The sequence below is a fragment of the Schistocerca serialis genome, chromosome 12 (assembly GCF_023864345.2).
Source record: "Schistocerca serialis cubense isolate TAMUIC-IGC-003099 chromosome 12, iqSchSeri2.2, whole genome shotgun sequence".
In the NCBI taxonomy this organism is placed as follows: Eukaryota; Metazoa; Arthropoda; class Insecta; order Orthoptera; family Acrididae; genus Schistocerca; species Schistocerca serialis.
The window spans coordinates 122,654,327-122,942,684 of record NC_064649.1 but is presented as its reverse complement, the minus strand read 5'-3'; the positions used below and the strand labels follow the sequence as shown (position 1 = coordinate 122,942,684).

The 288,358-nt window shown below is 42.9% G+C and overlaps 1 protein-coding gene and 1 pseudogene across 1 annotated transcript; one reads left to right on the top strand and one right to left on the bottom strand.

Annotated features, from left to right (window-relative positions):
• Window positions 1-142,163: 142,163 nt before the first annotated feature.
• Window positions 142,164-269,043, top strand: LOC126427989 (aminopeptidase N-like). Its single transcript, XM_050089874.1, has 12 exons — window positions 142,164-142,412; window positions 148,649-148,805; window positions 162,569-162,650; window positions 169,502-169,682; window positions 181,393-181,588; window positions 188,360-188,634; window positions 197,863-198,053; window positions 225,845-226,027; window positions 243,889-244,029; window positions 252,977-253,052; window positions 265,608-265,719; window positions 268,853-269,043. Exons 1-12 carry the CDS (start codon window positions 142,164-142,166, stop codon window positions 269,041-269,043), a joined length of 2,034 nt encoding a protein of 677 aa, XP_049945831.1.
• Window positions 170,159-170,276, bottom strand: LOC126428515 (5S ribosomal RNA; annotated as a pseudogene).
• Window positions 269,044-288,358: the final 19,315 nt, after the last annotated feature.

The window sequence follows — 288,358 nt, the reverse complement described above, 5'->3', positions numbered from 1 at the left end:
GGCGTATCAATACATATTTTCTTTAATGTCATTTGGTTTTAACAATATTAGCAGCTTTCACTCAGTTAACACCAATCTGCATTTCGATCATAGAGCATTGACACTTGTGTGCAAGCATTGACACTTGTGTGCAGTATTCTACTGCAAACATTTTCGGTAAGCTGCCAAAAGAAATAAAAAAAATTAGCAGTAATCTTCGCACATTCATGTCTAAACTGAAGAATTTCCTTCTGTCGGAGTTTCTGGAAAAAATTTAAGTAAACTGCTGCGTTTAATTGTTGATTATATTAATATATACTCAGCTGCTTGATGCCTACATAGAATTTGTGTGAGCTGTATTTTATGTCTTGTTTGTTGACTCGTTCCATCACCACGCAAACTGGCTCATCAATTTGACTCTAGGAAACTAGAAGTGTAAAATAAAATAGAAGTGACTTGAGATTTGTCGACATGCAACATATATTGTTGAGTCTTACTAATAATAAAAACAATAATTATTCATCTTTTGCTCATTTTGCACGCTTGTAAAGACAAGTCACTGGCAGGGGAGACTGTTTTACTGTGCAACACTTCTTTCAGAGTTTTGTCTCGGTAATACAAGTTTAATATATTTCTTTACTCCAATTTTAAATGATGGCACTCACTTGTGTGTCGCAGACTTTTTCAGAAATTACAGAAATTACTGAAGAAAAGTAAGGTTTTCTGAACGCTAAAAAATGTTCCAAAATACAAGATGGCTATGTATCTAGCAACAAACATTGTATTTAAATTTAAATGTGTTACAAGCGAGAAAATTTTATCAGTACTGCATTTAATAGTCTGTGTGTTACATTATTACTCGACTATACACCAATAAGAGGCAAGTGAAATCAAATTAAGTAGAACTATTATCAAAAATTCACAAGATAAATACGGTTTGAAATAGAAGCCACTGAAAAATAACTCACGTTTCCGTTTTCAAGACAGGTAAAATTGTTAATACATGAAAGAATCTCAGTTCATTTGCAAATGTCACGTATTACATTGTGGAAGACCTACTTCCCTGCAAGGTTACAAGATGGTGCACAACAGATGGAGACATGACTTAAAAATCCACAACCTCGTGCCTTACAACATAAACAGTAGCAAACACAATCTTAGGTCTCACAGGAAGAAAAATAATATAAAAAGGCCGAAAAGAGCCTCTATGTGATTCTAAAATCGGGCACTGCACTGAAATAGGCAGTCCAGCTGCCCCATAATGCCCCATGCTGCTTAATTTGTTACTTCTTCATTATTTACTGTACTGGTACTCGAGACAAATTTTTCAAACTATGCATATACACTTAACAGCCAAAATAAACTGGTACACTGCCTAATATCGTGCAATGCCTACGCGATCACGCAGAAGTGCCGCTACACGACGTGGCATGGACTCGACTAATGTGTGAAGTAGTAGTGGAGGAAACTGACACTATGAATACTGCACGGCTGCCCATAAATCCGTAAGAGTAACAGGGGGTGGAGATCTCTTCTGAACAGCACAAGTATATTTTTAGATGGGTAGATCACGTAACTAATGAGGAAGTACCGAATAGAATTGGGGAGAAGAGGAGTTTGTGGCACAACTTGACCAGAAGAAGGGATCGGTTGGTAGGTCACATTCTGAGGCATCAAAGGATCACAAATTTAGTATTGGAGGACAGCGTGGAGGGTAAACATCTTAGAGGGGGGCCAAGAGATGAATACACTAAGCATATTCAGAAGGATGTACCATAGGTTGCAGTAGGTACTGGGAGATGAAGAAGCTTGCACAGGATAGAGTAGCATGGAGAGCTGCATGAAACCAGTCTCTGGACTGAAGACCGCAAGAAAAGAAGATATTTAGATGTCTTGCGAGATGGAAGAAATTACTGCCTCTTCTTATGATTGGTGGTAAAAGTCATGCTTGTGAACTAATATTGGCATAATAAATAAAAATATTCTTGTGCCTATGATAACTCTTATTATCTGTATTTTCTTACATTTTTGTCACACATAGCATTTACTACTACACTGTTGACGCACGAGTAAAAATTAGACGTCCTTTTTGTGTGAGATGTAAAACAAGTATTCTCTAGCGAGATTGAAACAAAAGTTGTTAAAAAAAAGAACATTCCCCGGACATTGCTCTTTTGTTACAAAGATAATTTTAAAAGCTTATCTTTGCCGTCTTCTGTGGCAATGAGCAAATTTCTTATTAATAGTGATAAAAGGAAACATTCATAGAGATTAATAACGAAAAAAAAAATAAAAATAAAAAGGTATGATACTGCGAGAAAAAAATAAAAAGGTGTTGCACAGAGAGGGCATTTCAATCATGGAAACTTTCTGTGAGAATTCTCATATGTACAGAGAATTGTACAAGCAAGGGGTTATAACACTACCGTCTGCTACTGCTGTACCATAACCTTAAAGTTGGAGGCAGGTCGTGAAATAAAACTATTATGTTAGAGTGATTATGGTATAACGCAACAGAGCAGTGTTACCCTCTGAGAGGAATTTTGTTACGATGACCGTGTTGTACCTAACGGAGGTGGCTTATCGGAAGTGAAAGTCAGAGTTGCGTAAATTTTTAAACAGTAACAAACTATAATTTACCTATCTATACTGTTCAACGGATAAAGAAAACGGTCGCCAGCCTAATTAGGCAAGAGAATGATTAACATTCTCGTTCAAGAAAATAGTTATTAGTAACTTGAACGGATAAACACAACCTATACTTTGTCACAAACGAGTGCAATGAACTCTGACACATACATATGTTTACGGTAAGATTGAAGCTAACAACTAGAGCAGCACAAACTATTTGCAAAATTATAACAGATACCGAAAAACACTATTACTTTCAGGGTTTGTTCAAACTGAACGGTCTTTATAACATTACTATTAAGATTCACTGCAGGATCATAAACTGGACATAGGTTAAGTCTCTCTCAGTTAAATACTTTACTATTTATAATGAGAGTTAATTGGAATCCACTCACAAGTTACTTCTCACTGTCATTTGAATAAAGAAATTATGGTTTTCATAATTAGTGGTTTTCCTGTTACTTGTTACCTAGCATTAGCACAATAGACATACTGTGGATCCTGTTCTACTATTAATATGCACTTCCAATACACAAGAGAGACAAACACTTAGCAATCATGAACATATAATTTTCTACTATTGCAGTTTTCCACTTTTACTACAGTGAAACACAATGTTGACGAATTTGCAAGAACTGACTCACCTTTTAAAATTTACTACAGGCAGCACTATGATCATTAACTATGCAAAACTTTATAAGCTTCAATTTTAAGAACTTTAATTTATAAAATAAACAGCAAATTGTCTTTATTACCAAAGTCTGCTACTTTCAAGTAAATGATTAAATAGGTGACTTTGAAACTCCACAAAACTATAAATTAGACTATTTCCATCACTGGGAAGCTTTCACAAAACTATATTTACTACCTCCCACAATTTCATGAAAATCCACAGTAAACCTGAATACTCTCTTATTACCAAAGATCAAACCACATCATTTAATGTTTTGAGGCCTTCATTTTTTCCACAAACTAGGACACTCGGTAATCATAGTTCAAATGGAGAGGAACCTGAGAGGTGTTGTAATAGGGAAAAATTCAAGGTAGTTACATGAATTCAATTATAAGTTACCTTATATTTGTGCACACTAAAACATCCAATGAGCTGATCCTTCACTGAACATTATTATAGCACTCCTTTACAGTGCTTGCACAATGTGGTGGCAACTGCATGTTGGTAAGTGGATGTGCAGGCAGAATTGCTGGACTCTGTCCCTTCTTGGTGGCGATGATGGATACCAATTCCAGAATCGTTCCAGATATTTATCCATCCATCCGAGGAATTGGAAAGAAGCAGAAAAAGCCTCTCTCGGATCCAGCACAATATACAACTTTTACATGGGCAGTGCACAGTTTGGTAGCTCGTCCCCGACTGACTCTGGTTCCACCTTTTCTACCTAGGCCAACCACAATTTGCGCGCGCTACACAGTTCCGTTCCCGAGGGGAACCACTACACCTTTTACATACAAACTAACTAAGAACTCATCACAGCAGTTTACATAACAGCAAACAAATACATTAAGTAAAACAAAACATTTACACATATTGACATTTCTACAAAAAATTATTCACACAGAAATTACACTAATATATAGTAAGTTTTATTCCCTCCAAATGGGACAAAGAATTTAAATGACAGATATACTACATTGCATAGAATCAAGCCACGACATCAAAGTTCTTACAACGAAAGGAGTATACAATTCAGTGTTATCGATTCAATCAAACACATTTACAGAAGCTCAACGATGTAACATTAAACCAAAGCAAAAGGCAAAATAAATCCGTGCAGCATTAGAGCTATGGTGTTACAGGGTAACTTGCAATACTACAGTAAATGTAAGTAAATACGTAACTTAGAATAGTTCGTCTGTTTGTTATTATGACCATCATGTTAAATGTTATAAACGCTGGCCTTATGTACTGATTCATGCTATATTGCGATTCCCAACAGACAACACTTCGCGTTGAAACTTCCTGGCAGATTAAACAGTGTGTGCCGGACCGAGACTGGAACTCGCGACCTTTGCCTTTCGTGGGCAAGTGCTCCACCCCGCGATAGGCAAAGGTCCCGAGTTCGAGTCTCGGTCTGGCACACAGTTTTAATCTGCCAGGAAGTTTCATATGAGCGCACACTCCGCTGCAAAGTGAAAATTTCGTTCCGGAAACATTGCACGTTGATATTGGTATGGATTTATTGCAGCAAAGGGACATGTTATATCGCATTCCATATCTTCTAGAGTTGCCGGTATTGCCTTGTAGAATCCTCGTTTTAATTCCCCTCCCAGACAAAAGTCCACAGGTGTTATGTCTGGTAGACGTTGAAAACTACGTGCTGTGTTAGCAAAGAAGACGTGTATATACGTATAATTAGCCGGTTTAGTGCCTTAGTGCCTGCTCAAAGATCGCAGAGGTGTCAACTTCAAGTTTTAACCAGATTTCTGTTCTTAGTAATTTGTGATATTCCGTAATTTTCAGGAGCGCCTGAAACTCTAGCACTGTGTTGCGAATGCTTCGGTAGTTAGCCACTAGGATTTTGATGCTCTCACCTCCAGGAGGTGATCTTTGGATCTTACGCTGATGCTCTTGGCTTTCCTACAGCAATCGTTATCTGGACTCGACAGAGAGCCTCCTAATCTAAACCACCCTAGTGTGCACCCCACACAGAGTCAGCTACCTTGGTAGCAGCCTCTGATGTGTAGGGCACACCTGACCCGTTTAGGGAAAGCCTACAGTCCTCAAGCCCATGGCTCAAGTCCGGGAAATCGCAGTCTAGCTCGTTACAGAACCTTCGGAGTCTCTGGTTCTAGCCCCCTTTCGACTCAGAACCAGAAGGCACGATCGTTAGTAGGGAAAATGCTGCGAATTGTGAGCTTCGTTGCATCTCCGTGTGCAAGGTTGGTATTCTCAACCGGCTCCGGCTGTCGCTGAAATGATGAAAGTACGAACCCTGACCCCAGACGACACGTATCGTTTGTTCCAACGTGCTCCACAGAGTGAGAAACAAAGTCATGCACAAAAAATTGAATGATTTTTTTTCATTGGTCTGCGACTTACCGCGCATCATAATCAACGTCTTTGCCAACACTTATGGTCAATCGGTGTTTCATTTTTTTGTTTTTAATAAATTTTAACTTTACAGTATTCTGAGGGTCTTTCATCATGTACCTACACAATGGTTTCCATGCTAGAGGCCTTTCATTCAAATGGTTCAAGTCGCTCTGAGCACTATGGGACTTAACATCTGTGGTCATCAGTCGCCTAGAACTCAGAACTACTTAAAGCTAACTAACCTAAGGACATCACACACATGCATGCCCGAGGCAGGATTCGAACCTGCGACAGTAGCAGCAGCGCGGTTCCGGACTGAAGCGCCTAGAACCGCTCGCCGACAACGGCCGGCTTTTTATTCAATCATACATTGTTACAGACACTGCGCTCCAACAAGCGCTGTACCACGCAGCCACAGTTACAGTATGCGTGGTTTCCTCCAAGAGGATGGTACCGTTCCTCGTACATCATGCCCTAGAACCCTCCCCTGCCGTAGTAGTTAGTAATGTCGTGTCCGATTCACTTCTCTTGCGGGGTCACCTTGTAGTGGATGTCATTCAGCGTTGTACACAATGGTCCCGTATTTGAATTGAGAGCTTGCCGGCCGTAGTGGCCGAGCGGTTCTAGGCGCTACAGTCTGCCCAAACCACCGCCATTTGCGACTCCAGTGGTGGCAAGCGAGAGCTCACTGGAGGGCGCTGGTGTTTTCTGATGAAAACTAGTTCTGCCTCTGTTAAAGTGATGGTCAGTTCAGAGCCCGTGACCAACCCATCTGCGTGTTTGACATACTGGACCTACACTTGTAGTTATGGTCTGGGGTGCCATTTTATATGACAGCTGGAGCAGTTTCTTCGATATCCACGCACCCTCATAGCAAATTTGTGCGTCAATTTGGTGATTCAACCTGTTGTGCTGCCATAGTAAACAGCATTCCATCGGCGATTTCCAGCAGGATAACGCTCTCCCATTTACCACTGTTGTAACCCAACGTGCCCTACAGAGTGCCCACATGTTGCTGTGGTCTGCTCGACCACCAGATCTACCCCTAATCGGGAACATATCCACAAATAGTTTTAACCATCCCTGTATTGACTGACCAAGCCGGCCGCTGTGGTCGAGCGGCTCTAGGCGCTCCAGTCTGGAACCGCGCTGCTGGTACGGTCGCAGGTTCGAATCCTGCCTCGGGCATGGATGTGTATGATGTCCTTAGGTTAGTTAGGTCTAAGTAGTTTTAAGTTCTAGGGGACTGATGACCACAGCAGTTAAATCCCATAGTGCTCAGATTTGAACAATTTTTTTGAGAGCTTGCCGACATGGTGATTACTTATAACGGGAAGGAAAACGACAAAGGGCGGTGGGCAGCAAGGTTGTATCAGGAGACCTATCCCCTCCGACAACAACCACAGCATTCAACGGCTGCAACAGTGTTTCGCCTATTCTCAGAGAGGGTTGTTTCAGGAAGCAGGAAATCATGAAGCACGCACTCGAAATGTTAGGGAGGCTTGGAGGAGAATGTGATTAACACTGTGGAAGGCAACCGCAGTAGCACGCAGTTGGCTGGCCAGTACAGGGCAAAGCAGACGACCGCGTGGAACATTCTCCATAACACTTTGAAACGTCCAATTTGAAAAATTATGAATTACTGTGCTGGTAAACCTCTTACGTAATTTGATTTCCAACAGCTGAGCAAAACTGAACGTACTCAGACATTTCTCTCTTTACTTATTCTCATCATCACAACACTGACACACAATGTTTTTAGAGCAACGCAATCTAACTTTCAATAATCCCTACAAAAGAATGGCCCTGACTAACAATAACCTATACCTTTCATGAATCCCTTACCTCACAAAAATCTTCGTTACTCGAACTACTGCAATACAGTGTGCGCCAATACTGCCAGCTAAATAAAAGATTCTAACTACTGAAGGCACTAACTACTGATAGGCATAGTTAGCAAATGAAAGATTTTGATAGAGAACAAACAATGTATTTACCTTACTAGTGTTCAAAAGTCATCATATATATATATATATATATATATATATATATATATATATATATATACTTATTATGATCATCACTAAACTGACACAGAATATATATATATATATATATATATATATATATATATATATATATCTATATCAGTTCATGATATCCAGTATTACAAATTTACTCTTTCTGATGGACACACATCCAGATCGTCTGCTTATAGTAACCTCTCAAAACTCTGTCTTCTCTCTCCCCACATCCACCACTGCTGGCGGCTCACCTCCAACTGCCCAACGCTACGCGCTGTTGACAGCCAACTGCCCAACACTACAATGGCAGACAACAATGCAAACTAGCCACAGACTGCACACAGCACAGCCAGTGATTTTCATACAGAGCGCTACGTAGCGTTACCAACATAAAAACCTGAACAGCCTATGTACAACGTGTTACTACCCTTATCACATACAGCGTATGTGGGTCTTACTAGCGACAGACTTTCTTCATCGGCAGCGGTTTGGTCTCTGGTTTCTTCGCCAGGCTAGCACGATTCCGGGATTTGTAACATCCATCCTATTCACAGATGAAGTCACCTTTATGCAGAGTGATATCTTCAACTTTTATAACTATCATCTGTGGAACAGTATGCAATACCCCCCATAGCATGGTGGCAGCAAATCATCAGCATAGGTGCTGCCGGATTGTGTTGACCGGGATAATTGGCGGCAGTGTTTTGGGGCAAGTCTTCCTTCCACGTCGCCTAACAGGCCGGAACTATCGGCGTTTCTTGTGGGTGACTTTGCCTCCCTTTCTGGAAGAAGTGCCATTGATGATTCGAAGCGATGTGTGGCTGCTACACGATGGTGCTCCAGCCCACTTCGCCGTTAACGTGCGGACGCATCTCAGTCGTGTCTTCCCTGGTAGATGGACTGGACGAGTGGTTCCAGTTACATTGCCCGCTAGTTCACCGGATCACAACCCGTGCGATTTCTGTTTATGGGATCTCAAAATATCGTACATGCAGTGCCCATTCCAGATGTGCAGAGACTGGAGCAGTGTACTCATGCTGCCTTTGACACTGTTCGCATGCAGCCTGGCCGATGTGAATGTGTCAGACAGAACATGCTATGGCACCTACACGCATGCGTTGTGGCACATGGAGACCATTTTGAACACATACTGCAACTGTGACCGCATGACACAGCGCGTATTAGACCGCAGTCTATGTAACAATGTATGACTGAGTAAATGGTCTCTAGCACGGAAACCATGCATTTCGTTAGCTCTGTCTTGTTCCATATCTTCTCTCATAGATGAATCCGTAGACTTTGTACACAGATGAAAAAATCACGCTGTATAAAGACAAGACGTTCTTAGCAAAAATCGAGAATCTCTCGACCGATTTAGTACGAATTTTTACACAAGTCCGTAACAAGACACATACGAGGGTCACTCCAAAAGAAATGCACATTTTTTTTAAAATCATCCTTTATTCAACATGTTTGAAAGTTTTACAGTGTGTAGATACATCCTTTAGGAACAATATTTTCATTTCTCCATATAATTTCCATCCCTCTCAACTGCCTTATGCCATCTTGGAACCAGTGCCTGTATACCCGCAAGGTAAATTCTGGACCAACCTGTTGGAGCCACTGATTGGCAGCGTGCAGAAGGGAGTCATCATCTTCAAACCTTGTTACACGAAGAGAGTCTTTCAGTTTCCCAAAGAGATGATAGTCACATGGAGCCAGGTCAGGAACGAAAGGCGGGTGTTTCAGTATTATCCATCCGAGTTTTGTGATCGCTTCCATGATTTTTTGACTGACATGTGGCTGTGCATTGTCGTGCAACAGCAAAACATCCTCCTTTTGCCTATGTGGTCGAACACGACAGTCGAACTTGGAGTTTCTTCTGTGTCGTCACATATGCATCAGAATTTATGGTGATTCCACTTCACATGATGTCCACAAGCAAGAGTCCTTCGGAATCGAAAAACACCATAGCCATAACTTTTAAGCAGAAGGTGCGGTTTTGAATTTTTTTTCTTGGTTGAATTTGCATGATACCACTCCACTGATTGCCTCTTCGTCTATGGTGAGAAATGATGGAGTCCTGATTCATCACCTGTCACAATTCTTCCAAGAAATTTATCTCCACCATTCTCGTACTGTTCCAAAAGTTCGCTGCATACCGTTTTTCTTTTCTCGCATTGTCCCATAAGTTCGCTGCATACCGTTTTTCTTGTTTCTTTGTGAGCCACTGTCAACATCCTGCGAACCCACGTGGCACAAACCTTTTTTTAACGCCAACACTTTCAGTATTCTGCAAACACTTCCTTCCCCTATCCCAACGTAGCGTGACAACTCGTGCACTGTGATGCGTCTGTCAGCAGTCACCAATTCGTTAACTCTCTGCACATTGTCTGGAGTGTGTGCAGTACGAGGCCTGCCGCTGCGAGGACAATCCTCAATGTTGCCGTGCCCGCTTTCGTCACGTAACCTGCTTGTCCACCGACTAACTGTACTGCGATCGACAGCAGCATCTCCGTACACCTTTTTCAACCTCTTGTGGATGTTTCCCACTGTCTCGTTTTCACAGCACAGGAATTCTATAACAGCACGTTGCTTCTGACGAACGGCAAGTGTAGCCGCCATCTTGAAGACATGCTGTGACGGCGCCACTTACGGGAACAGGTTGAACTAAGTTTGAAAACAAGCGGGAAGGATGTATCTACACACTGTAAAACTTTCACACATGCAGAATGAAAACTGTATTCTTACAAAAATAGTGTGCATTTCTTTTGGAGTGACCCTTGTATTTTTAATATACATTGCATAGCAGATGAGCACCTGCCGTTGTCAGAATACGTATTTATTTCAGTTCCAGTAGTCCTTTCCCTCTTTCCCACTTTCTTGTCTATCTCCTGCACCCGCACCCCTCTATCCATCTGCTGCTCCCTCCTGTCTATGGTCATCTCCTCCTCCTCTCTCCTTTCTATTTCTGTCCCCTGTTCCCCTCTCCCTGTTAATCCCCCTGTTTTTCTCTATACAAGGTCTCCCATTTCCTCCCTTATCCCTCCGCCTCCCTGCCCCCCCCCCCCCTCTCTCTCTGCTTTGCATAATGATATTTTAAGAAAGGCTGTGAGACAGATCCACACAATTACAGACCTATATCGTTGATGTCAATCTGTCGAAGAATTATGGAACATATTTTACGCTCAAGAATTATAACGTTTTTGGAAAATGAATATCTGCTCTATAAAAATCAACACATATTTCGCAAACAGAGCTCGCTGTGTCCCTCCATGAGATTCACAGCGCAGAGGACAAAGGCGCTCAGGTTGATGCGGAGTTCCTTGATTTCAGTGAGGCATTTGACACCGTCCCGCATTGCCGTTTAATGAAAAAAAAATACGAGATTACGGTAGCACACTTGTGATTGAATTCAAGACTTTCTTGCAGATAGAACTCAACACGTCGCTCTTAACGGAACTAAATCGACAATGTAAGGGTAGTATCCGGAGTGCCAGAAGGTAGTGTGATAGGACCGTTGCTGTCTACAATATACAGGGTATAAATTTTAAGCTGACACACCAGAATAACTCGAAAAATAAGCTTCACACGAAAAAATGTGTAGAATCCAAAGTCGATTATTTTCGAGGGGGACACCTGCTGGTGCTAAAATTGGCCCGCCACCCCAGCCCCTTGGGTGTGGGGCGGGAGGCAACTTTACAATTTCAAATGGGAACCCCCATTTTTTATTGCAGAATCAGAGTCTACATAAAAAACTACGTACATTTTGTCTTAAACATTACTTTTGATTCTTGGTAGTTGGCGCTGTAATTCAAGAAAATCCATGTTCTCATTTTTCCGTGGAAAATGGTTACGGATAAATAAAAAGTACGATGTTTGGGTAGTTAGCTAGCTAGTCAGATGATTTGCTTGGTAATTAAAAGTTGTGTGGCCTCATGACCACTAAACAAACAAAACTTATCCGAATCTGCGGAAAAAATTAATGCAGCATTTGGGTCAACATTTGTAAAACTCTAATTCCTCTCTCTCCCCAAACCCCACCCTATGGGGAGAGAGGGAGAGTTTCAGCTTTATCGAATCAAAATTTACGAAGTAAATATGTATTTTTTATTTATCTGTAACCATTTTCCACGAAAAATGAGAAGATGGATTTTTCTTGAATTACAGCGCCAACTACCAAGAATCAAAACAAATGTTTAAGACAAAATGTACGTAGTTTTTTACGTAGAATCTGATTCTGCAATAAAATATGGGGGTTCCCATTTGAAATTTTAAAGTTGCTTCCTGCGGGCTAATTTTAGCACCAGCAGATGCACCCCTCGAAAATAATCAACTTTGGATTCTACACATTTTTTCGTGTGAAGCTTATTTTTCGAGTTATTCTGATTTGTCAACTTAAAATTTGCACCCTGTATATAAACGATCTAGTAGCTCTTTAAGGCTATTCGCAGATCACGCAGTTGTCTATACCAAAGTAGCAGCGCCAGAAGATAGGAAGAATTCGCAGAACGATCTGCAGAGAACTGATGAATGCTGCAGGCTCTGGCAGTTGACACTGGACGTAAAAAAAAAAAAAAAAAAAAAAAAAAAAAAAAAAAAAAAAAAAAAAAAAAAAAAAAAAAAAAAAAAAACCTACAGTACTGATGACAAACAGATGGAGACAGCGTCTGCCGTAAAATATTTAGGCGCAACTATCCAGAGCGACCATAAGTGGAATGACCATATAAAACAGATAGTGGGAAAAACAGATGCCAGACTCAGATTCATCGGGAGACTCTTAACGAAATGTGACTCCTCCACGAAAGAAGTGGCTTATAAGGCACTTGTTCTCCCAATTCTTGAGTATTGTTCATCTATCTGGGATCCCTGTCAGGTACATCTGATAGAGCAGATAGAGAAGATCCAACGAAGAGCGGCGCGTTTCGTCACGGGATCGTTTAGCTGGTGAGAAGGCGCTACGGAGATGCTAAACAAACTCCACTGGCAGACGTTACAAGAGAGGCGCTGTGCATCACGGAGACAGTTACCATTAAAATTTTGGGACAGCACTTTTCAGGAGGAGTCGGACAAAACATTAATTCCCCCCACATACATCTCGCGCATTGACCACGAGGAGAAAATTAGAGAAATTAGAGCCAATACAGAGGCTTACCGGCAGTCATTCTTCGCACCCAGTATTTGCGAGTGGAACAGGGTTGTAGGGATCATATAGTGGTACCGAAAGTACCCTCCGCCGCACACCATTGGGTGGCTTGCGGAGTATGATGTAGGTGTGGATGTAATTTTGTAGGTACATTCAGCGGCATGTTAGATACTGACTTCTCAATGTGTTGCGAATAGAGTTAATAGCAAAGAAGTAAAAAGTTTTCACGTGATGAAGCCCTGCTTGCATGCATAGCAAAAATGTAATAAATAATAAACTTTTTCACTTTTTCCCTTTCATCATTTTTAAGGAGAAGGTTGAATGGGAGAAAAAGTTTCGTAAAGGTTCGAAATTACGTGTAAAGTAATTACAAGTCACTCTCTCACGGCAACGGTCTGGCCGCTGTGGATACACCAGTTCCCATCAGATCACCGAAGTTAAGCGCTGTCGGGCGTGGCCGGCACTTGGATGGGTGACCGTCGCGGCTGCCATGAGCTGTTGCCATTTTTCAGGGTGCACTCAGCCTCGTGATGCCAATTGAGGAGCTACTCGACCGAATAGTAGCGGCTCCGGTCAAAGAAAACCATCATAACGACCGGGAGAGCGGTGTGCTGACCACACGCCCCTCCTATCCGCATCCTCATCTGAAGATGACACGGCGGTCATCTGAAGACGGAGTGGTGGTGGTGGCGAAATGCTCTCGTCCTCAAATATTACATCTCGCACGTAGGATACTAGCTATACATTTTGCAAAGTGTATATTATGCAACAGACAGGGTGGAAGTGTGCATTAAACACACTGCAGATTGTATAAGCATCGTATTCATTACTTTGAATCGTATCAAGTAGTACAATAAAAACGTTTTTCAAAAAACGGTAAAGTTCAGAAGTCAACGAGTAAATGCTCATAATATTCTTCAAATCGTGTAATACACACTTGCTAAAGTAGCCTGTCTTCTTCCTCAAGGTTCTATCTACCTCCTTATCAGATTTCATCGACTTCAGCGGATTACTGATAATAAATTTAAACGCCACGCATGATGCGGCAGTCTTTCACGCATCTCAGTGTGTCTGACGCAGTATCTCCTGCCCTGTGTATCGTACAGTGATATGACAGGTTGGAAATTGTGTGTAAAGTTTGCTGCAGGCCTCAAAACGTCCCCGATCCTAAATACTGAAGGAATAAAATCTGGGTATTTGTGCGTCGTGGGCTCCAGATCTTTCTTCACTACCACCCATTTCATAGATAGAGAGTTCTTACCTCCACAGTCGTTCTTTACACGCAGTAAATGATATGTGTACCACGTTTGGTTGAAATCGATCCATCGGTTCTCGAAGAGATGTGGAAAATACGCTCATTTTTATAATATACACTAAACGGCCAAAGAAACTGGTATAGGTATGTGTATTTAAATACAGAAATATGTAAACAGGCAGAATACTGCTCTGTGCTCGGCAACGCCTATATAAGACAACAAGTGTCGGGCGTGGTTGTTAGATAGGTTGAAAGGTGGCTACACTGAGCCACAGCGCCAGAGATTGCGCCAAAGAGTGTTATTCCGCCGCCTCCACTGGCAGTGCTTGTCGAGATGTGGCAGTAGTCAGTGCTTGTTGAGATGTGGTGGTAGTCAGTCGTTGTTGAGATGTCGTCGTAGTGAGTGCTTGTGCAGATCTTGCTGAGAGGATATTGATAGCTGTGCTATTTGAGGCCATGTTGTATGCAGTTGTTTGATGGGCTAGTCAGCAGATGTTGTTCGAATGGAGATATTGTAATGATCAGAGTGCTTTTCGTCAATATATATGAAGGTAAAAAAATTCCTTTTTTTTTCATTACTTCAATATCTTAAACAATAATGCCTCGTCACATGTTCAGTCAACAAAGCATCTGGCTCGTGTTCTTGTATTAGAGTGTAATTCTTGCTTTCTTGCGCAATTATAGTATTTCTATTTTTTTTAATTACTTCAGTATAAATGGTGTTTAAAATATCTTGTCTTATTGAGGAAGAACTGTGCCAGATGTGTACGTTGAATCACACTTCCACACACAGAACAGCTACACTTGTGCTTTGTTGTTTCATTGGTTTTATAGTTGCTGGGGACTTAATTAATTAATTGTATTAACGGAAATTTCATTTCATTCTTGGTTGTTGTTCTATGCAGTCAGATTGCGTACAAATACTAGTCAGGGCCATCCGGTTACGAGACTTCGTAATCGGACAGACAGCTACTAAAAATTAAAAAAAGTATTTGCATTCATATTAATAATTAAGCCCCCATGCAAGGTTACTAATGCTACAATGGCGGTTTATCCAAGGTATCGATGAAGTGGGGATTTCCTGTACGACCATTTCAAGTGGTTCAAATGGCTCTGAGCACTATGGGACTTAACATCTGCGGTCATCAGTCCCCTAGAACTTCTTAAACCTAACTAACCTAAGGACATCACACACATTCATGCCCGAGGCAGGATTCGAACCTGCGACCGTAGCGGTTACGCGGTTCCAGACTGAAGCGCCTAGAACCGCACAGTGACCTACCATTTCGCGACTGTGCCGTGAATATCAGGAATCCGGGAAAACGTCGAATCTCCGATATCGCTTTGGCCGGAAAAAGATCCTGCAAGAACGGATTCAAATGGTTCAAATGGCTCTAAGCACTGTGGGACTTCACTTCTGAGGTCATCAGTCCCCGAGAACTTAGAACTACTTAAACCTAACTAACCTAAGGACATCACACACATCCATGCCCGAGGCAGGATTCGAACCTGCGACCGTAGCGGTTACGCGGTTCCAGACTGAAGCGCCTAGAACCGCACAGTGACCTACCATTTCGCGACTGTGCCGTGAATATCAGGAATCCGGGAAAACGTCGAATTTCCGATATCGCTTTGGCCGGAAAAAGATCCTGCAAGAACGGGTTCAAATGGTTCAAATGGCTCTAAGCACTGTGGGACTTCACTTCTGAGGTCATCAGTCCCCGAGAACTTAGAACTACTTAGAACTACTTAAACATCACACACATCCATGCCCGAGGCAGGATTCGAACCTGCGACCGTAGCGGTCGCTCGGTTCCAGACTGTAGCGCCTAGAACCGCACGGCCACTCCGGCCGGCAAAATGTAATCACATGTCAGTTCTAGTATAGTATATTTGTCCAATGAATACCCGTTTATCATCTGCATTTCTTCTTGGTGTAGCAATTTTAACGGCCAGTAGTGCACTTACAGTTCCCGGGAACGGGAAACGGTCGGTCTCGTTCCCACAACAGCACGTCAACCGGACTCGTTCCAGCCTCTGTCCCGTTCCCATCTCTGTCTCGGTCTCGCTCGGCCGGACTCGTGCTTCTTCGCGTGGCCACTCGTAGCAGTTCAACTGCCGACTGCTCACATTTAGTTCAGTATCGAGTTGTTGTTCGTTTCGTACACTCCACACTTCCATTCTAGATCTGTTTCAAACCTTTTCTGAACTCTGAACTTCTTGTTCTTTTCGCATTCTATTCAGCGCCCACGACCGATAATTAAAATGTATTTTATAATGGCGTAAATTACATAAAAATTACGTGGTATGTAATACATACATCTTTTCAGGTAACACAACGGCGTATCAGCTTACTTAACTATTTTGATAAACAGCAGAAGAAATACTTGTAAAAAGGCAAGATTTTTTTGTTATTACACATGCAAAGAACGTCGGCACGGCACACATGAGTGGCCATTTTCCGTCTTTTTTTGATCCAAGGTAAAAGGACATGTTCATTGTTATGGAAGGCACACCGACTTACAACCGAATGAAGCCCGCGCTTCGCCATCGAGTGTCTGGTATCACATTTTGCAAAGAGAATATGATAACTCCCACAATATTATTTCAGTGGTACAGGGTGGCGCACGAAAAATCGGCCTCGAGTACTAGACTGCTCATTGTCGCTTACCAATCGTCACCTATTGTTTCTAAGTTGTTTTGATTAGCTTAACTGTTATTTCTTCACTGCTTAATTATAACATGTTTATCTATTCTGCTCGTAGCGGTGAACAAATTGTGCGTAATTGGGGCCGGATTTTCGTGCGCCACCTTATATTATTTCACGGCGATCAACAACGGAACGCTACAGTTGGTTAAACGAAATGCTTTACAGAATCACGAAAATTAAAAGTGTGTGAGAATTCTGTTATGAATAAAAACTCAGTACTCCAGGGTGGAGTTAAGTGCCCCCTCTCGGCGCCTTCCACCTTCAGTCACCTATGCTACTTCACTACTGGCCATTAAAATTGCTACACCAAGAAAAAATGCAGATGATTCATTGGACAAATATATTATACTAGAACTGACATGTGATTACATTTTCACGCAGTTTGGGTGCATAGGTCCTGGGAAATCAGTACCCATAACAACCACCTCTGGCCGTAATAACGGCCTTGATACGCCTGGGCATTGAGTCAAATAGAGCTTGGACGGCGTGTACAGGTACAGCTGCCCATGCAGCTTCAACACGATACCACAGTTCATCAAGAGTAGTGACTGGCGTATTGCGACGAGCCAGGTGCTCGGGCACCATTGACAACACGTTTTCAATTGGTGAGAGATCTGGAGAATGTGCTGACCAGGGCAGCAGTCGAACATTTTCTATATCCAGAAAGGCCCGTACAGGACCTGCAACATGCGGTTTTATAGGGATCGAATGAAGGGTAGAGCCACGGATCGTAACACATCTGAAATGTAAAGTCCACTGTTCAGAATGGAGTCAATGCGAACAAGAGGTGACCGAGACGTGTAACAAGTGGCACCCCATACCATCACGCCGGGTGATACGCCAGTATGGCGATGACGAATACACGCTTCCAATGTGCATTCACCGCGATGCCGCCAAACACGGATGCGACCATCATGATGCTGTAAAAAGAACTTGGATTCATCCGAAAAAATGACGTTTTGCCGTTCGTGCACCCAGGTTCGTCGTCGAGTACACCGTCGCAGGCGCTCCTGTCTGTGATGCAGCGTCAAGGGTAACCGCAGCCACGGTCCCAGAGCTAATAGTCCGTGCTGCTGCAAACGTCGTCGAACTGTTCGTGCAGATGGTTGTTGTCTTACAAACGTCCCCATCCGTTGATCCAGGGATCGAGAGGTGGCTGCACGATCCATTACAGCCATGAGGATAAGATGCCTGTCATCTCGACTGCTAGTGATACGAGGCCGTTGGGATCCAGCACGGCGTTCCGTATTACCCTCCTGAACCCTCCGATTCCATATTCTAACAGTCATTGGATCTCGACGAACGCGAGCAGCAATGTCGCGATACGATAAACCGCAATCGCGATAGGCTTCAATCCGACCTTTATCAAAGTCGGAAACGTGATGGTACGCATTTTTCCTCCTTACACGAGGCATCACAGCAACGTTTCAGCAAGCAACGCCGGTCAACTGCTGTTTGTGTATGAGAAATCGGTTGGAAAGTTTCCTCATGTCAGCACGTTGTAGGTGTCGCCACGGGCGCCAACCTTGTCTCAATGTCCTGAAAAGCTCATCATTTGCATATCACAGCATCTTCTTCCTGTCGGTTAAATTTCGCGATTTTAGCACGTCATCTTCGTGGTGCAGCAATTTTAATGGCCAGTATTGTAATTTTCAGTTTTTCATAAGAACCATATACCAAGCACAATGAACGGTGAACGAGTAAAAATGAACGGTTCCCAAGAAAGAGCGATTACCACTGAACTAGTTCCCAGGGATGAACGACTTTGCCCATCTCTAAAGCAGAGCCGCACTTTTCGTCACCTCGCGCGCACATTTCGCGGCACGCACTGAGCAGAACGGCTGCGACACTCCTGAAACGACCTCGCTCTGGCGGAGCCTACCGGTTAAAAAAGTGTCGGCTGCACACTGTAAATATACTGCCTCTTTCAGAACTCTATATGCAATTATAAATTTATTATTAGATATTCCGTTCATGAACAAGCTAGCAGCCTGCTTATCCCACTTAGAGCGAGAACTGGAAGGAAAACGATGCACGTTCGTGGATGGCAATAACCACTTTGCTAACAAATGGTACATGAATGTGAGTGGCACAACGAAAGGTGTCCGATGCGTCCGCCGCACGGTTTCTTCACATATCGGATTTGTCCGGAACACTTTATGTCGATCGCCCTGTTTTTTCATTTCTGTGGCTGTAGTTTAAAAATTGCGTAGTGAAGTTAAAAGCTGCAGTTTCCGTTGGTACAGCCGAGCTCCGAGTACACCTTCATTTCCCCTCATACGTCTCCACCCACGACAAAGACCAATCTTGTCACTTGGATTTTGGTTCATTTTCAGCAACTATTTTTGAAGAAATAGCACACTACGTGCGATAAAAAACAACTGGGGTGCTGTTTCTTCATATTAGAACTCTTATTATTCCATTCACACCGCTCTCTCTCTCTCTCTCTCTCTCTCTCTTCCTTGCCCCCCCCCCCCTACTACCACCCCCCCTCCCGCCAACCCCCCCCCCCCCTTCTCGCCACCTTCCCTGTGCATTCGGAGTTGTTATTCGCGTGGGCAAAGAGAAAGATTGGACGCGATTAAAGCTACAATTTCAGAAAAACAACTTCATATATTTTCCGAAAAGTGTTAAAAAATGTAAAATAAAAATGTCGGCAACCGGCAGTGCCGTTTTCATATCGATATATCGGAGAATAAAACTTCCCCTACATATATCGATATTTTGGAGAAAATATCGATATACCGGTATATTATCAACAGTCGTAGCATTAACGAGTGACTTCCTACTGGAGTGATGGTGAAACGTCTGTAGAGACAATGGAGGAGGAAGAGAGGGGTACAGATAGACAGGAGGAAATCTACATCTACGTGATTACTCTGCTATTCACAATAAAGTACCTGGCAGAGGGTTCAATGAACCACCTTCAAATGGTTCATAGCACTATGGGACTTAGCTTCTGAGGTCACCAGTCCCCTAGAAAAAAATGTGTGTGAAATCTTATGGGACTTAACTGCTAAGGTCATCAGTCCCTAAGTTTACACACTACTTAACCTAAATTATCCTAAGGACAACCAAACACACCCATGCGCGACGGAGGGTTCGAACCTCCGCCGGGACCAGCCGAGTCGCCTACAACTTAGAACTACTTAAACCTAACTAACCTAAGGACATCACACACATCCATGCCCGAGGCAGGATTCGATCCTGCGACCGTAGCGGTCGCGCGGTTCCAGACTGTAGCGCCTAGAACCGCTCGACCACTCAGGCCGGCGAACCACCTTCAAGCTGTCTCTCTACCGTTGCACCCGCGAACGGCGCGGGGGAAAAACGAGTACTTCAATTTTTCTGTGCGAGCCCTGATTTCTCTTATTTTATCGTGATGATCATTTTTCCCTATTTAGGTGTGTGCCAAGAGAACGTTTTCGCAATCGAAGGAGAAAACTGGTGACTGAAATTTCATGAGAAGATCCCGTCGCAACGAAAAACGCCTTTGTAGGAAGAAAAGGAAGAGGAGATGGACAGAGACAAGGGAAAGAGGAGGTGATGGACAGAGAGGGGATGGGGAGGAGATGGACAGAGGTAGGGGGATAAGAAAATAGAGAGTGGGAAGAGGAGTTGATGGACAGAGGGGCGAGGGGGAATAGGACAAGATGGATAAAGATAGGGGAACCATTGCCGGTATCGCTAGTTGTTTACCAAAAACACTTTCTTCGGGAAATTTTATCTCTTTCCCTCGATGCCTTCCCGCCAGTTACTACGAGCTATGACCATTCTGACAGGAATATTAAATGAACTCGCATCTGGGAGTACGGACAACCATCATCTGCATAAAGGAAGCCGGTCGTAGTGGCCGACCGGTTCAAGGCGCTTCAGTCCGGAACCGCGCTACCGCTACGGTCTGAGGTTCGAATGCTGCCTCGGGTATGGATGTGTGTGATGTCCTTATGTTAGTTAGGTTTAAATAGTTCTAAGTTCTAGGCAACTGATGACCTCAGAAGTTAAGTCACATGGTGCTCAGAGCCATTTGAACCATTTTTTGCATAAAGGAATGACGACATTGGAAATTTATGCCGGACAAGGACTCGAACCTTAATTTCGCGCTTATTGCGACCGGTGGCCTTACCATTTGACAAGCGACTTCCAAGTAAAATGTTTCCCTGTACGGGAATATACGTAGCAGATGTACAAGTACAGTTTGTAGACACATGGTTGAAGATGTATGGAAGCTGGGGTCTGGCTGCGCTCAAATAGCCAAATAGTAAAGCGACCGCTCGTGACAAGCGGGAAATCCGAGATCGTCTCGGTCCAGCACAAGTTTTCACTGTCGTCATTCCATTATACAGCTGACGGTTGTCCATATTCGCATGAGCCGTGCGTGGCTCGTGCTCCCGCCGTCATGTATTTTACGCCCTGTTTTTAACGTACTTCCACCTCACTACATTAATTTAGATGACTACTGTCACTGAGTTGCTGCTTTGCCTCACCGTGAGCGGCGCTGGCAGCGCGTATCGATATAACCCCTCTCGTAGTATCGTTCCTCGACTGCTGTTACTTCCCGGTTTGTGTCTGTCGTAAGGAAGTTCGGGTCGCGAGTTCAAGAGTGCCAGTCAGTTGGAACGCGTCTGGAGCGCAGTCCGGACCTGGCAGTTAGGGAGTTGCAATGCGGCACCCTGGACTCGCATTCGGGAGGACGACGGTTCAATCCCGCGTCCGGCCATCCTGATTTAGGTTTTCCGTGATTTCCCTAAATCGCTCCAGGCAAATGCCGGGATGGTTCGTTTCAAAGGGCACGGCCGACTTCCTTCCCCGTCCTTCCCTAATCCGATGAGACCGATGACCTCGCTGTCTGGTCTCCTTCCCCTAACCAACCAACCAACCAATGCGGCACTGGTGCAGTCGGGTTGGAGCAGCAGTGAGGTCTGCGTCGACATGGCTCGCCCGACCACTGCCGCCACGCATCACTTGAGCCGGACCACGAGCTTGGTGGATCGTCGGTCGGTCCTCCTACCGGACGACGCGTTTTGGCTCGCCGATCGTTCATGAGTCGGCTGTGTGTGTGTGCATTGACTCCCGATTTGTCTTCGTGCGTGTTTAGTTACAGTTGGGTATCGTTCAGGTCTTCGTGCAAGTGTTTGTCGGGTTGTGTGTGTAATTGGCGTTATTTCCACGGACGACTATTTTAGATGCTGTCGGCATTCTGAGGGAGACGGTCGGTGTTGCCGTCGAGGGAAGTTATCTGCACGCGGTGCAGTCGGCTGGGTCCGCTGGCGGTCCCTGCGCAGTGTCGGAGCGTGTGTGGAGCTGTCCGATCGCTGCGAGCTTCGCGGCTCGCCGACCCAGGTTGAGGAGTGGTTTCAACTACACAGGCCTATTCATGTTGTGGTGGTTGCCATCGGTGGTTTGCTGTTGGGGAGGTTTTCCAGTGAGCAACACTGAGTGGTTCTACTGCCGAGATTTAGCCACCATGCGGTGCAATTAATTATTACTGTTGTTGTTGTGGTCTTCAGTCCTGAGACTGGTTTGATGCAGCTCTCCACGCTACTCTATCCTGTGCAAGGTGCTTCGTCTCCCAGTACCTATTGCAACCTACATCCTTCTGAATCTTACTAGTGTATTCATCTCGTGGTCTCCCTCTACGATTTTTACCCTCCACGCTGCCCTCCAATGCTAAATCGGTGATCCCTTGATGCCTCAGAACATGTCCTACCAACCGATCCCTTCTTCTAGTCAAGTTGTCCCACAAACTCCTCTTCTCCCCAATTCTATTCAGTACCTCCTCATTAGTTATGTGATCTACCCATCTAATCTTCAGCATTCTCGTGTACCACCACATTTCGAAAGCTTCTATTCTCTTCTTGTCTAAACTATTTATCGTCCACGTTTCACTTCCATACATGGCTACACTCCATACAAATACTTTCAGAAAAGACCTCCAGACACTTAAATCCATACTCGATGTTCACAAATCTTTCTTCTTCAGAAACGATTTCCTTGCCACTGCCAGTATACATTTTATATCCTCTCTACTTCGACCATCATGAGTTATTTTGCTCCCCAAATAGTAAAACTCCTTTACTACTTTAACTGTCTCATTTCCTAAGCTAATTCCCTCAGCATCACCCGACTTAATTCGACTACATTCCATTATCCTCGTTTTGCTTTTGTTGATGTTCATCTTATATCCTCCTTTCAAGACACTGTCCATTCCATTCAACTGCTCTTCCAAGTCCTTTGCTGTCTCTGACAGAATTACAATGCCATCGGCGAACCTCAAAGTTTTTATTTCTTCTCCATGTATTTTAATACCTACTCCGAATTTTTCTTTTGTTTCCTTTACTGCTTGCTCAATATACAGATTGAATGACATCGGGGAGAGGCTACAACCCTGTCTCACTCCCTTCCCAACCACTACTTCCCTTCCATACCCTTCGACTCTTATAACTGCCATCTGGTTTCTGTACAAATTGTAAATAGCCTTTCGCTCCCTGTATTTTACCCCTGCCACCTTCAGAATTTGAAAGAGAGTATTCCAGTCAACATTGTCGAAAGGTTACTCTAACTGTACAAATGCTAGAAACGTAGGTTTGCCTTTCCTTAATCTATTTTCTAAGATAATTCGTAACGTCAGTATTAACTGGTGTAAATTCAGGCAGTGTTCTTTTGAGCGAGTTAACTATTACAGTGTTTCAAATCCAAGTGTACCAGCGGTATTTTCTGCCGAGTGGCCGTTAGTGTTCCGGTTACCTGCTCTGTTTTTTTTTTTTTGGTCATCAGTCTACTGACTGGTTTGATGCGGCCCGCCACGAATTCCTTTCCTGTGCTAACCTCTTCATCTCAGAGTAGCACTTGCAACCTACGTCCTCATTTATTTGCTTGACGTATTCCAGTCTCTGTCTTCCTCTACAGTTATTGCCCTCTACAGCTTCCTCTAGTACCATGGAAGTCATTCCCTCATGTCTTAGCAGATGTCCTATCATCCTGTCCCTTCTCCTTATCAGTGTTTTCCACATATTCCTTTCCTCTCCGATTCTGCGTAGAGCCTCCTCATTCCTTACCTTATCAGTCCACCTAATTTTCAACATTCGTCTATAGCACCACATCTCAAATGCTTCGATTCTCTTCTGTTCCGGTTTTCCCACAGTCCATGTTTCACTACCATACAATGCTGTACTCCAGACGTACATCCTCAGAAATTTCTTCATCAAATTAATGCCGGTATTTGATATTAGTAGACTTCTTTTGGTCATAAATGCCTTTTTTGCCATAGCGAGTCTGCTTTTGATGTCCTCCTTGCTCTGTCCATCATTGGTTATTTTACTGCCTAGGTAGCAGAATTCCTTAACTTCATTGACTTCGTGACCATCAATCCTGATGTTAAGTTTCTCGCTGTTCTCATTTCTACTACTTCTCATTACCTTCGTCTTTCTCCGATTTACTCTCAAATCATACTGTGTACTCATTAGACTGTTCATTCCGTTCAGCAGATCATTTAATTCTTCTTCACTTTCACTCAGGATAGCAATGTCATCAGCGAATCGTATCATTGATATCCTTTGACCTTGTATTTTAATTCCACTCCTGAACCTTTCTTTTATTTCCATCATTGCTTCCTCGATGTACAGATTGAAGAGTAGGGGCGAAAGGCTACAGCCTTGTCTTACACCCTTCTTAATACGAGCACTTAGTTCTTGATCGTCCACTCTTATTATTCCCTCTTGGTTGTTGTACATATTGTATATGACCCGTCTCTCCCTATAGCTTACCCCTACTTTTTTTAGAATCTCGAACAGCTTGCACCATTTTATATTGTCGAACGCTTTTTCCAGGTCGACAAATCGTATGAAAGTGTCTTGATTTTTCTTTAGCCTTGCTTCCATTATTAGCCGTAACGTCAGAATTGCCTCTCTCGTCCCTTTACTTTTCCTAAAGCCAAACTGATCGTCACCTAGCGCATTCTCAATTTTCTTTTTCATTCATCTGTATATTATTCTTGTAAGCAGCTTCGACACACGAGCTGTTAAGCTGATTGTGCGATAATTCTCGCATTTGTCAGCTCTTGCCGTCTTCGGAATTGTGTGGATGATGCTTTTCCGAAAGTCAGATGGTATATCGCCAGACTCATATATTCTACACACCAACGTGAATAGTCGTTTTGTTGCCACTTCCCCCAATGATTTTAGAAATTCTGATGGAATGTTATCTATCCCTTCTGCCTTATTTGACCGTAAGTCCTCGAAAGCTCTTTTAAATTCCGATTCTAATACTGGATCCCCTATCTCTTCTAAATCGACTCCTGTTTCTTCTTCTATCACATCAGACAAATCTTCACCCTCATAGAGGCTTTCAATGTATTCTTTCCACCTATCTGCTCTCTCCTCAGCATTTAACAGTGGAATTCCCGTTGGTCACCAAATGTTATTTTGACTTTCCTGTATGCTGAGTCTGTCCTTCCGGCAATCATATCTTTTTCGATGTCGTCACATTTTTCCTGCAGCCATTTCGTCTTAGCTTCCCTGCACTTCCTATTTATTTCATTCCTCAGCGACTTGTATTTCTGTATTCCTGATTTTCCCGGAACATGTTTGTACTTCCTCCTTTCATCAATCAACTGAAGTATTTCTTCTGTTAGCCACGGTTTCTTCGCAGCTACCTTCTTTGTACCTATGTTTTCCTTCCCAACTTCAGTGATGGCCCTTTTTAGAGATGTCCATTCCTCTTCAACTGTACTGCCTACTGCGCTATTCCTTATTGCTGTATCTATAGCGTTAGAGAACTTGAAACGTATCTCGTCATTCCTTAGTACTTCCGTATCCCACTTCTTTGCGTATTGATTCTTCCTGACTAATGTCTTGAACTTCAGCCTACTCTTCATCACTACTATATTGTGATCTGTGTCTATATCTGCTCCTGGGTACGCCTTACAATCCAGTATCTGATTTCGGAATCTCTGTCTGACCATGATCTAATCTAAGTGAACTCTTCCCGTATCTCCCGGCCTTTTCCAAGTATACCTCCTCCTCTTGTGCTCTGTACACTAACGTAATTTGAGGCAGCGTCCTTTCCTCACCTGTTGTTGTCCAACATGGTGTGTAATTTTGACAGCAAATATATACTCCATTGTGGATTATCACGTTTGTAACATTTTATGTTTGAGTGCTCACGTACTGATTGATGGGAAGCAAGTCGTTGTGTCGGTCGGTCCATGGCTGTCCTCTGGTTGGGATCCGACGGATCGAGTATAGCTGGGCTCACCATCTGTCTCACCTAACTGAACGAGGACAGACCGTCACCCTGGAAGCTTCTCAGTGCCACCGGTGTTTAATTATCTGTTGTCAGCTATTTTAAATTTTAGGCTTATGGTTATTGCTAGTTTCTTAAAATTTTGTAAATTAATTTTTAAATTTATCTTTCAAGCTTAAACACTGCGGTCTTCTGCCTTTAAAGATTATGGTAATATGTTTTCAAATTTTGAAGTATGATTGTGGCCCTCAGTCATTGGTATCGCACCTTGCATATGTGGTTTCTTTAAATTATTTTATTGCAAACTCAATTGGATTTTTATCTTGTTGATTTTTAAGATTTCTTGTTGGCCTTCTGCCTTTAAAGGTTTATGGTAATATATTCTGAAGTTGTGAAATTTAATTGTGGACCTCAGCCATTTCAGTTGCACCATGTATATGTTGCCTTTTGGGTTTTAAATTATTTTATTGCTCTCTTAATTGGATTTTTGATTTTTTTTAAAGATTTCTTGTTGGTCTTCTGCCTTTAAAGGTCTATGATAATATATTCTAAAATTTTGGAAATTATTTGTGGCCCTCAGCCATTTGTTCAAAAATGTTCAAATGTGTGTGAAACCTTATGGGACTTAACTGCTAAGGTCATCAGTCCCTAAGCTTACACACTGCTTAAGCTAAATTATCCTAAGGACAAACTCACACACCCATGCCCGAGGGAGGACTCGAACCTCCGCCGGGACCGGCCGCACAGTCAGCCATTTGTATTGCACCTTGCGTATGTTGTTTTTCGAATTACACTCCTGGAAATGGAAAAAAGAACACATTGACACCGGTGTGTCAGACCCACCATACTTGCTTCGGACACTGCGAGAGGGCTGTACAAGCAATGATCACACGCACGGCACAGCGGACACACCAGGAACCGCGGTGTTGGCCGTCGAATGGCGCTAGCTGCGCAGCATTTGTGCACCGCCGCCGTCAGTGTCAGCCAGTTTGCCGCGGCATACGGAGCTCCATCGCAGTCTTTAACACTGGTAGCATGCCGCGACAGTGTGGACGTGAACCGTATGTGCAGTTGACGGACTTTGAGCGAGGGCGTATAGTGGGCATGCGGGAGTCCGGGTGGACGTACCGCCGAATTGCTCAACACGTGGGGCGTGAGGTCTCCACAGTACATCGATGTTGTCGCCAGTGGTCGGCGGAAGGTGCACGTGCCCGTCGTCCAGGGACCGGACCGCAGCGACGCACGGATGCACGCCAAGACCGTAGGATCCTACGCAGTGCCGTAGGGGACCGCACCGCCACTTCCCTCCAAATTAGGGACACTGTTGCTCCTGGGGTATCGGCGAGGAACATTCGCAACCGTCTCCATGAAGCTGGGCTACGGTCCCGCACACCGTTAGGCCGTCTTCCGCTCACGCCCCAACATCGTGCAGCCCGCCTCCAGTGGTGTCGCGACAGGCGTGAATGGAGGGACGAATGGAGACGTGTCGTCTTCAGCGATGAGAGTCGCTTCTGCCTTGGTGCCTATGATGGTCGTATGCGTGTTTGGCGCCGTGCAGGTGAGCGCCACAATCAGGACTGCATACGACCGAGGCACACAGGGCCAACACCCGGCATCATGGTGTGGGGAGCGATCTCCTACACTGGCCGTGCACCACTGGTGATCGTCGAGGGGACACTGAATAGTGCACGGTACATCCAAACCGTCATCGAACCCATCGTTCTACCATTCCTAGACCGGCAAGGGAACTTGCTGTTCCAACAGGACAATGCACGTCCGCATGTATCCCGTACCACCCAACGTGCTCTAGAAGGTGTAAGTCAACTACCCTGGCCAGCAAGATCTCCGGATCTGTCCCCCATTGAGCATGTTTGGGACTGGATGAAGCGTCGTCTCACGCGGTCTGCACGTCCAGCACGAACGCTGGTCCAACTGAGGCGCCAGGTGGAAATGGCATGGCAAGCCGTTCCACAGGACTACATCCAGCATCTCTACGATCGTCTCCATGGGAGAATAGCAGCCTGCATTGCTGCGAAAGGTGGATATACACTGTACTAGTGCCGACATTGTGCATGCTCTGTTGCCTGTGTCTATGTGCCTGTGGTTCTGTCAGTGTGATCATGTGATGTATCTGACCCCAGGAATGTGTCAATAAAGTTTCCCCTTCCTGGGACAATGAATTCATGGTGTTCTTATTTCAATTTCCAGGAGTGTATTTTAAAGCTATCTTAATTGCATTTTTATCTTTTTAAGATTTCTTGTTGGAGGCCTTCAGCCGTGAAAGAGTTACTAAATTACAATAAATGACAATTAGAAGCAGAAACTGACCTCAACCCTTGGCCCTTTCCGCAATCCTATTACCTGCTCTGCCCAGCGGGTTTAACGGGCGTCTCATCGCAACTGCAAACACATTTAATGTGTTCCATAACGGCAGTAATCGCCGCAGTGGCATGCAAGCATGTCCGAAGGAAAATTTGCACTGTAATTCACAATAATACTGGCGCTGAAATATCTTATTTCTGACAAAGTCGCGGATCGACGCTCACTAGCGAGGCACGCAATTTAATTAGGCGACTCTTGTCAGGATGGTGTCAGAAGCCTTCTGGAAAGCACGGAGCTTCGCAGTATCAGCACACAGTACTTATCTCGACACAGCTTCCCACTCCCGGCGCTCGATCTTAGCGCTTATCGATTACAATACGTCGCGTGTCGAATTATCTCTCCAGGGCTTGATTTCGGTTCGATAGCAGGTGGTTTGCGAACGTCCGTACTCCCACGTCCTCCTCTCAGTGCAGTACGAGAGACCAGAGGCTTCGGGTTAGACACAGGAGTCTGCTCCACAGTTCCGATTAAGGTAAGGCAAAGACACCCCTCTGACATACTCTGGACTCTAGATAGCAACGCGCCAGCAATTGGCTCTGAGCACTATGGGGCTTAACATCTGTGGTCATCAGTGCCCTAGAACTTAGAACTACTTAAACCTAACTAACCTAAGGACATCACACACATCCATGCCCGAGGCAGGATTCGAACCTGCGACCGTAGCGGTCACGCGGTTCCAGACCGAAGCGCATTTAACCGCACGGCCACACCGGCCGGCGCGCCAGCAATTAACAGCTGCCTTTTAGACTCTATACATCGCATTTATTTCTTTCAACAACATAAGGGAAATTCTAAATCATATGTGAAATCTCCAAAAAATGTGGGTCGCGTCTTACTCTACGAGAAAGTACACTACTGGCCATTAAAGGTGCTACATCACGAAGATGACGTGCTACAGACGCGAAATTTAACCGACAGGAAGAAGATGCTGTGATATGCAAATGATTAGCTTTTCAGAGCATTCACACAAAGTTGGCGCCGGTGGCGACACCTACAGCGTGCTGACTGGAGGAAAGTTTGCGACCGATTTCTCATACACAAACAGCAGTTGACCGGCGTCGCCTGGTGAAACGTTGTTGTGATGCTACAATTGCCAAAAATATTTTTCACCTAGTGACTATCTTACTGTTGACGAACAGCTTTTGGCATTTAGAGGAAACTGCCCGTTCAGGCAATATATTCCTAGCAAATCAGCAAAGTATGGGTTAAAAGTGTTTGTTTTGGTTGAGTGTAAAAACAGCTTACACTTCGAATTTAGATCCGTACGTCGGTAGACAACAAGGGGGACCATGTAACACCAATAATTCAGCTGAAGATATTGCTCTTCGAATAGTCAAACTGTTTCAGACCTTAGAATATATTATACTGTGTACAAATATTAAATGTATTATATTTAGATTTTTTAAAGAAACATAAAACCAGTCATAAAGACAGTTCAAAGAATACAAATAGACCGCTTGCATTGTCGATGACACCAGTCATCCGCCGAGTGACGATGTCACGAATTTTCGGGCGAGTAACGGAGGGTTAACGAAGGTACAAACATACGGTACAGGTTCCCAAATACAGGGTGTTACAAAAAGGCACGGCCAAACTTTCAGGAAACATTCCTCACACACAAAGAAAGAAAATATGTTATGTGGGCATGTCTGGAAACGCTTACTTTCCATGTTAGTGCTCATTTTATTACTTCTCTTCAAATCACATTAATCATGGAATGAAAGCACACAGCAACGGAACGTACCAGCGTGACTTCAAACACTTTGTTACAGGAAATGTTCAAAATATCCTCCGTTAGCGAGGATACATGCATCCACCCTCCGTCGCACGGAATCCCTGATGCGCTGATGCAGCCCTGGAGAATGGCGTATTGTATCACATCCGTCCACAATACGAGCACGAAGAGTCTCTACATTTGGTACCGGGGCTGCGTAGACAAGAGCTTTCAAATGCCCCCATAAATGAAAGTCAAGAGGGTTGAGGTCAGGACAGCGTGGAGGCCATGGAATTGGTCCACCTCTATCGCTCCATCGGTCACCGAATCTGTTGTTGAGAAGCGTACGAACACTTCGACTGAAATGTGCAGGAGCTGCACCGTGCATGAACCACATGTTGTGTCGTACTTGTAAAGGCACATGTTCTAGCAGCACAAGTAGAGTATCCCGTATGAAATCATGGCGGTGAATCGAGGAAGTACAGTACATACTGACGAAACTAAAATGAGCTCTAACGTGGAAATTAAGCGTTTCCGGACACATGTCCACATAACTTCTTTTCTTTATTTGTGTGTGAGGAATGTTTCCTGAAAGTTTGGCCCTACCATTTTGTAACACCCTGTATATTATTGATAGAAGACTTATGAAGCAATGGAAACCAGAGACAAAGGTATCGTCAGGAGTGTGCAGGGAAGTGTGATAGGACGATAGTATTCTCTATGTACACAAATCATTTCACGGACGGGGTGGGCAGTAATGGTTCAAATGGCTCTGAGCACTATCCGACTTAACTGCAGTGGCCATCAGTCCCCTAGAACTTAGAACTACTTAAACCTAACTAACCTAAGGACATCACACACATCCATGCCCGAGGCAGGATTCGAACCTGCGACCGTAGCGGTCACGCGGTTCGAGACTGAAGCGTGGGCAGTAATCTGCGGCTATTTGCTGATTATTTTACAACGTACGGGGAAGTATAATCTTTGAATGACTATAGAAGGATACAAGATCACTTAGACAGGATTTCTTGTTATTTTAATGAGTGGTAGCGTACTATAAATCTGGGAAAAGTGTAAGTTAATACAGACGAGTAGAAAAAACAATCTTGTAGCGGTAGAATATAGGATTAGTGGTGTACTTCTTGATACTGTCATGTTTAATAAATGTGTAGGCGTAACGTGGAATGGAAAATGCCTATGATAACAATAGACAACAGAAACAGGCTCCGCATTCTTGAAACGTATGTTTACATTCCCTTGCTTTCAGTGGAGTAAGCTGCCAATATACTCACACTCGAAAGCATTTCTTCATGAACAACTTATAGCTTATGCGAGGGTGAGCCAAATGAAAACCTGAAATATTTTTTGAAATATTATTTATTGTGCAGAAGGGGTACAAAGCTGTATCACTTTTCAACATAATCTCCCCCACGCCCAATGCAAGTCCTCCAGCGCTTACAGAGTGCATAAAGTCCTTTAGAAAAAAATTACTTTGGTAGTCCGCGCAACCACTCATGCACCGCGTGGCGTACCTCTTCATCAGAACGGAACTTCTTTCCTCCCATTGTGTCTTTGTGGTCCAAACATATGGAAATCACTTGGGGGCAAGGTCTGGTGTGTATGGTGGATGAGGAAGACACTCAAAATGCAGGTCTGTGATTGTTGCAACTGTTGTACGGGCAGTGTTGGACCTTGCATTGTCATGTTGGAAAAGGACACCTGCTGACAGCAGTGCACGTCGCTTTGATTTGATTGCAGGCCGCAGATGATTTTTTAGGAGATCTGTGTATGATGCACTGGTGACAGTGGTCCCTCTAGGCATGTAATGCTCCAAAATGACGCCTTTTTCGTCCCAAAAGAGAGTCAGCGTAACCTTCCCTGCTGATGGCTCTGTTCGAAACGTCTTTGGTTTTTGTTGATGAGGCATGGCGCCACTCCTTGCTCGCTCTCCTCGTTTCCGGTTGGTGGAAGTGAACCCAGGTTTCGTCCCCAGTAACGATTATTGCAAGGAAGCCACCACCTTCTCGTTCAAAGCGCCGAAGAAGTTCTTCACAAACATCAACACGTCGTTCCCTTATTTCAGGAGTCAGCGGCCGTGGCACCCATCTTGCAGACACTTTGTGAAACTGGAGCACATCATGCACAATGTGGTGTGCTGACCCACGACTAATCTATAAACATGCTGCAATGTCATTCAGTGTCAATCGGCGGTTTTCCTTCACTACGGCTTCAACTGCTGCAATGTTCTGTGGAGTCACAACTCGTTGTGCCTGACCTGGACGAGGAGCATCTTCCACTGAAGTCACACCATTTGCGAACTTCCTACTCCATTCGTAGACTTGCTGCTGTGACAAACATGCATCACCGTACTGAACCTTCATTCGTCGGTGAATTTCAATAGGTTTCACACCTTCACTACGCAAAAACCGGGTAACATAACGCTGTTCTTCCCTGATGCAAGTCGCAAGTGGGGCAGCCATCTTTATACTGACACTGCGACAGTATGTGTGCATCTGCACTATGCTGCCACCTAAAGGCCATTCTGCACGCTGTTTGTAGCGCGCTTACCAACTTACAGGATAACGGCGCGAAATTTCGATTTGTTATTACAAATTTAAGGTTTTCATTTGACTCACCCTGGTTTAATTGATTCGGCTGCTTTAACATGTATTTCACGATAGTTTACTAATGCATGGAACGCACAGTTACAACAACTATTTCGTTAATTCGGTAGCAAATAAGCAAAAGTTAGTGTTAGTCTAAGGGCGGTTGTGAATGTTTGCTTTCTCACCGCTTGGAGCGCTAGTGTCTCCCCAGCTATCAAATGGTAACTTCCGCACTAGAGTGTAATGACTGTATTTATCAGGCTGTGGCTGTAGCGTAACAATTACCCCCTCCCCCCCCCCCCCCAACGTTCAAACACCTCTTATCGTAAATGCAATATTTACTCACTGTAACTTGATTAAACGGCGATTTAAGTCTTTAATTAGTTTTGAAAGTCCCCAATGGGACAGGGCTGAAATGGTTTTAATCATACCTAACTGAAAGAGTGCAGAAAGTTGAAATAAGCAGTTCACATAATGTGCAAAAAACTGGTGATTTCTCGAACTGGGGAACAATCAAGAATGGGGTACCACAAGGTTAAATCTTTACGGCATATGTATTAATGACTTGCCATTCTATATTCACGAAGATGCAAAGCTGGTACTTTTTGCCGATGATACTAGCTATCACACCCAACAGACAAGAATTAACTGATGAAATTGTAAACGATGTTTTTCAGAAAATCATTAAGTGGTTCTCTGCAAATTGGGTCTCATTAAACTTTGACAAAACACAATATATACAGTTCCGCACAGTAAATGGAATGACACCATTAATAAATATAGACTTCGATCAGAAATCCGTAGCTAAGGTAGAATATTCAAAATTTCTAGGTGTATGCATTGATGAGGGGTTGAACTGGAAAAAAAAACACACTGAAGATCTGCTGAAACGTTTGAGTTCAGCTACTTATGTTATTAGGGTCATTGCAAATTTTGGCGATATACATCTCAGTAAATTAGCTTACCTCGCCTATTTTCATTCTCTGCTTTCGTATGGCATCATATTCTGGGTAACTCATTATTAAGTAAAAGAGTGTTCATTGCACAAAAGCGTGTAATCAGAATAATTGCTGGAGCTCATCCAAGATCATCCTGCAGACACTTAGTTAAAGAGCTAGAGATCTTCACTGTAGCCTCACAATATAGTATATATTCACTTATGAAATCTGTTATTCACAATCCGAACGAATTCAAAGGTAATAGCAGTGTACGTGGCTACAACACTAGGAGAAAGGATGATCTTCACTACTCAAGGTTAAACCTAACTTTGGCTAAGAAGGGGCTAAATAATGCTGGCACAAAAGTCTTTGGTCACTTACCTAATAGCATCAAAAGTCTGACAGATAGCCATATAGCATTTAAAAGGAAATTAAAAGAATTTCTTAATGGCAACTCCTCCTACTCATTAGATGAATTTTTCGATATAGTAAGTGGGTAATTTCCCCACCCCCCACCAAAAAAAAAAGAAATTAAAAATTTTAAGTGTCATGTAATATTTTGTGTAATGTAATATCTTCTATAGACATCTGTTATTAACCTGACACCTTCCACATCATTACGAAGTGTCGTATTCATGAACTACGGAACAAGTACTAATCTAATCTAATCTTCCCATTTGCTGCAATAGTTAAAACGTTGCGAAACGAACGATGAAGTTACTGTACGTAGCTTATAAAATATCGATAATTAGTCACTATGTAGATCAAAATTGACCTAAACCACTTTTTGATAATTAAGCTCTTCAATTATTTTTGATAAAGTACTTTTAAAAACTCTGACATATAACTTTGTGCCTTTCTGAAATTTATGAAATCACTGATTAAGGCACTTTCCCTCAGAACTGTCCCAGAAACAAATTCATGAAAAAATTAAATATACTTCAACATCGTGAACCGCCTGATAAGGAACGTTTCAGAAAACACAGTTTAATTGTGAGAAATGTGTTAAGCAATTTCAGTAGGCCTCTGTTTCACGATACATCTCAACATTGCGTTTCAACTTCAAGTTATTGCAGACACTTCAGCAAAGTCAGTGTTAAGAGAGGTAATTCTTCACTGCCTTAGTCAAATAAAAACTTCGCTAACAGAATTTTAGCGATCAATTGAGCTTTTATTTTTCACAATACAACATACAACATGTTAACATCTATACACTTCGGATGTCCAACAACATTCATGCTCATAAATTAAGGATAATGCTGATACATGGTGAAACAACGCTCTGGTGGGCGGTTTGCGGGTTTAAATCACCTCGCGGTATGAACATGCGTGCATTTGACCTGCGGTCGTCGCACGGTGGCGCTGGCAGCAGTCCACATACGCAGAGGTGTGTTGGTGCATGTCAGAGTACGGTGCAGCGAGTAAGTGTGCAGACGTTTTCAGACGTGCTAATGGTGACTGTGTGTTGAAAATGGCTCAAAGAACGCATATTGATGACGTTATGAGGGGTAGAATACTAAGGCGACTGGAGGCTGGTCAAACACAGCAGGTCGTAGTACGGGCCATCCGTGTGCCACAAAGTGTGATCTCAAGATTATGGCAACGATTCCAGTAGACAGGAAACGTGTCCAGGCGCTACAGTACGGGACGTCCACAGTGTACAACATCAGAAGAAGACCGATATCTCACCATCAGTGCCCGCAGACGGCCGCGGAGTACTGCAGGTAGCCTTGCTAGGGACCTTACCGCAGCCACTGGATCAGTTGTCTCCAGACACACAATCTACAGACGACTGAACAGACACGGTTTATTCGCCCAGAACTCTGCAATGTGCATTCCACTGACCCTTGGTTACAGGAGAGCCCGTAAAGCCCGGTGTCAAGAACACAGTACGTGGTCATTAGAACAGTGGTCCCAGGCTATGTTCACAGACGAATCCAGGTATAGTCTGAACAGTGATTCTCGCTGGGTTTTCATCTGGCGTGAAGCAGGAACCAGATAGCAACCCCTTAATGGCTTTGAAAGGGACCTGTAGGGAGGTCGTGGTTTGATGGTGTGGGGTTGGATTCTGATTGGTGCACGTACACCCCTGCATGTCTTTGACAGACGAACTGTAACAGGTCAGGTGTATCGGGACGCCATTTTGCACCAGTCTGTCCGCCTTTTCAGGGGTACAGTAGGTCCCACCTTTCTCCGGATAATGCTCGGCCCCACCGAACTGCCATCGTGGAGGAGTACCTTGAAACAAGGTATCAGGCGAATGGAGTGGCCTGCCTGTTCTCCAGACCTAAACCCCATCGAGCACGTCTGGGATGCTCTCGGTCGACGTATCGCTGCACGTCTTCAAACCCCTAGGACACTTCAGGAGCTCCGACAGGCACTGGTGTAAGAATGGGAGGCTATACCCCAGCAGCTGCTCGACCACCTAATCAAGAGTATGCCTAGCCGTTGTGCGGCCTGTGTACGTGTGCATGGTGATCATATCCCATATTGATGTCGGGGACCATACGCAGGAAACAGTGGCGTTTTTTAGCACGTGTTTTTCGGGACGGTTTTCTCAACTTATCACCAATACCGTGGACTTACAGATCTGTGTCGTGTGTGTTCCCAATGTGCCTATGCTATTAGCGCCAGTTTTGTGTAGTGCCACGTTGTGTGGCACCACATTCTGCAATTTTCCTTCATTTATGAGTATGGGTGCAAAAGTCTTTACATTTTGTAACCTTTGTGGTATAATTTAACAATAAATCCTTAGAATTCTGACAATGGTGGAGCGATGTTTTCGCTGAAAACAACCGTCAGCATCTATCATGACCGAGCGAGGTGGCGCAGTGGTTAGCACACTGGACTCGCATTCGGGAGGACGATGGTTCAATCCCGCATCCGGCCATCCTGATTTAGGTTTCCCGTGATTTCCCTGAATCGCTTCAGGCAAATGCCGGGATGGTTCCTTTGAATGTATACGACCGACTTCCTTCTCAATCCTTTCCTAATCCGATGGGACCGATGATCTCGCTGTTTGGTCCTCTCCCCCAAATCAATCACTCTACCAGATGAAGAACCCCCCACCGCGAGAGGCTGATTGGGGAGAAACACCGTTGGAACACCTTGTTGGAAACTTCTGCGAATAATTTTAACAAAAACATTTTGGCATACATTTTAACATCTACATCTATACCTTCATGGATACCCTGCAAATCACATTTAAGTGCCTGACAGAGGGTACATCGAACCACCTTCACAGTTCTCTATTATTCCAATCTCGCATAGCGCACGGAAGAAACGAACACCTGTATCTTTCCGTGCGAGATCCGATTTCCCTCATTTTATTATGGTGATCGTATCTTCCTATGTGGGTCGCTACTGACAAAAATTTTCGCATTGGGACGAAAAAGTTGGTGACTGAAATTTCATGAGAAGTTCCCGCCTCAACGGTGAAGGCCTTTGTTTTAATGATGTCCACCCCAAATCCTGTATCTTTTCAGTGACACTCCCTTTATATACCGAGCGAGGTGGCGCAGTGGTTAGACACAGGACTCGCATTCGGGAGGACGACGGTTCAATCCCGCGTCCGGCCATCCTGATTTAGGTTTTCCGTGATTTCCCTAAATCACTCCAGGCAAATGCCGGGATGGTTCCTCTGAAAGGGCACGGCCGACTTCCTTCCCCATCCTTCCCTAATCCGATGAGACCGATGACCACGCTGTCTGGTCTCCTTCCCCAAAAAACAACAACCAACCAACTCCCTTTATAGGTCAACTGAAAGACCAGGACACCACCTTCGTAGTTCAACTGAGGTACAGGATGCCAATGTTACGTATGTCGCTTTTTTTCGTCTTTGCTGCAATGGTATCCTAGTCTTCAGTTTACCTACATAGGTCATTTTTCGTACGTCGGTCTTTTCGCCTTCGATAGTACCAGTATCAACTGAAAAATATCGTAGTTATACTAGTGCTAGCGAAGGGAAGAAAAGCAACAACTGTAAATCTGTATTCCGTACTGCACTTGAATAACTCTGTTTCAAGTCTTCCAGATTCATAGGAATAGATGAATCCATGGCTACAAACGAAAATCAAAAAGTAAAAATTGTCCAGAATGATAAACAGTTCTTCGTACTATCCAAGACAGTGCTGTCAAAGCAGAGTTACTAAACACAGCCTTCCGAAATGGCTTCACAAAAGATGACGAAGTAAATATTCCAGAATTCGAATAGAGAACAGCTGCGCCGGCCGCGGTGACCAAGCGGTTCTAGGCGCTTCAGTCCGGAACCGCGCGGCTGCTACGGTCGCAGATTCGAATCCTGCCTCGGGCATGGATGTGTGTGATGTCCTTAGGTTAGTTAGGTTTAAGTAGTTCTAAGTTCTAGGGCACTGATGACCATAGATGTTAAGTCCCATAGTGCTCAGAGCCATTAGAACCCAAGGTAGTGTTATAGGCCCATTTGGGAGACAATCTGAGCAGCCATCTTTGGTTGTTTGCAGACGACGCTGTTATCAGAAGATCAAAACGAACTGCAGAACAGATTTAGAAAAAATATCTGAATGGTGCGAAAAGTGGCAGTTGACCCTAAATAACGAAAAGTGTGAGGTCATCCACATGAGTGCTAAAAGGAACTAGTTAAACTTCGGTTACACGATAAAAGCCGTAAATTCAACTAAATTCCTTGGTATTGCAATTAGGAACAACTTAAATTGGAAAAAACACACAGAAATGTTGTGGGGAACGCTAACCAAAGGCTGCGTTTTATTGGCAGAACACTTAGAAAGCCGGCCGTGGTGACCGAGCGGTTCTAGGCGCTACAGTCTGGACCGCGCGACCGCTACGTCGTAGGTTCGAATCCTGCCTCGGGCATGGATGGGTGTGACGTCCTTAGATTTAAGCAGTTCTACGTTCTAGGGGACTGATGACCTCAGCAGTTAAGTCCTGTAGTGCTCAGAGCCATTTGACACGTAGCAAATGTAACAGACCTACTAAGGAGACTGCCTACACTACGCTTGTCCGTCCTCTTTTAGAATACTGTTGCGCGGTGTGGGATCGTTACCAGATGGGACTGATGGAGCACATCGGAAAAGTTCAAAGAAGGGCAGCACGTTTTGTATTATCGCGAAATATGGGAGAGGGTGTCACGGAAATGATACAGGATTTGGGCCGGAAGACATTTTTCGTTGTGACGGAATCTTCTCACGAAATTCCAATCACTAACTTTCTCCTCCGAATGCGAAAATATTTTGTTGACACCGACCTACATAGGGAGGAACGATCACCACGATAAAAGAAGGGAAATCACAGCTCGTACGGAAAGATATAGGTGTTCATTCTTTCCGCGCGCTATACGAGATTGGAATAATAGAGAGTTGTGAAGGTGGTTCGATGAACCTTCTACCAGTCACTTAAAAGTGATTTGCAGAGTATCCATGTAGATGTAGACGTAGATCAATAAAAATGGTTCAAATGGCTCTGAGCACTATGAGACTTAACATCTGTGGTCATCAGTCCCCTAGAACTTAGAACTACTTAAACGTAACAAACATAAGGACATCACACACATCCATGCCCGAGGCACGATTCGAACCTGCGACCGTAGCGGTCGCGCGGTTCCAGACTGAAGCGCCTAGAACCGCTGGGTCACACCTTGCCGGTGTAGATCAATAGATTGCTACTATGTGAGCACTGGACCTCCCATTGAGGTGTGGAAAGGCCGTCGCACTGAACGGGAATTTTGTTGAAAAATAGTTTTGCAGGCAAAAAGGTGTGGAATTTGGAAATTTGTGGTAAGATACTATGGAACTAAACTGCTGAGGTCTCGGTCCCTAGGCCTACACGCTGCATAACACTAGCTTAAACTAAGTTACAGGACAACAGACACGCCCATGCCCGAGGGAGGACTCGAACCTCCAACGAGGGGAGCAGCGCGAACCGTGCGAGGCGCCTCAGACTGCGCGGCTAACCCGCCTGGCTTCGGGAATAATATGGTGCACTGGAATTCTGAATCAAACGAAACTACTTTCAGAAAAAAAATGTATTGCACTACTTATTGAATGGTACAATATTTCGCTAGAGAGAACTTTTTTTTTTTAATTGACACCTTTCGGTCTTATTGTAACACCCGTGCAATGTTCTGTGAAGTTCCACGAGACTTGCTAAGTAAGATAAAGCTGAAGAAATTTAGTATGAGGATGACAATAAGAGATGTGATAAGAGCCTATACCGAGTGCATTCCTTGGGGTCTTCAGCACTGGGCGGAATGCGGTCTGTGGTGGACCTTGTTGGGTGTACCCACTGACTATCTCGCCGATAAAGTAGTTTTATCTTACCTGCCACGACGTCGAAAAGACCACACTTCAAAAAAAAAAAGCATCTCCCTGTTTACCGCTGTGTCGTGAAGTGTGTTATTCGCAGGTGCAGATCAGATAAGACAACCAGCTCTCGAGGTGGACGGTGTGTGGAAAACAGCGACGACTTATCTTGCTGTGCCCCTCACCCAATTCCTAGCCAGACTGCGATTCACGAACTGCTAACACGCAATAACGGGACCTTCTAAATAGGCGATCCGCATTCTGCATCCACATCTGTAAAAGTCACTTTGCCTGCAGTACCATTGAGTTTTCACCCTCCCCTCCCCCCCTTCCCCCTTGCATCCCCGTTTCTTTTCATATTCCATCGACGAATTGTGTGTGGGAAGTATGACTGTCCTTAAACGGCAATTTTTACCTGAGTCATCAGTCTTTTAGCTGAGGTTTACAGAAGTGGCCATCGCCACAATGGGTACTTATCGTATCCAAAACTGAGATTTTTCGGGGGTTTCTCAGGAACCACATAAGAACACGAGGCCTTTACAGTGAGACGCCAAAGACACTGGTATAGGCCGGCAGGAGTGGCCGAGCGGTTCTAGGCGCTACAGTCTGGAACCACGCGACCGCTACGATCGCAGGTTCGAATCCTGCCTCGGGCATGGATGTGTGTGGTGTCCTTAGGTTAGTTAGGTTTAAGTAGTTCTAAGTTCTAGGGGACTGATGACCACACAAGTTAAGTCCCATAGTTCTCAGAGCCACACTGGTATAGGCATGCGTATTCAAATACGGAGGTATCTAAACAGGCAGAATACGACGCTGCGATCGGCAAGGCCTATATAAGACAACAAAGTCTGGCGCAGTTGTTACATCGATTACTGCTGCTACAATGGCAGCTTATCAAGATTTTAGTGAGCTTCATCTTAGTCTTCTAGTCCGCGCACGACATCTCCGAGGTAGCGATGAAGTGAGGATTTTCCCGGTACCAGTGTTCCGTGAATATCGGGAATCCGGTAAAACATCAAATCTCCGACATCGCTGCGGTCGGGAAAGATCCTGCATGAACGGGACCAACGACTGAAGAGAATCGTTCAACGTGACACAAGTGCAACCCTTCAACTGGTGCAGATTTCAATGCTGGGCCATCAACAAGCGTGACTATGCGAACCACTCAACATCATGGATACGGGCTTTGGGAACTGAAGGCGCACTCGTGTACCCTCGATGACTGCTGGACACAAGGCTTTACGCCACGCCTGGGTCCGTCAACACCTGCACTGGACTGTTGATGACTGGAAACATGTTGCCTGGTCGGACGAGTCTCGCTTCAAAATGTATCGAGTGGACGGACGTGGGTATGGAGATCTCATAAATCCATGGACCCTGCATGTCAGCAGGGAACTGTTCAAACTGGTGGAAGCTCCGTAATGGTGTGGGGCGAGCGCAGTTCTACATCTACATCTACATTTATACTCCGCAAGCCACCCAACGTAGTGTGGCGAAGGGCACTTTACGTGCCACTGTCATTACCTCCCTTTCCTGTTCCAATCGCGCATGGTTCGTGGGAAGAACGACAGCTGGAAAGCCTCCATGCGCGCTCGAATCTCTCTAATTTTACATTCGTGATCTCCTCGGCCGGTATAAGTAGGGGGAAGCAATTTAATCGATAAAGTACTCCGTCTTCAGGCCACAAGTGGTCCATCGGGACCATCCGACCGCCGTATCATCCTTAGCTGAGGACGCGGATAGGAGGGGCTTGTGGTCAGCACACCGCTCTCCCGGTCGTTATGATGGTTTTCTTTGACCGGAGCCGCTACTGTTCGGTGGAGTAGCTCCTCAATTGGCATCACGAGGCTGAGTGCACCCCGAAAAATGGCAACAGCGCATGGCGGCTGGATGGTTACCCATCCCAGTGCCGGCCACGCCCGACAGCGCTTAACTGCGGTGATCTCACGGGAACCGGTGTATCCACTGTGGCAAGGCCGTTGCCTAATATATTCGATACCTCATCCAGAAATGCATCCTCTCGAAACCTGGACAGCAAGCTACACCGCGATACAGAGCGCCTCTCTTGCAGAGTCTGCCACTTGAGTTTGCCAAACATCTCCGTAACGCTATCACGCTTACCAAATAACCCTGTGACGAAACGCGCCGCTCTTCTTTGGATCTTTTCTATCTCCTCTGTCAAACCGACCTGGTGCGGATCACACACTGATGAGCAATACTCAAGTATAGGTCGAACGAGTGTTTTGTAACCCACCTCCTTTGTTGATGTACTACATTTTCTAAGGACTCTCCCAATGAATCTCAACCTGGCACCCGCCTTACCAACAATTAATTTTATATGATCATTCCACTTCAAATCGTTCCGTACGCATACTCCCAGATATTTTACAGAAGTAACTGCTACCAGTGTTTGTTCCGCTATCATATAATCATACAATAAAAGATCCTTCTTTCTATGTATTCGCAATACATTACATTTGTCTGTGTTAAGGGTCAGTTGCCACTCCGTGCACCAAGTGCCTACTCGCTGCAGATCTTCCTGCATTTCGCTGCAATTTTCTAATGCTGCAACTTCTCTGTATACTACAGCTGCAGTTGGAGTGATATGGGATCGATGATACGTCTAGATACTACTCTGACAACTGACACTTGCGTAAGCATCCTGTCTGCTCACCTGCATCTATTCATGTCCATTGTGCATTTCGAGGGACATGGGCAATTCCAGCAGGACAACGCGACACCCCACACATCCAGAATTGCTACAGAGTTTGAACACTACGAAACTCCCTAGACATGAACATTACTGAGCATATCTGGGATGCCTTGCAACGTGCTATTCAGAAGAGATCTCCTCCCCGTCGTAGTCTTGCGGATTTATGGACAGCCTTGTAGGATTCATGCTGTCAATTCCCTCAAAGACTACCTAAGATAGTCGAGTTCATGCCACGTCGTGTTGAGGCACTTCTGCGTGCTCGCGGGGGCCCTGCAAGAAATATTGCGGGTGTACCAATTTCTTTGGCTCTTCAGTGTATAAGCCACCTAAGGTTCCCTTTTTCCCAAGTTGTCTGTGACGATTTTGAACTGGCCTGCAACGAATTTCTCTCCTGTGCCAACCTCCTCACTCGCGAGTGGCTCTTGCACCCAAGAGACTCCGTAATTTGTTGGATGTATACCACCCTTTGTCTTCCTCTACAGTTTTAACACTCTACGGCTTCCTCGAGTACTGTGAAGGTTACTCCCTGACGCTTTATTGCATGCCCTATCAACGCGTGCTTTCTTGTCAGTGTTTTCCATTTGTTCTTCAATTCTGCGGAAAACCCCTTCATTTCTTATCTTATCAGTAATACCCACCCCGATTCCTTAAAGACTGATGCAACCAGCTCAGGGTCTTGATGACCTAACGCTCCAATTGGACAGAATTTGGCACGGTATCCCTCAGAATTACTTCCAGTAGCTCTAATCAATCGATGTCAAGCCAAATAATTATTTGCACAAGAGCCAGAAGTGAACCAACGCGTTATTGACTTGCTCATTTTGTGAAGTTCTTTCTCTTCAATAAGTCATCCATTTTTCCTGAAATTTTAATCATTTTTCTGTCTGTATATGTGCATTACATCTACCGATTTCCATCCCGTTCGGATAATTCCTTCGCAGTACATCGTTTTCTTTTGTCAATTTCTAACTGTTAGATTCTCCTCTGTTCCCATTTTCCCATCGTCCACGTTTCACTGCCATATAATGCTGTACTCCAAAAGTACATTCTCAGAAATTTGCTTCAAAATTATAGCTACTGTTTGCTGCTTGTAAAAGCTTCTTGTGCAAGAATGCCCTGTTTGCTTGTGCTAGTCTGTTTTTGCTTCCCTTTTTAAGTCCACCATGTGTTATTTTGCTTTGAAGGTATCAGAATTCCTTAATTTCATCTACTTCGTGGTCCGTAATTGCAACGTTAATTTTACGGCTCATGTCATTACTGCTACTCCTCATTATTTTCATCTTTCTTCCGTTTATTCGCTGTCCATATTCAGTACTCATTAGACTGTTCAAGCCATTCAACACGTCTTGTAATTCTTCTTCATTTTCGCTAAGGGTAACTATTTCGTTACCGATTCTTACCACTTACATTCTTTCAGCCTGAATTTTAATCATAGTCGTGAGACTTTTTTTAATTCTGCCATTGCTTCTCCGATGAAGAGATTGATCAGTATAGCGTTTGTAATCCAAGCACATTGTTCTTGAACTTCCATTGTCATTGTTCCGTCTACATTCTTTTATGTTATCTATTTTACGTGTCTTTCCCTGCAGCTTACACCCATGCTCCTGGATATCTAGCACTATTTTAGTTTGTGGAATGCTTTTTCTAAGTCGATAAATCCTATGAACGTGTCTTTTCTAAACAAGTGAAACGTCAGACTTGCCTCTTTGGTGCTTTTACCTGCACTAAATGCAAACTGATCGTCATCTGAAACCACGCCAATTTTTTTCTGCTTTCCTTCACCTGACCCATAATTTCTATGATTTTCATCTTGCAGTTTTTTGCCCCCCCCCCCCCCCCCCCCACGTTTCTTCCTAATCAGTTGTTACTTCCGTAGCTCCGTCTGTAATGACCGCACTGTCAATGGGGTGTTAAACTCGTTATCTTTCTTTCTTCCTTCCGTCCTTCTCTGTGTTACCTTACGAAAACTACTGAATTTTTCAAGGCGAGAGAATGTGATATACAGTTGGACATCGATTATACGGATACTGGTCAACCGAAACATCGGGTAACCGAAATCTTTCCAGTCGGCAAAATAATCAAATTTGTCCGCGCGCTGTGTGAATTTCTTTAGTTTCAAAAAGCACTGAAAAGTAATACCTCCGAACATTTCACTGAAAACTTGGAAAGCTTTTTCATTAAAACAAACGCTGTTAAGATATCTACATATTTATTTCTCAACATACTTTCCTAACGAAAAAATTTCTGCCAACGAGATACCGAATTGATGATACCATCACTGTAGAATGTTTGAATATGTTGACGGAGCCACAACCTCACATGTGCTTGTAATGCTTCATCACTATGAAAGTGTAGTCGTTGAAGACGTTCCTTAAGAAAGTTTGAGCAATTCACTAAATTACAGGCCTGTATCATTAACGTAAATATGCAGCAGAATTTGGGAACAGATATTGTGTTCGAACATTATGAATTACGCCGAAGAGAACGGTCTATTGACACACAGTCAACACGGATTTAGAAAACATTGTTCTTGTGAAACACAACTAGCTCTTTACACACACGAAGTACTGTCGACAAGGGATATCAAATTGATTCCGTACTTCTAGATTTCCAAAACGCTTTTGACAGCGTACCACACAAGAGGCTTGTAGTGAAATTGCGTGCTTATTGAATATCGTCTCAGTAATGTGACTGCATTCTTTATTTCCTATTAGAGGGGTCGCAGTTTGTAGTAACTGACGTACATTGATCAAATAAAACAGAAGTGGTATATCGAGAGGTTGTAACAATGGAAAATTGTACTGAAATGCAGGAGTATCTGCAACGAATTGACGCATGGTGCAGGGAATGGCAATTGAATCTCAATGTAGACAAGTGTAATGTGCTGCGAATACATAGAAAGAAAGATCCCTTATCATTTAGCTACAATATAGCAGGTCAGCAACTTGAAGCAGTTAATTCCATAAATTATCTGGGAGTACGCATTAGGAGTGATTTAAAATGGAATGATCATATAAAGTTGATCGTCGGTAAAACAGATGCCAGACTGAGATTCATTGGAAAATCCTAAGGAAATGCAGTCCGAAACCAAAACAAGTAGGTTACAGTACGCTTGTTCGCCCACTGCTTGAATACTGCTCAGCAATGAGGGATCCGCTCCAGATAGGTTTGATAGAAGAGATAGAGAAGATCCAACGGAGAGCAGCGCGCTTCGTTACAGGATCATTTAGTAATCGCGAAAGCATTACGGAGATGATAGATAAACTCCAGTGGAAGACTTTGCAGGAGAGACGCTCAATAGCTCGGTACGGGCTTTTGCTGAAGTTTCGAGAACATATCCTCACCGAAGAGAAGCAGTATATTGCTCCCTCCTACGTATATCTCGCGAAGAGACGACGAGGATAAAATCAGAGAGATTAGAGCCCACACAGAGGCATACCGACAATCTTTCTTTCCACGAACGATACGAGACTGGAACAGAAGGGAGAACCGATAGAGGTACTCACAGTACCGTCCACCACACACCTTCATTTGGCTTGCGGAGTATGGATGTAGATGTAGATGTAACGGGTTTGTTCCCGGTACGTCTTATCATGAAACTACAATGGATGTGTTGGACCCCCTGAAAGATTCGCCCCCAGTGTGGAAGGCTGGGCCGCCTTGGATACATCGCGACCTCCGGCAAGCAAAATGCATTCGCGGTCATGCGTTGTCGAGAGCATCCGGCAGCAGGGGAATCTCGCGGCCAATCGGAGGCCGTGTCATCAACTTTCCGTTTTTTAAAAACTGTACATTGTCGACCTACACAACGTTAGTAATTTTAGTCCCTACTGACATCAGCTGTCCAGGGTTTAAAATTTCGTGACACAGTTTTTCTCCACCTTGTATAGAAAAGATTTAAGAGACAGTCTGAGCAGCCGTCTCAGGTTGTTTGCAGCTCATGCTGTCGTTTATCGTCTAGTAAAGTCATGAGAAGATCAAAACAAACTGTAAAACGATAGGCCGTAAATTCAACTAAAACCTAGGAATTACAATTACGAACAACTTAAACTGGAAAGAACACAAAGAAAATGTTCTGAGGAAGGCGAACCAAAGACTGCGTTTTATAGGGAGAACACTTACAAAATATAACAGATCTCCTAAAGAAACTGCCTACACTACGCTTGTCCGTCGTCTTTTGGAGTACTGCAGCGCGTTCTGGGATCCTTACCAGATGGAATTAACAGAGGACATACAGGAAGTTCAAGGAAGAGCAGGACGTTTTGTACTATAGAGAAATAGGGGAGAGAATGTCACGGACATGATACACGATTTGGGACGGACATCATTAAAACAAAGGCGTTTCTCATTATGGCTGAAGCTTCTCATCAAATTTAAACCAGCAACTTCCTCCTCCGAATGCGAAAACACACTACTGGCCATTTAAATTGCTACACCACGAATACGACGTGCTATAGACGCGAAATTTAACCGACAGGAAGAAGATGCTGTGATATGCAAATGATTAGCTTTTCAGAGCATTCACACAAGATTGGCGCCGGTGGCGACACCTACAACGTGCTGATGCCTCGTGTAAGGAGGAGAAATGCGTAACATCACGTTTCCGACTTTGATGAAGGTCGGATTGTAGCCTATCGCGATTGCGGTTTATCGTATCGCGACATTGCTGCTCGCGTTGGTCCAGATCCAATGACTGTTAGCAGAATATGGAATCGGTGGGTTCACGAGCGTAATACGGAACGCCGTGCTGGATCCCAACGGCCTCGTATCACTAGCAGTCGAGATGACAGGCATCTTATCCGCACAGCTGTAACGGATCGTGCAGCCACGTCTCGATCCCCGAGTCAACAGATGGGGACGTTTGCAAGACAACAACCATCTGCACGAACAGTTCGACGACGTTTGCAGCAGCATGGACTATCAGCTCGGAGACCGTGGCCACGGTTCCCCTTGACGCTGCATCACAGACAGGAGCGCCTGCGATGGTGTACTCAATGACGAACCTGGGTGCACGAATGGCAAAACGTCACACCAGATTGTGTTTACAGCATCATGATGGTCGCATCCGGGTTTGGCGACATCGCGGTGAACGCACATTGGAAGCGTGTATTCGTCATCGCCATACTGGTATATCACCTGGCGTGATGCTATGGGGTGCCATTCGTTACACGTGTCGGTCACCTCTTGTTCGTATTGACGGCACTTTGAACAGTGGACGTTACATTTCAGATGTGTTACGACCCGTGGTTCTACCCTTCATTCGATCCCTGCGAAACCCTACATTTCAGCAGGATAATGCACGACCGCATGTTGCAGGTCCTGTACGGGCCTTTCTGGAGACAGAAAATGTTCAACTGCTGCCCTGGCCAGCACATTCTCCAGATCAATCACCAATTGAAAACGTCTGGTCAATGGTGGCCGAGCAACTGGCTCGTCACAATACGCCAGTCATTACTCTTGATGAACTGTGGTATCGTGTTGAAGCTGCATGGGCAGCTGTACCTGTACACGCCATCCGAGCTCTGTTTGACTCAATGCCCAGGCGAATCGAGGCCGTTATTACGGTCAGAGGTGGTTGTTCTGAGTACTGATTTCTCAAGATCTATGCACCCAAATTGCATGAAAATGTAATCACATGTCAGTTCTAGTATAATATATTTGTCCTATTTAACCGTTTATCAACTGCATTTCTTCTTGGTGTAGCAATTTTAATGGCCAGTAGTGTATTAATGACGTTGCAGATAACATTTGTAGTAATCACAGACTTTTTTTGCAGATGATGCAGTTATCTGTAACGAATTCTAATTGAAAAAAAGCCAGCACGAGATTGCATCAGAGGTTGATAAGATTTCTTAGCCGTGCAAAGGTTGGTAATTTGTTTTAAATGGGTGGAGTGACCTTTATAAGTTTTTTTGTTAAGTGAGGGCTTGATAACTGATATCTGCATACTGGCGATAATCAGTGGTTGCTTATCACTTGGAATTTACAGTTAATGCTGTCTCATGGTGAGAGAGGATTAATTACGATATTGCACTGCCTGTGTTGTTCAGAAGTGCGATGCAAAGTTCGTTCGGACGGGCATGCGTCCATCGTACTTCTCAACAACATAGGCAGTGCAATATCGTATTTATCTGCCAACAACAGGCAACTGGCATTCAGTTAAAATGTCTCCCTTTACGGAAAAATACATAACGAATGTACGAAAGCGGGCTGTAGACACATGGCCGTGAGTTGTGCTTGGGTGGTCTGATGGTAAGGCGACCGCACGCAATAAGCTGGAAACCCGGGTTCGAGTACTGGTTCGGCAAAATTTTCATTGTCATTCCATTACACAGCTGATGGTTGTCCGTATTTGCAAATGCGAATATATTTCATATAGAGGATTAATTGTCGCCTACAGTCTCGTTGTGCAACAGCCTTGTACTTCACCCCGGTTTCTTGCCTACTGTAAATGGAAACGCCTGGTCAGTACATTGGACTCGCATACCGAAGAACGATGGTTCAAAACCTCGCTCAGTCACCCAAGTTCAGCTTTTCCCTCGTTGCGGTGTAATTCGTGATGACGAATGCTGGGATGTTTCCTTTGAAAAGGCCACGGCCAATTTCCTCCCCAAAAAATGGCTCTGAGCACTATGGGACTTAACATCTATGGTCATCAGTCCCCTAGAACTTAGAACTACTTAAACCTAAGGACATCACGCACAGCCATGCCCGAGGCAGGATTCGAACCTGCGACCGTAGCGGTCACGCGGTTCCAGACTGAAGCGTGGGCAGTAATCTGCGGCTATTTGTTGATTATTTTACAACGTACGGGGAAGTATAATCTAGAACTGCACGGCCACACCGGCCGGCAAAATTTCCTCCCCCATCCTAACCCCAAACCGATCTTTTGCTAAGTCTCTAATGACGCCATCGTCGACGCGACGCTGTAGTTAATTTTTTTAATGCTTGATGAGAACTTAATGGCGCATCGCTCATACATTTGGCATCCTTAGTTGTTAAACAGAGATGCAACAAATTTGTAGAAGCGTTATACAGGAGGGGGGATTAACTTTAAGACTCTCTATCTATACTCAGCTGTTTTTTGACAAGCTCATTCGCAAGACTATTCGACGGATTTCTGTCGGGCTTGCCATAGTAATTTCAGCGTAGGTTGGGGCAACGTATAGGTTTCATTTCATCAAACGCATATCAAGGAAAAAAGATATCGTAATTTAAAGTTTTAGCAAAATTTTCTTGTCTGTCTGAACACGGTAATCTCCAAAACTACTAGACGAATTTTCATGGGGTTTTCTCATATAACTTTGGGCACCGTGTAGGCTTTATCTCATCAAAATCTGATCTCAGGAAAAAAGATATCCTACATAGAAGATCCAAAGAAGAGCGGCGCGTTTCGTCACAGTGGTAAGCGTGATAGCGTTACGGAGATGTTTAGCAAACTCGAGTGGCAGACTCTGCAAGAGAGGCGCTCTGCATCGCGGTGTAGCTCGCTCCCCAGGTTTAGAGAGGGTGCATTTCTGGATGAGGTATCGAATATATTGCTTCCCCCTACTTATACCTTCCGAGGAGATCACGAATGTAAAATTAGAGAGATTCGAGCGCGCACGGAGGCTTTCCGGTAGTCGTTCTTCCCGCGAACCATACGCGAGTGGAACAGGAAAGGGAGGTAAAGTGCCCTCCGCCACACACCGTTGGGTGGCTTGCGGAGTATAAATGTAGATGTAGATTATGAAAATGTATGCACCACATCTCCTGAACTGCTGGACTGATTTCCACCACACTTGGTACACATATACCGTACCGTTTGTAAAGATCCACTGGAGCAAAAGGGGGGGGGGGGGGGGGGAGGCGGGGGGGGGGGGGAAGATGGGAGTAAGAAGTAACAACCTATCAAAAGCGTTAGGGTCAAAGACAAGTATAGCTGGCGACACACAGGCAGCCAACATACGAGGGGCGTTTGAAAAGTCAGTGCAAAGTCCGAGAGATGGCGTATCGAGGTTACGTTTAGTTAGTAGCATCTTTGGAAAGAACGAATATCAAGTTTCAGCCATACTGGTCTATTTCTTTGTGTTTGGCATTCGTGTAAAAGAAGGAAGTAGAGTGATTGTCAAAAAATGGACGAAGAAGTATTTCGTGTGGTGAGTAAACATTACTTTATGAAAGGCAAAACGCCTCAGGAGGCTAAAGAGAAGCTTGATAAACATTATGATGACTCTGCACCTCCGATTAGAACAGTTTATAAGTGGTTTCAAAATTTTCGGAGTCGCCATCTGCGCACGAGTGATGCTGAACGTTCTGGACGCCCTGTGGAGGTTACGATTCCAGAAATCATTGATAAAATCCATGATATGATGACGGACGACAGAAGAGTTAAGGTGCGTCAGACTGCTAGTACTGTGGGCATCTCGAATGAACGGGTACATAATATTTTGCATAAACATTTGGACATGAGAAAGCTATCTGCAAGATGGTTTCCGCGATTGCTCACACTTGACCAAAAACGGAATCGTGTGAACGAGTTGCAAGGATGGTTTGCAGCTGTGAAGGAAGAATCTGCAGGACTTTAAGCGTCGTTTCGTCGCTGTGGATGAAACATGGATACATTACTATACTCCTGAGACCAAAGAACAATCTAAGCAATGGGTTACCAAAGGAGAATCTGCACCAAAAAAGACGAAGACCATTCCTTTGGCCGGAAGGGTTATGGCGACTGTCTTTTTGGATTCGCAAGGTATAATCCTCATCGACTACCCGGATAAGGGTAAAACTATTACAGATGCATATTATTCATCGTTATTGGACCGTTTGAAAACCGAGATGCAAGAAAAACGCCCGCGATTGGACAGCTTAAAAGTCCTCACGACAATGCACCAGTACACACCTCAGCAGTTGTGGTCGCAAAATTAATGGAAATAAGATTCCAACTCGTTTCACATGCCCCCTATTCTCCACACTCCACTTCCTTGGGCTACTATTTGTTCCCCAGTTTGAAGAAATGGCTGGCAGGACAAAGGTTTTATTCGAAAGAGGTGGTGATTGCAGCAGTAGTAGCTATTTTTAAGACTTGGACAATTCCTATTATTTGGAAGGGATCAACAAATTAGAACAGCGTTGGACGAAATGTGTAAGCCTAAAAGGAGACTATGTCAAAAAATAAAGAAGGTTACCCCAAACACGTAAGTAGTTTTTATTTTTGCACAGACTTTTGAAACTCCCCTCGTACATTCCTCCAGTGTTTTAGAATGAAACTTTACACATAATTTCCAACCCTTACAACGCTTCCTCTCGCTGACAACCCTCACACAATTATGAAAGCAAAAAACTTTACTACTTACTAATATTTTTACTAATTATTTTCACATCAAGCATGACGTTTTAATTTATTACTTCCTTACTACTAACTGGGCTTACGATACTTTTTTCAGTGTCAGTGTTCACATATAACATTGAATGTACCTGCAAAATTATATCATTGTTCGACACGTAGTTCGTGATGTATGCTGTAATAAATAGGGAGATGCGTGAAACACTGCTGCATCATCATCACATTTCAATTTGCTATTACTAACACGCTGAAGCGATTTCGATGAAATGCTCCTTTCCACCACTGCCTGTGCATCTTCCCCCCCCCCCCCTTTATCCATCACCTACCCCGCCCCCTCTTCCCCCCACACTTGCCACTGTCCCGTCCACCACCTCCTTTCCGCTTTCTATGTCCATTTCTTCCCAGCCCTCTTTCCATCTACTCTCCCTCTCTCTCTCTCTCTCTCTCTCTGAGACAGGTTCTGTAGCAGTATTATAATCAGAAGCTGATAAGCCGTAAAACTACTTTCCACTTTGCTAAATACGTTTTATATACAGGATGGTCCATTCATCGTGACCGGGCCTAATATCCCACGAAATAAGCGTCAAACGAAAAAACTACAAAGAACGAAACTCGTCTAGCTTGAAGGGGGAAACCAGATGGCGCTATGGTTGGCCCGCTAGATGGCGCTGCCATAGGTCAAACTGATATCAGCTGCGTTTTTTTTTTTTTTTGGAACCCCCATTTTTTATTACATATTCGTGTAGTACATAAAGAAATATGAATGTTTTAGTTGGACCACTTTTTTCGCTTTGTGATAAATGGCACTGTAATAGTCACAAACATATGGCTCACAATTTTAGACGAACAGTTGGTAACAGGTCTGTTTTTTAAATTAAAATACAGAACTTAGGTACGTTTGAACATTTTATTTCGATTTTTCCAATGTATAACATGTACCTTTGCGAACTTATCATTTCTGAGAACGCATGCTGTTACAACGTGATTACCTGTAAATACCACATTAATGCAATAAATGCTCAAAATGATGTCCGTCAACCTCAATGCATTTGGCAATACGTGTAACGACATTCCTCTCAATAGCGAGTAGTTCGCCTCCCGTAATGTTCGCGCATGCATTGACAGTGCGCTGACACATGTTGTCAGGGGTTGTCGGTGGATCACGATAGCAATTAGTCTTCAACTTTCCCCACAGAGAGAAATCCGGGCACGTCAGATCCGGTGAACGTGCGGGCCACGGTATGGTGCTTCGACGACCAATCCACCTGTCATGAAATATGCTATTCAATACCGCGTCAACCGCACGCGAGCTATGTGCCGGACATCCATCATGTTTGAAGTACATCGCCATTCTGTCATGCAGTGAAACATCTTGTAGTAACATCGGTAGAACATTACGTAGGAAGTCAGCAGACATTGCATCATTTAGATTGCCATCGATAAAATGGGGGCCAATTATCCTTCCTCCCATAACGCCGCACCATACATTAACCCACCAAGGTCGCTGATGTTCCACTTGTCGCAGCCATCGTGGATTTTCCGTTGCCCAATAGTGCATATTATGCCGGTTTACGTTACCGCTGTTGGTGAATGACGCTTCGTCGCTAAATAGAACGCGTGCAAAAAATGTGTCATCGTCCCGTAATTTGTCTTGCGCCAAGTGGCAGAACTGTACACGACGTTCAAAGTCGTCGCTATGTAATTCCTGGTGCATAGAAATATGGTAGAGGTGCAATCGATGTTGATGTAACATTCTCGACACCGACGTTTTTGAGATTGCCAGTTCTCGCGCAATTTGTCTGCTACTGATGTGCAGATTAGCCGCGACAGCAGCTAAAACACCTACTTGGGTACATCATTTGTTGCAGGTCGTGGTTGCCGTTTCACATGTGGCTGAACACTTCCTGTTTCCTTAAATAACGTAACTATCCGGCGAACGGTCCGGACACTTGGATGATGTCGTCCAGGATACCGAGCAGAATACATAGCACACTCCCGTTCGGCATTTTGATCACAATAGCCATACATCAACACGATATCAACCTTTTTGGCAGTTGCTGAACGGTCCATTTTAACACGGGTAATGTATGACGAAGCAAATACCGTCCGCACTGGCGGAATGTTACGTGATACCACGTACTTATACGTTTGTGATTATTACAGCGCCATCTATCACAAAGCGAAAAAAGTGGTCCAACTAAAACATTCATATTTCTTTACGTACTACACGAATATGTAGTAAAAAATGGGGGTTCCTATTTAAAAAAACGCAGTTTATGTCCGTATGACCAATTGCAGCGCCATCTAGCGCGCTAACCATAGCGCCATCTGGTTTCCCCCTTCAAGCTAGACAAGTTTCGTTCTTTGTAGTTTTTTCGTTTGATGCTTATTTCGTGAGATATTTGGCCCGGTCACTATCAATGGACCACCCTGCATACTCTAATACAGAACAACGCACCACGGAGGAACTATCCAAATGGGACGGAAATCCATTTGATGTATATGTAAAATTATAGATACAAAAAATTATTACAAATGCAGAAAAACAAGGGTGATTTATTCAAGAGAAACAGCTTCACAAATTGAGCAAGTCAGTAAGGCGTTGGTCCACCTTTGCCCCCTATGCAAGCAGTTATTCGGCTTGGCATTATTAAAAGAGTTGTTTGACGTCCTCCTGACTTATATCATGCCAGATTCTGTCCAACTGGCGCGTTGGATCAGCAAAATCTCGAAGGTGTTGGAGGGCGCCGCGCGTAATGCTACGAAGTTTCTCGATTGCGGGAAGATCCGGCAACCTTGCTGGCCAACGGAGTGTATGGCAAGCACGGAGACAAGCAGTAGAAACTCACGCATCATGCGAGCGGTCGTTATCTTGCTGAAATGTAAGATCTGGATGGCTTGTTATGAAAAGCAACAAAACGAGCGTAGAGTACCGTTGACGTACCGCTGTGCTACGAGGGTTGTTTTTTAAGTAAGGGCCGTTCGCGTGTATAGTCCCGTAGTTCGCGCGGACGCCGCAACAAGCCACCGCGCCACTTGCCGGCATCCTTCCCGTTCACACTGATGCAAGTTGCAGCTCTGTAGCTGACGTGAACGCATCGCTGTGCAACTTTATAATGTTTACGATTAGTGAATCGCCCGCCGCGTGTGAGATACGGTCAGTGATACGTTTTTTGACCGCGAGAAGCCTATCAGCTGCAGAAATTCATCGTCAGTTAACAGAAGTTTATGGTTCGAATGCAATGAGTGAAGGTAAAGTGCGTCAATGGGTTAGAGAGTTTAAAAATGGCCGTCAAAACGTCCATGACGAAGAACGCTCAGGCCGGCCCTCTGTGATCAGTGATGATTTGGTGGCTGCAGTCGAAACAGATTCGTGAGAACAGAAGATTCACAATTTGCACTCTTTCTTTGGAATTTACACAAGTTTCAACAACGGTTTTGTACAAAATTGTGTCTGAAAATCTAAAGTTTAACAAACTGTGTTCTCGGTGGGTACCCAAACTCCTCACAGAGGACCACAAAGGGAAGAGATTTGCCACTTCATTCGACTTTTTGATTCGTTACGAGGAAGAAGGGGATGACATGTTGAGTCAAATTGTCACTGGAGATGAAACATGGGTATCCCATATCACTCCCGAAAGCAAGCGACAATCGATGGAATGGCGACACACAACCTCACCCGTCAAGGTCAAAGCCAAACAGACGCTGTCAAAGCGCAAGATTATGGCAACTGTGTTCTGGGACCGGCGCGGTGTTTTGCTAGTGGACTTTATGCCACGAGGAAAGACAATCAACTCGGATGCCTACTGTGCAACTCTAAAGAAGCTCCGCAGAGCAGTTCAAAACAAAAGGCGCGGCATGCTGACAAAAGGAGTTTTGCTCCTGCACGATAACGCTAGGCCTCACACCTCTCAAAAGACTCGGGATTTGATTGATTCTTTTGGCTGGGAAGTTTTGGACCGTGCACCATACAGCCCCGACCTTGCTCCTAGCGATTTTCACCTTTTCCAGTACCTGAAACACCATCTTGGCGGGCAGCGCTTCAATGACGACGATGAAGTGAAAGCGGCCGTGAACTATTAACTGTCGGAGCAGGCGGCCGAATTCTTTGAAGAGGGAATTAAAAACTTAGTTGTACGGTATGACAAGTGCTTAAATAAACAAGGCAACAATGTAGAAAAATAGGTAAAAGTGTGTAGAATCAGAAAATAAAAGTTTTTTTACAAAAGTATGTGTATCTTTTTTTAAAAACAAAAACGGCCCTTACTTAAAAAAACAACCCTCGTATAAGGGCCCCACGGATAGCAACCAAAGTGACCTACTACAGCACCCGAGACCAACACCCCTCGTTGTCAATCAGTATGGCAGGCGGCGAGCGACAATCAGGTCAGTATCCCACACCGCTGTCCAAGATATCTCCCGATTCCTCCTCGGCCTGTTATCACAGTGACTGGAGGAGAACTTCTGAATCTCACTTCAAACCGAGCCCCGATGACCAGCAAAGACGCACCAGATATCAGAGGGATAACAACCAGAATGTTGGCCGCCCTATGGCCCGACAACCAGGCATCATGCTCAGGGGTGCCATTCCTTTTCATAGCAGGACCCCTTTGTTTGTAATCCGCGGCAATCTTTGAGACATAGTACTTAGGGAAAGGCAGGATTCGGTGTGGACGCGGCCGTAATCAGTTACTGTTGGTTGCTCAGTTTTTTTAAATTACGTACACTTTATTTGGAAACAATTGCAAATAAAGTTGAGAATAAGGAACAATTATCAAATTTGACTCTTAAGACACAATTTATAATTTAAAAACTTCTTAAGCAAGTTGCACTCATGCCTGAAGGCCATATTGACCAGAAATTCAGGTTATTTGTCGGCTGAAGGCCCCAATAGTAATCTCAAAAAACAATTTGACAGCTGAAGGCCTGGATAGCAAATTCTTAAGAACGAGCTAAACTTCTCCAAGAGATACTAAAATATTTAAAAAAATACAATCATCAAACTTTGACTATTGAGAGACAATATCTAAATAAAAATTCTTAAGACCAATTGCGTTCGTGGCTGAAGGCCTTATTGACAAGAAATTAAAATTATTTGGCTCTAAGCACTATGGGACTTAACTTCTGAGGTCATGAGTCCCCTAGAACTTACAACTACTTAAACCTAACTAACCTAAGGACAGCACACACATCCATGCCCAATGCAGGATTTGAACCTGCGACCGTAGCGGTCGCGCGGTTCGGAAACTGTAGCGCCTAGAACCACTCGGCCACCCCGGCCAGCTAAAATTATTTGTTGGCTGAAGGCCCCAATAGTAATAACTCAAAAACAGTTGGACGGCTGCGGGCCTGGATAGCAAATTTTTGAGAAGCAATCAAACTTCTTCGAGTGATATTTAAAGAACAATCACCAGCATTTTAGTGTTAAGATATTTTGTCTAATTAGAATTTCTTAAAACAAGTTACACTCACGGATGAAGGACGTATTAACAAGAAATTCAAACTCTTTGTCGGCTGAAGGCCCAAACAGTAATAATTCAAAATTAATTAAAAAAAACAATCATCACGACCTGACCAAATCAAGAGAGAAGTGGGCCTCAGGCAGTGCCCCAAGGATTGACCTGGCAAAGTCACTGAACTTCATAAACGATGAGACAGGCAGCCAAGAGTTGTATTCACTTAACCGGATGGCAACTCAAACTACTGACAGCTTAAATGCAGACCAACACTCTTGCAAAACTACCTAACGTCTGGTAACCAACACAAAGATGGAATAACCCAGGCAAGGCAGAACCGTCGGACAGCACTGCGTCTTCAGAATCCAGTGGACATCCAGAAGCAGAAGGACCCACTACGACCAAGGTAGTCCAAAAGAACCAAATATCCGAACCACAACCAAGGACGCTGTCGAACTACACGCCTTACCGGGCAGCAGTGGCAAGGCGAGGAAACGTACACCGCTGCGAAGATACGGGGCTATCCACAAAGTACATTACGTTTTGGAATTAAAAATAAATAAAGTATTGGAAAATTTTATATTATATACAGATGAAAGCCACACTTAAATACAACTTTTCTACATAGCTGCCATTTAAATTAAGGCACTTATCGTAGTGGTGGACGAGCTTGGAAAATCCTTCGTCGTAAAATTCGGCCGCCTGCGCCTTCAACCACGTGGTTACCTCTTCTTTTGGGACAGAAAAGGTGTGATTTTTGTGGATTTCCTGGAAAAAGGCACTACAATAAACTCTCAAAGGTACTGCGATACTCTGCACAACCTCAGAAGAGCAATACAAAACAAGCACGGGGGGAAAGTTGGGCTCAAAGATCTTGCTGATTCACGACAACGCCCGGGCCCACACGGCAAACGCCACTCGTGAAGTTCTCGAATCTTTTCAGTGGGAGTTGTTTCCTCATCCGCCGTACAGTCCCGACCTGGCACCGAGCGACTTCCACTTATTCGCAGCAATGAAGAAGTGGTTGGCTATGCAGCATTTTGATGACGACGCACAGCTTCAAGAAGAGGTAACCACGTGGTTGAAGGCGCAGGCGGCCGAATTTTACGACGAAGGAATTTCCAAGCACGTCCATCGCTACGATAAGTGCCTTGATTTAAATGGCAACTATGTAGAAAAGTAGTATTTAAGTGTGGCTTTCATCCGTATATAATAAAAAAAATTTCCAATACTTTATTAATTTTTAATTCCAAGACGTAACGTACTTTCTGGATGGCCCTCACGCACTAAGCTGCAGAGTAGGTAACTCGGGCATTACCGGCCACTAGGCAGGAAAATACCTCTTGTTGAACTTCGTGAATAAACATGAGGAATTCAATGACTAATAATAAGAAGTGGAGGACTGCCGCCGGCGAGTGTGGCTGAGCGGTTCTAGGCGCTTCAGTCTGGAACCGCGCGACCGCTACGGTCGCAGGTTCGAATCCTGCCTCGGGCATGGATCTGTGTGATGTCCTTACGTAGGTTTAAGTAGTTCTAAGTTCTAGGGGACTGATGACCACAGATGTTAAGTGCCATAGTGCTCAGAGCCATTTCAACCATTTGGAGGACTGCTAATTAATTTCGCCAACTCCAAACATTCCATTCGTTGCTCTTCGTATCAGCGACCCTGCGAGCAGCAATGCGTGAACAAATGGCGTCATCTCAAAACAGTGGAGGTTCCACTACTGCGTTAATGTTCACTCAACTCAAACATCCTGGGTCCGGTGGACAACGAGGTTTTGGCCATGTCTGCGCACTGCTAGACCTCACTACTGCTCCGTCCCAACCAAACCCCCCGACACACCCGAACCGGAAAAGCACTTGATGTCCTTCCGAAGATACTACCACGGTACTACATATCGACAAACGCTGCTGCTGCCACTTGCAGACAGACAACACTAGCAAACGTTGTGCCGCCAGTAAATACAAGAAGAAAACGAGACGCCACTATCCCTATTACACGATACCAACGGCACCAATTCTAGCTGCACATGGCTCAAAGACAATGCCTGCCCGCAGACGGCCAGAGTTTCTACTGCTTGTCACATGTCAGACCCTACCTTGGCCAGCACGGCCGCCGGATGTTTCCCCAATTGAGAACGTTTGGAGCGTTATGGGCAGCGCCCTCCAACCAGCTCGAGAGTTAGATGATCTAACGCCCCAGTTTGATGGGCTTTAGCACGATATCCCTCAGGAGGCATCCAACAAGTCTGCCAGTCAATCTCAAACCGAATAGCTTATTCGGTGAGGGCCAGAGGTCGACGAACCCTGCTCTATTTGTCATACTCCTGTATAAATCTTCCAGTTTTTCTAACATCGTAATGAACTGTTTGTCTATGCATGTACGACACATCTGCCGATTTCCGCCCAATTGGGATAATTCCTACGTGGTGCTTCTCCATTGTTTTAGAATTTATTTACACTACTGGCCATTAAAATTGCTACACCACGAAGATGAAATGCTACAGACGCGAAATTTAACCGACAGGAAGAAGATGCTGTGATATGCAAATGATTAGCTTTTCAGAGCATTCACACTAGGTTGGCGCTGGTGGCAACACCTACAACGTGCTGACATCAGGAAACCGATTTCTCATACACAAACAGCGGTTGACCGGCGTTGCCTGGTGAAACGTTGTTGTGATGCCTCGTGTAAGGAGGAGAAATGCGTACCATCACGTTTCAGACTTTGATAAAGGTCGGATTGTAGCCTATCGCGATTGCGGTTTATCGTATCGCGACATTGCTGCTCGCGTTGGTTGAGATCCAATGACTGTCAGCTGAATATGGAATCGGTGGGTTCAGGAGGGTAATACGGAACGCCGTACTGGATCCCAACGGCCTCGTATCACTAGCAGTCGAGATGACAGGCATCTTATCCACATGGCTGTAACGGATCGTGCAGCCACGTCTCGATCCCGGAGTCAACAAATGGGGATGATTGCAAGACAACAACCATCTGCACCAACAGTTCGACGACGTTTGCAGCAAAATGGACTATCAGCTCGGAGACCGTGGCTGCGGTTACCCTTGACGCTGCATCACAGACAGGAGCGCCTGCGATGGTGTACTCAACGACGAACTTGGATGCACGAATGACAAAACGTCATTTTTTCGGATGAACCCAGCTTTTGTTTACAGCATAATGATGTTCGCATCCGTGTTTGGTGACATCGCCGTGAACGCACATTGGAAGCATGTACTTCTCACCGCCATACTGGCGTATCACCCGGCGTGATGGTTTGGGGTGCCATTGGTTACACGTCTCGGTCACCTTTTGTTCGCGTTGACGGCACATCGAACAGTGGACGTTACATTTCAGATTTGTTAAGACCCGTGGATCTACCCTTGATTCGATCCCTGCAAACCCTACATTTCGCCAGGATAATGCACGACCGCATGTTGCAGGTCCTGTACGGACCTTTGTGCATACAGAAAATGTTCGACTGCTGCCCTGGCCAGCACATTCTCCAGATCTCTCACCAACTGAAAACGTGTGGTCAATGGTGGCCGAGCAACTGACTCGTCACAACACGCCAGTCACTACTCTTGATGAACTGTGGTATCGTGTTGAAGCTGCATGGGCAGCTGTACCTGTACCCGCCATTCAAGCTCTGTTTGACTCAATGCCCAGGCGTATGAAGGCCGTTATTACGGCCAGAGGTGGTTGTTCTGGGTACTGTTTTCTCAGGATCTATGCACCCAAATTGCGTGAAAATGTAATCACATGTCAGTTCTAGTACAATATTTTTGTTCAATAAATGCCCGTTTATCATCTGCATTTCTTCTTGGTGTAGCAATTTTAATGGCCAGTTGTGTACATATTATATATATATATATATATATATATATATATATTGAAAACATGTAGCCTACGTATGTCCAAACGTTTATTACACTAACGTGTAAAAATTTGAAGTAAATCGGTATAGTATTTTTTGAATTTTTTCGTAAGGTTATATATTTATTTGTATATTACATACATTTAAAAACAGGTATATAAAAATACTCTCGTATTCGAATGCAACGTTGTGGCTAAATTTCTAAGAAACCGGTGAAGAACTTCCGAGCATTTTAAATTCTGAACAAACGAACATTAACATTTTTTAATTTATTTCTGTCTGTCTCTCTGTCTCCCTCTCTCTCTCCCTCTCTCTCTCCCTCTCTCTCTCTCTCTCTCTCTCTCTCTCTCTGTCATATGACAAACAATATTATCTGAAAGATTCCCAGATATCAAACATATTTATCATTCATAATTTCTCAACTTTTTTCTCGATTCCTTCTTAGATTACGACTGAAAAGCTGTTTCAATGCCTCTGACCCACAATCAGCTGAACAGTTAATGTGTCTCAGTTACTGACAAAAATAATGTTCAGAAGACTGGAAAATAAAACAGGATCCGCATGGATTATCAAAGGCTATGAGTCAGTTTTCAAGTTGTGATTGATATTGGAAGTAAGACTTGTCCACCTACAAAAAGTGTAAAATGGTGCAGTGTATTCGAAATTCTCATAAAAATAGATGTAAGTTACAGGGAACTACGGATAATATACACCACAGCAATACCAGTTGCAAGCTGCCTCTCTAAAGGCTTGCAGGGGAAACAAACATTTTATTTTCAATATTTCACACAGTTCAAAAATGGCTCTGAGCACTATGGGACTCAACTTCTGAGGTCATTAGTCCCCTAGAACTTAGAACTAGTTAAACCTAACTAACCTAAGGACATCACACACATCCATGCCCGAGGCAGGATTCGAACCTGCGACCGTAGCGGTCTTGCGGTTCCAGACTGCAGCGCCTTTAACCGCACGGCCACTTGACCGGCATTTCACACAGTGCGTGACCGATTTAGAAACCTTAAAATGCGCTTATAATCTGAACATAATACTTTATGTTGAAATTTTAACACAGTAACACCAAGTATTACAGTTGGAAACCGTATATTTGTCTTGAGACACCATAAATGATGGCGCGCAAATAACCGGATTACATCCACCCAGTATTTGAGGATGAGAGCACCTAGTGCCTACCAAAAACTTTACACATAATTTCAAACCTTTACGAAATTTCTTCTCGCTGACATCAACCAAAGGAGGAATAAAAAAAAGTTTGTGGCTTACTACAGTTTCGCTATTGATGTAGTATAACATCAATGCCAGGCACAACGTTTTCATGTATTATCTCTTTACTACTAACTCTAGCCGCAACACGTTTTGCAGACAGTATTCACATATACCACTGAATGTACACTATGTGATCAAAAGTATCCGGACACCTGGCTGAAAATGACTTACAAGTTCGTGGCCTTCACCATCGGTAATGCTAGAATTCAGTATGATGTTGGCCCACCCATAGCCTTGATGACAGCTTCCACTGTCGCAAGCATACGTTCAATCTGGAGCTGGAAGGTTTCTTGGGGAATGGCAGCCCCTTCTTCACGGAGTGCTGCACAGAGGAGAGGTATAGATGTCGGTCGGTGAGGCCTGGCACGAAGTCGGCGTTCCAAAACATCCCAAAGGTGTTCTATAGGATTGAGGTCAGTCCAGTCAGGCCAGTCCATTACAGAGATGTTACTGTCATGTAACCCCACCGACACATGCCGTGCATTATGAACAGGTGCTCAATCGTGTTCAAAGATGCAGTCGCTATCCTCGAATTGCTCTTCAACAGTGGGAAACAAGAAGGTCCTTAAACCATCAATGTAGTCCTGTGCTGTGATAGTGCCACGCTAAACAACAAGGGGTGCAAGCCCCCTCCTTAAAAAAACACGACCACACCACCGCCTCCGAATTTTACTGTTGGCACTACACACGCTGGCAGATGACGTTCACCGGGCTTTCGCCATGCCCACACCCTGTCATCTGGTCGTCACATTGTGTACCGTGATTCGTCACTCAACACAAGGCTTTTCCACTGTTGAATCGTTTAATGCTTACGCTCCTTGCACCAAGCGACGCAGTCGTTTGGTATTTACTGGTGCGATGTGCGGCTTATGAGCAGCCGCTCGAACATGATATCCAAGTTTTCTCACCTCCCACCTAACTGTCTTAGTACTTGCAGTGGATCCTGATGCAGTTTGGAATTTCTGTGTGATGGTGTGGATAGATGTCTGCCTATTACACATTACGACCCTCTTCAACTGTCGGTGGTCTCTGTCAGTGAAAAGACGAGGTCGGCCTGTACGCTTTTGTGCTGTAAGTGTTCCTTCACGTTTCCACTTGGCTATCACATCGGAAACAGTGGACCTAGGGATGTTTAGGAGTGTGGAAATCTCGCGTACAGACGTATGACACAGGTGACACCCAATCACCTGAACACGTTCGACGTCCGTAAGTTCCACAGTGCGCCCCATTCTGCTCTGTCACGATGTCTAATGACTACTGAGGTCGCTGATATGCAGTAGCGGGCAATATTTATACATTTTTGGTCAAGATACGTGTATAGTATACGCTGGGAGCGTATTTGTATTAAGAAGCGAACTTCCGCAAAAAAACAGTTTCAAACTACACTCCTGGAAATGGAAAAAAGAACACATTGACACCGGTGTGTCAGACACACCATACTTGCTCCGGAAACTGCGAGAGGGCTGTACAAGCAATGATCACACGCACGGCACAGCGGACACACCAGGAACCGCGGTGTTGGCCGTCGAATGGCGCTAGCTGCGCAGCATTTGTGCACCGCCGCCGTCAGTGTCAGCCAGTTTGCCGTGGCATACGGAGCTCCATCGCAGTCTTTAACACTGGTGGCATGCCGCGACAGCGTGGACGTGAACCGTATGTGCAGTTGACGGACTTTGAGCGAGGGCGTATAGTGGGCATGCGGGAGGCCGGGTGGACGTACCGCCGAATTGCTCAACACGTGGGGCGTGAGGTCTCCACAGTACATCGATGTTGTCGCCAGTGGTCGGCGGAAGGTGCACGTGCCCGTCGACCTGGGACCGGACCGCAGCGACGCACGGATGCACGCCAAGACCGTAGGATCCTACGCAGTGCCGTAGGGGACCGCACCGCCACTTCCCAGCAAATTAGGGACACTGTTGCTCCTGGGGTATCGGCGAGGACCATTCGCAACCGTCTCCATGAAGCTGGGCTACGGTCCCGCACACCGTTAGGCCGTCTTCCGCTCACGCCCCAACATCGTGCAGCCCGCCTCCAGTGGTGTCGCGACAGGCGTGAATGGAGGGACGAATGGAGACGTGTCGTCTTCAGCGATGAGAGTCGCTTCTGCCTTGGTGCCAATGATGGTCGTATGCGTGTTTGGCGCCGTGCAGGTGAGCGCCACAATCAGGACTGCATACGACCGAGGCACACAGGGCCAACACCCGGCATCATGGTGTGGGGAGCGATCTCCTACACTGGCCGTACACCACTGGTGATCGTCGAGGGGACACTGAATAGTGCACGGTACATCCAAACCGTCATCGAACCCATCGTTCTACCATTCCTAGACCGGCAAGGGAACTTGCTGTTCCAACAGGACAATGCACGTCCGCATGTATCCCGTGCCACCCAACGTGCTCTAGAAGGTGTAAGTCAACTACCCTGGCCAGCAAGATCTCCGGATCTGTCCCCCATTGAGCATGTTTGGGACTGGATGAAGCGTCGTCTCACGCGGTCTGCACGTCCAGCACGAACGCTGGTCCAACTGAGGCGCCAGGTGGAAATGGCATGGCAAGCCGTTCCACAGGACTACATCCAGCATCTCTAGGATCGTCTCCATGGGAGAATAGCAGCCTGCATTGCTGCGAAAGGTGGATATACACTGTACTAGTGCCGACATTGTGCATGCTCTGTTGCCTGTGTCTATGTGCCTGTGGTTCTGTCAGTGTGATCATGTGATGTATCTGACCCCAGGAATGTGTCAATAAAGTTTCCCCTTCCTGGGACAATGAATTCACGGTGTTCTTATTTCAATTTCCAGGAGTGTATTTTTGGCTACGTAACGCATTTCACGATTGTCAGCATATTAAACTAGCCTCTCAAACGAACTTACGAAAACTCGCATGAAAAAGAATCGACACATACAAGGGAGAGAGGGACGATATAATGCGAAGAATGGTCAAAGATGATGTTAATGCTGCCCACAAATGGAACAATATTCGCAGGCGGTGTAATATTTTTCCAAAGTTTTTGAGGTTGTCAACATTATTGCGCAATCTCACTCCCATACTGAGGGTATCATCGAGCATCCGGGAAATATTGTCAATATTATTGAATATTATGACTATCGGTTTTGGTTTAAACCTTCAGTATAAAAGATTAAATATTAATCACATGTCATAACATACCATGTTATTATGTTCATACCAACAACGACAAAACGACTCCCGACAACGATTCTTTAAGGACACGAACTAGTTATCTAGAACGTCATATCTCCCCAACTACGTAACGTACAGTGATTCAATTTCGGAGGTACACTATGTGATCAAAAACATACGTTTTTCATATTAGGTGCATTGTGCTGCCACCTACTGCCAGGTACTCCATATCAGCGACCTCAGTAGTCTTCAGACATCGTGAGAGAGCAGAATGGGGCCCTCCGCGGAACTCACGGACTTCGAACGTGGTCAGGTGATTGATTGTCACCTGTGTCACACATCTGTACGCGATATTTCCACACTCCTAAACATCCCTAGGTCCACAGTTTCCGATGTGATAGTGAAGTGGAAACGTGAAGGGGCACGTACAGCACAAAAGCGTACAGCCCGACCTCGTCTGTTGACTGGCGGAGACCGCCGACAGTTGAAGAGGGTCGTAATGTGTAATAGGCAGACCATCACACAGGTATTCCAAACTGCATTAGAATCCACTGCAAGTACTATGACAGTTAGGCGGGAGGTGAGAAAACTTGGATTTCATGGTCGAGCGGCTGCTCATAAGCCACAAATTACGCAGGTAAATGCCTAACGACACCTCACTTGGTTTTAAGTGGCATAAATATGGACGATTGAACATTGGAAATATGTTGTGTGGAGTGATGAATCACGGTACACAATGTCGCAAATCGATGGCAGGGTGTGGGTATGGCGAATGCCTGGTGAACATCATCTGCCTCCATGTGTAGTGCCAACAGTAAAATTCGAGGGCGGTGGTGTTATGGTGTGGTAGTGTTTTTCATGGAGGGGGCTTGCACCTCTTGTTGTTTTGCGTGGCATTATCACAGCACAGACCTACATTCATGTTTTAAGCACCTTCTTGCTTCCCACTGTTGAAGATCAATTCGGGGATGGCGACTGCATCTGTCAACACGATCGAGCACCTGTCCATAACGCACAGCTTGTGGCAGAGTGGTTACACGACAATAACATCCCTGTAATGGACTGGCCTCCTCAGAGTCCTGACCGGAATCCTATAGAACACCTTCGGGATGTTTTGGAACGCCGACTTCGTGCCAGGCCTCACCGACCGACATCGATACCTCTCCTCAGTGTAGCACTCCGTGAAGTATGAGCTGCCATTCCCCAACAAAACTTCCAGCACCTGATTGAACGTATGCCTGCGAGAGTGGAAGCTGTTATCAAGGCTAAGGCTGGGCCAATTCCATATTAAATTTCAGCATTACCGATGGAGGGCGCCACGAACTTGTCAGTCATTTCCAGCCAGGTGTTTGGATACTTTTGATGACATCGTGTATATGTCTCAAAGCAGGATGTGTGTGGAAGTAAGATGAATTGTTTACGAAATAAACTTTTCTTCTTCCTTTTGCATCAGACGTAACAAACCACATTCGTACCGGGTGATCGAAAAGTCAGTATAAATTTGAAAACTGAATAAATCACAGAATAATGTAGATACAGAGGTACAAATTGACACACATGCTTGGAATGACATGGGGTTTTATTAGAACCAAAAAATACAGAAGTTCAAAAAATGTCCGACAGATGGCGCTTCATCTGATCAGAATAGCAATAATTAGCATAAAAAAGTAAGACAAAGCAAAGATGATGTTCTTTACAGAAATGCTCAATATGTTCACCATCATTCCTGAACAATATCTGTAGTCATGGAATAATGTTGTGAACAGCACTGTAAACCATGTCCGGAGTTATGGTGAGGCATTGGCGTCGGATGTTGTCTTCCAGCATCCCTAGAGATGTCGGTCGATCACGATACACTTGCGACTTCAGGTAACCCCAAAGCCAATAATCGCACGGACTGAGGTCTGGGGACCTGGGAGGCCAAGCATAAGAGACCGCTGAGCACACGATCATCACCAAAAGACGCGCGCGAGAGATCTTTCACGCGTCTAGCAATATGGGGTGTTTTCTATGATTCTAAAAACCCCCATGTCATTCCAAGCATGTGTGTCAATTTTTTCCTCTCTGTCTACATTATACCGTAGTTTAAAATGGCTCGGAGCACTATGGGACTTAACATCAAGGTCATCACTCCCCCAGAAGTTAGGCCTACTTAAACCTAACTAACCTAAGGACAACACACACATCAATGCCCGAGGCAGGATTTGAACCTGCGACCATAGCGGTCGCGCCGTTCCAGACTGAAGCGCCTAGAACCGCTCGGCCACACCGCCCGGCTCCGTGGTTTATTACGTTTTCATATTAATACTGACTTTTTGATCATCTACATCTACATCTACATCCATACTCCGCAAGCCACCTGACGGTGTGTGGCGGAGGGTACCCTGAGTATCTCTATCGGTTCTCCCTTCTATTCCAGTCTCGTACTGTTCGTGGAAAGAAGGATTGTCGGTATGCCTCTGTGTGGGCTCTAATCTCTGATTTTATCCTCGTCGTCTCTTCGCGAGATATACATAGGAGGGAGCAATATACTGTTTGACTCTTCGGTGAGGGTATGTTCTCGAAACTTCAACAAAAGCCCGTACCGAGCTACTGAGCGTCTCTCCTGCAGAGTCATCCACTGGAGTTTATCTATCATCTCTGTAACGCTTTCGCGATTACTAAATGATCCTGTAACGAAGCGCGCTGCTCTCAGTTGGCTCTTCTCTATCTCTTCTATCGACCCTATCTGGTACGGATCCCACACTGCTGAGCAGTATTCAAGCCGTGGGCGAACAAGCGTACTGTAACCTACTTCCTTTGTTTTCGGATTGCATTTCCTTAGGATTGTTCCAATGAATCTCAGTCTGGCATGTGCTTTACCGACGATCAACTTTATATGATCATTCCATTTTAAATCAGTCCTAATGCGTACTCCCAGATAATTTATGGAATTAATTGTTTCCAGTTGCTGACCTGCTATTTTGTAGCTAAATGATAAAGGATCTTTCTATGTATTCGCAGCACATTACACTTGTCTACGCTGAGATTCAATTGCCATTCCCAGCACTATGTGTCAATTCGCTGCAGATCCTCCTGCATTTCAGTACAATTTTCCATTGTTAGAACCTCTCGATATACCACAGCATCATCTGCAAAAAGCCTCAGTGAACTTCCGATGTCATCCACAAGGTCATTTATGTATATTGCGATTAGCAACGGTCCTACGACACTCCCCTGCGGCACACCTGAAATCACTCTTACTTCGGAAGACTTCTCTCCATTGAGAATGACATGCTGCGTCCTGTTATCTAGGAACTCCTCAATCCAATCACACAATTGGTCTGATAGTCCATATGCTCTTACTTTGTTCATTAAACGACTGTGGGGAACTATATCGAACGGCTTGCGGAAGTCAAGAAACACGGCATCTACCTGGGAACCCGTGTCTATGGCCCTCTGAGTCTCATGGACGAATAGCGCGAGCTGGGTTTCACACGACCGTCTTTTTCGAAACACCCGGTAATTGCTAACATTTGCCAAGTCGCAAAAGCCAACAGACAGTTTAGTGAAGCAAAAAGATATGAGAGGACTGTGACAGGTGTATCTCTCAGTGCAGTAGAAATCGGCCCATCTGACTGTTCGTTACGCTGTCGGGCAGGTTATTCCGAGGCATGGCGTGGACGTGGCTGCTGCTGGCAGCTGTGGCGGTTTGTGGACGGTCCGCCACGGCGGATGGCGGCGACTACCGCCTGCCCACGGCGTTCCTCCCCACCTCCTACCAGCTGGAGATCCTGCCCCACCTGGACGCTGCCGGGCCGCCCTTCACCTTCGAGGGCAGCGTCACCATCAACCTCACGGTGAGTACTCGCTTCTGGTCCACGTAACAACGTCTTCCTAATCACTAAGTACAATGTTGCTGTTGCTGTTGTGGTCTTCAGTCCAGAGACTGGTTTGATGCAGCACTCCATGCTACTCTATCCTGTGCAAGCTGCTTCATCTCCCAGTATCTACTGCAACCTACATCCTTCTGAATCTGTTTATTCATCACTTGGCCTCCATCTACGATTTTTACCCTGCACGCTGCCCTCCAATAGTAAATTCGTGATCCCTTGATGCCTCCTCTTCCCCCTCTCTATGACCCTGAGCCTTGTTACTGCAAATTCAGATTCCCTACCAGTATTTAATCATAAGCCGATAAGCCATAAGTACAGCTTTCCTGTTCTCTGTTCAAACTGGCTGGGAGGAAGAAAACAAAACATCACATTGTTGTGTATACGTTTAAGAAAAAGAAATGGTTGAAATGGTTCTGAGCACTATGGGACTTAACATCTGAGGTCATCGGTCCCCTAGTCTTAGAACTACATCTACATCTACATTTACACTCCGCAAGCCACCCAACGGTGTGTGGCGGAGAGCATTTTACGTGCCACTGTCATTACGTCCCTTTCCTGTTCCCATTGCGTATGGTTCGCGAAAGAAACGACTGCCGGAAAGCGTCCGTGCGCGCTCTAATCTCTGTAATTTTACATTTGTGATCTCTTCGGGAGGTATAAGTAGGGGGAAGCAATATATTCGATACCTCATCCAGAAACGCACCCTCTCGAAACCTGGCGAGCAAGCTACACCGCGATGCAGAGCGCCTCTCTTGCAGAGTCTGCCACTTGAGTTTATTAAACATCTCCGTAACGCTATCACGGTTACCAAATAACCCTGTGACGAAACGCGCCGCTCTTCTTTGGATCTTCTCTATCTCCTCCGCCAAACCGATCTCGTACGGATCCCACACTGATGAGCAATACTCAAGTATAGGTCGAACGAGTGTTTTGTAAGCCACCTCCTTTGTTGATGGACTACATTTTCTAAAGACTCTCCCAATGAATCTCAACCTGGTACCCGTCTTACCAACAATTAATTTTATATGATCATTCCACTTCAAATCGTTCCGTACGCATACTCCCAGATATTTTACAGAAGTAACTGCTACGAGTGTTTGTTCCGCTATCATATAATCATGCAATAAAGGATCCTTCTTTCTATGTATTCGCAGTACATTACATTTGTCTATGTTAAGGGTCAGTTGCCACTCCCTGCACCAAGTGCCTATCCGCTGCAGATCTTCCTGCATTTCGCTGCGATTTTCTAATGCTGCAACTTCTCTGTATACTACAGCATGGAACTTCCAACACTATCTACTTGGTCATTTATATATATTCTGAAAAGCAATGGTCCCATAACACTCCCCTGTGGCACGCCAGAGGTCACTTTAACGTCTGTAGACGTCTCTCCATTGAGAACAACATGCTGTGTTCTGTTTGCTAAAAACTCTTCAATACAGCCACACAGCTGGTTTGATATTCCGTAGGCTCTTACTTTGTTTATCAGGCGACAGCACGGAACTGTATCGACCGCCTTCCGGAAGTCAAGGAAAATGGCATCTACCTGGGAGCCTGTATCTGATATTTTCTGGGTCTCATGAACAAATGAAGCGAGTTGGGTCTCACACCATAGCTGTTTCCGGAATCCATGTTGATTCCTACAGAGTAGATTATGAGCTTCCAGAAACGACATGATACGTGAGCAAAAAACATGTTCTAAAATTCTACAACAGATCTATGTCAGAGATATAGGTCTATAGTTTTGCGCTATTTAAACCTAACTAACCTAAGGACATCACACACATCCATGCCTGAAGCACGATTCGAACCTGCGACCTTAGCAGCAACGCGGTTCCGGGCTGAAGCGCCTAGAACTGCTCAGCCTCAGCGTCCGGCTATACGTCTGTCCAAACCGTTATTGGAGCAACGTGTAAAAAAACTAAGTAAATCCGTGAAGTACGGTACGTTACCCCTTCTATATCAATATACTTTTATACACTGAAGAGCCAAAGAAACTGGTACACCTGCCTAATACCACGCAGGGCCCCCGCGAGCACGCAGAAGTACAACACGATGTCGAATGGACATGATTAATATCCGAAGTAGTGCTGGAAAGAACTGACACCATGAACCCTGCGGGGCTGTCCATAAATCCGCAAGAGTACGACGAGATGGAGATCTCTTCTGAACAGCACGTTGGAAGGTATCCTAGATATACTCAATAATGTTCATATCTGCGGACTTTGGTGGCCAGCGGAAGTGTTTAAACTCAAAAGATTTTTCCTGGAGCTACTCTGTAGCAATTCTGGACGTGTGGGGTGTCGCATTGTCCTGTTGGTATTGCCCAAGTCCGCCAGAATGGACAATGGATGCAGGTGGGCAGACAGGATGCTTACGTAGGTGCCACCTGTGAAATTCGTGTCTAGACATATCAGAGGTCTCGTATCACTCCAACCGCACGCGTCCCACACCATTACATAGCCCCCACCAGCTTGAACAGTACCCTGCTGACATGCAGAATCCACGGATTCATGAGGGTGTCTCGATACCCATACATGTCCATCTGGTCTATACAATTTGAAACGAAACTCGCCCGATCAGGCAACATGTTTCCAGTCATCAACAGTCCATTGTCGGTGCTGACGGGTACAGGCTAGGCGTAAAGCTTTCTCTCATGCAGTCATCAAGGGTACACGAGTGGGCATTCGACTCCGAAAGCCCAGATCGATGATATTTCGACGAATGGTACGTACGCTGACGCTTGTTGATGGCCCACATTGAAATCTGCAGCAATTTGCAGATGGGTTACAGTACGTTGAACGATTCTCTTGTCATCTTTGGTCCCGTTCTCGGAGGATCTTTTTCCAGCCGCAGCGATGTCGGAGACTTGATGCTTTACCGGATGCCTGATATTCATGGCACACCCGTGAAATGGTCGTACGGGAAAATTCCTACTTCATCGCTACCTAGGAGATGCTGTGTCTCATCGCTTGTTACTCCACGTTCAAACTCACTTAAATCTTGATAACTTGCCATTGTAGCAGCAATAACCGATCTAACAACTGCGCCAGACGCTTGTCTCACGCAGGCGTTGCCAACCATAGCTCGGTATTCTGTCAGCGTACTCTTTATTTGAAAACGCAAGCGTTTACCAGTTTCTTTGGCGCTCCAGTGTATAAACTGTAAATATCACTTTATAGTGTTTCTGAACTTTTTCTCGTGTGCATGGTTAACAACAAATAAAGTGGACGGACAAAAAACACGAAAATACCCTGACAAATGAGTGCTTGAATGTCGTGAACACAGATGCTGCCCAAGCCTCCAGGTTGCACTGTTGTGTTTGGCAATGAACCGCACCTCTGCAATGCCCTCAATACGCTACATGTGTCAGTCGTGGAGAGAAATGTGTTCTGTCTAGCTGTGAGTGTATTACGTCGGAGATAATTGAATTCGAACATGGGAAAATTGTTGCTTCCATAATTACGGTTGCCGAAGTGCTTGATACTTCAAGAGCCATCGTATCAAATATTTAAAGAGCACTCAAGAAAAGCGGGAAATCATCATCTTCTAAATCACAAAGCGGAAGAAAGTGTGTGCCGAGTGATAGTGACAGACGCTCAACGTAGAGGACTGTCGAAAATTGAGGACGACAACTCCAGAAGTCACTGCAGAAATGAATGTCGTACTGGCGAACCCTGTCAACTCCGTAAGCAGACAATTGTAGGGAGAGTTGGAATGTGAATATTTTCAACATTTCGCGGCCCCGTCAGCAACTGTATAAATTTTAATTTTAAAAACCAACAGCCTCAGTTGCAAAGTTTACCTAGATACACCTACGTTTCAGTCGGGATAACCCAACCTTCTTCAGAATAAACGTAACTACCGTTTGTCCATAGTGGACATCGTCAAGATAAAACTACAAATCCATAAATTATCGTCAGATTGTAAAAACTTATCTGAAACTGCCTCGGCCCCACTTCGTGACCGCGATGGTTCAAATGGCTCCGAGCACTATGGGACTTAACATCTGAGGTCATCAGTCCCCTAGAACTTAGAACTGCTTAAACCTAACTAACATCATACACATCCATGCCCAAGGCAGGATTCGAACCTGCGACCCTAGCGGTCGCGCGGTTCCAGACTGTAGCGCCTAGAACCGCTCGGCCACTCCAGCCGGCTGACCGCGATGCGGCAGCCACGAGTGCTACACTGGAACATTGTGGACAAACGGTAGCTACTTTTATTCTGAAGAAGGTTGGGTTATCCCGACTGAACCCTAGGTAAATTCTAGGTAAACGGTGCAAGTGAGCCTGTTGGTTTTTAAAATTAAAATTAGCAGTTGGAATGCCAATACAGCACTCATCAGTCATGCAAATGAGCATAACAGGAAAGCGTGCAGCCGAGGCCCTAAAAGCTGGACTGTGGAACAAAGCCCTTTGGTCCGATGAGTTTTGTAGCGCAGTTGCAAACTTTTGGCCGAATTTACGCTAGGGAAAAATAAATAAATAAATAAATGTTCAAATGTGTGTGTGTGAAACCTTACGGGATTTAACTGCTAAGGTTATCAGTCCCTAAGCTTACACACTACTTAACCTAAATTATCCTAAGGACAAACACACACACCCATGCCAGAGGGAGGACTCGAACCTCCGTCGGGACCAGCCGCACAGTCCATGACTGCAGCGCCTTTGACCGCTCGGCTAACACCGCGCGGCTTTTTCGCAAAATATCGACTATATCACAGATGTTCTTTCCCCACATATCGATATATCGACATCAAAGAGGCAATTTCAAGGGCCGATATTTTTTTATATTATATTTTTTTTTTTACAATTTTCGATACATATTTGAAATTTTCCCTTCAAATTGTATGTAGTACAAAATTTTACTTTCACTTTGTGAAGGGGTCTTACTAATTTTTGAGCTATCGTCACGTCCAGTCTTTCTCTTTGACTGTGTAAAGCGAGTACGCAGGTCATTCAATAAGTGAAGATGATGAAGTCCCACAGTCCTTAACAGAGCGTAGGGTACGATGTGGGAGACCCGCACCACCGTATTAGGCAAGGTCCTAGCGGAGGTGGTTTGCCATTGCCTTCCTTCGACCAGAATGGGGATGAATGATGATGATGAAGACGGCACAACACCGAGTTATCTCGAGGCAAGTGAAAATCCCTGACCCAGCCGGGAATCGAACCCGGGGCCCCGTGCTCGGACAGTGAGAACGCTACCGTGAGACCACGAGCTGTAGTCGTTCACTAAGTAATGCCCCACATTTTTAAAAAAATGTCATTAATATACATAGAAAAACGTCCTTGCTGGCGCTTCACATTTGATGTTTGTTCTGTGCGCCGGTGAAGTTCCGAACCGTTCTGGCAGATGGCAGAGCCGTAGTACAGCGTCAAAATGGCGTCAACATACGACTCACGTTACAAGGAGCGCGCTGTTACCGAATTCTTGTGTGCAGAAGAAGAACCCGTGCTGACCACCCATAAACGTTTGTGTGCAGGGTATGGCGATGCTGCAGTTGATAGGAGTACAGTTGGGCGATGGGTGAAGAAAGTCACAGCCTCAGGAACTCCAGAAACAGAGCTCCATGATCAGCCACGCTCGGGACGTCCTCGTACACAAACGGCAGTTGACCGGCGTTGCCTGGTGAAACGTTGTTGTGATGCCTCGTGTAAGGAGGAGAAATGCGTACCATCACGTTTCCGACTTTGATAAAGGTCGGATTGTAGCCTTTCGCGATTGCGGTTTATCGTATCGCGACATTGCTGCTCGCGTTGGTCGAGATCCGATGACTGTTATCAGAATATGGGGGCTCAGGAGGGTAATATGGAACGCCGTGCTGGATCCTCGTATCACTAGCAGTCGAGATGACAGGCATCTTATGCGCACGGCCGTAACGGATCGTGCAGCCACGTCTGGATCCCTGATTAGGGACGTTTGCAAGACAACAATCATCTGCACGAACAGTTCGACGACGTTTGCAGCAGCACGGACCATCAGCTCGGAGACCGTGGCTGCGGTTCCCTTGACGCTGCATCACAGACAGGAGCGCCTGCGATAGTGTACTGAACGACGAACCTGAGTGAACGAATGACAAAACGTCATTTTTTCTGATGAATCCAGGTTCTGTTTACAGCATCATGATGGTCGCATCCGTGTTTGGCGACATCGTGGTGAACGCACATTGGAAGCGTGTATTCGTCATCGCCATGCGTACCACCCTGCGGGATGGTATGGGGTGCCATTGGTTACACGTCTCGGTCACCTCTTGTTCGCGTTGGCGGCAATTTGAACAGTGGACGTTACATTTCAGATGTGTTACCACCCGTGGCTCTACCCTTCATTCGATCCCTGCGAAACTCTACATTTCAGTAGGATAATGCTCGATCGCATGTTGCAGGTCCTGTATGGGCCTTTCTGGATACATAAAATGTTCGGCTGCTGCCCTGGCCAGCACATTCTCCGGATCTCTCACCAATTGAAAACGTCTGGTTAATCGTGACTGAGCCACTGACTCGTCACAATACGCCAGTCACTACTCTTGATGAACTGTGGTATCGTGTTGAAGCTGCATGGGCAGCTGTACCTGTACATACCTTCCAAGCTCTGTTTGACTCAATGCCCAGGCGTATCAAGGCCGTTATTATGGTCAGAGGTGGTTGTTCTGGGTACTGATTTCTCAGGATCTATGCACCCAAATTGCGTGACAATATAATCACATGTCAGTCCTAGTATAATATATTTGTCCAATGAATACCCGTTTATCATCTGCATTTCCTCTTGGTGTAGAAATTTTAGTAGCCAGTAGTGTACAAGCTCTTCCACTTCGTTAGCGTGCGGTCATAGGTTGCGACGTAGACTACGTACAAAAATAGGACATGGACGAGACATGTTCAAGTATGTTGTCACCAAATCCTGACTCTTAACATTAAATATGTTCTGAGAAAAAAAATTGGGGCATTACTTATTGAATGACCCTCGTATATATGCCACAAAATGAGAAGTCCGATTGTACTGCAGAGGGTGGGGTAGAGGTGCAGAGGGGGAGGGGCAGAGGATTGGCGGTATGAATGGAATGACAAGATTTGCGCTGTGAAGAAATAGCAACCAGTGTGCTATTTCTTCGCATCTGCATTCTTCATAAACAGTTGCTGAAAATGATGAACAAAAGTCTAAATCACAAGGCTGGTCTTCGAAGTAGCCGGAGGCATGAGAGGGGAAATGCTGACGTAATCGGTGCTCAGCATTACCAACAGAAACTGCAACCTTTAGCATCACAACGCGATTTTGACACTACAACTGCTACATCACTGGTGTTGGCAGAAATGAAAATAACGGAAGTCGACATGAGGTGTGCGGACAAATCGGACATCTGACGAAACCGAATGAAAGACTCATCAGTCACCGTTTATCATGCCACTTAACATTTACATACAGTTACAACTGTTAGTTAAGTGGTTACCGCCAAACGTGAACATGTTCGTTTTCCTTTCAATTCTTGCTGATAGTTTGTTGACGTAAAGAATATCAATGAATCACTACTTAAATGCACAGCTCTAAAACCGGCAGTATATTTAGAATGCAAAGCCGTTATTTTTGTGGGCCGGTACGTTGATATTTTTACCATCGATATAACGATATCTTTTCTAGATATATCAAGAAGTGGCAATGTCTTTTTACCTATCGATATATCAGATTACCGATATATTTAAAAATATCGATAGCTGGTTTACGCACCAAGAGTGATGATCTGGGCAGCTGTGTCCAAATGATTGAAATGGTTCTGAGCACTATGGGACTTAACTTCTGAAGTCATCAGTCCCCTAGAACTTAGAACTACTTAAAGCTAACTAACCTAACGACATCACACACATCCATGCCCGAGGCAGGATTCGAATCTGCGACCGTAGCGGTCGCTCGGTTCCAGACTGAAGCGCCTAGAACCGCTCGGCCACTACGGCCGGCGCAGCTGTGTCGTGTGTAGTGGATGGGTGCCAGGAGGTGCCGTATTAAAACTCGTCCGAGCTTTTCAAATGATTTTTGCACTACAGAGCTTCGTTCACCTCGGTCTGCGTCACGAGCCCCACATTGCTGAGGTAGTACCCCCAGCGGCCTGTGCAATGCACTGTGTCAACCGGCCTTGTACGCCAGCTGCAGAGGTCCAGTTACGTTAGGATGGCTGCACTAGCAGCCGACTTAAGTTACGTTGTGCAAGACGCGACAGTTGGCTGCGACTGCGACGCTGCCCCCTCCCCTCCTCTTTCCCCACCCTGGCAGACGGCGACACGGCCGCAACACGACTGGAGTCGTCGCTGTTTCCCAAGCTCTGGTCGGCGGCGGCGGATTCAAATACATAAGAAAAATAAGACTCCCGATTTTCTTGCTGTAAAAAATACTGTATGTTAATGCAACAAAGTTACATCGGCTCCCAGAGTTAGTTTTTCGATACAGATTCTCCTTTTACTTTAAAAAATTGAAAAGTATCTCTTCCGGTTTTGCGTATTTTTTTCGCTGTATATTACTTCCCTATCAGTTGTGAGGAAAGTAAAAGGCACAAAAAATTGATGTTTGCGTATCTTACAGTTTCACATCACAGCTTGATAATGAGGTGTCTATTTTTCCGATATTCGTCGCAGTTATTCCGATACTTAATTTACAAGTAACCTGCTGCATAAAATTTGAATTGTGTACAGTGAAAAATGTGGTCGCTGGCTACTTTACGTATGGTTCACGTTAGGTCATACATCGTTGCCGATGAAAAGAAGCTAACATATCGAAATTATTTTTAAAGTTGAGATCAGAACGATATCGATCTCCGTTTCCGAGATTTGGGATCATATATCTCCGGGAGCGTCGCGACTAGCCGCCAGTTCTGTCGACGCGCAACGAGAATCGTGTGGTCATCACACGACAGAGAATGCATTTGTTTTGTTTCGCTGACACATTTGGACCTAATGAAACCATTTTATGTCATATATTTCTCCGGTATGAGTTACTAATATTTCTCCATATGCTCTTGACAATTTCATTTAAAATGCCACAAAATGTAAGTTTCTTAAAGCCAAGTGATGAAGCAGAACCCATTTTCTTGGTTTTGCTGAGGCATCTGAACCTGTTCCAAACTTTCTTTCTCGTTTATTTCTCTGATACGAGTCCCGAATATTCCTCCATGTGTTTTTGCACATTTCACTTAAAATTCCAATGAAAGATAAGTTTATTAACAATAAGCGCACGCTAGCGTCATTGCATTGTTTCAAGTTCTCGACAACAAGATAGGGTTACATCTTAAACATCTCTAGAATTTTCATTCTGAACGTCTACAGTACACACTGGCAGAAATGTGGAAGAAATAATGTCCGTGCTTGTTCACAAAATTTCCCCAAATTATACTTGTCAGTTTCGCCCACGCAGAAACTTTTGGAACAAGCTAAGGCAACTTTCATAGCCGACTGACTCTTTATTCCCATCCAAATGAACTTCCATATTCTTATATTCTGACAGCATACATCGTTATGGATGACATGAACATTTAATCTTGCCAAGCTGCACTCAAAAGATGACTCCAGGATTTAAAAAAGGCGAATTTCAATTGTGAGCTGTGTCAGACCAGAAGGGCCTTGTAACACAGTAGTGCACTTTTGGCACAAGTTTTTTGAGCACCATCTTCAACCAATGAATTGAATGTGACAAATTACTTATTGCAGCATACTGTTTGCGCAATCTGTTGAGAAACGCCTTCCTCAAAAACGAACATCTATTGATTACAGAAAGCTGTACAACAATCTGGTGGTGATTTTTCACAACTAGAAGGTGTCATCAAGACACCAATCTACCGTTTACTTTCAAAGTGAAGGTATTGTAAAATGTAACTTTCTCGTTGTACTTTAGATTGTTCATTTTATAATGTAGTTGCCGTTTTCAATTTTTATCGTCACAAAAAAGAGTAATGCGAAAATTGACCTTCAAGTTCACTTTCATCAGTCTAATTCTACATCTGCAAGGATTATACTGATTTTCATAACAGGCCTAAAAAATTTGCATTAATGGGAAAATATTATATATTTCACTCACCTGCCAGTTTCAACTGTGCACCAATTTCTTCCCAAATTCTGTCTCTGAACATAGTGTCTCTATATTTAGGGTTCTTCAAATCGTAAAGGCAAGGATGTTGCGAGACCAGCTCACAGAGCATCACATCCTGTGAGTGGCTCATTTCAGTTTTCCTTGACTGGCTCGACATCTTTCTGGCAGCCGTACGTCTTTGTGTCGTCCGACTTCCGTCGCAACACTGCTCACTGGTGCAGTGCTGCGGCAGCTGCCGCAACAGTCGCACGTCGCATCCCAAACTCGATCTGCGCATGCGCCAGCGGACAACTTCTGACGTCACGTAGCGACCCGTCGCAGTCGCTAGTGTGCGTCGCGTCTTGGACAACGTAACTTTAGCGGCCACCGTCCCCGTTGACTCCGCACTACTCCGCCGGGAGCCGTAGCTGGCCGCGCTGCTGCTTCTTCCTCGGCTGGCGTAGCTGGGAATGCGGCGGCAATGACTGCTCCCGTTCCGGCATCTGAACCTGCAGCCCTCGCCTTGTAAGTCTCCGGCGTCCGGGAGCCGGGACGACTGTCCACGGTAGCGACCCGAAGAATCATCCGCACTGGCTGGCTGCGGACCCCGCGTTAGCCTCAGAGGGTCGAACCAACAACCCGCCGTGGACTGGAACACTGTCGCCCCATCTGTTGCCGTGTGTCGCCGGCAGTGTGACACGCCCCGCCGTCCAGGTCCAGGAAAGCTGCCACACTTGGATCCCTCTCATTATAAAACCACACCTACAGGGTTATTACAAATGATTGAAGCGATTTCACAGCTCTACAATAACTTTATTATTTGAGATATTTTCACAATGCTTTGCACACACTTACAAAAACTCAAAAAGTTATTTTAGGCATTCACAAATGTTCGATATGTGCCCCTTTAGTGATTCGGCAGACATCAAGCCGATAATCAAGTTCCTCCCACACTCGGCGCAGCATGTCCCCATCAATGAGTTCGAAAGCATCGTTGATGCGAGCTCGCAGTTCTGGCACGTTTCTTGGCAGAGGAGGTTTAAACACTGAATCTTTCACATAACCCCACAGAAAGAAATCGCATGGGGTTAAGTCGAGAGAGTGTGGAGGCCATGACACGAATTGCTGATCATGATCTCCACCACGACCGATCCATCGGTTTTCCAATTTACTGTTTAAGAAATGCCAAACATCATGATGCAAGTGCGGTGGAGCACCATCCTGTTGAAAGATGAAGTCGGCGCTGTCGGTCTCCAGTTGTGGCATGAGCCAATTTTCCAGCATGTCCAGATACACGTGTCCTGTAACGTTTTTTTCGCAGAAGAAAAAGGGGCCGTAAACTTTAAACCGTGAGATTGCACAAAACACGTTAACTTTTGGTGAATTGCGAATTTGCTGCACGAATGCGTGAGGATTCTCTACCGCCCAGATTCGCACATTGTGTCTGTTCACTTCACCATTAAGAAAAAATGTTGCTTCATCACTGAAAACAAGTTTCGCACTGAACGCATCCTCTTCCGTGAGCTGTTGCAACCGCGCCGAATATTCAAAGCGTTTGACTTTGTCATCGGGTGTCAGGGCTTGTAGCAATTGTAAACGGTAAGGCTTCTGCTTTAGCCTTTTCCGTAAGATTTTCCAAACCATCGGCTGTGGTACGTTTAGCTCCCTGCTTGCTTTATTCGTCAACTTCCGCGGGCTACGCGTGAAACTTGCCCGCACGCGTTCAACCGTTTCTTCGCTCACTGCACGCCCCTTACAGAGGCATCCAGAAGCTTTAAACTGCGCATACCATCGCCGAATGGAGTTAGCAGTTGGTGGATCTTTGTTGAACTTCGTCCTGAAGTGTCGTTGCACTGTTATGACTGACTGATGTGAGTGCATTTCAAGCACGACGTACGCTTTCTCGGCTCCTGTCGCCATTTTGTCTCACTGCACTCTCGAGCGCTCTGGCGGCAGAAACCTGAAGTGCGGCTTCAGCCGAACAAAACTTTATGAGTTTTTCTACGTATCTGTAGTGTGTCGTGACCATATGTCAATGAATGGAGCTACAGTGAATTTATGAAATCGCTTCAATCATTTGTAATAGCCCTGTATTTATACTCTGCTTCGTGGCTCTGTTTCACTAACGCATCGCTCCGAGTCCCGTTCGCCCCATACCACGGTTGCGCTAGTGGGCAACATGCGAACCGCTGCGCTTACGCTTTTCCGCGGTTTGGTGGCCGCTGTGGCCTCCATTCCACTTCACAACCGCTGGTCAGTGTAACTTACTGCAATCCAGCCCGCACCCAGCTGTAACTTGTGTGCTCCGAAATACTGCACCAAATCTAACTTCCCTATCTTAAACTGTGCTGCAAGCTACACGTGGTATTCTATGAGAGCCATTGGTGTTCTGCAAGGCTGCATTACTACTAAGGATTATGTGACCATCGCATGGCACAGACTCTGTCTTCCAAGAAGATAAGCCCCTGTACACACAGCTCCCATCATCCGGGACTGGTTTTGTGAGCGTGTGGTTGAACTGTCGCGTCTGCTGTGGCCACCAGCCACCAGATCTCAATATCGTTCAGCCTCTGTGGTCCTTGAAGAGACAGGTGTGAGAGCACTACCCAGCTCCATCATCGTTAGCTGCATTTGTCACTCTTTCACGTGAAGAATGGGATAAGACCCCCTTGAAAACCATACAGGGCCTTTATTTATCCATTCCAACATGACTGAAAGCTAATTTGAATGCAGTTCCATTGAGTTTCGGGTGTGCAGCCGCAAGAAATCTCGTTCTTCTTCTAATATTTCGGCTGTAAAACGTTCAGCCATCTTCAGAGTGAGCTGCAAGGCTGCCGCTCCAGTGCTTGCTTCGTCCCTTTATACTGTTGTACCGCGCGACTGCGCATGCGGCCACAGAAGAAGGAGATTTATTGCTGATGCACACCCGAAACTTAATGGAACAGTGTTTGCGCCGCCAAAACCTCAAGATTCACAATTTGAATGCAGTTTTCCTACACCACATTACACATGGTAAAGTGTTATGTTAATGGTGTTTCCTCATTTCTGTCAGCCCACCTGTATGATACTGACAATGAGACAGCTAGTGTTTCGCTACGGTCGGAGGTTCGAATCCTGCCTCGGGAATGGATGTGTGTGATGTCCTTAGGTTAGTTAGGTTTAAGTAGTTCTAAGTTCTAGGGAACTGATGACCTCAGACGTTAAGTCCCAGAGTGCTCAGAGCTATTTGAACCATTTTTGAACAGCTGGTGTTTGTCGATAGGACATGGCAACTGTTGTTGTTGATGTGCCGTGCTGCTCTGAAGGCTCTTCTTCAATCCACTGCATCTCTAGCCCAAACCACTACTCATTGTGTTTGTTGCCTGTGCCAGGTGGTGGACAGTTCGTCAACTGCGATCGTGCTGCATGCCGGGCCAGACCTGACAGTGAGTGGGGCCACGGCCCTGTGGAACGAGAGTGCTCTGCCTGTGTCCGAGCCTGAGGTCATAGACGCAGATCGGGAGTTCCTGCAGGTGGACCTGGACGAGCCTCTGGAAGCACGGACCTTCCTTCTGCTCACACTCACCTTCTCTGGGGAGCTGCCCACCGACATGAAGGGCTTCTACCTCAGCAGCTACCAGCACGCCGGCACCACCAGGTACTCAACAGGTTTTCAGCAGTCTGGTGATGAACACCTTGCTCTAGAACATGGGCTTCATCTAATAGACCAGCTATCTCTGACTTTTTAATCATAATCATCATGATCATCATATACAATTTTTATTCAGTCACCCATGCCTATTCCAGTTTCAAGTAGACTACATTCCACATTTTGAGCATTTTTTGCATTAATGTGGTATTTGCAGATAATCACGCTGTAACAGCATGCGTTCTCAGAAATGATAAGTTCACAAAGGTACATGTATCACATTGGAACAACCGAAATAAAATGTTGAAACGTACCTACCTTCTGTATTTTAATTTAAAAAACCTGTTCGTCTAAAATTGTGAGTCATATGTTTGTGACTATTACAACGCCATCTATCACAACGAAAAAAATGGTCCAACTAAAACATTCATGTTTTTTTACGTACTACACGAATATGCAATAAAAAATGGGGGTTCCTATTTAAAAAAGCGCAGTTGATATCCGTTTGACCCATGGCAGCGCCATCTAGTGGGCCAACCATAGCGCCATCTGGTTTCCCCTTCAAGCTAGAGAAGTTTCGTTCTTTGCAGTTTTTTCGTTTGCCGCTTAATTCATGAGATATTTGGCCCGGTCACGATCAATGGACCACCCCTGTAGAGCGTTGGGAGATCGTATTGCTTTAATGGCTTGAAATAATCCAGCCAAGGAGGTACTTTTCTACCTCCTCGATAGTAGGCACTATTAGTTTGTGCACTTAATGGCCTCTAATTCGTAAGTATGCTGTTGTAGATTAACCTGAACATGCGATTCATTATCGCGAAACCGGTTGTGTCTTGACTCCACAGTAAATGAGGATTCATAGCTACAAGCGAACTCTACAATTTTTTAGAAGGTTTTACAGCAATTTTTTTTTTAAATTTAGCTTTTGTGTGAGTTTATTGTAGAAAACAGTGTTGCTTAATGTTTTTGGGAGCGTTGACTTTTCTTATAGTTCGTGGGAGGAAGAATCACACCCTTAATCTGGTACATAGTCACCAAGTTTGAAGTTAATCGGCTATCTCATTTTGGTACTCCTAATTGCTTTCGTTTTTCTGTGGTTCATTCTCAGTCTATTTTATGTGGTTATTAGATTACTCATTCAATTCGACATGTCCTATAACTTCTCCAAATTTTCACTGATGTTAGCATTATCAGCAGCTACTGCTATCAATGATTTCCTTTCACTCCGAATTTTAACACTGCAGAATACTTATATTATTTCAAAGTTGTTTCTTTAATGCACATAGTGATCAGTAATGGAGAAAGGTTGCATCGTTTTCTCATATCTTTTTTAATCTGAGCAGTTTGCTGGTTGTGTCTAATTCCTATTGCCCCCTCTAGGTTCTTGAAAGATGAGCACCAGTAGAGTATTCTGCCTTAATAAAGATAAAATGACCTGAAGTTTGCCATGAATGCAGAAGATGGGACTGTCATGTGCTGCTTAGAGTCAGCAAAGGTTCTGACACTCACAACTTCGACATTTTACTTGCCAAACATAGCAGCCTCTAGTTCTTGCAAAGTGCAGTGCAATGGTTTCGCTCATATCTGACGACTCACCAGCAGTGAGCCATGTCTTGCACTGTAAAGTCACAATAGAGGCAGGTAGTATCACATGTCCCCCAGGGTACGATATTAGGACCTACACTCTTTTAAATGTATGATAATGAGATGTCTTCACTATTGTCCTACTGCAAATAAATGTATGCTGATGACCTCCAGTTGTATCTTAGTGCAAAACCAATAAACCTAAGGACAACTATCGAGAACCCCAATTCCGACCTGTGTGCACTATCAAAATAGGCACGGGACATACAGGTAGTGTTGAAACTCAACACATACAAAACCAAAGTGGTACTGATTGGTCATTCTAGTCTCACAGATCGAACATTGGAAACCCTTATCATCTTTAATCCTAAATGGGACAAATATCAACTTCCCTTCCTCAGTAAAGACACTTTGAGTAATATTAGATGAAAATCTAAACTGGAATGAGCACGTAACTGCAGTGTGCAAGAGGCATAAGCATCTCACCATGCTGTGAAAAGTATAAAAAGCTCTTCTCTCTCGACCTCAAAAAGAAACTTGTACAAACACTTCCACTTCGAATTAATGATTACAGTGAGGTTTTCCTGCAAGGTACGAGGGTCGTTGAATAAGTAATGCCCCAATTTTTTTTTTCTCAGAACATGTTTATTGTTAGGAGTCAGAATTTCGTGACAATATACATCAACATGTCTTGTCCATGATCTATTTTTCTACATTCCATCACGTTCTGTGGCCATACGCCAACGGTGTGGAAGAGCATGTATTCCCTTCTGGTGAAAGCTCGTCCTACAGGTGTAGCCATGTTTTCACTGCATGACTGACACTCTGATCATCTTCAAATTATGTTCCCCGTAGAGAATCTTTAAGCAGTCCAAAGAGATGGAAGTCCCAGGGTGCCAGGTCTGGACTGTAGGGTGGATGAGGCTTTGTCTGTTAGGCTCATCGAGCTCGAGGCGCAGGCGTCGGCTCGTAGTGGCGTTGGGGCAACTGTGGTGAGACCTATGCCTACTTCGGTGGCCTTGGAATCGCATGGAACCCCTGATGTCGCTGCGTCTTCCGGCAGTGAGCATCTTACCGGTCAGCCATCACTCCAGGGTGAATGGCGGACAGTGGTGGGCTCGCGCGTGCCTGGCCGAAAGGCGAAGGTGGGATCTGGCCGCGTGGCAGCTGCCTTACCCCTTTCCAACAGGTACGGGGTGCTTCCTAGTGGTGATGACATCGTTTCCGAGCCAGCACAGGATGCCTCGCCTGTTGGGCCAGTGGCCGATTCTCCGGCAAGCTCCCGACAGTCACAGAGGGCGGGCCTATTAGTTATAGGGAGCTCCAACGTTAGGCGGGTTATGGAGCCCCTCAGGAAAATAGCGGGTAGGTCGGGGAAGAATGCCAGTGTGCACTCGGTGTGCTTGCCGGGGGGTCTCGTCCGTAATGTGGAGGAGGCCCTTCCGGCAGCTATTGAACGCACTGGGTGTGACCGGCTGCAGATAGTAGCACATGTCGGAACGAATGACGCCTGCCGCTTGGGTTCTGAGGCCATCCTTGGTTCCTTCCGGCGGCTGGCTGATTTGGTGAAGACAACCAGCATCGCACGCGGAGTGCAAGCTGAGCTTAATATCTGCAGCATAGTGCCCAGAGTCGATCGCGGTCCTCTGGTTTGGAGCCGTGTGGAGGGTCTAAACCAGAGGCTCAGACGACTCTGCGACTATAATGGTTGCAAATTCATCGACCTCCGTTATTGGGTGGAGAACTGTAGGGCCCCCCTAGACAGGTCAGGCGTGCACTACACACCGGAAGCAGCTACTAGGGTAGCAGAGTACGTGTGGCGTGCACACGGGGGTTTTTTAGGTTAGAGGGACCCCCCCTTGGGCGAAACGATAAAATACCTGACGGCTTACCAGAGAGGACATTATCATCGTTGATAAAGAACGTCCGTCCTCAGAGACCAAAAACAGGAAAAGTCAACGTAATATTGGTAAACTGCAGGAGTATCCAGGGCAAGGTTCCTGAATTAGTATCTCTTATTGAAGGAAATAGTGCGCATATAGTATTAGGAACGGAAAGTTGGTTAAAACCGGAAGTGAACAGTAACGAAATCCTAGACACAGAATGGAATATATACCGCAAGGATAGGATAAACGCCAATGGTGGAGGAGTATTTATAGCAGTAAAGAATTCAATAATATCCAGTGAAGTTATTAGCGAATGCGAATGTGAAATAATCTGGGTTAAGTTAAGTATCAAAGGTGGGTCAGATATGATAGTCGGATGCTTCTATAGACCACCTGCATCAGCAACCGTAGTAGTTGAGCGCCTCAGAGAGAACCTGCAGAACGTCGTGAAGAAGTTTCGTGATCATACTATTGTAATAGGAGGAGACTTCAATCTACCAGGTATAGAATGGGATAGTCACACAATCAGAACTGGAGCCAGGGACAGAGACTCTTGTGACATTATCCTGACTGCCTTGTCCGAGAATTACTTCGAGCAGATAGTTAGAGAACCAACTCGTGAAGCTAACGTTTTAGACCTCATAGCAACAAATAGACCGGAACTTTTCGACTCCGTGAATGTAGAAGAGGGTATCAGTGATCATAAGTCAGTGGTTGCATCAATGACTACAAGTGTAATAAGAAATGCCAAGAAAGGAAGGAAAATATATTTGCTTAACAAGAGTGATAGGGCACAAATCGCAGAATATCTGAGTGACCACCATCAAACGTTCATTTCTGAGGAAGAGGATGTGGAACAAAAATGGAAAAAATTCAGAAACATCGTCCAGTACGCCTTAGATAAGTTCGTACCGACTAAGGTCCAAAGCGGGGGGAAAGATCCACCGTGGTATAACAATCATGTACGAAAGGTACTACGGAAACAAAGAAAGCTTCATCATAGGTTTAAGAGTAGTCGAATCATAGCTGATAAGGAAAAGCTGAACGAAGCGAAAAAGAGCGTAAAGAGAGCAATGAGAGAAGCATTCAACGAATTCGAACATAAAACATTGGCAAACAATCTAAACAAGAACCCTAAAAAGTTTTGGTCATATGTAAAATCGGTAAGCGGATCTAAATCCCCTATTCAGTCACTCGTTGACCACGATGGCACCGAAACAGAGGACGACCGAAGAAAGGCAGAAATACTGAATTCAGTGTTCCGAAACTGTTTCACTGCGGAAAATCGTAACACGGTCCCTGACTTCAGCCGTCGCACGGACGCCAAAATGGAAAATATTGAAATAAACGATATCGGAATTGAAAAACAACTGCTATCACTTAGTAGCGGAAAAGCATCCGGACCAGACGAGATACCCTTAAGATTCTACAGTGATTATGCTAAAGAACTTGCCCCCTTTCTATCAGCAATTTATCGTAGATCGCTGGAAGAACGTAAAGTACCTAGCGACTGGAAGAAAGCGCAGGTCGTTCCCATTTTCAAGAAGGGTCATAAATCAGATGCGAATAATTATAGGCCTATTTCGCTTACGTCAATCTGTTGTAGAATAATGGAACATGTTTTGTGTTCTCGTATTATGACGTTCTTAGATAATACAAATCTCCTTCATCATAACCAACATGGATTCCGCAAACAGAGATCATGTGAAACTCAGCTCGCCCTATTTGCCCAAGAAATTCACAGTGCCGTAGACACTGGCGAGCAGATTGATGCCGTATTCCTGGACTTCAGGAAGGCATTTGATACGGTTCCGCACTTACGTTTAGTGAAAAAAATACGAGCTTACGGAATATCGGACCAGGTTTGTGATTGGATTCAGGATTTCCTAGAAGAAAGAACACAACATGTCATTCTTAACGGTTCAAAATCTGCAGATGTAGAGGTAATTTCGGGAGTACCGCAGGGAAGCGTGATAGGGCCTTTATTGTTTACAATATACATAAATGACTTAGTTGACAACATCGGTAGCTCCGTGAGGCTATTTGCAGATGACACGGTTGTCTACAAGAAAGTAGCAACATCAGAAGACTCGTACGTACTCCAGGAGGACCTGCAGAGGATTAATGCATGGTGCGACAGCTGGCAGCTTTCCCTAAACGTAGATAAATGTAATATAATGCGCATACATAGGGGCAGAAATCCATTCCAGTACGATTATGCCATAGGTGGTAAATCATTGGAAGCGGTAACGACCGTAAAATACTTAGGAGTTACTATCCGGAGCGATCTGAAGTGGAATGATCACATAAAACAAATAGTGGGAAAAGCAGGCGCCAGGTTGAGATTCATAGGAAGAATTCTAAGAAAATGTGACTCATCGACGAAAGAAGTAGCTTACAAAACGCTTGTTCGTCCGATTCTTGAGTATTGCTCATCAGTATGGGACCCTTACCAGGTTGGATTAATAGAAGAGATAGACATGATCCAGCGAAAAGCAGCGCGATTCGTCATGGGGACATTTAGTCAGCGCGAGAGCGTTACGGAGATGCTGAACAAGCTCCAGTGGCGGACACTTCAAGAAAGGCGTTACGCAATACGGAGAGGTTTATTATCGAAATTACGAGAGAGCACATTCCGGGAAGAGATGGGCAACATATTACTACCGCCCACATATATCTCGCGTAATGATCACAACGAAAAGATCCGAGAAATTAGAGCAAATACGGAGACTTACAAGCAGTCGTTCTTCCCACGCACAATTCGTGAATGGAACAGGGAAGGGGGGATCAGATAGTGGTACAATAAGTACCCTCCGCCACACACCGTAAGGTGGCTCGCGGAGTATAGATGTAGATGTAGATGTAGATGTCCAACCCGATTTGGCGATGTTTTCCCGGGTTCTAAGACTTGTGCGTGGGCGTGAATTGTCCTGTTGTAGCAAGATTCCTGCTCGATTCTTGTCCGATCGAACACGTCAGAAACGGTTTTTGAGTTTATTCAGTCTTCAGGGGCCGGCCGAAGTGGCCGTGCGGTTAAAGGCGCTGCAGTCTGGAACCGCAAGACCGCTACGGTCGCAGGTTCGAATCCTGCCTCAGGCATGGATGTTTGTGATGTCCTTAGGTTAGTTAGGTTTAACTAGTTCTAAGTTCTAGGGGACTAATGACCTCAGCAGTTGAGTCCCATAGTGCTCAGAGCCATTTGAACCATTTTTTTCAGTCTTCAGGTATGCCTCTGAATTGGCGGTTGACCCTGTTGGCATCATATCCACGAGAATGACGCCATCAAAATCTCAGAAGACTGTCATCATGACTTTTCCGGCAGAAGGGGTTGTCTCGAAATTCTTCTTTTGTGGTGAGTGAGCATGATGCCACTCCATAGACAGCCTTTTTGTTTCTGGCGCGACGTGGTGCACCAATAACGACTTGTGATAGAAAAGCCTCTCCGTCAGTCTCAAAACGCTCCAACAATTCAGAAGAAATGGCCTTTCTTCGAATCTTGTGGTCTGCTGTGAGCATTCGTGGAAACCACCGTGAGCACCTCATTGAATATCCGAAAGTCTAGATCATTGCAGACGCACTTCCAATGCTGACCGATAACTGTAGAGCCAAATGTCGAGTTGTGATGCGCCGGTCGGCACGAATAATGCCAACCGCACGATTCAGCACGTCTGGAGCAGCGGCTGTGGCAGGACGTCCAGAGCGTGGCTGGTCGTGGAGCTCTGTCTCTGGATTTCTTGAGGCTGTAACTTTCTTTACCCATCGCCCAACTGTACTCCTATCAACTGCAGCACCGCCATACATTTCACACCACGTTTATGGATGTTTATCACGTTTCTTCTTCTGCACATAAGAACTCGATAACATAACGCTGCTTGTAATGTGGGCCGTATGTAGACGCCATTTTGACGCTGTGCTACTGTTCTGCCATCTGTCAGAATTGTTCGAAACTTCACCGGTGCACAGAACGTACATCAAATGTGAAGCACCGACAACGACGTTTCTCTGTGTTGTAACCTCCCCACAAAAAAATTTAATGATATTATTTTAAATGCTAATGAACATTGAGCTAAGTGTAAGCTCCCCAGAGAAATTTTGAAACACAATAGTTGAATGTTAACAAGAATACAACCTAACGTAAGCTCCCAGCAAATAAATTCAATCACAATGACAATTAAACAAAAATTAGCAATCTGACCCAAGTATAAGTTCCTCACAAAAAAAATGAAAGTCAATTCAGTGATAATAAAATCTCAGTGACAAAACAGATCGAAATGTCATTCTTAGGCCCTGTTCATTAATTAAACTGAAATTCTTACCTCATTGAAACTGCATGTCAAATTTCTGCTCTTATTGTTGGCCACGGCTTGGAGGAAATGCATTGCAAGTAATACTTTTTTTTTTTTTTAAATTTAACTGAAACTTTTCTTTAAAGGAAATGGAAGGAAATTGTTCGTTCAATTAAATAGTTCTTTTGTTAAAAATATTGCTTTGAAATCAAAATTATTATTCGGGCACTTGTTGCACAAATTAGTTACAGTTAATTTACATTATTAGCTGAGCGCATTTAAAAAATAATATACCTCATCCTGAATCTTGACCAGAGTGCCATGTCGACGCCCGCCGACTCCTCACACACAACTGTACTGGGCTGCTACTACCGACACACTGCACTGCCCTACTGCTACTGACAGACTGCCCACTGACTACTGCTCGCAACTGTACTGCACGACTACTACTGACAGAGTACCGCTCGCAACTCTCGCGCGGTCAAGCGCAGACTAGCCACGATAAAAAGCTCTCTGGTCAGAGACTCTGCAATGCCTCGCCATTGCCGCCACACAACATACGTGTTTCAGTGTGTATTAACGACTTTTTGAAAAAAATTTCGGGCATTACTTATTGAATGACCCTCGTATTTCTCAACAAAGGCCACAGCCCACGAAACTGTTTATGAATTCGTCTATTCTTTATGTCTGTGATGTTTTATTCCGATCATATTTCACCGCCTTATGCACAATTATCCATACTGCTTGCATACAAGTGCAGAGATATCTGTACCCTCTGTCTTTTGTAATTATGTCTTATCAGCACACACTGTGCGCTATGTCTCTCTTAAGCCGTCGGCACACGGACCGTGCTGTCGAACGTCAACGTTGAGCGTGCCAAGTTCAACGTGCAGCTGAACGCTCAGGAACGATGCGACTTGTGCATACGGTACTTGGGCCCCAACGTGGTATACGCGATCGCAACGCACTCCATGCGGCAGTTGATGGATGTTTCAAGTTCGTATATCACATTGTTTACTCAACGGGCGCGTAAAATTCCCACGTTAGCTCAATTAAAACGTACATTTCCTCCATCGTCCTCGAAAAGGAAAGTACCATGTCCAATCAATAAGGACACAGCCTTACAAAAGTTCCATTACAAACAGTGCGGTACAATTTTGGAATACTTCTCCACGTAAGATAAACATTATTTCATCATTCCCACATTTTAGTAAAACCCAAGGTCAGTCTTACTTGATCACTGTTCCTACCCAGTAGCAGAATCTTTGCAACATGTAAATTACGAAGCATAAAAGAAAAAGCAGCAAAATATCTTTACACAAGTAGCGCAAGTTGTCCTGCAGATAAAGCCAAGTGAACGAAGTCACCCCTCAAAAAAAGGTGAACTTATACTTACATAACATCAAATATTATACTAATAGTAAAGTATCAGAACCGAATATAAACGCGAATGTTAGGGAAAATAACTTGGAAGTTGTATGGCGGGAACCATTGCCCCAACACGCAACTCAACAGCAGACAACAACGCTAGTCATTACGCTATACCAACAACATCCACTTAGTAGTTAATAATAGTATGTTACCACTTGCTGTAAACCTTAATCGTACATATGTTACTAATTGAAATTTAATTATAACAAATTGTACCAAGAACAATGCGTTTTGTGTGGATCTTCAGTGTGTCTCTGCCTTCAAATAGCCTACTCTCATTATACGCAAGTTACAATAATTCTTTAGCCGTGAATGTGATGTTTCTCATTATTTTATTGGAACGAATCACAGTTAACAACGGGTTTTTCAGTGAATCTCAATTTGATGAAGCTCAGACACGGCTTGAAATGAATGCCAATATGGCCTCTCACAACTCTGTACTGAAGGGAGACGGCGTGCGTGTGACGTAGGTGGCGTTGTGCCATCTCATTGGTCAACGCTCAGACGCACGCTCAGAATATCTGACACGCCAGATATTGCTCTGCACGTTCGGAAAGACTCCCGAACGTGCTATTCCACGCTATGACGTCAGAAACTCGGCACGCTCAACGCTCAACGTTCGGATGCACGGTCCGTGTGCCGACGGCTTTAGGCTTCAACGCTCTTGTCTGAGCAAGATGACAGGAAGACCCATTCCTATCAGAGAAAAATCCTTTTTGTCCCACTCTATCGTTAGACACTTTCTCTAAATCCCTCTCAATAGCAGAAACCCGACTCTTGAATAACCTCCTCCATTAAATTAGAGAAATTAACAACGTCTCCAGCTCCAGAAGCTGACATATCTACTAAATGATGTATGTACTAAAGCAATGATAGTGATTACCATTGTCTCTATATGCACTCGTTACCCTTATACATCCTTCCTCAATTCCCAGTACTCTTAGCTGATGCAGTCTGCTTAACTTTCCTTTCCCTCCATTTTGTTACATCGGAAAACATCTGTTATGTACGCCTAGAAATTCTTTTTGTATCTACCACTATCATTATCGTGATTATTCAAATACACTACTGGCCTTTAAAATTGCTACACCAGCAAGAAATGCAGATAAACGGGTATTCATTGGACAAATATATTATACTAGAACTGACATGTGATCACATTTTCACGCAATTTGGGTGCATAGATCCTGAGAAATCAGTTCCCAGAACAACCACCTCTGGCCGTAATAACGGCCGTGATACACCTGGGCATTGAGTCAAACAGAGCTTCGATGGCGTGTACAGGTACAGCTGCCCATGCAGCTTCAACACGATACCACAGTTCATCAAGAGTAGTGTCTGGCGTATTGTGACGAGCCAGTTGCTAGGCCACCATTGACCAGACGTTTTCAATTGGTGAGAGATATGGAGAATATGCTGGGCAGGGCAGCAGTCGAACATTTTCTGTATCCAGAAAGGCCCGTACAGGATCTGCAACATGCGGTCGTGCATTATCCTGCTGAAATGTAGGGTTTCGCAGGGATCGAATGAAGGGTAGAACCACGGGTCGTAACACATCTCAAATGTAACGTCCACTGTTCAAAGTCCCGCAATGCGAACAAGAGGTGACCGAGACGTGTTACCGATAGCACCCCATACCATCACGCCGGGTGATACGCCAGTATGGCGAAGACGAATACACGCTTCCAATGTGCGTTCACCGTGATGTCGCCAAACACGGATGCGACCATCATGATTCTGTAAACAGAGCCTGGATTCATCCGAAAAAATGACGTCTTGCCATTCGTGCACCCAGGTTCGTCGTTGAGTGCACCATCGCAGGCGCTCCTGTCTGTGATGCAGCGTCAAGCGTAACCGCAGCCACGGTCTCCGAGCTGACAGTCCGTGCTGCTGCAAACGTCGTCGAACTGTTCGTGGAGACGGTGGTTGTCTTGCAGACGTCCCCATCTGTTGACTCAGGGATCGAGACGTGGCTGCACGATCCGTTATAGCCGTGCGGATAACATGCCTGTCATCTTGACTGCTAGTGATACGAGGCCGTTGGGATCCTGCACGGCGTTCCGTATTACCCTCCTGAACCCACCGATTCCATATTCTAACAGTGATTGGATCTCGACGAACGCGAGCAGCAATGTCGCGATACGATAAACCGCAATCGCGATAGGCTACAATCCGACCTTTATCAAAGATATCAAAAATGGTTCAAATGGCTGTGAGCACTATGGGACTTAACAGCTGTGGTCATCAGTCCCCTAGAACTTAGAACTACTTAAACCTAACTAACTTAAGGACATCATACACATCCATGCCCGAGGCAGGATTCGAACCTGCGACCGTAGCAGTCGCGCGGTTCCGGACTGCGCGCCTAGAACCGTGAGACCACCGCGACCGGCTCAAAGATATCAATGGTACGCATCTCTCCTCCTTACACGAGGCATCACAACAACGTTTCACCAGGCAACGCCCGTCAACTGGTGTTTGTGTATGAGAAATCGGTTGGAAACTTTCCTCATGTCAGCACGTTGTAGGTGTCGCCACCGGCGCCAACCTTGTGTGAATGCTCTGAAAAGGTAATCATTTGCATATCACAGCATCTTCTTCCTGTCGGTTAAATTTCGCGTCTGTAGCACGTCACCTTCGTGGTGTAGCAATTTTAATGGCCAGTAGTGTATGTTTGGGAAGGCCACGTGCAGAATCGAGGTTCTGGGAGGGGAGAGGGGTCTTAATGCACAGTTCCTATCTGAGCTAAAAACATGCAGTAAAAAGCTTTTTCGTCTAGCCCAAGTCAGCGGCCATCCGTATGGTCATTTGTACATCTGTCTTACTGTAGCTGTGTTACCCTATGTTAACCAACGTTTGAACAACGAACTGGAACTGGCGCCCTGGCAAATTTTGCAAATCTATTGACTCTTTTTGAAAACAAATGTTAAGGGACTGAAATTAACGATCAGCTAATGGAACCATTTGTATGTGGACCATACGGATTTGACGTGCAATTAGACCTATGTGCAGAAAACCAGTTATTCTGACTGATTTCTGAAGTGCGCCACTTCTTTACTTTAAACTTATACAAATTTGTTAAAACCTTGCGCTAAGGTACGGTACATAAATGGATAACGCCGAAACTTATTTTTTATTCAATAATCTTTATCCATTGCCGAGATATAAAGGTTTAAATTCGAGATAAATGTAGCACATAGGAATCATTCTTGCGTGAACTGAATGTGCGGAAACGGTTTGAAATGATTGAAATAAATAAAAAATGCGTTCTTACGGTAAAATTAAACTTACTTTCAAAACTAGTTTCATCGGATTTTATGTACCAAAAAAACTTTTTGTGTGTTTTTTAGGAGCCCCACTTATGTGTTTCCAACTTGTGCGAAATGTTGTAAGAAGGTAGACAGGGAGTTTCAGAAAAGACTTCACAATTTTAAAAATTCATATAAATTTATTGAAACAAGATATAGAGCTGGATTTAGTGTTATTTTGTAGGGAAACACATCAATTTTTTTTACCTTAAACTAAAGATGTTGTATGTGGTTTCCGTTGATTATCCTGCACACAGCCCATGGGAAGTCAATTTCTTCCCAAACTTGCTGTAACATTGCATGTGTAACTTTCTCAGTGGCGGCGTAAATTCTTGCTGTAAGTTCAGGTACAGAAACCAGCAGAGGATATCCTTGATGAATCCCCATAAATAAAATCGAATGGTGTCAGGTCTGGGGAACGTGGGGCCTATGCAACTGGCACATCACGGCCAATCCACTGACCTGGAAAGCGGTCACCGAGAAAATTCTGGACGTCAGGCAGGTAGTGAGGTGGTGCACGAAGTAAACATTCAGGTTTTGGTCATCCTCATCGATATGAGGTATCAAAACCTGTTGTAACGTATCCAGGTACACACTATCCCATTGATGGTTCTCTCGTAGAAAAAGTTAGACATGCTTGGACGACCTGATGATTTCCCATGTCTTATCGAGCATCCTGTTTCTACAAAACATTTATGCTACTCGTAAGCTGTAGGCCTACTATGAGGATCTTTAGCGTACTTGGTACGGAAAATACGCTGAACTGTTGTTGCGGACTTCTATTCTTCAAACCAAAACATCCAGCTAGCACACTCAGTTCCAGTGAAGGCAGCCATCTTTAACGCTACTGCCGCTAGCGCTCCTTAAGATGCGTTTCGGCACTAGAGAACTACGCGAGACAAAACTTGATGTATTTCCCTACAAATTGACACTACATTCACCTTTGTAGGTACTATGAATTAACGTCTTCAACTTTTTTAGGCCTGTCTTCCTCAGTTGCGGTATACTTATAATTTTTACTTATGGACCGACTGACAGCAATTGAATAAAACACCATTTTAGTGCCATACACGTTTCGCTTTTATTTTCTGCAAGGCATCATCAGTGGCCTGGAATATGTACATATGTTAGCTATTTAATTTACATTTTTGTCACTGTGCATATAGGTTATAAATAGTTCTGGTGGTTGGTATTTCCTATTAAGTAGTAAAGTTTTGAACTGTACTTACAGGTTGCGTGGACAATTTCTTACATATTATGCTCCCGTTGCATTTTTGGTGTTGTTCTTCTTATGACTGCCAATTTGCGGTTTTTTCCCACATTCCACAGCACTATGAACTGAACGGTTGTTTCAATGCAATGTTTTGGTTTCTATTGCCGACTGTCAAATGTTTTTGCCAAAGATCGAATGTTATTTCCAACTTTCGAGTGTAATTATTGAAGTATCTGTGATCTGTTCGTGTATGCATTTGTGTGAGCGTTTGTGTGTGTGTGTGTGTGTGTGTGTGTGTGTATGTTTTGGTGTGATATAATTTTGTTGTGTGTGTGTGTGTGTGTGTTATGTTTTTTGGATCTGCTTATGTGTGTGTGTGGGGGGGGGGAGAAGATTTTTTTTGTTTTATGTTATCATTTCCTTTATTAAATGTAGTAGGGAGCCTGTGCTGATAAAGGCGAAACGCGTATGGCACTAAAATTGTGTTTTATTCAGTTGCTGACGGACGGTCCATAAGTAAAAATTATCAACATACCGTAATACTATGAATTAATTTATATCAACTTTCAAAGTCTTAGAGTCCTTTTTGAAACACCCTGTACATGTAATTAACAGTTCGAAAGGCAATATAAAACCTATACCAGATCAGCTGTCGCCTGTGTTAGCAAAAGTTTACACAGATTGCCAAGCTATGGCGATCTAATGTCAAAATTATGGTAGAGTAAAACTTCGGAGCAAGAATGAAAAATGCTCCTACCATAGCACAACAAAAGGCGAGTCTGTTGTGTGCAGAGTTAGGGATGTAAGGAAAGGGAACTAGCTTTTCGATTTATCTGGCAGTTTTAAAGATACTTAAAACAAAACATCTTGACATACTCGCACTTTTTTGCAAACTGACCCTACTTCCCCAGCGCAGTGTGCTCTCTTAGCGAAAGGTCTTGGCACACCTGCATTTTGCAATTTATGCGCCAAAGTCCATGATCCTATGCCCGAAATCTAGAAGATTCGCTAGCCATGGTAAACAGTCTACTGTATAATATCATATGGCTGAAGAGCATACATGTAATAGCTGAAAAAATGATTTATTTATTTATTTAGCGTATGGCTCATAACATCACAGTAAAAATTACAGAAACAACACGATTTAAAAAAAAACACATATGTATAAACAGAGCAATAAATAACAGTTTGTATATAAGGACACCACCAATGGTAAATTTACACTCACAGAAGAGCAATCACAAACAAACGTCCAGCTTAGGTAATAAATAGTCGATTGCCTCTTGGGTCGCCACAGGAAATCCTGTGGGTCACCCTCGTATGCCCTTAGTGGGCATTCCTGCACGATGTGTTTGACCGTCTGTCTCTCAGCGCCACAGTCGCAAGCGGCCGAAGGAAGTTTACCCCATCTGTGTAAGGAGTCGGCGCATCTCCCACACTTGGTTCTGATGCGATTAAGAGTTGACCAAACTTTGCGAGGGCAATCAAATCCTTTTGGTTTACTAAAGATGCATGGCATACTGTGGCAGTTTACTGCTGTTCTGCTCTCCCGTTCCTCTTTCCATCTGTCATTTATTTTAAAGTTGGTTTGGTGCAGAGCCTGTGCGGTCTTTAGTGGAGGATGCCTAGACCGGAGTCGGTTTCCTTGGATGTCGTGAGTATCTTCATGGATTTGTAATTGAGGGTTGGTCATGATTTTTTGAAATTCTCTAACCAGAGCGTGTTCACGGCGCAGGTTAGGAGGGGCTATGTGTTGTGGCGTAACAAGCTTGCTACGCCACACTGGGAAGGGAGCCGAAAGAAAGGCACGCGTACACACACGCCGACTGGCGTCAATTCTGGAACAGGATAACTATTGAATGGTAGCAAGAAAAGTACGTAGCTGCTTTATACTTAACTTTTAATCTTGGTTTGTTTACAACGTTCTTCGTGACACATTTATACGATACCTCTCAAAGTAGGTAAGGCTAATGGCGCCTTGCTAGGTCGTAGCCATGGACTTAGCAGAAGGCTATTCTAACTGTCTCTCGGCAAATGAGAGGAAGGCTTCGTCCGTATTGTCGCTAGCAATGTCGTCCGTACAACTGGGGCGAGTGCTCTATCGTATCTCGAGACCTGCCTTGTGGTGGCGCTAGGTCTGCGATCACACAGTGGCGACACGCGGGTCCGACATGTACTAAATGGACCGCGGCCGATTTAAGCTACCACCTAGCAAGTGTGGTGTCTGGCGGTGACACCACACTATGTTACTGAGAACGGACAGCCACACTGTAGGAGTTGGCCTGATTGTGCCCGATATAATACGCATTGTTGCATTAAGCTGGCTGTCTACCATGTGTGAGTGTTTGCTGTTGAGCCACACTGGGGCACAGTATTCTGCCACTGGATACACCAAGCCAAGTGCGGATGTTCTTAAGGTAGATGCTGTGGAGCCCCAAGTGGTGCCACAGAGCTTCTGCAATATGTTGTTGCGTGTTTTAAGTGTCGCTGCAGTTGTCGTCTTTGAATGTTAGTGTCCTATCTAGGGTAACCCCAAGGTACTTTGGGTGTTTGTTGTGATTTAGTAATTTCCCGTCTAGATAGACTTGTAGTTCTCTGTTGGCCATTTTGTTGTTCAAATTGAAGGCAGATACTTCCGTCTTTGTAGCACTAGGTTGTAGCCTCCATTTTCTAAAGTACTCGCTGAGAATCCCTAGGTCAGTCGTAAGGATATCTTCGGCAGTTTCTATATTTCTGTGGGCTGTTGCTAGAGCCCAGTCGTCAGCATAACCAAATTTGCGCGATCTGGTTGCAGGCATGTCAGCGATGTAAAGGCTGAAAAGAAGGGGCGCAAGGACAGAGCCTTGTGGGAGTCCATTATTGAGTTTCATCTGTTTACTTCTCTCATTCCCCATTATTACTTGGAAGGTTCTATTTGACAACACATCGTCAATGAGGTTGGCTATCTTCTTGCAGGAGACGGCACAGATTAATTCGTACATGAGCCCCTGTTTCCAAACTGTATCATAGGCTGCTGTTAGGTCTATGAATGCTGCAGCTACTTTATGTTTCTTCTGGAACCCCGCCTCTATATATGTTGTCAGTGATAGGACTTGATCTGTACAGCAGCGATATGGATGGAATCCTGCTTGTTCGATAGGGATGTTTTTGAGTATAGTCTGGCCTATTCTGTTGAGGAGCAGTCTTTCTAGTAATTTATAGACCATAGTGAGAAGGGCAATGGGGCGGTACTCTCTCATCTATCGCCTGGTTTACCAGGTTTCAGGACTGCGATGATCTTTGCTCGTTTAAGTGAGGGAGGAATGTTACCCACTTAGAGAATGTCCGTAAAGAACTTAGCCAGTCATTGTTTTGTGTAGGCTCCGACATGTATGAGGAACTCAGAGTGGATACCATCGAAACCCGGAGCTTTGCCTGATTTAACCTTCTTCAGGGCATTGGTAACCTCCTCGATGCGAATACCTGATGAATATTCTGAGTCCATTGCACGGGTCCTTTTTAATGTTTTTAAGTCTTTCTTGACTTTTGTTGTGTGCTTTCTATTTGGTGGGGCTCTAGACGCAAAAACTATCCGGGATGCAACCTTGTTGAGAGATATTTCGTCCTTTCTATGTTCAGGTGGATTTGCGCCTCCAAGTTTACGCAGTAGGGACCAGGCTTGTCGGCTTGACGTTGAAAAGTCTAGATTTTCAACAGTATTCTCCCATTTTTGCCGTCTAATAAAGTCGATGTTATGTAATAGTTCATCTGCTATTTCCCGGTCCCCATTCTTGAGGAACTCCGAGTGCAGGTCATCGCATATCCTGGTAGCCATACAGGAAACTCATGCTGAAAAAATGATTTTCTGGGGTGATAAGATTTCTGATGTGGATTTGTTCCTGGTGGGAGAGCGGGGGGGGGGGGGGGGGAGGGGGGGGTGATGACACTATGTATTATGTTACTTTACTTGACACGATCAATTATATTACATGACATGGGTTGTAATGCTAACAAGTACGAGGGTTGGAACTTAAGTAGTGGCAACTATGCTCCAAAAACGAGCTGTAATACTTTGCATTGACGTTCTGCCGTGGAGGAACGTAATGCATTAGGAGAACACCATCACAGTCGTACACGAGAATCACCATAACTTTCACTGTACTGGGGCTCTGAAGCATCACCTGCGACCAGCTTTGCGAAAGAAGCGGCGACACTTTAATAATAATAATAATAATAGCTTTATTCAACATCGAATGGTACAGTGCACATGTACAAAGAAACAGTAATGATTAAAGTTATTTGTACAATACACAAGACACATTCTTCTGAATACGTCATTAATTTACAACAAAATTACAATAAGATGTTAACTGATTTCTATTCACATAATTTCACAAAGCATTTGTTGTTCTTCATATAAGTATGGTATTCTTTTAATGTGTAGAAAGGGTGTTTTACTAAAAATTTCTTAAGTTGATGTTTCAGTTTAATTGGAGGAAGAGCGATGACTGCACTAGGCAGTGCATTAGCTAATTTTATACCTGCGTACTGTGCCCCTTTTCGTAAAGTGCTGTTCTGTGGCTGCCAATGTAAAATCTTTCTTTATTTCTAGTATTGTACTGGTGGAAATCTGAATAAGTGTTTGGGTGCAGTCTTTTCACAAGCAATATGGCTTTTAGAATGTATGTGTTTATAACAGTTAACACCTCTGTTTTTGGAAACAAGTTGCGACAAGATTCCCTATATTTTGCTCCACAGATTATTCTCATACCCCATTTTTGAAGAATGAGTAGCTTATCTAGATTAGCTTTGGTTATTGCCCCCCAAATTTCAATACCATAGTTCCTGTGAGAGGAGAAAAGAGCATGCTATGCAGTCTTTACGACTACGGTGTCTCTACAGAACTTGCTAATAGTACTGATTGCAAATATATTTTTTGACAACTTAGTTGCTAGGGAGTCAATACGTGTGTCCCATTTCAGGTTGCTTTGGATTGTTAAGCCAACCCACCCGTCATTTTGCAATACAACGCGCGGGCGCATACAGCGCAAGCTGTGGCTGCTCTGTTCGGTCTATGGGACTGGGAAGTACTGTACCATCCACCACACTCCCCAGACTTCAGTCAGTGACTTTCATTTGATTCCGAGGATGAAGGAGCCACTTCGTGGCATTCGCTTCAGAACTGTTCCAGAGATTCGACAGGCAGCAGACCGCTCCATGTGCACCATCAGCAGAGCAGGCTCTGCTAACTGTGTACTACGCCTTCCACATCGCTGGCAACGGGTTCTAAATAACAATGGTGACTACTTTGAAGGACAGTAACAGGTGCAAACATGTAACTCTTTTGTATCGGTTGTGAATAAATTTGTGCCACTAAGTTCCAACTCTCGTACAAAAAGCGTAATGTGTCAGGACGTTCTGATTTAAATGTCTTTGAAACTGGCGAATAAGTCGAAAAGCTAGTTCCCTTGTTTTAATCCCTAACTCTGCCCAGGACATACTCGCCTTTTTTGCGCTATGATGGGAGCATATTTCGTTCTAGCCACCACTACCACGATTATTATTATTATTTCTTTCCTTTCTCAGACATTATGCCTGGTTCAAAATGGAAAGTGACACCGACCTTGATCAAGCGTGACTTCCTTTTAACTGTACGGTATATGTTACATTGCATTTAGGAACTTTCGGGTAATTGAACATGTATCAATAATTACAGATTTCTGTAGTTGTATATATACGTTTGGATGTAGCGGTTCAATCCCGCGTCCGGCCATCCTGATTTAGGTTTTCCGTGATTTCCCTAAATCATTCCAGGCAAATGCCGGGATGGTTCCTCTGAAAGGGCACGGCCGGCTTCCTTCCCCATCCTTCCCTACTCCGATGAGACCGATGACCTCGCTGTCTGGTCTCCTTCCCCAAACCAACCAACCAACCAACTCCTGTAGTTGATAGTATAATTGGTATAATGTCAACTTTATCCTGATGCCACATCTCCTTGACTTCCTCACCCAGGTGGATGTATTTTTCAATTTTTTTCTCCTGTTTTCTTCTGTATATTTGTTGTATTGGGCATGGATATTTCGATTAGTTATGTTAATTTCTTCTTTTTATTGGTGAGTATAATGTCAGGTTTGTTATGTGGTGTTGTTTTATCTGTTATAATGGTTGTGTTCCAGTATAATTTGTATTCATCATTCTCCAGTACATTTTGTGGTGCATACTTATATGTGGGAACGTGTTGTTTTATTAGTTTATGTTGTGTGGCAAGTTGTTGATGTATTATTTTTGCTACATTGTCATGTCTTCTCGTGTATTCTGTATTTGCTAGTATTGTACATCCGCTTGTGATGTGATCTACTATTTCTATTTGTTGTTTGCAAAGTCTGCATATATCTGTTGTGGTATTGGGATCTTTAATAATATGCTTGCTGTAATATCTGGTGTTTATTATTATTATTATTATTATCATTCTTGTTGTGGCAGCAGCAGGAACAGCACCAATAGTGGGGAATACTGCCAGTACTAACTTTATTAGTTGTTGATGGCCCAGCATTTTGCGGAAGGGTTGCCCTTCTGTCATGTTGAACGATTCTCCTCAACCGTCGTTGGTCCCATTCTTGAAGGATCTTTTTCCGTCCACAGATATGTCGGAGATTTGACGTTCTAGCCGATTCCTGATATTCACGGTGCATTCGTGAAATAGCCGTAAGGGAAAATCGCTATCTCGGAGATGCTGTGTTTTACCGCTCGTGCGCCGACTACGAAACCACGTTCAGACTCACTTAAATCTTGATAACCTGCCATTGTAGCAGCAGTAACCGATCTGACAACTGCGCCACACACTTGTCATCCTTATCGTTATATGTAAAATTCTCGTGTGCCAGTGTTAGTTGCCATACTCCTCCGAAACAGCTCAATCGATTGTGATGACATTTTAGATGTGTATTCGGTAGGTCTGAGAATCGGTCGTAATCTGTTTTTCATACCCCTAAGTGATAAGAGTGGTCCACCCCAAAAATGTTTTCTTATTTTTTGGACAGAACTTTTTATTTTTATTTTTTTATGATGTGGCATTAAAAAATACACACAACCCTAAATTTTCACCCTTCTACCACCAACCGCTATTTTTAATAGCGATTTTAATAATTTAATAATTTTCAACCCCACTCGACAACTGATCAATTATCACTTGATCAGTTATCCCTGGTACGTGTCTACCGGTGACAGTCTTTCACTATTCGATAGATAGGTAATTGAAGAAAACGTACCAAAAGCAATAACTCGAGTATCCCTCGTCGAATCGACGTAACTAGATTGCGAAGTTTGACTAGGTTGCACACGTCATTCGCCAAACCGACATTTAGGCCTAGCGCACACGCATGGATTTTCATCGTACGATCAACAAAGAAGTGGAACAAAGAAGTTCCTATGCTCTCCTTTGTTTCCTCTAAAAGAATTTATTCGTACAATATTTTTACGTACGATAAAAATCGATGCGTGTGCGCTTGGTCTTATTCATAATGCTGGCGAACACGTTTCGACACGAAATTGCCGCCATGTTTGTATGCTCATGGACGAGCTGTGTATCGGCTGTAATTGTTAAACCGCACGATCTACCGTAGAAACGCTAGAACTAATATTGGCCGACACTGCCGCACTTCCCCTTAAGCCTTTTCTCACTCCCTACACAGTTTTCGGCCATTATTATTGTTTGTGTCACGAGCTCCCGCCGACAACGGCTATTGTGTTACACGTATACACTGTGTTGCACGTATACACTGTTCTTAAAGACTAGAGATAATTTATATGACAAAACAACATTTGCCGGGTCAGCTATAACATGTAAAGATTTTCAGAGGCGGATCGAGGTTCGCCGGGTATAGCTAGTATTATACAGTGTGTTACAAAAAGGTGCGGCCAAACTTTCAGGAAACATTCCTCACACACAGATAAAGAAAAGATAATATGTGGACATGTGCCCGGAAACGATTAATTTCCATGTTAGAGCTCATTTTAGTTTCGTCAGTATGTACTGTACTTCCTCGATTCACCGCCAGTTGGCCCAATTGAAGGAAGGTAATGTTGACTTCGGTGCTTGTGTTGACATGCGACTCATTGCTCTACAGTACTAGCATCAAGCACATCAGTACGTAGCATCAACAGGTTAGTGTTCATCACGAACGTGGTTTTGCAGTCAGTGCAATGCTTACAAATGCGGAGTTAGCAGAATCCCAATTGATGTATGGATTAGCACGGTGCAATAGCCCTGGCGCGGTACATTTGTATCGAGACAGATTTCCAGAACGAAGGTGTCCCGACAGGAAGACGTTCGAAGCAATTGATCGGCGTCTTAGGGAGCACGGAACATTCCAGCCTATGACTCGCGACTGGGGAAGACCCAGAACGTCGAGGACACCTGCAGTGGACGAGGCAATTCTTCGTGCAGTTGACGATAACCCTATTGTCAGCGTCAGAGAAGTTGCTGCTGTACAAGGCAACGTTGACCACGTCACTGTATGGACACTGCTACGGGAGAACCAGTTGATTCCGTACCATGTACAGCGTGTGCAGGTACTATCAGCAGCTGATTGGCCTCCACGGGTACACTTCTGCGAATGGTTCATCCAACAACGTGTCAATCCTCATTTCAGTGCAAATGTTCTCTTTACGGATGAGGCTTCATTCCAACGTGATCAAATTGTAAATTTTCACAGTCAACATGTGTGGGTTGACGAGAATCCGCACCCAATTGTGCAATCACGTCATCAACACAGATTTTCTGTGAACGTTTGGGCAGGCATTGTTGGTGATGTCTCGATTGGGCCCCATGTTCTTCCACCTACGCTCAATGGAGCACGTTATCATGATTTCATACGGGATACCCTACCTGTGCTGCTAGAACGTATGCCTTTACAAGTACGACACAACATGTGGTTCATGCACGATGGAGCTCCTGCACATTTCAGTCGAAGTGTTCGTACGCTTGTCAACAACAGATTCGGTGACCTATGGATTGGTAGAGGCGGACCAATTCCATGGCCTCCACGCTCTCCTGACCTCAACCCTCTTGACTTTCATTTATGGGGGGCATTTGAAAGCTCTTGTCTACGCAACCCCGGTACCAAATGTAGAGACTCTTCGTGCTCGTGTTGTGGACGGCTGTGATACAATACGCCATTCTCCAGGACTGCATCAGCGCATCAGGGATTCCATGCGACGGAGGGTGGATGCATGTACCCTCGCTAACGGAGGACATTTTGAACATTTCCTTTAACAAAGTGTTTGAAGTCACGCTGGTACGTTCTGTTGCTGTGTGTTTCCATTCCATGATTAATGTGATTTGAAGAGAAGTAATGAAATGAGCTCTAACATGGAAAGTAAGCGTTTCCGGACACATGTCCACATAACATCTTTTCTTTATTTGTGTGTGGGGAATGTTTCCTGAAAGTTTGGCCGTACCTTTTTGTAACACCCTGTATAGTTGTTGCCGACCGCAGCGCTGTATTCTAACTGTTTGTATATATCTGTATTTAAATATGCATGCCTACACCAATTTTTTTGCGCTTCATTATAAGTAAATAACAACAAAAATAAATAAAAGGTACGCCCTGCGGAATAGCTAACTGCGTCCTCTGTGGCAGGTACCTGGCGGCTACCAAGTTTGAGCCGACGTACGCACGGAGGGCGTTCCCCTGCTTTGACGAGCCAGCACTGAAGGCCAGCTTCAAACTGAAGGTGATAGTGCCGCCGGGGTTCGAAGCCATAAGCGCTACGGATGCCACCGTCTCCGAATCCAGGTAAGTAGACCAGAGTCTCTGCTAGTGAATGCTTCTCAACACGCGGTGTTCGTTTTAGTTTGAAACAACCGAACATCACGAGAAATGCGCGCCATGTGAAAAGAAAAAATGTGCACATGAAAAATTAATACATTCTAAGACATAAAAAAGCTGCTCCCCACGAAGGAATTGTCTGAACTGGACGGAAAGAGTTAGATGTGATGTACATGTACAAAACAATCTTCTTCTTCTTCTTCTTCGCGGATGGATCACTTAGGACCACGCGTAATCAACATTTGTTGGCCTTCCTTTTCGCCCAGTATTCCTTCATAAGCAACGAATGGGCTCGCTTTCGTTGCGTAGATCACGTATGTCGGCTAGTTTTTCTCTCTTCTTCCTCAAAACCCCATTGAAAGGGTACAGTACCGCCCGACATTGAAAATAGGTACAACATTCTTCGTTATTCTTGTCAGAACAACATATTTTTTGTAATAATAACTCAATTTCACTTAATACACCAAAGCCAGATACCAGTGTAGGAAAGAATGACTATTTATTTAATTGATCACATGTGCACTCCCACAAAATAAATCCCAACAACCAGTTTGGTGAGATCTGTGAAGTGAATGAATGTATGGTCGTCTGCTTACCGCAGACAGTGAATGTGCAATATATGAGCATCTTTGAGACGGTCCTTTGGTCGCCTTTGGTGGGACCAAAGAGATGAAATTTACCGGAGCTTTGAGCGCCTGAAATGTGGCTGACCAATACGGTAGCATGGTCTTCCCCCACATCGACAGAGGTGCGAGAGGACCTGAAGAACGGCCATGTTTCAGCACTCTGCTGCTGGATCTTGTGCTGTTAAGACCTGTCTTAGGTGTGCTCCGTGAAGACAAAAGAGTGGAGAGAATGATATGGATGTGAAATACTTAAGAGTAGTTTGGAATAATAATTTCTCTATTTCAGGAACTTTTGTGGGGAGAATTAAGTGTCAGGCAGGTAATATTAAGGGGGTCGTAGTAATCTTCGGAAGTGACCAACGGTCACAATGAAACCACGTGTAGCAATAAGTTGAAATACTTCCGAGTGCTAAAGATAAGCTGAATTACTGGCGTGTGTACTATAAGTTGGAAATATTTAAGAAATGGCGTGTGCAGGACTTGAAATTAGAGACGAGCACTTCCACGAGGTGAGTACTGTGTAGGTCTCAATCTGTGTATGAGACAAAGGATAAAGAGAAGTACTCGTCCAAGGTATCAGTTGAGGACTCGCGTGTGTGACGAATATGATCTTAATATTACTTTGCGTGATATGATTCCGTGTGACGCTAGATTCAAACTCTGAGAGAGAAGCAAGGTGAGTCAGCCGTCTATCCAGCAACGCCACTTGGCTTGCATTGCACAGGAAGGCGTGCATATATCCTCCAGAGTTCATAGCAGGAAAGAAAAGCTACGAAGTGGGGCAGTGTCGTGTGAAACTGGGATGAATCCTAATTGAAGTGGGAAAGCTTAAAGCTAAGTGATTCTAACGTTGTGACTATTCTTTGTGATGTATTCTATGTTGCCAGTGTGATGTATTTCATGAAATTTAAGTACGTGTGGCTGGCATGGGAGGGCAACAAGATAGTTTCAGAGGCAGTGAGTTATGCATGTTCCTTTTTGTACCGCTCGGTCTGGAGGAAATTTTCGTGATGATGGGTGTGAGATTCTAAGTGTGAGATATAGCAAAAGATGCACCATCCTATCCAGAAAGTGCACTGTAGCGTTAGATAATTACGAGACCATAAGGGAGAGAATCACCAATGTAAAGCCATGCCCACTGGGCGGAGTTTCTCATGTGTAATTGTTGTAGAAAATGTAATGGTGTGTTTAGGTTATCTTTGAATCGTAATAGAATTTATCGGAATAAAAAAGATAGTGAAAAGAAAAAGATTGGTAGCCTTGTTCTTGGAATTGTATGTTGCCATGATATCCAGAATTTATAATGTGTGCGCCATTCATATTCAGTGCGATGGCCACGTGTTGATCAAAGCCGTTGGGTAAGAAAGAAAGTTTGGTACTGCCAGTGCGTAGTGAACAGTCAGAGTTCTGTAAATCACTGATAGTCAGATGCGCGCATCCGTTGCGTAATATTCAAACAGGAGAATAATTTGTAACTTAATTGTGAGTACTAGAGTTCATGTTACTCGATAAATAAGAATAAGTCCACTCGCTTGGCAGACCACTCATCTTGCAGGCCTGGCTGCTTGATGCCACAGTATGAGCAAGGCATGTGGGTGCCTCTGACCATGTGTTTGTGATTTTTTTTTAATTTCATTTCTGTCATGCAGATTTGGAGACCCTAATTCTCTCAAGTCTTTTTCCGTCTGTTTGTACCAGTTCGGTCTGGTAGTCTTGTTCTTTAAAAATGTATGGATTTTGTGCGTTAACCTCCTCTTTCTAAGTGCCCCATGAATTCTTCTCATGCACATTGTGTCTGTTATTTTGGAGATATTTTTATATATTTTTGCATTGGGTTTTGGATAATGCACACCATCATTAGTTCTTGGTCCTAGGATCTTCCTCATTATTTTGCGTTCTTTCACTTCTAATTCCCGTTTTAGTGTTCTGTGCTGAAGGTTTAGTGTCTCAGAATCGCAGAGAGCTCCGGGTTTAATTACTGTTGTGTAGTGTCGTATTTGCAGTTCCACGAGAGACTTTTTGTTGTAAACGTTTTTTGTTAACTGAAACGCCGTCTCCATTTTCTGGACTCTTGATCTGACAGATTTCTTTTCTTAACAATTTTCTGCAATCCATTTACCCCAATATTTAAATTCTTTTACTCGAGAGCTGTAGTTATTGCCAATTTTGAGATCAGTAAGTGCATCTTTGATGTCAGTCATAAAGTTTGTTTTTTCAAATTAAATTTGTAATCCTATTTTTGCTGCCTGCTCTTGTAATAATTCTAGCTGTTTCTGTACATCGGTAATGTCTGGCGCGATCAGTGCCATGTCGTCAGCAAATACTAAACAGTCTAATTCTATGCCCTTACGCTTTGGTCCCAGTCTGTGTGCTGGTGCACCTGCTTTTCTTCATTCTCCAACAACTTTTTCAAGAGCATTAGGGACAGTCCATCCCCTTGTCGTACTCCTGTGTCTATTTCAAATTCTGTGCTCAATTCTCCATAAATTTTACTTTGTATTTGGTCTCCGTGAGTGTTTCTTTTATGATGTTTGTTGTCTTTTGGTCTAGTCGAAGTCCTGGTAACACTTCAAAAAGGGATATAGTGTCATATACTTTTTTAAAGTCGACAAACATGATGACATAACTTTTGTTTGAAGTACTATGCAAATATTTCATCGAGTTTATCAAGTTAAGGATTTGTTCTACGCGTGATCGACCTTTTCTGGTATCACCTTGGTATTCGCCTAGTTTTGAATCCAGCTGAGGTTCAGCTCGGTTTAGTTGGGCTTTACAGAGAATTTTGTATGTTATTGACAATAAAGAGATTCCACAATAGTTGTTGGGGCCTGTTTTACTTCCATTTTTGTACAGAGGATGTATGATTGCTGTCTTCCAATCTGTGGGGATTTTTTCAGTTTTCCAGATTTCATGTATAACCTCTTTGAGTTTTCAATAACATTTTCTCCTGCATTTTTCCATAAATTTGCGATGATTTGATCTTCTCCTGATGCTTTGTTATTTTTCAGTGACTGAATTATCTCTTTAATCTCCTGTAAACTTGGTGGCTTTGAGTCTGGGTTTCGTTGTGTATGACGGAACAAACTAATGATAACAATTTTGAAAAAAATTGTATGATTTATTCAAGAGAGAGAGAGACCTTCACAACTTTAGCAACTCAGTAACGAGTTTGTCCACCTCTGGCTCTTACGCAAGCAGTTATATGGCCTGGTCTTGATTAGCAGAGCTGTTGCTTGCCCTGAGGGATATCGTGCCAAATTCTGTCCAATTGACGCGTCGTATCGTCAAAATAGCTCGCCCGGTTAGCCGTGCGGTCTAACGTACGGCTTTCCGATCGGGAAGGAGCGCCTGGTCCCCGGCACGAATCCGCCCGGCTGATTTGTGTCGAGGTCCGGTGAACCGGCCAGTCTGTGGATGGTTTTTAGACGGTTTTCTATCTGCCTCGGCGAATGCGGGTTGCTTTCCTTATTCCGCCTCAGTTACACTATGTCGGCGATTGCTGCGCAAACAAGTTCTCCACGTACGCGTACACAACCATTACTCTACCACACAAACATAGTGGTTACACTCGTCTGGTGTGAGACGTTCCCTGGGGGGCCCACCGGGGGCCGAACTGCACAATAACCCTGGGTTCGGTGTGGGGCGGCGGAGGGGTGAAGTGGACTGCAGTAGTGGTCGTGGGGTTGTGGACCACTGCGGCTGCGGCGGGGACGGAGCCTCTCCGTCGTTTCTAGGTCCCCGGTTACAATACAATACAATCGTCAAAATCCAGAACTAATTGAAGGACAATGCCCAGACGTTCTAGACTGGAGAGGAATTCGACGTCCTTGCTGGCCAAAAGAGGATTTGGCAAACGCGCAGACAAGCAGCAGACACGCTCACCGCGTCCGGGCGGCCATTATCTTGCCGATATGTAAGCCCAGAACTGCAACAAAATGAGCATGGAATACTGTGCTGTAAGGGGGTCGTGGATGACTACCAAACGGGTCCTACTGCGAAAAGAAAGACCAGCGCAAACCATCACTACTGACTGAAACTTCCTGGCAGGTTAAAACTGTGTGCCGGACCGAGATTCGAACTTGGGACCTTTGCCTTCCGCGGGCAAGTGCTCTACCAACTGAGCTACCCAAGCACGACTCACGCTCCGTCCTCACAGCTTTACTACTACCAGTACCTCGTCTCCTATCTTCCAAACTTTACAGAAGCTCTCCTGCGAACCATGTACAACTAGCACTTCTGGAAGAAAGCTTGGGTAGCTCAGTTGGTAGAGCACTTGCCCGCTGCAGAGTGAAAATCTCATTCTGATCACCACTGATTGTCTGAATATATGGCGGGGGACGCAGGTTGCTAACCCACCGCTGTCCAGGGCGTCTCGGAGCGTCTTCGGCTACGAATCTCGTTGATGGTAGTAAAACTGTCATCAGCAATAAATTCCGCTTCGAATTGACCACCAATGACCAATTAAGACATGTCTGGAGATGCCCCAACAGTGGTTGTATACCAAGCTGTCGCACTCCATGCCGCCCTCAACCGAGAGTGTTGGTCTGGGGTGCAATTTTATTTTTCTTTGCAGGACCCCTCTGGTTGTCATTCGCAGCTCCCTTGCAGTATAGCGGTTGTTGTTGTTGTGGTCTTCAGTCCAGAGACTGGTTTGATGCATCTCTCCATGCTACTCTATCCTGTGCAAGCTTCTTCATCTCCCAGTACCTACTGCAACCTACATCCTTCTGAATCTGTTTAATGTATTCATCTCTTGGTCTCCCTCTACGATTTTTGCCCTCCACGCTGCCCTCTAATACTACATTGGTGATCCCTTGACGCCTCAGAACATGTCCTACCAACCGATCCGTTCTTATAGTCAAGTTGTGCCACAAATTTCTCTTCTTCCCAATTCTATTCAGTACCTCCTCATTAGTTATGTGATCTACCCATCTAATATTCAGCATTCTTCTGCAGTACCACATTTCGAAATCTTCTGTTCTCTTTTTGTTTAAACTATTAATCATCCACGTTTCACTTCCATACATGGACACACTCCATACAAATACTTTCAGAAAAGACTTCCTGACACTTAAATCTATACTCGACGTTAGCAAATTTCTCTTCTTAAGAAACGCTTTTCTTGCCATTGCCAGTCTGCATTTTATATCCTCTCTACTTCGACCATCATCAGTCATTTTGCTCCCCAAATAGCAGAACTCATTTACTACTTTAAGCGTCTCATTTCCTAATCTAATACCCTCAGCATCACACTATTTAATTCGACTACATTCCATTATCCTCGTTTTGCTTTTGTTGATGTTCATCTTACATCCTCCTTTCAGCTGCTCTGCCAAGTCCTTTGCTGTCTCTGACAGAATTACAATGTCATCGGCAAACCTCAAAGATTTTATTTCTTCTCGGTGGATTTTAATTCCAACTCCAAATTTTTCTTTTGTTTCCTTTACTGCCTGCTCAATATACAGATTGAATAACAACGGGGATAGGCTACAACCCTGTCTCACTCCCTTCCCAACCACTGCTTCCCCTTTCATGCCCCTCGACTCTTATACGTGCCATCTGGTTTCTGTACAAATTGGAAATAGCCTTTCGCTCTCTGTATTTGACCTCTGCCACCTCCACAATTTGAAAGAGAGTATTCCAGTCAACAATTTCAAAAACTTTCTCTATGTCTACAAATCCTACAAACGTAGGTTTACCTTTCCTTAATCTATTTTCTAAGATAAGTCGTAGGGTCAGTATTGCATCACGTGGTGCAACATTTCTACGGAATCCAAACTGATCTTCCCCGAGGTCGGCTTCTACACGTTTTTAAAAAAAATGGCTCTGAGCACTATGGGACAACTTCTGATGTCATCAGTCCCCTAGAACTTAGAACTACTTAAACCTAACTAACGTAAGGACATCACACACGTCCATGCCCAAGGCAGGATTCGAACCTGCGACCGTAGCGGTCGCGCGGTTCCAGACTGTAGTGGCTAGAACCGCTTGGTCACTCCGGCCGGCTACCAGTTTTTCCATTCGTCTGTAAATAATTCGTGTTAGTATTTTGCAGCCATGGCTTATTAAACTGACAGTATAGCGGTATGTCGACTATATTCTACGCCCCGTTTTATTGTCGGTCATGGCAAGCAACCCTGGGCTTACATTTCAACAAGATAATGCCCGCCCGCAGAGTTCCTACTGCTCGTCTTCGAGCTTCCCAAACCCCACGTTGGCCAGGAAGCTCGCCGGATCTCTCCCCAACTGAGAACGTTTGGACCAATATGGGCTGGCCCTCCAGCTAGCTTTGGATTTTGACGACGTAAACGCCAATCGGACAGAATTTGCAGAATATGCCTCAGGAGGACATCCAAGAACTGTGTCAATCAGTGCCAACCCAAATACCTTCTTGCGTGAGGGCCGGAAGTGGACCAAAGCATTACTGACTTGCCCAATTTGTGAAGTTCTTTCTCTTGAATATATTTAATTTTCCTGAAATTGTAGCTATTTGCTTGTCTGTACATGTACATCACATCTACCAATTTCCGTCCCATTCGGGTAGTTACTTCGTCGTACGTCTTTTTTTTTACTTTAAGTGTATTATGCTATGCGGGAAATTGGCTTCCGTGGGATCTGACGTAACAATCGAAGACACATGGCGTCTGTAGACTATGTGAAGTTTAAATTAGATTACACCAAAGATTTTTCGAAATGTATTCTCTGAGTTGCGAATTCTTTTAGTAGCAGCTGTACTGCGTATAGCTATACTACCCAACAGTGACGTACGAAAATTTGTGTCCAGCTGGGACTCGAACCCGGATTCCCCACTTGCCTTACCACTTACGCTATTCGAGCACGCTCACCGGACCGACCCAACCTTCCATATGTCACGCTGTCTATACGCTTATGTCACAGTCTAATCTGTTCACCCCTTAGTGCTAGCAAAAAATGGAAATGAGCGTGTGGCATCGTTGGCAATAAGGCCGCTATTCGTGGAAGATCGGCCGCCAAGTGCAAGTCTTACTTCATTCGATGCCACATTGGGCAATTCGCGCGCCGCGGTGAGGATGAAATGATGATGAAGACAACACAACACCCTGTCCAACCCAGCCGGGAATCGAACCTGGGCCCGCTTGCATAGGAGGCAAGTACGTTACCACCCAGCTAAACAGGCGTACCACTGCTCGCAATTTTACTTGTATTCTCGCACCAGGAGCAATGCAACTATGAGGAATGTAACTTTGTTATTATTATCCTCTTTTGCCCTTCCTTAGGCTTCTAATACATATTTTACTTGACGAGCTTACAGCCGAGTTAGAGTAGCACTCCGGTGCAACTTTTGATACGCCACCAATGGATAGTACAGCTACACTCAGTACAGATGATGCTGAAAGAATGTGCAATTCTGAGAATATATTTCGTAAAATATTTCGACGGCTGTAGGATCATCACGTGACGAAGAATGGCAAGCTGTAACCTAAGTAAGGGGTGTGACAAGTTATGCCAACTAGTTGAGTCATTGGCTTACTCGGAAGCTAGGTCACCGGAGGTGGAAGAAGCGGGGAAGAAGTACGAAACTGCACTTCCCATAAAAAGAGTACGTTGACCTAAAAAAAAAGAACTTTACAAATCAGCAAATGGTTTCCGAAACCATATTTGTAGAGTGTGGTGATACATGACAGTGAATCCTCGACTCTGGGAGCTGAGGAGTGGAATAGAGAATTTTATTGAAATGTGGTTTTACAAGCACATGCTGAAAGGGAAATGGACTGATAAAATGACGAGTGACGACGTCGTTAAAAGAGTGGGAAAGAAGAGAAATTTACGGAATGCTATTGTAAAAAGAAGAGTTTATTGGTTATCTATTCAGACATGGACTACAAAAAAAATATTACAAGGATGTGTCTCTATCTACATCTTTCTAATTATTCTGAAATTTAGAGTGCCACTTTCAGACTATTTCTCTATGCTTTCATTCTCAAGTAGGTAGCTTGTTTGGTAGTTGGTTAGTTTTGGAAGGGGACCAAACTGGAAGGTCATAGGTCCAATAATCTAGGATGGTAGAAATCAAGGAAGGAACAACATAACAGCACAATTCAGACAAGGGGAAGGGATAACATGCAAACAGGAGGGAAAAGGGACGTCATGGCAGCAGAAAAAGGAAAGAACATGAGGGGGGGTGTGGAAGTGGGGAGAGCGTGGGTGCCCCAGAAACACTACATGTGGGGGGAGGGGGGCAACAGAACCGCCACCGCCACACTATAACACTATTACAATACAAACCGGACAACCCCAGGGGAAGGAAACAAAAGAAAAGGGGAAACAAAACAGCACAATAGACCAGGCAAAGTGTAGGTAAAAGGAGGTGGAAACCTGTCCAGTGTGGAGGCAAGGCCTACATAATGAGCGCCAACACTGAGGGACTCCAGTTCCAGAGGAAAATTCAAGGTTCAAATGGTTCAAATGGCTCTGAGCACTATGGGACATAACTTCTGATGTCATTAGTCCCCTAGAACTTAGAACTACTTAAACCTAACTAACCTAAGGACATCACACACATCCATGCCCGAGGCAGGATTCGAACCTGAGACTGTAGCGGTCTCTCGGTTCCAGACTGTAGCTCCCAGAACCGCTCGGCCACCAGCGGCTGGCGAAAATTCAAGGATTGATACCTGAAAAGGAAACTGAGAACACACATAACCATGCAAGGGTCATCTGCTAACACCTAAGACAAGGAAGGTGGGAGGACATATTTAGTGTGAAGGGCCGAAAGGCAAGGGCAGTCCAGCAAAATATGGATCATTGTGAGCAGAGCCTCACAACTACAAAGGCAGGGGCGCGGCTCATTGTGGAGTAAAAAACCACGGGTCAACCTACTGTGGCCAGTACGAAGGTGGGAGAAGATGGCAGATGGCAGATTCCCCCGGGAGAGGCAGAGGGAAGAAGGCCGCGTGATGGGAGTCTCCTTGATGGCGCGATGTTGCGAAGTTTATTAAATGGGGGGAGGGAGGGGGGCCCACGACTGAGCAAAAAGGGATTTGATGTGAAGCTGCAAATCCACCACTAGAGGGTAGGTGCCCCGCCCCCCCTCCCCCCCCCTCCCCCCAGCTAGACGATCAGCAAGTTCATTACCCAGGATACCTATGTGGCCAGGAACCCAGATCAGCGAGAAAGTCGTGGATGGCAGAGACTGAGGGATGGCAGTAAAAAAACTAGCGATAACCTGAAGACCACTCTGAGTCTGTACATAACAAAAGTCTGTGAGGGAAGGCCGTTTAATAAAAAGGCAGATGGCCCAATAGGTGGCCATCGATTCTGCAGTAAACACCTCACATGTGGCAGGCAAGGTGGTGTTCTGTGCCAACAGAAGACATGAAGGCATATCCCACGTGATCAGCGGATCTAGACCCATTCATGTAAATAACAATGGCGTCCTGAAACTCCCATAAGAGTTTTCAGAACAAGCAATGGAGGCTTTCGGACTCTGGAAGAGATCCGTCCCAGTCAATGGCTGAGGAACTAACGGAAGCCAGGGTGGTCGGGAGAGAACTTGGAAAAGAGGACTGGGAGGGGAGATGAACGTCAGGTGTAGAGGAGGAGGCAGAGCCAAGCATGTAAACCTGATGAAGGGTGGTAGCGGGCGGATGACAGTCCGAAGCTGCAAAAGAAATAGAATAGGAGGGCTCAGCAGTTGAAGAGCAGATAGTGATGGCACTGGAAACCAATCCCAACTCCTTTATCGTTTCCTCGACACATTATTGGAAATCTCTGGTAAGTTCCTATGGGACCAAACTGCTGAGGTCATTGGTCTCTATGTTTACACACTACTTGATCTAACAAACTAACACGCTAAGGACAACACACACATATCCATGCCCGAGGTAGGACTCGAACCTCCGATGGGGGAAGCCTCACGAGCCGTGGCAAGGCGCCTGAGACCGCGCCGCTACCCCGCGCCGCCCTCGACACATTAATCCATACTTTGTGATGTCACAAAACGAGCTGCCCATCTTTGGACTTTTTTGACGTCCTCTGTCAATCCTATCTGGTAAGGATCCCACACCATGGAGAAACACACCACAAGAGCATGGGTAAGCTCAGTGTAGGCAGTCTCTTTAGTAGACATGTTGCACCTTCCAAGTTCTCTTCCAAAAATACGCGGTTTCTGGTTTACCTGCCTCACAACATTTACTACATGATCGCTCCAATTTAAGCTATGTAAATCTTAGAGCTATGTGCGCCCTCATATTTACATGAACTGATTTTTAGTGCAATCGAAATGCAAGGGAACTGTTGTACTCCTGTGGAGGATGTAATGGTACTTGAATTACGTAACCATTACGGTACCTCACCTGAACTTCTCGATACCAGTAATACTCTACAGCCGGCCGAAGTGGCCGCGCGGTTCTGGCGCTGCAGTCTGGAACCGCGAGACCGCTACGGTCGCAGGTTCGAATCCTGCCTCGGGCATGGATGTGTGTGATGTCCTTAGGTTAGTTAGGTTTAACTAGTTCTAAGTTCTAGGGGACTAATGACCTCAGCAGTTGAGTCCCATAGTGCTCAGAGCCATTTGAACCAATACTCTACTGTATTTCTGTTAACTACTTAACATATTTCTGAGACAACATTCAGATTTGATTTCACTTTTGATACATCGATATGTTTATATTGCAATGATATTATTCTTATGTGTATTCTTTCTTTTGTCACTATGGTCTTTGACGTACTTGAAACTCTGATTTTTTGGGCGCGTAAGCGATTGTTATTTAGTTGTTGAGTTGTTACAGAGTCGGACCTTGAGAAAGTCAAGTATTGGACGTCATGTTGGAAAGACACATAACGTAGTCCGCTTATAAAATGTGAACTTTAACAGTGACTGTGAGAAAGATGTTTTCAAGTATGTTTTGTATTGTGATGTTTTGTGTTTACGTGATATTGCAATTAAAAGGAAGTCTAACTTAAATTCGGAGTGCTGATTGCTTTTTTTACATCACCATTGTCCAATTAAAGTGTAACCTTCAAGAATGGTTTGTGAAGCGCATCTACAAAATATAGCACGATAAAACCTAGACCTCTTTGCATCCGAGCTTGGAATCATAACCACCTAGATTTTCGACGATTGAGCCATGATCTTACGACGAGACCAGCGTGGGAAACACAAAAAGATGAGTGCTTAGTTTTTTGATTATTACATGAAATGACTTTATTAACTGTGCTCTAATGACACCTGCCACATAATATGACTGTTGTTGCCCGAAAATGCAGTATTTAGCAGCGTGAGCAACACCACAATCGTTATTAAATGCTGACCTTTGTTGTGGTGGGGTTGTTAGAAGGACTTCCCACTTTTTATTGTTCAGGGCCAATTTCCACTTTTCGCAGTATGGAGACATCTTGACTCAATCATTTTACATTCCGTTCTCGCCTTGTTATGACTTTACTAGGTGTTAAATAACGGCACCATCTGCTGACAATCTAAGAGGCCCAAGAAATGACTTCAGTTCCAGTAGATGCGGTCAGTTAATGAACTGTAACCTTTCTCACAGAAAATCACGCATCTAGTCACACCTTAGGGACAGAACTCTTTATGTACACAACTTGATTACAAGGTTATAAAGTTACTGCATTACTTGAATGTTCATTTATATATCGAAGTAAAAATTTTCACAAAGTTGAACTTAACTATTCTTCTTCTAATTGTCTCAGCGTTTTTGTAATTTAATAAGTTTGATACAATATATTAGGAGACAAATGCTACTTGTCTTGCTATAGCTGTATCATTGTCTAGGCTGTCTTTGTTTCTGTTCCGCTTTTCCAGTTAATAGGTTCAAGGTGTTGCAATAACAAGTCGCTGGTATTTGTCACTTCTTATCACCATATCAATTTATTTTTACATTCTTGATATTTTCCACTACACCACTTGTTAAGCAAATACACTCCTGGAAATTGAAATAAGAACACCGTGAATTCATTGTCCCAGGAAGGGGAAACTTTATTGACACATTCCTGGGGTCAGATACATCACATGATCACACTGACGGAACCACAGGCACATAGACACAGGCAACAGAGCATGCACAATGTCGGCACTAGTACAGTGTATATCCATCTTTCGCAGCAATGCAGGCTGCTATTCTCCCATGGAGACGATCGTAGAGATGCTAGATGTAGTCCTGTGGAACGGCTTGCCATGCCATTTCCACCTGGCGCCTCAGTTGGACCAGCGTTCGTGCTGGACGTGCAGACCGCGTGAGACGACACTTCATCCAGTCCCAAACATGCTCAATGGGGGACAGATCCGGAGATCTTGCTGGCCAGGGTAGTTGACTTACACCTTCTAGAGCACGTTGGGTGGCACGGGATACACGCGGACGTGCATTGTCCTGTTGGAACAGCAAGTTCCCTTGCCGGTCTAGGAATGGTAGAACGATGGGTTCGATGACGGTTTGGATGTACCGTGCACTATTCAGTGTCCCCTCGACGATCACCAGTGGTGTACGGCCAGTGTAGGAGATCGCTCCCCACACCATGATGCCGGGTGTTGGCCCTGTGTGCCTCGGTCGTATGCAGTCCTGATTGTGGCGCTCACCGGCACGTCGCCAAACACGCATACGACCATCATTGGCACCAAGGCAGAAGCGACTCTCATCGCTGAAGACGACACGTCTCCATTCGTCCCTCCATTCACGCCTGTCGCGACACCACTGGAGGCGGGCTGCACGATGTTGGGGCGTGAGCGGAAGACGGCCTAACGGTGTGCGGGACCGTAGCCCAGCTTCATGGAGACGGTTGCGAATGGTCCTCGCCGATACCCCAGGAGCAACAGTGTCCCTAATTTGCTGGGAAGTGGCGGTGCGGTCCCCTACGGCACTGCGTAGGATCCTACGGTCTTGGCGTGCATCCGTGCGTCGCTGCGGTCCGGTCCCAGGTCGACGGGCACGTGCACCTTCCGCCGACCACTGGCGACAACATCGATGTACTGTGGAGACCTCACGCCCCACGTGGTGAGCAATTCGGCGGTACGTCCACCCGGCCTCCCGCATGCCCACTATACGCCCTCGCTCAAAGTCCGTCAACTGCACATACGGTTCACGTCCACGCTGTCGCGGCATGCTACCAGTGTTAAAGACTGCGATGGAGCTCCGTATGCCACGGCAAACTGGCTGACACTGACGGCGGCGGTGCACAAATGCTGCGCAGCTAGCGCCATTCGACGGCCAACACCGCGGTTCCTGGTGTGTCCGCTGTGCCGTGCGTGTGATCATTGCTTGTACAGCCCTCTCGCAGTGTCCGGAGCAAGTATGGTGGGTCTGACACACCGGTGTCAATGTGTTCTTTTTTTTATTTCCAGGAGTGTACATTGTGCAGCATTTCTACACAAGAAAAATAATGCAATTTCTCATATAATCGCAGGGACCAATCTCAATGGTTGTTAAAACCACTCTACCGCGCTTGGTGCCAAAAATACTTTGTACATTACAAGTCATGTTTCTAATACGATCTAAAACAGGCTGTAGTCAATTTAGTATAAATTAGGCTACCTCAACTGAAATTACTTTTCAGGTATAACCAGTGTTCGATTTGTGCTTTTACCAGTGGGGGGGATGTCTTAGGGGGTTAGTATAATTATATATGTTACTAGCTTGGACCGTGGCGTTACCCACGGTTAAACAGTTATTTATAAATAGATGTTAATGCCGAAACCCACTATTTACCCGTAAGCGCTATAAGAATAGCCATCCCTTGTTATATCTTTAAAAGTACATTATAGGTAAAGCTTATTTACAAAATCATCTACATACAGGTATACGAGGTGAATTCAAAAAGTAAAGGCACATTTGTGAAAAGCTGTACATATTCTGATGATAGAAAACTGAAACATGTGTTATTTTTTTACGTAACCTCCCTGGACTTTAATGCAGTTTTCCCAACGTTTTACGAGTTTTTTTTATTTCATCAGAAAATACGTTTATCGGTTTGAAATGCTTACCTACTACATAACACTTTTTCAAAATTAATAAGCAAACATATTAATAGTATTAATAGTAAGACTGTATTAACAACTTTCAGTGTTTGGCTCCACAAATTTAAATTATATGTAAAGTTTTAAACCAGTGCGTGGGAAATAAACATCGCAGGTTGGGAGGATGCATAAACTAAAACCAGAGGAGGGGATTGTCTGATGCAGAGGGGGGGGGGGGGGGGCTCCCCCCAGCCCCCCTGCAAATCGCACACTGGGTATAACTTACATAATGTTTCCAGGAAATTAATGTTTACGGTAAGATTTATGCACTTAGTAGAAAATAACGAAGATTGGAAATTCTCACACTGAAAAATAGCAGCTTCCTGTAATTTTACACGGTCGACTGAACTATCGATGTTAAAAATCAGAAAAATCTTAAATGAAATACTTCTTGGTCCATTTAAATTGAGGATTGTGATTACTAATTTTCGTGGGTCCAAATCGATGTTGCGAAATGGATCGAAATGAAATATTACCAGCGATGTAGTGTTTTATATGCAAAAGTATCTTCAAATATGGAATACACATAATTTAAGTACGAAATTATCTCAGATTAGGCCATAATTTATACAGAATGAAACATTTCAACTGACATACAAAAGTTCGGATGAAGAAGATTCATTACAAGACGCTTATAAGGCACGAAGTTGGAGGACAAAAATTGGATAAAGATTGTGAATAAAATGCATAGTTCATACTACAAAAGATTTTGACTGCAATTCTTAAACAGAAAGGAAGGACGGAGGAAACACCAAGCCCTGACTGCTACCAAAAAATTCTTGGATTGGGCACTAAGAGGGGACGAGGATTTTGATGAGTAGTGTATATGTACTATTTTGATGACGTCATGGTTCAAAATATGAGTGGAATAGCTACGTTTAATATTAACACTTCTCTGCCAACTATCCAGCATCTGACCCACAACTGGTTCATGGCTTATATGTCTACAGCACACACGAAAACCACACGGAGTACCAGTTCGGCGAGATGCCCAAGATGTCCACGTACCTCGTGTCCTGGGTGGTGTTCGAACCCACGACCTACTCGGTGATCTCGCTGTCGCCCGCCGCTGCCGGAACGAGCTTTGAGCCACTCGGCATCGCCTCCACCACAGACCTGCGAAGCGAGAGGACCCTGCCCTACAGGGTGGGTCGGGCTGCGCTAAGGTACGTATCTGTCAGTACTTTCGTTTCTTTGTGTCCAGAAGTTTTCAGTACTAAACTGGGCTACATCAGTGCTTCCCTGCCACAGATCACCGAGCATTCTCTTACTAGGGGAGAATTGTTCTGAAGACGTTCCAAATCTTGACATTCTCCACAGTCGCCTCTGTCGTCATATTCATCTTCAAGTCCCCACTCGATCACGTTTACCTTCACTAGTGCGACGCCATATTGGTGTTCTTGAGGCTCTTCCAAATTTTCTATCCCAGATTCTCGCCACTGGGAAACTTTAGTGGAGGGTAATCGTTTGGAGGCCCGGTAAGTTCTTTGTTCAAGAATCTCATGCGGATGTTCGAGTCTTTAAGGTCTCCAAACCAGGAGTGGCGTTCATCGAAAGCACATTTAAGCTTCTCTCTCTCTCTCTCTCTCTCTCTCTCTCTCTCTCTCTCTCTCCCCTCTCCCTCTCCTTCCCCATACTCCACCGTCCAACTTTCTCAGTATCTTGTTTCTCGCTGCGACTTTATGAACGGTCTTCCTCTCATGAGCTTTGTGCATCAGTGACTGGCCCAGTATAATATCCACGTACACTGCTGGCCATTAAAATTACTACACCACGAAGATGACGTGCTACGGACGCGAAATTTAACCGACATGAAGAAGATGCTGTGATATGCCAATGATTAGCTTTTCAGAGCATTCACAAAAGGCTGGCGCCGTTGGCGACACCTACAACGTGCTGACATGAGGAAAGTTTCCAACCGATTTCTAATACACAAACCACAGTTGACCGGCGTTGCCTGGTGAAACGTTGTTGTGAAGCCTCGTGTAAGGAGGAGAAATGCGTACCATCACGTTTCCGACTTTGATAAAGGTCGGATTGAAGCCTATCGCGATTGCGGTTTATCGTATCGCGACATTGCTGCTCGCGTTGGTCGAGATCCGATGACTGTCAGCAGAATTTGGGATCGGTGGGTTCAGGAGGGTAATACGGATCGCCGTGCTGGATCCCAACGGCCTCGTATCACTAGCAGTCGAGATGACAGGCATCTTATCCGCATGGCTGTAACGGATCGTGCAGCCACGTCTCGATTCCTGAGTCAACAGATGGGGACGTCTTCAAGACAACAACCATCTGCACGAACAGTTCGACGACGTTTGCAGCAGACCGTGGCTGCGGTTACCCTTGACGCTGCATCACAGACAGAAGCGCCTGCGATGCTGTTCTCAACGACGAACCTGGGTGCACGAATGGCAAAACGTCATTTTTTCGGATGAATCCAGGTTCTGTTTACAGCATCATGATGGTCGCATCCGTGTTTGGCGACATCGTGGTGAACGCAAAGTGTATACCCCTCATCGCCATACTGGCGTATCGCCCGGCGTGATGGTATGGGGTGCCACTGGTTACACGTCCCGGTCACCTCTTGTTCGCATTGACGGCACTTTGAACAGTGGACGTTACATTTGAGATATGTTACGACCCGTGGCTCTACCCTTCATTCGATCCCTGCGAAACCCTACATTTCAGCACGAAAATGCACGACTGCATGTTGCAGGTCCTGTACGGGCCTTTTTGGATACAGAAAATGTTCGGCTGCTGCCCTGGCCAGCACATTCTCCAGATCTCTCACCAACTGAAAACGTCTGGTCAATGGTGGCCGAGCAACTGGCTCGTCACAATACGCTAGTCACTACTCTTGATGAACTGTGGTATCGTGTTGAAGCTGCATGGGCAGCTGTACCTGTACACGCCATCCAAGCTCTGTTTGACCCAATGTTCAGGCGTATGAAGGCCGTTATTACGGCCAGAGGTAGTTCTTGGTACTGATTTCTCAGGATCTATGCACCCAAATCGCGTGAAAATGTAATCACAGGTCAGTTCTAGTATAATATACTTGTCTAATGAATACCCGTTTATCATCCGCATTTCTTCTTGGTGTAGCAATTTCAATGGCAAGTAGTGTACCAAATTTTATAAATTCAGCTTCATTTTTGGTTAATGCAACTAAATATTTTCTTAAAGACTTTCATCTCCTACTGCACACCCTTAGGGGTTGAATTTGTAGAAACACTGAAACAAGCTTTTGTTTATTTCTAACCTATAAGTAAAGTGCCAATTGCTATAGATGCAACCTTAAAAATCCTGTAGTAATTATTTTAAAAAAAATTCACACCCTATTTTACCCCCCTTAGAGGTTGAATTTCCAAAAATGCCGAAACGCCTATTTTTTATTTTCTGACTGAGAAACCAAATACCAGTTTTCCCAGGTCTAGCTCCAAAATTGCCTTATTAGCGACATATCTCAAACAGTACGTTGTGTCTCTCTATTTTGTCTATATGATATGATATGATTTTGTCTAAGAGGCGATGACGTATTAATTGTTCCCTAGCTCCTGTGTATAAGTTCAGTCGCCGTGCAGTTATATGGACTTCATTTCCTTGTTGCAGAATTCTTTTTCTCTACTCGTTTGGGACACCACTTGACATAATTACCGACACGCCCTTTCCTCTTCTGTGACATTATTGTGGAAGTACACACTTTTAACACTAACTTCACAACAGAACGCGCAGTTGCGGTAATACGTAATACGAGGCGACATTGCCTCCCATCTCCTAACTGCCTCGCTGACTGACAGCTCACGACAAACAGTCTGTGAGGTCCGCCTGGGCTCAACAACCACAAAAAGACCAGCTCATCTCAGAGATATACCCATCTTATTCAAAGACTACTCGTTCTTACTCCGTGACCGCACGGTTTTCTACGGCGACCTCACGCTCAAGTTGAATACTGCTTCAGATTATTTAATTATGCACTGAAGAGGCAAAGAAACTGGTTCACCGCCTAATATCGTGTAGGGCCCCCGCGAGCACGCAGAAATCCCGCAACCGACGAGGACTGGACTCGACTAATGTCTGATGTACTGCTGGAGGGAACTGACATCATGAATCCTGTAGGGCTTCTGAACAGCATGTCGCAAAGCATCCCACATATGCTCAATAATGTTCATGTCTGGGAAGTCTGGTGGCCAACGGAAGTGTTTAAGCTCAGAAGAGTGTTCGCGGAGCCACTCTGTAGCAGTTCTGGAGTGTGGGGTGACGCATTGTCCTGCTGGAATAGCCCAGGTCCGTCGGAATGCACAGTGGACTCGAATGGATGCAGGTGATCAGACAGGACGCTTACGTACGTGTCTCCTGTCAGAGTCCTATCTAGACGTATCAGGGGTCCCATATCACACCAACTGCACACGTGCCACACCATTACAGAGCCTCCACCAGCTTGAACAGTCCCCAGTTGACATGCAGTGTCCATGGATTCGTGAGGTTGTCTCCATACTCGTACACGTCCATTCGCTCGATACAATTTGAAACGAGACTCGTCCGACGAGGCAACATGTTTCCAGTCATCAATAGTCCAATGTCAGTGTTGACGGGTCCAGGTGAGGCATAAAGCTTTGTGTCGTGCAGTCATCAAGGAGTTCACAAGTGGGCCTTCAGCTCCAAAAGCCAATATCGATTAAGTTTCGTTGAATGGTTCGCATGCTGACAGTGGTTGATGGCCCGGCATAGAAATCTGCAGCAATTTGCGGAAGGGTTACGTTCTCCATCTACATCTACATCCATACTCCGCAAGCCACATGACGGTGTGTGGCGGAGGGTATCCTGAGTACCTTTATCGGCTCTCCCTTCTATTCCAGTCTCGTATTGTTCGTGGAAAGAGGATTGTCGGTATGCTTCTGTGTGGGCTCTTATCTCTCCGATTTTATGCTCATGGTCTCTTCGCGAGATATACGTAGGAGGGAGCAATATACTGCTTGACTCTTCGGAGAAGGTATGTTCTCGAAACTTTAACAAAAGCCCGTACCGAGCTACTGAGCGTCTCTCCTGCAGAGTCTTCCACTGGAGTTTATCTATCATCTCCGTAACGCTTTCGCGATTATTAAATGATCCTGTAACGAAGCGCGCTGCTCTCCGTCGGATCTTCTCTATCTCTTCTATCAATCCTATGTGGTACGGATCCCACACTGTTGAGCAGTATTCAAGCAGTGGGCGAACAAGCGTACTGTCACCTACTTCCTTTGTTTTCAGATTGCATTTCCTTAGGATTCTTCCAATGAATCTGTCTGGCTTCCGCTTTACCGACGATCAACTTTATATGATCATTCCATTTTAAATCACTCCTAATGCGTACTCCCAGATAATTTATGGAATTAACTGCTTCCAGTTGCTGACCTGCTATTTTGTAGTTAAATGATAAGGGAACTATCTTTCTGTGTATTCGCAGCACATTACACTTGTCTACATTGAGACTCAATTGCCACTCCCTGCACCATGCGTCTATTCGCTGCAGATCCTCCTGCATTTCAGTACAATTTTCCATTGTTACAACCTCTCGATACACCACAGCAACATCTGCAAAAATCCTCAGTGAACCCCCGACGCCATCCACAAGGTCATTTATGTATATTGTGAATAGCAACGGTCCTATGACACTCCCCTGCAGCACACCTGAAATCACTCTTACTTCGGAAGACTTCTCTGCATTGTCAATGACATGCTGCGTTCTGTTAACTAGGAACTCTTCAATCCAATCACACAATTGGTCTGATAATCCATTTGCTCTTACTTTGTTCATTAAACGACTGCGGGGAACTGTATCGAACGCTTTGCGGAAGTCAAGAAACACGGCATCTACCTGCGAACCCGTGTCTATGGCTCTCTGAGACGTTGAACGATTCTCTTCAGTCGTCGTTGGTCCCGTTCTTGCAGGGTCTTTCTCCGGCCGCAGCGATGTCGCAGTTTTGATGTTTTACCAGATTACTGATATTCACAGTACAGTCGTGAAATTCTAGTAAGGTAAAATCCCTACTTCATCGCTACCTCGGATATGCTGTGTCCCATCGCTCGTGTGCCGACTACAGCACCACGTTCATACTCACTTAAATCCTGATAACCTGCCGTTGTAGCAGCAGTAGGCGATCTAACAACTGCAGCAGACGCTATTTGTCGTATATAGCCGTTGCCGATCGCAGCCCGATATTCTGCCTGTTTACATATCCCTGTATTTGAATATGCATGCCTATAGTAATTTCTTTGGCGCTTCAGTGCATTTCATAGAGAAAACAAAAGTAATTAAAGCAAGAATTACGTAGATAATTAGACCTTTAGGTCCAGACAATTATTTCTCATCATCGTGACGTAAAGTCCCACTTTAATGATCATATTATAAAGATTTCACCAAGCTGCTTTGTCTAAATGACGCTCAGTTATCTCAAAACGAACACAGAGCTTCACTAGTGAAACCGAATGGCGAAGAGGATCGTGGCTTTGGCAGCATAGCTACTTGGCGAATGTCGCACTGTTAATATTGCACACTTTTCCTAACCTTTGGCAAAAGGAATGAAATTTTCGCCTATAAATTGTCAGACTTTTTTCTGCAGTCGACATTTTCGTACACACCGGTAAGTCACCTATGTTCCCTACTTATTTCTGGCAAGAAACCTTCTCACTGCGGATTACCAAGAATTATACACTACTGGCCATTAAAATTGCTACACCAAGAAGGAAGGCAGATGATAAACGGATATTCATTAGACAAATATATTATACTAGAACCGACATGTGATTACATTTTCAAGCAATTTGGGCGCATAGATTCTGAGAAATCAGCACCCAGAACAACCACCTCTGGCCGTAAAAACGGCCTTGATACGCCTGGGCATTGAATCAAACAGAGCTTGGATGGCGCGTACAGGTACAGCTGCCCATGCAGCTTCAACACGATACCACAGTTCATCAAGAGTAATGACTGGCGTATTGTGACGAGCCAGTTGCTCGGCCAGCATTAACCAGACCTTTTCAGTTGGTGAGAGATCTGGAGAATGTGCTGGCCAGGGCAGCAGTCGAACATCTTCTGTATCCAGAAAGGCCCGTACAGGACCTGCAACATGCAGTCGTGCATTATCCTGCTGAAATGTAGGATTTCGCAGGGATCGAATGAACGGTAGAGCCACGGGTCGTTACACATCTGAAATATAACTTCCACTGTTCAAAGTGCTGTCAATGCGAACAAGAGGTGACCGAGACGTGTAACCAATGGTACCCCATACCATCACGCCGGCTGATACGCCAGTATGGCGATGACGAATACACGCTTCCAATGTGCGTTCACCGCGATGTCGCCAAACACAGATGCGACCGTCAGTATGCTGTAAACAGAACCTGGATTCATCCGAAAAAATGACGTTTTGCCATTCGTGCACCCAGGTTCTTCGATGAGTACACCATCGCAGTCGCTCCTGTCTGCGATGCAGCGTCGAGGGTAACCGCAGCCACGGTCTCCGAGCTGATAGTCCGTGCTGCTGCAAACGTCGTCGAACTGTTCGTGCAGATGGTTGTTGTCTTGCAAACATCCCCATCGGCTGACTCAGGGATCGAGACGTGGCTGCACGATTCGTTACAGCCATGCGGATAAGATGCCTGGCATCTCGACTGCTAGTGATACGAGGCCGTTGGGATCCAGCACGGCGTTCTTTATTACCCTCCTGAACCCACCGATTCCATATTCTGCTAACAGTCATTGGATGTCGGCCAACGCGAGCAGCAATGTCGCGATACCATAAACCGCAATCGCGATACGCTACATCCGACCTTTATTAAAGTCGGAAACGTGATGGTACGCATTTCTCCTCCTTACACGCGGCATCACAACAACGTTTCACCAGGCAACGCCGGTCAAGTGCTGTTTGTATATGAGATATCGGTTGGAAACTTTCCTCATGTCAGAACATTGTAGGTGTCATCACCGGCACCAACCTTGTGTGAATGCTCTGAAAAGCTAATCATTTGCATATCACAGCATCTTCTTCCTGTCGGTTAAATTTCGCGTCTGTAGAACATCATCTTCGTGGTGTAGCGATTTTAATGGCCAGTAGTGCATTCACGCAATTTTGCTTGTCTGTCAGCACTGGCAAGTCTATGCAAAAACCTCTTCTCTCGGTCGTTCGGTGAAGGCTCTCTGCCACTGCATTATTCGTGGTGAAAGGTAATGCCTGAAATCGTGTGTTCTCGGCACACTCTTTGGCTGGTTCAAATGGCTCTAAACACTATGCGACTTAACTTCTGAGGTCATCAGTCGCCTAGAACTAATTAAACCTAACTAACCTAAGGACATCACACATATCCATGCCCGAGGCAGGATTCGAACCTGCGACCGTAGCGGTCACGCGGTTCCAGACTGAAGCGCCTAGAACCGCACGGCCACACCGGCCGGCTGGCACATTCTTTACACTGTTGATCTCGGAATACTGAATTCTCTAACGCTTGCCGAAATGGACTGTCCCATGCGTCTAGCTCCAACTACTATTCCGAGTTCAAAGTCTCAGTACCTGTCGTGTGGCCACGATCCACATTAATCATTTCAGTACAAATGTCAGCTCCGCCATTGCACTGCCCTTTTATACCTTGTGTACGCGAAGCTACCGCCATCTGTATGTTGCTATCCCATGACTTGTAACCTCAGTGTGTAATAAAATACCCTTTGTATATTTGTCTCCTATTGCTCAGTTTCGCTTCCTGTCTCTCTGCATTGTCATTAAAACCTTTATATCTTGGAGAAATTGTCATAGTGCAACAGAATGTTGTCCGTTTGTTCTCAGGGAGCTGAACAAGATCTTCGACGGCGACCTGAGCTACTACACGTTCATGAAGAATCTCCACCTGGTTGCTCTGCCCGACTTCATCTCTGGGGCCATGGAGAACTGGGGAATGATCACTTTCAGGTAAGTCTGCGTCCGTCTACTTCCACATTCTTGCAAATTATTCAAGTGCATGACACAAGCAATACCACTAGACTTTCTAACGGTTAAGGGTCGACGCATGCGAAATTGCAATACGTTGAAAAACACTGTATACAGTCCAACGGTTTCAAGAAAATGTAACTAAATTTGATACAGTTGTTAAGAAATGTTAGAAGCATACACATAAGTTTTACACGCATGTTTATAATTAAAAATAATTGAAATGTTTTCAGCAAACGTTCCTTTTTTGAAAAGTCTATCGGAACTCTGTTTCTGTACAAAATTTGATGCACACATTACAAATACACAAATACAAAAAAGTTTTGCATCACCCCTGTGCCCAGAACTCCTGAAGACAGACGTTGACTGTGGGTATTGTATCACAGACACAGCCGATTTGACTGTTCAGAGATGTCAATCAACCCGCCTAAAGATGCAAACAACCATGCATGAGCAGCGCCTATCAGACGGAGGGGGTCCGACAGCCGATCAGTTCCAGTCATTCCACCAGGAAGGAGGCACACGGCTCGTGTTGTCTGTAGTTCAACCATGCCTAGACGGTCAATACCGCGGTTCGATGACGTGCGCATTATTACTTTGTGCCAGGAAGGGCTCTCAACAAGGGAAGTGTCCAGGCGTCTCGGAGTGAACCAAAGCGATGATGTTCGGACATGAGACAGGAACCGTCGATGACATGCCTCGCTCAGGCCGCCCAAGGCTTACTAGGCAGTGGATGACCGCTACCTAGGGATTATGGCTCGGAGGAACCCTGACAAAAAAATGGTTCAAATGTCACTAAGCACTATGGGACTTAACATCTGAGGTCATCAGTCCCCTAGACTTAGAAATACTTAAACCTGACAAAGGACATCACACACATCCATGCCCAAAGCGTGATTCGAACCTGTGACCGTATCAGCAACGTGGCTCCGGACTGAGGCGCCTAGAACCGCTCGGTCACAGCGGAACCCTGACAACAACGCTAACATGTTCAATAATATTGTTCGGGAAGGCACAGGACGTCGTGTTACGGCTCAAACGGTGCGCAATAGGCTGCATGATGTGCAACTTCACTCCCGACGTCCATGGCGAGGTCCATCTTTACAACCACGACACCATGTAACGCAGTCGACATGGGCCCAACAACATGCCGAATGGAACGCATCACGTTCTCTTCACCGATGAGTGTCGCATATGCCTTCAACCAGACAATCGTCGGAGACATGTTTGGAGGCAACTCGGTCAGGCTGAAAGCCTTAGACACACTGTCCGGCGAGTGCAGCAAGGTGGGGGTTCCCTGCTGTTTTGGGGTGGCATTATTTTGGGCCAACGTACGCCGCTGGTGGTCATGGAAGGCGCCGTAACGGCTGTATAATACGTGAATGCCATCCTCCGACCGATAGTGCAACCATAGCGGCAGCATATTGGCGAGGCATTCGCCTTCATGAACGACAATTCGCTCTCCCATCGTGCACATCTTGTGAATAATTTCCTTCAGGATAACGACATGGCTGGACTAGAGTAACCAGCATGTTCTCCAGACATAAACACTATCGAACATGCCTGGGATAGATTAAAAAGGGCTGTTTATGGATGATGTGACCCACCAACCACTCTGAGGGATCTACGCCGAATCGCCGAGGAGTGGGACAATCTGGAAGGAAAGTACCTTGATGAACTTGTGGATAGTACGCCACGACGTGCTACTAGGTATTAGAGGTACCGGTGTGTACAGAAATCTGGACCACCTCTGAAGGTCTCGCTGTATGGTTGTACAACATGCAATGTGTGGTTTTCATGAGCAATAAAAAGGGCGGAAATGATATTTATGTTGATCTCTAATCCTGTTTTCTGTACAGGTCCCGGAACTCTCGGAACCGATGTGATGTACAACTTCTTTTGATGTTTTTATCTGTGGAGCACACTTTTGATATCTTCTTTTGCTTAGTCTTTACAACTCTTCAAATACTCGTGAAAGAATGCACTAATTTTTAGGACATTTCTCTCACAAAAACGCCGTACTGTTCTATTAAATAAAAATTTCTGCGACAGAATATTTCACAGTAGTATTGACTAGCTGCATGCCAAATTTAAGTACTCTAATAACGTCAGTGGTTTGGGAGGAAAGGGTACATATAGTTTCCAAATTCTAAGTTACGGGACACCTAAATCAACGATGTGACAATGTTTGTATAAGGCCTTACGTTCTGTGGGTGAACTAGTGCAATCGATATGTATACCCTCTTCAGCCTCAAACAGTTTTTCTTCTTGTCTTCTTTGGTTAAGCGGATTTTCAAACTAAGAAGCAATAATGTCAGCTGCATAGATTCTTCTGTTAACGATTTTCCTCAATATCGACAGTGTGAAAGCTATTAGATCAAATCCTAGCCTCTGGAGAGTTCGTAGTCTGCCAACATTATTATTATTATTGTTGCTATCGTTGTGGTCTTCAATTGGACGCTGCTTTGATGCAGCTCTCCATGCTATTCTGTGCTAGCTTCTTCACCTCCGAGTACCTACTGTAACCTACATCCTTCTGAATCTGTTTAGTGCATTCAAGCTTGGTCTCCCTCTACGATTTTTACCCTCCGCACTTCCCTCCGGTAGTAAACTGATGATCCCTTGATGTCTCAGAACACGTCCTACCAACCGATAACTACTTCTAGTCAAGTTGCGCCACAAATTCCTCTTCTCCCCAATTCTATTCAGTACCTCCTCATTAGTTACGTGATCTATCCATCTAATCTTCATTACATTTCGAAAGCTTCTATTCTCTTCTCATCTAAAATATTTATCGTCCGTGTTTCACTTCCATACATTGCTACACTCCATACAAATACTTCCAGAAAAAAACTTCCTGACTGTTAAATTTATAGTCGATGTTAACAAATTTCTCTTCTTCAGAAACGCTTTCTTTACCATGGCCAGTCTACTTTTTATAACCTCCCTACTTCGACCACCATTAGTTATTTTGCTTCCCAAATAGCATTACTCATTACTTTAAATGTCTCATTTCCTAATCTAATTGCCGGCTGCTGTGGCCAAGCGGTTCTAGGCGCTTCAGTCCAGAACCACGTGGCTGCTACGGTCGCAGGCTCGAATCCTGCCTTGGGCATGGATGTGTGTGTCCTTAGGTTAGTTAGGTTTACGTATTTCTAAGTCTAGGGGACTGATGACCTCAGACGTTAAGTCCCATAGTGCTTAGAACCATTCTGATCTTAATGTAATTCCCTCAGTATCACCAGATATAATTCGACTACATTCCATTATCCTCGTTTTGTTTTCGTTTATGTTCATCTTATATCCTCCTTTCAAAGCACTGTCCATTCCGTTCAGGTGCTCTTCCAGGTCCTTTGCTGTCTCTGACAGAATTACAATACCATCGGCAACCCTCACTGTTTTTATTTCTTCTCCGTGGATTTTAATTCCTACTCCAAAATTTTCTTTTTTTTCCTTTACTTCCTGCTCAGTATACAGATTGAATAACATCAGGGATAGGCTACAACCCTGTTCACTCCCTTCCCAACCACTGCCTGCCTTTCATGTCCCTCGACTCTTTTAACTGCCATCTGGTTTCTGTACAAATTGTAAATAGCCTTTCACTCCCTATATTTTACCCCTGACACCTTCACAATTTGAAATAGAGTATTCCACTCAACATTATCGAAAGCTTCTCGTTCTACAAATGCTAGAAACGTAGGTTTGCCCTTCCTTAATCTGTCTTCTAAGATAAGTTGTAGGGTCAGTATTTCCTTATGTGTTCCAACATTTCTACGGAATACAAACTGATCTTCTCCGAGGTCGGCTTCTACCAGTTTTTCCATTCGTCTGTAAAGAATTCGTGTTAGTATTTTGCAGCCGGTAATTTTCACACTTGTGAACACTTGCTGTCTTTGGGATTGGAATTATTGTATTCTTTTTAAAGTCTGAGGGTATTTCGCCTGTCTCATTAAGAAAGTGTTCGAATTACACTTTACTCCGGCGGAACACACTGCAGACTGTAATAATGGATCTACACAGAACTTTCGTAAACTTTAACCCTATGTAACTACTTATAACACATCATAAACCAAAGAATATAAAATCAGTAGCAGTGATGCTATTCCACAGGCTTCCTGACGTAATACACAAACATTCCCTATATGGTGATTGTATAAAAGTGGAAGAAAACGCTGCAGGAATAAATAATATCAGGTAATACAGTGCAAGAAAGGGGTGTGGCCCTGAGCAAGCTTTTGCCAATTATTATTTTTATCGCAGTTAGGGAGTGTAATATGCAGGAATTGAAATTTCAATACCATGTAATAAATGAAGACCCAATAAAAAATTTTTCACAATTTGTTCGTATCCACATATGCCATCAATTCCATGTGAGCTTTTACTTTTGAGTGAGTTTATTATTTTCCTAATTTCAGTAGGAGAAGTGGGTTGAATTTCAATATTATCAAATTGTGTAGGTACTGCCTCTTCCATATACTGCCTTGCACTTTTTAATGAATATCTGGATCCTATTTTCGCTACAACACTAACTCATGACCAGCGTAAGGCACATTTTGAAGACAATGTCAAACTAATAAATTAAGATGTGTACATGCAAACCATTGCTATAACATGGAGCAAAAAAAACATTAAGATACTCATAAATGAAGCAGAAAAAGGGTACAATGATACGAAAAACAGCGATTCAAAACATGTCATCAAATCTACACACTGAAATGTCTGAAACCAGTCTTTACAAATAACTTCAGTAAAATGGAAATGACATCTCCCAAAGGAGCATCATAAAATCCTTAAAAATCAAAGAATGCTAGTGGTTATGATAACATATTAACAAAGTTAATCAAAGAGTGCTTATGTGAGTTGAGTTCTATCTTAAATCATTTCTGTAAGCAATCTCTTATCAGCAGAAGGTTCCATTCCAGACTGGCTGAAATATGCTGACGTTAAGCCTCTTTATAAGAAGGGGGCTTAAAGAAATCGTCAAACTCGACCAACTTCAAATTTGCCCAGCTTTATCTAAAATATTTGAAAAGTTTGTGGTCAAGCGCCTTCTTAAGCATTTGACAACAAATGATATGTTGTCCACGTCACAATTAGGATCCCTAAATGGTTCTGATATAGAGAAGGCTATTTACACATACAGTAAGAATGTACTTATTTATTAGATAACAAATTAGAGGCTATTGGCATTTGCTGTGACCTGTCAAAACCACTTGACTATGTGGATTACAGCATTCTCTAAAGTAAATTAGAATATTATGGTGTCACCGGCAATGCTGTGAAATGGGCTGAGTCTTGTCTATCTAACAGGTAACAAAAGATGCCACTGTGAAATACCTGTAGAGTAAGCAACCAGTCTTCACCTGACTGATAATTAATTACATGTGGTGTTCCTCAAGGTTCCACTTTCAGTCCATTGCTTTTTCTTGTATGAGTGAATGACCTCTTGTCCGTTACGTTTCCACATGCGAACTTTTGTTAAAATCTAATTCACTGTCATTAAACCTTGAAAAGACCCACTATATGCAGTTCAGAATCTGTAAGAGATTTCCTTCCAGCATGTGTATAACTTATGAAGACATGCAGATTGATGAGGTTGACAGTCTTAAACTTCTGGTATTACAAGTCCATAGTAATTTCAGTTGGGAACGGCACACCATAGAATTGCTGAAGCTCTTAAACATGTCTGTATCTATAGTGAAAATGTCAGATGTAGGAGATATAATAGAAAAAAAATTGCATACTTTGCTTACTTTCATTCTGCAGTATTATTCTCATTACTGTTCTGTACTCCTTCCATTGCACTAACCGCTACCAGGAATCTACGCGAACTTACGTGATTGATGCCAGCCCGCACCTCAGTCCTACGGGCCACGAACGGTCGCGACTGCTATAGACGGTCTGTCAGTGGATTTGCGCGCACGCCAGGAAGGAAACATGCCTCCCTGAAGCCAAGAGATGACTGAAAGACTATCACCAATCACTGACAAGCCCACCAATAACTTCCTTTCTACCTTCTCCCCTTTAGTCATATCCAGCCTATTGTGGTTAATTGGTTCATTTGGGGGAGGGGACCAGACAATGTGGTCGTCAGTCCCATCGGATTAGGGAAGGATCAAGAAGTAAGTAGGCCGTGCCCTTTAAAAAGAACCATCGCGGCATTTGCCTGAAGCGACTTAGGGAAGTCACCGAAAATCTAAATGTAGATGGACGGACGCGGGTTTGAACCATTGTCCTCTCGAAGACGAGTCCAGGGGCCCTATTCTGTATCGTTCATACCGATCGGTGTAGTAGGTTAGTCTTGGTAGTGACGTCATTTTCGGTTCTCTATCGAAATGTTCCATTCAGTAAGCTTCTGAAACCTGTTACTGAGAGGTTTTGGATTTCGGTGTGGGCCTGTCATTCGGTGAGCTGTGTTTTATGTACACCGATAATTTGTTATTTTAATCATATTTAGCGGTTTTAGCTTTGAATTTGGTGATTGTGTTACTATAGAATCACCAGAGGAAGCATACGGTTGGAAAGTGAGTTAATAATACACTATTTTCCTTTGTTAGAAATATGGTTAGGTTAGGTTGTTACTGTGAATGATTACATAAAAAAACGTTTTCGGTCAATATTCTCTCAAAATACGTGTTACTTTTATACAAATAAGAGTTTAAAGATCATTAAATATCAAGACATCGTCTCTGCTTACGTATATTACATGAGTGTGAACTGACGTTACTAGTGACTTTCTGTAATTTCTCCCACAGATGGTGTAGTTACAAGGGAACCTCCCCATCGCACCCCCCTCAGATTTAGTTATAAATTGACACAGTGGATAGGCCTTGAAAAACTGAACACAGATCGATCGAGAAAACAGGAAGAAGTTGTGTCGAACTATGAAAAAATAAGTAAAATATACTAACTGATTAGTCCATGAGCAAGATAGGCAACATTATGGACAATTCGAGCTGAGAAGCACCGTGGTCCCGTGGTTAGAATGAGCAGCCCCGGAACAAGAGGTCCTTGGTTCGAGTCTTCCCTCGAGTAAAATTTTAATTTCTTTATTTTCGCAAAGTTACGATCTGTCCGTTCATTCATTGACGTCTCTGTTCACTGTAATAAGTTTAGTGTCTGTGTTTTGCGACCGCACCGCAAAACCGTGCGATTAGTAGACGAAAGAACGTGCCTCTCCAATGGGAACCGAAAACATTTGATCGCAAGGTCATAGGTCAACGGATTCCTCCACAGGAAAACACGTCTGATATGTTCTATACGACACTGGTGACGGCATGTGCGTCACATGAATAGGAATATATCGTCGACCCACCTACCTTGCACACTTGGCGAATGGGTAAAAAGATTCTTCTACCTTGCCCGATTTAGGTTTTCTTGTGGATGTGATCATCACTCCCAAAAAAGTGATGAAAATATAAGAGTTTGTCACATAAACTGCAGCAAATGAATGCAACAGTTTCACAGTCGCACAGTTTTCCCTGTGCCCTGTCAAAACATATGTTTCTTACCTTTTTCAAATGTTTCCATGTGTAGACCGTCAAATTCTGCATATGTCCTAGCAAATCTGAACATGTCCTGGAATTTTGGATAGCGAATTGATTATTTGTGGGTACCTGAACTTTGATAATTGTCTGAAAATAAAAAAATTAGCTTTTCACTCGAGAGAAGACTTAAACCAAGGACCTCTCGTTCCGCAGCTGCTCACGCTAACCACGGGACCACGGCGCTCGTGAGCTCACAGTCTCCTTGATGTTGCTTATCTTGCGCATGGACTACTCAGTTTGTATATTTTGCTTATTTTTTTCATAGTTCCACACAACTTCTTCCTGTTTTCTCGATGGATCTGTGTTCAGTTTTTCAACGCCTATCCCTGTGCCAACTTACAACTAAATCTGAGGGGGGGGGGGGGGGGTGCGATGGGGAGGTTCCCTTGTTAGTAACTATCGAAACGTGTTTACAACTTTCAAGTAACAATGGAAAGCAATTACGTGAAGCCTGATATTGGAAACCTTCCAAACTATCACGCATTTATGACTTAACGCAGCAACGTTTGGCAACGAAGTCAGCCTACGTTCCTCTACGCAATAGTGCAAGAGTGGTTAGCGCGTGGGAATGCGATACGAAAGACACAGGTTCGCACTTAGAAGGATGCAAATTTTCTTTTTCTGTTCATGTATGCAACACTTTTTGATACATTGTTATTTAAGTTAAGATTTTTTCTGAAATATTCGTTATTGCTTACATGTAAGAGTGCACTTCCTCAGTAATGACTTCGTGATTTTTGTGTGTTTACAAACGAAATATGAAATTGGTGTGGGTGAAACAACCGACAGTGACCTTCATATTTTTTTTCTTGTGAGAAATAATTCACCATTTCTTCCGAATATGTAGTGATTTCCGAGTATGCTGTTAGACAGGAATCGAAGACCACAACTTAAATTACTGGGAATGTAACTGGCAGCAGTCGTCGTCATAATCTTGCTTGTCACAAGTATTTATCTGCGATCGAATCCTGAACAACAGTAGACGTAGATGAAAGTTCTCCGCTGTAATACTTTTTGACTGTAACACCATATAGGAAACATTTTCATTCATGAGATGCATGTTATAAGCTTCGACGAACTGCAGGAGTTCTCGAGTTTTTAAGGCCCAAATCGTTGACGTATCATATAGGGAAGTGGGCTACTTAATCAAATGGTTCAAATGGCTCTGAGCACTATGGGACTTAACTTCTAAGGTCATCAGTCCCCCTAGAACTTAGAACTACTTAAACCTAAGTAACCTAAGGACATCACAAACATCCATGCCCGAGGCAGGATTCGAACCTGCGACCGTAGCAGTCGCGCGGTTCCGGACTGAGCGCCTAGAACCGCTAGACCACCGCGGCCGGCGCTACTTAATCATTTAGATCCCTAGCAGCGAGCTATAATCGCATTCTGTTCATCTTCCTATTCTTTGAAACTCTCAGAATCAATTTTTTCGGGTGTTTTTATAAGTGTATTAGTACAATGTGGTGCTACACACTATTCCTAACCCATTTTCTGAAACGTAAAATCCAAGACACGATGTCAGTGTGAATGAGGATAAGAAGACATAATGCAGCATTTACGACAATCTGCACAATACAGTCGAATACGCTATCGTTATTATGCATGCATGGAAACATTCGGTCAGGGAAACTGTAAAAATTTCTATACATTGCAGCTGAGAATAATGGAATTGGATGTACTGCGCCTGATACTGTTACGGAGGAGACAAGAGCGATGAAGGCGGGCACGCCAGCTCGATGGAATGCGGCGTCATGCGTTAAGCTACGTAAACGCAATTTTCGGTACTTGGAAGAATAGCGCGCCTGCGTCGCCTGCTAGCCGCTTTGTTTCGTGGCGCTGTGCGCGCTGCAGTGCGCATGCGCGGATCTGCGGCCGCTTGCTTTTGATTGGCTTGCGCCACGCGAACCGACAACCTCACTTCGGTTCTCTAGACCCGAACGGTATCGCTACCGAAATGCATACTGAATAATGCAGGAGCTCTTATTCGAGTACTAGACCGTTCGGTGCTCTTGAGTACCGAAACGATCAGCACAGCGGCGGAAAGATACAGAACAGGCACCCAGTGTGCTAACCACTGCGCCACCTCAATCGGCAGCTGATTGTGTTCTAGGGCCAATGAACTGTCACAAATGTGACATACTTAGCTTTGCATCTTCTGCTTCGCTCGTGTTGACTGTACAGTTTCCACAAATTTTTTTTTTTTGCTTCAATCTAATTTAAATGTTGTTCACAAACTACGTCACCGTCCAATCTGTGGGGTGACGCGTGAATTGCAATCGCTATTGGGAAGGGTCTCCCTCTACGATTTTTACCCTCCACACTGCCCTCCAATGCTAAATTTGTGATCCCTTGATGCCTCAGAACATGTCCTACCAACCGATCCCTTCTTCTAGTCAAGTTGTGCCACAAACTTCTCTTCTCCCCAATCCTATTCAATACCTCCTCATTAGTTACGTGATCTATCCACCTTATCTTCAGCATTCTTCTGTAGCACCACATTTCGAAAGCTTCTATTCTCTTCTTGTCCAAACTGGTTATCGTCCATGTTTCACTTCCATACATGGCTACACTCCATACAAATACTTTCAGAAACGACTTCCTGACACTTAAATCTATACTCGATGTTAACAAATTTCTCTTCTTCAGAAACGATTTCCTTGCCATTGCCAGTCTACATTTTATATCCTCTCTACTTCGACCATCATCAGTTATTTTACTCCCTAAATTGCAAAACCCCTTTACTACTTTAAGTGTCTCATTTCCTAATCTAATCCCCTCAGCATCACCCGATGGGAGACCAAGAGATGAATATACTAAGCAGATTCAGAAGGATGTAGGTTGCAGTAGGTACTGGGAGATGAAGAAGCTTGCACAGGATAGAGTAGCATGGAGAGCTGCATTAAACCAGTCTCAGGACTGAAGACAACAACAACAACAACATTGGGAAGGGAGGCTTATCAGTGTAACTCTTGCAGCGCTGGTAGCTGCCGTGCCACTGTGGCGCAATGGTTAGTGTATCTGTCTAATAATTGGCAGAGCCCAGTTCGAATCCCAGTGCTGGTACAAACTTTAATTCATTGCTTCAGCCTACGTCATTATCGCAGGTATTTGATAACTGGCGAAAGAACATTTCAGTTTGACATTATGAAAGTAGCTCTTCATATTCATAGACAACATTTGAGAAATTAGATTTCTGGTAAAGAACGTCTCATGGTTACGTTAAGATTTTTAGGAAAAGGCTAACCCTTTTTGTTCTTGCGATATAATACTCGGATGCCACAGTGTGTAATTTTACGTATTGTTCCAGAAACACGTGAACAAATATGTAAGTCACTTAAGGGTATGTTATATAGAGTAACAAATTCATTTATTTCACTTATGTATTTTTTATTGATAACACTTTTATTTCCATGTCACCATAGAAATCTTAGTCCATCTAATTTCTTCATTGCACCATTAAGGGTGCAGACACTTTGAGTACAGCTGATGGCTGCAGTTATTTGTGCCATTCTAATTGCTTATTGCGATTTTTGTATTCAATGTGTTTGATGTTAACACCTATTAAGGACGTCGTATTCTTTGTACACTGAAATTATCAATGCGATAGTAGCCACAAATCGCACACAAAATAAACTTTGAAGTCATTTTACAGGTCAGAGGCAACTCTAGCGAGTCAAACAAGTATATGATATGGAGAACTTTAATCAAAGTTAGGCCCAACTTCTACATCTACATGGTTACTCTGCAATTCCCAGCCACTATGACCAAGCGGTCCTGGGCGCTTCAGTCTGGAACCGCGCCACCGCTGCTGCAAAGGTCTTTGATCAAAGAAATCTTTAATGAATGCACCCCTAGTAGACTGTCGAAGATTTGACCAAAGGTCTTTGATTAAAATTATTTGTCAGAGGTTTGCATTTTTTTTATTTTATTTTATTTTATTTTTTTTTTTTTTTTTGTGGTAGGATCCTATAGGACCAAACTGTTGAGGTCATCGGTCCCTAAGCTTGCGCACTACTTAACGTAACTTAAACTAACTTACGCTAAGGACAAGACACACACACACACACCTGAGGGAGGACGCGACCCTCCAACGGGGGCAGCCGTGCGAACAGTGACAAGGAGCCTGAGAGCGCAAGGCTTTGCCAGAGGTATTTGACTGTGAGCACTGGCCCTACACATGCGACTAACCAACTGCGCCAGCCCTCAGAGTACACGTGTCACCCGGTTGGTCTGCAGGGAGCGCCGCCTGCTGATGAGCGACCAGTCGACCTCGACGGAGACGATCCAGAGCGTGGCCACCACCATCGTGCACGAGATCGTCCACCAGTGGTTCGGCGACCTCGTCAGCCCCGACTGGTGGACCTACCTGTGGCTCAACGAGGGCTTCGCCTCCTACTGGCCCTGCCAGCTGGACCTGGCGCTCGATGTGAGTACCGCTACCACTGCTACGACGTACGCTGGCAGCGAAGCTATTTTGCTGGAGCCGTAGCTGTCAGACCACTTCAGTCAGAGCCTCCGAGTTGTTTCAGTTGTACAGGGGGAGAGGTAATCCGAAGTAGGTAACCTCCCTGGCCCCAGGGTATCATTGCTTCCTACATACAATGTGTCTGAGAACCACTGTTCAGAATTGAATCGAATTGAATTTTGTTTGATCCTCTAGAATTGCACTGTGTACGCCAAGTGTATGTATAATATAATTAATGAACCTGGCAATGATCCGCCATTGCTAAGTACAGGATTATTCTAAATGATGGACCCAATTTCCAAACTTCATATTTATTCAAGGTACAAATCCAAAACGAACAAGCTTTATACCAATGAAGCCCATCCGGTTAGCCAATCGGTCTAACATACAGCTTTCCAGAGTGGGAAGGAGTGCCTGTTCCCCGGCACGAATCCGCCCGACGGACTTGTGTCGAGGTCCGGTGAGCCGGCCAGTCTGTGGATGGCTTTTAGGCGGTTTTTCATCTGCCTCAGCGAATGCGGGCTGGTTCCCCTTATTCCGCTTAGCTACACTATGTCGGCGATTGCTGCACAAGCAAATTCTCCACGTACGCGTACCCCACCATTACTCTACCACGCAAACATAGGGGTTACACTCGTCTGGTGTGAGACGTTCCCTGGGGTGTCCACCATGGGCCGAACCGCACAATAACCCTGGGTTCGGTGTGGGGCGGTGGAGGGGTGAAGTGGACTGCGGTAGCCGTCGTGGGGTTGTGGACCACTGCGGCTGCGGCGGGGACGGAGCCTCTCCGTCATTTCTAGATCCCTGCTTAACATACAATACAATACATACAATACCAATCAAAAGAGGAAGTTACAAAGTTTTTTTCATAATGTTCGAGATCAATTCAATAAATTTAATAATTTCTGATAATTTGTAATTAATTAGTTTTTAATGATTATTTAATAATTAGAGAGGTGATAAATCTTATAAATGTTCAATATGACCACCGTTGGCTGCACGGCAAACATCGACGTGGTAGTCAAACTCACCCCACATACGCGAAACCGTATCTGCTGTTACTGAGTTCAGGGCAGCAGTGATCCGGTTCCACGCATCATTCAGAGTGGTTGTTAGAGACGGTACACGGTACATAACCCCATAAGAAATAGTCGCAGGGTGTGAGATCAGGAGATCTCGGTGGCCAGACGTGCAGAGCCAGGTCGTCAAGTCCCTTGCGATGGATCCAGTGCTGAAGAAGGGAGTCATTCAAAAACCCTCGTACATAACGGTGCCAATGGGGCAGAGCTCCATCCTGTTGGAAAATGAAGTCCTGGGTATCAACCATAAACTGAGGAAACAGCCATTGTTCCAATATATCCAGCTGCGTCATTCCCATTGCAGTTCTTTCCGCAGAGAAAAATGGTCCGTAAACATTTGTGCAGGATACGGCACAGAGTATGCTGATCTTCAGTGAGACTCTTTCGTGTTGTAATGATAAATTTTGATTTCCAAACCCCATCTGCGAACACAGTGTCTGTTGACATTTCCTCTAAGGTGGAACGTCACCTCATCGCTACAAACTGCTTGCTGTAGAAATGCGTCATCCTCCATCTTTGCACATAGCCACAAAATGCGAGACGCTTCTCTTTGTCATTGGGCTTGAGAGCCTGCACAAGTTGTAATCGGTAGAGCTTGTACAGCAAACGCCGTCTCAGAACTTTCCATACAGTTGGCTAGGGTATTCTAAGTTCTCGACTGGCTGGTTAAAAAAAAAAAAGGCTCTGAGCATTATGGGACTTAACATCTGAGGTTATCAGTCCCCTAGAACTTAGAACTACTTAAACATAACTAACCTAAGGACACCACACACATCCATGCCCGAGGCAGGATTTGAACCTGCGTCCGTAGCGGTCGCGCGGTTCCAGACTGAAGCGCCTAGAACCGCTCGGCCAAATCGGCCGGCTCTCGACTGGGACTGCGCACAAAATTTTCTCGAATCCGTCGGACATCATCCTCTGACACACGCGGTCGACCAGTGCTTTTTCCTTTGCACACACTCCCAGTCTGTTTAAATTGCTTAAACCAACGGCTAATGCTTTTGCGGGCTGGTGGTCGAATACCGAATTTGGAACGAAATGATCGCTGCACTGTAATTTGAAACTCACTTTTGGCGAACTCGGGAACGCAGAAAACCCCGTGCTCCCCAGTCGCCATCTCACTCACAACTGACAGTGAAACGGAATAACGGGCCTATTGCCGAGCGAACTCTACCAGCCGCTTCTGAAACCATCACCGCTCTCACGCCGCCGCCCGCCGTAAACTTTGGAACTTCCTCTTTTCATTGGTATGAAGCTTGTTCTCTTTGGATTGGTACTTGAATACATAGGAATTTATGAAAACGGGTCCATCATCTAGAATAATCCCGTATTTATGGGAACTAGATATACGTCCTGATCTCCATTTTGTCCCCTCTCTCTCTGTCCGTCTCCTCCTTACTCCCCTCTGGGTCCATTCCTCCCTCCCCTCTCTGTCTGCTTCCTCTTTCCCCAACTCTCTGACCTTCAGCATTCTCTACTGCCATAGCCAAGAAACATTCATTGGGAACTAAAGTCACTTAAGGAGGGCAGGACGTCAAACGGGCTGACTTGGGCAGGAGAGGCACCACAGGACATTTTAAACTGTCCATACTTTTACAAATAAATTCATAACACTTTGTCAGCAAGACCAGGAATGATTCAGGAATCACACTTATAGCAGCGGAAGTTCAAAAACACAGCAAAATACATTTTCTTACGTCTTAAATTTCATCACTATTTCACTTACTATTGGCTGCATTTGTAGCTATAGATACACATTTTTTCACAAGTAAGAGAGATTCTTCGATGAATTTTTCACCTCATACACACCATACTTACAGGTGTGTGAAACTGCAGAATTTATATAATTTATGAAAAAAATGAATGAGCCATTAATTTTAAAATTCCTGTTCCGAAAAAATTCAAATTTTGTAGTTAATTATCTCAATTTTTACCACAGTTTTTAAAGTTCTGTAAGTATGGTTTGTATGCTGTACAAAATTCATCGAAGAATCTCTCTTACTTATGAAGAAAAGTGTACCTATAGCAACAAATGCAGCCAGTAGTAAGTGAAAAAATGATGAAATTTAACATGTAAAAAAAATGTATTTTGTAATGTTTTTGAACTTACACTGCTATAAGTGTGAATTCTAAATGCTTCCTGGTCATGCTGACAAAGTTTTATGAATTTATTTGGAAAAGTATAGACAGTGGAAATTAAAATGTCCAACCAAAGTGAATTTTTTCTGTAGGAAGAAAAATGTTTCTCTATCTTGCGTGATTTTTTAAAATTATTTTACATGCAAAATAATACAAGAATATGTGCCCATTTTCATAACCTGCATTGTACATTTAGCTTCATTCTATGGACTAAAATAACTAATTACGGAATATTCTCTGTCGTAATAAATAGTAAAATGACCATTCAATAATTACCATCAAAATAACAATATTCAATTATATAGTGGACTATAGCGAACCAACCACATCCTTGTTATTCCCCCCGCGCACTGCTGCATTGGCCTGCTGCTATTTTCATAGTGATGCCCAACAGTTGGCAGCATTTGCACGTAATGAAAAAGTTGAACGTTCACATACGTGTACCTCAGGTTTCCGTTGGGAAAAAATGCGGCTGTTGCAGCTAAGGCACAGTAAAATTTAATGTACGCAAATTGTTGCCAGATAGTCTGAAAGGGTTAAAACGAATGCGTAAATCCGCTGGCACCATTGGTATACGGCATTTCAGAGACACATCTCCAGCTCGTGGATCTGTGAGTATAGTAGCTTTAGCGACATTATTTGTCATAGTTGTAATCTGCAAGTGGGTAGGATTACGAAGTTCAAATTCCATAGCCCGACAGGAGAGGCCGAGGGAGTAGCTGCTGGCTCGTTTCGAAGGTTCTTCAGCAGTTGCCATGCCTTTCTACTGTTTTGTTTCATATCAAGCTGCATCATAAGATCGCGCCATTTTTCTTTCCTTGTAGCTGGTGTGGCTAGTGTCAGGACTTCACCAGTCTGTGGTGTTTCTTCAGAAAATGGGTCATCTTCAAAGAGGTGTTCATATTTATTCATAAGTGGTTTTGTATCTTGCCTAGTCCCAGTATATGGGGTGGTCCAATGATCGTGACCGGGGCAAATAGCTCACGAAATAAGCATCAAACGAAAAAACTACAAAGGACGAAACTCGTCTAGCTTGAAGGGGAAAACCAGATGGCGCTATGGTTGACCCGTTAGATGGCCCTGCCATAGGTCAATCGGATATCAACTGCGTTTTTTTTAAATAGGAACCGCCATTTTTATTACATATTCGTGTAGTACGTAAAGAAATATGAATGTTTTAATTGGACCACTGTTTCGCTTTGTGATAGATGGCGCTGTAATAGTCACAAACATATGGCTCACAATTTTTGATGAACAGTAGGTAACAGGTAGATTTTTTAAATTAAAATACAGAACGTAGGTACGTTTGAACATTTTATTTTGGTTGTACAAATGTGATACATATACCTGTCGGAACTTATCATTTCTGAGAACGCATGCTGTTACAGCGTGATTACCTGTAAATACCACATTAATGCAATAAATGCTCAAAATGATGTCTGTCAACCTCAATGCATTTGGCAATACGTGTAACGAGATTCCTCTCAACGGCGAGTAGTTCACCTCCCGTAATGTTCGCACATGCACTGACAATGCGCTGACGCATGTTGTCAGGCGTTGTCGGTGGATCACGATAGCAAATATCCTTCAACTTTCCCCACAGAAAGAAATCCTGGGACGTCAGATCCGGTGAATGTCCGGGCCACGGTATGGTGCTTCGACGACCAATCCACCTGTCATGAAATATGCTATTCGATACCGCTTCAACCACACGCGAGCTATGTGCCGTACATCCTTCATGTTGGATTCTGTCATGCAGTGAAACATCTTGTAGTAACATCGGTGGAACGTTTCTTAGGAAATCGGCATGCATTGCACCATTTCGATTACCATCGATAAAATGGGGGCCAATTATCCTTCCTTCCATAATGCTGCACCATACATTAACCCGCCAAGGTCACTAATGTTCCACTTGTCGCAGCCATCGCGGATTTTCCGTTGCCCAATAGTCCATATTACGGCGGTTTACGTTACCGTTGTTGATGAATGACGCTTCGCCGCTAAATAGAACGCGTGCAAAAAATCTGTCATCGTCCCGTCATTTCTCTTGTGCCCAATGGCAGAACTGTACACGACGTTCAAAGTCGTCGCCATGTAATTCCTGGTGCATAGAAATATGGTACGGGTGCAATCGATGTTGTTGTAGCATTCTCAACACCGACGTTTTTGAGATTCCGGATTCTCGCGCAATTTGTCTGTTACTGATGTGCGGATTAGCCGCGACAGCAGCTAAAACACCTACTTGGGCATCATCATTTGTTGCAGGTCGTGGTTGACGTTTCACATGTGGCTGAACACTTCCTGTTTCCTTAAATAACGTAACTATCCGGCGGACGGTCCGGACACTTGGATGATGTCGTCCAGGATACCGAGCAGCATACATAGCACACGCCCGTTGGGCATTTGGATCACAATAGCCATACATCAACACGATATCGACCTTTTCCGCAATCGGTAAACGGTCCAGTTTAACACGGGTAATGTATCACGAAGCAAATACCGTCCGCACTAGCGGAATGTTACGTGATACCATGTACTTATACGTTTGTGACTGTTACAGCGCCATCTATCACAAAGCGAAAAAAGTTGTCCAATTAAAACATTCATATTTCTTTACGTACTACACGAATATGTAATAAAAATGGCGGTTCCTATTTTAAAAAACGCAGTTGATATCCGTTTGACCTATGGCAGCACTATCTAGCGGGCCAACAATAGCGCCATCTGGTTTCCCCCTTCAAGCTAGACGAGTTTCGTCCTTTGTAGTTTTTTTCGTTTGATGCTTATTTCGTGAGATATTTGTCCCGGTCACTATTAATGGACCACCCTGTATAAGTTGTTCTACACTCACGTGGTATGTACCAACATGAGACAGCTATCTCCACTGAACAGTGGAGGTAGCTGAGTGATGCACAAGGAAGAGAGATTACTGAGTGTAGATGTAAGCAAGCAGTTCGACACGGTTTGTTGTGCCGGCAGGTCGGCGATGACTGGCGCATGGCGGACCAGTTCCTGGTTCTGGGGCTCCATCCAGCTCTGCGTGAGGACGCATCCTCCGCCACGCACCCCATGACCTATAACGTCAGTACGCCACAGCAAATTGCGGCCATCTTCGATACCGTCAACTACGACAAAGGTGGGTGTACGCCTCTTTACCTGCTCATCCGCGCGGGATTAGCCGAGCGTAGCGTTCCAAAGGATTGAAGAAGGGCACAGGTCATCCCCGTTTACAAGAAGGGACGTCGAACAGATGTGCAGAACTATAGACCTATATCTCTAACGTCGATCAGTTGTAGAATTTTGGAACACGTATTATGTTCGACGTTGGGTAACAGAAGAAATATTGAATTTAATTGATGAAAGGAGAAAATATAAAAATGCAGTAAATGAAGCAGGCAAAAAGGAATACAAACGTCTCAAAAATGACATCGACAGCAAGTGCAAAATAGCTAAGCAGGGATGGCTAGAGGACAAATGTAAGGATGTAGAGGCTTGTCTCACTAGGGGTAAGATAGATATTGCCTACAGGAAAATTAAAGAGACCTTTGGAGAGAAGAGAACCACTTGTATGAATATCAAGAGCTCAGATGGCAACCCAGTTCTAAGCAAAGAAGGGAAGGCAGAAAGGTGGAAGGAGTATATAGAGGGTTTACACAAGGGCGATGTACTTGAGGACAATATTATGGAAATGGAAGAGGATGTAGATGAAGACGAAATGGGAGATAAGATACTGCGTGAAGAGTTTTACAGAGCACTGAAAGACCTGAGTCGAAACAAGGCCCCGGGAGTAGACAACATTCCATTAGAACTACTGATGGCCTCGGGAGAGCCAGTCATGACAAAACTCTACCATCTGGTGAGCACGATGTATGAGACAGGCGAAATACCCTCAGACTTCAAGAAGAATATAGTAATTCCAATCCCAAAGAAAGCAGGTGTTGACAGATGTGAAAATTACCGAACTATCAGTTTAATAAGTCACAGCTGCAAAAGACTAACGCGAATTCTTTACAAACGAATGGAAAAACTGGTAGAAGCCGACCTCGGGGAAGATCAGTTTGGATTCCGTAGAAATGTTGGAACACGTGAGGCAATACTGACCTTACGACTTATCTTAGAAGAAAGATTAAGAAAAGGCAAACCTACGTTTATAGCATTTGTAGACTTAGAGAAAGCTTTTGACAATGTTAACTGGAATACTCTCTTTCAAATTCTGAAGGTGGCAGGGGTAAAATACAGGGAGCGAAAGGCTATTTACAATTTGTACAGAAACCAGATGGCAGTTATAAGAGTCGAGGGGCATGAAAAGGAAGCAGTGGTTTGGAAAGGAGTGAGACAGTGTTTTAGCCTCTCCCCGATGTTATTCAATCTGTATATTGAGCAAGCAGTAAAGGAAACAAAAGAAAAATTCGGAGTAGGTATTAAAATTCATGGACAAGAAGTAAAAACTTTGAGGTTCACCGATGACATTGTAATTCTGTCAGAGACAGCAAAGGACTTGGAGGAGCAGTTGAACGGAATGGATAGTGTCTTGAAAGGAGGATATAAGATGAACATCAACAAAAGCAAAACGAGGGTAATGGAATGTAGTCGAATTAAGTCGGGTGATGCTGAGGGAATTAGATTAGGAAATGAAACACTTAAAGTAGTAAAGGAGTTTTGCTATTTGGGGAGCAAAATAACTGATGATGGTCGAAGTAGAGAGGCTATAAAATGTACAATGGCAATGGCAATGGCAAGGGAAGCGTTGCTGAAGAAGAGAAATTTGTTGACATCGAGTATAGATTTAAGTGTCAGTAAGTCATTTCTGAAAGTATTTGTACGGAGTGTAGCCACATATGGAAGTGAAACGTGGACGATAAATAATTTGGACAAGAAGAGAATAGAATCTTTCGAAATGTGGTGCTATAGAAGAATGCTGAAGATTAGATGGGTAGATCACATTACTAAAGAGGGGGTACTGAATAGAATTGAGGAGAAGAGGAGTTTGTGGTACAACTTGACTAGAAGAAGGGATCCCTTGGTAGGACATGTTTTGAGGCATCAAGTGATCACAAATTTAGCATTGGAGGGCACCATGGAGCGTAAAAATCGTAGAGGGAGACCAAGAGATGAATACACTAAGCAGATTCAGAAGGATGTAGGTTGCAGTAGGTACTGGGAGATGAAGAAGCTTGCACAGGATAGAGTAGCATGGAGAGCTGCATCAAACCAGTCTCAGGACTGAAGACCACAACAACAACAACATTATGTTCGAGTCTAATGACTTTTCTGGAAACTAGAAATCTACTCTGTACGAATCAGCATGGGTTCCGAAAAAGACGATCGTGTGAAACCCAGCTCGCGCTATTCGTCCACGAGACTCGGAGAGCCATAGTCACGGGTTCCCAGGTAGATGCCGTGTTTCTTGACTTCCGCAAGGCGTTCGATACAGTTCCCCACAGTCGGTTAATGAACAAAGTAACAGCATATGGACTATCAGACCAATTGTGTGATTGGATTTGAAGAGTTCCTAGATAACAGAACGCAGCATGTAATTCTCAATGGAGGAAAGTCTTCCGAAGTAAGAGTGATTTCAGGTGTGCCGCAGGGGAGTGTCGTAGGACCGTTGCTAATCGCAATATACATAAATGACCTTGTGGATAACATCGGAAGTTCACTGAGGCGTCTTGCGGATGATGCTGTGGTGTATCGAGAGGTTGTAACAATGGAAAATTGTACTGAAATGCAGGAGGATCTGCAGCGAATTGACGCGTGGTGCAGGGAATGGCAATTGAATCTCATTGTAGACAAGCGTAATGTGCTGCGAATACAAAGAAAGAAAGATCCTTTATCATTTAGCTACAATATAGCAGGTCAGCAATTGGAAGCAGTTAATTCCATAAATTATCTGGGATTGCGCATTAGGAGTGATTTAAAATGGAATGATCATATAACGTTGATCGTCGGTAAAGCAGATGCCAGACTGAGATTCATTGGAAGAACCCTAAGGAAATGCAATCCCAAAACAAAGTAAGTAGGTTACAGTACGCTTGTTCGCCCACTGCTTGAATACTGCTCAGCAGTGTGGGATCCGTACCAGATAGGGTTGATAGAAGTGATAGAGAAGATCCAACGCAGAGCAGCGCGCTTCGTTACAGGCTCATTTAGTAATCGCGAAAGCGTTACGGAGATGATAGATAAACTCCAGTGGAAGACTCTGCAGAAGAGACGCTCAGTAGCTCGGTACGGGCTTTTGTCGAAGTTTCGAGAACATACCTTCACCGAGGAGTCGAGCAGTATATTGCTCTCTCCTAAGTACGTCTCGCGAAGAGACCATGAGGATAAAATCAGAGAGATTAGAGCCCACACAGAGGCATACCGACAATCCTTCTTTCCACGAACAATACGAGACTGGAATAGAAGGGAGAACCGATAGCGGCACTCAAGGTACCCTCCGCCACGCACCGTCAGGTGGCTTGCGGAGTATGGATGTAGATGTAGATGTCTAGGGCGCTGCAGTCACGGACTGTGCGGCTGGTCCCCGCGGAGGTTCGAGTCCTCCCTCGGGCGTGGGTGTGTGTATGTCCTTAGGATATTTAGGTTAAGTAGTGTGTAAGTTTAGGGACTGATGACCTTAGCAGTTAAGTCCCATAAGATTTCATACACATTTGAACATTTTTTACCTGCTCATTCCTGAGCTAGGCATCATAAGTGAACGGTTTGTATTGGTTGGCAATACATTGTTCTGGGACATAATCTGCATAAAGTTCTTGACTGAAAAGATTGAAAGGTTCGCCAAGATTTGAGGTCATGTTCCAAATGAATAACATGTTTGTTAGAAATTAATTGAAACAGGTGGGTTAGTGAAAAAACGTAAACATTAAACACCTAAAAATTATGAGAACACTGGAGTTAGGATGTGATATTAAAAATCGTTGCCAAATGGAGAGGCGGTGTGCTGCTTCGAAAAAAATGTACACTGTAGATTCAAAAATGGCTCTGACCACTATGGGACTCAACTTCTGAGGTCATCAGTTCCCTATAACTCAGAACTACTTAAACCTAACTAACCTAAGGACATCACACACATCCATGCTCTAGGCAGGATTCGAACCTGCGACCGTGGTGGTCGCGCGGTTCCAGACTGTAGCACCTAGAACCGCTTTCACCCCGGCCGGCTACGCTGTAGGGTGTGATTAAATAAACAATCATGTGTGTAAAACATTCTCGGTTTATTTGCCGCGTCAGTTCGGGATAAAATCTCGAGCTTTCGGCGATAGTCACCATCGTCATCGTCAGTTGCTCCTAAAGATTATGATGGAGGCTATCGCCGAAAGCTCGAGATTTTATCCCGAACTGACGCGGCAAGAAAACCGAGAATGTTTTACATGTATGATTGTTTATTTAATCACACCCTACAGCGTAGACGGCCGAGGTGGCCGAGCGGTTCTAAGCGCTACAGTCTGGAATCGCGCGACCACTACGGTCGCAGGTTCGAATCCTGCCTCGGGCATGGATGTGTATAATGTCCTTAAGTTAGTTAGGTTTAAGTAGTTCTAAGCTCTAGGGGACTGATGACCTCAGAAGTTGAGTCCCATAGTGGTCAGAGCCATTTTTGAATCTACAGCGTCCATTTTTTTCGCAGCAGCACATTTGGCAACGATTTTTAATTTCACATCCTAACTGCAGTGCCGTAGCGAAGGACTTCGTTCTCAATCATATACACCGAAGCGCCAAAGAAATTGGTATAGGCATGCGTATTCAAATGGAGAGATATGTAAACAGGCAGAATACGGCGCTGCGGTCGGCAACGCTTATATAAGACAACAAGTGTCTGGCGCAGTCGTTAGATCGGTTACTCCTGCTACATTGGCAGGTTATCAAGATTTAAGTGAGCTTGAACGTAGTGCTATAGTCGGCGCATGTGCGATGGGACACAGCATCTCCGAGGTAGCGACGAAGTGGGGATTTTCCGATACGACCGTTTCACAAATGTTCTCTGAATATCAGGATTCCAGTAAAACATTAAATCTCCAACATCGCTACAGCCGGAAATAGATCCTGCAAGAACAGGACCGACGACGACTGAAGAGAATCGTTCAACGTGACAGAAACGCAGCCCTTCCGGAAATTGCTACAGTTTTCAATGGTGGGCCGTCAACAAGTGTCAGCGTGCGAACCATTCAAGGAAACATCATCGATATGGGCTTTCAGAGCCGAACGCCTACTTATATACCCTTGATGACTGCACGACACAAAGCTGTACGCCTGTCGTTGGCCCGTCAACACCGACATTGGACTGTTGATGACTGGAAACATGTTGCCTGGTCGAACGAGTCTTGTTTCAAATTGTATCGAGCGGATGGACGTGAACGGATATGGAGACAATCTCATGATTCCATGGACTCTGCATGTCAGCAGGGGACTGTTCAAGCTGGTGGAGGCTCTGTAATGGTGTGGGGCGTGTGCAGTTGGAATGATATGGACCCCTGATACGTTTAGATACGACTCTGACGGTGACAAGTACGTAAGCATCCTGTCTGATCACCTGCATCCATTCATGTCCACTGTGCATTCCAAAGAATGTGTGCATCCCAGCAGGATAAAGCGACACCCACACGTCCAGAATTGCTACAGAGTGGCTCCAGGAATATTCCTCTGAGTTTGAACACTTTCGCTGGCCACCAAACCCCCCCAGACACGGACAATATTGAGCACATCTGGGATGCGTTGCGATGTGCTGTTCAGATGATATCTCTACACCGGATTTATGGACAGCCCTACAGGATTTATGGTGTCGATTCCCTCCAGACATTAGTCGAGTCCATGCCACATCCTGCTGCGGCACTCGTGCGTGCTCCCAGGAGCCTTTACGATAGTAGGCAGGTGTGCTAGTTCCTTTGGCTCTTCAGTGCATTTGATAGTGTAGGCAGGCGTTCCCAGATGGAGGTATGCAAGGACATTTCAGGTGATACATATACAAGTACGCAAAACAAATAGTAATACAAGTAAAATTTTTCTCTTATGTTACTTTATTTATTTTTAAAGTAACATGTGACTGACAAGGGAACCTCCCCATCGCACCCCCCTCAGATTTAGTTATAAGTTGGCACAGTGGATGGGTCTTTAAAAACTGAACACAAATCAACCGAGAAAACAGGAAGAAGTTGTGTGGAACTATGAAAAAATAAGCAAAATATACAAACTGAGTAGTCCATGTGGAAGATAGGCAACAACAAGCCCACGGTGAGCTCAGAAGCGCCGTGGTCCCGTGGTTAGCGTGAGCAGCTGCGAAGCGAGAGGTCCTTGGTTCAAGCTTTCCCTAGGTTGAAGTGTTTAATTTTTTATTTTCAGTTTATGTGACAAACTCTTATGATTTCATCACTTTTTTGGGAGTGATGAGCACATCCACAAGAAAACCTAAATCGGGCAAGGTAGAAAAATCTTTTTACCCATTCGCGAAGTGTACAAGTTAGGTGGCTCGACAAGATATTCCTGTCATGTGACGCGCATGCCGTCACCAGTGTCGTATAGAATATATCAGACGTGTTTTCCTGTGCAGGAATCGGTTGACCTATGACCTTGCGATCAAATGTTTTCGATTCCCATTGGGGAGGCACGTCCTTTCGTCTACTAATCGCACGGTTTTGCGGTGCGGTCGCAAAACACAAACACTAAACTTATTACAGTGAACAGAGACGTCAATGAACGAACAGACAGATCATAACTTTGCGAAAATAAAGATAGTAAACTTTTCACTCGAGGGAAGATTTGAACCAAGGACCTCTCACTCCGCAGCTGCTCACGCTAGCCACGGGACCACGGCGATCCTGAACGCACACTATCCTTGATGTTGCCTATCCTGCGCATGCACTACTCAGTTTGTATATTTTGTTTATTTTTTGATAGTTCCACACAACTTCTTCCTGTTTTCTCGATTGATCTGTGTTCAGTTTTTCAAGGCCTATCCACTGTGCCAACTTATAACTAAATCTGAGGGGGGTGTGATGGGGAGGTTCCCTTGTGAAAAAACTGACAAAAGTAGCATCCGCATAATATTAAAGAAAACAGACTTACCACAGAATCTTTGTTTCGGACTGTTTCTTCTCTACACTTCCCTAGATTAATCATCACCGCCTGGGCTGCGAATTGCTCATATTGTTTTGAAGTTGGCAGTATTTTGATCCAGTCTTGTCGGCGATCATCCGAAAGTTTTCGTGCCGCCTTGCAACTGCCGCTAACTTTTGCAGTGTACCAGTGTGTGGTGATGCAGTAATCATTACACAACGAACGGTTTATTATTGTTACTGTCGCATTGTTGGGTGTTACATTAAATAACATTCTGATACGAAGACAGACTGCGTTTGAAATCGAAGTGTGCATTTTGCAACAAGCATCCACCCCTCCCCCACCTCTAGGTTCGTTAAAAAGTGAAGAAGCTGTAGTAGTACTTTAATATTTCTCAAAAGTCAAGTAGTACACTGTGAAAAAAAGTATGGGAACCCCAGTTTAGTGATTATCAGCATATTACACCATGTTCCAAACATAGTATAGACCAAAATTACTTTAAACAAACAGAAACCACCTTTATTTCTCGAAGCCATGCTGATACTGCAACTGAAGCGCCAAAGAAACTGGTATAGGCATGCGTATTCAGATACAGAGATATGTAAACAGGCGTTGAGGTTGGCAACGCCTATATAAGACAACAAGTGTCTGGCGAAGTTCTTAAGCTGTCGGCACACAGACCGAGCTTCCGAACGTTGAGCGTGCCGAGTTTCTGCCCTTCACAGCGTGGAACAGCACGTTCGGGAGTCTTTCTGAACGTGCAGGGCAATATCTGGCATGTCAGATTTTCTGAGCGTGCGTCTGAGCGTTAACCAATGAGATGGCACAACGCCACCTACGTCACATGCACGCCGTCTCCCTTCAGTACAGAGTTGTGAGGCGCCATATTGGCATTCATTTCAAGCCTGTATGTATATATGCCGTTTCTGAGCACCAGCAAAATGAGAATCTCTCGAACACCGGTTGTTAACTGTGTGATTTGTTGCAATAAAGTAATGATAAACATCATATACGTGGCAAAAGAATTATTGTAACTTATGTATTATCTGAGTATGCCATTTGAAGCCAGCAACTCACTGAGGATCCACCAAAAAACGCATTTTTCTTGGTACAATTTGTTATAGTTAAATTTCAGTTAGTAACATAGCTACGAGTAAAGCTTCTAGCAAGAAGCAAGATACTAGGATAGGATGTTTGCACTATGTTATTCGATCAGTTTAGTGAGTAGTGTTTCTAGCTCTCACAAGGGGAGGCCGCCATTTGTGAAATTCAGATTCGATTCACACTGCGCATAATAAAAGCTCATGGCCAGAGGTGTAATGTGGCAAAGCACCAAGATGCACTTCTCAGCCGTTGTCGAGAAAATCGACAGGTAAAAGAAACCGTTGCGGTGAAATACTCTCTACGATTAATAATTTTCCGCAGCGTCGTGGCGCAAGGGTAAGCGCTCGGGTTCGTAATCCGAAGGTCGCCGCATCGAATCTCGCGCCATGCAACCTTTGTTTTTAGTATTTGTTTTTTGTAATACAAATATATATATATATATATATATATATATATATATATATATATATATATATATATATATATCGTGGGGTGTCTATTCTAATTCGAACGTTTGACTTACACTATACGTATTCGTTTCAGAATATCGTTTCTACGTCTTCCGTTAACTATACGTGGTAAACATTATGAAGACAATAAGACAATTAATAACATTTGTGAAATACAACTTTGTTTGCGGAAAAGATAATCATGTTCGAAGTCGCCAGGTTTTCCACGACAAACGACTTTCAACAACTTATTGTATGCATAATTGTTGCAACTGATTGCCGGGAATTATATATATATAGGGTGTTTCAAAAATGACCGGTATATTTGAAACGGCAATAAAAACTAAACGAGCAGTGATAGAAATACACCGTTTGTTGCAATATGCTTGGGACAACAGTACATTTTCAGGCAGACAAACTTTCGAAATTACGGTAGTTACAATTTTCAACAACAGATGGCGCTGCGGTCTGGGAAACTCTATAGTACGATATTTTCCACATATCCACCATGCGTAGCAATAATATGGCGTAGTCTCTGAATGAAATTACCCGAAACCTTTGACAACGTGTCTGGCGGAATGGCTTCACATGCAGATGAGATGTACTGCTTCAGCTGTTCAATTGTTTCTGGATTCTGGCGGTACACCTGGTCTTTCAAGTGTCCCCACAGAAAGAAGTCACAGGGGTTCATGTCTGGCGAATAGGGAGGCCAATCCACGCCGCCTCCTGTATGTTTCGGATAGCCCAAAGCAATCACACGATCATCGAAATATTCATTCAGGAAATTAAAGACGTCGGCCGTGCGATGTGGCCGGGCACCATCTTGCATAAACCACGAGGTGTTCGCAGTGTCGTCTAAGGCAGTTTGTACCGCCACAAATTCACGAAGAATGTCCAGATAGCGTGATGCAGTAATCGTTTCGGATCTGAAAAATGGGCCAATGATTCCTTTGGAAGAAATGGCGGCCCAGACCAGTACTTTTTGAGGATGCAGGGACGATGGGACTGCAACATGGGGCTTTTCGGTTCCCCATATGCGCCAGTTCTGTTTATTGACGAAGCCGTCCAGGTAAAAATAAGCTTCGTCAGTAAACCAAATGCTGCCCACGTGCATATCGCCGTCATCAATCCTGTGCACTATATCGTTAGCGAATGTCTCTCGTGCAGCAATGGTAGCGGCGCTGAGGGGTTGCCGCATTTGAATTTTGTATGGATAGAGGTGTAAACTCTGGCGCATGAGACGATACGTGGATGTTGGCGTCATTTGGACCGCAGCTGCAACACGGCGAACGGAAACCCGAGGCCGCTGTCGGATCACCTGCTGCACTAGCTGCGCGTTGCCCTCTGTGGTTGCCGTACGCGGTCGCCTTACCTTTCCAGCACGTTCATCCGTCACGTTCCCAGTCTGTTGAAATTTTTCAAACAGATCCTTTATTGTATCGCTTTTCGGTCCTTTGGTTACATTAAACCTCCGTTGAAAACTTCGTCTTGTTGCAACAACACTGTGTTCTAGGCGGTGGAATTCCAACACCAGAAAAATCCTCTGTTCTAAGGAATAAACCATGTTGTCTACAGCACACTTGCACGTTGTGAACAGCACACGCTTACAGCAGAAAGACGACGTACAGAATGGCGCACCCACAGACTGCGTTGTCTTCTATACCTTTCACATCACTTGCAGCGCCATCTGTTGTTGAAAATTGTAACTACTGTAATTTCGAAAGTTTGTCCGCCTGAAAATGTACTGTTGTCCCAAGCATATTGCAACAAACGGTGTATTTCTATCGCTGCTCGTTTAGTTTTTATTGCCATTTCAAATATACCGGACATTTTTGAAACACCCTGTGTGTGTGTCTATATATATATATATATATATATATATATATATATATATATATTTGAATTACAAAGAACAAATACTAATATAAAAAAAAGTTGCATGGCGCGAGATTCGATCCGGCGATCTTCGGATTACCAACCCGAGCGCTTACCGCTGCGGCACGACGCTGTGGAAAACTATTAATCGTAGAGAGTATTTCACCGCAACGGTTTCTTTTAACTGTCTATTTTCTCGACAACGGCTGAGAAGTGCATCTTGGTGCTTTGCCACATTGCACCTCTGGCCATGAGCTTTTATTATGCGCAGTATGAATCGAATCTGAATTTCACAATTGGCCGTCTCCCCTTGTCAATATGATGTGTGATATGGTGGTGGTTCGTGTACCGCCACGTCGAATTTTTTTTCCCCCTAACATCCACGTGTTTAATAGGTTCTGATGTTTCATATTAGTTTAATATAACTATATTGTTATGTAAATATAAGTTCACCTTTTTTTTAGTTAATCTACGGGACAGCCTGCGCTTCTTGTATAAAGATATTTTGGTCCATTGTCTTTAATGTTTCGTAATTCACTTGTTGCAAAGGTTCTGCTACTGGGTAGGAATGACCTTGGGGTTATACTAAAATGTGGGAATCATGAAATAATATTTATCTTATGTGGAGAGTTATTGCAAATTTGTAACGGAACTAGCCTGTGTCCTTATTGACTGGAGATGGTACTTTCTGTCTTAAAACATTACATGGATATTGAAGTTTTTATTTGTGTATATTGCATGTTGAACAATGTGACTATCTTATGGACAATGGAGGAAATGTGCGTTTTAATAGAGCTAACGTGGGAATTTTGTGCGCGCCCATTTAGTAAACCGTGTGATTTACGAAGTAGAAACATCCCACAACTGCCGCTGGAATGCGTTGCAATCGTGTATACCACGTTGGGTCCCCCGTACCGTATCACAAGTCACATCGTTCCTGAGCGTTCAGCAGCACGCTGAACTTGGCACGCTCAGCGTTTCCGTTCGACAGCACGGTCCGTGTGCCGACGGCTTTAGATCGGTTACTGCTGCTACAATGGCAGGTTATCAAGATTCAAGTGAGTCTGAAAGTGGTGTTATAGTCGGCGCACGAGAGATGGAACACAGTATCTATGAGGTAGCAATGAAGTGGGGGCTTTCTCGTACCACCATTTACGGAGTGTATGTGAATATCAGGAATCCACTAAAACATCAAATCTCCGTCATCGCTGTGGCCCCAAAATGATCCTGCAAGAACGGGACCAACGACGACTGAAGAGAATCTTTCAGCGTGACAAAAGTGCAACCCTTCCGCAAACTGCTGCAGATTTCAGTGCTGAGTCAACAAGCGTTAGCATGCAAAATATCCAACGAAACATCAGTGACATGGGCTTTCGGGGTCGAAGGCCCACTCGTGTACCCTTGATGACGGCACGACACAAAGCTTTACACTTAGCCTTGGCCCGTCAACACCGACATTGGACCGTTGGACCTTTGCCAACTCTCTGCACAGTGTGGTCAAAATTCCCCCAACCTCTCCCCTAACCCACCCACAGTTGAGGAGTATCTAATCCGCTACGTTCTTGATACGTGTGCAATCATCTCCAGAACAGTGTGGCATACTAAAATTTCCAGGTCGACGGCCTGAAGGTACGCATGGGGAATTGTGCGATCGACTGCTTACTTTTTCTGTGTTTAAATTTTAGTTTGTGTATTGGTCTGCCCGCAATTTTCCTACATCTGCATCTATATCTACATCTACATGCATACTCCGCAATCCACCATACGGTGCGTGGCGGAGGGTACCTCGTACCACAACTAGCATCTTCTCTCCCTGTTCCACTCCCACACAGAACGAGGGAAAAATGACTGCCTATATGCTCTGTACGAGCCCTGATCTCTCTTACCTTTGTGGTCTTTCCGCGAAATTTAAGTTGGCGGCAGTAAAATTGTACTGCAGTCAGCCTCAAATGCTGGTTCTCTAAATTTCCTCAGTAGCGATTCACGAAAAGAACGCCTCCTTTCCTCCAGAGACTCCCACTCGAGTTCCTGAAGCATTTCCGTAACACTCGCGCGATAATCAAACCTACCAGTAAAAAATCTAGCAGCCCGCCTCTGAATTGCTTCTATGTACTCCCTCAATCCGACCTGATAGGGATCCCAAACGCTCGAGCAGTACTCAAGAATAGGTCGTATTAGTGTTTTATAAGCGGTCTCCTTTACAGATGAACCACATCTTCCCAAAATTCTACCAATGAGCCGAAGACGACTATCCGCCTTCCCCACAACTGCCATTACATGCTTGTCCCACTTCGTATCGCTCTGCAATGTTACGCTCAAATATTTAATCGACGTGACTGTGTCAAGCGCTACACTACTAATGGAGTATTCAAACATTACGGGATTCTTTTTCTATTTATCTGCATTAATTTAGCTGGCCAGTGTGGCCGAGCGGTTCTAGGCGCTTCAGTCTGGAACCGGGCGACCGCTACAGTCGCAGGTTCGAGTCCTGCCTTGGGCGTGGATGTGTGTGATGTCCTTAGAATAGTTAGCTTTAAGTAGTTCTAAGTTCTAGGGGACTGACGACCTCAGATGTTAAGTCCCATAGTGCTCAGAGACATTTGAACCATTTTTTGCATTAATTTACCTTTATCTATATTTAGAGTTAGCTGCCATTCTTTACACCAGTCACAAATCCTGTCCAAGTCATCATGTATCCTTCTACAGTCACTCAACGACGACACCTTCCCGTACACCACAGCATCATCAGCAAACAGCCGCACATTGCTATCCACCCTCTCCAAAAGATCATTTATGTAGATAGAAAACAAACTTCTCCTAGCATAACACTGTACCCATACAGCTACCCCCTCCCCTAGGAATGGCCTAATACGCCGATCCATACGTTTGCAGTACGTCCCACATTGAGTTCTGTGCCTATTTCGCGCATTGTTGCTTGTCTGCTAGCACTGACAACCCTGTGCAAATGCCGCTGCTCTCGGTCGTTAAGTGAAGACCGTCGGCCACTGCGTTGTAACGCCTGAAATTTAGTATTCTCGGCACGCTGTTGACGCTGTGGATCTCTGGAATATCGAGTTCCCTAACGATTTCCGAAATGGAGCGTCCCATGTGACTAGTTTCAACCACTATACTGCGTTCAAAGTCTTTTAATTCCCGTCTTGCTGCTATAGTAACGTCGGAAATGTATTCACACGACTCACCTGAGTACAAATGAAGCTTTGCCAACGTACTCCCGTTCTAAACCTTCCGTACGCGATACTATCTGTATATGTGCATATCGTTATCTCTCATGACTTTTTGCCATCTCATTGTATTTCATTTAGTACTATAAAACGCTTTTTCTAGAACTACATGTGCTTTTAATGAATGTCTATCTTTTTTAAATGCAGTGCTTAATATCATCTCTTTCTTTTGTCTTCAGCCGCGTCTGTCATCCGTATGTTCGAGCACATACTTGGAACTGACAGTTTCCGCGCCGGCCTGAAGACGTATCTTCAAAACAAGTAAGTACATCTACATCTACATCTACATCTACATGGTTACTCTGCAATTGTCGGCCGCTGTGGCCGAGCGGTTCTAGGCGCTTCACTCCGGAACCGCGCTGCTGTTACGGTCACAGGTTCGAATCCTGCCTCGGGCAAGGATGCGTGTGACGCCCTTAGGTTAGTTAGGTTTAAGCAGTTCTAACTCTAGGGGACTCATGACCTCAGATGTTGTCCCATAGTACTCAGAGCCATTTGAACCATTTGAGCTCTGCAATTCACACTTAAGTGCTTGGCAGAGGGTTCATCGAACCATTTTCATACTACTTCTCTACCATTCCACTCTCGAATGGCACGTGAGAAAAAGGAACACCTAAATATTTCCTTTCGAGCTCCGATTTCTCTTATTTTATTATGGTGATCATTTCTTCCTACGTAGGTGGGTGTCAACAAAATATTTTCGCATTCGGAAGAGAAAGTTAGTGATTGAAATTTGGTATATAGATCTCGCCGCAAAGAAAACCGCCTTTGTTTCAGTGACTGCCACCCCAGCTCGCGTATCATATCAGTGACACTCTCACACCTACTGCGCGATAACACGAAACGAGCTACCCTTATTTGCATTTGTCTTCCGTCAATCCTACCTGGTAAGGATCACACACCGCGCAGCAATATTCCTGCAGAGGACGGACAAGTGTAGTGTAGGCTGTCTCTTTCGTGGGTTTGTCGCATCTTCTAAGTATTCTGTCAACAAAGCGCAGTCTTTGTTTCGCCTTCCCCACAATATTATCTATGTGGTCTTTCCTACGTATATAGTCGAATTGACAGCCCTTAGATTTGTGTGATTTATCGTATACCCAAAATTTATCGGATTTCTTTTAGTATCCATGTGGATGACCTCGCACTTTTCTTTGTTTAGTGCCAATTGCCACTTTTCGCACCATACAGATATTCTCTCTAGATCACTTTGTAATTGGAATTGATCGTTTGATGATTTTACTAGACGGTAAACTACAGCGTCATCTGCAAACAATCTAAGGCGGCTGCTCAGATTATCACCTAGATCATTTATGTAAATCAGGAACAGCAGAGGGCCTATGACACTACCTTGCGGAACGCCAGATATCACTTCTGTTCTACTCGATGGTTTACCGTCTATCGCTGCGAACTGTGACCTCTCCGAGAGGAAATCACGAATCCAGTCACACAACTGAGACGACACTTCATACGCACGCAATTTGATTAATAGTCGCTTGTGAGGAACGGTATGAAAAGCCTTCTGGAAATCTAGGAATACGGAATCGATCTGAGATCCCTTGTCGACAGCACTCATTACGTCATGGGAATAAAGAACTAGCTGTGTTGCGCAAGAACGATATTTTCTGAATCCGTGTTGGTTATGTATCAATAAGTCATTTTCTTCGAGGTGATTCATAATGTTCGAGCACAGTATATACTCCAAAATCCTACTGCAAATTGAGGTCAGTGATACGGGTCTGTAATTCAATAGGTTACTCCTATTTCCTTTCTTGAATATTGGTGTGACCTGTGCTACTTCCCAGTTTTTAGGAACAGACGTTTCGTCAAGTGAGAGGTCGTATATGATTGCTAAGAAAGGCGCTATTGTGTCTGCATACTCTGAAAGGAGACTGATTGGTACACCATCTGGACCGGAAGATTTGGCTTTCTTAAGTGATTTGAGTTGTTTCGCAACAGCTAACATATCTACTTTTATGTCACCCATGCTAACAGCTGTTCTGGTTTCGAATTCTGGAATATTTACTTCATCTTCTTTCGTGAATTACGGAAAACTGTATTTAGTAACTCTGCTTTAGTGGCACCATCATCGGTAACATTTCCATCGCTATCGCGCAGTGACGGCATTGACTGTTTTTTGCCACTGGTGTACTTTACATACGACCAGAATCTCTTTGGGTTTTCTACCATATTTTGAAACAATGTTTCATTGTGGAAAGTATTAAAAGCATCTCGCACTGACGTCCGCACTAAATTTCGAGCTTCCGTGAAACTTAGTCAGTCCTGAGTATTTTGCGTTCTTCTGAATTTGGCATGCATTTTTCGTTGCCTCTGCAACAGTGTTCTGACGTGTTTTGTGTACCATGCTGGATCAGTCCCGTCTCTTAGTAACTTTTGCGGTATGAATCTATCTATTGCCGTCGATACTGTATCTTGGAGTTTGAGCCATATGTGGTATACACTTACATAAGTAGCATGGAAGGAATGGAGACTCTCTCTTAGGAAAGCATCAAGCGAATTTTTATCTGCTGTTTTAAATAGATATATTTTGCGTTTATTTTTAGTGGTTTTCGTTGATATGGTTTTGAGCCTCGCTACGATGACCTTGTGTTCACTAATCCCTGTGTCTATCATGACGCTCTCTATTAGATCAGGATTATTTGTGGCTAAGATGTCAAGCGTGTTTTCGCAACCATTTACAATTCGTGTGGGCTCATGAACTAATTGTTCAAAGTAATTCTCAGAGAAAGCGTTTAGTACAATTTCGGAAGATCTTTTCTGCCTACCACCGGCTTTGAACATGTATTTTCGCGAAGAAATCGAAGGTAGACTGAAGTCTCCACCAATTATAACTGTATGAAGCAGCGGTTCGTTTTGACAAAGCAAACCGTGGACATGATTATGGTCGCCGGAAGGCTAATGTTAATGATAACAGTGAAACTACAGCAGAGTTAGCTACATAGGTGTCCTAAATTGCTCCAGAAGACGAAATAAATATCCCAAAATTCTGATCAAGAATAACTGCCAACATGAGTAATTTGGATGTAGGTACCTTCGGAGTAGCGAGGCAGCTTAAATCGCTTAATAAGGGCAAGGCCTCTAGTCCAGAGTGTGTCACAGCAAAGGTACTTTCAGAGCGTGGTGATACAATAGTTCCATACTTAGCAATCGTTTACAACCGCTCCCTTTTCGAAAAATCCGTACCTAAAACCTGAAAAGCTGCACAAATCACCAATACTCATAGAGGACGTAGGACTAATTCGCTGAATTAGAGACGCATATCAAATGGTGCAAATGGCTCTAAGCACTATGGGACTTAACATCTGAGGTCATCAGTCCCCTAGACTTAGAACTACGTAAACCTAACTAACCGAAGGACATCACACACACCCATGTCCGAGGCAGGATTCGAACCTGCGACCGTAGCAACCGCGTGGTTCCGGACTGAAGAACTGCTCGGCCACAGCGGCTGGCGACGCATATCACTAACATCAATTTGCAGGACGATTTTTGGAACATATACAGTGTTCGACTATTATGAGTTACCTCGAAGAAAACGATTTACTCACGAATAGCTAACACGGATTCAGAAAATATCGTTCTTGTGAAACAGAACTAGCTCTTTATCCTCATGACGCAATGAGTGCTGTCGCCAGGGATCGTCAAACTGTTTCCATATTTTTAGATTTCCTCACAAGCGACTTTTAATCAAATTGTGCGTCTATGGAGTATCGTCTCAGTTGTGCTACTGGAGTCGTGATTTCCTGTCTGAGAGGTCACAGTTCGCAGTAATTGACGGAGAGAGTAACACAGAAGTAATATCCTGCGTTCCGCAAGGAAGTGTCATGCGCTCTATGCTGTTCCTGGTCTATATAATATGAGCAGTCCTCTTGGACAGTTTGCAGCTGATGCTGTCATTTACCGTCTTGTATGGTCATCAGGATAGATTAGCATGGAGAGCTGCATCAAACCAGGATAATGGGATGTAGTCGAATTAAGTCGGGTGATGCTGAGGGAATTAGATTAGGAAATGAGACACTTAAAGTAGTAAAGGAGTTTTGCTATTTGGGGAGCAAAATAACTGATGATGGTCGAAGTAGAGAGGATATAAAATGTAGACTGGCAATGGCAAGGAAAGCATTTCTGAAGAAGAGAAATTTGTTAACATCGAGTATAGATTTAAGTGTCAGGAAGTCGTTTCTCAAAAAATTTGTATGGAGTGTAGCCATGTGTGGAAGTGAAACATGGACAATAAATAGTTTGGACAAGAAGAGAATAGAAGCTTTCGAAATGTGGTGCTACAGAAGAATGCTGAAGATAAGGTGGGTAGATCACGTAACTGATGAGGAGGTATTGAATAGGATTGGGGAGAAGTTTGTGGCACAACTTGACTAGAAGAAGGGATCGGTTGGTAGGACATGTTTTGAGGCATCAAGGGATCACAAATTTAGCATTGGAGGGCAGTGTGGAGGGTAAAAATCGTAGAGGGAGACCAAGAGATGAATACACTAAGCAGATTCAGAAGGATGTAGGTTGCAGTAGGTACTGGGAGATGAAGAAGCTCGCACAGGATAGAGTAGCATGGAGAGCTGCATCAAACCTGTCTCAGGACTGAAGACCACAACAACAAATGGTCATCAGATGATGAAAATGAATTGCAAAATGATTTAGAGAAAATATTTGTGTGGTGCAAAAAGTGACTATTGACTCTAAATAATGAGAATTGTGAAGTCGTCCATATGAGTACTAAAAAGGAATTCACTAAATACTTGGGGATTACAATCACGCGTCGTGGCTTTTTTTGTGGTAGTCAAGACGAGGGGGGGGGGGGGGGGGGAGAGGGAGGGGGGGCAAACCTGTCGCACAACAAACCACAGTAAGGTGCGTGGCAATGGGTACGTCCCATTGTACCACTTATTCCAGTTCCATTCACGTATGGAGCGCGGCTAGAATGATTATTTAAATGCCTCTGTGCGGGGTGTAATTATTCTAATCTTGTTCTCATGATCCCTAAGTGAGCGATACATATGGGGTTGAAGTATATCCCTAATCATTTAAAGCCGGTTCTTGAATCTTTGTTAATTGACTTTCCCAGGATAGTTTAATCCGTTCAAAAATGGTTCAAATGGCTGTGAGTACTTTGGGACTTAACATCTTAGGTCATCAGTCCCCTGTTTAATCCGTCTTCAAGAGTTCAGTTCCTTCAGTATTTCGCTGACACACTCCCATGGATTGTATAAACATGTGACCATTCGTACTGGCTTTCTTTGTATACATTCAATATCCTCTGTTAGTCCTATCCAGTATGGATCCCACACACTTGAGCAATATTCTAGAACCGGTCGCACGAGTGATTTGTAAGCAATCTCCTATGTAGATTGATTGCACTTCCCCAATATTCTACCAATAAACCGAAGTCTATCACTTACTTTACCCACAACTGAACCTATCTGTTCATTCCATTTCATATCCCAGTGAAGTATTACACCCAGCAGGTAGCTGTGGTCGACGGGTTCTAGGTGCTTCAGTCCAGAACCGCGCTGCTGATACGGTCGCAGGTTCGAATCCTGCCTCGGGCATGGATGTGTGAATGTCCTTAGGTTAGTTAGGTTTAAGTAGTTCTAAGTCTAGGGGCCTGATGACCTCAGATTTTAAGTCCCATAGTGCTAAGAGCCATTTGAACCATTTTTGAAATTGTTGCCTTCATTTGTTGCAGCTTATGTGACAAACTATTACGTTCTCATCATTTTCTTGGGACTGATCGCATTCACATTCATACTAACACCTAAATCGGGCAAGGAGGCATTTCTTACTTGCTTACAAAACGTACAAATTAGGTGTGTCGATAACAGATTCCTATCATATGAGATGTGTACTGGCACTAATGTCACGTATGATGCACCAAACGTGTTTTCTGGGAGAGGATTTGGTTAACTTGTCGCCCTGTTATCAAACGTTTGCGGTTCCCATTCGAAAGAGTAATTGTGCAGAAACAACTGTCAGCCAAACGTAGAGATTTCCATAGACTCTGTCTCATCTACTGCCTTATAAATGTCCACTGTCCCTCGTATGTCTCCTCATCCTTAACGCTCATGTCGGAACAACATGACAGAAACACACGTTCCCATCATAATAAAATCCTCTCTGTTCCACTGCATCGCTCAGTCACCTTCTCCAAGTCCTTTACAGTAGCGGGAACCCGACTCTGGAGTAACCTCTCTCGTTATGTTAGAGAACTTAAAAACATGTCCGGCTTCAAAAAACAGTTAATGACGTATTTACTTAAGCAACAGTAATTCCTTCCTCTTTACGTGAATGCACTTCACCTCATTACTTCCCTCTTTCCCCCTCCTTAAATCTCCCTTCCCCAAAACTCGCTACACTAGTAAACATCTGCTTTACACACCAAGATATTAATGTACATCTGCACAAATCTTCATTACTATTGCCAAATTTCCTCATGTTTATCATTATTATTTGATTTATTTTACTGTTACTATTATTGCTTTTATCATAATTTGTATGTATAGCACCTGTTGTAAAAATACTGCCAGCACTTACTTTATTAGGTCTTAGTCGTAACTCTTTATTCATATTGTCACTAGACTATTGTCACTAGAGTAGACTATTGTCACTAGAGTAAACTATTGTCATGATGTAACTCTGATGTGTGAAATGCTGCATGTGTGAAACACTGGTCCGATGTAAGAGAGGGCCTGATGGCCCTAATCTGATCAGGTTAAATAAATAAATTATAGGTCTCTAACAGCGAGTGGCCGGAAAAAAAAGAAAATTGGCATGAGGGAGGTTAGATCACAGCCCGCCCATTTGGCAGTCCAACGCTGTAACCACTTAACCACAACGAAGTTGCTTTTTAAGGCTTCTATATATTACACTTCTTGTCCCTGGACCGTTCCCTGCTTCAGTTTTGCTTTTTTGTCACAGTGCAGTACACCTCCTTCCTGTCCTGGTGCTTGATCTCCATTCAGTGTTTGACAGGCTGTTGACTGGTCCCTTATGCCACTAAATCTGAGGGGGTCCTATGAGGAGTTAACCTTGTAAGTAACGCCAGTTAATGGTATCTGTTTACTTACAAATGCACGTGCCTCCTGCAGAGCCTACGGCGCAGCCACAGAGATAGATCTCTTCGCAGCACTCGACGCACAGATTGGAGGCACCAGGGGTTTCCAGACGTTCAAGCTGGGCGACATCTTCCTCGGCTGGACTCGCAATGCCGGTTACCCAGTCGTCACTCTCACCAGGGACTACAACACCAACACCGCCAGCATCAAGCAGGTCAGTAACGATTACACCCACGTCTACACCCCACCACCACATGTGGTTATGGCAGAGGGTAGAGTGCAGACAAAAAGCTTGTCCCACAGCTGCGTCAACGGCGGGCCTGGAAGGGGGACTGCATAGGGGGGGGGGGGGGGTGTAGGGTGAGGCATCAGCTGTGAACGGCCACTGTGTGGCAGGGGACAGCTGAAGCCCAAACACAAATGTACGAGGGTCATTCAATAACTACAGAGACAAATTGGAGGAAAAAGTGTTTATTTTTACAAAAAAGAGCACTCCGTCGTCAGGCCACGAGTGGCCTACCGGGACCATCCGACCGCCGTGTCATCCTCAGTGGAGGATGCGGATAGGAGGGGCGTGGGGTCATCACACCGCTCTCCCGCTCATTATGATGGTATTCTTGACTGAAGCCGCTACTATTCGGTCGAGTAGCTCCTCAATTGGCATCACGAGGCTGAGTGCACTCCAAAAAATGGCAACAGCGCATGGCGGCCTGGATGGTCACCCATCCAAGTGCCGACCACGCCCGACAGCACTTAACTTCGGTGATCTCACGGGAACCGGGGTATCCGCTGCGGCAAGGCCGTTGCCCTTTTATTTTTAGAAAACAATACTTTTTCTACTTTTCAGCGTAATCCCCTTGAACGTTTATGCACTTGTTCCAACGGGCTACAAGCTTCTTTATTCTGGCTCCAAATAACTCTTTATCTCAATGTCTGAACCAATTTCTCACAAACTTTTTCACGTCCTTATTGTCCTGGGACCCCTTCCCATATAATGCCTCCTTCAGTGCTCCAACCAAATGGAAATCACTAAGTGCTAAATCAGGACTGTATGGGGGATGAGGCAGTACTTCCCAGCCCATTTTGTCGATGGTTTCACGGGTTATTTAGCAATATGAGGACGTGCGTTGTCTTGCTGGAGAATCACACCTCTCCTCTGATACTCTCGACGTCTCTCTCTCATGGTTGGCTCCACCTTGTTTAAAAACAAATCCGAGAAGTATTAGTTGTTGTTGTACGCTTCCTCTTCTAGATAATCCCCAAAACACTGTCAACACGACTTTTCCTGCTGACACTTGGTTTTTGAATATTTTCTTGACAGGCGAGTTGGTGTGTGCTTCCACTATGCTTTGTCTCATTGATTCTGGCTCATAATAGTGAACCCTAGCTTCATCACAAGTTAAAATTTTGTTGAGAAAGTGCTCACCTTCTCTTTCGTAACGTTCCTTTAGCTCCGTGCGCACTCTCAACCTTGTTTCCTTATGTAGTTGCGTCAACTCCTTTGGGTCACATCTTTCGCATCTATTGCGGTACTTCAGCTTGTTACAGATAATGTTATGAACTGTACCAGTACTAACTAGAACTTGATCAACTATCATTTCTACAGTCACACGGCGGTCGGCACGAATCATGCCATCAATTCGACTTTCAAGTGAGGGAGTTGAAACTGCAACTGGTCGGCCAAAACGTCAGTCACTGAGTCACGACCATTAGAGTTGTTGACCCTAACATTTGTAAAACTCTAATTCCTCACTCTCACACTCCACCCTATTGGGAGAGAGGGAGAGTTTTAGTCTTATTGAATCCAAATTTAGTTCTCGCTTCCCACGCACGGGTTTCCGGGTTCGATTCCCGGCGGGGTCAGGGATTTTCTCTGCCTCGTAATGACTGGGTGTTGTGTGATGTCCTTAGGTTAGTTAGGTTTAAGTAGTTCTAAGTTCTAGGGGATTGATGACCTCAGATGTTAAGTCCCATAGTGCTCAGAGCCATTTTGAATCCAAATTTACGAAGTAAATAAGTTATTTTTGTTTATCCGTAACCATTTTCCACGCAAAAATGAGAACATGGATTTCCTTGAATTACAGCGCCAACTACAAAGAATCAAAACAAATGTTTAAGACAAAACGTACGTAGTTTCTTATGTAGAATCTGATTCTGCAACAAAAAGTGGGAGTTCCCAGAGGGCTTGATGGCAGGCTAATTTTAGCACTAGCAGATGTCCCCCTCGAAAATAATCAACTTTAGATTCTACACATTTTTTCTCGTGAAGCTTATTTTTCGAGTTATTCTGGTTTGTCAAAATTTACACCCTGTATAATATACAGGGTATTTGTGGAGGAAAGGTCAATATTTTAAACAGTAAGATAAGTAATTCTGAACAAAAAGTGTTATATGAATATAGGTCCGCAAATGCTTCGTTAAGAAGGTATGGATATTGAAAGGAACTTACATTCTGCAAAATTGATGTGCACAACGTGAATGTATACGCAATACGACTGGACCGTAACGTGATTTTCTTGCAAAACAATCCACGGGTACATGCCATGTTTACGCTATGCGACCTACCACGTATAATGGTCATGTGACGTACGTAGTACAATCACCTGTTGTTTGCGCAGTTGTGCCGTGTAAGCCGCATTGTGTAATGTACCGGCGACGGATCGGTGAGCTGCGTAGTGTATGGTGTTAACTGGAGGCCCAAGTGCCGGCCGGGGTGGCCGAGCGGTTCTAGGCGCTACAGTCTCGAACCGCGCGACCGCTACGGTCGCAGGTCCGAATCCTGCTACGGGCGTGGATGTGTGTGATGACCTTAGGTTGGTTAGGTTTAAGTAGTTCTAAGCTCTAGGGGACTGATGACCTCAGAAGTTAAGTCCGATAGTGCTCAGAGCCATTTTTTGGAAGCCCTAGTCACTAACAGTGTTCGTACAAGCGCTGCTAACAGTGCCACACGTCTACAGTACTGAGGAATACGCAGATATAAAACCGTATCTGCAAGAGAAAAATACCACAGGCGCTTTCCGACTTGACGATCACCTGATCACAGTCTGTTTGCCGAAGTGTTTATCACTTTGCGTGCAACAGACTCTCTTCCAAGTAGACATTTTTCGTCCGAGCGTGCACGTCAGCAAACATTGCAAGAACAGGAAGAAGTATCGCCAGGTGTTGAGCGCAGTTTCAGTACGAGCATACGAAGAATGTCCCTGCTTATCAACGTCCCACAGACATGTGTATGGGAAACATTACATTAGGAAAACCTGTATCCATTTCACATAAAGCGTGTCCAAAAGCCGGCCGGTGTGGCCGTGCGGTTCTAGGCGCTTCAATGGTTCAAATGGCTATGAGCACTATCGGACTCAACATCTTAGGTCATAAGTCCCCTAGAACTTACAACTACTTAAACCTAACTAACCTAAGGACATCACACACACCCATGCCCGAGGCAGGATTCGAACCTGCGACCGTAGCAGCCTCGCGGTTCCGGACTGCAGCGCCAGAACCGCACGGCCACCGCGGCCGGCTCTAGGCGCTTCAGTCTGGAACCGCGTGACTGCTACGGTCCCAGGTTCGAATCCTGCCTCGGACATGGATGTGTGTGATGTCCTTAGGTTTAAGTAGTTCTAAGTTCTAGGGGACTGATGACCACAGATGTTAAGTCCCATACTGCTCAGAGCCATTTTTTTCGTGTCCAAAATCTCCACGTTGGCGACAATGCCCAACGACTTCAATTCTGTCACTGGGTAATTGAGAATATTTATTTGCTTCCATACATACTATTCACTGACGAAGCCCAGGTTTCACGACATGGAATAAACAACACACGCAATAATCATCGATGCTCACGGGAAAATACACACGCTTCAGTGAATAGCAATTTCAAGGTCCGTTTTGCCATAAATGTTTGGTACAGCATGATCGGTAACCTATTGATAGGTCCATTTATTATCAATCAGCGATTGACGGGAGAGAGGTACCTGCATTTTTTGGAAAACTCATTTGTGGAACTATTGGAAGACGTTTCTTTAGCCAACCGAACTGGAATGTCGACATGACGGTGCCCCTCAACATGTTACCTTACGTGTGAGGGACCAACTCAACCGCACCTTCCCTAATCGCTGGATTGGCCAAGGCGGTGCTATTAACAGGGCTCGAAGATCACCTGACCTTTAGATTTCTGTTTATGGGGTTGGATGAAATCAGAGATGCATAATGAGAAGGTAAATACACGAGATGAACTGCTTCGTCGCATCATGAACGCTGCAGAATTGATTGGGAACCAACCACAGGCAATGGAACAAGCAACACAACATGTTATCTCGCTAGAGCGCAAAAGTGCATTCACGTTCATGGTGGGATATTCGAACCTGTTTCGTGAACCGTACAATGTCTGTACAATAAGTGTTAAAGCAGTTCGTAAAAGACGTGATACATCTTTTTTAACTGAATACATGTAATATGCATGTTGTACTGATTTATGTACTAAATATCACTCCGTCTTCAGGCCACGAGTGGCCTACCGGTACCATCCGACCGCCGTGTCATCCTCATGGAAGATGCAGATAGGAGGGGCGTGGGGTCAGCACACCGCTCTCCCGGTCGTTATGACGGTATTCTTGACCGAAGCCGCTACTATTCGGTCGAGTAGCTCCTCAATTGGCATCACGAGGCTGAGTGCACCCAGAAAAATGGCAACAGCGCATGGCTGGTCCCGACAGCGCTTAACTTCGGTGATCTGACGGGAACCGGTGTATCCACTGTGGGAAGGCCATTGCCCATGTACTAAATGCAAAGTAAATAAACATTATGTAAAAATGTATAACATAACTGTACTTCTCTGTAACATTGTTTTCAAGAAAATCACATTACGGTCTAGTTCTATTGCGTATATGTTCACGATGCGCACATCAATTTGGCAGAATTAAAGTTCCTTTCAATACCCATACCTCCCTAACGAAGCATTTGCGGATCTATGTTCGTATTAACATTTTTTGTTCAGAATTACTTACACTATCACTGAGTAAAATAATGTTGATTGACCTTTTCTCCCCAAACACATAAAGGTGAAATGTCGTTTTCAAAAAATCTCGAAAAGTTCTATCATATAGGTGGAACGTTGTTTTCAAAAGAATCTCAAAAAGTTGTACAATATATATATATATATATATATATATATATATATATATATATATATATACTCCTGGAAATGGAAAAAAGAACACATTGACACCAGTGTGTCAGACCCACCATACTTGCTCCGGACACTGCGAGAGGGCTGTACAAGCAATGATCACACGCACGGCACAGCGGACACACCAGGAACCGCGGTGTTGGCCGTCGAATGGCGCTAGCTGCGCAGCATTTGTGCACCGCCGCCGTCAGTGTCAGCCAGTTTGCCGTGACATACGGAGCTCCATCGCAGTCTTTAACACTGGTAGCATGCCGCGACAGCGTGGACGTGAACCGTATGTGCAGTTGACGGACTTTGAGCGAGGGCGTATAGTGGGCATGCAGGAGGCCGGGTGGACGTACCGCCGAATTGCTCAACACGTGGGGCGTGAGGTCTCCACAGTACATCGATGTTGTCGCCAGTGGTCGGCGGAAGGTGCACGTGCCCGTCGACCTGGGACCGGACCGCAGCGACGCACGGATGCACGCCAAGACCGTAGGATCCTACGCAGTGCCGTAGGGGACCGCACCGCCACTTCCCAGCAAATTAGGGACACTGTTGTTCCTGGGGTATCGGCGAGGACCATTCACAACCGTCTCCATGAAGCTGGGCTACGGTCCCGCACACCGTTAGGCCGTCTTCCGCTCACGCCCCAACATCGTGCAGCCCGCCTCCAGTGGTGTCGCGACAGGCGTGAATGGAGGGACGAATGGAGACGTGTCGTCTTCAGCGATGAGAGTCGCTTCAGCCTTGGTGCCAATGATGGTCGTATGCGTGTTTGGCGCCGTGCAGGTGAGCGCCACAATCAGGACTGCATACGACCGAGGCACACAGGGCCAACACCCGGCATCATGGTGTGGGGAGCGATCTCCTACACTGGCCGTACACCACTGGTGATCGTCGAGGGGACACTGAATAGTGCACGGTACATCCAAACCGTCATCGAACCCATCGTTCTACCATTCCTAGACCGGCAAGGGAACTTGCTGTTCCAACAGGACAATGCACGTCCGCATGTATCCCGTGCCACCCAACGTGCTCTAGAAGGTGTAAGTCAACTACCCTGGCCAGCAAGATCTCCGGATCTGTCCCCCATTGAGCATGTTTGGGACTGAATGAAGCGTCGTCTCACGCGGTCTGCACGTCCAGCACGAACGCTGGTCCAACTGAGGCGCCAGGTGGAAATGGCATGGCAAGCCGTTCCACAGGACTACATCCAGCATCTCTACGATCGTCTCCATGGGAGAATAGCAGCCTGCATTGCTGCGAAAGGTGGATATACACTGTACTAGTGCCGACATTGTGCATGCTCTGTTGCCTGTGTCTATGTGCCTGTGGTTCTGTCAGCGTGATCATGTGATGTATCTGACCCCAGGAACGTGTCAATAAAGTTTCCCCTTCCTGGGACAATGAATTCACGGTGTTCTTATTTCAATTTCCAGGTGTGTAGATAGAGAGAGAGAGAGAGAGAGAGAGTCCCGTTATTCGAAACTAAGTGGGACCGGACCTAGTTCGGATTAGCTAGAATTACGGTGACGAGTTTCTAGAATGAAGTATACCAAGCAGATAAGTAGGTACACCATGGTAACAAATGGGAACAAGTGTAGGAACAATGGCTCACTCTCACCCCCTGCCCTTGTTTTTGTGCATTGTTGAGACCTTTATAGTGTCTGAGGTCAGTGCACTGCCAGTTGGCTAGCAAAGCGTTTGGTTATGTTAGTTATCGATCGCTGGCACGCGTAACATTTGTATTGGATTCGTTCAGGTGTAGTGGTGTACATATTTTCGTCATGAGTAATCGGAAACATACAACGTTAAGTCTCACTGAAAAGCTGAATGCTTTGAAGCGGATAGACAATAGTGGGAATGTATCTAAACTGGCAACGGAACTGGGTGTTGGTAAAGCAACCATTTGTGAGTGGAAAAAGAACCGTGTGAAGCCAGCACAGTCGTGTGCAAAGTCTTCGGGAAAAACACTCGAAATTCGGCAGACTTTAAAACAGTCCCAGTACGATAAAGTGGATGAAGCTATTTTCCTGTGGTTTACGCAGGAAAGAGAAAGGGGACCTCCTTTGAGTGGAGCACTGGTTCAGGAGAAGGCTGTTTACCTGAACAAGTTAACGAATGGTGATGAGTCATGGAATCCGTCAGTCAACAATTACTGGAGAGAAGCTTTCTTATGACCGTGATGCAGCGAAGGAATACTTGGATGAGTTTAAAAAAATGATAAGAGAGAAAAAGTATTCTCCCCAACAAATTTATAACGCTTGCGAGACTGGCCTTAATTTTAGGGCATTGCCAACAAAAAGCCTGGCATCAAAAGCAGAAGGCCATGCTCCTGATTTTAAAATAAGCAAAAATCGTCTGACTTTATTAGTCCCTGTCCGTATATTATCGCAACCAGAAAAAGCATGGATGGATGGAAAGCTGTTCAAAGAATGGTTTCATGGCCAGTTTCTTCCCTCTGTTTTGTAAAGAAAAATCATTTGTCTCCCTGTGCAATCCTTTTGACTGATAACGCGCAATCTCACTCCAGCACCGAGGAATTATGCGATGGAGAAATTGTGGCGAAGTTTTTGCCGCCAAATGTTACACCAATTCTACAGTCGATGGACCAGGGCGTACTGCAAACATGAAAACTGATTTACAGAAAACAAGTTTTAAGAATGCTGATCCAAGATGATAGCATTCCTTTAGTGGACAAAATAAAAAAGACCAATGTGAAGAATGTTGTTTATTGGGCCGCTGAGGCATGGCAGAATGTTTCAGAATCGTGGAGAAAACTGTGGACATCTCTTGAATTTCAGGACAACCTAGCTGATAATGAAGAGGAAAATCTGCTACAAATGATACAGACAATCCCCGGATGTGAAGGAGCTAGTGAAGGAGACGTTGATGAGTGGATGGCAGCGGGTGGGGCATGTATGGAGAACCTTACTGACGCTGATTTAGTTTCTGCTGTGACTCGAGACCAGGAAGAAGTGGACTGCTGTGACAGAAGTGACAATGAGCCTGAAAGCGGCAAAGGGGAGCTGGTGCTACACAGTGACGAAGCAGAAGCCCTTGACCTCGTGCTACGTTATTTGGAGCAACAGTCCACTGCTACACCTGCTGATTTGATGTTTACGAGACGAAGGGCAACTATGTGTCATATAACAGTCTGTTTTCATTATGCCAAAAAATGAGATTTTGTCATCTAAAAAGTAGGGATAAAATGTCCGCTGTATTTTAGTAAGTTTGACAGCTTTCCTTTCATTGTTATGCATTGTTTAAACCTAATGCTTTCTTGCCAATTTTTCTAATACATATTTACTGTACTCTGTAAATTAAAATAGCCTGTTGTAGTGTAACGACGCAAGTTTTGTATGAATGATTTTCTTTTAACAACGTCACCTATGTCAGTTACAACACACTTCAAAATTATTTAAATTCTTTTTAAATTGTCTCTGAATGGTTCTTGAACGAAACTGTAAAACATCATCATTTGAGTCGTATGCGCAGAATTACGTCACTCAGTCCAATTTGTTTGTGCAAACGTTTTCCAATTTAGATGTCGTTTGTTTCTTCTCAGAAATTATATTAATGCAAGTTATCTGATTCAACAAATATTAGAACCACATTTGAATAAACTTTCCAGATTCAAACTCGCGATTAACGTTGTCAAAATTAATAATCAATTCATTTTTCTTCATAAATAAATTCTCGAAACACGTATTTGAACTTTAGCAGTATCCACTAGTTTATTATCTTCCTACATATAGACGTGAACCTGAGCCTTGACAAGATAGGACTAATCATTTACAACATGATCAAACTTTTTATGACACCATTGTTGTAGAAACATTACAAATTCTAATATTTTTTCAGTTTTTAGAAGCACGACGCAACAACTCGGTTTCAGGATCTTCTGTTGCTCTTTGGCTGTCGACCCGCGACGTATAGTGGCCAGCAATTTTCTCTCTGGTCCCGGCAGTGAAGATGCTGTCTCCGTTCGTTGCGCCGCCCTCTCCGTACATGAAACATAAAAAATTAAATACAAACTTTTGACAATTCACAACTATTACAAATATTACAAAAATACATAAAAAAACACTAAATTAAACTTATATTCACCTGCAAACTGGGCGGACACTGGTGGATGGGGGACGCTTCAATTTCGCGTCCCACTACACTGTATGTACAGCAGTTTACCGCACAGTTTTCCATACTTAGACTAACATTTTTCATGTTCGGATTAACCGAATGTTCGGATTACCAGGGTTCGGATTAGCGGCACTCTGCTGTATATACGAGGTGTGTTTTTTAAGTGAGTACCGTTTTGAAATTTAAAAAAAATACGTGCTAATATATCTCAATAATTTTATTTTTACATGAAAACCGGTAACTGAATCTAAGCACTGACGCCATTACAGTCTGACTCTTCCTTGTTTACGTTGTGTACTGAGTGTTTAAGATGCCTCCGATAATCGTGAGTCCCGCCGACTGTGAAGTACGGGCTGTTGTAAGATTTCTTAGTGCTAAAGACCTAAAAGGGATCGATATTCATCGTGAGATCTGTGCAGTTTACGGAGAAAACAATATGAGTGATGGAATGGTAAAAGAAAGTGGGTGAGAGCATTTAAAGATGGCCGCACAAATGTGCATGATGAACAACAGTGGGCGTCCTTCGGTCGTCTGGTGCAGGAAGTGGACAAAAAGGTGAGAGAAAACAGACGCTTTACGATTTCCTCCTTGCGGGATGACTTTCCTAATGCCTAGTGTTTTGTATGGCACTGTGACTGAGCACTTGAATTACCGAAAATTGTGCGCACGTTGGGTACCGAAAATGTTGACGGGTGTGCACAAATCCAAACGTTTAGACAGTGCATTGACTTTCCTCGATCGGTACCACAACGACGGCGATGATTTCTTAAGCCAAATTGTTACGGGCGATGAAACATGGGTGCCCTACGTCACACCAGAATCAAAGCAACAGTCCATGGAAGTTGAGCAAGGGCATCGTTTTGCTGCTAGGCAATGTCCGTCCATATGTAGCGAATCAGACCAAAGATCTCATCACATCATATCGATGGGAAACACTAGTTCATCCTCCGTACAGCCCCGATCTTGCGCCCAGTGACTACCATCTGTTCCTGCGCTTGAAGAAACACCTGGGCGGTCAGCGTCTTCAAGACGATGACGAAGTCAATATAGTGGCGATGCAGTTGTTAACAAGTCAGGCGGCAGACTTCTACGAGGAGGGTATTGAAAAACTGGTACAACGTTATGACAAGTACCTCAATATTGACGGAAATTATGTAGAATTCATGTAAAAATAAAATGATTGAGATATTTTAGCACCTCTTTTTTTAATTTCAAACCGGTTGTTGTTGTTGTGGTCTTCAGTCCTGAGACTGGTTTGATGCAGCTCTCCATGCTACCCTATCCTGTGTAAGCTTCTTCATCTCCCAGTACTTACAGCAACCTACATCCTCCTGAATCTGCTTAGTGTATTCGTCTCTTGGTCTCCCTCTACGATTTTTACCCTCCACGCTGCCCTCCAATGCTAAATTTGTGATCCCCTGATGCCTCAGAACATGTCCTACCAACCGGTCCCTTCTTCTTCCTAAGTTGTGCCACAAACTTCTCCTGTCCCCAATCCTATTCAATACCTCCTCATTAGTTATGTGATCTACCCATCTAATCTTCAGCATTCTTCTGTAGCACCACATTTCGAAAGCTTCTATTCTCTTCTTGTCCAAACTATTTATCGTCCATGTTTCACTTCCATACATGGCTACACTCCATACAAATACTGTCAGAAACGACTTCCTGACACTTGAATCAATACTCGATGTTAACAAATTTCTCTTCTTCAGAAACGCTTTCCTTGCCATTGCCAGCCTACATTTTATATCCTCTCTACTTCGACCATCATCAGTTATTTTGCTCCCCAAACAGCAAAACTTTTTTACTACTTTAAGTGTCTCATTTCCTAATCTAATTCCCTCAGCATCACCCGACTTAATTCGACTACATTCCATTATCCTCGTTTTGCTTTTGTTGATGTTCATCTTATACCCTCCTTTCAAGACACTGTCCATTCCGTTCAGCTGCTCGTCCAGGTGCTTTGCTGTCTCTGACAGAATTACAATGTCATCGGCGAACCTCAAAGTTTTTATTTCTTCTCCATCGATTTTAATACACCTACGCCGAATTTTTCTCTTGTTTCCTTTACTGCTTGCTCAATATACAGATTGCATAACATCGGGGAGAGGCTACAACCCTGTCTCACTCCCTTCCCAACCACTGCTTCCCTTTTATGTCCCTCGACTCTTATAACTGCCATCTGGTTTCTGTACAAATTGTAAATAGCCTTTCGCTCCCTGTATTTTTCCCCTTCCACCTTCAGAATTTGAAACAGAGTATTCCAGTCAACATTGTCAAAAGCTTTCTCTAAGTCGACAAATGCTAGAAACGTAGGTTTGGCTTTCCTTAATCTTTCTTTCTTCTAAGATAAGTCATATATATATATATATATATATATATAACTTTTCGAGATCTTTTTGAAAACAACGTTTCGCTTTTCTGCATTTCGTATTTATTGACATACCCTGTACCATAAAGATACATGTAGCGCGTAATCAAGCGAATGTTTATTAGAATTGCGTGTAAAAAGCTGAAGCAAATCCGTCAGTAACTTTCCGATATTTTTGGCAACAACATTATATGACGACTTTTGTTTATATAGTGGTATAGATGATGGATGGTGTTGTTGCAGGAGCGCTTCTATGACGACCCTGACGACACAAAAGACGACAGCACCGCACCATGGATAGTGCCTATCACGCTGGCGTGGCAGCAGGACATGTTCCAGAACACCGCACCGAGCAGCTACCTGATTCAAGACACTCCACTGGAGCTGGACATGACGGCCTCGCCGGACCAGTGGGTGGTGATGAACGTCCAGCAGACAGGTAGGGTATCAGTGAAAGCTGCTCAACGAGCTCTGGGCCTGTCGGTAGCCCTGAAAATTCTTTCAGTGAGGCGATGAGGAGCTGGTTGCTGGTAAACCCAAAACGCTAACTCAGTCGCCAGATTGGAATTGCTCCAGTTAGTCGTTCACAATAGCACCTCTCATACATGAAATATGAATTTTGTTGCTTTTCTTCTTTCATTACTCATGGCGGCTATCACTGGTTTTATATTTAAAACGATCGGTTTCGGTTGTGACTGCCAGCCATCTTCAGATCTGAAAATTAGAAGACCAAAGTAAGCAAAACATATTTCATTCCTTTAAAATTTTATATACAGGAAAACTTAACTATGTTCGCTGAAAGATCAACAACATATACAGAATACTGAAAGGAGTCAAACAATTCTGTTCAAATTTTCACACTAAAAGCAAAGTTTATGGAGCTACCGTAACTTTTCTGTTGCCAGCAATGATAAGTTGGAAGAAAATAAAACTAAGTACACAACTGGTCATTAAAATTGCTACACCACGAAGATGACGTGCTACAGACGCGAAATTTAACCGACAAGGAGAAGATGCTGTGATATGGAAATGATTAGTTTTTCACAGCATTCACACAAGGTTGGCGCCGGTGGCGACACCTACAACGTGCTGACATGAGGAAAGCTTCCAACCGATTTCTCATACACAAACATCAGTTGACCGGCGTTGCCTGGTGAAACGTTGTTGCGATGCCTCGTGTAAGGAGGAGAAATGCGTACCATCACGTTTCCGACTTTGATAAAGGTCGGATTGTAGCCTATCGCGTTTGTGGTTGATCGTATCGCGACATTGCTGGTAGCGTTGGTCGAGATCCAATGGCTGTTAGCAGAATATGGAATCGGTGGGTTCAGGACGGTAATACGGAACGCCGTGCTGGATCCCAACGGCCTCGTATCACTAGCAGTCGAGATGACAGGCATCTTATCCGCACGGCTGTAACGGATCGTGCAGCCACGACTCCATCCCCGAGTCAACAGATGGGGTCGTTTGCAAGACAACAACCATCTGAACGAACAGTACGACGACGTCTGCAGCAGCACAGACTATCAACTCGGAGACCGTGGCTGCAGTTACCCTTGACGCTGCATAACAGACAGGAGCGCCTGCGATGGTGTAAACGACGAATGACGAAACATTTTCTCGGATGAATCCAGGTTCTGTTTACAGCATCATGATGGTCGCATCCGTGTTTGGCGACATCGCGGTGAACGCACACTGGAAGCGTGTGTTCGTCATCGCCATACTGGCGTATCACCCGGCGTGATGATATGTGGTGCCATGGGTTACACGTCTCGGTCACCTCTTGTTCGCGTTGTCTGCACTTTGTACAGAGGACGTTACATTTCAGATGTGTTACGGCCCGTGGCTCTAGCCTTCATTCGATCCCTGCGAAACCCTACATTTCAGCAGGATAATGCACGACCGCATGTTGCAGGTCCTGTACGGGCCTTTCTGGATACAGAAAATGTTCAACTGCTGCCCTGGCCAGCACATTCTCCAGATCTCTCACCAATTGAAAACGTCTGGTCAATGGTGGCCGAGCAACTGGCTCGTCACAATACGCCGGTCACTACTCTTGATGAACTGTGGTATCGTGTTGAAACTGCATGGGCAGCTGTACCTGTACAAGCTATCCAAACTCTGTTTGACTCAATGCCCAGGCGTAACAAGGCCGTTATAACGGCCACAGGTGGCTGTTCTGGGATCTATGCACCCAAATTGCGTGAAAATGTAATCACATGTCAGTTCTAGTATAATATATTTGTGCAATGAAATGGTTCAAATGGCTCTGAGCACTATGGGACTCAATATCTGAGGTCATTAGTCCCCTAGAACTTAGAACTACTTAAACCTAACTAACCTAAGGACATCACACACATCCATGCCCGAGGCAGGATTCGAACCTGCGACCGTAGCGGTCGCGCGGTTCCAGACTGAAGCGCCTAGAACCGTTCGGCCACACCGGCCGGCTGTGCAATGAATACCCGTTTATCATCTGCATTTGTTCTTGGTGTAGCAATTTTAATGACCAGTAGTATAATATGCATACACTGATGTGCAAACCTTACAAATGAAAGTAACTTTCCTGTGGCGTGTTGCAGTCAACTAACACGGCTCAATGAAGCTTGGACCGTAAGGAAAGAATTGCTGCAGTACGATACAGAAGATAACTGAAACAAGTACGCAATGAGATTAACAAAAATGACACTTTTGCTCATAGAGAATAATTACACTAAAGTCCCCACGATTTATGACGGTTCACTGGACATTGTAAAAGGTGTGACATAGTTCTTAAGAGGGCGTGTGATCACCACAAATGGCAATCCTTTCTTTGCAAGTAGCCCCCACGCCGGACTCAGTGTTGGTAAGGATTTGTTGTTGTAGAGCGTTGCATTCCTCAACAGCGCAGCTGACAATTGTTCGATGGTCGTTGGTGCATGTGGATGTGACACAATATGTCTTCCCAGTGCATCTCACACATTCTCAATAGGATGTAAGTCGTTGGAGCAGGCAAGAAAGGCCATTCGCCGAATATCCTCTGTGCAAGATTATGCCTCTCCACATGATAATACTTGGACAACCAAAACTACACTACTGGCCATTAAAACTGCTACACCAAGAAGAAATGCAGATGATAAACGGTTATTCATTGGACCAATATATTGTACTAGAACTGACATGTGATTACATTTTCACGCAATTTAGGTGCATAGATCCTGAGAAATCAGTATCCAGAACAACCACCTCTGGCTGTTATAACGGCCTTCATACGCCTGGGCATTGAGTCAGAGCTTGGATGGCGTGTACAGGTACAGCAGCCCATGCAGCTTCAACACGATACCACAGTTTATCAAGAGTAGTGACTGGCGTATTGTGACGAGCCAGTTGCTTGGCCATCATTGACCAGACGTTTTCAGTTGGTGAGAGATCTGGAGAATGTGCTGGCCAGGGCAGCAGTCGAACAGAAAGGCCCTTACAGGACCTGCAACATGCGGTCGTTCATTATCCTGCTGAAATGTAGGGTTTCACAGGGATCGAATGAAGGGTAGAGCCACGGGTCGTAACACATCTGAAATGTAACATCGACTGTTCAAAGTGACGTCAATGAACAAGAGGTGACCGAGACGTGTAACCAGTGGCACCCCATACCATCACGCCGGGTGATACGCCAGTATAGCGATGGCGAATACACGCTTCCAATGTGCGTTCACCGCGATGTCGCCAAACCTGGATGCGACCATCATGATGCTGTAAACAGAACCTGGATTCATCCGAAAAATGACGTTGTGCTATTCGTGCACCTAGGTTCGTCGTCGAGTACACCATCGCAGGCGCTCCTGTCTGTGATGCAGCGTCAAGGGCAACTGCAGTTATGGTCTCCGAGCTGATAGTCCGTGCTGCTGCAAACGTCGTCGAACTGTTCGCGCAGATGGTTGTTGTCTCGCAAACGTCCCCATCTGTTGACTCAGGGATCGAGACGTGGCTGCGCGATCCGTTACAGCCATGCGGATAAGATGCCTGTCATCTTGACTGCTAGTGATACGAGGCCGTTGGGATCCAGCCCGGCGTTCTGTATTACGTTCCTGAACCCACCGATTCCATATTCTGCTAACTGTCATTGGATCTCGACCAACGCGAGCAGCAATGTCGCGATACGATAAACCGCAATCGCGATAGGCTACAATCCGACCTTTATAAAAGTCGGAAAGGTGATGGTACGCATTTCTCCTCCTTACACGAGGCATCACAACAACGTTTCACCAGGATGTTTGTGCATGAGAAATCGATTGGAAACTTTCCTCATGTCAGCACGTTGTAGGTGTCGCCACCGGCGCCAACCTTGTCTGAATCCTCTGAAAAGGTGAAAAAAGAGGGCCCTTCTGTAATCCTTTCAGCTGGAGATATTCTCGAAGTGCAGCTGCAAAATTACTGTTGTTTTGATAACAGTGCTTCACCAATAATGCTCTGCTCCTTTTGTACAAGGTCATGTTGACACGTCAATAAGTGCTCGAGTGTGTGAGACTATGAATCACGATCACTGATTACGGAACTGGTGGTCATAGCTGGAACTGGATGGTGGTGCTGTGATGCATGGAAATCATGCAGCCCATACTCTGGACATTAATGCTACCGAGTTTGGTACTTGTACAGTAATTAGCTTCAAAAAAATGGTTCAAATGGCTCTGAGCACTATGGGACTTAACATCCGAGGTCATCAGTCCCTTAGAACTGAGAACAGCTTAAACCTAACTAACCTAAGGACATCACACACATCCATGCCCGAGGCACGATTCGAACCTGCGAGCGTAGCTGTCACGCGGTTCCAGACTGTAGCGCCTAGAACCGCTCGGCCACTCCGGCTGGCTAATTAGCTTCCATGTTATAATAAGTTAAATGGGGAAGTTTAATTATAACCACCCGGTATAAACTGATGTGCAAAAATTAAGGACGAAAGTAACTTTCGCATCATGTGTCACTGCCAAGTAACATATCTCAATGAAACTTGGACTGTACATAGAACGAACTGCTATAGTATAGTATACAATATAACTGAAATAAATACGCGATAGAGCCGCAGAAACGACACTTTTGTTCAAAGACAATAATTACACTGAAGTCACCACGATTTATCATGGTCTCCTTGACATTACAGAAGCCAGGACTTGGTTCTTAGTAGGGCGCATGATCACCATGGATTGCCACCTGCTCCCATGCTGGTAGGGTGTTCCAATCGTCCACCAGCCAAGTTGACAACTGTTGAGAGGCCACTATAGCACGTGGACATGCTGCAGAACATATCCCCAAAGCATACCACACATGTTCTGTGGGATATAAGTCAGGAGATTGGGCAAGCCAGCCCATTTGCCAAATATGCTTTAATTCCAAGTCTTCTTCCACCTGCACTGTTCAATATGGCTCGCATTGTCATTCTTAATAATTAAGTCAGGACTGGATGCACCCCTGACTGTGGAGTGTACCATGTTCAAAGATTTAGAGGTCAGTATGCCCATGCAACATTATGCTTCTTCGCACCAAAATACATGGACCACAAGAATGACCGTGTCTGACAGCGTTCTTGGGTGCTTTATGTATTCATACTTCTCACCACATGAGCATTGTCGAACATTATACACTACTGGCCATTAAAATTACTACACCACGAAGATGAAATGCTACAGACGAGAGATTTAACAGACAGGAAGAAGATGGACAAACAAAGCCCATTTTACTCTGACTGGTGGACACACAGAATTGGCGAATGTGGGGATCTTCATCTCCAGTCACTGTGCATGAAGTTACTATGTATGGTGAACGTGTCACCATATGGTGTGGCCTTACAGCTTCATTCATTACTGGCCCATTTTTTTTTTTTTTTTGAACAGTTTGGCTGTGACTAGCCAACATTACTGTGACATGCTTCACCATCATGTCATACGCGCCCTACAGGAGGAACACGCATTGAACTCAACAGTTTTCATGCAAGATCGGGCACCACAGCACATCGTTATTGAAGTTCACCTGCTTCTCCGAAACACGTTTCTAAACGATAGAATTATCAGCCGATCGTTTCCAAATGCTCGGCCGGCACGATCACCTGATATCACTCCCTGTGATTTCTGGTTGTGGGGCTATCTGAAGGACAGTGTTTACCTGTTTACCAGCGTATCGTATCAAGACACATAGCCAGCATACCTACGGACATGCTTTGTTCTGCCGTTCAGAATGCAATCCTGATATTTCAGACTCTTCTGGACTCTGATGGGCGCCATATTGAGCCCTTTTTGTAGCAGTAATGGTACTGGTATGTAATGGTGTGTGTGTGTGTGAATTCCTAAGGGACCAAACTGCTGAGGTCATCAGTCCCTAGACTTACACACTACTTGAACTAATTTACGCTAAGTACAACACACACACCCATACCCTAGGGAGGACTCAAACCTCCAGTGGGACAGGCCGCACTGTTCGTGACATGGTGCCTCAAACCGGGCGGCCACTCCGCGCAATGGTATGTAATGTTATAATGTACCATAGTAGCATATTAAAAGTGTTTCGACTGAACTGATTCTGCATTTTTTCTCTTTCCCATGTCCTTGATATTAATGCTTCCAAGTTTCGTACTTGTACGGTAATTAGATTCCTTGTTATAACATGTTAAATGGGAAAAGTTTAATTATAACCACCCAGTATGTAGTGAGTCCTGTTTATCTTCACCTACCGAAATAACTTTTATCTTGAAGCAAAATGAATGTTGTATCAAGCAAACCTTGTAACTTTACCTTCACAGATGCTGTGAACCGAACAGCAACAAGCTACTTCTTGGCTGGTGGAGTGTAGATCTGTATATCTCCACCAGAGGGCATAAACAATGGCATTAGAAACTCTGATACCCAGTTTCACTCCATTAGCTGGTCTTACCCCACTTTCCCCTACACGTGTGATCTGGTGTTCCATCCATGAACAAAAAACCTTGTCGACCACTGCTGTACAACATTGATTCTGGCCAACCCAAGTCCAGTAGCCTGTAATAAAATATTATCCATTGGATCCTAACCAGTGGGACTAGCAATATTATGTAACAATAGAGTGCAGTTTCTACAGCAAAGATCCTTTAAATGTTTGCTAAATACAGTCTTCACGGCATTGCAGTTTTAATGGGCAGTAGTGTACAACTTGCTCAGTGTTCCGACTGACTGGCAGGTCACATCACTGGTCCCCCGGCTGTACGCAGGTTACTACCGGGTGCAGTACGACGAGCAGAACTGGCAGCTGCTGCAGTCCCAGCTGGAGTCCGACCCGTCGCAGATCCACCCACTGTCCAGAGCCCAGATCCTGGACGACGCACTGGCCCTGGCCTCGGCCAGCCAGCTGGACTACGAGTTGGCGATGGACCTGACGCGCTACCTGGACCGCGAGACCGACCCCCTGCCGTGGATGGCCGTCCTGCCCAACTTCGCTCTCCTCTACCAGAGGCTCGCCAATTCTGACCTCCAGCAGAACTTGATGGTAAGTTAGCTGCTCTCTCTAGCACATAATACCACCATAGCAGCAGTCTCTTTCATCTACATCTAAGTCCATACCCTCCAAATCACTGTGAAATTCGTGGCAAAGGATAGTGTGGCATTGCCATAAGAACCAACCTATGTTATCATTTTTATTGAATGCTTGTGCACTGCAGCAAGTTAGCTTCATCTGCATATAAGATGAGAGGCCAATGATGGGGCTTGCTAATTAGCAGACATTCCGCCACCACATCTGCTGTAATGACAGGTAGCTGACATACGGAAGTACTGGGTGGTTACCATTAAAGTGCAGCTACTCACAGAGGTCCGGTGATGGCTGTAGATGTAGTATGGCAGCGAAACTTTGTAGCTATCTATGCTAATGCGTTAATGAGGAACAGACTTTTGCTGGAAAATCATTAGTTCCAATTTTGGCCACCATTTGCAAATCTGGCACTGTGAATGTAAGAATGACATATAGAACAGGTTTCCGGAGTGGGAACGAACTCCTGGTCCCTGGCACGAATCCGCCCAGCGGACTTGTGTCGAAGTCCAGTGAGCCGGCCAGTCTGTGGATGGTTTTTAGGCGGTTTTCGATCTGCCTCAGCGAATGCGGGCTGGTTCCCTTTATTCTGCCTCAGCTACGCTATGTCATCGACTGCTGCGCAAACAAGTTCCCCACGTACGTGTACACCTCCGTTAGTCTACCACGCAAACACAGGGGTTACACTCGTCTGATGTCAGACATTCCCTGGGGAGTCCACTGGGGGCCGAACTGCACAATAACCCTGGGTTCGGTGTGGGGCCGTAGAGGGGTGAAGTGGACTTCGGTAGTAGTCCTGAGGGTTGTGGACCACTGCGGCTGCGGCGGGGACGGAGCCTCTCCGTCGTTTCTAGGTCCCTGGTTAACATACAGTACAATACAATACAATGACATATAGAAATTCTTCCATATTTAATTGATTAGAAATGGAACAATGGTAGAAAAGATCAAACAATTGAGAAAGGCATAATGCTGATTTTATTTTTAACTGGCATTTACACATTTGTTTAACATGAGCGTCGGAGACATAAACGAGATGCTGCATCCATAAAACAATGTTGCTTGCAGCCATTCAGAAACCGAATGTGTCCCTGGTAAATGTCTTCTTTTAGATATACCCTGAGCCAAATCCTACATGGATTCAGGTCATGTGATCTTGTAGGTCATGCTTCTGGGAGGCCCCTGGAGATAAAACGTTCATGGAAGATTGTATTAAGCAGATCTTTGACTGGGCGAGCGATATGAAGTGTGCCCCCAGCTTGCATGAAAACAGTGGTTTCCACACATTTGCACTCTCCCAAAGCAGGAATCACGTGCTGTACAAGGGGGACTCAATCACATGAAGAAGTCACGGTGCGCTTTACATGCCCTCTGGGTGTATTCTCTTGAAAGAAGAACGGATCAAGAATAAGGGTGCTTCTGAATCACACCACACAGTCACAAATGGCAAGTGCAGTGGCTCTTTGTGCAGAGCACACAGATTAACAGTAGTCCAGATTCGGCAGTGCTATGCATTCACTGCACCCTGTAGTGTACAATGTGCCTTGTCACTCCACAGCGTATTACCAAGCCACATATCATCACCTTCGATCTCTGCCAGAAACCAGAGAGCTAATTCAGAACATGAGGTTTCAGTTGCTGCACTGTCTGGGTCTTCTACAGGTCCTGGTGTACTGTTCAGCATTGGATGAAGGATTCTAGTAACACTGCATGAGCCCTAGCTCAACCCAGGCCGCATGCTGTGTGGTCAGCTACAACAACACACAACCTCATCAATAACGTCCACTGGGACATGACACCTTCCTCTTCCAGGTGCCACATCAAGCTCGTCCATTTGGAATCCGAATATACTTCCCTGTGTCATGCCTAATGTTACTTCCACACTCTATCTGAGATAGAATGCTATGTTCACCCGATGAATAAATCCTCATTCCAGTCACAAACTTGATTTGACACACATCATACTGCAATTTTCTTAATATGTTGATGTCACAGTGAGTCAAATGATTTCCGAAAACAAAAAGTATTGAATCCACCTGACTGACGTGATCCATTGCTTTCAGGATGTCATGTGAGAAAAGAGAAGTGCCGGCCGCGGTGGTCTAGCGGTTCTAGGCGCTCAGTCCGGAACCGCGCGACTGCTACGGTCGCAGGTTCGAATCCTGCCTCCGACATGGATGTGTGTGATGTCCTTAGGTTAGTTAGGTTTAAGTAGTTCTAAGTTCTAGGGGACTGATGACCACAGCTGTTAAGTTCCATAGTGCTCAGATCCATTTGAACCAAAACAGAAGTTGCGTTTGGAATGATTAATGTTTCCGCAATCCGTGTTGGTTGGCATGAAGGAGATCATTCTTTTGAAGATAGCGAATAACGTTCAAGTTAAAATGTTTTTTGTTTCAGCAATAGGTGTATATCAATGAAATTGGACAATGCTTTTATGGATAACTGTGCCCACCCTTTCTGTAGATGGGTGTGACTTGTACTTTTTTTCCAACTTCTCTCCACGTTTCTTGTTTGTGCTGTCTACGGTATTTTGCACTTAATGACGGGTTTTCAGAGTAATTCTTCTTGGTAGGTGCAACCTATCAATACCAGACAGCATGTCTGAGCTCATGAGAAAATGTTATGGCTGTGCACAGCAGCCCCTTTCCTCAAAGTGTGCGTGAGTTGTTGTGTGTGTGTGTGTGTGTGTTCTGTGGTGTCATGTTTGCAGAGTATGCTGAAGAGAGAGGGGAGATTGCAAAATCTCTCTTTCTGTGGTCTCACAAGGGGAGGCCGCCAATTGTGAAATTCAGATTCAATTCATACTGCGCATGATAAAAGCTCATGGCCAGAGGTGTAATGTGGCAAAGCATCAAGATGCACTTCTCAGTCGTTGTCGAGAAAATCCACAGTTAAAAGAAACCGTTGCGGTGAAATACTCTCTACGATTAATAATTATCGACAGCGTCGTGGCGCAGCGGTAAGCGCTCGGGTTCGTAATCCGAAGGTCGCCGGATCGAATCTTGCGCCATGCATTTTTTTTTTTTTTAGTATTTGTTTTTTGTTATTCAAATGTGTCTATACACACACACACACACACACACACACACGCACACACACACACATATATATATATATATATATATATATATATATATATATATATATATATATATATATATATAATTCCCGGCAATCAGTTGCAACAATTATGCATATAATAAGTTGTTGAAGGTCGTTTGTCGTGTAAAAACTGGCGACTTCGAACATCATTATGTTTTCCGCAAACAAAGTTGTATTTCACAAATGTTATTAGTTGTCTTCATAATGTTAACCACGTATAGTTAACGGAAGACGTAGAAACGATATTCCGAAAAGAATACGTATAGCGTAAGTCAAACGTTCGAATTAGAATAGAAACCTCACGAACACAAATTTGCTGTGGCAGGTATGAAATATAAGCTCCGTTACTCGCTCGTTACACTTGAAGGACAGATGTTGAATGGGCCGAAACGAGCCGCCGCATAAAAGCCTAGTTGCCTGCTAACTTCGAAAGAGGGTAGATGCAGTCCCTAGCGCAACTTATAACATCGTCGAAAATCAGTGCGGACGTGAGAGCTTTGGTACAACCTGTTAAACAAACGGAAAAATGGAGGCGGTACAATTGGAGAGCGATCCGCCTTCACCAAAATGCATAAGAAATTCATTAATATATATATATATATATATATATATATATATATATATATATATATATTTGAATTACAAAAAACTAATAATAAAAAAATGTTGCATGGCGCGAGATTGGATCCGGCGACCGACCTTCCGATGACGAACCCGAGCGCTTACCGCTGCGCCACGACGCTGTATGAAATTATTAATCGTAGAGAGTATTTCACCGCAACGGTTTCTTTTAACTGTCGATTTTCTCGACAACGGCTGAGAAGTGCATCTTGGTGCTTTGCCACATTACACCTCTGGCCATGAGCTTTTATTATGCGCAGTATGAATCGAATCTGAATTTCACAATTGGCGGCCTCCCCTTGTCAGTGGTCTACCCTCTCTCTTTCCAGAGGAAGGAAAGAATAGTTTTGTGTTATATACACTAGAAGATCAAAAGTATCACAATGGTCCCATGCAATGTAGGGTTGACCACCACATATCATGAGAGGCGGACCCACGAGAAGAAAAGGAGGCGGGGAGTAAAGTGTTGTCTGCAGAGAAGCTGTAACAGCAACGTGGGTGGGTCGGTAGTGCTCAGTGTCATCGAATCTAGACTACACATTGGATGTCACTTTAAAAGAAAGGCCACGAAGCTGGGATCACAGATTTATTTCAAACTTTGTAGGTCATTACAACAACAAAATGTACAAGTAGTAAGGTGCATTACTCTGGAAATTCCAAGAACATCGCAAGAGAAGTTTCACGCATCTATTATGTGGCTTATGTATCCGTCCATAGGAGCCAGACATCAGAGCTCATGGTGATCAGATGGCGTCATCACAGGACCTCAGCATGTTCGGTCAGAGGGCAGGCCGGTCTCAGTAATAAAATAGCTGAGTGAAATATTCAACGATCAACTAGAACAGGGGTCATATGACGTCCACCCCGACCAACTGCAAAAACAAAAGAGGGGTAGAGGTGCTAAACTACCAGACTATGGGTCCGTGTTCAATTCGTGGTCGTTCTCCTCATTATTAAAAAGAAAAAAAAAAGAGAGAAAGTGAGAGAGATATGAGGCGACGGTTCGACTCCTGCTCAGACTTAATTATTAATCTGTTTTTTCATCACTGGTCATGTCATTTAATTTATATGACATTGGAGAGGTAATGTAATGAAAGAAAAAACCATGTGTACTTGTATGGAGTTTTAATTTGTGTTATCCATGCCTGTATGCCAAATACCATCCTGCAACATGTGATGTCGAGAACACATCCGATGTGTAATTGTACATTACCCTTGTGGTCTGGCACATTGTGACATACTATATCACACATTGTGAATGTGATTCACATCATTATTTATCGAGGTTTGAAATGGGATTTCCAAGCCTGTCCCTCGTCCTTGATAATTTAATTACAAATAGTAAATAGTCAAATAACATATGAAACTCATTACAACTTCATGAAAATGCACGTGAGTTTTTTCTTTATATTACCATTCTATATGTTTTATTACATTATTATATATTTTTCATTATATTTTCATTATGTTATATACAGGGTGTAAATTTTAAGTTGACAAACCAAAATAACTCGAAAAATAAGCTTCACGCAAAAAAATGTGTAGAATCCAAAGTTGATTATTTTCGAGGGGGACATCTGCTGGTGTTAAAATTAGCTCGCCACCACCCTGGGGGTGGGGCGGGAGGCAACTTTACAGTTTCAAATGGGAACCCCAATTTTTTATTTCAGAATCAGATTCTACATAAAAAAAACTACGTACATTTTGTCTTAAACATTTGTTTTGATTCTTGGTAGTTGGCGCTGTAATTCAACAAAATCCATGTTCTCATTTTTGCGTGGAAAATGGTGACGGATAAATAAAAAAATACTTATTCACTCGTAAATTTTGATTCGATAAAACTAAAACTCTCCCTCTCTCTCCACAGGGTGGGGACTGAGAGAGAGGAATTAGAGTCTTACGAATGTTGACCCACATATTAATTTTTACCGGAGATTTGGATAAGTTTAGTTTGTTTCGTCGTCATGAGGCTACACAACTTTTAATTATCAAACACATCATCTGACTAGCTAACTAACTAACAAAACTTACTGTCGAGTGAACTCATTAACTAAAAAACTAACCGACTCACGAACCCCAAAATCTCTTCTACTGACAGACATGGACTGCTGAGCATTGCAGAAAGTGGTTATAAAAAGTTGCATGAATTCAACGGAAGGAATTACTCATGAATTCCAATGTGCTATCACAGATGAGCTAGGTGTATGATTGTGCATAGGTAGTTAAAAAGCCTGGGTCCCCATTAGCTACGTCCTGTTCCCGTAGGCAGTACTAAGCGACACTTGAGGAGATGTAAAGAGTGGTGCTACTGGACAGTGGATGACTGGAAACAAGTGATCTGGAGTGATGAACGACGCTACGCCCTGACTTTTGGAAAGGTAAAGGCACCAGAGAGGCAATTCTGACATTGCAGTTGATAATGGAATCGAGAGTGAAGAAAAATCAAGACACGGTCATGGGATCTGTCGACCGGGAAAAGTCGTTTGACAGTGTAAAACGGTGCAAGATCTTCTAAATTCTCAAAAAAATTGGAATAAACTGTTGGGAGAGATGGATGACTTACAATATGCACAAGACGGAAGAGGGAATAGTAAGAGTGAACAACCAAGAACGAAGTGCTCAGTTGAAAAAGAGTGTAAGACAGGGATGTTCAATCTGTACACCAAAGAAGCAATGATGGAAATAAAAGTTCAGGAGTGGAATTAAAATTCGAGGTGAAAGGATATCAATGATACGATTCGTTGATGACACTGGTATCCTGAGTGAAAGTTAAGAAAAATTACCTGTTCTGCAAAGTTGAATGAACAGTCTAATAAGTACGGAATATGGCTTGAGAGTAAATCGGAGAACGGCGAAAGTAATGAGAAGTAGCAGAAATGAGAACACCGACAAACTTAGCATCAGGATTGATGGTCATGAAGTAGATGAAGTTAAGGAATTCTACGACCTAGACAGCAAAATAATCAATGATGGATAGAGCAAGCAGAGTGGCCTTGGCAACAAGGACATTCCTGGCCAAGAGAAGTTTACTAGAATCAAACATAGGCCCTAATTTCAGAAAGAAATTTATGATAATGTACATTTGAGGCACAGCATTGTATGGTAGTGAAACATGGACTGCGGGAAAACCCTGGAACAGAAGAAAATTGAAGCATCTGAGATGAGGTGTTACACACGAATGTTGAAAATTAGGTGGACTGATATGGTAAGGAATGAGGAGGTTCTGTGCAGTATCGGAGAGGAAAAGAATATGTCGAAAACAATGACAAGGAGAAGGGACAGGATGATAGGAAATCTGTTAAGACATCAGGTAATGACTTCCATGACGCTAGAGGGAGCTGTGAAGGGCAAAAGCTGTAGAGGAAAACAGAGATTCGAATACATCCAGCAAAGTTGCAAGTGCTACTCTGAGATGAAGTAGTTGGCATAGGAGAATAATTCATGGTGGGCTGCATCGAACCAGTCAGAAGACTGATGACTCAAAAAAAGAAAAAAAATACCCTATGGCTATTCGATGGAGAGGGTTTGGGTTTGGCAAATGCCTGGAGAACGTTATGTGCCATCATATGTAGTGCCAAGTAATGATATATGGAGAAAATGGTGTTAGGGTATGTGGTATTTCTCGTGATTAAGGCGTGATCCCCTTGTTGTGAAAAAGAAAATGCTAAATGCAGAACGACTGAGGAAATTACTAGTTGTTCTGTGTGCATTAGAGAAACAGTACAGAGATGTTGATTGATTGTATCAGCACCACAGTCTACCCTCCCATAAAGCAGTATCTTTGAGCGAAGGTTTGTGGACAATCACATTGCTGAAATGGACTGACCTGCCCAGAGTCCAAGTCTGATCTGAATGGAAAACCTTTGGGGTGAATTAGGACATTGACTTCGCTCCAGACCCTGGCATCCAGGATCATTACCTTCTTTGGTTTCAGCTCTTGAGGAAGAATGGGCTGTCATTCCTCCACAGACATTTAGATACCTCATTGAAAATTACCCCAGCGCAGTTCAAGGCCATCATAAAAGCAAAGGGTGGACATGTCACATACCAATATCCACTAGTATGTGCCTGGATACTTTTGACCAAATACCGTATGTTTGTCAGTGACATTAAATATTGCAAGCCTCAGTAAGTATTGGCCATAAGTATAAGGGACAGTCAAATGAAGACCGAGCACGCACCACAACGGGGCCATGAAATGGTTCCACTCAAAAGCAATCACCACATCCATTAAAATATTTATCCCAGTGCGAGAAGAGACGATCAATTCCTGTTTCGTAGAATGTGGTCAGCCAGTGATGGTCCGCAGCTCGTGGTCGTGCGGTAGCATTCTCGCTTCCCGCGCCTGCGTTCCCGGGTTCGATTCCTGGGGGAGTCAGGGATTTTCTCTGCCTTGTGATGACTGGGTGTTGTGTGATGTCCTTAGGTTAGTTAGGTTTAAGTAGTTCTAAGTTCTAGGGGACTGATGACCAAAGATGTTAAGTCCCATACTGCTCAGAGCCATTTGAACCATTTTGAACTAGCCAGTGATGGATCCACAACCACACCCACTCCTGCACTGAAACCAATGTCCACGTATGTCTTTCTTTAAGTTGCCAAAGATGTGAAGCTCACATGGTCGAAGATCCGAGCTGTAATGAGGACGTTGCAATGTTTCCCCGCCAAATCACTGATGTGTAGTTTTTGTTTGATTGGTAGTGTAGGGGCCAGCATTATCATGATGGCATTCCTAGGGTTTTGACTTCATGATTCATAACAGTTTCTGCAAAGCTCTGTGCATTGATTGTGGTCCCACACTCAAGGAACCCTGCAGTCGACGAAAGGGTTCATTATGATCTCATCGAAATATGTGTGAATACATTTAGCTTTCTTTGACGGGTGAGATGTGGGATGTTACCACTGTTGGCTGTGCTGTTTCCCCTCAGGCTGTCAGAATGCTGCTACATGGAATCATCCTGCTACACGATAAAACTGGCACCTACTCTGCCAGTTGGATGAATGCTGCACTTCGGCGATCTGGCTGGGAAGCAGTGTGACATCCTCTGTACAGCCCAGATCTTTCATTGTGTGGTTTTCACATACTCGGCGACCTGAAAAACATATGTGTGGATGTCGGTTTCAGATGGACGAGGAAGTGCAAGGGTAGGTGCGGTTGTGGATCTGTCAGTGTCTGACTGTGCTGTGTGAAACAGGAATTGATTGTTTCATCTCCCAGTGGAATAAATGTCTTAATGCGTGTGGTGATTACTTTTGAATCGAACCATTCATTGGTACTGTTGTGGTGGATGTCGATTTACATCTGACTGTCCCTCATAGTCTCGTAATTTCATAACTAACTAATCAGTAAGTTGCAAATCATTATCTTGGTTCATTTGTGTGTACATCTGTTAAACAAGTGAAGATTATCACTGCCGTGGTAAATCATCTCAGTGCTGACTTGGACCCGCTGCTGTTTCTACACAGGTGTACCTGACGACATTAATGGATCCCGTAATGGAATGGCTAGGAGGCTTTGAGGAACGGTCCGACTTGACACATGTGGAGAGGGTTCTGCATGCTCAGCTTCTTCCCTGGGCATGTCGTGGCAACCTACACAACTGCAGAGACCTGTCTATTGAAGAATTCAGCTGGATCACTGACAGCAGTGCCAGGAGGTAAGAGATCCATATTTTCTGATATATCCTCTGCAGGAGCATCTCTAATCTGAAATTGGGACAGGTGACCAAAAGTGCCAAAACGAGGCAATGGATCAGGGCTGAATCTCCTTTGTGAGGTCACTTCCAACCTGGATCTCATCAGCTGGATTGCGGTGTAAACAGGAGGTAATGGTTCTGTCTCGTCTGACATCAGCAAATTAGGATCCAATGGACTTAAACTGAGTTCCTAACGGTGGCTCCCTCCATGGTGTCGCATCCATCCTGGAGTACATCAGCTGGATTATTGACAGGAGATATGAGACAAGAGCCTGCATATGCTGATATCGTCACTTCATGGTCCACTCATTCCTAAAGTCTGGATGGGTTGCCAATACTCTTCACCAAAATTTGTGGGTCTGTATCTGTTGGCATATTCTATGTGGGGTGACATAAGTTCTGGAGTTTATCAGTGACAGTCTGATATTGCCCCATTCTGGGTCATCTCAACCTCGGAATTTGCGTGTATTGCTGACAGTATGGACATCTAAATATACATCTACATCCATACTCAGCAAGCCACCTGACGGTGTGTGGCGGAGGGTACTTTAAGTACCTCTATCGGTTCTCCCTTCTATTCCAGTCTCGTATTGTTCGTGGAAAGAAAGATTGTCGATATTCCTCTGTGTGGGATCTAATCTCTCTGATTTTATGCTCATGGTCTCTTCGCGAGGTATACGTAGGAGGGAGCAATATATTGCTTCACTCCTCGGTGAAGGTATGTTCTCGAAACTTCAACAAAAGTCCGTTCCGAGCTACTGAGAGTCTCTCCTGCAGAGTCTTCCTCTGGAGTTTATCTGTCATCTTCGTAACGCTTTCACGATCACTAAATGATTCTGTAACGAAGCGCGCTGCTCTCCGTTGGATCTTCTCTATCTCTTCTATCAACCATTTCTGGTACGGATCCCACACAGGTGAGCAGTATTCAAGCAGTGGGCGAACAAGTGTACTCTAACCTACTTCCTTTGTTTTCGGATTGCATTTCCTTAGGATTCTTCCAATGAATCTCAGTCTGGCATCTGCTCTACCGACGATCAGCTGTATATGATCATTCCATTTTAAATCACTCTTAATGCCTAATCCCAGACAATTTATGGAATTAACTGCTTCCAGTTGCTGACCTGCTATATTGTAGCTAAATGATAAGGGATCTTTCTTTCTATGTATTCGCAGCACCTTACACATGTCTACATTGAGATTCAATTGATATTCCCAGCACCATGCGTCAATTCGTTGCAGATCCTCCTGTATTTTGGTACAATTTTCCATTGTTACAACATCTCGATATACCACAGCATCATCCGCAAAAAGCCTCTGTGAACTTCCGATGTTATCCACAAGGTCATTTATGTATATTGTGAATAGCATCGGTCCTACAACACTCCCCTGCGGCAACCCCTGAAATCACTCTTACTTCGGAAGACTTCTCTCCATTGAGAATGACATGCTGTGTTCTGTTATCTAGGAACTCTTCAGCCCAATCACACAATTGGTGGTAATGCTTCTACATCTGCTGACATTCCTGTGTTGTGTCATCTCCATTACACTATCTAGGTGGGTCAATAACAGTACTAATAATTAATGCTTGTTGTGTATCACCTAACCTTCTTCATAGAGTTTCTGTTGGGTCATTGTGAATGTACACACGAGATAAGTAATCAGCTTGTGCGGACATCACCTACAATGCTATACCATGGTCTTTTCCTTGGTGGCCTTTCTTCCTGTCAACATTTCTATATTATATCAAAAATTTTCAGTAAATAGTTAACCAAGCCGCCCAATTAAAGGATCTTCCTTTGTCGCTGTCATGCATGTGAAGGTACTAAGTAAGTGTGACATTCCATGATCAAAAACCCAAAAACACCAAAAACTCGATTAAATAGAACTAAACAATTAAACCAAAACTATGAAAACACAACTTACGAGAAACACTCTCAACAATATTACAGCACACCATACCAGTAACTATCACACAGCATAGAACACACAAATTACACAACTTGAGGAACCCACAAACAGCAGGATAACATGGTACACCCTGATATTTGGCTGTAAAATAACCTACAAGACAGTGAAACTTTTTGAGAAAACAAGGAAAATGTGGCATACAGAACAAAGAATACACTGCAAAAGGGATTGAAAACACCCAAAACACCACAGATAGCACAGCAGATAGACGCCCGGTCACCTGCAACGATCTTGATTCAATATATGTGGGGCAGACATGTAGAAATTTCGGAGTAAAATACTCTGAGCATTTAAGAGCATTGAAAGCGACACCAAACACTTCACATTTGCTGAATGGCTCGTTGGAAACAATCGCCACCCTGGCTGCATAGAAACAGACCCCCAGATCTTAAGACACAGTAATTATCAATCCTAAAAGAAAATTACCACATCCAAAAAGCTATCATACAGGGCAAAAATGTCGTCAATGATCAAACAGTACTGTGCAACAATTGACCACACACACACACAATGAAAACACACGTGAATAAACTCAAGATCCTCCACTGTCAATCGAATACAAAAGAATGTAACAAACGATTGTCAACAGCGTATCTGAAACCTATTCTTCCAGTGAAAAGTCACAGCAACATTGTACCATCCAGAAATCGCCAATGAGCACAAGAAAACGTAAGTAAACGCTGTTACAAACCCACAGCAGAAGTAGTAAAGCACGCTAAATACAATACAGTGGTATCCCAAAGCAAAACCTCACAAAATTACACCTATGCCCACAAATCCTTTAAAGATAGGCGCGTGGGGTAGCTGCGTTGTCTAGGGCGCCTGGCCACGGTTCGCGCGGCGGGTCTAGTTTAGCAGGGAATACAACCCGTCGGCTTTGACCAATGACGTCAGAATTGGCCAGAGAGCATGTATTACAAAGATGAAAGAGCTGAGAAGAATGTTCAGAAACAAAGGAAAAAGAGAAAAACTGTATTTCATATATATAAGGGCCAGTAGTATTTTCACGTTAACGATATCGCGTGTTCGCATCTCACAAGGGAACCTCCCCATCGCACCCCGTCAGATTTAGTTATAAGTTGGCACAGTGGATAGGCCTTGAAAAACTGAACACAGATCAGTCGAGAAAACAGGAAGAAGTTGTGTGGAACTATGAAAAAATAAGCAAAATATACAAACTGAGTAGTCCATGCGAAGATAGGCAACATCAAGGATAATCTGAAGTCAGGAGCGCCGTGGTCATGTGGTTAGCATGGACAGCTACGGAACGAGAGGTCCTTGGTTCTAGTCTCCCCTCAAGTGAAAAGTTTTTCTTTATTTTCGCAAAGTTATGATCTGTCCATTCGTTCATTGACGTCTCTGTTCACTGTAATAAGTTTAGTGTCTGTGTTTTGCGACCGCTCCGCAAAACCGTGCGATTAGTAGAAGAAAGGACGTGCCTCTCCAATGGGAACCGAAAACATTTGACGCAAGGTCATAGGTCAGCCGATTCCTCCACAGGAAAACACGTCTGATATATTCTATACGACACTGGTGAGGGCATGTGCGTCATATGACAGGAATATGTTGTCGACCCACCTAACTTGTACACTTGGCGAATGGGTAAAAAGATTCTTCTACATTGCCCGATTTAGTTTTTCTTGTGGATGTGAGAATTACTCCCAAAAAAGTGATGAAATCATAAGAGTTTGTCACATAAACTGCAACAAACGAATCCAACAGTTTCACAGTCGCACACTTTTCCCTGTGCTCTGTCAAAACATATGTTTTTAACGTTTTCAAAATTTTCCGTGTGTAGACCGTCAAATCCTGCATATGTCCAAGCAAATCTGAACATGTCCTGGAATTTTGGAGAGCGAAGTTGATTATGTGTGAGTGCCTGAACTTTGATAATTGTCTAAAAATAAAATTTTACGCTCGAAGGAAGACTTGAACCAAGGACCCCTCGTTTCGCAACTGCTCACGCTAACCACGGGAACACGGCACTCCTGAGCTCAGTTTATCCTTTATGTTGCATATCTTCGCATGGACTACTCAGTTTGTATATTTTGCTTATTTTTTTCATAGTTCCACACAACTTCTTCCTGTTTTCTCGATTGATCTGTGTTCAGTTTTTCAAGGCCTATCCATTGTGCGAACTTATAACTAAATCTGAGGGGGGTGAGATGGGGACGTTCCCTTGTTAGTATTTCTCCGAAAAACACAACGGAAAGAAATGAATGAAATATATTACTAGCAAGGAATACATCTCGTTACGTTTATGTCAGTTGTATCTCGAAACTCTTTCGAACTGTATTGCTTAAGTGCAGTACGGGATACAAGTTCAGCGTACGTCGATTTCTTAGTTTCAACTAGCATTCCTGTCCTGTTGTTCACTTGAACTATGTATCCACTGCTTCACTAAACCGTAAATGAAAGACCTGATACAAATTAAAAGCTAATTCGAAGTGTGTTGCTTAAGTACAGGACGGAATAGGAGTTTGTCGTAAGTCGATTTCTTCGTTTTCACTAGCATTGCTGTCCTGTTCTTCACTTGAACGATGTATCCTCCGCTTCAGTAAACCCTAAGTGGAACACGGGATACAAATTGTAGAAGTGTTATTTATTTCGTCTCCGGTATTACTAACAGTCTCTTCTTACGTACATAGCAGTACTACTGACTACAGAAGGACCTACGTATGTTATATATGCATACCAGACTTCCGTTGACCTCTATATATGTACACTGGTAACGTAAAGGTGGAAATAGACGTAAGTCACATTTGCAACCTGTACCTCAATTGAACTAAATGCAGACAAGAAGACGACACATGTACAATTTTTATCCCGTACTTCACTATGGGGTACAGGTTTCTTGTTGCCTTGGACGCTGCTAGTATCCTATTCGTTACTTGAGCTACATAGCTATACGCAACATTTGTATCTTGCTCGCCAGTTGACATACACTCCTGGAAATTGAAATAAGAACACCGTGAATTCATTGTCCCAGGAAGGGGAAACTTTATTGACACATTCCTGGGGTCAGATACATCACATGATCACACTGACAGAACCACAGGCACATAGACACAGGCAACAGAGCATGCACAATGTCGGCACTAGTACAGTGTATATCCACCTTTCGCAGCAATGCAGGCTGCTATTCTCCCATGGAGACGATCGTAGAGATGCTGGATGTAGTCCTGTGGAACGGCTTGCCATGCCATTTCCACCTGGCGCCTCAGTTGGACCAGCGTTCGTGCTGGACGTGCAGACCGCGTGAGACGACGCTTCATCCAGTCCCAAACGTGCTCAATGGGGGACAGATCCGGAGATCTTGCTGGCCAGGGTAGTTGACTTACACCTTCTAGAGCACGTTGGGTGGCACGGGATACATGCGGACGTGCATTGTCCTGTTGGAACAGCAAGTTCCCTTGCCGGTCTAGGAATGGTAGAACGATGGGTTCGATGACGGTTTGGATGTACCGTGCACTATTCAGTGTCCCCTCGGCGATCACCAGTGGTGTACGGCCAGTGTAGGAGATCGCTCCCCACACCATGATGCCGGGTGTTGGCCCTGTGTGCCTCGGTCGTATGCAGTCCTGATTGTGGCGCTCACCTGTACGGCGCCAAACACGCATACGACCATCATTGGCACCAAGGCAGATGCGACTCTCATCGCTGAAGACGACACGTCTCCATTCGTCCCTCCATTCACGCCTGTCGCGACACCACTGGAGGCGGGCTGCACGATGTTGAGGCGTGAGCGGAAGACGGCCTGACGGTGTGCGGGACCGTAGCCCAGCTTCATGGAGACGGTTGCGAATGGTCCTCGCCGATACCCCAGGACCAACAGTGTCCCTAATTTGCTGGGAAGTGGCGGTGCGGTCCCCTACGGCACTGCGTAGGATCCTACGGTCTTGGCGTGCATCCGTGCGTCGCTGCGGTCCGGTCCCAGGTCGACGGGCACGTGCACCTTCCGCCGACCACTGGCGACAACATCGATGTACTGTGGAGACCTCACGCCCCACGTGTTGAGCAATTCGGCGGTACGTCCACCCGGCCTCCCGCATGCCCACTATACGCCCTCGCTCAAAGTCCGTCAACTGCACATACGGTTCACGTCCACGCTGTCGCGGCATGCTACCAGTGTTAAAGACTGCGATGGAGCTCCGTATGCCACGGCAAACTGGCTGACACTGACGGCGGCGGTGCACAAATGCTGCGCAGCTAGCGCCATTCGACGGCCAACACCGCGGTTCCTGGTGTGTCCGCTGTGCCGTGCGTGTGATCATTGCTTGTACAGCCCTCTCGCAGTGTCCGGAGCAAGTATGGTGGGTCTGACACACCGGTGTACAAGTTTTAGTTGTGTCGTCAGTGTAAAGGCGAAGTGAAGGACGGGATACAAGTTGTAGTTGTGTCAGGGGTTTCGCCCGCAATATAGCAAGTACACATTCGAAAATGTCGTACTGATACTAGTGCTGGGAAACGAAAAAAGATCGACAGACGAGAAATTTCTATTACGTACTTCACAACACGAAAATACACAAATTGGTGGAAAAAAACAGTGAAATATGTCAAAATAGTGAAATACAGTGAAAGAAGCTAATGGGAAAGTGAACTTAGCACACGGAAATATCGAGGAATAACCGAAGCTCGCCTAGACAGACAGTAACGGAAATTACATACCCACAAACAGACAAATCCATTCCTATAAACAAAAATAAGACACTAAAAATTGTTGTACAATAACAAACTAATACTGCAAATTACCTCAATATCATTACGAATAATTATTTTAATGTACAATGATAGCGTTTATCCGGAACACAGAACTGTTTTATTATCTATGCCTCAAAGTGAAGACATTACTATCTATGACTAATGTATGACGTCACTGGTCAAAGCCGACGGGTTGTATCCCCTGCTTCACTAGCATGGAGGTAAGAATAGAGGGAGACGCCGTGACGTCACAGCTATGAAGCCGAGGGTAGCCATCTCAATCCGACCAAAACATTGCTGCTGTAAGCTTGTGTGTATAGGCTTGTCGCTCGCTTTTGGAAGGATTTTGCGTTATTATGGTGACTTGTGTGGTGTTCGGATGTACGAATCGTTCTGATAGTGATGCGAAATCGAAGGGAATAACATTTCATGTGTAAGTTGTCTCGTTGTGATTTTACAACTTCATTGTGAATGAACGTGTGCTACATCGATACTTATACTATAGCGTGTTTTTCTCCTGTATGATTTTAATTTCCTAAAAATGGAAGTCGGAAAGCTCTGTGGGAGAATGCCGTGAGGAGGAAGAATTGGCGTGCGTCTAAATGGAGCACTATATGTTCTCAGCATTTCCGAGAAGAGGACATAGACCGAACTTCCCTTTCAACAGTAAGGCTCCGAGAAAATGCTGTACCATCAGTTTTCCCTACACTCCCAAAACATTTGCAAAAGGTATGTTAATTCAAAGAATTAAATTCTTAGTTTTCAAGTTCACGTTTCAGTATAATACGTACGTATCGTCGATAATCGAAGTGTTGAGTAACTCACTTTGTCTTCATCATGTACCAAATTAAAAGCTAACACTACATTAACTGGCGTAAAGTACACGCCTAAACAGGACACTGTGTAGATTTGCCATTCTATGTACCGTATTTCAGTAAATATTGGTGGTAATGAACAGTGTTTCCCATTAGTGCAACGTAACTGAAATGTCCCGGTACGTATTACAAACAAGATGTATTTATGGGGCTTTGGAGGGAGGGTATAGCTAACTTAGTTTTCAGTTTCTATTATTTAGTTTGTGATACATGTTTATTACTGAATTAACAAAATTGTATCGTTTACATTGAAGACTAGCTATTCGTAATATTACATTAAAAACTATTTTTAATCAGAAGAGACGCGGAATTTCGCCTTTACGAGATTTTATTTTAAACAAAAACTTTGAAACAACCAATCTGATGACGTTACATGCGTATATGGTGCAATTAGCGACTGTAATACACGCAGCGCTATAGCACACTGGCAATGTTTTGGTCAGAGTGTCATGGCAGCAAGCCACGCCCCCATGGCTTCAAAACGTAGTACGGCTGGGATACGTAGCGCCACCTCCCCTTATTCTTACCTCCATGTTCACTAGACCCCGCGCGGCTTCCCCTGTCGGAGGTTCGAGTCCTCCCTCCGGCATGGACATGCATGTTGTCCTTAGTGTTAGTTTAAGGTAGATTAAGTAGTGTGTAAGCCTAGGGATCGATGACATCAGTAGTTTGGTCTCATAGGAACTTCGACAAATTTCCAAATTTAAACATAAAAACGATTGTGGCGACGTCATTTATCCACGGCGCCAAGAACAACGGGTGAAAGCTGCAGCTGATAGATATTTATCTTTGCCGTAGTCGGCTTGGTTACGAGTTGTTTATTCTTGTTAGTTTTTGATCTGTGCTTGGAAAATAAAATGTTTTCTCGTCTCATGAAAAAGCTGTTACTTCATAAAATATAAAGGCTCCCATAGTGGTGACCCCGAAAAATCGTAGCAGAAGCATAAAGAAAATATATATACCGACGAGAATAATGAATTCAGAGACAAAAGCATGGGGCAGTGGAATCAAGATTGAAGACTACAGTCTGTTCGACCAAGGATCGCGGTCCACGCCCTTTGATTCGCCACAAAACGGAACGACAGATGTTAACGCAAAAGATGGGAGTACCTACGCGCGACACGGAAATATTAAGCTTTCCGCGTTCTGGCCGTTCGCCCCTGAGCTATGCGCGCAATTCGCGAGACAACTCAGCGTTAGAATGAGAAACATCAAAGCCACTAACCCTGTCGGACATGGAGACCGGAGAGTGTTTGTACATAAAGACCTGCAAGCAACGTCCCACGTGTGGCTTAGGGATGATACGGTGCGCCCGCCGCTTGTTTCGCCTTACTCTGGACCATACAGGGTAATCACAAGAGGAAGCCACAGCTTGAGAATCGATAAGGATGGTAAAGAAGAGACAGTCTCAATTGAGCGGCTTAAACCTGCTTACACCGAAGAGGGTACACTCCTTCCTCGGTCTGCAAAATCACCCTCAAACGTGGAGGCCAAAGAAACAGCAGTGAGTCTCGCCGAGCCCTCGGTTTCAGAAGAGGACAACGAAGCAGCAAGTGCAGGACAGGAGCAGCCATTGCCTGCACCAGATGTTTTCACGAGAGCTGGTAGAAAAACCAAGCGCAAGTTTCCCCACACACCTGGTGCACCCGGTTTCAAAAGGAGGGGGGCTGATGTGGCGACGTCATTTATCCACTGCGCCAAGAACAGCGGGTGAAAGCTGCAGCTGATAGATATTTATCTTTGCCGTAGTCGGCTTGGTTACGAGTTGTTTATTCTTGTTAGTTTTTGATCTCTGCTTGGAAAATAAAATCTTTTCTCGTCTCATGAAAAAGCTGTTACTTCATAAAATATAAAGGCTCCCATACAATTATAACACACATTTAACAGGCAAATAATAAGCTCTTAACAGCTCAAGACAGGCCAGCTACAGCAATGGTAAGCGCAAGAAAAAGAAAGAGAAGAAGGGCATATGCCACTTTTTGTTGCTAGAATACATAGTTTAAAAGAAGGTGGCGTTTACCACTTTTGCTTGTTCGCTACTAGTTTCGGCCTTCTAGGCCATTCTTGTGATTTTGTGGCTCTGTTCAGAATAGAAAATATTATATTACCTTCACGAACAGATATTATAATGATGGGATGTAAACTTGCCTTTACATGAAATAGAAAACTATTCCTTACGCACTATTCCAGTGCCTATGACTGTGGTGGTGGGAGTTAAGGGCAGTGTTTACAGTTGTCATTGTAGCAACGACAAAAGAAGAACGTTGACTAAAATCCTTCAAATTACAAAGGGAATGACTTACCTCAATCGTCATCGATGTTGTCATCATGAAAAAGTCCATTTGATGTGTATGCAACGGGGAGCACTCCCTTTTTGCCATAACCTGGGAACCTGGGCAGACTCTGCCTACGTCACGCAACAATATGGGTAAAATGTGACACGCGTCGACTTTTTCTTGCAACAGAATGGAAATACAAATACAAACAAGATAAGTTGGTCTCTTTTCTCTTGGACGTCCTTCTCCTTTAACGGAAATTTCACTGTTTTCTACAACCTCTCGATGTTTTGCGTGTTGGCACGGGTATCACCAGAAAACACGAACTCTTCACAATCCCAGATAGCACAGTAAGCCGTTTTCAAACTTGTTTCCAGATGTAAAGTTCAAGTACATAAGCTTGATCAAAGCTGGAATATTCAGGCCTGTTAGTTGGATTCGAGCTTGAAACAAACATCAAAGTTGGCAGAGTTCAAGCTATATTTCAAGCTTGACTTATCAAGTTTGGCTCCAGCTGTATCTACACACGTGGAATACAGCCTGGTATTTACAGCTTGTTTTAAGTTATATAATTATTAATCTGAATTTATTGAACCTAATTAATTAAATAAATATCAGAATGAAAATGGTGTGAAAAAAATTATCAAGACATTTATGTTTAAAAAATTTTATTTTCAAAGTGTTTAAAACTGTTTTATTTCAAAATTTAATTATTCTGAAGCCCCTCCGGCCCCAGCACACAGACCAGAGCAGGATCAAATTTTGCTGCCTTCTGCCGGTATAATGATCCTGTAACAGGTAAAAGAAAATGTTAGTCACACCTAAACATAACAAATGTAAAAAGTTGAAACTGATCAACCTAAATATGAAAAGTAATGTTACGCTTATTATGAATATGCTTAACTTTTGCCAAGCATGAGTCACAAGAAATTTTGTGTCCATCACCACAGAAAGAATTAACAGCTTCAACAAAATCTCTCAAGACTGATGGCGTAATAACAGATTGCAACTCTGATTTTACTGTTGTCCCAACTTTAAGACTTCTTTGACTTGAATTTTTTGAGTATGTTTACTTTGTACAAGAGTGTCATACTAACGGGAAGAAATTTCATATTACCGCAATTAAAGAGCAGTCAAAGCTACGTAAATAAAAAAGACTGACACCTATGTAGTGACCGGTTCTTGATGTACTTTTTCCCGTTCACCATGTCATTACTATTTGTATTCACAAAGAAAACTTTTCGCACTTCACGATTATTCATTCATGGTGTGACACACGCGAGTACTTACAAGTAAACAAATGGAATAGGGCGATATATATAAAAAGGCGAGATTTTAAAAAGGTAAAATAACATTAATTTATTGGTGCCACGTACTAAAGAGCTAGTTTAAAATGACCTCTTTTTACTGAACAACTTGTAATATGTATTCTTAGCTGGTAATTCATTTCACTTTCATCCAGGCTCAATTTTTCTACGTAAAAGAATATGATATTTCTTTACGTTACCTAATAGTATTTAACATTTGTAATATTAACGTACCACTAGAGAAAAATGCACCAACATACCTGTAATACACTATATATCCTCTTCAGACCCGGTGTACCGAACTATTTTCCAGTATAAAACAAACTTCACAACAGTCAACAATCATTAACGCGCGTCACAGAGGTAAAATGGCCATAAACCTAGCAGAGTCAGTGCAAGGCTTATAAACGCTTGTGGTGCTTCCCGTGGACGTCTATGGAAGCTATGCTGCGTGCGCATCTGCTGTACAGCCTTCCAGGGAAATTACAGTCTATTTCAAGCTTAGGAAAATTATTTTAATTGAAGCTAAATTTTTACAGCTTGATGTAAACTGAGTAACAGGTTGATTTTTCAATCTTGAATTTTCAACTGAACCTAAACTCAATATCCACCTTGAAATAAGCTGTGTAACAGGTTGATTTTCCAATCTTGAATTTTCAACTGAATGGTTAATGAACTCATGGTTGAATCCGAATCCTTCTGCTTTTAGTGTCTTGTAGGACTGATAGCCATCTGTAATGACTTTGTTACTGGGCGTATAAAGTGCTTTATCAAACCGACTGAAGTTCCCTTGTCTCTGGAGAACACGACAAAGCATTTCCGGGGCTCTCATTCTATGCCACTGAATACCCAAATATGTTCGATTTCAGTCTGTGAGAGTCGTCCTCTCTGGTTTTTTCCTTCTTGCTATGTGCGACTCGTCCACTTCAACAACTTTATTTGGTCCGCCGATCGGTACACTGTCGATCGTCATTGTTACATAACAAACTTCTCCGCAAAACTCGGAATTCTCACACACTGTATTAGCAGGTCACTTTCTGATGCTGTTGCTTGCAGGGTGTACTCTCTAATCCAGCAAGATACAAGAATTATACTGGTCTGGGTAATTTCCAAGACTGATTGCCTATCGAAGTTGTGTGGTCCAAACGATACATATCGAACGTGCGATCGTAAATCGATCATGCGACTCTGGTGGCGGGCGTTATGAATATGTTAACAGTTGTCATACAGCAACGACAAAAGAAGAGCGTTACAAAAATACTTGTAATTGCAAAGGAGACGACTTACCTTACTCGTCGTCGGTGATGTCGTCATGTGAAAGTCCATTACGGTGATCTGGATGGATAATTTGGAAGAGTCGATTCCTGATACTCGTTCATTTTCCGCACTGTCCGCAATGAAACTGTAACGGTATTTCAACATCGAAACTGTTCTTACGAAGTTTTATACACGTCGCACCACCACAGTCTACACCAGGGGCGGGCAGGAATCCTGCACATGTGCGGTGCACTTGCACGCGTGCAGTTAACAGGTGTTCTGCGTGCACACAGGGGCAAGCTGGCCACCCGCTTATCTCCCCTCCCCACCATACCTTCTCTCCGCTTCTTCCTCTGTAATACGTTTTGTTTCCTGGCCTGCTTTATTGAGTGAATGAATAAGGTTAGCAGGAGTGCTTGAAAGAAATCATGGTTTGAAATAGTACCTATTACCTACGATATGTTTTATTTAATTATCACAGGTGGAGTTTACGTTTAATATCTGGAACAAAATTTCTACATACAGAGAAACACAAACAGTTACGTAAATTTTCATCACTGATGTTTGCTCTTAACCGAGACTTATTAATTCAGCGAATGGTTTTCCAGCTCTCGCTATATTAAGCGCAGTCTTATAACTTGCACATACCGCTGGGCTGTTATTGTTGTCGTCCTGAAAACTTGAAAACAGTGCTCCATAAAATTTTAAGTCGGTTAGATGAGAGACATGACGAGAGAAAGTCGCAGATCTCTCGTGACAACAGCAACTACGACAAATTCAAATGGCTCTGAGCACTATGGGACTTAACTGCTGTGGTCATCAGTCCCCTAGAACTTAGAACTACTTAAACCTAACTAACCTAAGGACATCACACACATCCATGCCCGAGGCAGGATTCGAACCTGCGACCATAGCGGTCGCGCGGTTCCAGACTGTAGTGCCTAGAACCGCTCGGCCACTCCGGCCGGCCAACTACGACAGATTCATCTGGTATCGTCAGCAGATCGCTCTTCTTTAGCTCAGTCAATTCCCCATCCGCTCAGAATCCGACAATAAATTGTACTCGTCCTTGTGAAATTTATTATAATGGCCTCCAATACTAAACTTCCGTTGACCAGCGAGAATACTGCCACATATTAAACATTTCGAATTTTCACGTTTTTGCACAAAGAAAAAATGATTCTCCCATTACTTTTTAAAAGATAGCAAATCTCCACTTCTCCGTTTCTTGAAATGCAACGTCCACTACATAGTGGTCGCTTCGCATCAACGTCCGCAGCTTATCCTGGCACTACACTGCCGCAACCTGCCGGCTGTCGCCACAGCCCCATTCGACGGCTGCACGCGAGCAGCACACGTGCAGCGCTGTGCGCTCGTGAGCCACGTGCAACGTTTGCCCGCCCCTGCTCTACACAGTCCCTCCTTTCGCCGTCCTGTAGTATTCCATATTCGCGACAAAAAGTCGAACAATTTTCTACAATTTCTGGATAAACATGGAATTAGATTTTTCCTTATGAGAGAATCAGCCGAAGGAACGTCAAGAACACCAGACATCCCTCTCTCTAACGACATAAATCGTCTGAGTTTCCCTAGCAACTCACAAACAATTCACGGAGGTATGTAATTTAGAGCAACTAAGGGACGACAGAAAACAGATAAAAATGACGATCACAAATAATTGACCATAACGCTCGCCACCGGAGTCGTATGATCGATTTACGATCGCACGTTCGATGTGTTCCGTTTGGACGAGGCGACTTAGATAGGCAATTATTCTTGGAAATTACCCTGGTCTGGATTGATGATTTTGAATAGTCATGAAACGCCCCCTTAGAAAAATTTAAAAACGGACAGTGCTGGAAAATCTCTTACGTTGTTTGATTTTCAAACAGCTGAGCAAAACTAAACGTACTCAGACATTTCTCTCTTTAGTTATTCTGATCATCAGTAAACTGGCACACAATATTTTTAGCGCAACACAATCTGACTTTCAATAATCCCCACAAAAGAATGGCCCTGACTAACAATAACCTATACCTTTCATGAATCACTTACCTCACAAAAATCTTCGTTACTCGAACTACTGTAATACAGCGAGCGCCAATACTGACAGCTAAACAAAAGATTCAAACTACTGAAGGCACTAACTACTGATAGGCATAGTTAGCAAATCAAAGATTTTGATAGAGAACAAACAATGTATTTACCTTAATAGTGTTCAAAAGTCATCATATATATATATATATATATATATATATATATATATATATATATATATATATATATATATATCATCTCCCAGTACCTACTGCAACCTACATCATACTTACTTACTTACTTATCGCGAATGGACCCAGAAGGATCACGCAAAGCTTTCTGACGTCGTTTCTTCCATACTTCTTTCATTCGTTCTCCATGTTTTCTTTTTCTTTCTTCTGTCCATTTTGTTCCTGGTCTCTTTAGTGCTTCCTTCTCCGACAATACAATCCACTTTTCCACCTTATTTCTAAAAGTTTTTCTATCTTTGACATCTTTAAGTTCAATATTTGCTTTTTGTAAATCTAATTTTACTTGGCTAATCCATGGTGTTGTTGATTTGACTTTTTCTATGTAAGTGAGAATTCTGTTGGTGAGTCGTGTGGGGGGAAGTCTAGTGACATGTCCATAAAATTTTAATCTTCGCCTTCTTATGTCTGCTGCCAGGTTTGATATAGTTTCTGTGGTTCTTCTTGATTGTATCCGGTATCCTTCTTCTGTTAATTTTGGACCTAAAATCTTTCTCATAATTTTGCGTTCTTCTTTTAGTATTTTTTCTAAATCACATTTTGTGTGGAGTGTGAGCGTTTCACTAGCATATAGTGCTGCTGGCTTAATTACTGCGCAGTAGTGTCTGATTTTTGTGTTCGAGGAGATGCATTTTTTATTGTATATTTCATGTGTAATACCATTTGCTCTCTTCATTTTCTGTTGTCTGTTCTTCTGTGCAACTTTCTCTCCTCCGGTTGGCTCCAAAATTTCACCTAGGTATTTAAAATGTTTTACTCTATTTATTTTTCCATATTTTGTGTTCAAACTGTGTATATGGAATTTCGTACAGAAAAATTCTGTCTTTTGAAACGAAATTTGTAAACCTACTTTATCCGCGCGTTCCTTAAGGATCTCTATTTGTTTGGTGGCGATTTCTTCATCATCTGCAAGTATGGCCAAGTCGTCCGCGAATGCTAAACAAGATATCTCCACGTTGTCTTTGGTTCTACCAAGATGGATTGGTTTCCAGTAGGATTGATTTTTTAATTCTTTTTCCCATTCCTTAATGACTTTATCCAGGACTATATTAAACAGAAGTGGAGATAGCCCGTCACCTTGACGTACTCCAGTTTTTATGAGAAAAGGTTCAGAGATTTCTCCCCTGAATTTAAGTTTACATACAGTGTCTGTCAGTGATTCTTTGATAAGCCTTAGTGTTTTGGAGTCAAGTCCAAGTTCCTCTAAAATGTTAAACAAAGATTGCCGGTCAATTGAGTCATAGGCTTTCTTAAAATCTACAAATGTACAAATTATGGGGGCATTTCTAATTGCTTTGTGTTTTAATATTGTCTTTAAATTAAATATTTGTTCTATGCATGAGCGACCGGGGCGGAAGCCTGCTTGATAATCACCAATTTGGCGTTCCAGCTGCTCTTCTGTTCTTTTCAGCAGGCATGTTGAGAGAATTTTGTAGGTGACTTGTAAAAGTGAGATTCCCCTGTAGTTATTGACATTTGTTCTGTCTCCTTTTTTATGTAACGGGTGAATAAGGGCACATTTCCAATCCTCTGGTAATTTTTCTGTTTCCCATATTTTTGTTATTATTTTTGTGAGCTCTTGCAACGTCTTTGGTCCTAGGTTTTTTAATAGCTCTGCAACAATGCCATCTTCGCCAGATGTTCTATTATTTTTTAAGTTTTTAATGTGACATTTGATTTCTTCCTGTGTTGGTGGTAATGAATCCGGTTGAGCGTTGGCACTGATTTCTTTGGGAAACCTTAAACTAGGTTCTGGGCAATTTAGTAGGTTAGAAAAATATTGAGCCAATACTTGACAGTTTTCCTGGTTTGTTAGGGCTAATTTACCATCTGGTTTTCTGAAACATAAATTTTGAGGGATATATCCTCGTATTTTATCTGCGAAAGTTCTATAGAAGTCTCTTGTATTATAGTTTTAGAAATTTTCTTCTATGGCATCCAGTTGTGCCTTTGTGTACTTCCTTTTTGCTTGCCTAATAGATTTTGAAACCTGTTTTCTAACCTCGTTAAATAAATGTAGACTTTCTTGTGATTTTTTACTGTTATATTCTTGAAATGCCTTTTTTCTCCTTTCCAATGCATTTTCACAGTCTGAATCCCACCAAGGGTGTTTGAATATCTTTTTCAAGGGAATAGTTTCCTTAGCTATTCGCGTGATTTTAGAATGAAATTCTTCCCATGTGTTTACCTTTTCCTTCTCCCATTCTTCTTTTACTTTAGATTCTTTAATCTTCTTGGTGTCATATTTCTGTATTTCTGTTTTCTTCTGATGACTTCTTCGTGCTGTAAACTTGATTTTAATTCTAGTTAGGTAATGGTCTGAATCAATGTTTGCTCCTCTGCGTACTTGGACGTCGTAAATTTCTTTTTGTACTGGGTATGAAATCGCCACATGATCTACTTGAAACTCGCCAATTTGTTGTATAGGAGATCTCCATGTCTTTTGTTTTCTTGGACATTTTCTTAGAGATGTTGACATTATCTTCAGGTTATTCTGCTTACATAGTTCGACGAGCCTTGTACCATTTTTATTGGTAAATTTATGTGCAGGATATTTGCCTACGGTTTTTTGGTGGATTTTCTCTCTACCAATTTGGGCATTAAAATCGCCGAGTAGAACTTTTGTATCATCTTTTGGAATCTTGGCCATTATATTCTCCAAATTTTCCCAGAACTTTTCTGTTTCTATGGGGTTTTTCTTGTTGTCTCCGTTTGTGGGAGCATGAACATTAACCATTGTGTATGTTTTGTTGGCACATTGTAAGCGCATCGTCATTATCCTATTATTTACGGGAGTAACTTCCTTGATGGAGCTGAGCACGCTCTTGTGTATGATAAACGCCATCCCGAGATGGGGGGCTCCTCTTCCGATTCGTTTATCCGTCTTGCTCTTAAAGATGCGATAGTTGCCATAATCTGATGTTTCTTCATCTGTAAAACGTGTCTCCTGTAAAGCTAGTATTACTATCTTTTGCTTTTCAAGTTCTGTTGTAAGGTTTAGAAGTTTTCCTGGTTGGATTAATGTATTTATGTTAAAGGTTCCAATGTATGTCGGTGTTTTAAGTGGAAGTTTGCCAGAGAGCTCCGACTTTCTCTGATGTAATCGTGTAAGTCCAGGTTCCCCAGAATCCGAATTCCTGGTTGCCATCTGTTGATGGGTGGATTGGTTACCACCTGGGGTAATGTTGTTATTACTTGCACGAGTCATACTTGCTTGTAATCAAGTTGGTCCAGTGTTTCCACTGGGTGTTTAGAACCAGGGATTGTTAGTTCCTGGCGCATTACGACCAGCCGCACATTGTGTGAACAGACGCTGACCAGGATGCCGATGGTTCCCACTTCAGACGCGTCCTGGATTTGGGTGTTGACAGTGCTTATTGTAATGGCGGCACTTACTCGCCATGACACAGCAACGTCTTCGGGTTCTGTGGTTTTTGAATGAGTGTGACCCTTGCCAAAAGTCACCCTCCCACACCCTCGTGATGCTGCCGCCTCGGTCCGGGACTGCTTATTTGGGTTTCCCCTTATTCGCAGCTGTCCACCATATCTGATGGATCGTTCGCTATCCGCCACCTGCGACCCGCCCTGTACCTGAGGCTCGGCTACATCATATATATATATATATATCAGTTCATGGCATCCGGTATTAAAAATTTCGTTTTTCTGACGGAGACAGTCCAGATCATCCGCTCTCAAAACTCGCCATCTCTCTCCCCACATCCACCACTGCTGGCGGCTCACCTCCAACTGCGCAACGCTACGCGCTGTTCACATCCAACTGCCCAACACTACAATGGCGAATATTCCAACGATGCCAACCAGCCACAGACTGCACACAGCACAGCCAGTGGTTTTCATACAGAGCGCTACATGGCGTTTGTTGTTTTTGTTAAGGTCTTCAGTCCTGAGACTGGTTTGATGCAGCTCTCCACGCTACTCTATCCTGTGCAATGCCAACCAGCTACAGACTGCACACAGCACAGCCAGTGGTTTTCATACAGAGCGCTACGTGGCGTTTGTTGTTTTTGTTATGGTCTTCAGTCCTGAGACTGGTTTGATGCAGCTCTCCATGCTACTCTATCCTGTGCAAGCTTCTTCATCTCCCAGGACCTACTGCAACCTACATCCTTCTGAATCTGCTTAGTGTAGGACTATTCATCTCTTGCTCTCCCTCTACGATTTTTACCCTCCACGCTGCCCTCCAATGCTAAATTTGCGATCCCTTGATGCCTCAAAACATGTCCTACCAACCGATCCCTTCTTCTAGTCAAGTTGTGCCACAAACTTCTCTTCTCCCCAATCCTATTCAATACCTCCTCATTAGTTACGTGATCTACCCACTTTATCTTCAGCATTCTTCTGTAGCACCACATTTCGAAAGCTTCTATTCTCTTCCTGTCCAAACTGGTTATCGTCCATGTTTCACTTCCATACATGGCTACACTCCATACAAATACCTTCAGAAACGACTTCCTGACACTTAAATCTATACTCGATGTTAACAAATTTCTCTTTTTCAGAAACGATTTCCTTGCCATTGCCAGTCTACATTTTATATCCTCTCCACTTCGACCATCATCAGTTATTTTACTCCCTAAATAGCAAAACTCCTTTACTACTTTAAGTGTCTCATTTCCTAATCTAATCCCCTCAGCATTACCCGATTTAATTTGACTAAATTCAATTATCCTCGTTTTGCTTTTGTTGATGTTCATCTTATATCCTTCTTTCAAGACACTGTCCATTCCGTTCAACTGCTCTTCCAAGTCCTTTGCTGTCTCTGACAGAATTACAATGTCATCGGCGAACCTCAAAGTTTTTACTTCTTGTCCATGAATTTTAATACCTACTCCGAATTTTTCTTTTGTTTCCTTTACTGCTTGCTCAATATACAGATTGAATAACATCGGGGAGAGGCTACAACCCTGTCTCACTCCTTTCCCAACCACTGCTTCCCTTTCATACCCCTCGACTCTTATAACTGCCATCTGGTTCCTGTACAAATTGTAAATAGCCTTTCGCTCCCTGTATTTTACCCCTGCCACCTTCAGAATTTGAAAGAGAGTATTCCAGTTAACATTGTCAAAAGCTTTCTCTAAGTCTACAAATGCTAGAAACGTAGGTTTGCCTTTTCTTAATCTTTCTTCTAAGATAAGTCGTAAGGTTAGTATTGCCTCACGTGTTCCAACATTTCTACGGAATCCAAACTGATCTTCCCCGAGGTCCGCTTCTACCAGTTTTTTCATTCGTCTGTAAAGAATTCACGTTAGTATTTTGCAGCTGTGACTTATTAAACTGACAGTTACCAACAGATAGATACCAACATAAAAACCTAAACAGCGTACTTACAGTCAAACCATGTATTTTTCCTGATAGTCGTTCTTTTATTACAGTTTCCACAGTGAAATTGTGAAGGTATTTAACTATCACAACTCTTCTTGAAAATTTTTACAGACTTACCCTCAATGGAATCTACACACTCTCTCCTTTCGTCATCCGGCATTAGTCCATATTTCCGACAAAAATTCAAATTATTCTCTACATTACATAAGCATGGAACTAGATTCTTCCAAGTTAGACAATCAGCCGAAGAAACGATTACGACACCAGACATCCCAACTCACTACCGACATAAAACGTGTATGTTTTCGTAGCAATTCACAAATCGTAGTAACTCACAAGTAATTTATCATAAATACCGCCTCCCTCAGTCGCGTGATCGATTTAAAATCGCACGTTTGATATCTATCGTTTGAAGCCTGCACCTTCGATAGGCAGACATTCTTGGGAATTACGGCGTCTTTAAATTCGTTTCTCTTTGTTTTCGTTCACAAATGCTGTCTTTTTGTTTTGACAGCTTGACATTTACAAACTATAAAAGGGCTATACTGGTCAAAGGGTAAAGCTAAGCATGAAACAAATAGAATAATAATTTCAGGTACTAACAGAAAGTACAACACCTCATTTACATTGGCTTCCAAAACCGGCTTTCGTAAACCAATTTCCCAATACCGCTTGCGGGTGGTCATGTTGTTGTTGTTGTTGTTGTTGTCTTCAGTCCTGAGACTGGTTTGATGCAGCTCTCCATGCTACTCTATCCTGTGCAAGCTTCTTCATCTCCCAGTACCTACTGCAACCTACATCCTTCTGAATCTGCTTAGTGTATTCATCTCTTGGTCTCACTCTACGATTTTTATCCTCCACGTGCCCTCCAATACACACACACACACACTCCAAAATCGATTCTGGAAATTTACTTATAGTTGCAGGTTTTCCAATTCCACAATCGATTTTTGCTTCCATTTAAACGCAACTGGTTTTGAAATGTGCTTGGGTTGGCAAGTTACGTCTTGCTTTCAGAATATTCGGCTAATATGGACTGACTGTCCAGTGAAGGAGGAGCTGAAATATCAGACTGAGCATGAAGCGATCTACCTGTAACATTTACGCGAAGAGAAATAACGACTGTGTTGACTGAGTCAGAAACTGGAACAGCTGCTTTCCAGCTTTAACTCTACTGGCAAATCCGCTTCAGACTTTAACATGAAAACACGACAGTAAAAAATACACTACTGGCCATTAAAATTGCTACACCACGAAGATGACGAGCTACAGACGCGAAATTTAACCGACAGGAAGAAGATGCTCTGATATGCAAATGATTAGCTTTTCACAGCATTCACACAAGGTTGGCGCCGGTGGCGATACCTACAACGTGCTGACATGAGGAAAGTTTCCAACCAATTTCTCATACACAAACAGCAGTTGACCGGCATCGCCTGGTGAAACGATGTTGTGATGCCTCGTGTAAGGAGGAGAAACACGTACCATCACGTTTCCGACTTTGATAAAGATCGAATTGTAGCCTATCGCGATTGTGGTTTATCGTATCGCGACATTGCTGCTCGCGTTGTTCGACATCCAATGACTGTTAGCAGAGTATGGAATCGGTGGGTTCACGAGGGTAATACGGAACGCCAACCTGGATCCCAACCGCCTCGTATAAGTAGCAGTCGAGATGACAGGCATCTTCTCGGCATCGCTGTAACAGATCGTGCAGCCACGTCTCGATCCCTGAGTCAACAGATTGGGACGTTTGCAAGACAACAACCGTCTGTACAAACAGTTCGACGACGTTTGCAGCAGCACGGACTATCAGCTCGGAGACCACGGCTGCGGTTACCCTTGACGCTGCATCACAGACAGAAGCGACGGCGATGGTGTACTCAACGACGAACCTGGGTGCGCGAATGGCAAAATGTCTTTTTTTAAGGATGAATCCAGGTTCAGTTTACAACATCATATCGGTCGCTTTCGTGTTTGGCGACTTCGCGGTGAACGCACATTGGAAGCGTGTATTCGTCAACGCCATACTGGCGTATCACCCGGCGTGATGGTATGGGGTCCCATTGGTTACACGTCTCGGTCACTTCTTGTTCGCATTGACGTCATTTGAACAGTGGACGTTACATTTCAGATGTGTTACAATCCGTGACTCTACCCTTTATTCGATCCCTGCGAAACCCTACATTTCAGCAGGATAATGCACGACCGCATGTTGCAGGTCCTGTACGGGCCATTCTGGATACAGAAAATGTTCGACTGCTGCCCTGGCCAGCACATTCTCCAGATCTCTCGCCAACTGAAAACGTCTGGTCAATGGTGGCCAAGCAACTGGCTCGTCACAATACGCCAGTCACTACTCTCAATGAACTGTGGTATCGTGTTGAAGCTGCATGGGCAGCTGTACCTGTACACGCCATCCGAGCTCTGTTTGACTCAATGCCGAGGCGTATCGAGGCCGTTATTACGGCCAGAGGTGGTTGTTCTGGGTACTGATTTCTCAGGATTATGCTCCCAAATTGAGTGAAAATGTAATCACAGGTCAGTTCTGGTATAATATATTTATCCAATGAATACCCGCTTAACATCTGCATTTCTTCTTGGTGTAGCAATTTTAATGGCCAGTAGTGTAGTTTCCGAAATTCGGTTTTCGTTTTTCGGGCGATTGTCACATGTAAATGTAGTGTAAGTCGCGGCCTCCTGCCTCGTATTTCTTACCCGTTGCGATAAAGGCCGGTTCCCACTAGAGCGCGGCAGCGCGGCGTGCGGCAACGGCGGCGGCAAGCGTTTCCCGCTTTGACGCGGCGGCTCGCGGAATTGGCGTTCCCATCTGGAAGCGGCAGACGCTAGCGGTAGCCAATGACGGACAGCTACTGAGGTACGGGGCGGGACCCACTGAAACGCCCGGTGCGTTTGATTAACTATATCTTACACCTACAAGAAGGAAAGACGAAGTTGGGTGAAGACATACCAAATTTTCATTTTCTGTAGAATGTACTCTTTCACATATTTCATTATTCATGTTTTCTCATTTCACCATAAACACATTGAAACAATCAATGTACGACAAAAGAGATTATTCAGATAGTTAAGCGAGACAAAAATTTAAAATTTGATACGGTAGCAGGTACAGGAAAACAGTAAGAACACAAAGGGATGAAAGTGGAAGCCACCTGGTAGAATTTCGCACAGAGCATAATGTAATCATCGCCGGCACCTTGCTTAACACTCATGAAAGAATAATACATATTTGGAACAAAGTTTTCGAAACCAGATTTTAAATTAGAAGACATTTTCCCTGTGCAGACGCAAACCTACAATACTTTATTGGTTACGATCTGCAGTTTACAACCAAAAATACAGTAAACGATAGCAAATTAAGGAAATGGAACTTGAATAAGTCAAGAACCACAGTTATTCGATAATCTTATTTACCGTAATGCAACGACTGACTGAAACAGAGGAAGGAATCCGCTAGAATACGAATGGATATCTTTGAGAGAAGAAGTGGTGAATGCAGCAGAGTATGTTAACGGGAAGAAGGTACAGTAGAAATCGTTAGATAAAACGTGATATATTAAATTTGACAAGAGGGAAAATTATAAAAATGCAGCAAATAAAGTAGACCATGGGAAACAGAAATGTCTAAACATGACGTCGACAGAAAGTCCAAAATTGCAACGCGATTTTGCACTTGGAAAACATAGGGGAATGAAAATGAGAAAGAACAAAGAAAACTTTCCTCAAAGGAGAAGCAACTGTCAAGAACTCATTTGGCAAGCCAGAACTAAGCAAATAAGAGAAGGCTAGAAAGTGGAAGGAATATGTAGGTAGGAGAGTGGGAGGGGTTGTGCAAACTAACATAAGCACAATGTTAGATTCCTGTGAAATGTCTGAACACGCAAAGCAATACTGATCCTACCACTTAGATAAGTAGACACACTGAAGAACTGCGAAACTGTGTTTATAGCATTTGCATGTTTAGAGAAAGGTTTTGACAATCTAAATGAAAACATTCTTTGAAGCTCTGGAGATGTCAGCGATAAAACACAGGACCACAAGATTATCTACAACTTGTACAGAAACCAAACTGCATTTCTAAGACTTCAATGACTTGAAAGGGAAGCAGTAATTGAGAAGGTAGAAGTAGAGATGACATAAAATGAAGACTGTCAATAGCAAGAAAGCGTTCTGAAAAAGAAAATTTGTTCACATCGAACATAAATTATAATGGTTGGATACTATTTTACAAAGGTATTTGTGTGGACTGCAGCCTTGTATGTAAGTGAAACGTGGACGATGAACAGTTCTGTCACGAAGACAATGGACGCTTCAAAACGTGGTGATCAATAAGAATGCTGAAGATTAGATATGAGGATCGTGTAACTAATGAAGAGGTACGGAATTAAATAGAGGAGGAAGAGGAAATTACGGCACAACTTTGACTACAACAGGGGTAAGTTGACAGGACATATTATGAGGCGTCAAAGAGTGAGGACAAAGGGGTTGGGTGATAGTATTCTGATAATAATCATCTGTTGAAATGCTATTCTACTATTTTATCTATTAATGTAAGCAGTGAATTTACTCTTCCATGCACTCCTCCACAAAACATTTAAACCAAAACTGAAATCAGCTGAACACCAAATCTTTCAACCACTGTCTGACAACTACTGGATTCACTTTCAACTTTCTATAACTATCACTGACTAGCCACACGCACATACAGATATAAGGAGAACAAAAATAAACAAACATTAGTTTTCAGCATATAATTCTGCAGGATGGCAACATGTACATAAACAAACCAGACAGGAAGGGACATGAGGTGAACACACTGTAGTTACGACTTCAAATCAGAGTTTTCGGTAAAACGTCTACTGCTAGTGACAGAAAAAAACAGAGCGAACATGAAAATGTGCTTATGTTCCATAATCTAAGTTTTAGTTCAACCTCCAGCATGTGACCAGGTGAAGGGAAACGTATATGTCCGCCTGTCCGCCAAAAACTCGGTTCACTGTAAGTAATCAGTCATTCACGTAAAAAAAGATGTGAACTGTTTTATAATCTGCATGTATCACATATCAAAACAAAACTGAATCATTCTAGATTCCACCGAAGGTGCCTTAAAGTAAAAGGCGAAACGCGTCTTCAATCAGTGAAGTACACTGGATAAAGAAAAAAAAGTTTCTTACTTACCAAAGGGAATAATCAATAGCTGTAGATATTTAGTAAATTACATCTTATGACATACCAGCAAATTAGTTTCGGTTTAACTTCTCATTCCACATTCTATTAAATGCTGTTTAAAAAAATTCATCTATCCCTTCTGAAAAACTGTAGTTACTTTCATATCTCGGTAGATAAACAGATTTAGGATATTTATCATGCGACGAAATACATGACTTTTCACAAGTTATCGTTTGCAAAAAAACACGTTTCGATTTCTTGAACCGTTTACGAAATTTGCGGTTGATACAACCACATGGTTTACGACGAGCAGGACGAAGTACCGGTCGCGTCGCGAGCGACCCGCGCGCGGTCACCGCACAGCCCGTCCGCCGACATATCATCCAATATCTCGAGAACGGTGATAGCTATCGATCTGCTCTCAGCTTTAAAAACAATTTCGATATGTTGACTAAATTTCATACACAATAATGTATTACCTAAAATGAACTGTACGCAAAGTCCACGCAATGCGTTTTTACCTCTGCACACTCATTAAAATTTCGTGTAAAGGTTTACGTAAATGCGATACAGCAAGTAACCACAACGAATAACGAAAATAAATTCCGTCCTTTATCGAGAGAAGATATCAGGCTGTAACATACCCAAGAATCAAATTTTTCTGCCGAATAGTTTCCTTGGAATCGGATGATAAGTATTTCATTGCTGCCGCCGCGTCCGCGCCAGCGGTTCGGCGAAAGTTCGTGTGGCCAGGGGTTCCGTTCCTGACGTCACGCTCAGCGCGTTCTGTGATTGGCGGCGCGCACCTGGAGCGCGGCACGCGGCAGCGGAAGCGGTTCGACATGGTCAAACCGCGACGCAGAGCCCGCCGCGGCGTGCCGCTGACGCCGTTTCCATGGCAACCACGCCGCTGACGCGCGGTTTTGACGCGCGGCAGCCCTAGTGGGAACCGGCCTTAACAGCGCGCCAAGTGGGGCAGCAAGTTGTACGTAAAGTTCTGTGGGATGTTGTGAAAGTGAATGCCAATCAAAATTGTTTATATAGTTTGCAGAATAGTTTTCTTTCAAACGGAAGCGTATGTAGCGCAAGAAATTGCAGCAACAACAAGAAGAAGACACCACATTTGTCTTTTCTATGCCTCTTGAGAAGTATGAAACGGTACATTACAGGACAGTTTACTTCTCTCGTAATCTTAAGATACTCAAGAATCTCTTTTTATTTTACGAACAAAAAATGGCTAGTAAACAGCAAAAGGCCTGACATTTCGAATAAAGTTATTGTACATCTACTCAACAATGTGAAGTTTTCTTCACTACAATTTTAGTCAAATCATTGTATGTGGAACGTAGGAAACTTGTGTGGAACGTGAACCTATACGATATAAAGTAAAGAATAAGCCATCACAACTTTAACTGAAGGTATAAACACACGGATGTGATAATAAAACGCATAAAACTATCCCAACACATAAGAAACCAGTTCCATAATTGGGTAAATGTTCCACAATGGACCCTCCTTGCATTTTTCAATACGGCGCGGACGTAAATAGCAGTATTCGCTATTGGTCAAATTGTTACCACCACCAGATTTGCTGCTTTCACTTTCGTTGGCTTCGTCAACTCTCAACCAAATTGTTACCTTCCAACCTTACCTAGACCTTGGGCTATAATACAGACCAGTCTTTTAAGACAGCAAAGATTTCAGGGGGGTTTCAGTATGGAGCTGTAGCCCACAATTGATGCCACATCTGAAACATAAATGGCAAGAATTTCAACACATTCGTTTTTGAAGCAAAAGTAATTACATTTACAGTAACATTCATGTAGTAAGAGGAGAGTGAAGAGAGAGAATGTGTGAATCAGTGGATACCATACTGGTACGAAGTTGTTACATATCGAGGAAAGTAGCTATCATAAGAAGAACAGGCAATAATGGAAATATATCATTTTCATGCATACAGTACGTGTTTATATTGTCTTGCTTTCGTCAGAATAAGCTGCAGTTACGCACTAACGACTGTGCTGTCAGTATGATTGTATATTTCTTTGTGTAGTTGAGGTAGGTAAAATATAGTAAGAAATAAAACAGTGTGGAAGATGAAGCAAAAATAAATAGTCTGAATGTTATATTCTAAACAAAAATTCAATTCAAAAATTGCCCTGACATCTCTGTGTTGTAAATGACATGCTGAATTCATACAGACATAATTTTTTTTAAAAAAGAAAGTACATAGGCCTATGTAATCTAAAAAACAACAAAAGCTGATGGCAATATATTTCTAACCCACATAAAATTTGTAAGTATATATTCCAGAAACAATAAAAGAGAAAACACACTGATGATTCATGGCCTAAAGGTGAAATGTGTTTGAGGATTAAACAAAATAAAAATTTGTGTTCTCGCAAGTAGTTGGACCCTCTTGAATTCATTATTATTTCCTGCAAGCATTGGAACAAAGCTTAAAATTCCCTTACATATCTTACTGTATTTTGATGTCATGCTTGGATTCTGTATCCCCGTGCTGATTGTATGTTACTCCTGTCATTGCAGCGTCAGTGCTGATCGGCGGTCGGTTGTCTACTGTGAAGGCCTGGCATCGACTACCAGCAGTGCCATAGGGGAGACATTCAGCACGCTGTGGGCACGCTTCACAGACAGTGTGACCGCCCCCAATGAGAAGAACACCCTCCTGAATGCTTTCGGCTGCATCACCCACGAGGCAACAGTCCACAGGTAAGAAGAAGATGCTCTGACCACTGTACACAGACTGATCTGACGCCACATGAAACAAGCTAAAACCTTTCCCAAAACCTTTTTTTCTGTTTAATGGCATTTGTTCAATCCCATAGAGCCTGCCATCACAACTGCCTACTGTCAATCTTTAACAGGGTGGTCCATTGATCGTGATCGGGCCAAATATCTCAAGAAATAAGCATCAAACGAAAAAACTACAAAGAACGAAACTCATATAGCTTCAAGGGGGAAACCAGATGGCGCTATCGTTGGCCCGCTAAATGGCGCTACCATAGGTCAAACGGATATCAACTGCGTTTTTTAAAATAGGAACCCCCCATTTTTTATTACATATTCGTGTAGTACGTAAAGGAATATGAATGTTTTAGTTGGACCACTTTTTTCGCTTTGTGATAGATGGCGCTGTAATAGTCACAAACATATGGCTCACAATTTTAGACGAACAGTTGGTAACAGGTAGGTTTTTTAAATTAAAATACAGAACGTAGGTAAGTTTGAACATTTTATTTCGACTGTTCCAATGTGATACATGTACCTTTGTGAACTTATCATTCCTGAGAACGCATGCTCTTACAGGGTGATTACCTGTAAATACCATATTAATGCACTAAAAGCTCAAAATGATATCCGTCAACCTCAATGCATTTGGCAATACGTGTAACGACATTCCTCTCAACAGCGAGTAGTTCGCCTTCCGTAATGTTCGCACATGCATTGACAATGCGCTGACGCATGTTGTCAGGCGTTGTCGGTGGATCACGATAGCGAATATTCTTCAACTTTCCCCACAGAAAGAAATCCGTGGACGTCAGATCCGGTGAACGTGCAGGCCATGGTATGGTGCTTCGACTACCGATCCACCTATCGTGAAATATGCTATTCAGTACCGCTTCAACCGCTATGTGCCGGACATCCATCATGTTGGAAGTACATCGCCATTCTGTCATGCAGTGAAACATCTTGTAGTAATATCGATAGAACATTATGTAGGAAATCAGCATACATTGCACCATTTAGATTGCCATCGACAACATGGAGGGCAATTATCTTGCGTCCATAATGCCGCACCATCCATTAACCCGACAAGGTTGCTGATGTTCCACTTGTCACAGCCATCGTGGATTTTCCGTTGCCCAATAGTGATATTATGTCGGTTTACGTTACCGCTGTTGGTGAATGACGGTTCGTCGCTAAATAGAACGCGTGCAAAAAATCTGTCATCGTCCCGTAATTTCTCTTGTGCCTAGTGGTAGAACTGTACACGACTTACAAAGTCGTCGCCATGCAATTCCTGGTGCACAGAAATATGGTACGGGTGCAAACGATGTTGATGTAGCATTCTCAACACCGATGTTTTTGAGATTCCCGATTCTCGCGCAATTTGTCTGCTGCTGATGTGCGGATTAGCCGCGACAGCAGCTAAAACACCTACTTGGGCTTCATTATTTGTTGCAGGTTGTCACTGACGTTTCACATGTCGCTGAACACTTCCTGTATCCTTAAATAACGTAACTATCCGGCGAACGGTCCGGACACTTGGATGATGTCTTCCAGGATACCGAGCAGCATACATAGCACACGTCCGTTGGGCATTTTGATCACAATAGCCATACATCAACACGATATCGACCTTTTCCGCAATTGGTAAACGGTCCATTTTAACACGGGTAATGTATCACGAAGCAAATACCGTCCGCACTAGCGGAATGTTACGTGATGCCACGTACTTATACGCTTGTGACTATTACAGCGCCACCTATCACAAAGCGAAAAAAGTGGCCCAACAAAACATTTATATTTCTTTACGTACTATATGAATATGTAATAAAAATGGGGGTTCCTATTTAAAAAAAAAACGTGGTTCATATCCGTTTGACCTATGGCAGCGCCATCTAGCGGCCAACCATAGCGCCATCTGGTTTCCCCTTCCAAGCTAGACGAGTTTCGTTCTTTGCAGTTTTTTCGTTTGATGCTTATTTCGTGAGATATTTGGCCCGGTCACTATCAATGGGCCACATACATATATACATGATGTCACGGCTAACTCTGGCACCAGCAGGAACTAAAACATTCCTCAGGAAATGTTTTGCAGCCTGCTCGTGACTTTAATACATCGCAATCTTTTAGTCCAATCTCTTTTTCTTGATACACTTTGAACCATAAGAAATCACCTTGACGAACACCAATGTTAGTTAGTTACCTAGTTATTTTCTTGTTTCACAGATTATATTGATGATAAATGTTATGCTGTGGAATGTGTCGGTTGAACAAAAGATTTGAGAAATAATTTTGATATATACGTATCGTATCCCATGCAAGCAAAATTTTGCTCTACATCTTGAACCAGTGTTTAAGGCCATATACACTGAAACACCAAAGAAACTGGAATAGGCATGCTTATTCAAATACAGAGATATGCAAAGAGACAGAATACGGCTCTGCGGTTGGCAATGCTTATATAAGACAATGAGTGTCTGGCACAGTTATTAGGTCGGTTACTGCTGCTGCAATGGCAGGTTATCAAGATTTAAGTGAATTTGAACGTGGTGTTACAGTCGTCGCACGAGTGATGGAACACGGCATCTCCGAGGTAGCGATGAAGTGGGGATTTTCCCGTATGACCATTTTACGAGTGTGCTGTGAATCAGCAATCTGGTAAAACATTTAATCTCCGACATCGCTGCGGCCAAAAAAAGATCCCGCAAGAGCGGGAGCAACGACGACTGAAGAAAATCGTTCAGTGTAACAAGAGTGCAACCCTTTTGCAAAATTGCTGCAGATTTCAGTGCTGCGCCGTCAACAAGTGTCAGCGTGCGAACCATTCAACAAAACATCATCGATATGGGCTTTAGGAGCCGGAGGCCCACTCGTGTACCCTCGATGACTGTACGACACAAAGCTTTACGCCTCGCCTGGGCCCGTCAACACCGACATTGGACTGTTGATGACTGGAAACATGTTGCCTAGTCGGACGAGTCTTGTTCCATATAATATCGAGCCTGGGGACGTGTACGGGTGTGGAGGCACCCTCATGAATTCTTGTACCATGCGCCACTCGTGGTGGCCGAGCGGTTCTAGGCGCTTCAGTCTGGAACCTCGCGACCGCTACGGTCGCACGTCCGAATCCTGCCTCGGGCATGGACGTGTGTGGTGTCCTTAGGTTAGTTAGGGTTAAGTAGTTCCAGGGGACTGAAGACCTCAGATGTGGTGCTTAGAGCCATTTGAACCATGTACCATACATGTCAGCAGGGGACTGTTCTTGCTGGTGGAGGCTCTGTATTGGTGTGGGGTGTGTGCAGTTGGAGCGATGTGGGACCCCTGACACATCTAGATACGATTGTGGCAGGTGACACGTACGTAAGCATCCTGTCTGATCACTTGCAATCAATTCATGTTCATTGTGCATTCCTACAGATATGGACAATTCCAGCAGGACAATGTGACACTCAACACGTCCATAATTGCTACAGAGGCTCCAGGAACACTCTTCTAAGCTTTAACACTCCCGCTGCCCACCAAACTCCCCAGACATGAACATTATTGAGCATATCGGGGATGCGTTGCAAAGTGCTGTTCAGGAGAGATCTCCACAACCTCGTACGCTTACGGATTGGTTAATAACCTGCAGGATTCATGATGTCAGTTTCCTCCAGCACTACCTCAGACATTAGTCGAGTCCATGCCATGTCGTATTGCTGCATTTCTGCGTGCTTGCGGGGCCCTACACAATATTAGGCAGGTGTACCAATTTCTTAGGCTCTTCAGTGTAAACTCAGCCTCACATATCCACAGAACAAGGAGGCTTTGTTAAGAAAGAGGAACTCACTAACTGATTCTCAACATACGACAAACTAACCGAGAAATTGCGAGAGTTCTGTGTTCCAGTCTTCATCTGCTTCCTTGACTATAGGAAATCTTTTTACTGTGTTGTCTGGCAAAAGTTGTGGCAGATACTTGCAGAGTTCGGTGAACCACCACAGTTGGCAGCACTGATTGGAACTCTATACAATACTCACCCCACAGCTGTGAAGACACGTGCTGGCAGTCTGATTTCTTCAGTATATCAAAAGGTGTCAGACAGGGTTGTGATCTATCCCGCCAACCGTACAACATCTACGCAGGACGTGACATGAGGAATGCTCTTGATGGTTGAACTAAAGGCATCTCAAATGGTGCTAGAATTATTAACAGCTTCCAATTTGCTTATGACACTGTGCTTTTCCCGAGCAGCAAAGGTGACCTTACTGAGCTCTTCACAAACGTAAAGGACATCTGTCTATCATATGGATTGGATCTCAATCTCAGTAAGTCAAAACTCACGATCATTGATCGAGGAATACAGGTTGAACTCACAGGTCAATTAAAGGGACTGGGAGTCATGCTTTCTTTCATCTATCTTGGGTCAACCATCTGTGATGTGGGAAGTTTTGAAGATGACATAAAAAAATGGATCACGCTAGGGTAAGTGGCTATGAAGAAGCTCACCAAGATGTGCCAGAACAGAGCAATAAGGAACACCACAAAGGTACGGCTTGTTGAAACACTCAAGTTTTCCATCTTCTTTTATGGTTGTGAGACACGGGCCCTTAAAGCCAGAGACAAAAAGCGCATTGACGCATCTGAACATTGGTGCTGGTGCAGGATGCTATGCATAAAATGAACCGAAAGAAGAACAAATATGTGATTATTGATCGAGGAATACAGGTTGAACTCACAGGTCAATTAAAGGGACTGGGAGTCATGCTTTCTTTCATCTATCTTGGGTCAACCATCTGTGACGTGGGAAGTTTTGAAGATGACATAAGAAAATGGATCACGCTAGGGTAAGTGACTATGAAGAAGCTCACCAAGATGTGCCAGAACAGAGCAATAAGGAAAACCACAAAGGTACGGCTTGTTGAAACACTCAAGTTTTCCATCTTCTTTTATGGCTGTGAGACACGGGCCCTTAAAGCCAGAGACAAAATGCGCATCGATGCTTTTGGAGATTGGTGCTGGTGCAGGATGCTGTGCATAAAATGAACCGAATGAAGAACAAATGTGTCTATTATTTAGCAGCTCAATACGTTCAGGCACCTTTCTTCTCATGTCAGCTGAAACATTCTCCAGTTGTTTGACCATAGAGAAAATAACCACGGAAGGGAGGATCGAGGGCAAGAGACCGGCGGGAAGAGGAGGAAGCAGATGAATAGATAAAATCAACAAGATTTCTGGTGTACCTCCTCAGCAGGCTCTAAGGAAAGCTGGTAACCATCCAGAATGGAGACACTCGGTTCATGGCCTCATGATGCTCAGCAGAGAATAATGACTTGTGATGGTGACACATACACTACTGGCCATTCAAATTGCTACACCAAGAAGAAATACAGATGATAAACGGGTATTCATTGGACAAATATATTATACTAGAACTGACATGTGATTACATTTTCACCCAATTTGGTTGCATATACCCTGAGAAATCAGTACCCAGAACAACCACCTCTGGCCGTAATAACGGCCTTCATACGCCTGGGCATTCAGTCAAACAGAGCTCGGATGGTGTGTACAGGTACAGCTGCCCATGCAGCTTCAACACGATACCACAGTTCATCGAGAGTAGTGACTGGCGTATTGTGACGAGCCACTTGCTCGGCCACCATTGACCAGACGTTTTCAATTGGTGAGAGATGTGGAGAATGTGCTGGCCAGGGCAGTAGTCGAACATTTTCTGTATCCAGAAGGGCCCGTACAGAACCTGCAACATGCAGTCGTCCATTATCGTGCTGAAATGTAGGGTTTCGTAGGGATCGAATGAAGGGTAGAGCCACAGGTCATAACACATGTGAAATGTAACGTCCACTGTCCAAAGTGCCGTCAATGCGAACAAGAGGTGACCGAGACGTGTAACCCATGGCACCCCATACCATCACGCCAGGTGATATGCCAGTATGGCAATGACGAATATACGCTTCCAATGTGCGATCACCGCGATGTCGCCAAACACGGATCCAACCATCATGATGCTGTAAACAGAACCTAGATTCATCCGAAAAAATGACGTTTGCCATTCGTGCACCCAGGTTCGTCGTTGAGTACACCATCGCAGGCGCTCCTGTCTGTGATCTAGCGTCAAGGGTAACCGCAGACACGGTCTCCGAGCTGATAGTCCATGCTGCTGCGAACATCGTCGAACTGTTCGTGCAGATGGTTGTCTTGCAAACGTCCCCACCTGTTGACTCAGGCATCGAGACGTGGCTGCACGATCCGTTACAGCAGTGCGGATAAGATGCCTGTCATCTCGACTGCTAGTGATACGAGGCCGTTGGGTTCCAACACGGCGTTCCGCATTACCCTCCCCTAGCCACCGACTCCACATTCTGCTAACAGTCATTGGATCTCGACCAACGCGAGCAGCAATGTCGCGGTACGATAAACCGCAATCGCGATAGGCTACAATCCGACCATTATAAAAGTCGCAAACGTGATGGTACGCATTTCTCCTCCTTACACGAGGCATCACAACAACGTTTCACCAGGCAACGCCGGTCAACTGCTGTCTGTGTATGAGAAATCGGTTGGAAACCTTCCTCTTGTCAGCACGTTGTAGGTGTCGCCACTGGCGCCAACCTTGTGTGAATACTCTGAAAAGCTAATCATTTGCATAACACAGCATCTTCTTCCCGTCGGTTAAATTTCGCGTCTGTAGCACGTCATCTTCGTGGTGTAGCAATTTTAATGGCCAGTAGTGTACCTACATACATACACACATACACTGATGAGGCAAAACGTTATGACGAGTGCCCACCACGAGAGTCGTTACCGGCCGTACGTGTTCCAATGATTATTCAACAACACTGTCGATCACGATTGCAGTGGATATGCGATAACTAAGATTGGGCCATAGATCAATGGAAACGTGTCGCTTGGTGAGGTGATTCATTTTACTGTCACACCAGGTTAGTGTTGCGACCAGATACGACGTCATCCAGGGGAAAGGCTCCTTGAAACATGTGCTGTGCCGAAGGTGCAGCCTCGTGGGGGCAGTATCACCCCTGATACTGACTGATTAAGAGATCATTCCCACCTTCATCTTTTGATGATCCTCACAATTTAAAGAGTCTGTGAGGACCACCCTACTATCACACTTCAAACTAAACACTATAAGGAAACAACACAGATTAAGGAACTTAAGGGGGGTAGGACGTCAAACGGGACGTCTTGGAGCAGGAGAGACAACACAGGATTTTTTAATTTCCACTGTCTATACTTTTAAAAATAAATTCCTAAAACTTTGTTAGAATGACCAGAAAGTATTCAGGATTTACACTTATAGTGGTGGAAGTTCAAAAATATAAGAAAACAATTTATTTTTTACATTTGTATTCACCTTTTTTTCACTTACTATTGGCTGCATTTGTTGCTATAGGTACACTTTTCTTCATAAGTAAGGGAGATTCTTCGATGAATTTTGGGCAGCATACAAACCATACTTACAGATGTATGAAACTCTAGAATTTTCCAAATCTATTTAAAACTGTGGTAAAAACTGAAATAATTAACTATAAAATTTGAGTTTTTGTTTTCTAAACTTGAATTTTAAAAAGTGACAGCACATTCATTTTTCATTAATTAAATGATTTCTAGAGTTTCATACACCAGTAAGTATGGTTTGTATGCTGTGCAAAATTCATCGAAGAACCCCTCTTACTTACGAAGAAACGTGTACCTGTAGCAACAAACGCAGCCAATAGAAGTGAAAAAATGATGAACTTTCACATGTAAAAAAAATTATTTTGTTATTTTTTGAAGTTCCACTGCTATCTATTATTGTGAATCCTGAATCCTCCCTGGTCATGCTGACAAAGTTTTATGAATTTATTTGTAAAAGTATAGGCGCTGGAAATTAAAATGTCCTGTGGTGTCTCTCCTGCTCCAAGACGTCCTACCCCCCTTAACTGGTCACATTAGCAGTTGCAACCCTACTGACCTAAAGGTGTAATGTAAACATTGGAAGTGAACCTTGGACTTGCCCCATTCTTTTGAAAAAAGAACAACTTACAATAAACTTTTCGTTACCAGTAAAAGTGAAACCTTTTGTATCCCACTGATTTGCCATGTCATTTGAAAGTCATTGTAACTGTTTTGTTGTATCAATGGCCGCTATCAGAATGTGTCATATACTCACTCACTTCTGTGGGGTTCTTCAGAAGAAGACAGAAGATATTGACATATGCTCTAAGGGGGAAAATGCACCATAAAAGAATTATCTGAATGAGACAGAAATCAATACGTGTGATGGCCATGTACAGACAAACAAATGATAACAATTTCAGAAAAATTGGATGATTTATTCAAGAGCAGGTTAGTAACGTGCTGGTCTACCTGTGGCACTTATGAAAGCAGTTATTTGGCTTGGCATTGATTTACAAAGTTGCTGGATGTCCTCTTGAGGGATATGGTACCAAATTCTGTCCAACTGGTGAGTAAGATCGTCAAAATCCCGAGACGGTTGGAGGCCCTTGTCCGTAATGCTCCAAACATTCTCAACTGGGGAGAGATCTGGCAGGAGAGACCTGGAAATCTAGTTAGCCAAGGCAAGTATGAAGACAAGCAGTAGAATCTCTCACTGTGTGCTGAATTGTAAGCCCAGGATGGATTGCCAACAAAACGGCACTCAGTATATCATACAATGAATCCCAGGGATGACAGTCATAGGGGTCCTGCTATGACAAGAAATGGCACCCCTGACCATCACTGATAGTTCTTGGGGTATATAGTGGGTGGCAGCCATATTGGTATACCACATCTGTCCAGGGTATATCCATACATGTCTTTGTTGGTCACTGGAACTCAGTTCAAGGTGGGACTCATCACTGAAGAAACAATTATACTCCAGTTAATGAGACTGCAGGCTGAAGACGTGTCTCGAGATGCTCCAGCCAGCAGTGAGATACCGACCTGACAGTTGCCCACCATACATCCCAAGAACTAGGGGCGATAGTCTGGGATACCATTTCTTTGCGTAGCAGGGCCCATTTGGTTGTCATCATTGCGACCCTTAGAGCACAGTGGTATGTCAATGATATTCTACACCATATTTTGTAGTCCTTCATGTCAATCCATCCTGGGCTTACATTTCAGCAAGATAATGCCCATCCACACATGGCAAGAATTTCTATGCTTGTCTTTGAGCTTCCCTACCTTAGCCAGCAAGGTCACAAATCTCTCCCGAATTGAAAACATATGTAGGATTGTGTGCAAGACCCTCCAACCAGCTCGGTATTTTGATGATGTCACACACCACTTGAACAGAATTTGGCATGAAATCTCGGAGGAGAACATCCGACAACATTATTGCTCAATTTGTGAAGGTCTTTCCCGTGAATAAATCATCCCATCTTTCTAAAAATTGTAATCATTTGTTGTCAGTACACATACATCGCATCTGCTGATTTTCATCCCATGTGGATAATTCCTTCATGGTGGTTGTTCCTTTTTTTCCCTTAGAGTGTACTTTTCTTTTCTAGAAAATATTTTCTTTCTCTTAGCAATCGATATGTTACTTCTTCAGTTCTCCTGTTATCAGTTATTTTTCCGCTGAAACAGCGAAACTCGTCTATTACTTTTAGCATCCCATTCTGTAGCCTCATTCCCTAAGCATCACCTGATTATATTTGATTACTTTTATTGATACTCATCTCTCACCTTCTTTTAGGACACTACCCATTTAGTTTAACTGATCTTCCAAGAGCTTAACCATCCTCAAAAGAATTACAAACTCATTGGCAAACTTTAAATTTTTGTTTATTCTCTCTGAACATTAATTCCTTTTCTAATTTTTTTTCTTTGTTGAGCAGCATGCAGGATAGGCTACAACCCTGCATCACTCCCTCTTCCTTTTCCATTCATGCTTCTCTTTAAAGTCCATCAACCATTATAACTGCAGATTAGTGTTGTCATACAGCAGTAATTTCAGTAGGACCATGTAACCAATTTTATAAAGAGTTGTTTCTCCTATGGAGACTAACAGATCAGCTATGTGCAGGCTGCTAAATTCCTCATCTGCTCCAACTCCCTGAGTGCTCTTAACTCTCCACAACACTTGTACCCAGCACATCCAGGACACCGTTAAGTTCCTACAAAAACTAGGGAAGGAGGTTGCTCTCACTAACAAGGAGTGGTGAAATCAACTTTTTGCAACCGCCTATACTTTGGTGGAAGTTGAGAACCCAGGTATCACAGCCTAAAGGCATTCACCCTGGTGGACCCTCGTTTACAAATAAAAGCAGAAAACACTTTAGCCTGTTTCTCTAGAGCATTAAATTAATACTTAATTTTCGACTGCCATGGCAGCGTAACAGAGAATGAAAAACTGAAGGTGGTGGGTACAAATGCTGTGACATTCCTATAACTTTTTTTTTTATTTTATTGTTTTCAGTTATTGGCTTCAAATGTAATGTTTTTAAATTTTCTAATCCTCTGTTAACTTTCGTATTTATTCTGATTTCTCCATTCGACTTAAAATCATCAGTGGATTTGCAGTTATGTTAAAAGCGGACGAGGAAACCTGAAAATTAACAGATAGTAGTGCGGAAAGGCTTACTTCATCATACATATCCTCTTCACCAGTCTCACTATTTAAAGTGAAGTCATCTTCCAGAGCAATAACACTCTCCATCACGAGCTGAATCGTTTCCTCTGCGATTTGTTTGCCCATCACCATTACGTTTGATTTTATAAAACGGTAGGCTTTTCAGAAAGAAGAGATATCTACATGTAAAGAGACAATGCATAGCGTAAGGCATTCGTGAAATTTCTCCTCATTTTTCATCAATTACCTCAATTCTTTCGTCGTGACATTTGCTGGTTGATGAATTTGCGTTGTCAGACATTTTAAATGCCGCACACTCACAAAACAAGAGCAAGAGGAAAACGCCAAAAGTAAACAAAAAAGAACTGATTTGTGACTGGTTAGCCCATTGGAGAAATGAAAACAAATAAGAAAGTTAATGTGATTAAAATGACTTAGCAAAGGATTAGAAAATTTGAAATTGTAGCATTTGAAGCAAATAACAGAAGAAGAATTTTTTTTAAAAAAAAAGATGAAAGAAGCATGGGAGCATGACAGGATTCGAACCTACTATCTTCAGTTTTCCTCTCTCTTCTGCTATCTATTACACTACCACGGCAGTCGAAAACCGACTCTTAATTTAATGCTCTAGAGGAACAGGCTAAATTGTTTTTCAGCTTTTACTCATAAAAGAGGGCCCACCAGACGGAATGGCTTCAGGCTGTGATACCTGGGTTCTTAAGCTACACCACCATACATGTGGTTACAGAAAGTCGATTGCACCACTGGGTACCTCTCCTTGTAAGTACCAGGGCGTGTGGGAATTGAGGGAAACAAATTGGCAAATGCAGCAGCCAAGTAGGTGTGTAATGATTGCCAAATGATTCAGTGGGCCATCTGTCTTAATGCTATCAATACGCTGTTGAGGTACAGTCGTGTGTAGAAAGCTAGAACTGATGAGCAGTAAGCTACAGCTAATAAAGTCTAGAACACAGGTGTCGCATACCTCCTTGCAGCCACACAGATGGGATGAGGTCCTTCTCACATGTTTCTATACAGGACAGAGCATCTTGATGCACTGCTTCTTACTCCAGTGAGAGAGCCTTCTTAAGCTTGGTGCTTGTGACGTTCAAATCACAGAACGATGCCACATTTTAGTTGCATGTATTTTGTATTCGGACCAGGTGGTAGTGGCTGAATTGTGTGAAGATTTGCCCTATATTTTAGCTGACAAATAGACAAATGTGTTATAACTTTTAAGATCCTGTGAAAGATCTGACTTAACTCCGAAAATTTTAGAGAAGACTTTTTAACGTGTTATTATCATGGAATCATTATCCCACACAGTCACAGTTCACAAACATACCCATTATGACTCAAAATAATAAAGATGTTCCCAGCTACAAAAGTTTCATTTGGAGCAAAGTATAGATCAATGACAATGGAAAAAAATTCAAGTTATGGTTCATTCATTCATTCATTCATTCATTTCATTGTTGCCCTTATGGACAGTGTTTGAACTCGAAAATCACATGATGACACAATTTTCACTTCTTTCCTTTCTTCCTCTTCTCTTCCCAAAATCTCTTCATCCTTTGGCTGTGCTCCTGTTTCCTTTGCTCTGTCCATAATGTTCCTTTCTTCTTTCTCTCCTTTACAATAAATTTTGCACTCCTAACTTTGTTTCTGAAGTATTTCCTGTCTCCTATCATTTGCCTGTTGATCCCTATCTGCCTTAAGTCTTCGTCTATTTCATGATACCAATTTGTTTTCTTGCTTGAGCTGTTTACTACATCAAAAATTTTCTTTGTAAGTCGGTTGTTGTCCATTCTCTGTATGTGCCCATAGAAAGTTAATCTGCGTTTTCTGATCGCGTCTGTTAGTCTGTCAGTGTGCTGGTACAGCTCTTTGGTAGGTCGCTTCATCCATATGCCATCTCTGTGAATTGGTCCAAATATTTTTCTGAGAATTTTGTGTTCTATTTTTTCTATGATGCCTGATGCTCCAATTGTGGTTGTTTCTGACGCGTACAATGCTTCTGGTAATACAACTGTTTTGTAGTGCCTAAGTTTGGCCTGCCTCGATATGCTTTTCTTATTATAATGTGACCATGTGAGTTTGTATGCCTTCTGGAGTTTCTTCGTTCGTTCCATGTTAGCCGCCTTGTTTGATCCTCCCATTTGTATGTACTCCCCTAAATACTTAAATTTTTCGACTCTTTCTACGGATCCATATACCGTATGCATGGTGTGTACATTGTTGGTCTGTCATTCCATATATTGTGTCTTCTCGTACGATACCTGCAGACCTGTTTTGGCAGCTATTTCATGCAAGCATTCCAGTGCTTCCTTTGCCTCCTGTGTATTATTGCTGAGTATGGCTATATCATCTGCAAATGCCAGACATTTTATGATTGTTTTGGTTTCACGTGTTCTTCCCAGATGTATTCCTTTAACTTGTTCCTCCCACTGCTTGATAATTTTGTCTAACACCATGTTGAACAGGATTGGTGAGAGCCCGTCTCCTTGTCGGACACCTGTGTGTATGTGGAAGGGTTCCGAAATTTCTCCCATGAACTTAATCTTGGAGGTAGTGTCTGTAAGCGTCTGTTGTATAAGTGCCCTGGTTTTTCTGTCGATACCATATTCTTCCAGTACGTCAAAGAGTGTCTGTCTGTCTATGGAATCATATGCTTTTTTAAAGTCCACAAAGGTAACTACAGTGTTTCTTGCCTGTCTGACTTTCAAAAGTGTTCTCAAGTTCCAGATCTGTTCGATGCATGATCTCCCTTTTCTGAAGCCTGCCTGGTTATGTTATGGTTCAACTATATACTAAAGTTGTTTTAACTACACTGTCCAGCCACATTTATGTGAGCATGTGTCAGAAGCTCGAATAACCTCCTTTCGCAGCGCAGACTGCTGCGAGACGTGCAGGAATCATAATGATTCATTATAACAGTCCTATTATGATTTCAAGTTTTATGAGAAATATAGATACCAAGTTCTTCATGAGATTTTGACTTTCTTTAGGGGACATGGCAAACATTGCATCATTGTTGCAGTGTGGAAATGGAGCGATTTATCTGATGTCCAAAGTGGGCCAGCCAGTGTGGCCAAGCGGTTCTAGGCGCTTCAGTCTGGAACCACGCGAGCGCTACGGTCGCAGGTTCAAATCCTGCCTTGCGCATGGATGTGTGTGATGTCCTTAGGTTAGTTAGGTTTACGTAGTTCTAAGATTTAGGGGACTGACGACCTCAGATGTTAAGTCCCATAGCGCTCAGAGCCATTTGAACCATTTGCCCAAAACGGCATGATCATTGGCTTTTGGGGCAAGGGTGGAAGCATTTCTAAAATGTCTAAATTTGTAAGCAGTTTGCCGGCCACGGTGGTATAGCGATTCTAGGCGTGCAGTCCGGAACCGCGCGACTGCTACGGTCGCAGTTTCGACTCCTGCCTTGGGCATGGATGTGTGTGATGTCCTTAGGTTAGTTAGGTTTCAGTAGTTCTCAGTTCTAGGGGACTGATTACCTCACATGTCCCATAGTGCTCAGAGCCATTTGAATCATTTTTTTTGTAAGCAGTTTGTGTACCGCCATGGTTAAAGTATAGCATGCGTGGCGAAATGGCGTTGTCCAAAACCTGCACCAAGGCAACTGTAGTGCACCAGGTGCCATAGATGACAGAGGTGAACAGCAACTATTGAGCAACTGATCATTCAGATGAACCAAGGGGCTGCCAATAGTGTCTCCTCAATGACGGTTCAGCAGACGCCTGCTTCACGCACCCATGCTGACTGCTTTTCTTCGGCGATAAAGGCTGGAATTTGCACAGCGATATCACTATTGGACACCACTAGAGTAGCCTTTTCAAATGAATCACATTTTATGCTCCACCAGACAGTATCCAAACACCTCACAATAACTGTCAGAAGTGTCCAGGCCAGAGGAGGAAGCGTTATAGTCTGGGGAATGTTTTCGTGGCATTCACTGCATAATCTCGCCATTCTGGATGGCACATTGGATAACCAGAAGTATGCATCGATCCTTGGGAACCACATCCCACTGTGCATGCGGTTCCTCAGCAGAATGGCATCTTCCAGTAGGACAACACAGCATGTCACACAGCTCGCACTGTATACACACTGTTCGAAGAACACCAGGACGAGTTTACTGTACTACTCTGGCCGCCAAACTTGTCGGATATAAAGCCAATCACGAATCTCTGGAACCATTTCGATCGGGCTGTTCGTACCATGGATTCTCAACTGAGAAATCTAGCATAGCTGGCCACGGCGCTAGAATCGGCATTGCTCCCCGTCTGTCAGTACCTTCCAGAACCTCGCTGACCTTCCTGCACGTCTCGCAGCAGTCTGCGCTGCGAAAGGAGGTTATTCGAGCTTCTGACACATGCTCACATAAATGTGGCTGGACAGTGTAGTTAAAACAACTTTAGTATATAGTTGAACCATAACTTGAATTTTTTTCCGTTGTCATTGGATTGTGAATTCTGATCTATACTTTGCTCCAAATGAAACTTTTGTAACTGGGAACATCTTTATTATTTTCAGCCATAATGGCTATGTTTGTGAACTGTGACTGTGTAGGATAATTATTTATTTCAAGGTTCTCCTACCAGTCACTTTTTATTTTGTGCTTAATCTAACATAATGTTACTTTTAAGTAACATTTCTCTATGTATGTATGTATAAATTTTTAAGTAACATTTCTCTATGTATGTATGTATAAATGCCTGAAGATGAACAGAACATGTTCGAAACGCATTGCATTATGTTAGATTAAACACAAAATAAAATGTGACTGGTAGCGGAAACTTGAAATAAATAATCGGAACATCTTTGTGTGATGGAACATACAGGTAGCATTCTAACTACAAAATTACGTACACAAAACATTTAAACTGACTTCCATTATATCAATGAAACCAGAAAATACATTAATCTTTACAAACATACTGACTGACTCATAACTGCACTGAACTAAGAATGGAACGAAACTGCCTCACATATTGACATGTGGTCACTGTTGTGCCATATTAAATAGCTTTGCAACAATTACATGTATTATTTTACATTATTGCGAACTGTGTGTTTGTTTACAACTGAAGTTAATGTTTTGTAGAAAGGTGCAAACATTGTGAGCTACTTTACATTGTAGGAACTCTTCTGTCATAATCGCAATTTGGAATATGTTGTGACATGTATGTGAGAATGGATCATATATCATTCATCAACAATGTATTCATTTATTGTTTTAATTGCACAATAATGGTCTCAAATATTGTACTACTGACATAATTTCGGTGTTTGTGTCTGATATATGACGGTCGTCCACAAAGTAAGTTCCGTTTGGTTATATAAAACAAAACGTGTACAGAAACAGAAAAAATATTTATTGTACAAAAATCTACAACTGTTAAATTACTTTTCTACATAGCTTCCGAAATTTTGTATGCACTTGTCATAGTGTGGCACAAGTTTTTGTATGCCTTCATAGAAGGTTATCACCTGTGTATTCAACCATGTGGTAACATATTCTTTCAGCTCGTCATCATCGTTGAAGTGTTGACCACCAAGGACAGATTTTAGGTGTAAGAAGAAAGTCGCTAGGAGCGAGGTCCGGGCTGTACGGAGGATGATCAAGCGCATCCCAGTGAAATTCCCTTAAGAGTTGTTTGGTCACATTCGCAGTGTGAGGTCGGGCATTATCGTTTTTCAGTAACAATTTCATGAATTAGTGACGTGAGATTTGAGGAACTTCCATAGCAAGGGCACTAAGTGTGAACTTACGGTTGTGCTTAATCTTCTCTTCAATTGTGTGAACCAGTTCATCAGTAACCACAGACGGGTGTCCACTTTGTTCTTCATCGTGGACTTGATCACATCCTTCATTGAACAGTCTGACCCATCTTCTAATCATTGAATCACTCATAGCATTTTGTCCATAAACCTCACAGATCATCTGATGAATTTCCTTTGGTTTAACTTTCTTTGCATTTGGAAAACGAATCACACATCTGATTTCACATGTGGCGGCATTTTCAGTTACAGCTCACATTATAAAGAAGCACTACAAAGCACACGTCGGCAGCAGCGATCTGAAAATGTCTTCTTCTTGAGTCAGAGTATCTGCTGCGCATGCTCGGAACTGCGATCGTAGCGCTGCTGCGGACAGAAATAGAAACAGAACTTACTTTGTGGACGACCCTCCTATGTTCTATTGCACTATAAATATTTTGGTGTGACAAAACATTAAGCTCTGATTCTAGAACTATCGATATGACAGTAATACAAGGATGTTTTACGGACTGCAAATATGCAAAATAGAAATTGAACAAGACGTTGAATGTTATGTAAACATGAAACAGAATTGAAAATATAGTCCTTGTGGAAATGAAATTCCAAAGAGACAAAATAGTAGTTACTCAGAATGTGCAAGAAAAAAATGCAACTATGGCATTGGAAGTGTATTGCATGTAATGAATGACAAACAAAGAATCTGAATCTGAAACATCAGTAGTCCTAGTGTTGGTTGTTTCAGCAAGTGGTAGCTGTCCCACTCGGCCATATTGCAACACGGTTTTGTGTGATCAGCCAGCCACTTATCTCTGTGCACTAACTGCAGTCTTTATCTTGGGCTATCTATGTTTCACTAGAGCATTTGACCAAATCTGTGGTATTGTAGAGGAGATAAAGGATAGTTGCTACTCACCATATAGCGGAGATGATGAGTCGCAGATAGGCACAACAGAAAGACTGTCACAAAATAAGCTCTGGGCCAAGAAGGCCTTCCTCTGAAATAGACGACAGGCATACACACACACACTCAAGCAAACGCAACTCACACGCACATGACCACAGTCTCTTGCAGCTGGTGCAAGACTCGAGTTATTTTGTGACAGACTTTTCGATGTGACCATCTGCGACTCAGCATCTCCCCTGGATTTTCCATTGTTTGATTTTGTATTGTAAAGTACATGTGATTGTGTGACTTTGCAGGTGAATGTGTGATGGGAGAGAGTGAGTGCAATTTAAAGTAAAACATTCTTTATCTCTTTCCACTATTTTAGACATTTTAACCTCATTTGTTTTCGATTGTTTTATTAAGGGTGTTGATAACCTAGGCATTGAATGACCATGAGTCGAAAACACACCCAAAGTGTTGTTTCATTATAAACGTCCTAGTGTTGTAGTGTCTCCTAAGTATTGTAACCATTGGCTTGAGAACTGTATGCTTTGACATAACCAAATTCCATTACACGTGTGCACGCAGCTTCCTCGAGAAGGCAGTGAAGAAGGACGGTGTTCGCCTACAGGATGTGCAGACCGTCTTCAGCAGCGTCATCTCCAGTCCTCAAGGCGCACAGTTTGCGCTCAGCTATCTGAAGCAGCACAATGATGAGGTCAAAGCAGTGTGAGTACCTGCAACTTCAATACTGTTGCCTATTTCCAACCATGTAAGATACCACATGTTATGAGGGTAAGTGAGAAATTAGTAAAAGTAAAGTTCCACACTCTGTCCCTATTCGGGCCAATCGGCCCCTCTGCCAATGGCGTCACTGAATGTGGTATGTAGGGGCGTGTAGCCAGCACATCACTGTCCCGGTCATTGTCGGGTTTCTCGACTTTGGAAGTACGATATTCGGTCGGATAGTTCCTCAGTTGGCTTCACTAGGCTGAGTACACTCCATTCCAGTCCTCATTGTTGTTGTAGTCTTCAGTTGGAAGACTGGTTTTAATACAGCTCTCCATGCTACTCTATGTTGTACAAGCCTCTTCATCTCCAAATAACTACAGCAACCGATATGCTCCTGACTCTGCTGACTGTATTCAACTCTTGGTTCTTCCTCTACGTTTTTATCCTCCCCCCACTTCCTTCCAGTATGAAATTTGTGATTTCAGAATGTGTACTATCAATGAATCCCTTCTTTTAGTCAAGTAGTGCCACGAATCTCTTTTCACCCCATTTCTCTTCAGTGCCCCCTCATTAATTACCCAGTCTACCCACTTAATCTTCAGAATCCTTCTGTAGCATCACATTTCAAAAGCTTCTATTCTCTTTTTGCCTGAACTGTTTATAGTCCACATGCCATCTCCATACAAGGCTGCACTCCAGATGTGTTACCTATACTGCTGTGCTAGTATAATGACTAGCACATCTGCCTAGCAACAAAGGAGACCCAGGTTCGAGTCTCAGGTGTGGCACAAATTTTAATTCATTTCTTCACTTTCCATCACTATCATTGATGAAGCTGAGACTCATATGTCTCAAGGAAAATTCAAATATATCAGATCTATAGATCAATACCAGAGAGGAAAGTTGCTACTCACCATATAGCAGAGATGCTGAGTCGTGATAGGCACAACAAAAAGATTCATCCAGTTGTAGCTTTCAGCCATTTAGGCCTTTGTCAGCAGTAGACATCCACCCACACACACACACACTCACACAAACGCAACTTGCACACACGTCTGCAGTCTTAGAGAACTGAATCTACAATGCGAGCAGCAGCACCAGTGCATGATGGGAATGGCGGCTGGGTGGGAGTAACGAGGAGGCTGGGGTAGGGAGGGAGAGGGATAGCATGGTGGGAGTGGCGGACAGTGAAGTGTTGCAGTTTAGATGGAGGGCAGGAGAGAAGGTGCGGAGGGGGTATGTGACAGAGAGAAATAAAAGGAAATTAAAAGACTGGGTGTGGCGGTGAAATGACGGCTGTGTAGTGCTGGAATGGGAACAGGGAGGGGGCTGGATGGGTGAAGGTTGAGGCTAGGAGGGTTACTGGAACGTAGGATGTATTGCAGGGATAGTTCCCACCTGCGCAATTCTGAAAAGCTGGTGTTGGTGGGAAGGATCCATAAGGCACAGGCTATAAATCAATTATTGAGATGAGGGATATCACATTTGGCAGCGTGTTCAGCAACAGGGTGGTCCACTTGTTTTTTGGCCACAGTTTATCAGTGGCCGTTCATGTGGACAGACAGCTTGTTGGTTGTCATGCCTACATAGAATGCAGCACAGTGGTTGCAGCTCAGCTTGTAAATCACATGACTGGTTTCACAGGTAGCCCTGCCTTTGATGGGATAGGTGGTGTTAGTGACTGGACTGGAGTAGGTGGTGGTAGGAGGATGTATGGGACTGGTCTCGCATCTAGGTCTATTACAGGGGTATGAGCCATGAGGTAAGGGATTGGGAGCAGGATGTGTAAGGATGGGCGAATATATTGTGTAGGTTTGGTGGACGACGGAATATCATGGTACTAGGGGTGGGAAGGATAGTGGGCAGGACATTTCTCATTTGAGGGCATGACGAGAGGTAATCGAAACCCTGGCAGAGAATGTAATTCAGTTGCTCCAGTCCCCGATGGTATTGAGTTACAAGGGGAATGCTCCTCTGTGACCGCACTGTGGGTCTTTTGGAGGTGGTGGGAGACTGGAAAGATAAGGCACGGGCGATTTGTTTTTGTACAAGGATGAGAGGATAATTACGGCCAGTGAAGGCTTCAGTGAGTCCCACAGTATATTTTGAGAGGGACTACTCGTCATAGGAGATGCAAACGTCTACGGGTGGCTAGGCTGTACGGAAGGGACTTCTTGGTATGGAATGGGTGGCAGCTATCGTAGTGGAGGTATTGCTGGTGGTTAGTAGATTTGATATGGACGGAGGTACTGATGTAGCCATCTCTGAGGTGGAGGTCAATTTTACGAAGGTGGCTTGTTGGGTTGATTAGGACCAGGTGAAGCAAATGGGGGAGAAGTTGTTGAGATTCTGGAGGAATGTGAATAAGGTGTCCTCATCTTCAATCCAGATAGCAAAGATGTCATCAATGAATCTGAACCAGGTGGGGGGTTTAGGATTCTGGGTTTTTAAGAAGGATTCCTCTAATGACCCATGAATAGGTATTGTTACATTCCATCCTAGATTTTCCATTGTTAGATCTATAGATCATTTACGTATGAGGTACAGGCAGGCTTCCCCCATTACATCCAAAGCTGGGGTGCTATTCCAGTACTGGAGAGCCTCGGCAATATTGATGATTTAGCAAGGGAAAAATGTACTGAAGACAGGAACTGAAGTTTGTGTAGGGAGGGCATTGGACTAGGGTCGTCCATGCAGCTGTGTTACCTACACTGCTGCGGTGGTGTAATGGCTACCATACATGCATAGTACGCAAGGAGACCCAGGTACGAGCTGCAGCTGTGGCACAAATTTTAATTCATTTCTTCAGCTTCTATCATTATCCAGACAGATACCTTCAGAAAAGAGTCCCCAACACTTAAATCTACAGCCTCTGACAATAAAGTTCGGTGGATGAAGTCAGAATAGTCGACTGGGCAACACTGGCGACTCTCAACGCTGCACCTGCGTGACGGCCGGTGTTGACAACCTGCCTCCACCGTAGTTCAGTTGAGCATCGTGTGTGTTTTGTGTTAGACCTGTTGGACGAAGTGCTTGTTTAGTACGTTGGTTCTGGATTGGGAACAGGATAATGAACGAGCAAAGGATCCATTTAAAGTTTTGTTTTAAGCTTGGCAATACAAATGTGCAATGCTCATACATGTTTATAGGTATCAAGCACTGTCCATGAAGTGTGTGTACGAGTAGTTCGCTCGTTTTCGAGGAGGCCAGGAAAGTGTTTCTGACAATCCCTGTAGCAGAGGACTGATGACTGCCGTCAGTGACGAAAACATTGAGAAAGTCAGAACGTTAATCACAAAAGACAGTCGATTAAGTGTGCGCGCAATAGTGGATGAACTGCAGATGTACCGTGAATGTGTGTGATAAATCTTTACCCAAGAGCTTCAGAAGACGAGAATGTGTTGTCGTCCTGGCCACATCACTTGACTGACGATCAGGAGCAGGCTCGTTCAGAGGCTTCACAGATTTTTTGTGAAAACGGTGGTTGCGACACCAATTTATTCAACCATGTTGCCACTGGGGATGAAACCTGGTGTCCCCGGTACCCCTGAAATGAAATGGCAAAGCATGAAATGGAGTCCTCCGACATCACCTTGCCAGAAAAAGGTCAGAGCCAAAAAATTACACATCAAAACAATACTCATCACCTTTTCTGATAGTCAAGGCATTATCCACAAGAAATTTCCTCCTGAGGGTCGACGTTGAACGCTGCACAGTTGAAATTTTGACCCGTTTCACGCAACATTTACGCAGGGTACGACTCCAGTACACACAACAAGTTTCCTGGTTTTTTATCCACAACAACGCTCACCCACACACAGCCAATATCGTCAAACAGCTCCTGACAAAAAGCGGGTGGTGCATCTTGAACATTCACCATACTCGCCGGAACTCAATCCACCAGATGTAAAGTTTACAGGACATGTATTGCAGAGTTCAGTAGTACATACTTGTGGGAGGTGATTATTTCGAAGGACAGGAAAGTAACAGCAGTTTATAGTTCATCTATGTTACAGGACTATTCATCAAACTTTATTGTCAAAGGTTGTATGTATGATGTTAACAAGTTTCTCTTCTTCAGAAAAGCTTTTCTTGCTAGTGCCAGTGTACATTTTCTCTACTTTATATCTGGGCCATCACCAGTTAGTTTGTTGCCCAAACAGCCAAACTCATCTGCTACTTTTAGGTCTCGTTTCCTAATCCACTACCCTCAGCAGCATTTGATTTTATTTGGCTACTTTTCTTAAATTTTTGTTCATTTTATGTCCTCCTTACAAGGCACTGTCCGTTCCGTTCAACTGCAATTCCAAGACTTCCCACCAAGGAAAAGTCCCCAGCTTAACAAGTTGTACACTACTGGCCATTAAAATTCCTACACCGACAAGAAATGCAGATGATAAACGGGTATTCATTGGACAAATATATTATACTAGACCTGACATGTGAATACATTTTCACGCAATTTGGGTGCATAGGTCCTGAGAAATCAGTACCCAGAACAACCACCTCTGGCCTTAATAACGGCCTTGATACGCCTGGGCATTGAGTCAAACAGAGCTTGAATGGCGTGTACAGATACAGCTGCCCATGCAGCTTCAACACGATACCACAGTTCATCAAGAGTAGTGACTGGCGTATTGTGACGAGCCAGTTGCTCGGCCACCATTGACCAGACGTTTTCAATTGGAGAGAGATCTGGAGAATGTGCTGGCCAGGGCAGTAGTCGAACATTCTCTGTATACAGAAAGGCCCATACAGGACCTGCAACATGCGATCGTGCATTATCCTGCTGAAATGTAGGGTTTCGCGGGTATCGAATGAAGGGTAGAGCCACGGGCCATAACACATCTGAAGTATAACGTCCACTGTACAAAGTGCCGACAACGCGAACAAGAGGTGACCGAGACGTGTAACCAATGGCACCCCATACCATCACGCCGGGTGATACGCCAGTATGGCAATGACAAATACATGCTTCCAATGTGCGTTCACCGCGATGTCGCCAAACACGGATGCGACCATTATGATGCTGTGAACAGAATTCATCCGAAAAAATGACGTTTTCCATTCGTGCACCCAGGTTCGCCGTTGAGCACACCATCGCAGGCGCTCCTGTCTGTGATGCAGCATCAAGGGTAACCGCAGCCGTGGTCTCCAAGCTGATAGTCCATGCTGCTGCAAACGCCGTCGAATTGTTCGTGCAGATGGTTGTTGTCTTGCAAACGTCCCCATCTGTTGACTCAGGGATCGAGACGTGACTGCACGATCCGTCACAGCCGTGTGGATAAGATTCCTGTCGTCTCGACTGCTAGTGATACGAGGCCATTGGGATCCAGCACGGCGTTCCTTATTACTCTCCTGAACCCACCGATTCCATATTCTGCTAACAGTCATTGGATCTCGACCAACGCGAGCAGCAATGTCGCGATACGACAAACCGCAATCGCGATAGGCTACAATCCGACCTTTATCAAAGTCGGAAACGTGATGGTACTCATTTCTCCTCCTTACACGAGGCATCACAACAACGTTTCACCAGGCAACGCCGGTCAGCTGTATGAGAAATCGGTTGCAAACTTTCCTCATGTCAGCACGTTGTAGGTGTCACCACCGGCCCCAACCTTATGTGAATGCTCTGAAAAGCTAATAATTTGCATATCACAGCATCTTCTTCCTGTCGGTTAAATTTCGCGTCTGTAGCACGTCATCTTCGTGGTGTAGCAATTTTAATGGCGAGTAGTGTAATGTTGAGCGCTGGCGAACGACCATGGCGTTGTCATTGAGTAATCAAGGTGTTGGACATAAAGCGGACGAGCTGGGTTCGAAACTCCTTCGTGTTGGTTATATTTATTTTTATTTTTTTCAAAACATTATGAACTGCCCATTCAATCATTGAAATGTTTATTCTCTCTTTCAGTGCTCTTGGCAGTTGTCATACTATACATTCGTTATAGAATATGAGTCATGTGGTAAGAATACATTACTGTCGCAAGTAAACATGTGGACTAGTGAGAGCAAGGAAGGTCTCACATAGACGTCTCACAGAAATGAAAACAACAAATAAAGGGTGAGAACTATGTTACAAGAAAGGACTTTAAGAGTCAAAACTTCCAAAATGGAATGCAGCTTCAGAAATATTGAAAACGTATGTTTGACAGAGCACAGAGAAACTGTGATTGTGAAACTGTTGCATTCATTTATTGCAGATTATGTGACAAACTATTACGTTTTCATCATTTCCTTGGAAGTGATCACATTCACGTTAACGAAACACCTAATTGGCCAAGGAGGCATATCTCACTCACTTACCAGGTGTACAAATTTTGTGTGTCGGTAAGAGATTGTTATCATATAACACACGTACTGTCACTAATGCTGTGTGTGACACACTAGACATGTTTTCTGGTGAAGGATTCGGTTGACTTGTTGCCTTGTCATCAAACATTGCGATTCCCATTTGAAAGCCAGTTCCTTTCAGCTGTTAATAGAGTAGTTGTGTAACATCAACTGCCTTTATAGGACCCTTCCTTACACCTCACTGTTGAAAATGTATGCTACACCACAACGCAGGCACAGATTTGAATACAGCGAGCAGCGAAAAAAAAAAGGTTGTTTTCAGAGCGATGGAGGTTTGAATGCGACTTGCCCACTTGGCAGTCCAACACTGTGACCACTTAACCATGACACCAGTGCTCTCTCAGATTCCTCTTTATTGGACTTCCCATCCTTAGACTGTTCGCACTTTCTATTTTGCTTTTTTTTTTCACAGTTCAGTACAAAAAAATCGTTCAAATGGCTCTGAGCACTATGGGACTTAACATCTGTGGTCATCAGTCCCCTAGAACTTAGAACTACTTAAACCTAACTAACCTAAGGACATCACACACATCCATGCCCGAGGCAGGATTCGAACCTGCGACCGTAGCAGTCGCGAGTTAAGTACACCTTCCTGTTTTCACATTTGATCTGAGTTCATCTTTTGGCAGGCTCTCCACTGGATTCTCTTACCACTAAATCTGAGGGGGGGGGGGGGGTGCAACGGGGAGTTTCCCTTGTAAGCGTATTATTCACTGCTGTTATGTGACAGGGTAAATTTGTCCGCTAACTTGTGCTAAGACTCTTCATTTGTGGATACTATCTGATGCAGTGGTACTGTACAACGTTTACAGTAATCTCATACATGTGGGTAACACATACATAAATGTTAATCGACTTGCACATGTATAAAAAGGTTGGGCTATGAATGCTGTTATGCACAAATATTTATTTTTATTGATGACAATATATCTCCTACCAGTCTGAGCATAATACACAGCAATGTTTGTGTTATTGATCTGAAGACGGCTAGCTGTTTTAGCCAAAACTAGCTATCAACATTTACAAACAGCTTTGCGATTTTGGCTAATAAAGGATTATTTGTAAAAATCTATAACTTTAATAAGTAAAATATGACGTATTTCAGTTGCCTTCATTTAAAGCCAGTGCAACGCTCAAATGTTATTGATTCCTGCATAAAGATGTCTTTAAAAAAATATTAAAGGTTGTGAATGTTTACATTTTCAAGGATCGCTTATTCCGCTTTACAGTTACTTCTAGATACTTCTGTAGTACAAATTTTCACTGGACTTGAGTGTGGTCCTTCATCAATCTTGGTTGTGGTAACCGGTCTGTAGCATACCCTAGGTCTAGGTTAGGTTGTGAGTTGAAGAAGCAAATCGAATGCGAATGCCAACTCTTTACATTTAAATACACTTTGCCATCCTTAAAATTTTTCGTTGTAAAAACTAAAATTACAATGAAAAATCAGGAAACTTATATTACATAAGGGGTAGGATATTCCGACGAGTATTTTGATGTATATGATGTACATATAGCCATTGCTTTTTTTCTAAAAAAAAAAAGTTTGAGGGTACTCCGTTTTGGATATAATTCAGTAAAAATTACTTATAACTAAAGCATGGGATACCACCTGTGTGCTTTTAGCCATGACGTCATCAACAATGCGAACTGGCTGCCAGCGATTCAGTTGTCGAGAACCGTTGCTGCAGCTTCGAAATGTTTGAAACAGTCAATGACATCGCTTTTCCCACCAAAAACTGCACTAGTATCGTTCGTATTGCAATTACCAACACGAAAAAATGAAATATAAAATTTACGTCTGTGAAATAAATCTATGCCACTCTTCCAAGTTCTCATAATCGTAAAAAAAGTACTTTGTCGACGAAAAAGTTTAGGGGTACGCAACCCCCAGTGTTTCCCCAGAAAAGCAGCACTGCATATATCTTACATATTCTGTGAGAAATGTGTTATGTAAAGGATTTCTGTCTTTCCTGATCTGAAACTACTAAACTGACTGAACTGGAATATGTGTAGACAAAATATCAATCTGTATATCTGTATGTCATTCAGTTGCTTTAAATGGTATTGAACAATGATTAATGTGTGTGGCAGTAAGGAAGAAATTGAAAATATAGGCCAACAAAATAAAAGCAAAATGTATCAAATATGCAAGTAAACACAAGTCTCACATAATTCATTGCCAACTCATATTTGGATCTAGTTTTCCATTATGTAGCTGTCCTAACATGCCAATTATGTACTCAACACCCAGAGTCAGTGTATTTGTTTCTTTTCTAATTTCATATGATCAAGATTTAGATTTCCCTAAATTGCTTAAGACAAATGCTGAGATTCTTTCCCTAATCTGAGCTTCTCTGTCTTTATTGACATCATTAACAATGGGGCATGAAACACTATTCTTTCATCCTTTCTCTTATGATGTAAACTATTTCCTGAGCTAACTCTGGTTTGAAAGCCTGTGCTGACAGTTTTCTCAGAGCCACAATCAATGCTTTCAAAAAGTGCACCAGCCAGTGTTAGCACTGCATAACTGCTATTGTTCTTACACATCTGCCTGCATTATTTGGTATTAATTTTGTTTCAGATTGGAAGAAATCGAGAAGACATCAAGTGTGGTGAACAGCATGGCCCAGTGGCTGCCAGCAAATCAGAGAGCAGAGGTGAGAAATATTCTGTATAAGCATGCTGCTGTGGCTCACAATTCCATTTATTTGTAACAGACCTGATATTCACTGAATACGATTTTCACTTTATTTCCTGTGGAGAATAATGAGCACAAATTCCAACAGAAAGGCAACTGTGCAAACTAGACATATTGCCCTATGGCAGGACTTACCAGACTGTGTGTGTTCTCCTGTACACTGGTGTTCCATGGGAAATGAATAAGTGCTCCACAAAAAACCATTAACAACAAGGCCCTCTTTTGTGTGTTTGACTGTATTAATTCTCCTTCTTCTTTTTTATGTTAAGACTTTAAGTTCAAGTAATCACTGAATAAAATAAGTTTTTTTCTCATTGTTTTTGTTATTAACATTCAATGTAAAGAAGGTGCCAGGATGCTCAAAGTGTTCCATTAGAGGAAAAGTTTGCGAATCGCTGCCCTACAGGAACACAGGGACCATGTAGTGAACAAATTGATATTATTATATTTCAGTTTGTGAGACCTGAAACCGAGAAATTAAAAAAAAACTTTCCTTTAAACTATATATTCTCACAAAATTTATAACTGTGTGCATTAGGATCTACAGAAAAATTTCATTTCTCATGCTCAGGCCCCAACTTCCCACTCTTTGCTGCTGCCCATTTAACAGAATACTTGTCACTTAAGTCTGCTGTCAGATACAAGTGGGCTATACAAGTGTAGAAAGGAGAGAGAGTTCACAACTTCTCAAGTATAACCAAGGACTTGCGTCATTGGCTGTGAATTTATTTGAATGTTTAATCCATACCCAGAAAATGTGTAACAATTACACTGTCACACACACACACACACACACACACACACACAGTCAACATACTAGTAAGTCTCTGGTGCACATGAGTGCATGCATGCTCTTCACCTTGGTACACACAGATATGCTCAAAATGGAGTCTTTGAGAATTGCCATGATCACAAGAACACTCAAATAGTTCACTTTTTACCTCTTGGACATGATAGTAATGCTGCTCCGTGCCCAGTTTTGTTTAACAGACCACATATGTTTTCTGATGGCAGATGTGTAATAAACAAGAATACTATCGTTTTGTTGGCTTTGGATGAACTTTGTACGTTGCTCATCTGAAGTGTGGACTGTAACATAAAATTTTTCCAGACATCTGTCTTCCTCTAATGGAGCACATTTGCAGTTGTATACAATGCGACACTTAAGTTTCATCTTTCTCTTTTCACAATCTACCAAAACTGTAAAATGTCATCTGATAACAACAGTCAGTCACACGAAGTCACGACAAACCTCACACTCCTGCACGCTTCCGTAAGAGAGCACGAGTCGACGAGTGCGAATTGACCTCAGTACCACTGTTCTCAGGCTCTTCATACTTGCAGAACGACAGTGGGAAGGAAGGAAACCGATATAGTACTGGTGTAACAGTGGCACCTTCATTTCTAGAATATGCAATCTACACCATTACACTGGTACTCGTTCTGTTTCTGATCTCCAGTGCATGGGACACTGAGACACTGCCCCACATTCTGGACCGCAGAGATCTCCAGATACGACACCATGCAATTGTTTCTTGTGGAGATACACAAAGGAATATGTTTTGCTCCTCTTTTAGCTCGTGACATAAACATGGAATAACAGTAGCTGTGATTTCTGCCAGCCTATTTTAACTTCTTATTATCTTATTGTATTATATTTCAGGATGTACTTCTTGTAGATGCCAGTTTAAGAATCTTGAGTTCTTACATTCCTTTCCCAATACATTTACCTCTTCTGATAATAAAAAACCAGTTTGAGCTGAATTGCAGTTCAGTATAATATCGAATACATTAAATCAGAAGAAGAAGAAAATACAGTAATGGACTCAAACATCCCAGAGCAAACAAACAAAGAACACCACGCATCAATTAAACAATCAGAGGAAAATGAAATCTTAAGACAGCCATCAGAACAAGCACAAATAGAACATGAAGTGACACACATGTTAGATATAGAAGAAAGATTTCAGCTAACAATATAGAATACAAAGACTCAAATACAGATATTAGACCATTCTTGCATAGACCACCAAATAACCCACAATTCGAAGCAACAATAACAACTATCAACACAATCATACACAACAAAATAAATGAAAATACAACTATGGAAGAGTTACAACTAATGGTTTATATAGGAGCACTCACTACACTAAATATGCACACTAGGCAGAGATCAGAACAAACCAACACACAGAAGAAACCCACCAGCATGGCAACACAGGCTACAGATCAGGATAGAAAAACTGAGAAGAGACATCGGACAGCTAACACAATTTATAAGAAATGAAATATCAGACAAAAAACGAAAAAGGTTAGGTAAAATCTCACAACAAGAAGCGATAGAGCAGTTATATGAAAAGAAGTAGAAATTACAAGCATTGGCCAAACGACTTAGAAGATACAAAAAAGTGAAAATAGAAGGAAACAAAACCAAACATTCAACATAAACCAAAAGAAATTTTACCAGACAATAGATAACACACATTAAAATAGACAACCCACCAAACATAAGAGACATGGAACACTTCTGGAGCAACATATGGTCAAACCAGGTACAACATAAAACAGGCATGCACGGTGAATACAAGCAGAAACAGACACATACAAGATGATACCACAGATGCCTGAAGTGATAATTTTGCAACATCAAGTCACCCGAGCAATTAATTCTATGCACAATTGGAAAGCCCCTGGAAAAGATAAAATAGCGAATTTCTGGCTAAAGAAGTTCACCTCAACACATTCACTTCTAACTAAATTATTTAACAGTTACACTGCAGACCCATACACATTCCCTGATACTCTTGCACATGGAATAACTTATCTGAAACCTAAAGATCAAGCAGACACAGCAAACCCAGCAAAACATCGCCTCATAACATGCCTACCAACAATATACAAAATATTAACTTCAGTCATTACACAGAAGTTAATGACGCAGAACAAAATTATAAATGTAGAACAAAAAGGCTGTTGCAAAGGAGCACGAGGATGTAAACAGCAACTGATAATAGATGCAGTGGTGACATATCTAGCTAAAACTAAACAAAGGTCACTACACTATGCATACATTGATTACTGAAAAGTTTTTGATAGTGTACCCCACTCATGGTTACTACAAATATTGGAAATATACAAAGTAGATCCTAAAGTGATACAGTTCCTAAACATAATAATGAAAAATTGGAAAACTACGCTTAATATCCAAACAAACTCAAATAATATCACATCACAGCCAATAGAGATTAAGTGTGGAATATACCAAGGAGACTCATTAAGTCCTTTCTGGTTCTGCCTTGCTCTGAACCCACTATCCAACATGCTAAATAATACAAATTATGGATACAATATTACTGGAACATACCAACACAAAATCACACATTTGATATACATGGATGATCTAAAACTACTGGCAGCAACAAATCAACAACTCAACCAATTACTAAAGATAACAGAAGTATTCAGCAATGGTATAAATATGGCTTTTGAAACAGACAAATATAAGAAAAATAACATAGTCAGGGGAAAACACACTAAACAAGAAGATTACATATTGGATACAGCGACTGCATAGAAGCGATGGAAAAAACAGATGCCTATAAATATCTAGGATACAGACAAAAAATAGGAATAGATAATACAAATATTAAAGAAGAACTAAATGAAAAATATAGACAAAGACTAACAAAAATACTGAAAACAGAAGTGACTGCAAGAAACAAGACAAAAGCTATAAATACCTATGCTATACCAATATTGACCTACACATTTGTTCCAGTATTTGCTGTACTTGTTGTTTGATGTTTTCTATTTCTGACTGGGGTATCCTGTTATTTTTATTATTACATGGATCTGATCCGCTAGTCGCTGTTCTGTTAAAAATTTTAATTCTGGATATCTGGTATTACATTTTGTGTATACTAGTGATCTGTATCCAGTTGTGTTGGTTCCTAAGTTTGTTGCTTGGTAATAACAGAACATGAGGTGTCAGTTAACTTCATCTGACCACCTCATCCTCTGTCTTTGTTTTCTTTCTAGGGTGGTTGCAGGAAGCATATCCTGCAAAACACCTATATTTGGATCTAAATCATTTTCCAGTTGGCTAGCAGTGTCGTTACCATTGTGGGCGGGCATAGGGTTCAAGCGTCGTCCCCGACCATGACGGCGCTTGTCCGAGGCTTCTTTAGTTCTGTCCTGAACCAACTAATCACACTAAAATGGGGGTTAGCCCTATTAGTGGTTTGTTCTTTTCGTCGCCTTTTACGACTGGCAGAACATACCGAAGGCCTATTCTTTTCCCGGGCCTCCATGGGGATTATTATTATTATTATTATTATTATTATCATTATCATTAGTTATGCTTTTTACAAATTGTCTTGGTTCAGGAATCGAAAATTTCTGTTAGGTGCATCACAATACAAATTGTCTGGGTTCAGGAATCGAAAATTTCTTTTAGGTGCATCACAAGTGACAGTATTCCTTGTGAAGTTGCACGACATGTAATGTATTATAAACAGGACTCATTTTCTTTGAAAAATGTCTCTTCAGTGAAAAACATACTACAGTGAATATAGGTGCACACCTACGATGTTAAAGTTCATCGGTTCATGTCTCGCCTGGTTTCCTTCAGATTTTTTTTATTCAGCTTCACATTCTCTAAATGATTCTGGTACTTTCTTGTTTATTTAATAGAAGTATGTTCAGCGACATTAGTATGATTTGTTGTGATAAAGTGTTGCCAGATAAACATGCTACCTATAGAGCTTATTTTGGAGTTTTGCTTTTGTTGTTATTTAGTAGTTGATGACAAAAGAAGATACAATACGTAAAATAGTTATAGTGTGATATCCCCCCCCCCATGAACCATGGACCTTGCCGTTGGTGGGGAGGCTTGCGTGCCTCAGCGATACAGATAGCCGTACCGTAGGTGCAACCACAACGGAGGGGTATCTGTTGAGAGGCCAGACAAATGTGTGGTTCCTGAAGAGGGGCAGCAGCCTTTTCAGTAGTTGCAAGGGCAACAGTCTGGATGATTGACTGATCTGGCCTTGTAACAATAACCAAAATGGCCTTGCTGTGCTGGTACTGCGAACGGCTGAAAGCAAGGGGAAACTACAGCCGTAATTTTTCCCGAGGGCATGCAGCTTTACTGTATGATCACATGATGATGGCGTCCTCTTGGGTAAAATATTCCGGAGGTAAAATAGTCCCCCATTCGGATCTCCAGGCGGGGACTACTCAAGAGGATGTCGTTATCAGGAGAAAGAAAACTGGCGTTCTATGGATCGGAGCGTGGAATGTCAGATCCCTTAATCAGGCAGGTAGGTTAGAAAATTTAAAAAGGGAAATGGATAGGTTGAAGTTAGATATAGTGGGAATTAGTGAAGTTCGGTGGCAGGAGGAACAAGACTTCTGGTCAGGTGACTACAGGGTTATAAACACAAAATCAAATAGGGGTAATGCAGGAGTAGGTTTAATAATGAATAGGAAAATAGGAATGCGGGTAAGCTACTACAAACAGCATAGTGAACGCATTATTGTGGCCAAGATAGATACGAAGCCCACACCTACTACAGTAGTACAAGTTTATATGCCAACTAGCTCTGCAGATGATGAAGAAATTGAAGAAATGTATGATGAAATAAAAGAAATTATTCAGATTGTGAAGGGAGACGAAAATTTAATAGTCATGGGTGACTGGAATTCGAGTGTAGGAAAAGGGAGAGAAGGAAACATAGTAGGTGAATATGGATTGGGGGGCAGAAATGAAAGAGGAAGCCGCCTGGTAGAATTTTGCACAGAGCACAAAATAATCATAACTAACACTTGGTTTAAGAATCATGAGAGAAGGTTGTATACATGGAAGAACCCTGGAGATACTAAAAGGTATCAGATAGATTATATAATGGTAAGACAGAGATTTAGGAACCAGGTTTTAAATTGTAAGACATTTCCAGGGGCAGATGTGGACTCTGACCACAATCTATTGGTTATGACCTGTAGATTAAAACTGAAGAAACTGCAAAAAGGTGGGAATTTAAGGAGATGGGACCTGGATAAACTAAAAAACCAGAGGTTGTACAGAGATTCAGGGAGAGCATAAGGGAACAATTGACAGGAATGGGGGAAATAAATACAGTAGAAGAAGAATGGGTAGCTTTGAGGGATGAAGTAGTGAAGGCAGCAGAGGATGAAGTAGGTAAAAAGACGAGGGCTAGTAGAAATCCTTGGGTAACAGAAGAAATATTGAATTTAATTGATGAAAGGAGAAAATATAAAAATGCAGTAAGTGAAACAGGCAAAAAGGAATACAAACGTCTCAAAAATGAGATCGACAGGAAGTGCAAAATGGCTAAGCAGGGATGGCTAGAGGACAAATGTAAGGATGTAGAGGCCTATCTCACTAGGGGTAAGATAGATACCGCCTACAGGAAAATTAAAGAGACCTTTGGAGATAAGAGAACGACTTGTATGAATATCAAGAGCTCAGATGGAAACCCAGTTCTAAGCAAAGAAGGGAAAGCAGAAAGGTGGAAGGAGTATATAGAGGGTCTATACAAGGGCGATGTACTTGAGGACAATATTATGGAAATGGAAGAGGATGTAGATGGAGATGAAATGGGAGATACGATACTGCGTGAAGAGTTTGACAGAGCACTGAAAGACCTGAGTCGAAACAAGGCCCCCGGAGTAGACAATATTCCATTGGAACTATTGACGGCCGTGGGAGAGCCAGTCCTGACAAAACTCTACCATCTGGTGAGCAAGATGTATGAAACAGGCGAAATACCCTCAGACTTCAAGAAGAATATAATAATTCCAATCCCAAAGAAAGCAGGTGTTGACAGATGTGAAAATTACCGAACTATCAGCTTAATAAGTCACAGCTGCAAAATACTAACACGAATTCTTTACAGACGAATGGAAAAACTAGTAGAAGCCAACCTCGGGGAAGATCAGTTTGGATTCCGTAGAAACACTGGAACACGTGAGGCAATACTGACCTTACGACTTATCTTAGAAGAAAGATTAAGGAAAGGCAAACCTACGTTTCTAGCATTTGTAGACTTAGAGAAAGCTTTTGACAATGTTGACTGGAATACTCTCTTTCAAATTCTAAAGGTGGCAGGGGTAAAATACAGGGAGCGAAAGGCTATTTACAATTTGTACAGAAACCAGATGGCAGTTATAAGAGTCGAGGGGCATGAAAGGGAAGCAGTGGTTTGGAAAGGAGTGAGACAGGGTTGTAGCCTCTCCCCGATGTTATTCAATCTGTATATTGAGAAAGCAGTAAAGGAAACAAAAGAAAAATTCGGAGTAGGTATTAAAATCCATGGAGAAGAAATAAAAACTTTGAGGTTCGCCGATGACATAGTAATTCTGTCAGAGACAGCAAAGGACTTGGAAGAGCAGTTGAACGGAATGGACAGTGTCTTGAAAGGAGGATATAAGATGAACATCAACAAAAGCAAAACAAGGGTAATGGAATGTAGTCTAATTAAGTTGGGTGATGCTGAGGGAATTAGATTAGGAAATGAGGCACTTAAAGTAGTAAAGGAGTTTTGCTATTTGGGGAGCAAAATAACTGATGATGGTCGAAGTAGAGAGGATATAAAATGTAGGCTGGCAATGGCAAGGAAAGCGTTTCTGAAGAAGAGAAATTTGTTAACATCCAGTATAGATTTAAGTGTCAGGAAGTCATTTCTGAAAGTATTCGTATGGAGTGTAGCCATGTATGGAAGTGAAACATGGACGATAAATAGTTTGGACAAGAAGAGAATAGAATCTTTCGAAATGTGGTGCTACAGAAGAATGCTGAAGATTAGATGGGTAGATCACATAACTAATGAGGAAGTATTGAATAGGATTGGGGAGAAGAGAAGTTTGTGGCACAACTTGACCAGAAGAAGGGATCGGTTGGTAGGACATGTTCTGAGGCATCAAGGGATCACCAATTTAGTATTGGAGGGCAGCGTGGAGGGCAAAAATCGTAGAGGGAGACCAAGAGATGAATACACTAAGCAGATTCAGAAGGATGTAGGTTGCAGTAGGTACTGGGAGATGAAAAAGCTTGCACAGGATAAAGTAGCATGGAGAGCTGCATCAAACCAGTCTCAGGACTGAAGACCACAACAACAACAACATCCCCCCCCCCCCTGAACCCTGAAATCTTGGATGTGGTGATAGACTGATTTGTAGTGTAGCCCAAGGCATGGGTTAGTTCAAATGGCTAAATGGTGCAGATTTCCCCAGAATGTAAGACGTGAGCCATGCCCAGTGTGAAGTATCAGATACTAGCAGCAGATGAGTAGTACGAGAGCAGAAGTAGTGACTTAAAAAAGGAGCTGTCTTCCTCCTAACACAAAGGCATAAAGTAGTGTAGAAGCGATTACCACAATTTCCAATTAGAGAAGATTAACGTTAGTCATTATTTTTTTAACACATTTTAAGGAAATATTTGGCTGTAATAGCGTTGCCATCAACTTTACTGTAATGTGATAGCAATACACGCCAACTGCAGTATGGCCAGGCACTATAGCTGATGATGCAGGCAGTTGCCATTATATTTCTGAGTGGACGCCGTTGGTGGCCACCAAGGGCATAGCATATTTGGTATTTTAGAGCTAGTGTGTCTCTGTTCTTGTTTGCAAATGCTTCCCCCTCACTCTCACCTTAACTTCTTACTTCTCTCATCGACAACATTGTAGTTACATCTACAAACATTCACTTGTTTTGATATTTGTTTGTTATTGTGAGTTTACAGCAGTACAGAAGCAGACAAGAGTGAGAACAGAATGAGTTTAATATTGTGACTTGCATACAAGCAGAGCTACAGGATGTCAAAAGTACTGTGTACAAGGTTCCCAATATGAAACAGGGCAGTTAGGCTGCCATTGGGGATGAGGTCAGAATCATGCATAATTTTGATGTGAGCTCTTTTCATATCTATTTCCATATGCAGGTGAACAAAAAAATATAAATCAAAACTGTATTTTTGCTTCAAACTCAATGTTACCCTGTAGTCTTTCTACCAAAGCTTTGCATACTTCTGCTACAAAGAGGCTTATAGATTAATAGTGCCCTTTTAAAGAGGTACGTTAAACTTCTGTATTGATACAGAAATAGCTAAAAACTGGAAGATGATCGCTAATCCGGTTTAGCTGGTATATAGTCTCTCATATTTGCAACAATTTTAGCAATTCTTGGACTGGTACATGCACAAAATATTTGAAATTGTGTTTCAACCTTCTGGTAAAATTGTGGATAAAATGTGTGTACCAAACATCAGCTCATGAGTTAGATTTCCTGAAGCATCCTGCTTGCTTTAAAAAGAACACATTTGGAAAGCCCAGTTTTTCTTGTACCTTGTGTGATGTAAAAGTAATAGATATAACAGAGATGCTGAGTCGCAGATAGGCACAATAAAAAGACTTTCACAATTAAAGCTTTCGGCCATTGGCCTTTCTCAACAATAGACACATATATGCACACACACACACTCCACACTCATGGAAACGCAGCCTCAGGCAACTGAATCCACACTGTGAGCAGCAGTACATGTGCATGATGGGAGTGGTGACTGGGTGGGGGAAAGATGGAGGCTGGGGTGGGGAGGGGGAGGGATAGTATGGTGGGGGTAGCAGACAGTGAAGTGCTGCAGGTTAGATGGTGGGCAGGGCAGAGGTTGGGGCGTGGGGGGGGGGGGGGGGGGAAGTAGCGGAAAAGGAGAGAAATAAAAAGACTGGGTGTGGTGGCGAAATGATGGCTGCGTAGTGCTAGAATGGGAATAGGGAAGAGGCTGGATGGATGAGGACAGTGACTTCATTCCAAAAATATGCTTTTGCACTATCAAAACTAAGGTCCCATTATTCTGTTTTTTGAAACCTGTTTGCCCCTTGGAGTTACTCCCAAAGGCTAACATTGAATGTTCTTGTTTCTGTATGTAATCCTACTCTACACCAGGCTCTTTTACAGTTTCAAATACAGCAATCTCTTGCACTTTCCCAATCTATGACATATATGCCTCATATGCCGATTTCCACTCCACCAGACTTCTCTTCTTCTACAAAATCCTTCAGTTATCTATCCCTCATATTTCCTTAGAAGTTATGAAGCCAACTTCAGACTGCAAAAACATGCCAGAGTTCACCTCAAAAAGCTATCCCACCTTCTCCTAAACTACTTTAATAGTGTTGTTTCTTATTCTGTCACTCTGCAGCTCCCTAAACAGCCACACCATCAACCACCACTCCTCTCCTACAAACCAAATTTGGCCAACCTCCACAACTGCCTTAACATTAAGAGCTTGGTCAACCTCCATAATATTACCCAGCCTTCACTACTGTCTCCCAGACCAATAGTAACTCATAATCACAAGAATCAGTCACAACAGCGCAGTGTTCTCCACCTCTCCCCACCTGAAATATCTATATTATTCAAGGACCTCACTTTCACCCCTAAACTTGCATTGAATCATGCAGCTTTGGTGTAGGACCTACTTTTCTTCACACATATCACTTTGCAACACAATCCCAAAACCTTTCTAACAGCAATCCTGACATTGAACACTGCCTTGAACAGTTCCAATCGTGATCCCAATTTGATCCACACAACTATCTCAGTATCATCTCTTACAAGCCTTCCAAGAGTTCCTAAGATCCAGCATTGTTTCACAATTCTTTCGCAGGTCCCTAACACATGACCCTAACCTATCATCTGCAGAACTCCACACTCTGAGCTTACTAAAAGCTGATGACTCATCGTTATCCTCTCAACAGACAATGGATCTACAACTGTAGTACTTGACTGACAGGAATACGGTAGCGATCTCTATGTCAGCTGTCTGACACCTCTATGCACAGTATCTGCCATCAAGATCCCATCCTGTGAATCAAACTGACCTGCAGTCCCTCCTTAGAAGTCAGGCCCCTCACAAGGACTAATACGTCAATCCATGGAACTCCTTACCCCACCCAAACCACATGCCCCCACCTTTTACCTTCTTCCTATGGTCCACATTCCAAACATCCTGGCCATCCTATAGTTTCTGGCTTCAAAGCACCCACCAAACATATATCTGCCTTAGTTGCTCAACACCTTCAAGCCATAGTACAAAGACTTCCCTCCTATATAGACTCCAACCATTTCCTAGATCATATGAAATCCGTGCCCATCCCACTTCCACCAGACACCTTGCTTGTCACCATTGATGCCACCTCCCTCTACGCCAACATCCCCCACATTCATGGTTGGTCTGTTGCTGGACATTTCCTCGGTCAGTACCCACCTTTCCAAACCTATGACACCCTTCCTGCTCACCTTAATCAACTTTATACTTACCAACAACTATGCCAAATTTGAGGGGCAGGCAGGGATACAGTAATATCAGGGTTACACCAATGGGAACTGGAATGCCTCCTTCCTACGCCACCCTTTTCAAGGGTGGCTTGGAGGGGACTTTCCTGGGATTCATAAGCATTTACCCCTGGTTTGGTTGAGCTACGTTGATGACATCTTTGCTGTATGGACTCATGATGAGGCTGACCTGTTATATTCCCTGGAATCTCTAAATACCTCCTTCCAGTTAAATTTCACATAGTCCTATTCTGAATGCCATGCTACTTTCCTTGATGTTGAGCTCATACTGAAGGTCTGGTACACACTTCTGTCCACATTAAATCTACTAGCAAACAACAGTACTTACATTTTCACAGTTGCTATCCTTTCCATGTCAGACATTCCCTCCCATACAGGCTTGACATTTGAGGCAAACGTTTTTGTTCGGATGCGGACTCTCTACAGCAATACACCACCATTCTCACCTGAGTCGTCACTGGACATAATCACCCCACCAGCCTACTTCAAAAGCAGATTTCTCAGGCAATCATATCCAATCCTGGTACTGCTGATCCCTCCAAAAAACAACTTACTAGTACATGGCATGTCGCTCAGTATTATCCTTTTCATGAATGTATTAGTGAGCTACTTCAACAAGACCATGACTTCCTAAAATCATGCCCTAAAAGGAGGTCCATTCTGTCTGAGACTTTGCTCACCACACCTAGCATAGCTTTCCGTCGCTCTCCCAATCTCTGCAATATGCTTGTCACAACCTATTCTTCTTCTGCACCATCTCCCTATCCTATGGCTCCCTGGCTGTGACCATACCCGCTGCAAAACTCGCCATATACACCCTCCTACTATCACCTATGCAAGCCCTGTAGTTGGCCAAATATATACTACCAAAGGTAGAGCCATCTGTGAAGTGACATGTCATATACTAGCTGCTACGTAAATGGTGTTCGGGCTCTTAGCCTTTACAGAAGTATCCAACAGTGGCTGCTGCCAGTTAATGAATATCTTGCCTCAATCCACATCCTCCATCAACGGATATACAAATGTATAAATGAATGAACGAGTGAATGAATGTATGCTGGTTTAAGCAGGCAATAATGGGTAATCTACTAGCGTTAAGCAAGTTATCGCTAACTGTAGAATCCCTCTTTTCCAGTTGCTCGAGGCCGTGTCCAGCTGGGGAATCAGCGAGTCTCTGGAAAAAACCATCAGCTCGCTGGACAGGTGGATGGAAAGGAATGAGCCGACACTCAGGACGTGGCTGCAGAGTGTAGCCCCCACCACCACTGACGCCCCCACCACCACTGACGCCCCCAACACCACTGACGCCTCCAACACCACTGACGCCCCCGGCTCCAGTGCTGCCATACTGCCAGCCATCACAAGCATTGCTCTGGGGCTCACTGTCGTCTGGGCACACCTCAATGCTGCTGCTGTATGAAACAGACATTTTAAACCCACTATACTTACTCATGGGGTACAGGGAGCAATGGAGGGAGACTGTAACCAAGAAATGTCACAAGAGAGAGAGAGAGTGAGAGAGAGTGTGAGTGTGTGTGTGTGTGTGTATGAGAGAGAGAGAATGTTTTCTGTATAGTTAGAGCCCAACTGATAATAATGTCTTTGACACTAAGATAGATATTTATCTTGTAATGATTGTAGAATTTCACTTTAATATACTAATTACAATTTGCAGATATTTGCTCAATAAAAGCAAAGTACAACAGTATCAAATATTTTATATTTTTTCAGTTTGTTCCTCTCTTAAGTGCTTCTACATCTACATACATACTCTGCCAGCCACCGTACAGAGCATGACAAGCAGTACCTTGTATTATTACTAGTCATTTCCTTTCATGTTCCACTGACAGATGGAGTGAGGCAATTGTCTATATCATTCTGTACAAGCACTGATTTATCTTCACATCGCAGGTTTTATGTGAGATGTAAACTGGTGGCAGTAGAATCTTTCTACGGCCTGCCTCAAATGTCAGTTCTCTGAACTTCCTCAGTACTGTTTAAAAAAACATATGCCATCCAGGGATTCCTTTTCGATTTCCTGAAGCATATCCAAAATACTCGCCTGTCAATTGAACCTACAAACTGTACAGTTATAACTAAAGTACAGCCTCTCACAGAGGTCCAGTGTATGCTGTAATCATTGTTATGGCAGCAAACCTTGGTAGCTATGCTTAAGTGTTAATGTGGAACTGATTTACACCAGAAAAAAATTAGTTCCAATTTTGTCCAACAGGTGCAAATCTGGCACTTTACACTTTGTGTATGACAGTAAGACATCCATGCTGTCATTTGACAAGCCATAGTGTGACTACATAGTACGACTATCGAGAAGAGAAACCGTGCTGCATTGAGAGAGTATCACCAACTGAAAGTCTGAGGAGAGGCCCAATAGCATTGCATTTATCGTAAATCTCTCACCCAGGACAAAGTCCCAAGCGACTGGAAAAAAGCGCAGGTGACTCCAGTATACAAGAAAGGTAAAAGAATGGATCCGTAAAATTACAGAACAACATCCCTAACTTCTGTTTGCTGCAGAATTCTTGAACACGTTCTCAGTTCAAATGTAATAAACTTTCTTGAGGCTAAGAAGTTTATGACCATGAGTCAGCATGAGTCATGTGAACCTCGGCTTGCCCTTTTCTCACATGATATATTGAGAACTATGGATGAAGGGCAACAGACAGATTCCATATTTCTAGATTCCTGGAAAGCATTTGACACGGTGCCCCATTGTAGGCTGTTAACAAAGCTATGAGCATATGAAATAAGTTCACAGATATGTGAGTGGCTCGAAGACTTCTTAAATAATAGAACACAGTATGTTGTCCTTCGGTCTATTGGAAGAATTTTAGAAAAGAGTGGTTCACCTGTAAAGGAGGCCACATGTAGGAAGCTGGGGCAACCTATTCTTGAGTACTGCTTGAGATTTTGGGGTCCTCACCAGGTCGGATTGAAGGAAGACATCGATGCAATTCTGAGGAGGCCTGCAAGATTTGTTGTAGGAAGGTGTGAACAAAACTTAAGTGTTACAGAGATGCTTTGGGGACTCAAATCGGAATCCCTGGAGGGAAGGTGGCGTTCTTTCGATGAAACACTATTGAGAAAATTTAGAGAACCGGTATTTGAAGCTGACTGGCAAACAATTCTATTCCTGCCATCATATATCGTGTATAGGGACCACAAAGATAAGATACCAGAAATTAGGGTTCATATGAAGGCGTACAGACAGCTGTTTTTCCCGCACTCTATTTGCGAGTGGAAATGACAAATAGTGGTACAAGGTGCCTACCACCACACACCTTCCTGAGGACGACAGTTCAATCCCGCATCCGGCCATCCTGATTCAGGTTTTCCATGATTTCCCTAAATCGCTCCAGGCAAATGCCGAAATGATTCATTTGAAAGGGCACGGCTGACTTCCTTCCCAATCCTTCCCTAATCCAATGAGACCTGAGACCGATGACCTCTCTGTTTGGTCTCTTCCCCCAAATAACCCCCTCAACTACACACCTTATGGTGGCTTGAAGAGTATCTATGTAGATGCAGATATTGTTTAACATGTTGACTGCCATGGCCAAAATTAGTAACCTGCTCCCAGAACCCTAGTTAAGTGTATAAATGTGTGGTGTCTCACTTTTGGACACATGTAATTGATTCATGTTGATGGTCTATGAATCAAGCACATTTGAAACAGATACACAATTACATTTGAGTTTCTGCACGAATCTCAAAGTAATGAGCATGGAGGGCATGAATGAGGACTGCAGATATGTGATAAACATTGTGTCTGGGTAGTGCACTGGCTAACACAACTGCCAAGTAAATTGGAGATCATGGGTTCAAAACCTGGTTCAACACCCATTTTCACTCGTCACTGCTGATTCCACATAATGTCCCAATGCAGCTGACATCAATAGTTCCTTCCCTTTCCTTTCCTTTATCTTCTCCCTCTCAACCTTCAATCTACAAACTATGTCATGTGGTTCATACAGACTGATTCGTCATCTCATTTGTAGTCCACCTGTATAGTAAAACTTATTTTTTTTTCTTTGTCAGGATAATGGAGTCTGCAACTTATGCCATAGCTGGCTTACAGAAAGTTAAGCTCAGACGACAACAACATGATAACTCAATGTCAAAGGTCAGTCACTAGCTTACGTATTTCAAAGCATTTTGTTCGACATTACGGTCCAGGTCTTTATTGTAACTGCATCAGCAGTTGCTCATCTTCATTGAATATGGTTCACTGACGTTTACCATTATTTGCACTCAACTTCCCTCAAATGACTAGCAATAAGAAGAAAATGAGTGTTGTAGAACTTAAACAGCTAGCTAACATGAACAAATCGGAATAAGACGAGTTTATGGATGAATTCTCAGATGGTGGAAGTCCTTACAAACCACCTTCATGTGAACATTTGAGCGAGGATTCAGTTGCAGACAACAGTGAATGCAATGATGAAGATGAGCAGGTTGGTCCAATGACAGGCACTGTGAATAACAGTGATGAGTGGAGTGACATTCCTCAAGATCCATCAGTATTTGTGTTCAATGAGGAAATAAGACTTTAAAATTTTGGGGTCAATGCACTTGTTCATTTGTTTTTTTTTTCCAAAGAGTTCCTAATGTCATTGTGGGAATAAACAAATCTATATGCGAACCAGGAAGCATAAAACGTAAGAGTAGAATATCAACCAGGCTCTCAAGATGGAGGTATACAGATGTTGAAATGAAAGTATTTCTGGGGCTGTTGCTGCACTTAGGACCTTGTTGTTTTCCATCGATAGAACGTTCCTGAAGTACAAGGCCTTGTTACAATGTCACTTTCTGGAGATCTGTTATGAGTATAAACAGATTTCAGTTGTTATGAGATACCTATCCTTCTGAAACAGCTCATTGCAATTCAATGACTTACTACAAAATTACACCAGTTTTGGATCATTTCAATAGTTTCATGAGCAATAATTACATTCCACACAAGAATCTCTGCATTGACAAATCAGTGGTTTTGTGTCTTGACTGTCTGTCTTTCAGCCAGTATAGCAGTGATTCCAGAATTTCCATGTAAATTCTGGAACCACTCGACCATCTGCATCCTCGAACACTCGATGTTTTAAAGTTAAGTGAGTGAGTGAGAGAGAGAGAGAGAGAGAGAGAGATAGAGAGAGAGAGAGAGAGAGAGAGCCTATTTACTGCACAACACATGTCTGTGTGTGCAGGATGGACGTTGGTCCTAAGAGGACAGGAGCTGTGCAGACGACAAGTGTTTGCTGCTCACACCATAGAACCTGTATGGAGGGTGAAAGGAATAACTATGTATTATTCCTTGGTGGTCGAATAACTGTAATAGTTATAGACAATTGTAACATGATTTGCCTAGAGACTCTTACTTAATGTTGGTGTTAGACTTGCTAGAAGCAAGACCTGTTTTTGAATTTCTGGTGGTTATTAAACCCAACACATTGTAATTATATTTAATAGTGCCTCCGAGTTATCGACGTAGTTGACTTGCAAGAGTTTGTATACTTATGTGAAACTTGTGGAAATGAAAATATACCTGAACTGAACAGAAAGTATGAGGGTACCTAGTTATTTCTAGTAAGAGAGAGAGTATTTTTAGTTCCTCTAACCAGCATTATTTCTTCGGAGAAGAAGTTGTGGACATTGACGCAGTCACATATCCAAAGAAGAGGATCGTCTGAACATTTTAAGTAAGTCAACTGTAGTAAGAGAAGTGTGAAGTTCGCAACCCAATTTTGCACCGCTTCTCTTGTCACCAAAACCATTAGAGTATATCAAGGACAAGAAACACAAGTGTGCTGAAAAACTTTACAACCTCTATGAATCTAATGGTGTCTTTCTGAAAATAAAAATCTACTGTGGCAAGTCACAGGCGAACGCCGAGATATGCCACATATCTGAAGTTGTTTTACGCATTATGCAAGCTTTCTGGAAGAAAGGATATGTGCTTCATGTGGACAAGTATGTAATTAATTGTTGTTGACTTACAAAAGCTATGTGTGTGGAACATTATGCAATGACATAAGGAAAACCCAAAATTGTCCACTAGTATAAACTGAAGAAAGGTCAGATGACAATGTTGTTTGCAAATGGAAGGACAAATAGAAGTCCTCACCATTTCTAACATTTGGTATTGGAGGTATTTATCAGTCAAATCAAATGCTGATGTGGGCATGGAAGTTATTGATCATTCAGATCAAATGCTGTTGTAATATTCAGCATTGAAAAAGACTATTAGATAGCCAAAAATCTTGCTCTACATGTAATGGAAATTTACATGTACAATGTCCATCAGTTTTATTATCAGACAGCAGGAAAAAATAACGAGTCTCTTAGCATATAAGACAAAATTTATTCAGATATTGACTGGGGATAACATGCCAGACACACAGAAGACAATCAGGATATATGATAGCTTTCATTATTTAGAGACAATACAAACCACACAGAAAAAAGTGTGGCAAACAAAGTCATGCCAAGTGTGCACACAATAAAAGAAACACCACGAATCATGGTACATTTGTCCTATTTTTGAAGAAAAGATGGCTCTTTCCATGGAGTAATGCTTCAAGACATATAAGGAAAACTTTATTTTCGTTACCATTAGTGACACAAAGTACACATTTTATGTTTAAAGCTAAAATATTTGTATGAATTTTTGCATGCACTTTTTTGAGAGTTTATACCAAGTGTAAAAATAAAAATTCTGTTCCACCGCACACAGACAATTTACTGCATCTGGCCATGATGGCCAAGACCTGTAAATCGTATATTTGCTACAATTATTTTCATATCTGACTTTATGCAGATAATAGTTTCCTATGAGTTGTAGTGCATAACCTTTTCCCACCACACATCATTATTAAAAGTCTCTGTCTTTGCACAAATTTTGAAAACTTCAAGAGGCATAAGACATACAAAAGAAAAACTGTTTACTTATCTTGATTTTCTCTTCTTGTTGTTGGCTCTAATACTTGTTGTGTCTAGGGGTACATCTTGCAGCTGAAATTTTATAATGTTCTGCGTTCCTGAAGACGAAATAGCTGATGAACATTAGCCTGTTGCTATGAATACCTTTCTATTTTATCTGACTCTTCTAAAACACAATGACTTTACAATTTTCACCTCTATCACAACAAAAATTACATTATTAGTTACACACTCAGACACATGTCTGATTTCATCAGGGGGATGCCCACTACTACCACTCACATTCTAAGGTATGCACAACATTCCAAAGAGTTTACAAAGCAAAAGAGTTTACAAACTTTCATGATAAAAGAAGAATCATCACCAAGATATAACATAATTTAATAAACGGATTCAAAAATTAATGTAATCGTTCACATTAGACTGTGCAATTAATAATATGAATTTTAAGTATACCAGAAATTTTGTAATATTTTTAAAAGAAGAGTAGTTTTAACTGTACATACACAGTACGAACAAATTAATTTGTTTTTACTCATTTTAACCCAAAACATAACACATTGCATACTAAATTATATGAAGTTCATTCAGTTAGACAGCTGAGATAATACAAAATTGTTCAGGCTTTCATGGCCTCTATGGGGAGGAGATTTGCAGATTGTACCGACGGCTTGACCAACGACGGAAGAAGAAAGCGCGATTGATGTCATCTCTCACCTTCCTTTCACAGTGCAGAGATGAAGATGCTACACTGAAGTTCTTGAAATGTAGGCGCCTATTCAACATTGCCCAAGCACATTGTATCTATTCAGAGTGGAACGAGCTTTTCTTCATGAGCGAATTCCTACAACACGGAGATACTTGGCAAGAATGGATCAGGAAGTTTTGGACATTTTCTATCAACTAAGTAGCAGAATGCATCGAGAAGACTGGGACAAGATCGACAGCATCTCTCACAGGAGCATGCAGAATGAACTCGAACGTTGCACTGAGCGACAGAAGAAAAAGTTCGAAAGATGCCGGAAGCAGACTGACAAGGTGATTCCCGACTTGTCACACACAGTGGTCAACCTCACTGAACGACAATTGACCAAAGAGGAAGTGTCTGTTCTTCAAAAAGGAGGGAATTTCGCTATCATCCCAAGAACTATACCTATGGAGGAAATCATTGCTAACATTGAAGCGGCTGTTGAGACTTTTCCATGTGAAAGAGCAAAGGAAATACGCACTGAAACAGCCAGGATACTGCACCGAGCTAAACCACCAGCTTGCAATCTGAAGAAAGAAGAGGTACAAGCTATTAAGAACCTTAATACTGGGAAGAGTATATTGGTAGTACCTGCCGATAAGGGGAATGTGACCGTCGTAACGAAGACCAAAGATTATGAACGAAAAATCCGAGACCTGTTAGATCTGATGACATACCAAAAACTAAGCGCAGATCCGATGCTGCATATCACACTGAATACAAATCAGTTAATCAAGGCATCTTCAGTAGATAGCTTTTGTATGTTCTGGCTCACTAGAGCAATTATATAAAAAATAAAAAATTGCTTGTTAACACTCACAATTTTGTTATTTTCCATAAAATTGACCTAATTATCTAGAACATACAAAAGGTATCTTTTTACTTTATTTATTAAGTAGAACCTTTACTAAATACTTTACATTAGATTAATATGATTTGTTGTTTGTAAATGCTTTTTGAGATGACACTTATTTACAGTTCTATCACATTTACAAGTAACTTTAATTTTCATACATTCTTTACATACATAAGAATGTCCACCTGTTCTATATTTATATTCATAAAATTCTTCAATACTTTTTTTAATCATACATCCACCAAACTGTCTTAATTATGGCTTATTGTTGTCCATTAACATAAAATAAAATTAATGAGAAAAACAATTTTATATCATGAATGAAAGTAAATAAATAAAAATATACTATTCGACAAATTACATTCTTTAAAAATGTATTAATATTAACTAGAATTTTTTGTGAAACTAATTAAAAGAATTCTGTATAAATGGAAACTACTTCAATCAAGAAGCTAAACAATTTGAGTATTTCTAAGGAAATTAGAAAAGTAAATGAACTAGAGATAAATGTTTTATATGATATTACAAACTGTAAATATTTATATAATAGATATGGAGAACAACTTTGTCCAGAACGTAATAATGATTTGAAAGTTATTTTGCAAAATAGATTTAAGTTAATTGATGATTTTGATTTTGAAATAATTAAAAAAGGACAAATGAAATTGAAATATAAAGAAATGAAAAAAACTTAAAAATAGAAAAAATTAAATTCATGATATAGAGTTCACAATGTGATTTTTAAAATAATGTAATTTTGAAATTATAGCTAAATGATTCATTTAAAATTATTTATTTTTATTTTTTACATCTAATAAAAATTATTTCTTATAAATGGAGAACCAAAACGAAATTCAAGCTAAAGAAAAAGATACTTATGAAATAAATGAGGTATGTGAAAAAGATATTGATTGTCCTATTTGTTTAAGTAATGATAATAATAGGCAATTTATTAAAACATATTGCAATCATGTTTTTCATAAAGAATGTATTGATAAATGATTAAAGGAAAAAGAAAATTGTCCACTTTGTAGAAGTATTATTAAAAATAAAGAAACAACATTAAAGATATATTAGCAGCACTTGATTCTTTACCTGTATCTACAAGCTCTTTTAATTTTCTATTTATTGAAATCAACCATTTCGAAATCAGTATTATGAATCATGATGATTCTGTTGATGATTATTTTTTATATAATTTATATGAATAATTTCAAAATAAAATTTAAAAAATTATAAAAAGTTACTTTTTCACAAATCTTAAATTTTTTTATATATAAATGGAGCAAACTCAGCTGAAGCAGGCTTAGAAGTGCGTGAAACAGCAGCTATAGCAGGCTTAAGACTATGTCAAGTTCAACAAGATAGTTCTGCGCAAAGTAAACTTTATAATTATTGTAATACAGAGAAATCATTTGATAATTGTACTATACAAAACTAAAGACCATTTAAAACGAAATCCAAGTGAACAACATCCAAAAACAATGTATAATGAAGAAAAATCAAAATCTACAATGAATAATGAAGAAGTTATAATTCATCGTCGTTTGCACTCACCTATTCAGAGCGAAGAAAAATCTACATCTACAAAGAAACTTAAAATTTGTCAAGAAATTAAACGTTTAAACTGTTTTTATATAAATCCTTCGCATCAAGTTAACATAATAATAAATCTAAGAAAAGTACTTTACAATATATTAAGAATAAGACATTTTTAACTTTATAATTCATTAAATAATAATCCTCAATGATTAAATATTTTTTAAATAATTATAATTTTATTAGTACAGATAATTTTTACAAATCTATTGAATCTTTCTAGAATAAATAGAAGATTAAACTAATTGATTCTAAACTATATAATAAAATTTGTGTTTAGAAACCAATTGATTGTTAACCTAAATAATAAACTCATTCTCTTTTTGATTAATTATTTATTAAATAATGATCCTTATCTATCTATTAAATAATTATCATTTTTTAATAACTAGTAAAGCAAAATGGAAAGTTACATTGCTTATCAACTATGACAATTCACAGCTGTTAGACTTCGTGAAATCTGTAGAATAAATAATTTATTAGGATATTCATGTTTCCCTAAAGTTGATTTATTATTAATAATCATTCAGTTGTTATTATTAATCAACCACACAAATAATACATCTAAAGTAAGTGAAAATAATAAAAATGATGTTGTTGAAGCAGTTGAATATAATACAAATAATTTTAATAATTATACATCTGAAGTAAGTGAAAATAATGCAAATATTGTTAATAACAATACAGCTGAAGCAAGTGACAATCAAACAAATGTTAAAATAATAAATCTGAAAGTAGTGAAAATCTTTGGAAAAAAATTGCCATATTATGATATTTATGATGTTTTTCTAACTAAAGAAGATAAACCATTAAAAGGAATATTTCCCTTTTCTACAAATATATTTTAACACCAAGAGTTAGAAAAACAATTAAGATTACTTAGTTGAAAAAGCATTAGAAAACAATTACAAGCTATAAATAATATAGATTTACTTGATCCTAATCATATTTCAAACGCAGTAAAAACAAAATTTTTTTAAAATGTTAAGATTATTTGAAAGTACATCATGGTGTAAAGATAATTTTTAATTTACATTGTGAATATATACTAAAAAAAAAGGATGAAATAAATGAAAAAGTTCAAGAATTTGGACAACAAACAGCAAACTATACTTTTTTTTACCAGAAAAAGACTTTAATAAAAAATTACAACAAAGTAAAAGACATATTTTTGAAAATATATCTAATTTTCTAATACATGGATCAGGATGGGCATTAAATAGATTTATTGGTTTACAACTAACAATTAATACATATGTTCCACTAAAAGGATCATCTTATAATAATTTACCAGAAGTAATAAAAAACAATAAGATATATTAATGAAAAAAAATAATGATGGTCTATAACATCAGCTTTGTTTCTTGTAGTTAAAAATGCTAAAAGAATAACCAAATATAAAGATGTTGGTCTTGATCTTGATAAAAAAAAAACTTGAAAGTATTGAATTTCCGTACTTTTTAACGGTTTTGTAGTTCAGATAAAATGGTTCAATTGTATTTATTTGTTCATTATTTAAATGTAATTTTATTGACTTTGGTTTTATTTTGCCACTAGTTAGCAAAGTATAATCAACTGTAAATTTATTCACATATATAATTAAAAATTTAATAAGCATTTTTATAATGTTTAAACCTGTATAAAGATTTATATAAAATTTAAAATGTATAAAATTTAAAAATATATAAGTATTTTTCTAAAATTTAAAAATGTATAGACATATTTATTTAGTTTAAAAATGAATAATGATTTTTATTTAATTTAAAAACTTATAAAGATTTTTGTAATCCCCAATTGTTTTTGTCAATATTAACATTAATTCCAATACCTAATTTACTTTTTCCAGACATTACTGCTACTGCTCCTAATTTTTCACCAAATGTAGAATCATTTGCATACATTCTTTCTTTTGCAGCTAATTGAAGTTCTTTATCAGTTGTATGTCTTTATTATCTCTGTTAGCAATATAATGTTTTTTACAATTTTCATCTAATGGATTTATACCTTTATCACCTTTAGCTAATCTTTCTTCTAATTTTGTACCTGGACATCGATAATTATAACCTGGAAGATGCATTTTAAATCGTAATATATAATTATTAAAATATTTACTAATTCTTTTCCATATTATCACTTTTCCAAAATATATCTGGAAGATTATTTGAAAATCTAATTAAATATGGAATTCCTTTTGGCTTGCACATTTGTGCAATACTAACTTTTTCATTATGATAATTCTTATTTCCAACTAGTTCTTTGCCATGGATTACTGCAAATCAATCAATTAATTGTCTAAAATCGTTTAACCAAACATATTCAATTGATTTATCTGTATATTTTTAAATTAAACCCTTACCTTTTCGTCATGGAGAACTATTGTCTGAAGAATATATAGTTTGTTTTCTTAAATTTGGAAAATTTCTATTATTAAGTAATTATATTTATAAGCTATACCTGATCTTATTTTATTTGGCTTATTATCAGAATATAATGCTGCTGAATTAAACAATGTATCTGCATAGTTTGATAATACTACAGCATCAATTTTTTTATTTAAATCTTCCGTAGTAATTTGTTTCTCACTTAAAAGTCTCATTAATTCATCTGTACCTTCATATGGTTTTAAACCATTAAATTCTACAGGTAAATTACCAACATATTTCAACAAACTAACAGGTTTCAAACCAAACTCTTTATCTCCACTATGATTTATATACTTTAACATTTTTCTCTAACATTTATCTTTTTATTTTCATTTATATTTTTACTTGTATTTTCATTACCTTTTCCCCTTTATTTTCTTCTTCATATTTATTAAACATATCATTAGTTTCTGTTTCACTTAGTGTATAATCATATAATCCATTAATATCATCAGACGAAACTTTTAATGTTTTAATTGGTGATATTTCTCCAAATTCTTCTATATGATGATGATGATATGGAATCATTTGTTTTGCAACTTCACTATATTCATCAATTACTTTTAAAACATTATCACCTAAACTTTCAATACCTTGTTTTACATTTTCAATAGCATCAGTAACAGGTTGATCTTCCTTTTTATATTTTTCATATTCTCTTCTTGGTTGCTTTTTCCAACATTTAAATTTTCTTTTAATTCTTCAGCTTTCTTTCAATTTTGTTTAGTATTTTAACACTTTCTGCATCATACTTTGCAAACATTTATTAAGGAAGAAAAAACATTAATTATTTTTAATGTTTTTCTTTAACATTTTTATTTATGTTGTTAGTTTTATGTTAAAGTTAATGTTTTTATTTAATGCTTATGTTGTTAAAAATGTTGTGTTTTATTCTAATTTTACCTTCATTTAGTTTCCTAGACGTATCTTTTATTAAAAAACCAAAGTCATCATTCCTACACTTACTATTTATTTCATTAAAATTATTAACCTTGAAATCTCCACCAAATAAATTCATGATACATGTGATTTAAATTTGTATCATCTTGTCCAAGTATATTTAAAAAATTTAAATTTTCTGAAACTGTTTTTTTTTAATATGTTTGAGGTAAATAAAAACAATCTATACCTTTGAGTCTGCCTCTAGTAAATTAATCTCTAACTATTTATTTATTTTCTAAAATAAAATCATCAAATACAACAACTGAATTATTTTTCTAAAGGAATAATTTCTTCATTATTTTCAATAAAACTAACAATATTTTCATTAATTTTATATTCAACTTTTTACATTGTTTTATAAATTCTTGACATTTTGGTTGTTCTAAACTTTGTGATAAATATACAAATGTTTAATTTTATTCCAATTTAACCATCCTGGAGCTAAAATATATTTATCAATCATAAATGTTGTTTTCCACAACTACTTGGTGTAATTATTGCACATCTTGTATCATTTGGTAAAAGGTTGCCAATTTGTTTCTGAAATTATTTTCTGGAATTCTTACTTTAGGTTCCCAATCTGTTTTGTTCATTTATTTAGTGATTTTTTATTTATTTACATTTTTCATTTATTTATATTATTCATTGATTTATATTTTCATTTTTTAAAAATTTTATATTTATCAGCTGTCTGATGCAGTCTAAGGACAGCTTTGGCTGTTGCTTATTTCAGCTTAGTGATCAGTCATCTGTACTTAGAAAAAGATTTACTCTTCCAATATATGATAATTATACTAATGTTTCAATAGTTGGTTTTTATTCAACTTTTTAACACCAAATACTAGAACAAAAAATAATAAACTTAATTATGATGGAGAAACTATAGAAATTCCTGTAGCTCAATATAGTTCTAAAACTTTAAACAAATTTTTACATTTAAAAAATCCTAATACATATATTAAAGCAGATGAAGTTCTAAATAGAATTGTTATTGAAAGTGATGTAAAATTGTATATGGATATAAAAGATAGTATTGGAAATTTACTTGGTTTTAATAATCAAGTTGTTTTACCTAATGAAAAAGCTGTAGCCAAAGATCTTCCTAAAATAATTCCTTTTGCATTAATACATATAAATTTTAATTTTGCTGCTGGAATGTATGTAAAACATAATGATCATTTTCATAAAGAAACTAATATTATTGCTTCATTTAAACCTAATGCAGAATTTGGTGGACCAAAATTATCCTGTAAATGTTCCTATTTTTAATACAATTCAAGATTTAGAAGTTACTATAAGAGATGAAAATGATAATTTAATTGACTTTAATGGTGCTACTGTAACAGTTATTTCAAAAATATCTTAACTAATAAATGTTTTCCTTAATAAATAATAATTGTTAAAACAATCTTAGACTACATCATGAATATAATTGGAAGTTATCAGTTTTACTCATTTCTGTTAATGAAAAAACTAAAAGTAATTTAAATGTTCCTAACAAATACACAGAAATTGAAATAAATATTGGTGATGGTAGGCTACATCCAAATCATGCATAATTGTATATGAATTGTAGTATTATTGAAAATGATGGTGCATAGATTACAATGGAAAATCAAGTAAGAAATTAATTGGTAATTATGTAGCAAAATTGTTTGATTTTATAGCAATTAAAAAAGGAAATAATATTTTATCTAAAATTGAACATCCTTTTATTTCTTCATCTGTTTTATTACATCTAACTTCATCTGTTACTGACAAAATAAGTTTAGAAGAATGTATTCTTAATACAGGAAAAATAAGTAGTAAAACAAATGAAGTTCTTTAGCCATTGTCATTACTTGGTGGATTTTTTAAAGATTATAAAGAAATTATGTTTGAAAGAGACCTAACTGTAGGATTTACACAAAGTTCATCATCTGGAGATGTAATTCTATGTTGGTTTGATACAAATGACACTGGTGTTGAAATAAAAGTTAAACTTCCTAAAGAAGGTAAAATAGTTATAGAATATATGTGTACCTGTTGTAAAATATGTACCAAATTACGAACTTGGACATTGTGAAAATATTTTAAAAAATCCTAAAATTCCTATTTCTTTTTATGAACTTCAAACAGAAGAAACAGCTGGATTATCTCGTAAAAAGGGTTTTGAACTAGATATAACAAATTACTAAAACTCTACAGAATTTGATATGCCATATTTAGTTTTTGTTGTATTTCAGACAAATCGTAAAAATAATCAATTAGTTGATTCATCATTATTTGATAATGTTAAACTACAAAATCTATATTTGAAAAATGATAGAAATTAAGTTTTTCTTCGAGAAATTTGGAATATTAATTCGCCAAATAATTTATTTGAAGTTGATGATGCATTTCTAGATTTTATAAGAATTACTTGACAAAAATCAGATATTGATGTTAGTCCATTTAGTTTTATAATTAATCCGCCAATTTATATAATTTATGTGATGCATAGAAATATTGTTGTAACTACACAAAAAACAACTATGAAACTCTGTGCAACTTTCAATGATAATATTCCTTATGATACATTTGCTTATGTAATTATGTATGGTAAAAAGAATCTTACATATGCTGCACAACATAGAGTACTTACTGAAAATTTTTAATTATTAACATTTGCTTCTATATAAATGAGTGAAAAAATTAAAAAAGTTATAAAAGTGTTAAATTCATGCTTATGTACATTTCTGAAACATTTTAAGAAAGATAAAAATAATAAAGACTGTAATTTTAAAATCATTTACTTTTGTTAACTAATTCATTTTAATCATTTACATTTGTTAGCTAATACATTTTAATTTTTAATTTTGTTAACTAATACATTTTAATAATTTACTAACATTCACAATGTGGTTCTTAAAACAATGTACTTTGTTGCTTTTAGTTATTTTCTTTTTGTTGTCCATTTATTTTTTAATATAATTTACTTTTGTTAACTAATACATTTTAATTAATTTACTTACATTCATGGAAATTAATTCTTTTCAGAAAGTAGCTGAAACTAGGTAGATGAATGTGGTAGAACTGTAAATAAGTGTTATCTCAAAAAAACATTTACAAACAACAAATCATAATGATCTAATGGCCGTTAAAAGCAGAATGTAAATAATTTTTATATGTAATTTATTATATACTATATATTTATTAGATTCGCCTATGGGAAATGTATGTAAAATAAGTGATTTTTACTACTATACTAAAATGATTTTTCTTAGTAAAGTACTTAGTAAAGGTTCTACTTAATAAATAAAGTAAGTAGTTACCTTTTGTATGTTCTGGATAATTAGGTCAATTTTATGGAAAATAACAAAATTCTGAGTGTTAACAAGCAATTTTTTATTTTTATAAAATTGAGCTGGTGAGCCAGAACATACAAAAGATATCTACTGTCTTCTCTACTGGCGGACATACAGAGAAACCTGGCTTACTGGAAGCCCTACCACCTCTGCTGTATGGATTACCTAAGATCCATAAGAACAACGTTCCACTAAGACCAATTGTTGGCACTTCTGGCTCATCGACATATAAACTGGTAAACTACTTGGCCTCTCTGCTCTAGCCACACGTGGGCAAGACCGACACATATATAAAGGACTCAGGACATTTCATTGAGAAGCTGAAGAAACTAAAACTTGCACCAAACGACATCCTTATCAACTTTGATATTGTTTCTTTGTTTACGAAAGTGCCACTCAGCGACGCTTTGGAACACATCAGTTCCATTTTACCGCAAGATATCACAAATCTCTCCCATGCATGTCTCACCATGAGCTATTTCACGTGGAATGGCAATTTTTACAAACAGCTGGAAGGCGTTACCATTGGTAGTAGTCCTCTTAGTCCAGTGGTGGCCAACTTCTTCATGGAACATTTCGAAGCACAGGCACTGGACGCTAAGGTATGATACAGGTACGTCGATGATACTTTCGATGTGCGGAGTCATGGTGAAGAGCAGCTCGGTGACTTCCTAAGACACTTGAACAGCCTCCACACCAACATAAAAGTTATCATGGAAGTGGAAAAGGTCAAAAAACTACCATTTTTAGACGTGCTAGTCACAATGGATGGCGAAAGCCTGGGACATAGTGTGTACCGAAAACCGGCACACAAGGATCGATACCTGCACAAACTACCTGAGCAAGAAAAGAGGCATGATTCATACACTCCTAACACGAGCAGGACGACTATGTGAGCCACAGCACCTCAAACGCGAAATGCAACGTACGGAAAGTGTTCTGAGGAGCAATGGGTACACCACAAATTATATTAGAAGTGTAACAGAGCCAGACACTCGGCGAAGTAAGAAATCAGAAAAAGAAATGTTGGGTACTGCCTTTCTGCCATACATTCTCAAACTGACAGATAGAATCGGCTGTATTTTGCATAAACACGGCATAAAGACAATTTTCAAACTGACAAGGAAGATCAAAGAATGTCTTACATTGGCAAAGGATAAAGGGACCCACTTGCAATGTCTGGAATATATGGCTTACCATGCACATGTGGAAAAGTTTACGTCGCAATGACTGGACGATCAATCAACACCAGGATCAAAGAACATAAGCAACATTGCAGGTTGGGGCAGGTGGAGAAATTGGCCGTGGCAGAGCACGCGCTGAGTGAGACCGACCATGTAATAAAATTCACCGACACGGAAGTTCTGGCTGTAGAGAAGCACTATCACACCCGCTTGTTCGTAGAAGCTGTAGAAATACACAAACATGGGAACAGCTTCAACAAGAAAGAGGAAATCCTTAAGGTAAACGGATCCTGGCTTCCCGTACTGCAGCGAAGGACCATCACAGGTAGCAAGAGGAGAACCGCACCGGAAATGACTGCGGAGAAGCCCTCGGACGTTGGCGGGCCAGGTACATATAGTCTGCGGCCGTGAGGTCGGCTCCAGTTCACCACTGGCAATGGAGGGTGAAGCTTTGACAATGCCAGACACTCGTGCTGGCGAAACGTCAGTAAAATCATCAGACGAACGTCGGCCGATGAACCCGAGACAGAAGCAAATACGCAGTTTGTCAGCTGAGATAATGTTCACCTATACAAGAATCGATAGTACGCGTGGATCAGTTATTTCTGTAAAAAAAAAGGTAATGTTTGAGGAGAGTGACCCATTATAAGTTGACACCAGTGGCCATCTCGTCAGGTATAAGGTAGCTCATAGTTATTACTTAACATGTTAAAGAAAATGGTAATGATATTCAAAAACATGTGTGAGCTTGTTGTGGCACCTGGAAGAGGAAGGCGTCCTATCCTGGTGCACGTTTCTGTAGCTGTAACTGACCAGCATGTGCCCCGAGTAGTGCTAGTGCTTGTGTAGAGTCACGAGAATTGTCCATACCATTTCATTATTTTTTATTTTACACTGGTACCCATATAATACCCAGACTGAGCAGCAACTGAAACCTCACAATCTGCAACGACATTCTGAATTTCGTCTTCGGTTTCTGGAAGGGATCGAAGCTGATGCCGAGCGGCCACGCAATATGCTATGGAGTAAAGAGGCACATTTTACACTAAAGGATGCACTGAATACACAGAACTGCCAAATTTGGGGTACTATTAAACTGTGTGTTGTGCGCAAAGATCCACTGCACTCGCCGTATGTAACTGTATGGTGTGGATTCGCAAGCACCTTTATTGTCAATTCATTCTTCTTTGAAGACAATACACCCAGAGAGCCTGTCACGCGTACTGTGACACCTGGACATTATCAAGACCTTCTGTTACATCATGTCACTCCTGCTTTGGAAGAGCGCAAATCTATGGAAACAACTGTTTTCATTCAAGATTTGGCAACAGCATTTGTAGTTCACAAATTGAACGACCTCCTTCATGCAGCCTTCCACAAACATATTATCTCCAGAGGTTTTCCAGATGCATGGTCTGCAGTTCAGCATGAATTTCCTCTGTATGACGAAAGTTTCACCGTTTGGTGTGGCTTCAAGGCTACGTTCATGATTGGCCCATTCTTTTTTGAACAGAGTAGCGCTCAAGGACCAAAGACGTGCAATGTGACAGGCCAGCGTTATTGTGGCATCTTTGCCAGCATGTCGTATCCGGCCTATAGGAGAGAGATGTATTGAACTCAACAATTTTCATGCAAGTTGGGGCCCCACCACGCATCGCTCGCGATGTTCACATACTCCTCAAAAACACATTTGGAAACAATCGAATTATCAGCCGATCATTTCCAGATGCTTGGCCAGCGCGATCACCTGATCTCACTCCCTGTGATTTCTGGTTGTGGGGCTACCCGAAGACAGGGTTTACCAGGGAAACATTCCCACTTCTGCTGATCTGAAGCGCAGCATATCAAGAGAGGTAGCAAGAGTATGCTTCGTTCTGCCATGCAGAATGCAATCCTGCAGTTTCAGACTCTCCTGGACATTAATGTGCGACACATTGAGGCCCTTTTCTAGCAGTAATGGCACCAGTACGTAATGGTATGATGTACTGTAGCAGCACATTAAAAGTGTTTCCATTGAAGTGATTCTGCGTTATTTCTTTTCCCTTTGTCTTTGAGATTAACACTAACAAGTTTGGTCTTTTTTTGGTAATTACTTTCCATGTTATAACACGTTAAATAGGGAAAGTTTAATTATAACCACACAGTACAACATTGTTTCTTTCGAACTGTAGAGATTATTCACGACAAGCGTCATGCAGGAAAAGTATACAAGCAACAGTCAGAATGCTCAACTCCTTGAATAGATGTCTGCAAGACGATGGCAGGTGAGCACCACATATTATTCTTATTGCAGGTTTTTACACGATGAAGACGTTGTTGCTTACAGATAAGTCGCTCCAGAACATTATTCCATATGACATTACTGAATGAAAACATGCAAATATTGGTTTGTTACTTCTCAAGATTTGAAATGATTCTAAGTACAAATGCTTTTTCCAATTTAAATTTGCATCAATATGGACACCTAAGACTTTTGTAGGTTCCACCTTATTTATTGTTTCCTCACCATGTGTTACACATATCATTGGTGTAGTATGGCTACTTCTAATTTTAAGATGTACACATTGATGTAAATATGAACTGATAGAAAATTAACTAAGAACTCTAAGAAACATCACTGAGGTCAAATACGAAAGTGCAACAACTTCAATTCATATTATAACTGCTAGTTTTCAATACACATCACTAGAAACTTCCCACGAAAGGCAAAGGTCCCGAGTTCGAGTCTTGGTCCGGCACACAGTTTTAATCTGCCAGGAAGTTTCATATCAGCGCACACTCTGCTGCAGAGTGAAAATCTCACTCTGGAAACACATCACTACCCTTGCAATTTTCCACTCTTACCAGTGTCTTACGCATAATGGTTCAAATGGCTCTGAGCACTATGGGACTTAACATCTGTGGTCATCAGTCCCCTAGAACTTAGAACTACTTAAACCTAACTAACCTAAGGACATCACACACATCCATGCCCGAGGCAGGATTCGAACCTGCAACCGTAGCAGTCGCGTGGTTCTGGACTGAATGCCTAGAACCGCTAGACCACCGCGGCCGGCTCTTAAGCATAATATGCTGGAATTACTCATCCTTTGGATGTTATATATTCCACAAACCTAAGCAGTGAGAATAATTTGTCCGTAGCCCATGGTCGTGTGGTAGTGTTCTCGCTTCCCACACCTGGGTTCCCGGGTTCGATTCCCGGCGGGGTCAGGGATTTTCTCTGCCTCGTGATGACTGGGTGTTGTGTGATGTCCTTAGGTTAGTTAGGTTTAAGTAGTTCTAAGTTCTAGGGGACTGATGACCATAGATGTTAAGTCCCATAGTACTCAGAGCCATTTTTGAGAATAATTTATTAACCAATGTCAGCTTGTATGCACCCCTGACAGGAGTTAGGCATTCTCACTGCACTTGCAAAGGTAATACAGTAACTGAGCACTACATGGGTAGTTTCATTTCAAATCACAGACGTCAACTTGATCATGAATTTCTCTGGAAAAAATTTATTAGATCTCTACATCATAATACCTCTAAATCATAAGATTTACCTTAATTTTTGTATATGGTACAGCCCTTTGAAAAATGTATATTTTGTAAATAACTCTTAAAACAGCAGAGAACAAGAAAAATGTAACTAATAAACCAAAAGCACTAGAAACCTGGCAGAAGTTTTGCATAGAGGTCGCTCATAGTGTGTTGAAATTAGTTGACACCCACACACTTATGGGCTTCCTTTAACTTACATATTGAAGACGAAACTACGAAATTCAAGTTAATTTTTCCACTTAAAATGTTTTTCTACATTTGGAAGTCCCAGAACATTGCCTTTTCTGTCATATAACCAAATACTACTGATGTAATTATAAGCAATATCTTCTCTGCTCAAGCTATCTGTATTATGTAAATATTTATTACTAAAAATGTAAAAAATTGCATTTCTACAAGTTTTTGTGAATTATTTATTGAAAACCCCCATACAAAAACTTTTTACATAAAGTATTTTTTGGTTAATATGTTAGTAGCCCATGCAAACACAGTGTGCAATATTTTTCCATGTAAAGTGTTAAAGATTTTTCAGCATTGTGTATATTTTGCATCACTGAATTTCTAGTGTAAAATGTCATGTTGGCAACACTGTTTCCAAAACACTTCTGTTTATCACAAACAACAGATAACTTACACCATTCTGCATCGAGTTTTGTGTTTGGTTTGAACTTTCTGTTAGATACAATGTTAGTGAGGAAATACAGTAGTGAAAGAGTGAGATGTGTAGATTATTAAAAAAACACCCAAGAAGGTGGTGTTTAAGAAAAGCATTGGAAATCTGTCAGATGTATACCAGAAATATCTTGGTTCTCAAGCAAAGGTATTACCATCACATCCATTCTGCAGGAATTGCTACACTCACTACAAGAAAAAATTTAGTGACAATCCAGCTGAACGATCATCATTACCCGAATTTGATATGGAAGAAGCCAGTGCAGATGTTTATATTCTTGGGTGTGGAGTTGTTGATGCATTGAATGTTAGTATTTCTGCTGTAGCAACCTACTATATCCCCTCTTAAATATCCAGGAGAGGTAAGAAGCAAAGGAAGAAAACAATATGGAAAAATAAAAGCGTAAGAAATTGAAATAATTTTTATACAAGCAACATCTTTAAAACTTCGTGAAGTGTATAATGTAGTAATACATGCACGAAATGTGATGTGTAGTTTAAAAATCTAAATATCGCTATCTCAGCAGTCACCTATACTGAGCAGGTATAATTGATTCTGCTGATACTAGGCAGCTATTATAAGCAGCAGATACAGAAATTCATACCCACTTCCTCACATTATTTGGTCTCACAAAATTCTACTCCTTACGACCAAATGGGTAAAATGCCAGCCAGTGAACGAAGTATGCACATGCATTTACTGCACTTATTTGAATCTTGGTTGTTTCACCATAAACAGTGTCACAGGAAAGAAATACACAGAGATGTACCTGATGCATTTGTGTACCATATATTTTAGGAGGTGCAAGATAAATGTTGGTTGCAGAAGTTTGCAATGTGTTCTAGGTCTGAAGTGATGATTGTTGAAGCGTTACACCTTCAGGTTATGCAAAGACCACAGTACATATTAGAAGACTTTGTAGTGAGCCACTTCATTTCTTGCATGTAGGACAATTAGTGGTGGGTGGGACAGATAGTAAGTGTTTCTCATGAGCTGCAAGATATAACTGTCTCCTTTATGACACCACATGGTCCTGGCAATGCTTTCAAATGGTCATCATCAAGAGATCAGTGTACAGTTCCCATTTCCCAAGTACTGCTCTTGTCTGATCATCCTCGTCTGTGAGCAAATTCAGCTCAGCTATACGAGTTCAATGAGAATCATATGAAAAAGACAAATGAACTCGTTTCAATAGTGCGGTGTTGATTATTACATTGTAGGCAATTTTAATTCGTGGAAAGTCGTGAAGAAGTAAAATCATGACAGAGGACAACAATAACTTCTGAATAATATCATAAAAAGAACAATTGGATATACATTTTCTATATATCTCATTTTTGTTATAAAATGCTTTCAAAAAAATTTATTAATTGTTTTCCCACTCACTTATAACATTGTAAAGTAATTCTTCTGATTCAGAAACACCAATTTTGCATGACATTTATTTAAAATGAGCGATTAGTTTAAATACTTACTTGTCCATGATTCTTTGATGACGTTAACCACCAACGGAGATGACACAGCCATCCTTGCGCAAGATTGCAAACCGTCGACCATTAACTCACGAATACAGATGGCACTCAGAACCGCCGAGCCTTGGTTGGAACGATGGTGTACTAAAGTAAACGTCGACAAGTGCGA

What these genes read in the sequence shown, in the direction of transcription:
- LOC126427989 (XM_050089874.1), top strand. Translation starts at nt 142,164, where the DNA reads ATGCGACTAACCAACTGCGCCAGCCCTCAGAGTACACGTGTCACCCGG. An exon ending in ACACCGCCAGCATCAAGCAG is followed by an intron (nt 169,683 to 181,392) that starts GTCAGTAACGAT and finishes GTGTTGTTGCAG; the next exon opens with GAGCGCTTCTATGACGACCC. An exon ending in AATGATGAGGTCAAAGCAGT is followed by an intron (nt 244,030 to 252,976) that starts GTGAGTACCTGC and finishes ATTTTGTTTCAG; the next exon opens with ATTGGAAGAAATCGAGAAGA.